The sequence below is a fragment of the Oryctolagus cuniculus genome, chromosome 17, assembly GCF_964237555.1.
Source record: "Oryctolagus cuniculus chromosome 17, mOryCun1.1, whole genome shotgun sequence".
NCBI lineage: Eukaryota > Metazoa > Chordata > Mammalia > Lagomorpha > Leporidae > Oryctolagus > Oryctolagus cuniculus.
In genome coordinates this window covers 3,192,297-3,463,914 of record NC_091448.1, presented here as the reverse complement: position 1 = coordinate 3,463,914, position 271,618 = coordinate 3,192,297, and the positions used below count along the sequence as shown (strand labels likewise).

The following is a 271,618-nucleotide window of genomic DNA, read 5'->3' as shown; positions in this document are numbered from 1 at the left end:
GATTTCACAGCAAAGACCGGCTCTGATTCTAAGAGGCCTTCCGTGGAGGCTTCCCCGGGAGCCACTCACCTTGCCGTGTCTTCCATGTCCTCACGGCTCCTAACTAGGACCCTGCCCACAGCGCACAAGGCCACAGAAGCACCAGCCAGGGCAGGAATGGAATGGCCAGCCGAGAGACTGACACGCAGGGTCAGCATCCCGCCGCGGGGGGCACACCCGCCAGGCCCCGGGGGCAGCGGCTCTCAGAGGAAGAACTCCTCCCCTTCCTCTCCTCTCCAGTGCCCTGGCAGGGCAGCTCCAGGCTGGGGACCAGCCAGGAGTCTCCCAGTAGGGCCCCCGCCCACCGGCCTTGGGAGCTGCTTGCTTTGCGCTCTCCGGTGGAGCACCAGCTGGGCCCTGAGTACCGTTGAGCCACGCTTGGTCGCTCCTCACCGCAGCCAGCGGCTTGTCCAATACGGCACCTGGGCAGTCGGCTGCTGGTACACCTGCTGGCTCCCTGGCGTGTTCTGCATTGCACCCTTCTGTTTCCCAGCATGCAGTGCTGGTAATAGTGGCTGAGCCCCCAAGAAAACGTGCAGGTGAACGTGTGTCTCCCCCCCTCCTCCACCTTGTCGGACCTCAGAGGACCAAAGACTCAGGGGAGGGGAGGGGAGGAGGCCTGACAGGTGGAGACCCGCCCCCGCCCCCTCGGTGGAGCCCAGGAGAAGGGACCTGGGCACACAGCAGGTTTGGGGATGCAGCTCAGGGAGAACCTGAAGGGACATTATTATAGGTGGCCCAAAGCAGCAAGCCAGCCCCGTGGCAGCCTGGGAAGTAACTGGGGTCAAGGCCGAAGGGCAGGGCAGGGGGAGGGGGCGCAGCGGGCACAGAGCTGGCTAGGACGGCGGGAGTCTTTTCCGGGCTGGGTGGAGTGAGCCACAGGGGTGGCCTCTCTACAGCTGTCAGAAAGGACACGGGGAGAACCGGGCAGGTGGGGTGCAAAGCGGGGAACCCCCACAGGGCCCTCACCCAGCACCGAGCTCCCAGGCCCTGCTGGGTCCTGCCCCAGAGTGGGCGGGGACAACAGAAGACCCGCCCAGGAGCAGGGGGAAGGCAGTGAGGCCTGAGGATGAACCTGGGGCCTGGGTGACCCGGGAGGAGACGGCTCAGGCTGCTGCTCGTCTGGGTCCCCTCCCAAATGTCCCTTCCCGGCCACCGCGAGCCACACCTCTCCTGAACTGCAGGCAGTGACTCTGAGAGCCAGCAGTGGCCAGCGGGGTTCAAGCGCTCCGTGCGCAGGGACCTCCTCCTCTCCTGTTTGCCTCTCAGGCAGAGCGACGAGTGCAGAGCCAGAGGCGGCCGGTGACCCTGCCGGGACCAACAATGACCTCACCAAGCCCAGAAGTCTGGAGTCTCAGCCTTGCCGCCGGGAGGGGCACCCACGCCACAGCCCGGGGACCGCACGAGACGGCAGGCAGTGACTTGGCGACGAGCGATCAGCAGCCCTCGCTCCCTCCAGGGACTTGCTCCCATCCCAGAGAACAGGAAACCTGCTCAGACACCCCTGGGGGCTCCGACCACGTCTCCCACCCTGCGGACGAGCCCAGTGCAGCGGCAGGCCCGTCCTGCTCCCAGTCCTGGCCATCTCACCAGCTCCAGTGCAGGGTGGGCCCCCTGCCCCAGCAGCCTCTGCCTCTCCCCCTCCCTATCCCGAGACCCCACCCCAGCCCCTCCCGCCTCAGCCCTCCTCCTCCTCCTCCTCTTCCGGCCCCTTGGACAGCCTCCCTGCGCCCTGGGATTAACACACAGACCCCGACTCCCACCTTCCTTGGAGACTGCAGCACAAAAACCCAATAACATAAAATGAATGTTTTCTCAGCAAAAATCCATTCGATGAGTTACTGCTGTAATTTAATAATGCAATGGAAGCTACAGCAAATTACTGAAGTATATAATTAAAGTCAGTCTGGTTCCAGGTCCTTTATTGCTTAGGCCTCTGCTGCCCATGGCCCCCTCTTCCTTCCTCTGAGCGAGGGGAGGGGGAGGGGGCCCAGGAACTCAGCCGCGTGCCCGGCTTGCCGTGGCCCCAGGCCGGCCTCCCCTCAGTAAGGCAGGGAAGGATGCCTCCAGGGGGCCTTGGGGCACCGGATTCGTCTTCTCCCTAAACGCTGAGCCAACCCAGCAGGGAGGCATCGGCCCTGAGAACAACCTTCCCCAGGGCCCCCAAGCCTCAGGTGTGCAAAGGATTTAGAACAGGGCTGTGGGTGAGGGGCAGCAGGAGGCCAAGGCTCGAGAGGCTGAGAACTCACAGAGGGGCCAGCGCTGTGGCATAGTGGGTAGACACCACCTGCAGGGCTGGCATCCCATATGGGTGCCGGTTTGAGTCCTGGCTGCTCCACTTCCCATCCAGCTCCCTGCTATGGCCTGGGAAAGCAGTGGAAGATGGCCCAAGTCCGTGGGCCTCTGCACCCACATGGGAGACCTGGAAGAAGCTCCTGGCTTCTGACTGGTGCAGCTCCAGCCGTTGGAGCCATTTGGGGAGTGAACCAGCAGATGGAAACCCTCCCCCCCTCCCCAGCCCCGCCTCTCCTTCTTTCTGTGTAACTCTTTCAAATAAATAAATAAATCTAAAAAAAAAAAAAAAAAAAAAAAAGATGGCCCAAGTCCTTGGGCCCCTGCACCCATGTGGGAGACCCAGAAGAAATTCCTGGCTCCTGGCTTCAGATTGGCTCAGTTCCAGCTGTGGCGGCCATTGGGGGAGTGAACCAGTAGATGGAAGACCTTTCTCTCTGTCTCTCCCTCTCTCTATCTGTAATTCTACCTCTCAGATAAATAAATAAAATCTTATAAAAAATAAAAAAAGAAGAAGAAGAACTGGCCAGGGCCACACAGCTATGAGTGGCACCGCTGTGTTTGCCCTCAAGCCCTTGACCATGGAGCCCTTAAGTCCAGGAGCACTGTCTGCTGGACGCCAGGCCTTGGCTGTCCCGGGCAGGGTCAGTTAATCCCACTCGTGGGGAGGGGAGCGGCTGTAAAACGCGTGGCTCCTGCTCCGTGGCTGTTCTCTGTCTCTGGAATTCAGTGTCGGGGGTGCAGAGAGCCCCGGACTCGGCACAAACCAAACCAGTGACTCTGCACACGTGCAATCTCTCCCTCGGGTAAACGGATACATTCTGCAGAAATCCCAGGAGACTTGCTGCCCCAGACCCTGGGCTTGGAGGGCCTGCCATGGGGAGGGGGCTCCTGTGGCCCGGCTGCCAGGGGACAGGGCAGGGACAGCCCAGCCTGCAATGGCCTCAAGGGAGCTCCATGGAAGGATTTTTGTGGTTCCTTCGAGCCCAAGATGGTGCATTGTCCACCTTTCCAGGGCCCCGGGCCTGCGTCAGCGGCCACTGTGCTACTGGTGTCCACGGAAAACCAAGTGACCCCAAGAGAAACAAAGCCACATGGCCAGTTAGCACAGCCAACACTCAACTCACTGCTGCGTCTTCCAGGGAGAGCTGGCCCTTGGGATTGGAGGCTGCACAGAGCTATCGCCCCCACCCCCGCCCCCGCCCCAGGCTGCGGTGCCGGCCTCCTCCTCACCCAGCACAGGGTCCGGCTTCTCCAACCCACCAGCTGGAGCGTGCAGGAGGGGCGCCTGGCTGTGACAGGCTGTGCATCATGCAAATGAGATGCAAAATGCATGCAAATCCAAGCTTCTCTTTGTGAATCTCCAGTTACCATTGGTAGCTGAGCTGCTGAATCCCCCACCCCCAGGCCCTCGAGGCCAGTGTCTCCTTCCAGCCTGGCATACATCAGGGACAGAGGGCTCTGGCCATGGGGCAGGTGGGCAGGGCTCTGCGGAGCCCTGGGGAGGCCGAAGCCGGATGCCGCCTTCCCGGAGCTCAGCGGCAGCCCCTCGCCCTCTGCAGCCCTCCATCCCAGCCCCAAAGCCCCACGCGTCTCGTTAGCTGCACGGGGTGGCTGCCGAGCCTGGGTGATGACTGCAGATGGAATTCTGCACCAAGACTTCCGAGCCTGGAGCAGTCTCGGGCTGTTCCCTGCACAAGCGAGGAGCACCGAGTGCCTGGGACACCGCGCCTGCCCATCCGGGACTGTGCCGCTGACGCCACGCGGCTGGGCAGCTCGGCCAGGTCTGGGGCACCGAGGACCGGCTTTCACAGCGTCAACGCTGGGGGCTCTGGCCTGGAGAACAAGCTGGGCTTCCGCAGCCATGTCCACTCAGTGGGGAGAAAGGACGCAAAGAGGCCGGCCTCGGGGCGGTGAGGCCCCGGACAGGGAAGCGGAGGGACAGCAGGCAGTGGATGAAAACCCCACGCGGGGCCCCCAGCCAGCGCCCCACCCCCACCCTGACAGCACCCGCTCGCCAAGGAGAGCCCCGCTTCTCTGAAACGCTGAGACCATAGCCACCCCGGCTCAGCGGGGGTCCTCGAACCTGGTGGGGGACCCCAGCTTTTCCCTGCACCCCTTGCCCCTGCAGGACCTCCTCATCTGCGAAGAGAAGAGCAATGTCAGGAGTAGACGGAGCAGACAGGCCCATGTGGTCTCTCTCTCTGTGCCTCGGAGGCTCAGGCAAGGGCTCCCAGCCCACAGGAGACTGTCGCTTGGTGCAGCCTGACCTATAACAGACCTGTCTTCTCCCAGACTCCTGGAGGGAGAGGAAGCTGTCTCAGCGGGTGTGGATGCTCCTTGTACCCACAAGGTACAAGCCCCTGTAGGAGGACAAGCCACGCTGATCCCAGCCACAGGCACGCCCTGAGATCCCGGGACACCCCAGACTGCAGCCCCAGGGCTCAGGGGCAGCCGGCAGGAAGGAGTCTAGGACACAGCCCATCTTCCCTTCCCACCAATGCCCGTGCTGAATTAATTTCAAACACAGAGCGCTCCCTGCCATTCCAGCACGGGGTCACCTTCCATGGGGAAAGCCACCAGGGTGCAAGCAGAGCCCTAGGCAAGAGCAGGAAACTTATTAAAAGATGTATTTATTTATCTGCAGAGTTACAGAGAAAAGGGGAGAGAGAGAGAGAGAGAGATCAATCTTCCATCCACTGGTTCACTCCCCAAATGGCTGCAGTGGCCAGAGCTGGGCCAGGCCAAGGCCAGGAGCCTGAAAATCCACCCAGGTCTCCCACGTGGGTGGCAGGGGCTCAAGACTTAGACCATCTTTGGCTGCTTTCCCAGGCGCACTAGCAGGGAGCTGGATCGGATGTGGAGCAGCCGGGACTGGAACCTGGCACTCACGTGGGGAGCCAGGCAGTGCCCTCCGGCTTAAGGGCAAAATTCAAATGATAAATTCTGAAATTAAGAGCAACCCAGCACACAGACACAGCAGGTGCAGGGAGCTAACCGCAGTATCCACCATATCTCCGAGGCTGCCGTGGGAAGCCGGCGCTGCAGGTAGTGGCCTAACCGGCTTGCACTACCACACTGGCCCCAAGAGCAGAGAAAGTGAGGAAAGCAGGGTGGAGGGCGAAGCTGACACCCCGATGCTGAAGTGCACCCCTCCCTCAGGGGTGGCCACATCTTGCTGGACATTAGCCAGCCTCCTTGGATAACTCTGGAGGCTGCAGAACGCTGTGGACCAAATTGTGTTTCCCCCAAATTTGCACGTTGACGCCTTAAGCCCCTAGGGTAGCTATATTTAGCAATATGGCCTTTAGGAGGGAGCTAAGATAGCTCTCTCCTGAAAGGTTTGAGAACTCCAGGGAGCGCCCTCTGGCTCTCGCACTCTCTCTCTCCTCTCTCTTGTTCTCTCTCTCTCTCTCTCTCTCTCCTCTCTCTTGCTCTCTCGCTCTCTCTCCTCTCTCTTGCTCGCTCTCCTCTCTCTCTCTTGCTCTCTCGCTCTCTCTCACTCTCTCGCTCTCGCGCTCGCTCTCGCTCTCCTCTCTCTCTCTGCCGTGGGAGCACACAGCAAGGCAGAAGGGAGCCCTCACCAGAAGCTCCCCCGTGCTGGCTCCCTGGTCTGGGACTTCCGCTTCCAGGATGTAAGCAAATAGATCTCCAGTTAAAGCTGCCGCTTCTATGGGGTCTGTGGGAGCAGCTGGGTGGGTTATGACGCGGGCCCGAGCGTGCTTTCTAGAACTAATTAACACCACAAATACCCCGCTAGAAACAGAGCACAGAAGCAAGTCGGACGCCCCGGACACTGCCTCCAGCCCAAGCTGCCCCCGCCTCTCTCCCGCCTGCCCACAGCTGGGTTCTGGCTTGGCTGGGGCCTGCCTGGGCCAGCAGCTGCCGGGCAGCCCACTGGGTGCACTGCCCAAGATATGCGTCCTTGGCCCATGTGTGGGGCTTTCCAGCTCTGGCCAGCGCTGAGCTGTGTGAGTCAGGCAAAAACCAACAAAGGAAGTGTGTGTGAACCACGCCGCGCCTGCCCCGAGCGCGCACCCAGCAGGGGCAGCTCCGGAAACCCCAGCAACCTTACTTTTCGGTTCAGGGAATGCCACTCAGCTGCCACCGTACACCAGCCAGGTGCAGAAGCCTGCTGGGGGGACACACAGCTATCAGGGTACGGACAGGTTCTTAATGCAGTGGCATTGACCTTGAACCTCCCCCTGCACCTCTCCAAACTTCATTTCTCCAACTGCAAGAGAGGCGACGTCACTCTTCGCAGCTTTGCCACATATGTTACCGTGTCATCGAACATTCTATGGACCAAGCACGTGGTTAAACACTCTCACATCCGATACATCATTCACTCACTCATTCATTCATTCCTGCAGGAAGGGGGAGAGAGTGTCCACCTCCCCTTTGTGCACTGAGGAAGTCGGCTCCTGGCAGGTAGATAAGTTATCCATCCGACTCAGCTGAGAAGTGGCTGGGCTGGCCCCTGACCCTGGCCCCTGTACCCTCCCTCCCGGTGCTGGCCTCGCTGTTACAGCACCAGGGACAGCAGGTGTGCAGGAGGCTGCCGCCGAGTAGTGGCTCCTGTCTGACTCCCATCCTTTTCCTTGCTGCATCAGCCAGGGGCGAGTGTTTGGCCCAGCAGTTACGACACTGGTTAAGAAGCCCACGCTGGAGTGCCTGGGTTCACCATCCAGCTCCAGCTCCCGACTCCAGCTTCCTGCTAGTGCAGACCCTGGGAGGCAGTGGTGATGGTTTGAATTCCTGGGCTCCTGCCACCTACATGGGTTCCTGGCCCCCGGGAAGCCAGGGACCATTGCAGGCATTTGGGGAGTGAGCCAGTGGACAGGCGCACTCTCTCCTCCTCTTCTTCTTCCTCCTCCTTGCAAATAAATAAATGAATAAATGTTCTAGTAAGTAAAATAAACCAGCCCATGCTCCCACACGGGTCCTTACACTGGTTCATGAGGTTTCTGACGAAAGGATGAGCTTCAACCTGATGCACGCATCCTGTCTTCCTGTCTCTGTGGCCAAGGGTGCAGGCACCTCTGGTGGGTCCTCCGGCTCAGGCCTAATGGGGCTGCTGCCAGGGTGGGGGCTGGGCAGGGTTCTATTCCTGGTGGCTGGCGGACCGGGCGCCTCTGTCCCTTGCTGGCTGTCGGCAGGAGGGCACCCTCTGCTCCTCCGTGGATGACTCCCCACTTGGCCACTCACTCTGTCAAAGCCAGCAAAGCAGAGCTTCCGTCCCAGACAGCATTACCACCCGACAATCTTGTGCAGACGGAGAGTCCCCATGCACAGTGCACTCTGCCAAAAGCTTGCATGCCTGGGGCCAGGCTAAAGCCGGGAGCCAGGACCCAAGCCAGGTCACCCATGTCACAGGGACCCAAACACTTGAGCCATTGCTGCTTCTGTCTGCAGGTGGAGTTAGGAGCCAGAGGCAGGTATCAAACCCAGACAGTAAACAGGGGATGCAGGCATCTCTATTGTGTCTAAGCTACTCAGCTAGACGCCTGCCCCATCTGAGGGGAGGGGGCCCCAGAGAGACGTGAATGCCGGGAGGTGGGGCTCCTGGAGGGACACTGGGAGTCCACTGGGCACAGGGTAGTGTGGCCGCCACAGCTGGTCATGCCCCCAGTTCACGGCTGTAAGAGGCAAGGAAGGGTAGGACAAGCCGTGGCCAGGCCAGCGTGGCGTCGTTGTCCACCATCCGGAGTTCCGGGCGTCACCTGGGCTGCTCAGCTGCGCGGAGGCCTCCACAGAGGGGGATGCTGCTATGCAGGCCCCGAGCAGGGGAGCGGGACCACAGACAGCCAAGGTAATTGGCGCGCATGGAGACAGCCAGCTCCGTCCCGAGCCTCGGGACAGCGGGAGAGCAGGCTGTGCTCCCAGTGGCAGCACTGCATGGAACCATGGGGGTGCTTCACAAAGCACAAGGGGAGCTCACATTGAAAGATAACTTGGCTGGCACCGCGGCTCACTAGGCTAATCCTCCGCCTAGCGGCGCCGGCACCCCGGGTTCTAGTCCTGGTCGGGGCTCCGGATTCTGTCCCGGTTGCCCCTCTTCCAGGCCAGCTCTCTGCTGTGGCCAGGGAGTGCAGTGGAGGATGGCCCAATACCCCATGGGAGACCAGGAGAAGCACCTGGCTCCTGCCTTCGGATCAGCGCGGTGCCGGCCGCAGCGTGCCAGCCGTGGCGGCCATTGGTGGGTGAACCAACGGCAAAGGAAGACCTTTCTCTCTGTCTCTCTCTCTCACTGTCCACTCTGCCTGTCCACTTGGCTGGGCTGTTTCCCGGGACACCTGCGTCTCGCGTCAGATTTCCTGGCTGGATCCCGGCTGTGTTGTGCTGCCGGACCAGCTCCCGGCTAATGTGCTCGGGAAAGCAGTGGAAGACGCCCAAGTGCTTGAGTCCCTGCCAACTGCGTGGGAGACCTGGACGGAGCTCCTGGCTCCTGGCTTCAGCCTGGCCCAGCCCTAGCTGTTGTGGGTATTTGGCGAATGAGCCAGCAAAAGGAAGACACTCTGTCTGTCTCTATCTCTGTCTCTGTCTCTGTCTCTCTCTTTCTTTCAAGTAAATAAATCCAAAAACAGAGATCATTTTATTTTGGTGCAAACAAAAAAATGTTGAGATTCACATGTAGTTTCTTCGTAATACACATTTCCCGTGAAATTTTTGAGGATTTCTCACAAGCATGGATTTTTTTGGTTTTTTTTGGCACCAGGATTGACTTATCTTTGAATTCTATTTTCCATAAACTCTTCCAGCTCCCTCTCATTGGGTGGCTGTTGAGATTGGCATCTGCCCCACAGTTACTGGCATGGAGGGAGGAGGGGCGCGAGCAGGGGAGCCGTGGGGTTGGCAGCGGGGCCTCCTGTGGGCGGGGCTTGTGTCTCCTGATTCACAAACTGCTGTGTCAATCAACGAAGCACCACGCAAGGAGCCAGCAGAGGCTGCGTCCACAGAAAGCGCGGGGTGTGGACAGCGGTGGGGGCCCCCGCCGTAGCCCTTCGCAGCTGGGGCAGAGAAAATGCTTTTGTCCCAAGAACCCTGTTGCAAGAAAGTGGCAGGCCCTCAGCAGGGCCCAGGGTGGCACCACGTCCCTGAGCCCACGTGTGCTGGTGACGGCGTCTCATGAAGACGTTCGTGATAGGAGTGCAACTGTAAAAAAAGAAAAATGATTAAAAATTGGTTTCAGTGCCTTGCAGCCTGAGAGTTCATTTGTTTCCCCATTCAGGCACTAAACAAGCCCTAATTAATCTTGAACCCTGGAGAAAGGGACGAGATTGCCCAAGGATGCCCCCCACGTCTGGGGACCCTGAAGAGGCTCTTGAGCCTGCGCCGTCAGCGGCGTTTGTCAGCGTCTTAGGGAGCCCTCATTAGGCCGCCGAGCCCGCTGATTGCAGTACTGCAGTGCTAAGCCTCACGGATTCAGGTTCACGGCTCTCCAATTCCCCCTCCGTCTGCCGGGCTGACACGTTGGAGATGGAGCACGGGGGCCTCCAGGGGCTGGGAGGGGTGGGGCCTCCTCTTCATGACCTGCCTGCCCGTGACCTCGGGGGACAGAGCCAGGACCACACCCTTCTCTGCCCCAAACAGTGACGCTGTTGCTCCCGCCAAGAAAGAAAACAAAAGGAGTGTGCATGCATGAGCATGCGTGTTCGTGCAGGGACAGATATGAACTGCGTGCACATGTGTGTTGACACTGAACTATGTGCACACACCTGAGTCATACATGTGCTGACACAGGTATGTGTGTGCACGTATGAGTCCTGTGTGTTGACACAGGTATATGTGGATCATAGATGTCCATGTGTGCATGCACATGAATCTCTGCATGTATGTGTATAGACAGACATGGCTGTATGTGTGATCAGATGTGAATACATGTGTGTGGACAGATAGGGTGGATGTACCTGCGTGTGTTTAGATGGACGCCGGTGTGGGCATGAGACTACGTCTTCATAGGGGTGTGTGTGTACATAGCTACGCACACGGTCGTCCCATCCACGGGGAGTCAGTTTCAGGATCCCCCGGGGAGCCCCGGACCCGCAGGAGCTCAAGCGCCTCCCACACCGTGGTGCAGCACACGCAGAGACCCCCCGCGTGTACTTTCAATCACCCTTGATTACTTCCACACCTAACGCGACGTGAACAGCTGCAGCACGGATGGCTTAGGCGAGAATCACCCAAAACTGTCCGGACAAGTTCGCTGCAGGCACCGTCTGTCTTTTGAATGTTTTCCAGCCGAGGTCGGATGAGCCCTCGATTGCAGAAGACGCAAGTAGGGAGGGCCGGCCGCACGTGTGTGTAAGCGTGCATACAGGTCTATTTGTGTCGTTAGATATGCGTGTGCATGTGATGAGTGGAGATAGGAATGTGTGTGCATTGTGTGCACATGTGTGTGTGTTGTGTACATGTGCCAGTGTGTGCATTGTGAGTGTGCGTGTGTCTGTGTACACATGCATGTACCGGGAATAATGATGCTTATATTTCACCTGGATTCTCCTCCTCTCTTTAAAGGAAATTTCAGGCCTGCACCGCGGCTCACTAGGCTAATCCTCCGCCTTGCGGCGCCAGCACACCAGGTTCTAGTCCCGGTCGGGGCGCCGGATTCTGTCCCGGTTGCCCCTCTTCCAGGCCAGCTCTCTGCTGTGGCCCGGGAGTGCAGTGGAGGATGGCCCAAGTGCTTGGGCCCTGCACCCCATGGGAGACCAGGAGAAGCACCTGGCTCCTGCCATCGGATCAGCACGGTGCGCCGGCTGCAGCGGCCATTGGGGGGTGAACCAACGGCAAAGGAAGACCTTTCTCTCTGTCTCTTTCTTACTGTCCACTCTGCCTGTCAGAAAAAAAAAGGGAATTTCGATGGTGAGCTCATGCCCACACCATGCAGCTGGACAGACAGGCGACGGCTGCTCTTCTCTCGTGCAGTCCGCTCTCCAGCTTTGCCCGCAGTGGACGGGGGGAGAAGTGGATTCTACTGGATTGTGAGTGCGGGAATTCATAGCTGGAAGAGTCCAGGTTGCAGCCAGGCCCACGGGCGCGGGGGCTCAGCAGACGTCCCTGGACCCAAACACAGCCGCGGCCTCGGAGCAGGATCTCTGGGCCTCTGGCCCCGCCTATAAAACACAGCGACAAGGTGCACCTGCACCGGTGGAAGAGAAAACTCATAAAGCGACAGACCTCACCCGGCCTCCAGCTGCTCGCCCGGGCTCCGGCCTGAGGGTCCCATCTGCAGCTGGCACTGCACCCCCGAGGCGGGAGCCCCACAGCCTCAGCAGGCCCCGGCCAGCACAGAGCCCTGAGACCCGCCAGCCAGCACGGCTCAGGGATGGGACAGATGCAGTCCTGTCTTCCGGTCCCTCCCCCCAGGACCTCTGCCCACGTCCAGACAGGCGCTGCCCAGGGCTGGATCCCAGCCGAGCAGCCCAGTGTCCGCCTCCTCCTCCCTCTCCCTGCGCCTCTCCCTCCTCTCACGCGAGGGTCTGGGGCCCCGCGGCCACTCCTCAGCTCCCTCCCTGTCCTAACCCCAAAGCCCTCCAAGCCTGGAGCTCCCCCCAGCCAGAGGAGTGAGACACAGCCCACAGGTGCAGCCTCCGCCATTCACCACTCACCTCCTACACTCACCCCCATCGACTCCACCTCCCATCCACCCCTCACTTACCTCCCACCCCTCACTCACCTCCAACCCTTCACCCACCTCCCATGTCCACTGTCCCCCCCCCACCCATCACTCACCTCCCACCACCCACCTCCCATGTCTGCTGCCCCCCCCACCCATCACTCACCTCCCACCACCCACCTCCCATGTCCGCTGTCCCCCCACACACCCACCACCGTCCACACTTAGCACAGTCCTTTCTCACCCACCAAAGGCTCCCAGCTTATGGTTCTTGGCCACGCGTGGACCACATGGGGGAAAGAGGAGCAGTCCGAGGCTTTTCCTGCCCCTTCCCCCGACCCCGGCCTCTCCAGCCCTGCCCCCTCCCTCTACCTCCTCTGTTGGCGTTCGTCTCAAGTAGATGCCAAGGTAGCCTAAGGACACCGTGTGACACCTGTTCATCCCAGCAGTCCTCACTCTGGCTTCTGTGACCACCTGATGAGCATCAGAAAGCTGCCAGTTCTTGGGCCTCGCCCCACCATGCCACTGGATGGAGGGAGGTATGAACTCCAGGGCCGGGTGTGGCTTACAGCGGGCCCCTCTGCTGGGACAGAGCAGCTGGCTTCCCTGGGGGCTGCCCTCCCCCGTCTCAGATTCAAAGCTACAGGCAGGGGTTCAAGCCATCTCTCTGAATCCCAGTGCTCCCCAGGCCAGCTCAGCATGCCGCCTTCGTGGGCAGCTGGGGACGTCCCCTGGAGCTCGCGGTGAGGATTCGGGGAGCCGGGAAGGCTAACGCTGCAGCTGCTCCTGCACGTGCGTGGCCTGTGTCGGCACCTCAGGGCGCCCTGCGGCCTCTCGTCTCCTCTTTCTGTGCCCGATGCCCCCAGGGTGTCGCTGCTAGCCCAGAGGAGGTGCCCGGAGAGCCTGTGTGGATGATGGAGCGGAGCCCTGAGTGCAGGTGTGCCTGCCCCTCTGAAGGCGTCCAGCCCCACACCAGGCCCAGCCCCGCCCTGGCTGGGTCCTCCTTAGCCCCTGGCACCTATCTGAACCGCATGCAGGACCTCTGACCCCGGGAAGCTAGGAAAGGAGGGGTGTCAGTCCACGCTGACCGAGGGGGTGTGGCTCATGGGGTGGTGTCCCAGTGTCCCCGTCTGGGAGATGAGAGGACAGCAGCACCTGGCTGGTGGGGTGCCGTGCGCAGTAAATGAGCTGTGCACGGAAAGCCGGGGGCGGGGTGCCATCGTCCTGAGCCAATTATTTTCATGGGTGTTCGGAAACAGGGGAAGGGACCACAGTTCTACATGGCCGGCGATGTGGTCGCTCCGCGCCCCAGGAGAAGTCCCTGGGTGGCTCCCCAGCACCCTCAGGCGAAGTGCTTCAAGGTTTGGTCCCCGCTGACCTTGGCAAGTGCACCCCAGCCCCCATACCAATCAGCTTCACCGGGGAGGTGATCGGTCAGCACGGGGCTAGCCCTGCGGGGCCTCACTCCAGAATCCGCCTGTCCGTCTGCACAACACCCAATCAGCATCTGCCCCAGGAAGTGCCCTCCGGCTTAAGGGCAAAACGCAAATGATAAATTCTGAAATTAACAGCGACCCAGCCCAGACACAGCAGGTGCAGGGAGCTGCCCGTGGTGTCCGCCGTGTCTCCCAGACTGCCCTTGGCTGCTGTGGCAGTGCCTTATCTCCCACGTTGTTATCTGTTAGAGGATAAGGTGGCCTTGTTGGTGCCCCTGGTGCTTCTGTTCCCTGACCTCTGGGTCCAGCACAAGCAGTAAAGCCTTCTAAGGCTCGTGAAAGGAGCTGAATTAGGGGGCGGGGTCGAAATAAAACAACACACTGAGAGCTAAGGAGTAGATGCGATCCTGATTAAGTTCAGGGGAGGAATTCACACACACAGGTTTAAAACATCACCGGCTTCCGTTCTCCTTGCTGGTTGTGTTCCTGTGTGTCTCACCGTGCTGATGTGACACATTCTTGGTTTCTGGAGCGAGGACGGTTGTGAGGGTTTCGCTCACTGTGTTTATGCCAGCAGGAATCAACCTGGGCAGTCCAGCCCCTGGCACGCGGGCAGAGCAGCCCTGGCCTTATTGATGACGGAGACGCCTCGTGACTTCTGTGGGCTGCAGATCGATAGCTCACAGAATCCGAAGAGATTCTTTTAGAAACTCGATCAAGCAGAATATTTGTCACTGAACTCACCGTGCAGGGCCGTTGTCACTGCTGTGTGGTTCAGCTTTTTTAAGATTTATTTTATTTATTTGAAAGGCAGAGTTACAGAGAGAGAGGAAAAGACAGAGAGAAAGAGAGATCTTCCATCCACTGATTCACTCCCCCGATGGCCACAACGGCTGGGGCTGGCCCAGGCTGAAGCCAGGAGCCAGGAGCTTCTTTCGGGTCTCCCACATGGGTGCAGGGGCCAAGTGCTTGGGCTGTCTTCCACTGCTTTTCTCGGGTGCATTAGCAGGGAGCTGGATCAGAAGCAGAGCAGCGCCCACACAGGATGCTGGCGTCACCGCCAGCGGCTTTACCGGCTATGCCACATCGCCACCCACAGTTTAACATTTCATAAAGTTTCCCTTGCCGGGAAGAGGAGGTAGAGCCTTGTTTCCAAAAGTCCCGCAGCTGCCTCTGAACGGGGAGGAATTGGAGGGAGAGGAGAGATTTCTCTGGGAGAAGCAGAAGCCGGCGGGCGGCTTTGACCTCGTGGCCTTACTAGAAGGCTTGTGGGGCGCTGGCCGCCTCGCCCGTTGCCTGCACAGGACCACCTGGCCAAAACCTGTCCGCGTGCCTCTGCTGGTCTGAACAGCGTGGAACTGAAGCTTCTTGGAAAGCTCAGGGCGAGGGCTGCACTTCCACGCTGAGAGCAGGAGGAAGCTCTGGAGGCGTGGACGTGAGCCACGGCCAGGCGGTGGCGGTCTGGGCCGCCGTGCTGCTGCACACGGCCCTGTCCCCCGAGCCTCCGGAGGCCCAGGGACACCGGGCTCAGGCCTGGGACAACAGCAGGGAGGCAGCCAAAGCCTGGAGCGTCAGCCGGCTGGGGCGTCCTCAGCTCACAGGAGCAGGCCAGGGAGGGGGCGGGGGTGAGGCGGTGCCCTGTGGAGGCAGCCGTAGCCCCCCAAGGCGGGGTCCCCAAGGCGCCGCCCATGGCTCCCTCTGCTCCCGTCTCCTCGCTGCTGCCTCCCAGATCTGCTGTGCTCTTGGGTGGCAGCCATTAGAAGGAAGGGAAACTTCCCCTCCCACTGCTGGCAGCTCCTCCAGCAGACGGGGTGACGTGGTGCAGAGGGAGGCCGGCAGCACGGCCGGCCAGCCCGAAAGCCTGCAGCTCCCGCTGGCCATGAGAGGAAGTGGCGAAGCCGCAGCTCCCCGCGGACGAGCCTGGTGCGGGCTCCCTCTGCCTTCCTCGACATCTGTTTCGGGCCGGGCATCGCTTCCCTTCCCTCACCCATCTCCTGCTCTCCCAGGCCTTCTTCCTGGGCCTCTCCCCCTCCCAGGCGCCCCACAGAGAGCTCCGGACGCCTCTGCTCTCTCCATCACCGCAGGCAGGATGCCCAGGCTTCGGGCGGTCTCGCTGCCAAGTGGTCCCGTTTCGTTTCCGTTGGTTTGGTTTCTCTCCCCCACCCTGAGCTGGAAAGGTGCTGAGTTGAAGCACAGAAGCTGGGGTGGAATCGGAAGCCCTGGTGCTTTTCTGCAGGGCTAAGAGATCCCGCAAGGGACATGGCTGGCGCTGGGGCGCAGCCAGTCAGGCCGTCACCTGCCAACCCCAACATCCCCAGTTCGAGTCCTGGCTGCTCCACTTTCGATCCAGCTCCCTGTTAATGATCCTAGGAAAGCCACGGAAGAGGGCCCAGGAGCTTGGGTCCCCGAACCCACGTGGAAGACCCGGATGGAGTTCCCGGCCCCCGGCTCCAGCCTGGCCCAGACCCAACACTGCAGACATCTGGCAAGTAACCCCGCAGCTGGGAGTTGGGACTCTCTCCCTCCCTCCCCTCCAGAGCGGGGGCCTCCATGTGTGGGACTCTCAGGTGGCGGCTGGCCACGGCCCGCAGCAACGCTTCCTGCTGGTGGGACGAAGGCCTGTGAGGATCACCAGGGTCCATTCGGGCTGCAGCTCTGAGATGAAGAGAGCAAAGGGCACAGCGAGGCCATGGGCCTTCCTCTGTAACCCCTCCCTCCCTCTCTCCCTCCCTCCCTCTCCCTCCCTCCCTCCCTCTTCCTCCCTTCCTCTCTCCCTCCCTCCCTCTCCCTCCCTCTCTCCCTCCCTCCCTCCCTTTTCCTCCCTCCCTCTCTCCCTCCCTCTCTCTCCCTCCCTCTCTCCCTCCCTCTCTCTCCCTCTCTCTCTCTCTCCCTCTCTCCCTCTTTCTCATTCTGCCTTTCAAATAGATGACTTTGGAAGATATTTTTAAAAAGAAATGCGGTATCCAAGGCTCCCCATTGAGTCTCTCAGAACTGCAGCTTGGACGCACAGCGGACATCGGAGTCCAGGCTTTGGGGACACTGAAGGCACAGCAGTGGCGGGAGGCAGGAGAATCCTCCGGGCGACCTCTTGGCTCCTCTCTTAGGGGGAAACTCTACTTCTTCGCTCTCAGAGAGGGACCCAACATCCGTCCCATAAATGCCCCGGGGACCACCCGCGGGCCACACTCTCCTCCGCCCATGACTCTAGAGGTGAACTCCCAGGCACGGGGCCTGATCTGCACCCTCACTGCTGACACCCCCTCCCCCGAGGCTAGAAGGGTCCCCTGCACATAGTAGGCCCTCAGGCAACCACGGCCCAGGCTGCATCTCTGCTGCTGCCACAGTGTGTGCACGAAGATTCTTCCTGAGAACGAATCAGAGTTCCTCCAGGGCTGAGTGAGGGACCAGGCCCGGCTTCCACAGCCCCCCCCCCACAGCCCACACCTGCCCCGAAACACAGAGCGGGGTCCCCACAGCCCACACCTGCCCCGAAACACAGAGCGGGGTGCCCGCAGCCCACACCTGCCCTGAAACACAGAGCGGGGTCCCCGCAGCCCACACCTGCCCCGAAACACAGAGCGGGGTGCCCGCAGCCCACACCTGCCCTGAAACACGGGGTGGGGGAGATCCTCCGTCTTTCCTAGGAGCACCCCGCAACGTTCCTTCCCGTGGAAAGGAGATTTTGTGAACGTGATTCCGTTCAGGGTCTTGGGTTGGGGGGAGACTGCCCTGCGGTCCTAAGGAGAGGGGGGCAGAGGGGCCTGAGAGAAGAGGAGCAAAGCAGAGCCGCAGCGGAGGGTGTGGACGATGGAGGAACGTGGCAGCCTCTGCCAGCCGGGGAGTGGGCAAAGCATCCTCCCCCGGAGCCCGGGGAGGGAGCGCCGGGCCCCAGCACCTTGGTTTGGGACGGGGAAAGCCCTGCTAAGACTGGTGGCCTGCAGCACCGTAAGACGCTGTGTTCACGTTGCCCCAAGACAGAGCTGTGGCCAGCGCAAGAGCAGCCACAGGACGCTAACAGAGCAATACGGCGTGCCTCGGCTTGTGATTTAAAACAGTAATTTTCATAGGTTGAATTTAAAAGAAAGTACTCATTTAAAAATATTCAAATGTAGTTAAATATATCATGTATGGGTAGAATTTGCACGAGCGCTAACCAAGCATAAATCATTCCTGGATGTTCACTCTTGTTACAAAAAAAAAAAATCTATTTGAAAGGTAGAGCTGGGGGAGATTTCTGCCAGTTCACTCCCCAAATGGCTACAACTGCTGGGGTTGGGCCAGGCCAAAGCCACGAGCCTGGAGCTCCATCCAGATCTTCCACGTGGGTGCAGGGGCCCAAATGCAGGGGCCGTCCTCGGTTACTTTCCCAGGCGCATTAGCAGGGAGCTGGATGGGAAGTGGAGCAGCTGGGACTTGAACCACTGCCACTGCACCAGAACACGGGCCCCTGGATGTTCACCAGATCAGCCACAGCGTCTCCCAGGATGCAGGGTTCGATCGAGCCCTGTAACTACTGCACTGTCGTCGTTTTTTCCAAAGATGTATTTATTTATTTGTTTGTTTATTTATTTATTTGAAGGTCAGAGTTAGAGAGAGGGAGAGACATAGAGAGAGGTCTTCCATCCACTGGTTCACTCCCCCAAATGGCCACAATGACCGGGGCTGGCCCAGGCTGAAGCCAGGAGCCAGGAGCTTCATCCGGGTCCCCCATGTGGGTGCAGGGGCCCAAGCACCTGGGCCACCATCTGCTGCCTTCCCAGGCACATCAGCAGGGAGCTGGATGGGAAGTGGAGCAGCCGGGACTCGAACCGGCACCCATATGGGATGCTGGCACTTGAGACAGTGGCTTGACCCGCTACGCCACAGTACCAGCCCCCAATAAATAGCTTTTTTAAAAATTTGGAAGTGTGCTTCTTTGAAGCTTACATGTATATTATGTTTTAGTAGACATCAACAGTAACAGACCTGTTTAGAATGTAAATAAGCGGAAAATGCTCAGGGACGCTGCCCAGGACTGCGGGTGCACCGTGCTCATGAGAACCAGGCCAGCTCCGGGCCGGCTCTCTTGTTTGTAGATTTCCTGTGTGCTGCCTGACGCCTGGCCTGCACGTGGCACACACAGCTCCGGCCACCAGCCCTCTGCACCGCGATGATCCCCACTGCCCAGGAACCAGGACGGGCGTCCTCCCAGCTTACAAGCCAAGCCTCCCTCCGACCCCACTCTGCCGGGGCTGGAAGGAACATCCCAGGCAACGCTGGGCCAGGGGCACGAGGCTGAGCGAGCCCCTGGACAGAGGACCAGGAGAAGTCCTCCCTGAGTCCAGTAGAAGACTCTCCTTGGTCCTAGAGCAGGGCATCAGCAGGAAGGGCCGGCTTGGGCTAAACCAGGCCCCGCTCCAAGTGCAGCCCCCTCTCTCCTGAAGCCCGCCCGCCCCACAGAGCCCGCCCGCCCAGGGAGCCCTGCCCAGCCCTGGCCAGCCCCGGCATGCCCCACACTGGCCTTCCCTGAGGGTCGCGCCCTCAGCCAGTAACTCAGCCCCTCCCTGAGTCACCAGCCAGTGGCTCGCCATGGCCAGATGCCACTGCAGGTACACGGCCTGAGAAGTGAGGGCGTCTGCGCATCTCCAGGCAGGTGGCAGTGCCACTCTGGGGGCAAGGGAAGTCACCAGGGAGCAGACAGGCAGTGGGAACACGAGCCCGAGAAAGCAGGCCCAGCACCGCCACCTCGGCCCCGCAGCCTGCTCCCTTGCCGCCCTGGACGAGGGACAGTGAGATCCCCCCGGGGACTCTGCAGTCCGGGGATCTGGATTCAAACCCTGCTTCTCTGGCCAGTTCGCCCTCGAGTGATGTTCCCTTCCTCAAGGGGTGCCAGCTGCCATTAGGAGCGGGGACGGGGCAGCCGGCCCACACCTCCCACTTTCCAAGGCACCATAGCCCTTTGTCCCGGGCTCCCCAAGGCCAGATCCCCGATGGCCAAGGGCTGCAGGGAAGCAGCTTTGACCTTCGACCCCAGGAGCCTTCTCAGCGGTGGTCGAGCGGAGGGGCGGGCAAACCGCTCACAGAGAGAACTGATCTGGCAGGATGGCCGGGCGGCAGACAGGACTCCCAGTGGGGGCCATTTGTCAAGTGAGCAGCGCAAGGGCTCCCCGGCCCTGGCCTCCTCTCCAGGTAGCTGAGCCAGAGCACAGGTGCCCAGACAAACAGGCGTCTCCCTGAGCGCTGCAGCCCCACAGGTGGAGCGGGGCCTGCATGCGGGCTGCCCGGCCGGGCCCATGCCAGAGGACCTGTGTCTCCCAGAAGGACCACGTGAAACCCCAACCCCTTTATTCCTTGGGTGCTCGGCGCCCCAGCTAATTGACAAGGATGCGTCCTGGAACGCTCTGCTAAGATTTTCCATGACGTCAGCAGCCTGCCACACCTGGGGTTCGCTCAGCAGAGAGGCTGTGTTCCAGCGGGGAGCTGCGTGATGTCTGGGCCCCACGGGCTCTTGGCAAACAGGTGGGAAGAGATGGCGAGATTGCCAGGAGCCCAGCCCACGCCATGCGCGCTTTCCTTATGGGGCTCCTTGTCTGGAGAGCACGGGCCTGAGGATGTCCCCAGGCCAGACCCAGATTCGTCAGTGGCAAGGCCGACATCTGGAGGGGGAAACCGGGTTGTCCTTCGTCACTCCTGGGGTGGCTCCCCCAGGCCCCGGGGCCTCAGGTTTCCACAGCTCCCCCCTTTCTCCCGAGCTGAGCCTGCCCCGTGGTGCAGGCCCCATAGCATCTGTAAGGCCTCCCCAGGACCACAGCACAGGGAGGAGTTACAGGCAGGTGGCTGGGGCCGGCGCTGTGGGTAGCGGGCTAAGCCCCTCCTGCAAAGCCAGCAGCCAGGATGGGCGATGGTTTGTATCCTGGCCGCTCCACTTCCAATCCAGTTCCCCACCGATGAAAGCAGCAGAAGATGGCCCACGTGCTTGGGCCCCTGCACCTGAGTGGGAGACCAGGTGAGCCCACCTCCTGGGCTCTGGATTTGTATCCACTCTGCCCCCAGGACCCCTGGCCCCCTCCCTCCTCTCTCTGCCCCCCCTCCCCACCATGTCTCTCTTGCTGCACATCCTGCGGCTGCGCCTGGCTGTGTGTGGGGTGGGGGGGTAATTACTGAGTTAGCCCAGCGGGCTGCAGAAGGCTGGGCTGGGCCGGGCACCGGGAGAGGAAGGCTCTATTAAGCGCAGATGTTTCTCAATCACGTCACTACTGGAGTGGCCCCGCGAGCACAGGCAGGCAGCGAGATGCACTTTGTCTGCAGCGCTTGTCGCACGTTCAGAGCGGCCCGTGCGGAACACAACCCGCGACGCTCCTGTCCCGTTCTCGGCACACGTGTGCCTGCACCGCATCTCGCCTGAGGTCACCTCCTTCCCGTCCCACACTCACGCGTAGCACCCTCTGCACACGCACCCTCCGTCCATTCTGTCTACCCTTTCACTGTCTCATACACACTCACATACGGTCACACAGTCACTCTCACATTCACACTCACACACACAGTGTCACACACTCTCACACACTCACACAGTGTCACATACTCTCATACACACTCTCACACTCACATATGGTCACACACACTCTCACACAGCCTCACACACAGTGTTGCATACTTACACACTCACATACGGTCACACACACTCACACTCTCACACTCTCGCACTCAATATTCTCACACTTGCACTCACACACTCACACACACTCTCTCACTCACACACACACACACTCTCACACACACACTGGAAGGGCCGGCCTCAGTGGCTGCTGGGTGGCTCACACTCACACTCACACTCACTCACACACACCCACACACACTCTCACACTCACACTCTCACACTCACACATACACTCACAGACACCCTCACTCACACATACTCACACTCTCATACACACACTCACACTCACTCTCACACACACTCACATACTCTCACACTCACACACACACTCACATACTCTCACACTCACACGTACACTCACAGACACCCTCACTCACACACACTCTCACACTCTCACACTCACACGTACACTCACAGACACCCTCACTCACACATACTCTCACACTCACTCTCACACACACACTAGAAGGGCCGGCCCCAGTGGCTGCTGGGTGGCTCACACACACAGCTGTGCAGGGCTCCACATTTTCGCCCTTGGGAAGGTCCCCAGAGGCCTTGGGTCTTCCTGCCCCGGAGGCTGCATGGCACCTGTGGCTCCTCAGGGGACACAGAGACCAGGAATCCCTGGGGGTGGGGGGCATGCGCTAAGCCACCCCCACCCCCACCTGGGGAGCCAGCGAGGACTCTGGGCTCCAGCACTGGCCCCTTCCTTCCCCCACACCCCCAGGAAAGCAGCAGTGGTGGCCCTGCCACCCACATGGGAGACCTGGATTGTCGTCTCTCTCCCCCCGATACGTATTGCTTACAATGGGGGGCACAGCTGCACCCCTGCTTTGGTCAGACTCCTCCCTTCTCCCTGGAAACGTCAGCCTCTTTCCTGAGTGGGCGCAGTCTCTCAGGTTCGGGGCAGTGGGCAGGAGGCGGATCAGGACCACCGGCAGCCGCCACCGCCTCCAGCCGCCCACACCCCATGCCTGGGCCCCGAGCACAGCTAAGCTTTCCCTCGGAAACTCGCTACCTCCCCCACTGTCCCTGGAGCCAAGCCAGGGAGGGAGGGAAACTGGGTGCAGCTCCCTGGCCAGGGTGGGGTTGGAGGGATCCCTGCTGACTTATTCCAGTGCGCCAGGCCAAAGCCCAGAGACAGGAACTCCATTTGGGCCTCCTGTGTGGGTGGCAGGGACCCAGCCACTGGCGCCATCACCCGCCTCCTCCCAGAGTGTGCATCAGCAGGAAGCTGGACGGGAGGCAGAACCCAGACTCAAGCCCAGGGACGCAGATGCGAGACGCAGGCAACTCAACCACTCACCAAATACCCGCCTGTCCGTTCTAGGCTCATTTTTAAAAAGGTTTGTTTGTTTGTTTGAAAGGCAGAGTTACAGAGAGGCAGAGGCAGAGAGAGAGGGGGAGGGAGAGAGAGAGAGAGAGAGAGAGGTCTTCCATCCGCTGGTTCACTCCCCAAATAGCCCCAACGGCCAGAGCTGTGCTGATCCAAAGCCAGGAGTCAGGTCTCTCATGTGGGTGCAGGGGTCCAAGGACTCGGGCCATCTTCCACTGCTTTCCCAGGCCACAGCAGAGAGCTGGATGGGAAGTGGAGCAGCCGGGACTCGAACCGGCGCCTATATGGGATGCCGGCACCGCAGGCTGGGGCTTTGATCGGCTGCACCACAGCGCCAGCCCCTGTTCTATTCTCTAACAGAATATTTTCAGCTGTCACCTGCCAGCGGGTCCCCGGCAGCGTCCTGCAGTTTCTCGGTGGCATCGGCCATCTCTCGCCAGCTCCAGGCAGCTGTGCTGTCTGCAGAGCCCAAGAGAATCCCCTGTCCAGCACGTGGCCTTCCGGCCTCGTCTCCTCTCACCTTCTTTGTGGCACCACGAGGCTTCCTCTGTCCAGCCCCTTTCTCGCAGCTCCCTTCCAGTTCTCCAGGCTCTCACACGTGCCGGCCTTGCTCACGAGCGTGACTTGGATCTGCAGCGCCTTGAGAGTGGGGCAGGAAATCCAGGCTTCGGCACGAAGCGTCCGGGTGCAGCTCAGCAGCCCACACTGGCGGTCAGCTCTGGTCGTGGCCAGCAGGGAGAGAACTCTCCATTCACGGGAGGCGTGGGCAGGAAAGAGAGCAGCCGGGCGTTTATGGAGCGTTTACTACAGGCCGGCACTCTCCTTGGAGTGTGAACAGACGTTATCTCCAACACTGCACTCAGGAGCTGTGTGAGTCCGGATCTCACGACCACTGTTCTGCCAGGAGACTCGGGGAAGGGGAGCTTTTACCCACGGCTCCTGGGCTAACCAGGGACGTGACAGCACCATGGAAAACCACACCTTGACGTGACGGTGGCAGACTCAAGTTCTTCTAGGGCATTGTGGTGCAGCAGCTCAGGCCCACACACACATCGGAGCACCAGTCGCAGACCCAGCTGCTCTGCTTCCGATCCAGCTCCCTGCTAATGCCCCTGGGGAGGCACCAGATGATGACGCAAGTGCTTGGGCCCCTGCCGCCTGCGCAGGAGACCCAGATGGAGCTCCGGACTCCTGGCTTTGGCCTGACTCAGCCCTGGCTGCTCGCCAGCATCTGGGAGTGAAGTCGGTGGTCTCTCTCTCTCTCTCTCTCTCTCTCTCTCTCTTTCTCTCTCTCTCTTTCTCTCTCTCTCTCTCTCTCTCTCTCTTTCTCTCTTTCTCTCTCTCACTCTGCCTTTCAAATAAATAAGTAAACAAGTCGAGTTTTCCTTGCTGGGAAGTAGCTTTCCTGGGTGGAGGTGGTCAGGCCCGTGGGGGACTGTTTTGCTAAATGAACGTGAACCAGTCTTTCTTAAAGGCTCCCAGGCACCCCTCCCAGCTGTAAAATTCCAAGCTAGAGCCCGCTGTTCTGCGCGTATTGCAGAACCAAAAACGGAGGGACGAAATGAGAGGAAAGAGCGAGCGAGCCAGGGAGCAGCAAGACAGAGGAACAGCGAGACAAGAGCAGAGACGAGACATCCGGCCTCGCGACACGTCTTCTCTGCTTGCAAATGCACATTTTCAATGTCCCTGAGATTGAAGTGCATCTCACAACTGATGTGCAATGAAACCCGTCAGGGAATGGTGCATCCTCCACGCGAGGTGAACGGGAGAGACAAGCAGGTGCAGCGGAAAGTCGTCCCTTCCACTCACAAGGTCATCCCTGCCCCTCCCCGGGGCCGTCTGAACTCCTGGAGCGGGGAGGGGCCCTGCTGACGGCCACCACACTTTCACCCACACTGACTCCTCAGGAAGGAAATGTTCGAGCCACAGTGCTGATCGTATTTGTATGATCTGATGTATCTGTTTTCAAATCAAATAAACGTTCCCAGCCCCCCCCCAAATTTGCAGCCGCAATTAACCTAAGAAGCCACCTTCCCCTGCTCTGCACGTGGGGGAACCAGTTCAGAGAGCGCCGGATAAACAGGGGCTTGGCAGTTCTGAGCCTCTGAGGGAAGGCAGCGGGGAACAATGGGGTTGTCTGGACCCGCGATCCGGTAATTAGAGAGAAGATGCCCGCAGGTACCTGCTGAGAAAGGTCCCTTAATTTGACCCCGTTTCACACAGCCCAGTTTTCAATCAGATGAGCCCCTTCAGCTCTGTCCCTCAGGAAATGGCCTCCGAGTCCGTAATCCTGAGACTTTTCCAGGCTCACTCCGTCTGGAGGCGTCCGCTCTGATGTGCCTGCATCAAACCGCCGGCCCCGCCGTGCTTACCCAGGGACTCCCCGGCCGGGCCTCCGTCCCCTGTGGCAATACCAAGGCAGCCTTTATTCCTCCTCCGCTGGCAGTGCCCCTATCATCATGTTTGATGATGCGCTTGAACTCCCTGCCCCTCCCGACTGTCAGTGGCTTTCCAAAGCAGCATTTGATGGTTTATTCATTATTGACTTATTTATTGCGTGCACGGCACTTCTACTACAGAGGCAGAGACAGATGCCGGCTCCTCACCCACCAGCCCTCCTCCCCTGCCCAGCTCCGCCGCACCTGCTGGCGGATCCCAAGCAGCCCACATCTTCCCTCCCTAGCAGAGAAGGTTCTGGGTTTGGTTTTCCTTCCCAGATGCCCCCCCAACCGGTGTCTGATCCCCCCCCAGGCTGAGTTTGCCTGCCGTAGACCAGGACATCTCCCTGCCCGGCCCAGAAAGCCTCCATTCAGCCTGCAGCGCTCACCGCCGCAGAGTCTGGGTGTTGAGCCCAGGTGCCGGTGCTCAGACAGACGCGGCCCGGGACAGGACAGCGCCCAGGCGAGCCGGCAGGTGGAGTCCTGCGTGAAGAGGAACATGCCCTCTCCCTTCTCTCCCCTCCTCAAACCCAGACACCCAGATATGGGAAGCGGGCATCCTCACGGCTATGCCCTACACCTACCCGCTTTGCCTGCCTTCTCAAGTAACCTCACTGAGGCAGGAAGAGAACCCACGGGCGTCCCAAAGTAGCCAAAATGTCCCCTCCTGAGCTTTGGGCGAGACAGAGAACCGGTCTGGGGGGAGTTTGTCTCACACTTACCAGCCTGCTCTTAGTCAATGTGTTTTTATTAATAAGATTGAATTCCTTCTTAATAAATGTTGTCCAATAAGAAAAAAAAAACTGACCTCACAGTGCAGAGCCCGTGGAGTAAAAGACAGGAAAAGGCCTCTTTGGTAGTTAGTTTGGAAACTCTGTCTGCCCAGTCTCTTATCCTACAGAGCAGGACACAGAAGGGCCACGTGCCTGTTCCTGGAGGCCCCAACCCACAGTTCCAGGAGGTAGAGATCAGATGGAAGGGCCCCCTCCCCTCTCCCTCAGCCCGGGACCTCAGAGTCCTGGGGATCCCTGCCCTTGACCAGAGCTGGCTCCAGAGCAGGCACCCGCAGCTCGGCCCTGCCATCTCACACACCCCCAGCGCCCTGCATGGTCACTGCCCTGTGGGGTCTTCCTAACTGCCCATGCCCCTGCCCCACGACCCCCTGGCCAGCCCAGCTCGTCCTATCCCTGACCATAAAGCGTGCCTGGCCCCATGCTTGGGACTCAGCCCTGCTCTGCCTCCAGGGCACAGGTTCCTGTGCGCCTCTCCTGGCTCTGGGCCCCTCCATCCCCACGTGGTCGCCCCCCACTCCTCCAGCCTCTTCACAGCCACAGTTCTCCAGTGGCTGTCCTCGAGTGACCTCTGCACTCCTGCGGTTAACCCAGCGCTTCCAAGGGGTCACTCTCCGCAGACCAGGGCCCCTTAGACCCACGCCTGCACCCATGGCTGGAAGGGCTTTCTAGGGCCTGGGTTCCCCAGCTAGTGCTGTCTTAAGCCAGAATGAAGAATATACGCAAATACCATTTCAGCTACCATCTCCGAGACAGCACTGCACCGACCGCACATTCAACATCTGCTTTCAAAGTTGACACTTCACCAAGCAAAAGCCAGAAGCAGCCTATCAGACATGCTACAAAAGCAATGCTTGGTCATGTGGCACAAAAGAAATTATACAAGAAGAAAATAGCTGCAGGCCGGCGCTGCGGCTCACTAGGCTAATCCTCCACCTTGCGGCGCCGGCACACCGGGTTCTAGTCCCGGTCGGGGCGCCGGATTCTGTCCCGGTTGCCCTTCTTCCAGGCCAGCTCTCTGCTGTGGCCCGGGAGTACAGTGGAGGATGGCCCAAGTGCTTGGCCCTGCACCCCATGGGAGACCAGGAGAAGCACCTGGCTCCTGCCATCAGATCAGCACGGTGCACAGGCCACAGCGGCCATTGGAGAGTGAACCAATGGCAAAGGAAGACCTTTCTCTCTGTCTCTCTCTCTCACTGTCCACTCTGCCTGTCAAAAAAAAAAAAATAGTTGCCAACAATTTCACACACACACACCCCCAAGACAGCAGTTGGTGGCATTGTGGGTGTTCCCCTCCCGTCTTTTGCTACATGGAAACCCTTGTGTGCTGCTGTGGTCATGTCCTCTACTGTCTGACGTCATCCACTTCTTCAGTGAACGCTCACTTTCCTCTCTGCACCTCTGCTCTTGTAAACACCTGACAGCTGCCTGGTGAAACACTGCGGTGATAGGCACTGATCTCCGTGCTCATTTAACAGTGGGCCGCCTTGAATGTGGACCGTGACCAAAACACAAGTTCAAATGGAGTTAAGATGTAGTTCTTCCTTTCTTCTGTTTTCCTTTCTTTCTTTCTTTCTTTTGAAAAGGCAAAACAGGGGCTGGTGCTGTGGCCTAGCGGGTAAAGCCGCCACCTGCAGTGCCAGTATCCCACATGGGCGCCAGTTCGAGTCCTGGCTGCTCCACCTCTGATCCAGCTCTCTGCTGTGGCCTGGGAAGGCAGTGGAAGATGCCCAAGTGCTTGGGCCCCTGCACCCACGTGGGAGACCCGGAAGAAGCTCCTGGCTCCTGGCTTCGGATTGGCCCAGCTTCAGCCATTACAGCCAACTGGGGAGTGAACCAGCAGATGGAAGACCTCTCTCTCTCTCTCCCTCTCTCTCTCTCTGTTTCTTCTTCTCTCTCTGTGTAACTCTGACTTTCAAATAAATAAATCTTAAAAGGGGGGGCAACAGAGAGAGAGAAGTCGTGCATCCCCTGGTTCACTCCCCAAATGCCTACAACAGCTGGATTGGGCCAAGGGCGAGCACAGCTCTCCCACACAGGTGGCAGTGACACAGGGACTTGAACCATCACCTGCTGCCTGCCAGGGTGCGCCTTAAGAGGAAGCTGGAATCAGGAGCAGAGCCAGGACTTGAACCAGGTGCTCTGATATGGGAGGTGGACATCTCCCCAGCGTTTCAACTGCTGTGTCAAAAATGCCCGCCCCTAAGATGCACTTCTTTAAAAAATGGGTCATGGGGGCCTGCGTCGTGGTGCAGTAGATTCAACTGCCTCCGGCAGTGCTGGCATCCTGTACGGGCACTGGACTGAGTCCCGGCTGCTCCACTTCCAATCCAGCTCCAGTGCTGTGCCTGGGAAGGCAGTGGAAGATGGCCCAAGTTCTTGTGCCCCCACCACCCACGTGAGAGACCTGGATGGAGCTCCAGGCTCCTGGCTTTGGCTTGGCTCAGCCCTGGCCACTGTGGCCATTTTGGGGGAGTAAACCAGCATATAGAAGATATCTCTCTCTCTCTCTCTCTCTCTCTCTCCAAAACCAACACAGCACTGCCCAAGGCACAGTCCCTGGCTCAGCCTTCCTCCCGTCCCTGCTCTTGATCAGTGGCTGGAAGTCAGGATGGAAAGCGAGGGGCTTCTGCACCCAGGGAACCCCCTGCTCCATGCAGCCCCCGTCACGCGCAGCTGCGGGAGTCGCCCCTGCCTGCGCCCAGCGTCTGGCCCGGCACCTTCCTGCTTGCTGACTCACTGTCCCCCGTGTCACAGCCTTGCACGCTGCACCTCGCCACAGTCTGCTGCTGCACACTTGTGTGGGAGGGAGGCCTCATTGCTTCTCACTGCTCCTGTATCTGCAGCGAGCAGAGCCCCAGCTGGGGGCAGGGGGGCGGGCAAGGCCCTCAACTCAAGCTGATAAAGCCCTACTGGCTGCTCACTGCTGCCCTGTTGGACTCCCCACACCCGGTGGTCCCTGGCACTCCCAGAATCTCTGCGAGGGGACCCTGGTCTGCTGGGCGGTGGGAGATCGGGACCACGGATTACAGGGTCTCGGGTGACCAGCACAGGGCTCTCCGAAGAGAATACTACCGACGTGTCAGGCCCCGGCACTTGTTTTGGTGCCTGAAAACACGTGTCGTGGCCACGGCGCTGTGTTGTCTTCTGCGGACAGACACAGAGCCCCAGTGTTCACAGCGCCAATTACAAGGCACGTTTAACCCCGACATACAAAGGCTTGGTTGTATCCAAGCAGCCGAGGGAAGCGTCTCGGATCTTTGGACACCGGTCCTTGGATGGAGGAACCGGCCTGTCCTTTGTGGGGCTCTGGGGCCATTCTCTCAGGCTCGGCCAAGTGCCATCCAGCAGCGAGCTGGGGCGGAGCAGGTTCGGTGCCCTGCCTGCGGGTTTTCGGGGGCTGCGTCTCCCCACGGGCTGCGCAGTACCTGAGGCTTCGCAGCACCTTTTCCCTGCGGAGTTGGAGAAGGAAGTGGGTCAAGAAAATGGACCCATTTATTCTCCTGCATTAAAAATGAGATTTCCCCAAATAAACACAGCAGCTACCAGCACCTGCCCTTCAGGAGGAAGCATCTGCTGTCTGGTGGGTGGGGTGACGCCGGGGGAGATATTCGTTCTAAAACCTACTTGTGGCCAAACCCAGCGCTGCTCCCAGAAACAATGCCGTTGCATCATCACATCACCAAGGGGCATCAAGGCTCCCAGTGGGGCAGGCGCACGGCACAGAGGTTACATCTCTGCTTGGGATGCCCTGTGCCATAGCAGAGAGTGGGGGTTTGAGTCCCAGCTCTGCTCCCAGTCCAGCTTCCTGCTGACGCACACCCTGGAGAGAGCAGGTGATACTCAAGTACTTGGGTCCCTGCCACCCCCGCGGGAGGTTCAGACTGAGCTCCAGGGACCTCACTCCATCTCTCTCTCTCTCTTCCTCTCTCTCTCTCTCTCTCTCTCTCTCTCTCTCAACCCATGACTTTCAGATACATGAACATTTTTAACAAACCAAACCCCGCCTCCATAGATACCATCAAGAGGAGGGCTTGGATCCAGCATCTTAGATCTGACATCTGCTAGATTTGTTACATAAACCCTGGCAAATCCACGTCACCAAATGATAGGCCTGCTACGGCAATGCTTTTTACAGAGTTTCTTGCAACAGAATGTTTGTTACTCCCAGGACAAACGTGCCCCTCCTTTCCCCAGGGAGTAATCCACAACAACTCACGGAGCTACAGGACTTTTTTAAAAAAGGAGCTAAGATTTGAGCTCGGAAGGAAATGCTTTGGGATGCCCACAAGGGCCTCTCTAAGGGTTGGAACAATGTGATACTTTTCATTTTTCTGTATCTTCTACATTGTTTCATAAAGAGTATGTCTGATACTTTGTATCTGGGAGGACTAACATCAAGAAGCCAGCAGTAGCTCACCAGGGTGGGAATCTGGTTATCTAGCCTCGCCCTTGTTCCAGCGACACATGAGACCCTCATCTGACAACTGGCAGCCGGGAACCCTGCCCAGGCTACACGAGATGCACACCCGGGACCGTCTGGCCCATTCCAGATTACACCAGATGCCAAATTTAGAGGTTTGGCAAGCTCTGAATGTCATTGGGTTTGGGGTTGGTTTCTCGTGCACCCACTGCCAGCCACGGATGCACACACTGCCACGTGTCTTCGTGGGGTTCAACGTGGACGGCCCCTGAGAGGACCAGGCTCCCCAGGTCCTGGCACCGTCTTCTTGAAGGAAGACGGGCTGTTCAGGAGCTTCCGGAATCCCGATTCTGTTCTCCCAGGGACCCTGGGAGCCTCACTGGAGATGGGACAGATGTGGCTGACAGCCATTGCTGGCATCGGGATTTCCCAAATAAACGCTACAATCCAGAGGCGACGTTGGTCTCACAGCAGGGCTCCCCCCAGGAGACTGCATTACCTGGAACTGGCTCCAGGCCGGCCTTGCCCTTGGTGTATCACCTGCTTGACTCTGTGGCTCAGGCAGCTGCAATAAGCCAGTGAATTTTTGTCTCTGTGACTTTATTCTTCTGATTATTCAACCTGTTGATTGGAGCCAGAGTCACAGCAGAGTGTCTCCGGTCAGATGCGCTTCCATTTCCCAACTGCCCATGAAATATGTTGCTGTTCCTCAAACTGGCTTCCTCACCTCTCTCTCTCTCTTTCTCTATCTCTCTCTCTCTATCTCTCTCTATCTCTATCACACACACACACACACACACACACACACACACGGAAGCCTGAGCCCGGGATGCTTGTCCCTGCTGTGACCCTGACATACACCTCTTCAGGCCCAGTGTCACCGTGATGAAGCCGTGCCCGACACCCAGTGGAAGGCAGCCAGGAAGCCAGAAATGCCCATAACAGAAAGCTATTCAGGCACCCAGCGGGTATTCACGGGGTACCTGCTACGTGCCACACACTGGGGACACAGTCGCGAGCCACTTAGACACAGTTCTGTTCCTGTGGGATCCACTAGACATGTAGTAAAGCAGTTCAAAAGGAAACCCACTGGGGACCCGGCCCCACGGTGGGAACACAGCAGTCAGGAAGCTCAATGGCCCACTACTGGGGATAAGAAAGGAAACATTTAGGCTGCGTCTCGGCTCGTGTCGCCAGCACCAGTTCGAGTCCCAGCTGCTCTGCTTCTGACCCAGCTCCCTGCCAATGCTCCTGAGAAAGCAGTGGAAGGTGGCCCCAGCGCTTGGGTCCCAGCCACCCATCGGGGAGGCCAGAGGGTCTAGTCCAGGCCAGGCTGCTGTGGCCATTTGGGGAGAGAACCTAGAGAATCTAGCAGATGGAAGATCTCTGTCTCCCCCTCTCTGTCGCTCGCCTTTCAAACAAACATCTGAATGTGAATGGACCCCACCCTGGGGCCACCATCTCCACTGCGCTAACAGTCAAGTCCCAGACTCTGAACGGCGCCCTTTTCGATCATGCACAACCTCCTCCATCGCCTGGGACCTCTGCCTGCGGGCAGAAGAGGGAGCCAGAGAGGAAGCAGAGCTGCTTCCCAGGGGCCTTGGCGTGCCCCAGGATCCCAAGGCCTCTGCTCAGGCTCCATTGTCCATGCCTCATCACGTGACCTGCCTGGATGCGGAGGGGCTTCTGGGAAACGTAGTCCCAGGCTGTGGATGGCCTACTGTCCACAGGGTAGCAGCGCAGGGCAGATTTTGGTGGAGCCATCTTTGCCACCGTCACCACCTACAGTCTCATGCAAACTCCTTACTTCTCCAAGCTGGTTCCTGCCTCCCCACAGGCACCTTCTACAGCCCCAGGCTCCAGCCCAGGCTCGAGATCTGGTCACCATCCTCCCATGTCACTGAGCATTTGATGGGACACATCCCAACCACCTGAACACGGGCAGGGGCGGGAGCTTTGTCTAGCGGTTGAGATGCTGCTTGGGAGGCCAGCAGCCCAGACTGCCTGGGTTCCAGTCCCAGCTCCACTCCCATCCAGCTTCCTGCTGGTGCAGACCCTGGAGGCCCCAGCTGACTGCTCAGGTGGTCGGGTTCCTGCCACCCACGTGGGAGACTTCGAGGAGTTTCCAGCTCGCAGCTTCTGCCTGGCCCGGGCTAGGGCCTGGCAGGCATTTGGAGAGTGACCCAGAGGATGGGAGCTCCTTTGTCTGTTTGTCTCTCAAATACACTTTAAACATAGCTTTTTAAAATACTGTGGAGTTTTTCAGGGGCAAGCGCCGTTTCTGAAGGCTGCTTCCTTTTAGCAGCCATCGCTGACCGAGCCACTGAAAGCGTCTCGGAGTCCGAGCCGGATGCGGCTGGCCCGCGGCAGCAGGGAAGGGGAGTGACAGGCGTTTGCTGCAGCTGCTGAGGCAACGCTAGGGAAGCCGACATCCCGCATCAGCGTGCCTGCAGAGTTCCAGCTTCCTGCTGACGCACACCCTACGAGGCAGCAGGTGATGGCTCAAGTATTCGAGCCCTTGCCACCCCCGTGGGAGACCTGGTTGGTGTTCAAGGCTCTCAGCTTCAGCCCGGCTCAGGCCCTGGCCCAGGTGTTGCAGGCATTTGAGAAATTAATCGGTGAATGAAAGCTCTTGTCTCTTTCTCGCTCTCGCTCTCTCTCTCGCTCTCAACTCTGCCTTTCAAATAAATAAATAAATCTTAACAAAGAAAAAGACAGACCGAGCCGGGCACCTCCTGGATTCCTGAGTCTCAGAAGCTGGGCAGTGCGCGCTCACGGCTCAGGCTGCTGGATGTTGGAATAACTCGCTTCCTGCAACAGATCAGGAAAACAGGGATTTTCATTGCCTGCCCACAATCGAGTATGCATTTTTGTTTACTCAGGGAGAGAGGAAAGTGGAAGTTATAGAATACATTCATTCTTTGCCGGCGCCGCGGCTCACTAGGCTAATCCTCCGCCTGCGGCACCAGCACCCCAGGTTCTAGTCCCAGTCGGGGCGCCGGGTTCTGTCCCGGTCGCCCCTCTTCCAGGCCAGCTCTCTGCTGTGGCCCGGGAGTGCAGTGGAGGATGGCCCAAGTGCTTGGGCCCTGCACCCGCACGGGAGACTAGGAGAAAGCGCCTGGCTCCTGGCTTCGGATCAGCGCAGTGCCAGCCATGGCGGCCATTTGGGGGGTGAACCAACGGAAAGAAGACCTTTCTCTGTCTCTCTCTCTCTCACTGTCTAATTCTGCCTGTCAAAAAAAAAAAAAAATACATTCATTCTTGTTTAATCTCAGCACTGCAAAGGCCTCAGGAAATACCCATTAGAAAAGCCCTGGTATTCTGTGTGCTGCTCTAAGTCCCCAAGGAATTGGTATATTACTAAGAACGAGGGGGGGGAGAGGGCCTCTCCACCCCTGCAGGGCTGTCTGGAATGCCCCATTCCTTGAGGAGTTTTCTCTGGCCCACCCCTCACACCTAACCTCAGGATGTGGTTTTGGTTTCTCCTACAGGACCCTAACTTTATGACATTTGTCATAGTGCGTCTCAGTGCATTAATTCAACAAAGACACATTTACAAGTGCCCAGAGCCCACTCTGTCAAGGTGTTTGGGATGCACCTGTGAACCCAGCTCACCAAGAGCCTGCATGGGCGATGATGCACTCCAATGCAGCGCAAAGCCACCTCTATGTGGTGGGAGGTGATGACTGTCAGGGAAAAAGGGAAAAGAGCAGGGGGGTGAGGCATTTGTGCCTTTCTTGTGTCCTGGCTCAGACCATCAGCAGTTCAGGCAGGTGGCCGGGGAGGGGGTGGTGGCAGGTGGGCTTGCCCGTGCCAGGTGCTTGCAAGTATTTCCTTAGCAAACACAAGGATGACGCGGCTAGCCCGGGAACGAGGAGCTCACTCCAGTGCCAAATCCAAGAGCTGCTGACAGGAAGTCCTGTTCCCAGGGTACCAGCAGAATGGGTACCACAGAGAAGCCTGTCTGGGTGGAAGCCTGGGCTGATCCTCCCTTCTTCCCGCAAGGAAGGGCTTTTGCCCCTTTCCCTGGTATACCAGATGGCCAGTTTGGCAGACCTGCATGGAATGAACCCCAGCATTCCTAGAGCTGCTTGCCTAGTGTCCCAGGGCCGAGTAAATGAGGCTGTTCTTGTACTTGAGACCCCCATGGAGACTCCACCAGCCATCAGTGTTCCATGCCCGGACTGCACCCCTGAGAACCTTAGGAACTGGCCCAAACCCTTGTCCTCCTGCCTCAGGTCCATGCATGTTTCACTAAGCAAGAACACCCTCCACCATTCTCCACATACACAGAACTTCATGAAGTTTGTGGAAAATGGAATTAAAAGATGAATGTACTTTGATGAAAACAATTACACTGAATTCCAGGCATCTGCAGGGTCTTTAAAAAGTCCCTGGAAAATGTGCATTATTACAAACAACTTGGGGCCGGCGCTGTGGCATAGCGGGTAAAGCCCCCGCCTGCAGTGCCAGCATCCTATATGGGTGCCGGTTCGAGTCCTGGCTGCTCCACTTCTGACCCAGCTCTCTTCTATGGCCTGGGAAAGCAGTGGAAGATGCCCAAGTGCTTGGCCCCCCGCACCTGTGTGGGAGACCCAAAAGAAACTTCAAACTCCTGGCTTCGGGTCAGCTCAGCTCTGGCCATTGTGGCCACCTGTGGAGTGAACCAGCAGATGGAAGACCTCTCTTTCTCATTCTCTCTGCCTCTCTATAACTCTGCCTTTCAAATAAATAAATAAATTTAAACACACACACACACACACACACACACACACAAAACTCTACGAGTAGACGTTTGGCCTGGGGGTTAGGATGCCAGTTCTGATACCTGTATCCTACTTCAGAGTCTCTGGGTTCAAGTCCTGGCTCTGTTGTGGGGACTGAGAGCCCCAGGCCAGCTCAGAGAGACCCCTAGCTAGACTTGGTCCAGGTTCTTGTCTTCCCGCACGTCAGAATACAACTGGGACAGCCAGAGGTGAGCGGAGATGCAGTATTTGTTGCAAAGCATGCAACAGTGTACACTCAAGGCACAAGTGCAGAAAGAGCTGGCCCCACCCAGGCCGGCGTCATCCTTCTCAGAAGACAAGGGGTGGTGCTTGAGAAAGGTTTGATTGATTGTTCATAGGAGGCGGGGCTAGGGAGGGAGGCCAGGTTTGCCGCGGCGCTCGTGGCTGTGTCCGGTGATGTCACGGTGTCTGGCCAGTGGTGGAGAGCGAGGCTGAGCTGTGTGAGGAGTGGGTGCACCATCTTCAGCCCTGCTGGGTCGGCAGGGAGGCTGATGGGATGCGGGTGGTGCACGGGGCTGGGTACTGGCGGTCCCTAGCTCTCCGCCCTTGAGCTGACTCCCTGCCATTCCTGTATGGGAATGTATGTGTGCCTGCTTGTACCCGGGAGGCTAAATACTGAAGACAGCATCCTGCTCTGTCTCTTCCTCCCTGCCCGTCTCTCTGCTCCTTTGGCCGATGCTCCAAGGACAGGAGATTCCATCGACCACAACGGCCCTCCACGTGTCTGTTTCTTTCTTCGTACCCAGAACTGGCTGTGGCACTTGCTGTGGGATCTGACCAGCTCAGGGTACAGTCCATGGAACTTGGCGCTATTTTAATGCAGATCGTGTAGTTCTGAACAAACCATCATGTGTCCAGCCTTGCTGAGCACAGGGGCACCTAAAACGGGAATTCTTCCCATGAGCTCGAATGTAGTCTGGTCCTCCCCGTCTATCCATAATTGACCTCTGAAGAGTTACGTCTGGGACGCATGGAGTGGCACAGCAGGTTAAGCCGCTGCTTGGGACCGTGGATTCCCATATCAAAGAGACCAGCTGGAATCCCCACTGCTCCGCTTTAGATCCAGCTCCCTGCCAAAGCACCTAGAAAAGCAGCGGAAGATGGCCCTGGTGCCCCGCCACCCACATGAGAGACCAGAATGGAGCTCCAGGCTCTTGGCTTTGGCCTGGCTCTGCCCTGGCTGGCTCCGCCATCTGTGGAGTGAACCAGCAAAAGGAGGATCCCTCTCTCTGTCATTTTGCCTTTCTAGTAAACAAAAATTTTTTTAAAGTCACATGTAATATTCCAGGGGCTTCAGTGCGGTTTTGTTGGATTTGCCCGTGTTTGTGGATCATTTTGTTTGTTTGTTTGTTTTGTTTTGTTTTTGTTTTTATGCTAGGAAGTAGTGGTGGCCAGGCTGGTCAGAGCATCACAGACCCCAAATACGTACCTGATCCATTTTGCAACTTTGGCCTCCTTAGCGTACCTGATTCAGTCCAAGCTGCCACCAGCCAGGGACGCGGCCCGACCCGGCATGCTGCCGTCTCCAGTCTCAACCTTCCTGTACCAAGCCTGACTTTTAAATGCCTTCCGCCGTCACAGGCCGCGCGGGAAACCAGGAGTCTCCTTTGGCTTCGGAAAAACCCAGTCTTCAAGCGCTGCCCGTCCCGCAGGCGCACGGTCTTCGACAAGGGGCGGGCGAGGGGCGAGGAGCCAGATAGGGGGAGTCCGGAGATTGCAGCCACTGGGTCAGCATCAAGGACAAGGGCTAAATAGCGTAACCGAGGCTCTGTTTGCCAGCAAGCGAGGCTCAGCTCCTCACGATGACCGGTCTGGCACACACGCGGACTCTGCGTGCCCCGGCGACCTCCTACGCCGACGCGCGTCTTTCCAACGCGGGCTCCTGCGGCGCGCCTTGGCCGTGGGGGACGTCGGTGCCTTGGAGGAACGCAGAAGGGGGCTGGTTCTCCGCAGCCGGGAATTGATGGCGATGCGGCGCTCGACAGCGGAGGCCCCGTCCGCCCTCGGAGCGCTCCCAGCCGCCCGCGTTCCCGGGGAGGGGGCGCACAGGACGCCCCAGCTCCGTGGAGACGCCAGGGCGCGGGGCGCTCGGAGCCCGGCAGGGAGAAGACGGAGCGCGCGCGGCTCCCAGGACCCGGCGCGCGTCCCGGTCACCCGCCACCGTTTGTTTCAAAGCACAGCGCTTGCGGTAATGAAACGCATAGCCCAAGTACCGGTGCCGCTTGCGGTGGGCGCCGCGGCCAGGCGTACCAGTCCCCGCGGCCCTTCTCGGAGACCGGGAAGCCTCCTCCGGGCTTGGGCGCGAAGCTGAAAGGAGCCTCCTGGGACAGCTCCTTGAGCCCGACCTCGCCTAGCGCTAAAGACCAGCGAGCGCCGCACGCAGCACCACGCGCCTCCGAGAGCCGGGAAGAGGTTTCGGGGAGTGCAGGGGCCAGAGCGCCCCCGGCTTCTGCCGAGACCGGGAGGGCTGCGCTCTGGGGAAAGGGACCTCTCCCCCCGGGGGGCCATTTCGCAGCGAGCCTTGTTTGTAGCGCGGCGGGGGCTCCCTGGGGCGGGATGCTCCGGGCCTGGCCGGCGCGTGTAGGAGTGCGCACCGCAGGGAGGTGCATCGCGCGTGCACGGCACGGGCCGGACGCGCGCCGGTGCCGACGCTGCACAGAGGGCCAGCGCCGCGGGGCGAAAACGCCACGCGAAGCCCGGGCCCGGACGCCTGGGCCCCTGGCCAGGAAGGCCGAGCGTCCGCGCAGACCCGCGTCGGCGCCCCTCCGGCCGGCGCGCTCACGAGCGGAGGCTGCCCCCGGAGGCGGGAGGGCAGGCGGCGAACGGGAAGGACCCCGGGCAGCGCCAGCTCCGGGAGGAGCGCGCGTCGGGGCCGGGCAGAGCGCGCAGCTCGCACCCCCGGGCGCTGCCCGCGCGGTCTGGAGGAGCGCAGCACGGGCGGGTATTAAGGGGGCAGGGGGAGGCGTGGCCTGACCAAGGCGAGCCAATGAGAGAGGAAGGGGCCCGTGGGGGCGGAGCTCTGGAGCGGAGCGCCGATTGGCCAGCTGGCGCTCCGGTATGCAGATGCGGTGGGAGTCACGTGCCAGGGGCCAGGCCGACTTCCTGTTGGAGGCCGCTGCGGGGCGGGGCAGGGGCGCGAGCGCCCCGTCTGGCTGGAGCGGGGGGAGGGGGGTTCTTGTCAGTTAGAGCAACAAGATGGCCGCGCTGGCAGCTCCGCACCTCTGCGCGACGGCCCCGGGAGCCGCCGCCGCCGCCGCCGCCCGCCCTGCCGCGCAGCCCTGAGCGCCGCCGGCCCGCCCCGCCGCTTGCTGACAGGACCGGCCCCGCGCCCGCCGCGCGCCGCCGCCGCCGCCGCCGCGGGCCCTCCCGAGCCGGAGACGGAGGGAACGGAGCGGCCCCGCGCCCAGCTCGCCGCCGCCGCCGCCGCCTCGGACCCGGGCCGCGCCGGAGCCGCGTCCCGTCGGCGCGAGGAGCAGGGCGCGCCGCGGCCTCGCCGGGGCCGGCCCTGGACCCGCCGGGCCGCGCCGCCGCCGCCCGCCCGCCCGCGCCGGGACCCGAGCGGGCCCCCGCCGCCTGAGCGCCCGCGAGGCCCCCGGGCCGCCGCTGTGGGAGCCGCCGCCGCCGCCAGGCCCGCGCCGCCGGAGCCCCGCGGAGCCGCCGCCGCCGCCGGGGACGGAGCCCAGGTGAGCGCGGCCGCCGCGCCGCTCGGCCCTTTGTTCGGCGGAGCGGAGCCCGGGGCGGGAGGTGGCCCGAGCGCCCCGCGTGCGGCGCCCGCAGCCCCGCGGCGCGGTGCGGGAGGCGGGCGGTGCGGGCGTCCGGCCAGCCGCGCCTCGGGAACGAGCCGGCTCCTTTTTCTTTCTCCTTAACGAGCGCGGCGGGGGAGGACGGCTCCCGCCTGCCCCGCCGCCCGCACGCAGACTGTGCGTGGCTGGCGACGGGCACCGATCCAGGCTGTTTATTTTGCGGGCGCGGAGCGCGGTGCGTTGTCTCGGAACGCCGGGCGCGCGCGGGGTGACAGGAGCCGGCCTGGGCCGTGCGGGGCCCCAGCGGCGCCGCGGGCTGCGGGGAACGCGGGCGAGCCCCGCGCCGCCTCGCCTCGCCCGCCTCGCCTCGCCCGCCTCTGCGGGGCGAGCGCACCGCGGCGCCCCGGCGCCCCCCGCCGCCCCGCTCCCCGCGGTGCCTGGTCCGCAGCTTTACCTTGCGGGCGAGAAGGAATCCGTCGACGGATGGCGTCGGAAGGGGCACGTGTGGCTGCGGGCGTCGCCGCCGGCGCGCGCGTTCCCCGCGGCCCCGGGAGGCGGCGCGGGACGACCGAACCTCCGTGCGCACGGTCTGCTCGGTTATCGCTGGGCGTGAACTGCGGGTCTGTGCGTGTGTAGACCTCCACCTCGGCCCCGCATCTTAAGGAGCCGCCCGCCTGGCGGGCTCCATTGTGCAGCCGGGGCGCGCGGGCCGGGGCAGGCGGTCAGTGGCGGCGATGCTGGGCGAGGCGTGTGCGTCTCTGACCCTCGCGGGGCGCTTGGCCTGCGCGTTGCCGCCTGCCTTTGGAATTGAGCGGTTTCGGAGGTCAGCGGGGGCCGGTGTGCAGGGTGCGGGGCTGCTGCACTGATTCGTGGGTCGCAGACTCCCCTCGGCCCTGCGTGGAGGGATAAACGATGGAACTCAGCCCCGGGCCGCACGAGCTGGGTTCGCAGAGGGCACCTTCGGGGCGTCCGCGTTACTCCAGAGCGGCGGCGGCGGCGGTGGCGCTGGCCTTGAACCCCTCAGCCTTGGTGGGGAAAGTGAGATTTAAATGACAGTTGCGTTATCTGAATTCATCTTCTTGTTAATGTTTGCAGACCGAGCGAGGGTCTGGACAGCTGTGACTCTACCCTGAAAGGGTTTGCAGATGTCTATATGGACATTTTTAATATTTGTGTTTGCATAGCTGAAAATTCTTAGTCTGGTCTGTTTTTCTTTCGCATGTTGGATCGTGAGAAATGTATGCAGCTCAGCGGTTATGTAGACCTGGATGCGGCTGTCTGCACACACAGACTGAATTTCTGTCACAGGGATCTATTCTGACGTCCTGGCCCTAGCCGTTCACTCCCACCCCAGTCTGACGTTGCCGGAGAGGTGCAGGATTCAGTTAGCTGGATGCTGAGGCTGTGGTAGGCTCGATCCCAGCATCTCCGCTGTTTTCTGGCGGTAGCAGGCGGAGGTGCATGCAAGTGTTGGTTTTCCTTTTCACAGTGTTTATTTTTTTCAAGTAGCATACAGTTGAACACTTTAGCAAAGATTATTTTGTAACAGTCTTAGACTTCCTTGGCTGAGGAATTTGGAGTACATAGTCACTGAGAGTGGGGGTTATGAGCAAAAACTGTTTGATTTTATGTTTCGTGATTAAATAAAAGCAAGCAGTGGCGCAGGGAGCCTTGGGGCTGTGAGTGACCCTGCTGCTCACCACCGTCTTTTTGTCGGGCCCAGCTTTCCTGAGACAAGCCGGGGGCCTTCCCGGTGCTGGCTCGGGTGTGTTGCCGCCGGCCGGAGGGGGCCAGCTTTCCTCAGGGGAGGGCACTTGGAACTGGGAGGAAGCGGAATAGAACTCCCGCGGCGTGGCTGAGCGGGGCCCTGCGTGCACACCTGGCCCTTGCTCGCGTGATGTTTTAAGAAGCTGACTGGTGGAAGCTCCCTTATCTGTCCACTGTCTGACCTGGCGCGTGGTGTCGGTGACGTTTCTCCCACCAACGTTTGGAGGTTCAGGAGTCATTTGCAAGACTCGGTGGGTCCCTCTTGCCCCTCCGTGCAGGAACTGGAGCCGGTAGGTTGCAGGCTCAGGTTGGAGGACCACTTACCTCTGGGTCAGGGCTTGCTGTACAATCTGAGAATATTTTATAAGAGGGAAGAGCCTGCTTGCGAAGTCTGAGACTGTCCACTTATCATTTACAGTGTGTGAGACAAATAAGACTTGAGGTTGCAGCAAGCAAAGATTACTTGCCAGGCAACTGAATCCCAAAGGGACGCGTGAGGAAAGGGGGGAGGAGACGCGGACCATCGACCGTGGGAGACGTCCTGGGACCCGGGGTGGTGGAGGGAGCAGCGGGCAGGCGGGGAGGAGCCCAGCCACTTGGTTTTCCTTGACTGAAATCCTCTGACTTCTTCCGTGTGACTTTGAGACTCCCCAGGGTTCTTAACCGTGCACTCAAGTGACGCCGGCACAGCACCGGCCGGAGCCTCTCCCGGGTAGCCCCCCTCCCCCGGGAAGGCCGTATCGTTTGAGATATCTGACATCTGATTTTGTTTGAAGACGTCGTTAATTTGAGTACAGAGAGCAGAATCTCAACTGAGAACTGGCCAGTATTTTTTTCTGATGGATTTTCCAAGTTTTCTTGCTTTCAGCTCATCTATGAATATCTAAATTTTTACAGATTAACATTTAAATAGTTGTACAGACAGGGATAACATTCTGTATAAAATAATATACAAAAAGCTTTCTATAAATAGGCTTTAGTACAATAAAGATATTCCCATTTATACATTTCCAGCTGTGCACAGCTTTTCAGGACTATGTAGGTTATTTGTGAGAAATAACTAATATTGAGTAGAATTGTGCCTGCATGCATGTGCTAACCATGCTGAAACTGAGAAATAGAGTTCTTTTTTAAAAAAGTTTATTATCTGAGAGGCAGAGTTAGAGAGAGAGAGAGGAAGAAATGGAGAGAGAGGTCTTCCATCCATTGGTTCACTCCCCAAATGACTGCAACGGCCAGAGCTGCGCTGATCCAAAGCCAGGAGCTTCTTCTGGGTCTCCCATGTGGGTGCAGGGGCCCAAGCACTTGGGCCATCTTCTACTGCTTTCCCAGGCCACAGCAGAGAGCTGGATCAGAAGTAGAGCATCCAGGACTCAAACCAGCACCCGTCTGGGATGCCGGCACTGCAGGCAGAGGTTTAGCCTACTATGCCACAGCACTGGCCCCGAGAAATACATAATTCTTGCCCAGAGAACATGTTTGAAGAACTCAGAATAATTGTAGAAGTTTGTGTGTATAGATCATGCATTCAAACCGTAAGCTTGTTAAACGATAATAGAGTGTGTATTTTTTAGTTCTGCAATACTAGAAATGGATTCTTGACCTCAGGTGTTTTCAGAGAATTACGAAGGTATTTCAGGGTGGAGAACCGTTTGCTAGGACTGCGTTCTCCCCCTGAGCCCTGGGAAGACCACAGGGCTGTGCACAGAGCTGCGGCGTCGGGGCCTGCCGCCTGAGATGTGCGCCACCGTGAGACACACCGCCGTGAGACACACCGCCGCTGCGGCACAGCTGGTTGTCGCGCCCTCCTCTGCTCGCTGTGCGGCCACGGCAGAGGCCAGGGCTTTGGAGAGTTCCAGCTGTGTGCAGGGCCCTCGGTTTCTAGGATGTGATGATGGTTCAGAATGGGCAAAATGTAGCCTCCTAACTGTGTGCCTCTCGTGGGCCGGCAGATCTTAATGTTTGCTCCAGGAAAGAGAATGGACGTGTGCATCCCATACTCTCCCTCCTTACTGGCCCCTTGTTGCCCCGGGAGGCGGCCTCCCTGAGGATGCATCTATGGCCCTGGGCCCAGGGAGTCTGGAGTTCTGTCTCCCAGAGCTGCAGGTACTTGGTCTCCACTGGCCTCCCACGAGTTGTCCTGATACAACAGACTGTGAACACTTTCCTCACCAGTGAGAGTCAGCGTGTGGGGACCCAGCAGCGTGGCAGGGAGCACACAGCGGTTTCCGTGGTCCACGTCAGTCCGGACGCTCCCTCGGGCCTTCAGAATGCAGACCCTGAGCAGCACTGTGCTCTGTTTTTTAAAGATTTATTTATTTATTTATTTGAAAGATAGAGTTATAGAGAGGCAGAGAGAGGGATCCTCCATCTGCTGGCCCCAATGGCCAGAACTGCGCCAACCCGAAATCAAGAACTCCTTCTGGGTCTCCCATGCAGGTGCTTTCCCAGGCCCTAGCAGGGAGCTGGATCAGAAGTGGAGCAGCCGGGTCTCAAAGTGGCACCCACTCGGGATGCGGCTCTGCAGGTGGCGGCTCTACCCGCGTTGCCCCGGCCCCGGCCCCGGCCCCGGCCCCTACTCTTGATCTGGAGGCTCTGCTGGACTCTGAGGTAGTTTGAGGACAGCAGGCACCGAGTCGGCTCACTGCCAGCTGCCCTTTGCCACGAGCCTCCGCCAGAGGGGCTGTTGGGGGCGTGTGCTTTGTTTGATCATTGTGTGTGTCTGGTCTGGCTTGTTTACAATATGATCTCTCAGAACTGAAGTCGCTTGCCGGATTTGAGCTTGGCAAAGGTACTGTTTACTTTTTATTCCCAAGGATAATGTCTTTTTAATTACTCTTGTAATAAGCTAGGGAAACCTAAGTTAAATGGTGACTGGGAGTTCAGCTAGGACCCGAGCTGGGAATGGCGGTGAGGCGCATCGGGTCTCCTTCCGGGAAAGGCGTCCGCCGCGGAGGGGCTCGGAGATGCTCCGGGGAAGGCGTCCGCCGCCGAGTGGGTCGTGACTCCGGGAAGGGCGTGCAGCGTTGCTCGCTGGGTCGTGGTATGTTTTCTCACACTGCGCGTGTAACCTGAAATGCTGAGGGTCGCAGGAGTGTGGAGGGAGGGTGTTGTTTGCGAGGCTATGGGCTGGCACTTTAAAGGAGGCTTTTCTAGTAGGGAAGCGCGGTGGGGAAGAAGGTGATGGCCTTGTGGGCGCAAGTACCCCGGAGTCACTGAGGGCCGTCGTGAGGTGGCGCTCGGAGCGCATCCTCCCAGGTAACCAGAGCTCTGCTGGAGACGCTCTCCCAGAGGCACAGCCGTGCTGGAGCGACTGCTGCGAGATGCCGCCAGGGTGTGAGCTCCCACCTGCTAGTCCTCACGGCGCTCCGCCAAGTGGCTGCTTTTATTGTTCCCATTTTACAGATGAGCAGACAGAGGCACAGAGACACGGAATTTCACAAGACGCTAGCTCGTGGAAGTGGGTTACTTGGGTTACTTGAATAGCTTCTTGGTCAGCCTCTTCCCTGCTGGCTGCTGCACGGAGCCAGCCGCGAGGGCTCACCGGTGCTTTCTAGGACGGCTGTGTATCAGCTCACCCCTCCCTCAGCAGCACCTTATACGGCAGGTGCTGTTGCTGGGTCCATCTTAGAGACAGGGACGCTGCAGCTGGCGAAGGCGAGTACTCTCCCCGGTCAGAGCCTTGGGAGACGTGCCGGGGCCTCTGCTGCCCGAGCTCCTGGTCAGCGCCAGGGCTCACCGTCTGCCCACCCCTCAGAGACTGCCTTCTCTGTGCGGCGCCCTGGCAGAAAAGACGTGCTCCCCTGCCCTGCCAGTGACAGTGAGACACGGGCGCCGCGCGAGGTTTTTAAAGAGAGAGCAGTTAAATGTTGTGAAGGAAACACGGACACAAATAAGAAGTGAACACAAATTCGAGGTGCAGGGTCACTGTGCAGCCACAAACCGTGTGTCCCCTTTAAGGATTCCTGTCAGGCCGTCGGGTGCTCGGAGAAGTCCAGCACAAGAAACACGTGTCCCCTTATTGGCCCAGGAGCTCCAAACTGACGTGGCCACCAAGCATCATTTTCCCGTCACACTGCCTTTCAGTTCAGTGAGACGGGGCTGGGAAGCAGGTTTGGGGAGAGTGCCCAGGCGTTCAGAAGAGGGGCAGGGCCTGTGTTGTCCAGACTTCATCTGAGACGGGTCCTGAGAGTTGGTAGAGTTTGCTTGGGTGGAAGGAGACATTCTTGGAGAACATTCTGGACAGGGCCTGCACAGTGGCTGGGACTGGTAGGGCTCAGGATATGGAATAGATGAGTGCGGAGGCCTCACTGTGGTGGGAGCCTGGCTGCTTGTGTTGACGCTAACGCTTAGAGGTGGAACCGGGATTCTTTGGCTGGTTGGAAGCTGTTGATGATTGATGACGTGAACTTGACTTCTGGGCTTCTAGTCTAGAAGCTGCGGCGAGCAGAGACACGGTGTGAAAACCACGGCTGTTGTAGCCATGTGTGTGCGGTGACCCAAGCTTGGACAAGCGTAATGGCAGGACGGGAGACCTGAAAAGGTGTGAGGAAGGGCAGGAAGACAGAATAACAGAAGTGGTTGACGTGGGTTGAAGGAGAGGCTGGAAGACTTCCTGCTCCTCCCAGAAGGCGCTTCGGATCCCGGGAGGGCCAGCATCCCGTCCCCCAGCTGCGCTGCTTCCAGTTCAGACCCCTGCCGCTGCGCCTGGGAAGGCAGCAGAAGATGGCCCAAGAGCTGGGTCCCTGCCACCGTGTGAGGCGTGCACAGAGCTCCAGACTCCCGGCTTCAGCCATCTGGGGAGTAAACTAGTGGATGGAAATTTGATTTCTCTCTCTTCAGTCTTTCCTTCAAAGAAATAAATCTCTAAAATAAAAACCAAAGTCGTGTAAAAGCTAATGTTGGGGCCGGCGCTGTGGCACAGCAGGTTAAAGCCCGGACCGTGGCGCCGGCATCCCACACGGGTGCCAGTTCAAGTCCCGGCTGCTCCACTTCCCATCCAGCTCTCTGCTGTGGCCTGGGAAAGCAGGAGAAGATGGCCCAAGTCCCTGGGCCCCTGCACCCATGTGGGAGACCCGGAAGAAGCTCCTGGCTCCTGGCTTCAGATCAGCTCAGCTGCGGCCATTGCGGCCAATTGGGGAGTGAACCAGCGGGTAGAAGACCTCTCTCTCTCTCTCTCTCTCTCTCTCTCTCTCTCTCTGGCTCTGCCTCTCTCTAACTCTTTCAGATAAATAAAATGAATCTTAAGCGTGTCTGCTTCAGCTGCTGCTCCTGGAAAGATGGCGACATACAGGCAGCAGTTCCAGCGGAGTCCACCCTGTGCCGTGGTGCTCTGGGGCAGACTTGACGCAGCCGAAATCCAAACGTGTGGTCAGAGGGTTGGCTGTTAGTTATGGTGAACGCTCTGAGTGAAATCGTTTCTCAGTACAACCGCCCGTAACAGAATTCTTAACTCAGACTTGGGAGAACAGCCCTAAATATGTTGTAAACTCTATGGGTATAAGATACTGACAGAAAAGAAAACAAAAATCCTTGAGTATTCCAAAGACACATGAGACCAGATTGTAATATAAAAATAATATAAATAGTGTAGCAACTTAGTTATGTTGAAGAGACTAGAGCTTTTTAAAGGTTAAGTGAATTTAATAGCTACCTTAGTAGTAGATTCTTTTTAGAGAAAAAGAATGAAATAACAATCTTTTTTCTCCAAAGAAGGGAGCAGAGAAGTTTTAAAACAGATAAAAATATTTGTTTGTCCCCAGTCGGGATGAGTAAGAATCTTGCCACCTGTTGTCTTTGTGTGACTTGTGCGTTGGTACTCTGTAGACTGAGCATTACTTACCATCACCATTCATCTCACACACCAGCATAGTCCATTACAGATTAATTCTTTGCAGAAAACATTGATTCTAGGGGCAGACATAGTGGTGCAGCAGGCTAAGCCACTGCTTGGGACGCCTTCATCACACATCGGAGGGCTGGGTACAGTCCCGGTTCCTCTGCTTCTGGTCTGGCTTCCTGCCAATGTGCCTGGGCAGGCAGGAGATTGTGGTTCAAGTCCTTGTGTCCCTGTACCCACACGGGAGACCCGGATGGAGTTCTCGGCTTCAACCTGGCAGACGTTGGGGGAGTGAAGCAGCAGATAGAGGATCTCTCCCTCTCCCTCTCTCTCTCTCTGTTTCCACCCCCTCTGTCACTCTGTCTTTCAGGTAGATAGATAGCTACATAGAGAGAGAGATCTGTTTTTAAAAAAATTACTTACTCCTTAGATGTGAGTTACTTGTTAGTAGGGATAAAAATGCAATCCCTACAGCATCTGTGGTATCTTGTCTTTTTTTTTTTTAATTTGCAAACCAGACTTATTGCTCACAGTTCCGGAGGCCGAGAATTCAAGGTCGAGGCACACCCAGAGGTGGTGTCTGGAGCGCACTGCTTGGTCACAGCTGCAGGTGTTGAGGTCAAAATCAGCAGTTCTACTTCGGATCATGTGTTTCTTTAGAAGGCTGCTTCCACAGATGACCCTGGCGGGGGGCGGGGTGGGGGCTGGGAACTGAACACAGAATCTAGGGTAATGACCAGGGGCTCCGAGGGCCCAGCATTTGAGATGAGTCCACCCTCGCCTTGTCCTCGGGCTCCTGGCTCCACGGTTCTGTGGCTCTCCACAGGAATGATCGGCTGTTTTCCCTGGAGGCCCCTCGGCACTATTTGTCGTTGTCACCAACTGCATCATGAAGAATTCAAGTCTGGTATTTCTTTAAAAAAAAAAAGATTTATTTATTTGAAAGAGTTACAGGGACCGGCGCTGTGGCACAGAGGGTTAATGCCCTGGCCTGAAGCCGGGTTCAAGACCCAGCTGCTCCTCTTCCGATCCAGCTCCCTGCTATGGCCTGGGAAGGCAGTGGAAGATGACCCAAGTCCTTGGGCCCCTGCACCCATGTGGGAGACCTGGAAGAAGCTCCTGGCTCCTGGCTTCGGATTGGCACAGCCGTTGCGGCTATCTGGGGAATGAACCAACGGATGGAAGACCTCTCTCCCTCTCCCTCTTCTTCTCCCTCTTCCTCTCCCTCCCCCCTCCCTCTGTGTAACTCTGACTTTCAAATAAGTAAATAAATCTTAAAAAAAAAAAAGTTACAGAGAGGCAGAGAGAGAGAGAGAGGTCTTCCATCCACTGGTTCACTCCCCAATTGGCTGCAATGGCTGGAGCTGCACCGATCTGAAGCCAGGAGCTTCTCTGGGTCTCCCACGCGGGTGCAGGGACCCAAGGACTTGGGCCATCTTCTACTGCTTTCCCAGGTCATAGCAGAGAACTGGATCGGAAGTGGAGCAGCACCGGCCCCCATCTGGTATTTCTTACAGGTGTTTTTAAGTGTGGTAGGTAAATTACAAAATAATTCCTGATTTTTCAGTCACAGCTTTGATGATGATCTTTAGATACTAGCCCTTTGGATACTGCCCATAGTGTTGTGACTAATGGGGTCATTGTGGTCAGGCAAGAGCACCTGGTGAGCATATATTAGCCTAGTATTCTATTCTCCTTGAGGGAGGACTCTATGGAAATTTTAAGGATTCATTTATTTACTTGAAAGGGGGTGAGGGCCATCTTCCATCTGCTTGTTTACTCCTCAGATGCCGGCAACAGTCAGGTCTGAGCCAGGCCTAAGCCAGGAGCCACCTGGGTGGCCAGAGTCCATCTTTCTCTGCCTTCCACGCTCATTGGCAGGAAGCTGACTTGGAGGCAAAGCAGCGGGACTGTAACTGGTGCTCTGATACCAGTGGCATCATGGTGACTTAACCCACTGTGCCACAATGCTAGTCCCCTAAATGACCACGTTTGGGTTAAGGAGAGCCTATCAAAATGTTTGTTGTCTAACTTGTGCTTTTTCAACTGAGTTTTGAATTAGTGAACATTGATTTCAGAGTTCAGCTTTAGAAGCAGTCAGTTGGTGTTTATTTGTTCACTCCCACAACCTCCCACCACACGCATCTTTTTCTTCACTCCCCTGAAGCTGCGTGAGGCCGTAGGGTACACGGCCTGCTCTCTTTCATCCTGGGGATTGCGTTGCCGAGCCTGTGGCCCTGAGGTGTCTGTCCACACTTCACAATAGCAGTGGTCTGTGCATTTAACTGAAAGGTGGAGACAGGCAGTGAGAGAGCTTCCATCTGCTGGTTCCCTTCCTAATGCACAACAGCTGGAGCCGGGTCAGGCCAAAGCCAGGTCCCCCGCGTGGGTGGCAGGGACCCACTGCTGAACCACTGGGTGCGCATTAGCAGGAAGCCTGCAGTGGGACAGAGCTGGGACCTGGACGTAGGTCCTGTGCTGTGGGGTGCTGGTACCCCACGCAGTGCCTTAGCGGCTGCACTGAACAGCTACTCCTTGTGTTTTGTCCACTCCTTGCTCACCTTGGAAAACCCGATGCATGGTTTATTTTTTCTCTCATTTTTGACTCTGGCATCAAGAATGCAGCTTCGGCAGCAGTGTCTGTGAGACAGACAGATTTCATAGATTACTTCTTTTCTGCCAAAACAGTTTTTCTTTTGCATTATTTGAAGTTAATGTTACCAAAAATTAAGCCCATTTAGAGGAATTATGGTTTTAATCCAAATGATAGAAAGTGGGAAGCTATTTCTATGGAAAATAAAAATCTGTGTCACTTGGAACTAGGTTGCGTTAGTTAACGTGGCGGGGGGGGGGGTGGCAATAAGCCTCGCTGGGTGGTGGGAGCAGAGTGGGAGTGGGAGATAACTGTCTCCAGAGCCAGTTCAGCCACTTCCTGTTCTCTGCAAACCTTGGCTGGGAAGCAGTCTCCCTCCCTTGGCCCCTCTGTGCACTGTGTCTTTCTTAGGGCTCTTCAGCGTGTGGCGGGACAGAGTGTTGTGAGCCCCTGAACATGCACCTGCTCTGTGATTAGCATATGCGGAACCTCAGAGAGTTTGTGGAAAAAATGATTGAAAGATATTTATTTGATACAAAAAACTTTTTAAGTACTCTTATATATGTTTTATTTCATTATTTGGTTAGAAGAGTAATATATTTTCTTCTTTGTGTGTGTGTATAAGATGTATTCATTTATTTGAAAGGCAGGGAAAGACAGGGAGAGAGAATCCACTGGTTCTCTCCAGATGCCCACAGCTGGGTCAGGCCAAAGCCAGGGAGCTGGGAGCTCCATCCGGGTCTCCCACATGGCGGCAGGAGCCCAAGTACTTGGGCCTCATTGTCTCCTTGGCACATTAGCTGAAGTTGGGTTGGAAACATGGAGTAGCTGGGACTTGAACTGGGCCATCTGATATGGGACACGGGCTCCCAACTGTTGCTGCAATGCCTGCCTCACTTCTTGGCTTTTGTGTTGTAATTTACAGAAGAGATATGTTAAATAACTGAGATTAGTAGAGAGGTATATAGATAAGGGAAAAAATAGGTGGGGAGGGTAGAACTCTTGTTTTAGTAACATAAGCAGTTTAATTAATGTTAGGAAGCCAGCACCCTGGGGTGGCGGGTCAAGCAGCTGCCTGAGCTGCCAGCATTCCATATGGGCGCTGGTTCATATCCCAGTTGCTCTCCACTTCTGAGCCGGCTCCCTGCTAATGGCCTGGAAAAGCAGCGGAAGATGGTCCCAGTGCTTGGGCCCCTGTCACCCATGTGGGAGACCCAAATGAAGCTCCTGGCCTCTGGCTTTGACCTGGCCCAATTCTGGTCATTGAAGTCACTTGAAGAGTGACCCAGTGGATGGGAGACCTCTCTCTGTCTTTCCTTCTTTTTCTGTAACTCTTTTAAATAACAAAATAAATATTTTTAAGAAAGTTATAACTTTAGTGAACATATGTTACCTAACTTTAATGTATCCATAGTGAAAATGTCTATCCAAAAACTGCCTCTTGAATTTATCCCCTAAGTTAATCTATTTTTTTTGAAAGTTTTATTTATTTTCACTACATTTGAAAGATAGAGAACTCCCATCTGCTGTTTCCCTCCCCCAAGGGCTGGGGCCGGGCCAAGCCAGGGCTGGGACCCTGGAGCTCATTCCGGATCTCCCACGTGGTGTCAGGGACCCTGCGGCGTGAGCGTGCTGCCTCCTCCCAGAATGTGCATCAGCAGGAGGCTGGATCAGAAAGAGAGGAGCCAGGACTCCAACGAGGCACCCGGATGTGGGGCACAAGCATCCCAGGCAGCATGCTAACGGAGTTTATTACTGCATTCACTAGTCCTAGGCATGGCCCGCTGCTGCGTGGCGTTTGTGTCACACCTGGGCTTACAGATCTTGGGTAGGTTTCTAGCCTTGCCAGGGTGAATTCTTAGTTTCCTGAAGTACCTGACATCAAACCAGCCTCCTTCCTAGCTTCCCTTGTGTAAACTTCTCTGGTCTGTGGACTCCTTTGGTGACCTCACACAGTCCCGTGACTTTTAATGCCACCCAGGGACAGTTATTGTGTCACAGCTATGGAACTCTGCCTGGGGTGCCAGCATCCCACACCCCAGTGCCTGATCTGGCTTCCTGCTAAGGTGCACCCTGGGAGTCGGCAGCTGATGGCTCAAGTATTTGGGTCTCTGACAACCCACGTTGGGATACCCATATGGGGTCCCTGGCTCCTTGGTTCCGCCTAGCCCAGACCCTGCTGTTGCAGGCATTTGGGGAGTGAGCCAGTTTTCTCTCTCTCCCTCCCTCACTTGCCCCGACCCTGCATGCACACACACTCTGCTTTCAAACAAATAAAAATTATTTAAAATGCCGTATACATATACTGAAACTCATGAGTTTTTATAATCAACCTGGACCGCTCCCTAGACTCAGCATCGCGTGGCCAGTTCCTGTTCCGCATTTTAGGGGGCTGTTCAGTGGCATTTCCACTCTGTCCGTGCCCCACATCTGTGCTTGCACCGCTCTCTTTACCAAAGCACAGCCATCCTTACGGTTGTTACAGTCAAGATCTTGGTCTCACTTGATGTTCATATTTCTCTACATGTACAGTCCATCAGGAATTAAAGAAGGGATTCCTGAGTAACCCACAGGTCAAAGAAGAGCTCACAGGGAAAATTAGAAAATGACTTGAATGGAATTAGAAAAGAGAGCATATCAAAATTCATGTGATGTAGCTGAACTGGACTAGAGGAGGGAAGTGTAGCACTGTTAGAAAAGGAGAAAGATCTTGGGGCTGGCGCTGTGTAGTGGGTTAAGCGTCTGCCTGTGGCGTCAGCATCTGGTATGGGTGCCAGTTCTAGTCCCGGCTGCTCCACTTTGATCCAGCTCCCTGCTGATGGCCTGGGAGAGCAGTGGAAGATGGCCCAAGTGTTTGGGCCCCTGCAACCAAGTGGGAAACCTGGAAGAAGCGCCTGGCTCCTGGCTTTGGATCGGCACATCTCTGGCTGTTGAGGCATTTGAGGGGTGAACCAGTGGACGGAATACCAACCTCTCTTATCTCTCCCTCTTTATGTCTGTCACTCTGCCTCTCAAATAAATAAATAAATCTTTTAAAAAAGAAAAAGAAAAGGAGAAAGATCTCAAATCATTCACTTAAGCTGCTGTTTTATGAATCCAAAAATGGAAGAACTAAACTATATCAAGGAAAGAAAGGAAATGAAGGTGAAGGTGGAAATCAATGAAAGAAATATAAAAACAGGCCGGCGCCGCAGCTCACTAGGCTAATCCTCTGCCTGTGGCGCCGGCACCCTAGGTTCTAGTCCCAGTTGGGGTGCCGGTTCTGTCTTCTTCCAGGCCAGCTCTCTGCTGTGGCCTGGGAGGGCAGTGGAGGATGGCCCAAGTGCTTGGGCCCAGCACCCACATGGGAGACCAGGAGGAAGCCCCTGACTCCTGGCTTCGGATCGGTGCAGCATGCCAGCTGTAGCGGCCATTTGGGGGTGAACCAACGGAAAAGGAAGACCTTTCTATTTCTCTCTCTCTCTCTCTCTCTGTCTCTCTCTAACTCTGCCTGTCCAAAAATAAATAAATAAAAAGTTTAAAAAATATAAAAACAGCTGATCAATCAAACCAAAAGCTGGTGAATTGCTCGACTGACCAAGACAGAAGTCGCAAACCCCAAATCAAGACTGGAAGAGGTCCCGCCATGCTGTTCTGGCTGGAGGTCTTTGGTTCTTTAAAAAAAAAAAAAAAAAAAAAAGACTGAAAGAGAACCTGACTGCTGATTTTTTTTTTTTTTTGACAGGCGGAGTGGACAGTAAGAGAGACAGAGAGAAAGGTCTTCCTTTGCCGTTGGTTCACCCTCCAATGGCCGCTGCAGCCAGTGCACCGTGCTGATCTGAAGCCAGGAGCCAGGTGCTTCTCCTGGTCTCCCATGAGGTGCAGGGCCCAAGCCGCGGCGCCGGTCCTGACTGCTGATCTTAAAGAAACTAAAGTAGAGCCGGCGCCGTGGCTCAATAGGCTAATCCTCCACCTTGCGGCGCTGGCACAACGGGTTCTAGTCCCGGTTGGGGCGCCGGATTCTGTCCCGGTTGCCCCTCTTCCAGGCCAGCTCTCTGCTATGGCCAGGGAGTGCAGTGGAGGATGGCCCAGGTGCTTGGGCCCTGCACTCCATGGGAGACCAGGAAAAGCACCTGGATCCTGGCTCCTGCCATCGGATCAGCGCGGTGCGCCGGCTGCAGCGGCGGCCATTGGAGGGTGAACCAACGGCAAAGGAAGACCTTTCTCTCTCTGTCTCTCTCTCTCACTGTCCACTCTGCCTGTCAAAAAAAAAAAAAAAAAAAAAAAGAAACTAAAGTAGATACTATAAACATTATGCCAACAAATTAGATAATTTAGGTTGAATTACAGATTCTTAGATAAATTACCGAAACTGACCCTAGAAAAATAGAAAATTTTTGTGGGAATTGGATGAGTAACTTAAAGTCTTCCCACAGAGAGAAGCTCAGGGCATCTGTCTTCATTGGTGAATCCTGTCAACCATTCAAAGACCATCACAGACAGTTCTGGAAATACAGGAGGTGGGAACACATCGTATCTGATTGTATGAGGCCTGTTACCAGGGCGCCAAAGCCAAAGCCATCCCAAGTCCATAACCTGTAGTCCAGTATCCCTTCAGAATACAGAAGCAAACATGTTCAATAAAATAATAGGGAGCCAAGTCCAGCATCATAGAAAAAGGATTCTATAGCTTGACCAGGTGGGATTTATCCCGGAACTGGAAGATTGGATTAACATCTTAAAATCTTAATGTAACAAAATCTAGTGTGGTGGCACAGCGGGTTAAACTGCCGCTCTCAACATCACCCTCCCATATCAGAGCTCTGGTTTGCGTTCCAGCCGCTCTGTTTCTGATCCAGCTCTGGCTAATGTGGGGGGGGGGGGGCAGGGAATGGAGGCCCAGGTGGTCAGAGCCCTGCCATCCTCGTGGGAGACCCAGCTAGATCGCTGACTCTTGACTTTAGCCCGGACCAGACCTAGCCGTTGCAGCCACTAGAGGAGTAAACCAGCAGAAGGAAGATCCCCCCCCCCCCAAATAAAAAAATCTTTAAAAAAAGAAAGATATAAAATCTGTTCATTTAGTTTGCTATAGTAATAAAGCACACAGCCACGTGATCATCAGCTCAGTAGACGCAAAAGAAGCAAACTCAGCATAGCAGATGCACTTGTGGGAGGGAGTGTCTTCCACTGATAGGGATATAGATGGAAACATGCAGAACACATAGGCTAGTTTCATTTATAAAAAATTTATTTATTTGAAAGGCAGAGTTGCAGAGAGGCAGAGGCAAAAAGAAAGAGGTCTTCCATCCTCTGGTTCACTCCCCAACTGACCACAACGACCGGAGCTGCGCTGATCTGAAGCCAGGAGCCAGGAGCTTCTTCCGGGTCTCCCACGTGGGTGCAGGGGCCCAAGGACATGGGCCATCTTCCACTGCTTCCCCAGGCCACAGCAGAGAGCTGGATCTGAAATGGAGCAGCCATGACTGGATCCAGTGCCCATATGGGACGCCAGCACTGCAGACAGCGGCTTTACCTGATATGCCACAGCCAGCCCCAAGTAGGTTAATTTCATACTTAAGGATGAACCACTCAATACCTCCTCTTAAAATTGAGAATAAGGAAAGAAAGTAAGTTACCTTCGATTCAACATTGTACTGGAATTGAAGGCCTGTGCAATCTGCTAAGAAAAATAATTTTAGAAAAGTATCTATGGGGCCAGTGCTGTGGTACAGTAGGTTAATCCTCCGCCTATGGCACCAGCATCCCATGTGGGTGCCAGTTCTAGTCCCAGCTGCTCCTCTTCCAGTCCAGCTCTCTGCTGTGGCCTGGGAAAGCAGCAGAAGATGCCCAAGTGCTTGGGCCCCTGCACCCACATGGGAAACCCAGAAGAAGCTCCTGGCTCCTGGCTCCTGGCTTCAGATCGGCTCACTCGCTCTCTCTCTCTCTTTCTCTCTCTCTCTACCTACCTATAACTCTACCTCTCAAATAAACAAATAAAATATGTTTTTAAAATAGTATCTAGCTATCTAGAGTAGGAACAAGTAAACTATCATTATCCATAGATGACATGTCCAAGATGTAGAAAACCCTAAGAAACACACACACACACACAATACTAGAACTGCTAAACAAGTTCAGTGAGGTTGCAGGTACAAGCCCAATATTCAGATATTATCTGCGGGGTGGTACTGTGGTGCAGCAGGACACCCTCATCCGACACCAGGATGCCTGGGTTGAGTCCCAGCTACCCCGCACTTCCAATCCATCTTTCTGCTAATGGACCCGGGAGGCAGTAGATGATGGCCCAAGTACTTGGATTCCTGCCACCCACATGGGAGTTCCTGGATGGAGTTCCTGGCTCAAGGCTTCAGCCTGGCCTCACCCTAGCTGTTGGGGAGTGAACCAGTAGGTGAAAGATCTCTTGAGTATGGGGTTGGCACCACGGTGCAGGGAGTTAAAGCCCTGGCCTGCAGTGCCGGCATCCCATATGGGTGCAGGTTCAAATCCCGGCTGTTCCACTTCTGATCCAGCTCCCTGCTAATGCACATGAGGGAGTACAAGCTGGCCCACATGCTTGGGCCCCTGCACCCACGTGGGACACCTGGAAGAGGCTCCTGGCTCCTGGCACCTGGCTTCGGATCAGCTCTGCTCCGCTGTTGAGGCAGCCATCTGGGGAGTGAACCAGTGAATGGAAGACCTCTCTCTGTCTCTTCCTCCCTCTGTCTGTAACACTGCCTCTCAAATAAATAAAGTTTTTTTCAAAAAATAAAAAATAAAAGATTGTATGGGAGTATGTATCTTTTTTCTGTCACTTTGTCTTTCAAGTAATTATTTCCAAAAAATCATGTACCTTTCCATTTATTTGCGGAAAATGATTTGAAAATGAAATTAAGAAAACTGGCTCATTCACTGTAGCAGCAAAAGGAACTAAATATTTGTTTCTGAATTTAACAGAAGTGAAGCATGTTTGCACTGAAAACTGCAACCCAGAGCTGGGGTAGAAAAGACGCAGGCCATGCCGTGGGGAGGCGTAGCCGCTTCCCCCAGACGACCTGTAGTCAGTGGGCTGTCAGAATCCCTTACGGCTTTCCCCCAGAAATTGGTAAGCTGATTCTAAAGTTTGTATAGGTATTCAAAAGACTTAAAATAACCAAAACAATTTGACAAATAAGAAAGTTAAAAGAGGGGCCGGCGCTGTGGCGAAGTAGGTTAATCCTCCGCCTGCGGTGCCAGCATCCCATGTGGGCACCAGTTCTAGTCCCAGCTGCTCCTCTTTCCATCCAGCTCTCTGCAGTGGCCTGGGAAAGCAATGGAAGATGGCTCAAGTCCCTGGGCCCCTGCACGCATGTGGGAGACCAGAGGAGGCTCCTGGCTTCTGGCTTTGGATCGGTGCAGCTCCAGCTGTTGGGGCCATTTAGGGAGTGAACCAAAGGATGGAAGACCTCTCTCTCTGTCTCTCCTTCTCACTGTGATTCTCTCAAATAAATAAAATCTTAAAAAAAAAAAAAAAAAAGTTAAAAGAAGGACTTGAAATTCCCATTTAAGAACATGTTATAAAACTGAAATAATGAAGACATTGTAGTACTGCTTAAGGAGACAAACAGGTCAGAATTGAGTGTTCCAGACCAAACCTTTATGTTGGTGGTGAATCGGTTTTTGAAAAAGTTGCCAGGGCCGGTACTGTAGCGCAGCGGGTTAATGCCCTGTCCGGAAGCACCGGCATCACATATGGGTGCTGGTTCAAGACCCAGCTGCTCCTCTTCCGATCCAGCTCTCTGCGGTGGCCTGGGAAAGCAGTGGAAGATGACCCAAGTGCTTGGGAACCTGCACCCACGTGGGAGACCCCGAGGAAGCTCCTGACTCCTGGCTTCAGATCAGCACAGCTCCGGCTATTGCAGCCATCTGGGGAGTGAACCAGCAGATGGAAGACCTATCTCTCTCTCTCTCTCTCTCTCTCTCTCTCTCTGTGTGTGTGTGTGTGTGTGTGTGTGTGTGTAACTCTGACTTTCAAATAAAATCTTTAAAAAAAAAAAAAGAAAAAGTTGCCAAGGCAGACTGGCGGGGAAAGTATAATCTTTCCAATAAATGGTGCTAGGACAATTGGACTTCTGCATGCAAGTGTGTTCCCAAGAATGAATCTTATCTAAAATTCATAACGATTTAAAATTCACAGTTCTGTAGAGTTCCCAGAAAAGAGATGGGTTGTGATTTACTGAAATCAGACCATCGTGGGCCTTAGAGAAAACCAGGACTGTGCTTTCCAGCGTAGGAAATGGGGAAAGGAGAGACAACTTGTAAAACAGATTAGTAGGCCGGCGCCGCGGCTCACTAGGCTAATCCTCCGCCTAGCGGCGCCGGCACACCGGGTTCTAGTCCCGGTCGGGGCGCCGGATTCTGTCCCCGTTGCCCCTCTTCCAGGCCAGCTCTCTGCTGTGGCCAGGGAGTGCAGTGGAGGATGGCCCAGGTGCTTGGGCCCTGCACCCCATGGGAGACCAGGAGAAGCACCTGGCTCCTGCCATCGGATCAGCGCAGTGCACCGGCCGTGGCGGCCATTGGAGGGTGAACCAACGGCAAAGGAAGACCTTTCTCTCTGTCTCTCTCTCTCACTGTCCACTCTGCCTGTCAAAAAATAAAAAAAAAAATAAAAAAAAAAAACAAAAACAGATTAGTAGACGTGTTTATAAAATTCATGTTGCCAGAGAAAGGCAAATTCTAGAAACCAGCTTAAAAAAAAAAAAAAAAAAAAAAACAAACAAACAAAAAAAAAACCAGAACACTTGACTTGGCGAAACTGAAACGATGCTAAGGAGGCCCAGAAAATCCGTCTCCTGATCTGTTGCTGATGGCGTGAAAGTGGGCACAGAGATGGGAACGAGGCTTGTCAGAAGACCTAGTTACTTTGGAATCCTGGTGAGATGCGTTTTGGCATCTGTGTCCGTAAGCCGCACATGCTAAGGCACAGCACTCAGCACATGTTGGTGTGTATGGGCTGTGGCGCCACCGCAGCAGCAGGGGAGTGAGCGCGCCCGGGCTTAATTCTGAAGCGCGCTTTATTGAGGGAGGGCGAGGCAGTGCAGTAGAAGGGGAAAGAGGTAGCATTTTTAAAGTGGGACACCGCAGAGATGGTGGTGGAGAGAAGGGGGTTCTTCCCTGGTACTTTTCCTGGAAAGACCATTACATTTAACAACTTCTAAAATATTTGTCATTCTAGTAGGAAGACAGTCACCTCTTAAATACTGTTCAATCATTTGTCACCACAGTTAGGATGCTGGTTGGGATCCCTGCATCCCAAATCGGAGCGCCTGAGTTCTAATCCCGGCTGCACTCCGGGTTCCTGGCTCCAGCATCCTGCTCATGAGCGCCTTGGGACGCAGCAGGGCGGCCAGATAGCTGGGTCTCTGCCACCCCCTGGGGATTGGCGGTCAGGAGACTTCTCCGTCTCGCCATCTTTCAAGTAAACGTTTAAAAAATATGTTTTATTTGTTTGAAAGACATAGTGACATGAGAGTTCTTCCACCTGCTGATTCATTTCACAAGTGCCTTCAACAGCCAGGGCTGTGCCAGGCCAAAGCCTGGAGCCCAGATTGCATCGGGGTCTCCCACACTGGGGCAGGGACCCAGGTGCTTGCGCCATCACCTGCGTCCTCCCAGGTGTGCACCAGTAGGAGGCTGGATCAGAAGCAGAGGTGGGCGCTCTCATGGAATGCAGGCGTCCCACACAGCATCTCAGCACTGTGCAGCAACGCCGCCCTCGAAATGTTTTAAAAATTAATTCAGAATTAATATTACTTAAGCTTTTCCCTCTTTTGAGTAAAGTTGGTACATTTGAAAAAATACAGGAAAGCATTGGGGTTATGAAACTTACAGACTTTATAGGCAAGTTTCAGCAACAAAAATGGGAACCAACACATGATTTCTTCTTTTATTTTTTAAAAAAGATTTATTTATTTGAAAGGCAGAGTGACAGAGAAAAGGAGGGAGGGTGGGAGGCAGGGAGAGAAACCGTGAAACCTTCCATCCGCTGGTTTACTCCCCAGTGGCTGCAGCGGCCAGGCTGAGCCAAGAAGCCAAGAGTCAAGAACTCCACCTGGATCTCCCACGTGCGTTGGCGGGGCCCAGGCGCTTGGGCCATCTTCCATTGCTCTCCCAGGCTGGAACAAAAGCTGAGCAGTCGGGACACAACAGCAATGTTCTGATAGCGGGATTGCGGGCAGCATCCTAACCCTGCATCACAGCCCCACCCCCCACCCCACTGCCATCTTTTAATCTTGACAAGACGACATTTCGGTGAAAACCACCACCATCTACTTGTATCGTTCCTTTAAAGAGCATTCTCACACAAAGTGGAAGATAAAATGAGTAAATTTAACTGAAAAAATGTACTTTTATCATCCTTACATTAAAAAAAAAAAAGATTTATTTGAAAGGCAGAGCTACAGAGAAGCAGAGAGAGAGAGAGAGAGAGAGAGAGAGAGAGAGGTCTTCCATCCACTGGTTCACTCCCCAGTTGGCCTCATCGGCCGGAGCTGCACTGATCAGAAGCCAGGAGCTTCTTCCAGGTCTCCCACGTGGGTGCAGGGGCCCAAGCATGTGGGCCATCTTCTACTGCTTTCCCAGGCCATAGCAGAGAGCTGGATTGGAAGTGGAGCAGCTGGGGCGTGAACCGGTGCCCACAGGGGATGCCCGCACTGCAGGCGGCGCCCTTACCTGCTACACCACAGAGCTGGCCCCATCATCTTTACTTTCCTCATGACATCACTGGTAGCCAGGCTGTGAGGACCGCTGCTGTAAGTGTAGTCCTGGAAGCTCTCAGAGTCGGGGTAGGTGTCTTGGATTCGCCACCCCTTCTCTGAGTTTTGCTCAGCTCCCACAGGCTTCCTGTAAGGACAAAATGAGAGACTGGATAAGCTGTTCACTTCTCAGACACGCGCTGTCTTCCTTATACTCAGCAAATGTGCAGCCTGCTCCTCACTGTCACACGCTTGCTCGGTAATTAACTGTATTACCGTGTTGCTCGTCACTGTGATTTCAGAGGAGTGACTCCAGTCTAGAGAGTGCCGTTGCTTTCTGTCGTAGATAGAACAGTGTGATTGCTTCGGTGTGATTTGTAAGGTGGGGGAAGCAGGTCATTTTATCCTGAAAACAGCCATAAATGCTGCTATATTAAATTGTTGCTTGAACAAAAGGTGTGGGACGGCAGTTGCTTTTGTATTCTTTGTAAAGAGAAGCAGGATTTGTTCTTTGATGACCAGATTGTCCCTCTGATTTCTGAATTTCCCTGAGAAGCCTCAGCCAGAGTTCCAGCACTGCTTACAAACCTCTCTGTGACGTGGGGCTGCAGCCTTGTCATCGCTGCAGGCAGTCACTCAGGTAAAGCTTGTACCTGGCGAGATCGGATACCTATGAAATATAGTTACTTAGTCACTTTGTAAAGTTCCCCCTCCCTCCATTTTAAAGATATGTTAAAAAGAAAAAAGAATAGAATGCTTACAGGTTTCTGCTTGACATACAAATTGTGTGAATGATTGTAGGACAGGTATCCCGGGTAGGATCTAATGGTACTTAGATTTTTCTACCCTTTGTAATGATTCTGTGTACATTTTCTTTCTAGTACTAGGTTACAGACTCCTTGAGAACAAGATTCATGTTGAATTTATCTTTTATGAAACTTGGTTTATTGATTTATACATGGAGAACACTCAGCCCATAGTGCTTGGTTGATTGAAAACTAATCTTCATGTACATTAGATTTCTATGCTGATTTCTGCTGACATCAGTTCTCCAAAGTTTGGTGAGAATGGGATGATGAAGAAAATACAGTGAACACGGGCGGTGCCGCGGCTCAATAGGCTAATCCTCCGCTTACGGCGCCGGCACCCCAGGTTCTAGTCCCGGTCGGGGCGCCAGATTCTGTCCTGGTTGCCCTTCTTCCAGTCTAGCTCTCTGCTGTGGCCCAGGAAGGCAGTGGAGGATGGCCCAAGTGCTTGGGCCCTGTACCCCATGGGAGACCAGGATAAACACCTGGCTCCTGGCTTCGGATCAGCGCAGTGCGCTGGCTGCAGCAGCCATTGGAGGGTGAACCAACGGCAAAGGCAGACCTTTCTCTCTGTCTCTCTCTCTCTCACTGTCCACTCTGCCTGTCAAAAAAAAAAAAAATACAGTGAACAATAATATCCCATTTTCAGTTCCATTAATAGTTTTCCCAGACTTCCAGAGCCTAATTTTATTTATTTATTTATTTATTTATTTGTTTATGTGTGTGTGTGTTTGAAAGACAGAGGTAGAGAGAAAGAGAGAGATATCTTCTGTTTGCTGGTTCACTCCAGCTGGGCCAGGCTGAAACCAGGAGCTAGGAGCTTCTTCAGGGTCTCCACATGGGTGCAGGGGCCCAAGCACTTGGGTCATCTGCTGCTGTTTTCCCAGTAGCATTAGCAGGGAGCTGGACTAGAAGTGGAGCAGCCAGGACTGAAACTGGTGCCAACACTGCAGGCCGAGGCTTAACCTTCTACGCCACAGTGCTGGCCCCTAATTTTATTTCTGAACAGATTTTTTTTTTTTTTTTTGAAAGCATAGTTTCAGAGAGATTGATCTTTCATCCACCAATTCACCAATTCACTCCCCAAATAGCCAAAAGATCTGGGCCTGGCATGGCCAAAGCCAGGGGCCCAAGCACTTGGGCCATCTTCTGCTGCTTTCTAGCAAGGAGATGGATTGGAAGCAGAGCAGCCACGACTGGGCCCAGGGCTCCAGTATGCGAGCGGGAGGTGGCGTACCCCACTGTGCCACGATGCCGGCCCCTAGTGTCTAATTTTAAAATCAGGGGTAATGAAAAGCAGTTCCTTGTCTCAGAGACAGTAGATATTTATTATGATACAGTACAAAGCAGAAAGCCCAACTTGTTAGGTTAAAGGAAGCCAACATTTATTGGCCCCGACTTTGTGTTAGGACGGTGTCTTTGAAGGAGTCGCAGGTTCCTTTGAGAACCCAGAAAGCCTGAGCATAATAAGAAGACATCTTGGTTATATAAAATTTACCTGCAAATAACTTCTCCTTTTCAAATGTTTATACCTTTTATATTGTGTAAATTGCCTTAGAACTTAAACAAGAGGGATAGCTATACAATTTTTTATGAAGCTAGCACAATTATGAAACCAAAAACATGAAAGTGACAGGAAGAAAGCCAGCTTTAGGTTTTTGTCAGATAATGTGAGCGTCTTGGATGATTTGTCAGAAAGTGTGACTCATTGGTACTGATATTTATGAAGTTTATTTCTAAAGAGAGCTGGAGACGAGTGCAGCAGCATATTAAAGCGATAGAGTCTAGACCCAGTGAGTTCATGCTGTTAACGTCCAACACTGTAGTAGACGGAGAAAGAGGATTCCTGAGATTACCCCAGTTGCTATCTGGAAAGTCATCCAGTCAAATTTAGTATTTTTGGACTCCTGCTTCTGGCCAAGCCAGACTGCTGACCAACGCTGTCACCAAGAACTAAAAATTTTAGGAAGATGATTAAAAAAAAAAAAAAGGCAACATTTGAAGACGTTGGATGCCAGCAGGGCTTTAAGGATTTTGAGGGGCCCAGTTCCTGGAGAGAAGGGAGGCTGAAGAGATGGGATCAGCGCTGGTGCACGGGAGCCAGCCGGGGCGTTGCAGCCCAGGCGCTGTGCCGAGGGCTGAGCAGAGAGAGTGGGGCTCTCAGCGGAGTTGGAGAGTTCAGGGGTAACAAAGGGGCAATGACCCCGGTGGGAACGCCCCTCCCCAAGAGGAAGAAACACGACTTTTTGCCCTAGACACATGGTGAACCTAAAGATGATTCTGAAATCCAGCCCTCACAGAAATAGACTTCGTTTTGAATCAGCTGATGCAAATTAAAGCTGGGGGAGGCGTTTGGCACTGCTGCCTGGGAATTCTGCCCCCAGATTGGACTGCTGGCTCCTCCTCCAATTCCAGCTTCCCTCTACTGCACCCTCTGAGGCAGCCAGGGAGGGCCCCACCCCTTGGGCCCCTGCCACCCACGTGAGAGACCCAGATTGAGTTCCTGGCTCCTGGCTTTGGCCTGGCCCAGCCCCGGCAGTTACAGGCATTTTGGCAAGTGAACCAGCAGAGGGGGGAGTCAGGCACTGTGAGCGTCTCTCTCGTGAGCAGCTGGCTTCGCCGGAGGGCTCGTCAGGCACAGGCACAGGCACAGGCGACTCCTCCCTGTCTCTGTGCGTCCACAGGTGACGCAGGGGAGCTCTGTGACACTCTCACTCTCTGTAACTCTGCCTTTCAAATACATGAGTCAGTCTTTAAAAACAAGTCAGTGAAGGCACAGCGGCGAGGTCCAGCCTGCTGTTCAAGACGCCCGTGTCTGGTACCTGAGTGCCTGCTAGCATGACCCGCAGAAGCAGTGGTAGTGGCTCAAGTGGTTCGGACCCCGCCATGCACGTGGGACACCTGGGCTGAGGCCCCCTCTGTGCTTCAGCCCAGTCCTGCATGTTGTACTGTGGAGGACGGGTCACTCTACGACTGTGTGTCTGTCTCTCTGTCTCTCTCTCTCTCCACACCTCTCAAATTAAAAAAATAAAAAAATAACCACCTTTGCTGGCTAACAAATCTGTGTTCAGATGACTGCTGTGGTTTCTAATTCTTGACTACTACGATTGCTAAGACTCCTCCTAACAACAATATTTATCTACTTAAATATTACCCTCTAGGTCCAGGCCAACTGAATAAGACAGATGTGTGGGTTTTCCATTTGCTGTATGACGGGTCACCACAACCTTGGAGATTCAAAAAGCAGATAATGTTAGTCCACAGTCTGCAGGCCGGAGGCTGGCGTGGGGTGACTGGGTGTCTGTCTGTGACGCTGAACAGCCGGGGTCAAGGTGTGAGCAGGCTCTGTGGAAGAATCAGCTTCCCAGCTTGTTTGCAGACCCCAGCTCTTGGCCGGCTGCCGGTGGAGCGGCTCTCAGCGCCTTGACGCAGCTGCGCTCCGTGCTTCCTGCTCGTCGTCTCCAAACCAGCAGCTGTGTGCCCACGCTTTCTTAGGCTTCAGCTTTCGAGACCATCTCTCTCCGACCTCTAAGCTGAGATTTAAGGTCACCAAGCCTACCTGGATGGTGTATCTGACTTGGGATTTGAGTTACATATTTTAAAATACCTTCAAAACAGTACCTGAATTTGTTTGATTGAATATGCGGGAGAGGGTATGTTGACTGTGGACTTGGACTCTTGGAGGGGTCTTAGAATTGTGCCTGCTGGGGCCTGGCGCTGTGATGTCGCGGGTAAAGCTGCTGCCTGGGACTCTGCTGCCCCACGTGGGGTGTTCCTGCTGCTCCAGTTCCAATCCGTCTCCCTGATAATGGCCTGGGAAGCAATGGAAGATGGCCCATGTATTGGGACCTGTGCACCCACATGGGAAACGCAGATAAAACTCCTGGCTCCTGACTTCAGCTTGGCCCTGAGCTGGCCATTGTGGCCATCTGGGGAGTAAACCAGCAAATGGAAGATTCTCTCTCTCTCTCTGTAACTCTGACTTTCAAAATAAATGAATAAATCTTAAAGGGGGGGGGGGGGGCAGCACTGTAGCGCAATGGGTGAACACCCTGGCCTGAAGTACTGGTATCCCACATGGGTGCTGTTCGAGACCCGGCTGCTCTACTTCTGATCCAGCTCCCTGCTGTGGCCTGGGAAAGCAGAAGATGGCTCAAGTCCTCAGGCCCCTGCACCCACGTGGGAGACCCAGATGGAGCTCCTGGCTCCTGCCTCTAGCCTGGTCCAGCCCTGGCTGTTGGGTGCATGTGGGGAGCGAACCAGCAGATGGAAGATCTTTCTCTGTTTCTCTTCCTCTCTGTCACTCTTTCAAGTAAATAAATAGATAAATCTTTTAAAAATTAATTTGTAGGTTTAAAACAATTATAATTTTTAAAAACATTTTTTCTTTTAGAACAAATAATGACTCATTTCATCCAGAAGGGTGAGGACAATCGGGAGAAAACTTTTGAGGTGATGAAAGGAAACTGGTGGTGGCAGAATTCTGAGACTTCAATGCTTGAAGCTTCTTCCAGGTCTCCCACGTGGGTGCAGGGGCCCAAGGACTTGGGCCATCCTCCACTGCTTTCCCAGGCCATAGCAGAGAGCTGGATTGGAAGAGGAGCAGCCGGACTCCACTGGTGCCCATATAGGATGCCGGTGCTGCAGGGGGAAGATTAGCCCATGACACCATAGCGCCAGCCCTGAATATTAAATTTTATAAAAATAATTATTTCAGGGGCCGGTGCCATGGCTCACTTGGTTAATCCTCCACCTGCGGTGCTGGCATCCCATATGGGTGCCGGATTCTAATCTAGGCTGCTCCTCTTCCAGTCCAGCTCTCTGCTGTGGCCTGAAACACATTTCGCACGTTTTACATCTCCAGAATTGCTGTTTGCCTTACATCCAGTGGGATGCGTATAGCAGGGCGTGATCGGCAGCATTTCTTTCTTAGTGATGCACAGAAGCACTGTGCGTCGTCTGTCTGAGGCGTCTTAGGTTGGGTAGAATGCAGTGCTTTGTAGCAGGTCCACCTGGAAGGGCCGCTGTGTAGCTGTGCCGCGCCGTCGTCCTGCAGGAATGGAGGTCCTTCTGCGGCTGCGTAGGCAGTTGGTGCCGCCTTCTCCTTTGAGAAGCCCTACCCAAGTGCTTCTGGTCATGCTCCGTGGAGTCCAAGCTTATGTATCATTCGGTCACCTAACACACAAGCTCAGATGTGTGTGTATACGCATCGCTTTGTTTCAGAAGAGTCACCCTGTATTGGGGACGTCTGCAGAAGCGGGCCGGTGCCCCGGCCCAGAGTCGCCATTAGCCCCAGAACGCATCCTCATCTTCCTGCGGGAAGAAGCTTCACTGAGTGCATCTGGAGCCCTCTCCCAGCCTCCCTGTGTGGGGCCGTGGGTGAGGGAAGACCCTGCAGACCTCCCAGATCCCTGTGTGGGGCCGTGGGTGTGAGGGAGACCCTGCAGACCTCCCAGCCTCCCTGTGTGGGGCCGTGGGTGTGAGGGAGACCCTGCAGACCTCCCAGCCTCCCTGTGTGGGGCCGTGGGTGTGAGGGAGACCCTGCAGACCTCCCAGCCTCCCTGTGTGGGGCCGTGGGTGTGAGGGAGACCCTGCAGACCTCCCAGCCTCCCTGTGTGGGGCCGTGGGTGTGAGGGAAGACCCTGCAGACCTCCCAGCCTCCCTGTGTGGGGCCGTGGGTGTGAGGGAGACCCTGCAGACCTCCCAGCCTCCCTGTGTGGGGCCGTGGGTGTGAGGGAGACCCTGCAGACCTCCCAGCCTCCCTGTGTGGGGCCGTGGGTGTGAGGGAGACCCTGCAGACCTCCCAGCCTCCCTGTGTGGGGCCGTGGGTGAGGGAAGACCCTGCAGACCTCCCAGCCTCCCTGTGTGGGGCCGTGGGTGAGGGAAGACCTTGCAGACCTCCCAGCCTCCCTGTGTGGGGCCGTGGGCGTGAGGAAGAACCTGCAGACCTTCCAGCCGTGGACTGGAGAGGCGGGAGGGCGGCCGGCGGGAGGGCGCTTAAGCCACCAGCTGAGATGTACTCGTTCCATCCGAGTGTCTGGACTCGAGCCCCAGCTCTGCCCCGCTTCTGTCTTGCTGCTGACGCACACCCTTCGAGGAGCAGATGACGGCTCAGGTCGTTGGGTTCCTGCCACTCATGTGAGAGACCTGGAATGAGTGTTAGATGCCCAGCTCCAGCCCAGCCCTGGCCCTTACAGGCATTCGGGGAGGGAGCCAGCAGGTAGGAGCGCTCTTGTATCTGTCTGTCTCCCCCCATCCTACTCCCTCCCTCCCTCCCTCCCTTTCAAATAAATAAAAGTAAAATGTAAAAGAAATTTAAAGGCTTTTTAAAATATGTATTTGTTTATTTGAGAAGCAGAGTTACAGAGGGAGAGACAGAGAGGTCTTCCATCCGCTGGTTCACTCCCCAAATGGCTGCAACAACTGGAGCTGGGCCAATGCAAAGCCAGGAGCCAGGAGCTCCTTCCCGGTCTCCCACGCAGGTACAGGGTCCAAGCACTTGGGCCATCTTCTGCTCTTCCAAGCCACTAGGGAGCTGGATTGAAGGCGGAGCAGCCATATGGGATGCTGGTGCCACAGCCCCGGCCCCAAGAGCATGCACTCTTTGGGGGTGCTGTGCAGTATGGCGGATGCGGTGAGTGACATTTGACTGACAGTTCAGTCACTGTGTGAGCACATGTGGCCTTGAAGGCTCAGGTGGTGTCCATTCCAACAAGGTTGCTTTGAGGAGTGACTGAGATCATGGATCTCAATGATCTGCACAGCCCAGTGCCTAGTAAGTTACAGTTCTTGCTGCCCTTGGGTTTTCCAGAGACTGCGTAACTCGATGCTGGCTGCTTGCTTGTGTGTGTTTCCACTGGAACTTGGTATTTATGGAGGATTCTTTGATTGTCTAAGTTTTGTCTTTGGATTAAGCAAGACCATCAGAAACCTTCACACTTGGACTGTCTCTGGCTGTCCAGAGAACTGCTGAGTTTTCCCATCGGGCTTTTTGACTCGCAGGAGGCTGCGAGAGCGCGTCTAGTAAAGCCGCCACTGCAGATTTGAGGGCCTCAGCGTCGCTGTCTGGGCAAGAGCGCGTCGCCTGTGCATCCGCCGCTCTGAGGACGGAGGCTGTCGTGAGGGTGATCTGGTAAACTGCTAGTTGCTTCCCCGATAGGGCAGATTGTAAGTCAGTGCCCTACACGTATGAACCCGTTACTAGACCTGATTCTGCTCAAGTCTTGGGAGAGGTAAACTCTAGGTGTAATATTGTAAGAAATCAGGGTAGGCATTGTGGCGTAGTGGCTAAGCTGCTGCTTGGAGAGCCTGGGTCAAGCCCCGGCTCCTCTCGTTCCCACCCGGCTCCCGGCTGATGCGCCCTGGGAGGCAGCAGTGAGGGCGCAAGCACTTGGGCCCCTGCCCCCACGTGGCAGACACAGATGGGGTTCATGGCTGCTGGCTTCAGCCTGGCCCAGCCCTGCTGTTGCCACCATCGGAGGAGTAAGCCAGAGATGGAAAGTCGATCAACTGATCTCTCTCTCTCTCTCTCTCTGCCTTTAAATAAAATGAAAACAAATAAAAATTTAGAAAACAAATCAATCAAAATGATGGCAGTTAGCAGGATGTACTTTATGACAGTCTTAGGAAACATTTGCTTTTTGAAATTGGTGCCTGGACATGGGGCATGCAGTACATACAGCCTACACACTGTGAGTATTACAGTTGTTCAAAGGGGCCGGTGCTGTGGCGTAGCGGGTAAAGCCGCCGCCTGCAGTGCCAGCATCCCATATGGTGCCGGTTCGAGTCCCGGCTGCTCCACTTCCCATCCAGCTCTCTGCTGTGGCCTGGGAAAGCAGTGGAAGATGGTGCAAGTTCTTGGGCCCCTGCACCTGCGTGGGAGACCCGGAAGAAGCTCCTGGCTTTGGATCAGCGCAGCTCCAGCCATTGTGGCCAACTGGGGAGTGAACCAGTGAATTGGAAGACCCCTCTGTCTCTCTCTCTGTCTCTGTCTCTCTCTCTCTGCCTCTTCTCTCTCTGTGTAACTCTGACTTTAAAATAAATAAATAATTTTTTTTTAAAAAACAAGTTGTTAAAAGGCGGGAAGTAGCTTAAAAAGTAGAAAGGGCAGTTTGTGACTCTAAAGGGGCGGGATGGGGGGGGGGGTTCCGCGGCCCAGCGGTTGGTGTGCTGTTCCTGATTGCTGAGGGAGGGGCTAGCTCCTGAGCCTAATTGTGTCATAACAGTGCAGCCCATAACAGCATAACAGGACACTTTTCTCTAATCAAGTAGTTCCTCCAGGATTTCTGTCGGGACTTTTTTTTTCTTTTTTTGCAATCTAAACTTGGTATAGGTTTGAAAATAAAATTTTTCTATAATTTGTATTTTTCAGATAAGTTTTCTTCCTCAATGCTGAAATAAGAGTTTTCATATTTCACATTTTTATGAGACATATCAACAAACCTCTTAGTATCTGTGTGTTTTTCCTGCAACAATATAATTTGTCAAATTTTTTTCTATTTAGGTCAACATTTGAGTGCTTTATCAGCTTATTACTCTAATATGTACATTTTTTTAAAAAGATTGATTTATTTATTTGAAAGGCAAGGTGATAGGCAAAGAGTCAACCATCTGCTGGTTCACTCCCCAAACACCCACAACAGCCAGGGCTGGCAAGCCAGAGCCAGGAGCTCCACCTGGATCTCCCCTGGGTGGCAGGAACCCAACTACTTGGGCAGTTGTCTGCACTCCCAGTTGCATTAGCATAAAACTGAATGGAAGGTGGAGGTAGGGCTCAAACCCAGGCACTCTGATGTGGAATGCAGGCATCCCAGATCACTACACACCCCGGCACCTCAGCACGAACCCTTGAAGCGGCCTCTCCCCTTATCCTTGCGTGAAACCCCGGGCTTCACAGATGTCTTGGGGCCAAGGGGCGAGTGGATGATGGTGTCAGGAGGCTCTGCCCAGCCCTGGCACACATGCCTGTTCTACATTAGATCGCAGCTTTGGGCACGCGTTAGCGTAGTGGCTCCTGGAGCTGAGCCCACTCCGCTGACCGTGCTTCCAGCTCGCAGAATCACAGAGACTGAAGGAAGCGTGAGAGACCCTCTGCAGCCCAGCTCTCACCCTGCTGGGCCCCAGGCCCTTCCCTCACCTCAGGGGCTAGTCACTGCTCAGCGTGCATGCTGCTGGCACGCAGTCCTTTTTCCTTCATGACCATCTCTCGAGTTGCCCCAGTACTCTAAAGCTGGTGGAATGTAAAGCTGTTGTGAAGGTAAAAGAAAGTACTGTTGGGGCCGGCACTGTGGTGCAGCAGGCAGAGCTGCCGCCTGCAGCGTCGGCATCCCACGTGGGCGCCGGTTCAAGTCCCAGCTGCTCCACTTCCGATCCAGCTCCCTGCTGTGGCCTGGGAAAGCAATAGAGGATGGTCCAAGTTCTTGGGCCCCTGCACCCACGTGGGAGACCTGGAGGAGGCTGCTGGCTCCTGGCTTTGGATTGGCTCAGCTCTAGCCATTGTGGCCATTTGGGGAGTGAACCAGCAGATGGAAGACCTATCTCATTCCCTACCTCTCTCTGTAACTGTCTTTCAAATAAAAAAAAAATCTTAAAAAAAAAAAAAACAAACATCATTTGTGGGCCATACAAAATCACCAGTTTGAAGACTGGCCTGTTGGAGATTTGATGAATTCTGAGTCCCACCTGCAGCTGCCGTGGCAGGGCCAGGCCAGGTGATTAGCGGGCCGTGTGTAGCTGTGACGTTCCCCGCCCCTCAGGCACATCTATGAATTGTATTTATGCTTGTGTGACAGTATTAAGCAGTCTCCATTTTACTGGCAGATTTGAAAGAGGCTCTAATGTTAGTGTCCTCACGCAGGAGAGCGAGCCTGTGCAGTAGTGAGAATGGGGAGAGTTTGCTACGAAGAATCCCTGGAGTGGGCATTTGGCACAGCCATTAAGAGGCCGCTTGGGATGCCTGCATCCCCAACACAGTGCCTAGGTTCAAGCTTCGTCGTCTTCTTTTTTTTTTTTTTTAATTAATTAATTTATTTGAAAGAGTTACAAAGAGAGAGAGAGAGATCTTCCATCTCCCCAATTGGCCACTCCGCAATTGGCCACAACGGCTAGAGCTGAGCCATTCTTGAAGCCAGGAGCCGGAAGCTTCTTCCAGGTCTCCCACGTGGGTGCAGGGGCCCAAGCACTTGGGTCATCTTCCACTGCTTTCCCAGGCCACAGCAGAGATCTGGATTGGAAGTGGAGTAGCCGGGTCTCGAACCTGCGCCCATATGGGATGCCGGCGCTTCAGGCCAGGGCTTTGACCCACTGCACCACAGCGCCAGCCCCAGAACTTCTGCTTCTAATCCAGCTTCCTGCTGCAGCACAACCTGGGAGGCGCAGGCAATGCTCAATTACCTGGGTCCCTGCCGCCCACATGGGAGACCAGCCTGAGCCCCAGCTCCTGGCTTTGGCCTGGCCCGGCCCTGGCTGTTGACCGGCATTTGAGGAGTGAACCAGTGGGTGGGGGATCTCTGACTCTGTCTCTGTCCATCTGACTCTCTCCATGTCTGTCCCTCTGCCCTGATGAATCAAACAATAAATGTGTAAATGATTGTTTTAATTATTAACTGTAACAAGGACTTAGAGTAATAAGGGACTGGTTAGTGAGAAGCAAAGGAAACAGGAGATTATAGCAATAGCAGAAATAAGGTGCATTCCTGCCCAGGCCCAGAGGGAGCACCCAAAGACAGCCTCCAAGGCTAAGGCCCGGGCCGCACGGGAGCCGCCACAGCCGTGGCTCAGGGGGCGGCAGGGAAGCTGCTGTGGTGCTGTGTAGACAGAGCTCGCTGGGAACCCTTCAGCTGTAGTGGAAGTGTCCAGCCAGGTGCCACCTGCCCAGGCCTGCCTGGCCCAAAAACCCTTCTCCTGCATGCCTCTCCAGTGCCCTCTGCTGAGAGAGCAGTGTGCTGGCAAGCAAAAATTGTTAAAGGTCTTAGGTGGATTTTACAGAACTGGTAAACCGTGAAGTCTGGCGCCAAGAGGCAGTAAATCAATAAGCAGCGCCCCTCCGCCACCTCCAGCTTCATCAGTTGCTGCAAGTGGACACTGAGGGGGAAACAGTGCACTGCCTGCTTTCACATTCTGTAGCGAAGAATGGAATCTTCGTCACTGTCAACCACTCGGCGTGTCCACTAGGACAGCCGTGTCTGTGCCATGGAGTGGCCACAAGGATAACTGTGTCTGTGCCACAGCATGTCCACGAGAACAGCTGTGTCTGTGCCACGGTGTGTGCACAAGGACAATGTGTCTGTGCCATGATGTGTCCGCTAGGACAGCTGGGTCTGTGCCACGGCGTGTCCCCGCTAGGACAGCTGCGTCTGTGCCACGGCGTGTCCGCTAGGACAGCTGTGTCTGTGCCACGGCGTGTCCCCGCTAGGACAGCTGTGTCTGTGCCACGGCGTGTCCCCGCTAGGACAGCTGTGTCTGTGCCATGACGTGTCCGCTAGGACAGCTGTTTCTGTGCCACGGTGTGTCCCCGCTAGGACAGCTGTGTCTGTGCCACGGCGTGTCCCCACTAGGACAGCTGTGTCTGTGCCACAGCGTGTCCCCGCTAGGGCAGCTGGGTCTGTGTCACGGCTTGTCCACTAGGACAGCTGTGTCTGTGCCATGACGTGTCCGCTAGGACAGCCGTGTCTGTGCCACGGCGTGTCCTCTAGGACAGCTGTGTCTGTGCCACGGCGTGTCCGCTAGGACAGCTGTGCCTGAGAGCCAGCTGGAAATTTTCTTCTGCTCTGTGAAGCATTTTCACAGAATGTGTATTCACATGCGATTATATAATTGACTGTGGAAATGGAGTGTTATTAAAGTTCTGCTGTTGGGGCAGCTATTAGGTAAAGCAGTTAAGATGCTGCCTGAAACACCCACGTTCCCTAGCAGAGTGCCTGGTTCTAGTCTGGCTCTGGTTCTAGTCGCAGCCTCCTGGTAGTGCACACCCCGGGAGTCAGAGTGATGGCTCAAGTAGTTAAGTCCCTGCCATCCACAGGGGAGGCCCAAATGGAGTGATTGGTCCTGGCTTTGGCCTGGCCCAGCCCCTGCTGTTGTGGGCATTTGGGGAGAGAACCGGCAGATGGAAGATCTGTCTGTCTCTGTATGTATATCTCTCTCCACTTTTCAGATGAAAAGGAAAAGAAATAATTCTAAATCAAAGAACTACACTTGTGAGGCCGGCGCTGTGGCACATTAGGTTAATCCTCCGCCTGCAGTGCTAGCATCCCATATGGGTGCCAGTTCGAGTCCTGGCTGCCCCTCTTCCAATCCAGCTCTCTGCTGTGGCCTGGGAAAGCAATAGAACCTGGCCCAAGTCCTTGGGCCCCTGCATCCATGTAAGAGACCTGGAAGAAGCTCCTGGCCCCTGGCCTTGGATCAGCACAGCTCCGGCTATTGCAGCCATCTAGGGAATGAACCAGTGGACTGAAGACCTCTCTGTCTCTCCCTCTTTAAAAAAAGAACTATACTTGTAATGAACATGCTAATAGTTATGCTAAAGTAATTTTATAGTGATAAGATATTTATTCAACCCAATTAGTTTTTTTTTTAAATTTTATTATTTTTTTTTTTTTTGACAGGCAGAGTGGACAGTGAGAGAGAGAGACAGAGAGAAAGGTCTTCCTTTTGCCGTTGGTTCACCCTCCAATGGCCGCCGCGGCCAGCGCGCTGCGGCCGGCGCACCGCGCTGATCCGATAGCAGGAGCCAGGAGCCAGGTGCTTTTCCTGGTCTCCCATGGGGTGCAGGGCCCAAGCACCTGGGCCATCCTCCACTGCACTCCCTGGCCACAGCAGAGAGCTGGCCTGGAAGAGGGGCAACCGGGACAGAATCCGGCGCCCCAACCAGGACTAGAACCCTGTGTGCTGGCGCCGCTAGGCAGAGGATTAGCCTAGTGAGCCGCGGCGCCAGCCACAACCCAATTAGTTTTAAGACAAGTTGTAATTAAGTAGTTCTGCAGCAGTCAGTACTAACCTTCCCTGAGTAAGCCTGGGTAGATTGTTGATAAGCTGTATTTGTCAGGATTCTTTGGTTACAGGCAGTGAGAGGAGCTGTATGGTTTCGGGGTGTGGGGTTGTAAGTGATGTAAGGGGGCCGACAGAGCTGGAGGAGACACTGAAGACCAGAACAGGGACCTACGGCGTCCTGCAGCCTAGGCAGCAAGCGCTGCTGGCGGGTGTGCAGGCGGACAGTCAGTGCCACAGACGTGCTGCAGCTGCTGCCACTCCAGGGCAGGGCTCGGGTTCCAGGGCGCTGGGGCTGGCCTGGCGTGAACCATGCTCAGCCCTGGCCCAGAGAGGGCAAGGGGTCGAGGTATCAGGCTGCAGAAATGACCCTTCTGCACTCAAAGATCATGGAGTCGTAGTCCTTGTCTCCTTTTCTTAGCTTCTGTTTCTTGGTGGCTTCATTTTCAGACTCTCTCTGGTTGAGAGATGGCCACGGCAATGCCCAGCGCTCTGGTTCTGTGGAGTTCACGGCCGGTGTCGTCTGGCACTTGGGGCTCTTCAGTGAGCCGCGTGATGCATCCCTGGTGCTGCTGCCTCTGGAAGCCCTGGGCTGCGAGGGCGGGAGGTGGCGCCCGACAGGATGGGTGGAGGAGGCCGGGCGGCACAGGGGGTCTTAGCAACCTGCGCCAGCACTAAGAGGAAAACGTGACAGGGCGCCTCCTCAGACCTCTGCGTCCTTCAGCACCCTTCCCAAAGGAAGATCCCTGTTAGGTTCAGAGCACAAGTCGGCCTCGCCTTCTGCAGGCAAGGGTTCCAGCGTCAGTGGCCCGCGTGTGCACTGCTAGGGAGTTGGTATGAGAGCTGGGGCAGGGGCGGGGAGGGCTGAGGTCGTAGTTGAGTTCTCAGAGCCCCAGCTCTGCTCTGTGGGGCCTTGACCCAGGCATGCAGAACTCAGAGAGGACCCCTCAGTGGTGGAGGCTCGTGCCTAGGATTGCCGGTCTCCTTGGGGTCTCCGCATGCTGCCTAGCTCACAGGAGCCTCTGGGGAGAACAGTGGACCCTCGCTCGGCTTTTCCTGCCTGTGCCACCACGTCACGCCTCGCCCCAGCCCAGCACAGCTCTGGCTGCAGCCCCACCCACTGGCCAAAGCTTCAAGAAAAAGGGAAGACTGGGGAAATTCATTCTCGTCCGAAGTTTGCTCTCCCCAGTCTGCCTACTTGTGTTTATTTTTTATTTATGTTTTTCGAATTTATATTGTACTTTGTCCAATTTTGGGGTTGAGGCAAATCAGTGGGAGAGAGTGGCTGTAGGGGGCTCACCCCACCGTGGCCAGCACCCAGAGTCCCAAGTGATGACCTGTGTCAACCTTCCATCCTGCATACCATAGATAGTATGTCACGGTGTCTGCGTCAGGAGGCTGAGCTTAGCTGGGTCCCCTTCAAGGCCTGCACCTGTGGGACAGGGCAGCATCCAGGCTGCCCCGGGCCAGTGGCCAAGCTTAGTTCTTTGCAGTTGGATTGACAGCTGATGTCTTCAAAGCCACGGCCAAGAAGGAGGCTATAAAGCAGCCTGCCAGAAGGGAGTCTTTAAAAGGGGAAAAAAAAAAAAGTGTGTTTATTTATTTTGAAAGGTTTAGAGACAGAGAGGGATCTTCCATCCACTGGTTCACTCCCCAGTGGCTGCAGCAGCCGGTCCAACACTTGGGCCATTTTCCCACTGCTTTTCCCAGGCCGTTAGCAGAACTGGATTGGAAGTGGAGCAGCCGAGACACAAACCAGCACCCGTGTGGGGTGCCAGCGGGGGCTTTGCCCCTGCAGCACAGCGCCAGCCCCTGGGAAGGGGTCCTAAGGGAGTGGCATTCATCTTGGCCATCTCGCAATGGTTAGAAGCAGAGCACCCAAGGTGTGTGAGCATCAGAGGACCTTGGAGTCCATCAGCCATCTCACCTCTGGTCCTCAACCCCAGACTCCACGTGGCGGGTGGGAAATAATCACTGGACCGGCCCTGCCTCCTGGGAATCTGGACTCGGGAGCCAGGACAGGGTCAGCGCCAGGCACCGCTAGATGAGCCCTGGGCGTCCTGCTTGGCCTCTGCACTGCCTGGCCAAATGGCTGCCTGCACTGAGCGCTCTCCAAGGTGGATGTGTGTGGTCTCACAGAGACCCCTGAGAATGCCCCAGGAGGCTGTTGGCTTGTTCATCTGAGGAGAGACTGTGGGTGGTGGAGAAGGAGGGACCTGACTTTTCTTTGTGGCCTTTTGTACGTATTTTTCTTCATGTATTTTTTTGTACATGTATTTAATTTTACAAAGTAAAAATAGGACTAGATGTTGATTTTTAAATTTTATTGGCGAACAATAGAAAACCTGTGCATTAGGAGTTAGAAGTAAAAAGATTACTGCTAGCCAGGAGAAGACTGGATAAAGCCGTATCAAAGGGCAGATGTCGGAAGTACGCTTTGTCGCGTCAGCCTGAGCAGAGGCGGGGAAGTGTCGGTTCTCGTGGCGGCAAGAACTCTGCTCCCAGCACCGACTGTACCATCACAGCAAAATCTTAACGCCGCTGAGGGAGTCGCGGCTCTGATTCATTTAATTTGCTGATTAAAGAGAATTAAAATCATTTTTATTCTTATTGAGTACCTTTTTAAATTTACTATCTGAAGGCAGTGGGATGGCCTCGTTGTGCTGTGGGTTGAGGAAGTGCAGTGGCACTGTGACCTGGCTTCCCCTGGCGTGTGGCAGAACTGTCATTCACACGGGCTCCTGCGCCTGTGGCCTGCCCTCTGCACCTGTAACCTGAAAACATTCCCGAAAGCTCCATGTGTCTTCTCAGGTAAAGCGCAGTCTCTTTCCCGCTTGACAGTTCTCGTCGGCCTTGGCTGAACACTGGAGTCTGGAAGCCTGAGTCCCACTCCCAGGGCGCGCACTGGAGTGGGTTGCGACCACGGTGGAAACTTCTCCAGTGACGTTGATGGGTACCAAAGCTGAACCACGGTTTCAGGGCTTGGCTGGTCTGTTTTAGACAGCAGGAAACAGAGCTCCTATCTGTTTGTTCCCTCCGCAAACACCTGCAGTGGGTGGGGTGAGGCCGGGCCGGAGCCGGGAGCCAGGAACTCCATCCAGGTCTCCACCAGCCGTCACCTGCTGCCTCCTGGTGTGTGCATTAGCAGGAAGCTGGAATGCGAGTAGAACCAGGAATCGAACCCAAGCACTGCCTATGGGATGTGGGCACCTTTACCACTTGGCCAAAAACACACCCGAACCACTGTTTTAAAGGGAGAAGACTCACAAAGACACCTCCTCATCCTGTGGATTTATGTTTTCATTATAATTGAATTACTTGACTAATATTATTATATTTGTACAAACTGATACTAGGTTGAAAATTCCTTGTGCGTGTAGCTGAATATAAAAAATTTACAAATTAAAAACAGACTGAAAAGTTAATAAATTCAAGACAATATTAATAGATGGATGTCAGGTTTATTTTATTTATTTGAAAGAGTTAAAGAGAGAGGCAGAGGCAGAGAGAGAGGTCTTCCATCTCCCCAAATGGCTGCAACGGCTGGAGCTGAGCTGAGCTGAAGCCAGGAGCCTGGAGCCTGGAGCTTCCTCTGGGTCTCCCATGTGGGTACAGGGGCCCAAGGACTTGAACCATCTTCTCTGCTTTCCAAGGTGCATTAGTTGGGAGCTGAATCAGAAGTGGAGCAGCCGGGACCTGAATGGGCACCCACACAGGGTGCTGGCAGCCCAGGCCGGGGCTTGAACCCGTGTGCCACAGCGCCAGCCCCGGATGACAGAATTTTGCTGAGGTTTTGGGCTTGCTGTTCCTCTACTAACTCCGTTACAGTGACCTTCCCTCTGTATCAGTCTGGTCCACTTGGGAGATAGGAGCCACACAGATAAAGTTTAACTCCAGAAATAATTAAACTGTGATAAAGGGTATTAACTCCAGAAATGACAGGGTTCCCAAGCTGAGGGTGAGTACCCAAGGAAGGACTCAGGTGGAAGAGGCCCCCAAGGCTGAAGTTTGAGGAGGGTATAGCTGCACACTGATGGCCAAGCTCACAGACACGCGGTGGAAGTGGGGTGTCTGCGGTGTCCCAGTCAGGAGGGCTGTGTTACTGAAAGTACCACAGGGCACAGATCTGGGGCTCACAGGGTCTGTGCTGGGGGGTCGTGAGAAGGTGCCCCAGACCGTGTCTGAGCTGCAAGGTGGCTGAGAAACCACCCATGCTGGACCCATGGCTGGGGCCATCGCTAGGTGGTCTCACACCCGAAAGTTGGCCCCGCCGTGCAGCAGCCAGAAGCAGGAGGCCCCCTCCGGTGTCCTGCAGGTGCCCTGTACTGAGAAAGCTCCATGCTGTGCCCACTCTGTCGTTATCACAGAGCCCATGTTGAAGGGCGAATTTGGAGCTGATGGCAGTGAGTGGAGAGCCAGGCTGCATTGCGACATTTCAGCCCTGAGTCGCAGGCGGCTGTGACCACTTCCACGCTGAGCTGCCCTGTGCTGACTCAGCACCCTACACCACTGACCATGCCTTGTGGGGATGTTTGCAGACAACAGGCTTATCAAGCATCACCTCTCCAGGCTGTGACTCGGCTGACAGACGTCCACATTTTGGAGATACCTTGAATGACTGATGATGACCCTGAGACAACGGTGAGGAATGCGGGTCTGGCCTGGCCGCCGTTGTACCCTTTCCCCCGCGCGATGCCCAGCACGTGCAGGCTGAACACAGCGGCCAGCGGAGGCAGCCAGGACATGAGGGCGCTTGGTGCAGTAGTGTGGGGTCCATGTCCATTTCCCACCTGCACTCGGAATGTCCTCCTGAATCCCATGCACACACGCCGTCCATGGCTCAAAACTTTCTGCAGCTAATGTTCCTCATGCTTGATCTGAGACAGGTGGGGCTGGCAGTGACAGAGCGGTCTCTAGGATGCACAGGTCTCTAAGACTCACAGGTCTCTAGGACGCACAGGTCTCTAGGACGCACAGGTCTCTAAGACTCACAGGTCTCTAGGACACACAGGTCTCTAAGACTCACAGGTCTCTAGGACTCACAGGTCTCTAGGACATACAGGTCTCTAAGACTCACAGGTCTCTAGGACGCACAGGTCTCTAGGACACACAGGTCTCTAGGACGCACAGGTCTCTAGGACGCACAGGTCTCTAAGACGCACAGGTCTCTAGGACGCACAGGTCTCTAGGACGCACAGGTCTCTAGGACTCACAGGTCTCTAGGACACACAGGTCTCTAAGACTCACAGGTCTCTAGGACGCACAGGTCTCTAGGACACACAGGTCTCTAAGACTCACAGGTCTCTAGGACGCACAGGTCTCTAAGACTCACAGGTCTCTAGGACGCACAGGTCTCTAGGACGCACAGGTCTCTAGGACTCACAGGTCTCTAGGACACACAGGTCTCTAGGACATACAGGCTCTAGGACACAAAGGTCTGTAGGACGCACAGGTCTCTAGGACGCACAGGTCTCTAGGACTCACAGGTCTCTAGGACATACAGGTCTCTAGGACGCACAGGTCTCTAGGACGCACAGGTCTCTAAGACTCACAGGTCTCTAGGGTGCACAGGTCTCTAGGGCGCACAGGTCTCTGGGACGCACAGGTCTCTAGGGCGCACAGGTCTCTAGGACGCACAGGTCTCTAGGATGCACAGGTCTTAAGACTCACAGGTCGCTAGGATGCACAGGTCTCTAGGGCGCACAGGTCTCTAGGACACACAGGTCTCTAGGACGCACAGTTCTCTAGGACGCACAGGTCTCTAGGGCGCACAGGTCTCTAGGATGCACAGGTCTCTAGGGCGCACAGGTCTCTAGGGTGCACAGGTCTCTAGGATGCACAGGTCTCTAGGATGCACAGGTCTCTAGGACGCACAGGTCTCTAGGATGCACAGGTCTTAAGACTCACAGGTCGCTAGGATGCACAGGTCGCTAGGATGCACAGGTCTCTAGGATGCACACAGGTCTCTAGGGTGCACAGGTCTCTAGGACGCACAGGTCTCTAGGACACACAGGTCTCTAGGACACACAGGTCTCTAGGACACACAGGTCTCTAGGGCGCACAGGTCTCTAGGACGCACAGGTCTCTAGGGCGCACAGGTCTCTAGGGCGCACAGGTCTCTAGGACGCACAGGTCTCTAGGGTACACAGGTCTCTAGGACATATAGGCTCTAGGACACACAGGTCTCTAGGACGCACAGGTCTCTAGGACGCACAGGTCTCTAAGACGCACAGGTCTCTAGGACGCACAGGTCTCTAGGACGCACAGGTCTCTAGGACTCACAGGTCTCTAGGACACACAGGTCTCTAAGACTCACAGGTCTCTAGGACGCACAGGTCTCTAAGACTCACAGGTCTCTAGGACGCACAGGTCTCTAGGACGCACAGGTCTCTAGGACTCACAGGTCTCTAGGACACACAGGTCTCTAGGACATACAGGCTCTAGGACACAAAGGTCTGTAGGACGCACAGGTCTCTAGGACGCACAGGTCTCTAGGACTCACAGGTCTCTAGGACACAGGTCTCTAGGACATACAGGTCTCTAGGACGCACAGGTCTCTAGGACGCACAGGTCTCTAAGACTCACAGGTCTCTAGGGTGCACAGGTCTCTAGGGCGCACAGGTCTCTGGGACGCACAGGTCTCTAGGGCGCACAGGTCTCTAGGACGCACAGGTCTCTAGGATGCACAGGTCTTAAGACTCACAGGTCGCTAGGATGCACAGGTCTCTAGGGCGCACAGGTCTCTAGGACACACAGGTCTCTAGGGCGCACAGGTCTCTAGGACGCACAGGTCTCTAGGGCGCACAGGTCTCTAGGATGCACAGGTCTCTAGGGCGCACAGGTCTCTAGGACACACAGGTCTCTAGGGTGCACAGGTCTCTAGGATGCACAGGTCTCTAGGACGCACAGGTCTCTAGGGCGCACAGGTCTCTAGGATGCACAGGTCTTAAGACTCACAGGTCGCTAGGATGCACAGGTCTCTAGGATGCACACAGGTCTCTAGGGTGCACAGGTCTCTAGGGTGCACAGGTCTCTAGGACGCACAGGTCTCTAGGACACACAGGTCTCTAGGACGCACAGGTCTCTAGGGCGCACAGGTCTCTAGGGCGCACAGGTCTCTAGGGCGCACAGGTCTCTAGGACACACAGGTCTCTAGGGCGCACAGGTCTCTAGGACGCACAGGTCTCTAGGACGCACAGGTCTCTAGGGTACACAGGTCTCTAGGACATATAGGCTCTAGGACACACAGGTCTCTAGGACGCACAGGTCTCTAGGACACACAGGTCTCTAAGACTCGCAGGTCTCTAGGATGCACTCAGAACGCCCACGTCGCTCATCAGCGGGTTGGCGTCCCAGCTCCGTTCCTGGGAGCAGCAGGTGATGGCAAGCTGGGCCCCTGCACCACGCGGGAGACGTGGAGGGGGCTCCAGGCTCCTGGCTTTGGCCTGGCCCAGCCCCGGTGCTGTGGGCCTCTGGTGAGGGAACCAGCAGATGGAAAACGTCTGTCTCTCTGCCTTCCAAACAAAAATGAAAAAATAAACAAGCTAAACAATAAAGAAAAAAAGTAGGTGCCATACAAATACCGAACTTCTCTTTGTATTTAATAGGGAGAGAGAACAAGAACCCCAAGAAGAGGAGCGTTTGATGGAAGAAAAGAAAAAGAAAAAGCAGGAAGAAAAGAAGAAGAAAGAAAGTGCTCAGAAAAAGGTCTGCTGCCCCACTGCGCTCACCCTGCCCCACTGTGCACGCGCTCACCCTGCCCCACTGTGCACGCGCTCACCCTGCCCCACTGTGTGCTCACCCTGCCCCACTGTGCTCACCCTGCCCCACTGTGTGCTCACCCTGCCCCACTGTGCACTCACCCTGCCCCACTGTGTACTCACCCTGCCCCACTGTGCGCTCACCCTGCCCCACTGTGTACTCACCCTGCCCCACTGTGCTCACCCTGCCCCACTGTGCACGCGCTCACGCTGCCCCACTGCGCTCACCCTGCCCCACTGTGCACTCACCCTGCCCCACTGTGCACGCATTCACCCTGCCCCACTGTGTACTTACCCTGCCCCACTGCGCGCTCACCCTGCCTCACTGTGCGCTCACCCTGCCCCACTGTGTACTCACCCTGCCCCACTGTGCTCACCCTGCCCCACTGTGCACGCGCTCACGCTGCCCCACTGCGCTCACCCTGCCCCACTGTGCACGCATTCACCCTGCCCCACTGTGTACTTACCCTGCCCCACTGCGCGCTCACCCTGCCTCACTGTGCGCTCACCCTGCCCCACTACATGCTCACCCTGCCCCACTACGCGCTCACCCTGCCCCACTGTGCACGTGCTCACCCTGCCCCACTGCGCTCACCCTGCCCCACTACGCGCTCACCTTGCCCCACTGTGCACTCACCCTGCTCCACTGTGCGCTCACTCTGCCCCACTACGCACTCACCCTGCCCCACTGTGCGCTCACCCTGCCCCACTACGTGCTCACCTTGCCCCACTGTGCTCACCCTGCCTCACTGTGCACGCGCTCACCCTGCCCCACTGTGCTCACCCTGCCCCACTGTGCACTCACCCTGCCCCACTGTGCGCTCACCCTGCCCCACTGCGCACTCACCCTGCCCCACTGTGCTCACCCTGCCCCACTGTGCACTCACCCTGCCCCACTGTGCTCACCCTGCCCCACTGTGCGCTCACCCTGCCTCACTGTGCTCACCCTGCCCTTGCTCGCTGCACAGCGGAATCGCTCACCCTGCCCCACTACGCGCTCACCTTGCCCCACTGTGCACTCACCCTGCCCCACTGTGCACTCACCCTGCCCCACTGTGCGCTCACCCTGCCTCAGTGCGTGCTCACCCTGCCCTCGCTCGCTGCACGGCGGAATCGCTGTTCTGTCGCTTCTTAACATCCGTGTGCTGAACCTGCGACCAGTAAATACGGGCTTTGTGCTGTGGAGTAAATGAGGGGAGCAGGCACCAGGCGCCTCCTTAGAGCCAGAGTGTTGGACTGTGTGTTGGGGACGGCGGTGCAGAGTGTCTGTGCCGTTGCACTCGCGGGGAACCTTGGGGACAGCAGCGAGAGGCCCAGGAGAGGCGTTACACCGGCCTCACTGGGGCTGCAGGTGTTGTGTTTCTGCAGCGGGGACGAAATCCTTTACGCACTCTGCTGGTAAAGAGGAGGAGTCCTGGGAGGCTCGCAGGCGTCTGACACGCAGCACGTGGTGCGCTCTGTGCGCCTCCTGGACGGCACCGGCAGAGCAAGCTCCCAGGGAGTCTGCAGTTAGGTTCCTATTGCATGGACTCAACAGCATGTAGGCAATTATACGTTTTTCTCAATAATAAATCTGGCAAAAATTTCTTTTTAAAATGTCCAATATTAAAAGACTGCTTGTAGACTTTTATATATGCATATGTTCTACACACTATTATTCCTAAAGAGTATGTGATTTTTTTTTCAGGCTGCTGATCAAAAAACCAAAGGTAAGTTTGTTTGGATCTGGGGGGAGGGAGGTACATGGGATGGCGGTGTTGTGCCTTTAATGACAGTGTGGCTGTGTTTTTTAATTGATGGTTAAAAGCAACGAACTTAAGCTTGTGTTTACGTCTACTTTTTATTATTCATCGTGAAATTTTTCATTTACCACTGGTTTTACATCTGCATCTCATTGGCATTTGTTAATCCAAAAACCCCTAAAGAATGCTGTGTTAGCTTTCTTAACAAAGCTTTTTAATTTTCTTTTGGTTTGATTTCCACCAAACACGTTTGAACTGATGACAAGTTGGTTCATTTGAATAAGAACAACCAAAAGACAGTGCAGTTTTTTAAGCTTCCAGTTTCTCGTGCCAGCCACTCTTTACAGCAAAAAGAGGTTTACTCCTTCTGGTCTCCCGCTTTGCTTGGTTTGTGTAAAAGGTTTCCTTCGTCCCCCAAGCCCCAAGCTGGCTGACTGCCTTAGTGGGTGCTGTACTTCCTTCTCCGTAAGGAGCTGGATTCCCAGGAGCCAAGTGGAAGCCGCCCTCCCAGCCTCTTCACTGCCCTCCTGGTGCCCTCGGGGCCTTGGCGGTGGGAAGGAGCTCACACTGGGACGTGCTGCTGCCTCCCTGAGAGAGTGTGGACGGCTCCTGCCTCACACAGCTGTCGTCAGGCCCGAGTGGACGCTGTTCCTGTTTGTCAAGTAAAAGCCAAATTAGAAGAGGAAAAGGAGACTGCATGAGCTCGTGTGGGAGGAGGCTCAGCGGCAGTGCAGAGCTGTGGTGATTGTCATATCCGGCAGTCCTTGCTCCGTGACACCAGTCACGCAGACACACGCCCTGCGAGGGCCGTGCCCTGTGCCATCCCTGCAGCAGGGCCACCACCAGCGCTCCACGTGTCAGAGTGGAGGATGTGTCTGTCGCCTGGTAACTGTGCGGTGGCGTGGGGCGGGCACCATTTGCAGAGGCTCCAGCGTGAGGGAAGTGGCTGTGCCGTGGTTTGGTGAGATGGGACCCGAGGGAGCCCTGGGCGCGTGGGCCACGCTCAGAGTCATGTTAGAGCCCGCCACGCTCAGAGTCACGTTAGAGACAGAGCCTGCCACGCTCAGAGTCACGTTAGAGACAGAGCCCGCCACACTCAGAGTCACGTTAGACAGAGCCCGCCACGCTCAGAGTCACGTTAGAGACAGAGCCCGCCACGCTCAGTCATGTTAGAGACAGAGCCTGCGGCCCGGGTGAAGTGCTAGCAGGCAGCGTGGAGAGGGCGCCTCCTCTCTGACTCGCAGGACTCGTGTTGGAAGGGTTAGGGGGTGTGTGATCGACTGTTGGAACTGACGATTGTAAGTAAGGAACAGTGGTTTCTTACAGTTGTCACAAAGAATATAGGATTTGTGTTCTGAATTGTCAATTTCCTTTCTAAAAACATTTTGAAAAGTTTGAGCTTTTATAATTTGATTCCTTAACAGCTGTATTCTGTTGTCATTGTGATTATTTTTCATCAAATGAAAAAGTGCTTACTGTGTAGTCATCAGGAGTTACATTATCCTGCCTCTCTGTAGAGTTTTGGTTTTTTTAAGCTTCCATTAATATGGTTAACTTTAATTTTTTCCCCAGAAACCTTTTATTTAAGGAATACAAACTTCATACATTTAATAAATACAACTTTAAGAATATAGTTACTCTTCCCATCACACCCACACCCCTCTTCCTCCTCCCTCTCCTATTCCCATTCTTATTTTTTACTAAGATCTATTTTCCGTTAACGTTATACACATATGATTAACTCTGTACTAAGTAAAGAATTCAACAAATTGTTTAAAAAAAAAAAAACTGTTAGCAGTCAAGACAAGGGCTGTGCAAAGTCAGTGCATCTCGAAGTGTCGACTTCACTTCTATAGATTACCTTTTAGGTGCTCTAGTAGTTACCACAGATCAGGGAGAACATGTGGTATTTGTCCTTTTGGGACTGGCTTGTTTCACCAAGCATGATGTTTTCCAGTTACAACCGTTTTGTTGCAAACAGCAGGATTTCATTTTTTTAACCACTGTGTAGTATTACATAATGTACATATCCCATAATTTCTTTATCCAGTCTTCAGTTGATTGGCATGTGGGTTGAGTCCATATCTTAGCTATTGTGAATTGAGCTACAGTAAACATGAGGGTACAGATAACTCTTTCATATGCTGATTTAATTTTCCTTGGGATGACTGGGTCATACGATAGGTCTGTATTCAGATTTCTTAGGTGTCTCTGTACTGTCTTCCAACAGTAGATTAGGGTGCCTTTTTCCCCACATCCTCACCAGCATTTGTTGTTTGTTGACTTATGTATGAAAGTCTTTCTAACTGGGGTGAGGTGAAACCTCGTTGTGGTTTTGATTTGCATTTCCCTGACAGCTAGTGATCCTGAACATTTTTTCATGTGTCTGTGGCCATTTGGACTTCCCCTTGCAAAATGCCTGCTTAAGTCCTTTGTCTATTTCTTAACTGGGTTGCTTGTTTTGTTGTTGTGGAGTTTCTTGATCTCTTTATATATTCTGGTGTTAATCCTTTGTCAGTTGCAGAGTTTGCAGTATTTTCTCCTGTTCTGTCAGTTGCCTCTTCACTTTGCTGAGTGTTTCTTTTGCAGTGCAGAAGCTTCTCAGTTTGGTGTGATCTCATTTGTCAATTTTGGCTTTGATTGCTTGTGCCTCTGGGGTCTTTTCCAAAAACTCTCTGCCTGTGTCGATGTCTAGCAGGGTTTCCCCAACGTTCTCTAGTAATTTGATGGTATCAGATCCTAGATTTAGGTCTTTAATCCATTTTGAGTGGATTTTTGTGTAAGGTGTGAGGTAGGGGTCTTGCTTCTTACTTCTGCATGTGGAGATCCAGCTTTCCCAGTACCATTTGTTGAAGACAAATGCTCCAGGGATTGATTTTAGCTCCTTTGTCAAAGGTAACTTGGTTGTAGATATGTGGGTTGATTTCTCGCATTTCCATTCTGTTCTGTTGGTCTGTCCACCTGTTTTGTACCAGTACCAGGTTGTTTTGATTATAATTGCCCTGTAGTGTGTCTTGAAATCTGGTATTGTGATGCCTCCTGCTTTGTTTTTGTTGTGTAAGATTGCTTTAGCTGTTCGGGGTCTCCTGTGTTTCCATGTGAATTTCAACATCATTTTTTTCTATATCTGAGAAGAATATCCTTGGTATTTTGCTTGGTATCACATAGAATCAGTAAATTGCTTTTGATAGTATGGACATTTTGATGATATTGATTCTTCCAATCCATGAACATGGAAGATTTTTCCTGTGTGTGTGTGTGTGTGTGTGTATCTTGTATTTCTTTAATGTATTATAATTCTCATAGAGATCTTTGATATCCTTGGTTAAATTTATTCGAGTATTTTTTTTGGTAGCTATTGTGAATGGGATTGATCTTAGAAGTTCTTCCTCAGCATGGCATTGTCTATATACAAAGGCTATTGATTTTTGTTATATCCTGCACTTTATCAAACTCCTCTATGAGTTCCAACAGTCTCTTACTGGAGTCATTTGGGTCGCCTATATATAGAATCATGTCATCTGCAAATAGGGATAGTTTGACTTCCTCCTTCCCAATCTGATTTCTTTTTTCTTGGCTAATGACTCTGGCTAAAACTTCCAGGACTACACTGAATAACTGTGGTGAGAGTGGGCATCCTTGTCTGGTTCCAGATTTCAGTGGTAATGCTTCCAACCTTTTCCCATTCAGTAGGACACTGGCCCTGGCCACACTGGCCACTGGTCATGGATGTAGTAAGTTGTTGAGGAATGTTCTTTCTATACCCAATTTGCTTACAGTTTTCATCATGAAATGGTGTTGTATTTTATCAAATGCTTTCTCTGCATCTATTGAGATAATCTTAAAGCTTTTGTTCTTCAAGTTGTTGATGTGATGTATCACCCTGAGTGATCTGTGAATGTTGAACCATCCCTGCATACCTGGGATAAATCCCACTCGGTCTGGGTGAATGATCTTTCTGATGTGTTGTTGGATTCTATTGGCTAGAATTTTATTGAAGATTTTTGCGTCTTATGTTCATGAGGGAAATTGGCCTGTAGTTCTCTTTCTCTGTTGTGTCTTTTTCAGGTTTAGGAATTAAGATGATGCTGGCTTCTTAGAAGGAGTTCGGGAGGATTCCCTCCCTTTCAGTTTATTTGAGTAGCTTGAGAAGAATTGGAGTCAGTTCTTTAAAGGTCTGATAGAATTCAGCTGTGAAGCCATCCAGCCCTGGGCTTTTCTTTCTTGGGAGGGTCTTTATTACCGATTCATTTTCCATCTTGGTTATTGGTCTGTTTAGGTTTTCTGTGTCTTCATGGCTCCATTTTGGTCGGTTGTATGTGTCCAGGAATCTATCCATTTCCTTTGGGTTTCCTGTTTGCTGGCATACAGCTCTTTGTAGTAATTTCTGATGATTCTTTTTATTTCTGTGGTGTCTGTTGTTACATTTCCTTTTTCATCTCTAATTTTATTGAATTGTGTCTTCCTCTTTTTTTGGTTAGGTGGGCCAATGGTGTGACAATTTTGTTTTTCAAAAAAGCCAGATTTTCATTTTGTTTCTTTTGTATCAGTTTTTTGTTTGTTTGTTTCAATTTTATTGATTCTTCCCTAATTTTAATTATTTCTTTTCTCCTACTAGTTTTGGCCTTGGTTTGCTGTTGTTTTTCTAAGTCCATGAGATGCGTTGATAGCTCGTTTATTTGGTGCCGTTCCAGTTTCTTGATGTATGCACCTATTGCTATAAACTTTCTTCTTTTCACTGCTTTTGCTGTACCCATAAGTTTCAGTATGTTGTGTTGTTGTCTTCATTCATCTCCGGAAATTTTCTGACTTCTTCACTGACCCACTGTTCGTCCAGGAGCGTGCTTTCAGTCTCCATCTGTTTGCATATGCTCTAGGGATTCTTGGGTTGTGGATTTCCAGCTTCATTCCACTGTGGTCTGAGAAGATGCATGATGTGATTTCAATTTTTTTGAATTTGCTGAGACTAGCTTTATGGCCTGGCCTGTGGTCTGTTCCTAGAGAAAGGTCCATGCACTGCTGAGAAGAATGTGTGTTCTGTGGTTACAGGATGCAGCTCTGTAGATACCCATTAGGTCCATTTGGTCTGTAGTGTTGATTAACTCTGTTTCTTTGCTGATTTTCTGTGTAGTTGGTCTGTCCATTGCTGAAAGTGGAGTATTGAAATCCCCCACTACTATTGTGTTTGAGTCCATGTCTCCCTTTAGATCCATTAACATTTCTTTTACGTAGCCAAGTGCCCTGTAATTAGGTGCTTATACGTTCACAACAGTCACGTGTTCCTGTTGAACTGATCCCTTGATCATTACATAGTGCCCTTCTTGTTCATTTTGTCTGACACTAGGATGGCTACGCCAGCTCTTTTTTGGTTTCTGTTAGCATGGAGTATCTTTCCTATCCTTTCACTTCCAGTCTGCCTGTATCCTTGTTGGTGAGATGTGTTTCTTGTAGGCAGCAGACAGATGTGTTTTGTTTTTGTTTTTGTTTTTGTTTTTGTCTTGTTTTGTTTTGTTTTTGACAGGCAGAGTGGACAGTGAGAGAGAGAGACAGAGAGAAAGGTCTTCCCTTTGCCGTTGGTTCACCCTCCAATGGCCGCTGTGGCCGGCGCACCGCGCTGATCCGATGGCAGGAGCCAGGTGCTTCTCCTGGTCTCCCATGGGGTGCAGGGCCCAAGCACCTGGGCCATCCTCCACTGCACTCCCTGGCCACAGCAGAGAGCTGGCCTGGAAGAGGGGCAACCGGGACAGAATCCGGCACCCCGACCGGGACTAGAACCCGGTGTGCCAGTGCCACTAGGTGGAGGATTAGCCTATTGAGCCGCGATGCCAGCTGGTTTTGGTTTTTAATCCACTCAGCCAGTCTGTGTCTTTGAACGAGTGCTGAGGCTATTTGCATTCAGGGTGACTATAGGTAAGTAAGGACTTGGCCCTGCTGCTTTCCCACAAATATTCCTGGTGTTTACTTTGGAATTCCTTTGTACTCTTACTGGGAGATTTCCTGCGTTCATTCTTTCATGGTGGTGACCGTGTGTCTGTGTTAGTGTGTGCAGCACATCCATAAGCATCTTCTGTAAGGCTGGATGAGTGGTGACAAATTCAACTTCTGCTGTTATGGAAGGTCTCTATTTCACCTTCATTCATAAATGAGGGCTTTGCAGGGTGTGGTGTTCTGGGTTAACGGGTTTATTCTCTTCGACTTGGACTGTATCTCACCATCAGGGTTTCTGATGAGAAGTCAGCTGTGAGTCTAAGTGGAGATCCTCTGAGAGTCATCTGCTTTTTCTCTTGTGCACGTTTTGGAATCTTTCTTCCTGTTTTACTGTGGAGAGTTTGACTACAACGTGTCGTGGTGAAGGTCGTTTCTGGTTATTATTTCTGGTCATCTATTAGGAGTTCTATGTGCTTCCTGTACTTGGACCCATTTCTTTCTCCAAATTAGAGAAGTTTTCTGTAATTATTTCACTAAAAAGGCCTTCTAATCCATTCTCTTTGCACACCTTAAAGAACTCCTCTAACACCTGTAGGTTGGATCATTTGACAGTATTTCAGGTATTGACAATGCTATTTTTCAGTTTTCTAATTTCTTCTTCTTCTTCTTCCTTTTTTTTTTTTTTTTTTTTTTTTTTTTTTTTTTTTTTTTTTTTGCCTGACTGTATAATTTCCAGAGATTTGTCTTCTAACTCAGGTATTCTTTCTTCTGCCTCATCGAGTCCATTCTTAAGGCTTTCCATCACATTTTTTATTCTACTAAATTCATTCCCAATATTTCATTTTTATTTCTCTTTAAAATCTCAATTTTGTGGGAAAAATTTTCATTCATGTCATGTACGCATGTCTTCAGTTCATGAGTTTGCTCCTGATTACTCCTACGTAATCCTATGATCAGCTTTTTGGATTCCATTTCTGGCGTTTCATTTATCTCTTCATCTTCGTATTCTAGCATTGAAGTGTTGTGTTGTATTCTGCTGGGGACATCGTGTTGTCTTCCTTATTCTTGTTCTTGAGTTATTGCAGTCATTGCTAGGCACTGATGGTGATGACGCTTGTTGCTTTTGTCTCTGGTCTCTGCCTCTGTGGCCTGGTGGAGTTCTGCTCTATCAGTGAGTACCCAGAGGCATGAGCTGGGTGTGGTCAGGAGCTCTGTTCCGTGCTCCAGGGCGACCCCAGAGCTGAGCATGGTAGATCAGAGGAGGTGTGCTCTGCTCTGTTGGTACGCTCTCACGCTCACCTCCTGTCCTCAAGGAGACCAGTGCCTGGGCACCAGCCCCAGAGGGTGTGATTTCCACCTGTGTCACAAGAGCCACACGAAGGGCCTGTGCAGGATGGTGAGCACGGATCCTGCAGCAGTGACCCTCCCCAGGGAAGCAGCAGCCCGAGCGTGTGGGGCCGCCCACAGTGACCGCCCACGGACCCAGCCACTGCACCCTCCCACGCAGCCACAGTGTTTTCAGTCTCGGCACTCGAGGCTCCCACACTCACTTCTCCCAGCCAGACTTGGGCACCTCCTCTCGTCTGGCTTGCTGGGTGCACAGACAGCAGCTGGCGCAGCTGTTACGTATGTCCAAAATGGCGCCCGCCCTCTCTCAGCTAGGTACAGGACACTGGTGCCAGGTGGTTGAGGAGAGCAAAACGCGCCCCCTTTTTTCCTTCTAGTTTCGCAGACAGGGCTCTAAGCCGGGCCCACACCAGGCTCTTCCCACGGCTTTGTCTCCAGTGGCTTGGGCTGCTGCAGTCTGGACTCACCTCACTCTCCAAAGCTGGTGCTGAGGCTGTCGGCTGCTGGGGTCCTGGGATGTGCACACCCACACCTCCACGTGGGTGCCCAGTGCCCCCAGTTTGTGTGGCATTTCCTCCCATTTTCTCCCCAGCGCTTCCCTGAGATTGCACTCTCTCTGCTTTTCTTAAACTGTCGTCCCCTAGGCTCTTGTTTGTTTCTGAGTGGCAGGGAGCAACAGAGAACTCCCATCCTCTGGTTCAGTCCCCAGATGTCCAGCTGGGCCAGGAGCTTCTGTGAGTGGCAGGAACCAGAGTCAGGAGCCAGAGTCTCAGCCCAGGGTTCTGGTGTGGAGTGCTGCCCCGTGGACTAGGCCAGGCGCCGGCCCCTTGGCACACTTCGCTAGCTTCGGTTTACACATCTTCGCACTAGGATCACCGCCGGTGATGGGGATTAGAATTCATAAACGCAGGAGCCTGGTACAGGGTCTGGCAGGAAAGCAGTCACTGGATGAGAGTGGTGATTTGAGGCCTGCTGGGTATGCAACAGCACTGGAGATGGGGAGGTGAGAGGGCGAGGGACAGATGTGGCCTTGCGCTTGTCCTCACGTGCTAGATGCGTGTTGGAATGTTAGAAAAGCAAGTCCCGGGCCAGGCGTTGTATGGGATTTGGTTTAAGGGCTAGCTAAAATTTTTTGCACCAAAATCAACGTATCTTTATTTTATCTGTTTGGAGGGGAGAGTTAGAGACAGAGAGGTCCTGCATCCGTTAATTCACTCTCCAAGTGGTCGCAGTGGTCAGGGCTAGTACAGGCCAAACCCAGGAGCCGGAAGCTGCTTCGGGGTCTCCCACATGAGTGCAGGGGCCCAAACACTTGGGCCGTCTTGTGCTGCTTTCCTAGGCATCAGCAGGGACCTAGATCTGCCGGAGCAGCCGGGACTCCAAGCCGGCACCACACCAGCCACCCCTTAAACTTACTTTTAGTTCAGTTTTTTTTTTTTTTTTTTACAGGCAGAGTGGACAGTGAGAGAGAGAGAGAGAGACAGAGAGAAAGGTCTTCCTTTGCCATTGGTTCACCCTCCAATGGCCGCAGCGGCTGGCGTGCTGCGGCCGGCACACCGCGCTGATCCTAAAGCAGGAGCCAGGTACTTCTCCTGGTCTCCCATGCGGGTGCAGGGCCCAAGCACTTGGGCCATCCTCCACTGCACTCTCAGGCCACAGCAGAGAGCTGGCCTGGAAGAGGGGCAACCGGGACAGAATCCGGCGCCCTGACCGGGACTAGGACCTGGTGTGCCGGCGCCACAAGGCAGAGGATTAGCCTATTTAGCCACAGCGCCGGCCCTATTAATAACTTTTTAAGATTGATTTATTTGTTTGAAAGGCAGAGTTACAGAGAGAGAGGTCTTCCATCCTCTGGTTCACTCCCCAAATGGCCACAATGGCCGGAGTTGGGCCAGGCCGAAACCAGGAGCCAGGAACTTCTTCTGGGTCTCCAACATGGGTGCAGAGGCCCAAGCACTTGGGCCATCTTCTACTGCTTTCCCAGGACATACCAGAGAATGGGATCAGAAGTGGAGAAGTCGGAACTCGAATTAGTACCAATATGGGATGTTGGCACTGCAGGTGCGGCTTTACCCACTACGCCACAGTGCTGGCCCCACTGTGTGTTAAAGCAAACACACACACAGTCCTACAGAAGGCAACATTTGTGACCTAGGAGAGCACAGTTAAGACCTCGATGAGTTCAGGAAGACTGGAGGAGCTGAAAGCTGTTTGCTGGCTGGGCCTGTCCCTGCCGACGCCGCGAGCGCCTCAGGAGGGTGCTGGGAGTGACCTGCAGACTGTCCGGCCAGCTCAGTGTGACTATGCCACTCGAAAATTTTAGCTGAAAGCAGAAAATTCTTTAAAGCAGAAAATTGTTTTAAAAGACTTGCTCTCTACTAGAGAGAGTGAACCTCCACTTTTCACCAGCAGATGTCGCCCTTATTTTTTTTTAAATGCTTATTAGGCAACAAGGAAGGAAGGTGCCAGTTTGCTGAAAGTTTCGTGTCATTAGCTGTGGCGTCCCTGAGTGGTTGCTCTTACTTTTTCTGATTAAAACACATGATTGGCTGATGCTCCGTAAACAGAATCGGCTTGAGGTCCCATTGCCCCTCCGTCTTCTCTGCTGTGTGGGCCCTGCTACCAGCAGGGCGGGATCCTGTGGGCACCCGTCCCTGCCATTTGGCCGGAAGGAGGCTGGCAGGATGGCGGGATGTCCTGGTGCTTTGAAATTTGGATCTGAAGAAAGAATGTGGCTAATCAAGAACTGCCCACTGGACTAACCTGAATGCAAGGACAATGCGAGTTTTGAGGCCTTCCCGTTGCCATTTGAGGTTGTATTAGGTGGCTGCTAGTTTCCAAGATCCTGACAGTAGTGGCCTAAACCAGAGAAGGTTGATCACTGCCTCCTGCGGAGGAGCCCAGAGGGGACTCTGGCAGCTCTGGCAGCTCCGACTTCCTGTCCCTCCTGTCCCATCGCTTCACTGAGTGAGGTCTCGGCCTTTCTCTCCGTCCAGAGTGACCACAGAAGAGCGGCTACCGTGTCAGCACCCCAGCGGCAGGCGTGGGCCAGCTGACTGCGCTGTGTGGTGTGAGACCCCAGGGGCCCCTGGTCTCTGTCCAACAAGTACTCGATGACATTTTCCTGTGTGCAAGAAAGTACACTGCAGCTTCTCTGGATAATACAGGCTTTTATATATATATATATATTTATATATATTTAAAAGAGTTCCAAAAAGGAAGAGACAGAGAAAGAGAGATCTTCTGTCCACTGGTTCACTCCCCAAATGGCCACAGTGACCAGGGCTGGGCCAGGCCAAGACAGGAGCCAAGAGCCTCTTCTGGGTCTCCCACGTGGGTGCAGGGCCCAAGCACCTGGGCCATCCTCTGCTGCTTTCTCGTCATTAGCAGGGAGCGGGATCAGAAGTGCAGCAGCCGGGTGTCTGACTGGTACCGGTAGGGGCATCGCAGGCGGTGGCCTTCCCTGCTGGGCCGCCACACGAGTCCCGGAACGCAGGCTTTTAAAGGAAAGACTCTCACCCGCAAAAGCTTGTGATCTGTCACGCTTTCTGGTTTTTCAATCCCTGCTTCACCTTTAACCTTTATAGAAAGATAATTATTTAAATGTAATGCATTTCTGAGAAACCAGCTTCAACTTTATCTCTTTCAAGAAGACAGTTGCCAGGGCCGGCGCTGTGGCACACACAGGGGTTAAAGCCTGGCCTGCAGCATCGGCATCCCACATGGGTGCAAGTTCGAGTCCCGGCTGCTCCACCTCCAATCCAGCTCCCTGCTGATGCACTTGGGTTAAGCAGCAGAGGGCAGCCCAAGTCCTTGTGCCCCTGTGCCCACGTGGGAGACCCACAGGAAGCTCCTGGCTCCTGGCTTCAGATCAGTTCAGCTCTGGCCATTGTGGCCATTTGGAGAGTGAACCAGTGGATAGAAGACCTCTCTGTCTCTACCTCTCTCTGTAACTTTCAAATAAATAAAATAAATCTTTTTTTTTTTAAAGGTATTTGCCATTTCTAGACCAGCACCATCCAATAGAAATATAATGCAAGTCACAAACATGAGGCGCATTAAGTCTGTTTTAAAATAATCTAATAATGGGGGCTGGCACTGTGGCATGGCGGGTAAAGCTGTTGCCTGCAGCGCCTGCAACTGATATGGGTGCCAGTTCAAGTTCCAGTTCTACTTCCCATCCAGCTCCCTTCAGTGCTAAGGCAGTGGAGGATGGCCCAAGTCTTTGGGCCCCTGCACCCACGTGGGAGACCCAGATGAAGTTCCTGGCTCCTGGCTTTGGCTTGGCCCAGCCCTGACCATTGCAGCCGTTTGGGGAGTGAACCAGCAAATGGAAGATAATCTGTGTGTGTGTGTACACCTGCCTCTGCCTCTCCTCTGTAACTCTTTCAAATAAATCAATCTTAAAAAAAAAAAACCAGGAGGGGTGGGCTTTGGCATGCAGTTAAAATGCTGCTTGGGACCCCACATCCTGCATCCAAGTGTCTACTTTGAGTGCCAGCTCCACTCCCAATTCCAGCTTCCTGCTCAAGTGTTCTCTGGGAGGCGGCAGGGATTAGCTGCAGTACTTGGGTCCTGCCACCGTGTGGCAACCTGGACTGAAATCCAAGCTTTGGACTTCAGCCTGGCCCAGCCTCAGCTGCTGTGGGCATTTGAGGAGTAAACCAGTGGGTGAGAGCCATCGCTGTCTGTCGCTTTGTGTGTGTGTGTGCCTTTCAAGTACTTTTTAAAATGACAGGTGGAATTAGTTTCAGTAGTATGTTTTAAACTTGATATATCCAAAATATTACCATTTCAATATGAATTCAATATAAAAATTACTAGTGAGATGCACCTCCCTCCTCCCTCCCTCTCTCACTGAGGCCCAGCACCCAGCAGGCACTGTCTACCACAGCACATCCCAGTCTGCACAGCAGGCGCTCAGTCGCCACGTGTGGTGTGTGGTGTGGTTGGTGTGGTTAGTGCTGCCACTGGGGGCTGCGTGTGCTCATCTGCCCACTCTAAACTTCTCTGAGACTTCCAGTCAGCTCCACGTTCTTTAATTACTCGATGTGTTTTCCAAGTTTATCAGTTCAGTTAGTGAGAAGCTGTTTTCCACTTCCGTGCCTTCCTGCTGCAGCCAGCAGACCCTGGGCTTCCCCCGGATCCTTGTGTGACTTCTGGGCCTCCCCCGGATCCTTGTGTGACTTCTGGGCTTCCCCCGGATCCTTGTGTGACTTCTGGGCCTCCCCCTGATCCTTGTGTGACTTCTGGTTGTGTCCGGTTTGAAGGGGAACAGCTTCAAGAGGCGTGACAAGCAGGCCGCTTCAGGGCAAAGCTGGCCTCTGAGCTGGAGGCCACCCTGGGGCTGTGTGGGCTTCAGCAGCGCAGGGACACTGCTGAGAATAGAGTCCACCAGGGAGCCGCGGACTGAGCAGGCCCCTCGGCCAGGCCCAGCGGTGCTGCGACACACTAAGCCCTCAGCTTCCTGTCTTCCCAGCTTAATGACATCATCTTAAGATGATGAGGATCGGCTGGGAGCTGCTTATTTATAATTACTTTTACTTCTTTAAGAAAAGAAAACAATGAGACTTTGAGATACATTACTGGGATTCCCAGAAAAGCTATCCATCTTGACGCTCTAATACGGCGAGTAGCTTGCAGACTCCCTGTAGTAAGTACTGCGGACTTTGTTCACCAACTTCAGTCCCTGTCGGATTTGCTTCCTTGGTTTTTTCCTCCATCCTTTGGAAGCGTCAGGAGCCCTTGAACCTGCTCAGACCCTCCAGAGATACCAGCAGTCCGAGGCAGGGGTGCCGAGGGCACAGCAGCTTCCTCCAGGGAGAGAAACAGACACACAGGCAGGGCCTTGAGGACTCTGGCCACGGAGGGGTCCCCTGGAGAGACCGAGAAGGAAGCGGCCTCACGGATACCTGGCTTTGACGGCGTGTGCGCCACGGTGCTGCCTACACAAAAGCAGGTGTCGCTCGAAGGCCAAAGGCATTTACAAGTTAAGTGGAAAGGAAACACCAAAAAATGTTCAAATAAGATAAAAGGAACCTTCTGGATGATGACGGGGGGCCAGCAGGGACAGCTTTACCTCCACAGAGTGTGGGCTTCAATAAGCCCTCAAGCGACTCTTCCTGTTTATTTAAGTTTATTATGTCAGAGACAGGCACAAACAGGCCTTCAGTGGCTGGGACTGGGGCAGGCTGGAGCCCAGAGCCAGGAACTCAATGCACATCTCCCACGTTGAGTGCCAGGGACCCAAGTATTTGAGCTGTCACCTGCTGCCTCCAAGGGTGGACACTGGCAGGACACTGGAGTTGAGAGCAGAACCGAGGCTCAAACCCGGCACTCCGACATGGCACACTGGTGTCTTACCCACTGTGCCAAATCCCCGTCCCCACCCCTTCTACCAGTGATTTTATGCAACCAAGGGTGAAAAGTGCTCTGACTGCAGCGGAGGCACTGACAGGTAAGAGCAGCTGTGGGCCACCTCTAGGGCGGTGCACCGGGGAAGCCGGCGCTCACACTGGACCTGTAGCCTTGCCTGGGTCTGCTTCTGGAGCGCTGTGGTGGCGTTTCCGTGTCTGTCTGTTTTGTTTTCCGTGATTTGGATTCGCTTTTAAGGAAGTGGTGACTCAAGTTTTGGGTTCTCTTTTTCCTTTTGTTCCCTTTAGTGCCAGAACCTACTAAGACCTGTTCAAGCCAGCCCCAACCTGCCGGTACCAGTACCAGTACTTCCACCAGCACTGTCTCCAGCAGCAACAATGGCAAACGTGCGTGTGCCAGCGGCCAGCAGCCAGCTGCATCCCGCTACCTGCCTCGTGAGGTGCCTCCACGCTTCCGCCAGCAAGAACAGAAGCAGCTGTTAAAGAGGGGCCAGCCATTACCCACAGGGACTCTGACCAGCGCGAGCCCAGCCCAGGCTGCTGGACCTGCAGGGGCAAGCCCACCTCCCCTCCCTGGAGCCAGTGCTCAGCCGCCTCCCAGTAAGCTCCCAGCAGGTAAAGCCACACGGAGTGGGGCACCCGGGATCCGGCCGGGGTGCTGGCTTCAGCTCTGCTGTTGTGTACATTTAATGGGGGTTATGAAGTTTACTTGTGCTGTCCTCTGTGTATTTACGTCATTGCTTACACAGGGGGCTTCAAAACGTCCGTGGCAATGCGTGTCAGGGAAAATGCACAGGTTCCAGGGTTTTGTACCCTGTCAGCACCCGGCTGATGCTTTATAACCCTCAGTAACGGGAAACTTCTCGATAAACCCCCCTTGCCTTTCCTGTGTCTCCCAGTGCTCACACATTCTTTCTCTGCCAAAAGTAATAGGACTTTAGGGTGAGTGTCCCCGAGTGGCGCAGGCACGTCCTGAGCCTGAGCTGCCGAGAGCTCCCCGTCCAGGCCCTGCGGGGCTGGGGCCCTGCTCTGCTTCCTGCAGCCCTGGGACTGCGGTAGGGCTCCCTCTCCTCCGTCCACTCCCGCCCCCGTCCCCTGGCTTTGCGCATCTGCACCTCTGAGAACTGGCTTGCCATTGTTGTATGCAGTTTGAGGGGGAGGCAGAGAGTTTGTGCTCAGCTGCGTGGCTCTGTTTTTCATTAAGTCTTTGTGTCTCAAGTAAGGTTGTAACTGGTACTGGCTCTGGAATGGAAGCCACACTTCCTGAAGGTTGTGAAAATCAGGTCTGTAAGTAAGTAAGTGGGGAGCTTCAGAGATTGGAGCCGGAAGGAAACGTGTCCCAAGTCATGTGAGTGAGTTGTCACGTGTCTTCAAACTCTTGACTTCCATCTGCTGAACACTTGGTAGAGGACATGTGGATCACCAACTGTCACCAAAAAGCCAGGGTGGTGTGGCGCAGCGGTTAAGCCACCAGCAGCCCATGTCAGAGCGCCGGCTCCAGTCCCGGCTGATCTGCACCTGGGAAAGCAGTGGAAGATGGCCAAGGACGGGGTCCCTGACGCTTGTGCCAGAGACCTGGATGGAGTCCTGGCCCCTAACTTCAGCCTGGCCAAGCACTGGCTGCTGCAGCCATTGAGGGAGTAAACCAGGGAGTGGCAGATAGTTTATGTTTTATCTCTGTCACTCTGCCTTCCAAACAGGCGAACCTTGAAAGAAAAAAAGCAGAAAAGATAAAATCCATTGGTTGACCAAGAATGTAATCCAGTCTGATTAGTGGCAAGCTGTTTTTGATCAAGCATGCTAGTTAGTTCTGCAGGCAACACGGTCCTCGGGACCCGCTTCGGAGGAAGTCTGCACTCAGGCCTGACGGCTTGGTGTGTAAATTTAAAACATTCACTTTGAAGAGCGAGAGCTGCAGCGACCCTGCTGCTGTGGGCACTGTGCCGGGCTGCAGTCGGCTGGCCAGCTGCTGTCAGTGCAGGGCGTCAGCTGCCGTCCGATACAGAGAAGATAACCAAGGAGTTAACTTAGCAAAGTCAGGGTTGGAAGGAACACTCTTTACGAAGATGCTTGTCTCTTTAAATGTAGCCTTCCTAAGGAACCATTCCCCGCCCGTAGTCCTTTCAGAATCCGCGTGTGCTGAGCGGGGCTCCACCTTGCGCACAAGAGCATCCGAGCCCGCCCGTCCCCGCCAGAGCCTCGCCCGCAGCGCCACAGCCTCTGCCGCGGCCAGGGCGGCCCTCACTCCCCTTCGCCCTCTCAGGGCTCAGAGCCGGCCCTCGTCGCCCAGGGTCCACCTGCGGTGCAGGTCCTCCACGGCCTGCTGGCATGCTCGTGCAGCCCACGTCCCTACTGCTCGGGTGTGCCGCGCGCACTGCCACGTCTTTCCCTGGACGTGCCCTTCCCGTTTCTCTTCATGCGTTCACTCCCTCCCAGAGAGCCCCTCCAAGTGTCTCCGTGCGCACTGTGCCCAGCCACACTGCCCAAAGACGTGGTGCTTACTGAGTGCTGTGTACCAGGGGGTCCTGTAGCCAGCAAGGCAGAGAAAACCCACCGGAAAGAGGCGGGCATGTGAACTTGAGCGTCCTGAAGGTGATCCTGTGTCAGGGGGAAGATCCACTTCCCAGCTGTCACTGTCTGGACGTCAGAGTCGTGATGATGCCCGCTGGCCTAACAACCCCCACGCTCTGGACGGATCCCGACGCCGCCCTCCTGTTGACTCGGCGCCGTCTCAGGTCGCTGTGGGAAAGGGCAGCTCTCACTTCTGTTACTGGGATGTGAACCGGCGCAGCCTCCACTCAGGGCCGTCGGGCAGGACCTGTGCAGGTGGTCGGCAGGCGTGGGACTAGAAGGCCAGCTGTGCTCTCTGGTCGCTCACTGGCCCCTGCCAAGACCATTCTTAAAAGCGTGAAGACATTTGGCTGTTTTAAGTGCAGAAGCACTTCATAAAGGTCTAGGAATTGGAACATAGGATGAGGGGTGCAGCGTGGTGGCGCAGCCGGTCCAGCTGCTGGGAAGGCCACCTCCCGGGTCGAAGAGCCTGGTTCAAGTCTTGCCGCTTTGCACTTCTTGTCCAGCTTCCTGCCAGTGCCTCTGGGAGGCGGTGGAACGAGGCCCAAGTACTTGGACCCTGCCACTCAGGTAGAAGACCCAGATGGAACTCCTCGCCCGGCCCTGGCTGCTGGGGCATCTGGGAGTGGACTAGCGGATGGAAGATTCTCTCTCTCTCTCTTTGCCACTCTGCCTTTCAAATAAATAAATCTTAAACAAAAAAAGCTCAGGTGATCTTAGCTCTTGGCCTGGTTGCCCCAGGTACCTGTGGGACCACACCCAGCAGACACCTAAGGATCCCTCTCCACTGCCCACCAGATGCTTGGTGGTGGTTCTCTGCCCTGTGGTGTGAATGGTGATGGTTGAGACGGGTGAAGGGGCGGGTTGTAGCATAGCAGGTGATGCGCCACTGGCATCCTGTGTGGACGCTGGTTTGAGCCCCGGCTGCTCCACTTCCAATCCGGCTCCCTGCTAATGGAACTGAGCAAAAGCAACAGAACACAGCCCAAGTGTTTGGGCCCCTGCCACCCGTGTGGGAGACTGGGTGAAGCTTCTGGCTCCCGGCTTCAGCGTGGCCCAGCCCTGGCCAATGTGGTCATCTAGGGGACGAACAAGAGGATGGAAGATCTCTCCTGCCTCTCTCTAGCTGTTCTTTTCAAGTAAATAAACAGTCTTAACAACAACGACAGGAGGCAGTGGGGCAGACGTGGAGTGGACCTTTGCCTGTGGGAGCAGCCACCGGTGCACACGCATTAACCTTCCTGTCCCGCGTCCGCTTCACGTGCGGGTGGAGGGCAGCCTGTGTTAGACGCAGCAGTGCAGAGGGTGCTCACTCCCTGTGCGCACGCTCCGTCCCTGTTTGTGAGGGCTCAGTGTGGCTCCCGTCCCCTGAGGAGCCACAGCTGTTGTGGGAGGGCTTCCTTGGTTTTGTGGCATTACTGAAGGAGACCCTGCCTCGTTTTCTTTTCTTCTTTTAAAGATGTATTTAATTATACAAGAGGTCTTCCATCCGCTGATTCACTCCCCGGATGGCCTCAAGGGCCTGAGCTGAGCTGATCCGAAGCCAAGAGCCAGGAGCTTCTTCCGGGTCTCCCACGCAGGTGCAGCGGCCCAGGGACTTGGGCCATCCTCCACTGCTTCCCCAGCCTGCCTCATTTTTTTTTTTTTTTTTTTTTTTTTTGACAGGCAGAGTGGACAGTGAGAGAGAGAGAGAGAGACAGAGAGAAAGGTCTTCCTTTTGCCGTTGGTTCACCCCCCAATGGCCGCCGCGGCCGGCGTGCTGCGGCCGGCGCACCGCGCTGATCCGATGGCAGGAGCCAGGAGCCAGGTGCTTCTCCCGGTCTCCCATGGGGTGCAGGGCCCAAGCACCTGGGCCATCCTCCACTGCACTCCCTGGCCACAGCAGAGGGCTGGCCTGGAAGAGGGGCAACCGGGACAGAATCCGGCGCCCCGACTGGGACTAGAACCCAGTGTGCCGGCGCCGCAAGGCGGAGGATTAGCCTAGTGAGCCGCGGCGCCGGCCAGCCTGCCTCATTTTCTTAGATAACCAAAACTGTTAGTACCTCAAATAGATCCTGAAGACTTTTAAGGTCTAATATGCTGCTGTTGAAGTGAAACTCAATCAAATTTAAGGCAAAAACACTTTTCATAATGGGCCAGTGATTCCGAGTAAGGACGTTTCCGGCATCCAGCTGATTGCTCCATTACAGCTGGCGCTGTGACTGTGCTGCTGATGTGCCGAGAGCAGGCAGAGGTGAAGGGCTGGACACGTCCCTGCAGGAAGAGGGGAGCCGGGGGAGGAGCCCGCGGCCGCGGCGGCCTGGGAGCCCTCAGCTACGGGGCAGAGGTGGAGGGAGGGCCGTGGGCAGGGCGCAGCCAGTGCGGTGCTGCGTCTCCCTACGCAAAGCGTGAAAGGACCCAGGGGAAGGGAGCTGTTTACTAGGTCAGCGCTGGCTCGGGGGGAGCTGGCGCAGCCGGAGGGCGGGCAATCTGGCCAGGTCAGGCTTGGTGAGTGTTGATGTACACGTGCTGTTTCACACTGCTGAGTCCCCAGACAGTTCACCTCACTGTTCTGTTCTTTTCAGGCTGTGTTTTTTGCAAATCTGCAGGATAACCCCAACTTGAAACCCTTGAGAGCTTTATCTTAAAAAAAAAAAAAAAAAGAAGAAGAAGAAGAAGAAAAAAAAACCTTTCTCCTCTGCCCTCAGGAGAACCGTGCATTGTTGTGCGCTGCTTTGTGCACTTCTATCAGAGGCGTTGATTAACGTGGGCAGTGTTTGCTGCCTAGATCTTTCTTAGATAGAGGCAGGGAAGTAATTAACTAGTTGGACACTTGCCAGTTTACATGCCAGGCTCATTTAGAACATTCCGGCGAGTGTTGGTCTGCCAAATGTCGAGGGGCTGTTGAGGCAGGGAGGGGGAGCAGCAGCCGAGGCAGGGGCCAGGCGGCCAGCGCCGCTATTTGGGCTGATTTTCGAGACACCAAAGAAGTGGCTGCGGCGCGGACTGTGGTTGAGTCCTGGAGTGAAAATGTCTGTGACAGTCGAGAGTTTAGGCCGGAGGGAAGATCGGTTTAGTGTCAGCTGCAATTAGATAATCAAAGCTTGAGACTCCCTCTGTGGACGCCGCCACCTCTGCCCAAAGCAGGTGAATCAGACGCCGCCTGGACTGGAAGGCATCGCCGGTCCTGCCCGGCGCCCACGGGTGGCCCCGGCACAGGCTGGGCACAGAGGCAGCGGCTCCTCCTGCAGGTACCCCCGCCCCTCGTGGGGCAGGAGCAGCGGGAGCTGCTTCTCGTGGGTCGGCTGTGAGACTCCTGGCCGCAGGCCAGCTGGGATAAGATGGCGTCTTGCAGCCAGCTGCCTGCCCAGGAGCGGCCAGCAGGCGGGGTCGGGGCCAGCCCTGCGCTGCCCTCTGCGCTCTGTCGGCGTAGCCCCGGCCCCACCACACTGACGCCAGTCTCCTCCTCGTTCCCCTCGGGGCCTGACCTTGAGGAAACAGCCTCGCCTGTGGCTTTCCCGGAGGAAACCCCAGGTTACTGCTCGCAGGAGGCCCCCGTCCACTCTGCCCGCCCCGCAGTCCCTCACACGTGGGGCTGTGGGCAGGGCCGTGGGCAGGGCGTTCTCCCTGACTTCCACGCACAGTCAAGGCATAGATGGGCGCAGTCCTGCCCTGAAAGCCAGGCAGCGGGTGCAGGGCTGCAGGGGCGCTGCTCGGAGAGCAGTGCGGTCACCTCTGGCCACGCGGTTCCGGTTCTGTGGTTGCCACTCGTGGGCTGTGTGTCGGTGTCGGCGTCGGCGTCGGCGTCGGCGTTGGCGCCCGTTGCGCACTTGGTGCACTTCCAGTGAGTCTGTCAGCACTGCCCTGTCTGATTAACCTGACACCTGATCACGGTGTCCCTGGCTGCTGCTCCTGGAACCTCTTTGTTAAGGACTCTGCCTCGCGTTCTGTCCTTAGAGGGTTAAATTTTGAAATTGAAAAACCAAAAAAAGTATAAGCTTTCCTCTTTAGACCACACTATTGTATGATCCTGTTAAGGCAATCACTTAAGACACTTGTTAGATTTTTTTTGAGACGTCTATTTATAGAATGTGCAAAGCATTTAAACAGCAGAAGAGAATCTAGTGCTACACCCAAGGCCACTTGGGAGAAACCGGGCTCCGTGCCCCCCACAGGGCATGAACTTCATTTTTTTTTCATGTTAAGGCTTTTTTTAGGGGAAATTATTTTGATGATAAAATAGCATAGTGAAAGAGCACTAAAATTATAGGCTTCAGAATAAATGACAGAAATAAAAATGAAGGAGAATGTAGGTTTCAGTCCAGTCCTTAAGCCCAGCAGGTACAGCCCTTGACCTCTGACCCGCTCCTCCCGTCTGAGGTGAACACAGTGTGTGCCCAGGCGCCGCGGGCCTGGGGGTCCCATGGGGATGATACGGTCTCTGGGGTGCTGCACATGGGGGGCGGGGGTCTCTGGGGTGCTGCACATGGGGGGCAGGGGTCTCTGGGGTGCTGCACATGGGGAGTCTGGGGTGCTGTACGTGGAGGGATCTGGGTGCTGCACATGGGGTCTCGGGTGCTGCACATGGGGTCTCTGGGGTACTGCATGTGGGGGGGTCTCAGGTGCTGCACATGGGGTCTCTGGGGTACTGCATGTGGGGGGTCTCAGGTGCTGCACATGGGGTCTCTTGGTTGCTGCATGTTGGGGGTCTCAGGTGCTGTACATGGGGTCTCTGGGGTGCTGCACATGGGGTCTCTGGGGTACTGCACGTGGGGGGCGGTCTCAGGTACTGCGCATCGGAGGGCGGCCTTTGTGAGCTCCTGGTTTCTAGCTCTAGACTGCAGAATCCAGGCTTGTTTCATTTCAGGATTTTCATTCTTTTAATTACTTAATTACATTCTGTTTGAAAGGCAGAGAGAAAGAAACAGACGGAGTTCACTTGTCTGCTGTTGTTCCTAAACGCTGACATTAGCCGGGGCCAAGCCAGGCCAACGCCAGGAGACTTGAACTCCATGGGTGGCAGGGACCCGAGCACTCGGGCCACCACTTGCCCCTCCCAGGGTGTGCGTGAGCAGGAAGCTGGAATTGGAGTGGATGGACTTACTCGGGCGCGGGATGCGGGTGTCCCAGGCAGTGACTTAACTGTGTACCAAGTTCATGTTTAAATGTTGCTCCTGAAGTCAGCCCTGTCGTAGTGTTTTACGTACTTCAGTCTTTTAAACCAGGATGTGTGGATTGATAATACAGTCAACAGACTTTGATTTTGAAAACAACTTATTCAAATGTTTCTGTGGCATAGATGAATGGCATGCTTTAAGCATAAAGGAAATGGTAGCCTTTTTGCATTTTCACTTGGGAGCGGTTCTCAGTGTTCTGGTTGACGTACGTGTGGCTCTGACGGTAGTGAGGAGGAGGAAGAGGGGTTGAGAGACCCCACAGGCTCCTAGCGCTCAGGAGGACCGGGAGGGGTGATGAGGGCACAAAGCCCATCTCCCAGTGGCCTGGGTCGGCTCCTTCATGTGTTGGGGAGGGGTTTTGCTGTTTGTTTTGTTGCTTGTTTTTGGTGGTGACCAGTGCACTGAGAAGGTGGTGGTGACCAGTGCACTAAGAAGGTGGTGGTGACCAGTGCACTGAGAAGGTGGTGGTGACCAGTGCACTAAGAAGGTGGTGGTGACCAGTGCACTAAGAAGGTGGTGGTGAATGGTATTTTCTAGTCAGTTTGAGTCTTTGTTTGGAAACCAGAAATGTCGCATTCAAATCATGACTTTTTGCTGTCTAGTTTTCAAGACCTTCCCATTTTTTAAATAATTCTTCATGTTTTAAACTGTGATTACTTTAACTACAGGGGCCAGTTCTGTGACATAGGTAAAGCCGCCACCTGCAGTACCCTATGGGCACTGGTTCGAGTCCCAGCTGCTCCTCTTCAGATCCAGGTCTCTGCTGTGGCCTGGGAAAGCAGGGAGGATGGCTCAACTGCTTGGGCCCCCGCACCCACGTGGGAGACCCGGAAGAAGCTCCTGGCTCCTGGCTTCAGATTGGCCCAGCTCAGGCTGTTGTGGTTATCTGGGGGGTGAACCAGCAGATGGAAGACCTCTCTCTGCCTCTCTGTAACTCTGCCTTTCAAATAATTAAATAAATCTTTTTGAAAAAAAAAGAAGAAGAAGTAGAGCAGTCTGGACTCAAACCAGTGCCCAAATGGGGTGCAGCACCCAGCACGCCACAGCACCAGCCCCTATTTTTTAATTTTTAAAATTATTTTATATTTGAAGGGCAGAGAGGAAGAGAACTCCAATTCACTGGTTCACAGCCATATCGGCCCAGACTGGGCAGGGCTGAGCCAGAGCTGGACCAGGGTCACACCAGGTCTGATGGGGGTTAACAGCCCGGTACCGGGACCACAGCCCAGGCCTCTCTGTGGCAGGAACCCAGTTACTTAAGCCACCACCTCTGTCTCCCACCTCTCTCTGCTGCGCTAGCAGGAAGCCGGAGTCAAGACCCAGAGCCAGGCCTCGGCTGTGGGACATGGACATCTCAGCTGATGGGCTGCGCCCACTCCAGTGGTGCCGCTTCACGTCCATTTGTCGATTCACGTTCACCGTGAGCAGTGCTTTTCCTGGGAGGACGCTCATGGTTTTGGGCTCCTGAGGTTCATCACGAGGAAGACGATCGTCATCCCTTGACTTTGGTCTGATCCAGTGTTCTCATTAGGACCCCTCTGCGCCCGCAGTCTGTGCCTCTGGTGGCTTGCCCGCGTGTGGCAAGCGTTACGGTGTGAAGCTGAGATCACTACCCAAGCCCTCAGGGAGCACGCCCTGAACGTCTCCCTGCCTGTGGCTTGTTTTTTTTGGTTTCCATTATATGTATCTTTTTTCATATAAATGTAAAAGAGTCAAACTTAACTTTTCAAAAATTGCTTTAATTATTGAAAGGCAGAGTGATGGGGAGACAGAGAAATCTTCCATCCTCTGGTCCACTTGCCAGTTGGCCACAACATCTGGGGCTGGTCTGGGCTGAAGCCAGGAGCCTAGAACTCCATCCTGTGTAGGTGGCAGGGGCCCCAGCACCTGGGCCATCCTCGGCTGCTTTCCCTGACCCACAAGCAGGAAGCTGCATCGGAAGTGGAGCAGCTGGGACTGGAACTGGCGCTGATCCGGGCTGCACAGTGGCGTCTTGACCACTGTGCCACAGCACGGGGCCCCACAGCACTTCATAGTTAGCCTGCCTTTCTCCGCCGGCCTGTGCCACGGTGCGTGTTAGCCGTCCTGTAGCTGCGTGGGGGGCATCAGAGGGGCTGAGCGCTCACACCTCCTCACAGTGTGATGTCACGACAGGGACCACAGGACTCTGTGCAGAGGGCAGCCCGCGCGTGGCGAGGAAGGCGCTGGCGAGCCTGGCTGTGCGCCTCCTGCTGGTGCCTGTTGGCTGGGGAGGAGCGAGGGCCCCCAGGGGATGAGCTGTGGCGGGATTTGCTGGCGGCAGTCCGCCGTTCTGCTGACTTAGTCTTGTTTTTGTGTGTGAAATGCTGAACAGCTCATTTATCCCTTTAAATTAGTTACTATGAAGCCAGATTTCCAGGAGTGTAAAACCAACAGAGGAGACTGTCGTAAACCAGGGTGCGAGTCAGCCTCTGTCCTTTGGTAGTAAACAGCCCGAGTATCTCACGGTGGTGTGCACACTTAGAGTGTGCTGCTGCCCGCTCTCTGTGGCTCCCTGACAGTTTTCCCCCGGAATGACTTACCTGCTTTGGAGTCACCTAAACGCATCGCACTCCTTTTAGGCTGATGCTGGCTTTGGCACGCTCCCGTGTTTCCTTTAAAGGAGAGTTGTAACTGCCCTGAATAAGGTTTTCTTGGTAAAATAAACTTGAAGAGAACATAATGATTAAAAGATTTTAAAAGAAAAATTTTATTGCAGTTCATCTGTATATCATCCAAGAAACTCCATCAAGGGTTCGATCTTTAATTCTTTCTGTAAACGTGGCTTTTATTTTGGTTTTGAGTGTAGCGTACTCTGGAGTCCACTAGAATGACTGCAGTGTTAGAAGTAGTCAAATAATTAGGAAATCACAGAAGATAAAATACAGGGGCTGGCACTGTGGCACTGCGGGTTAACGCTCTGGCCTGAAGCGCCAGCATCCCTTATGGGCGCCGGTTCGAGACCCGGCTGCTCCATTTCTGATCCAGCTCTCTGCTGTGACCTGGGAAAGCAGCAGAAGATGGCCCAAGTCCTTGGGTCCCTGCACCTGTGTGGGAGACCGGGAAGAAGCTCCTGGCTCCTGGCTTCAGATCGGTGCAGCTCTGGCCCTTGTGGCCAATAGGGGAGTGAACCAGCAGATGGAAGACCTCTCTCTCTCTCTCTCTCTCTTCCTCTCTCTCTCCCTCTCCCACTCCTTCTCCCTCCCTCTCCCCCCTCCCCCCCCCCGTGTAACTGTGACTTTCAAATAAATAAATAAATCTTTTTTAAATGGGAAAAAAAGAAGATAAAATGCAGATACCAAATAGTGCAATCTTGAAAAGGATCCCAAGAATGAAACGATGTCAATACTATAGGGAAGGGGCCAGCGCTGTGGTGCAGCAGGTAAAGCTGCCGCCTGCAGCACCGGCATCCCGTATGGTTCAAGACCTGGCTGCTCCTCTTCCAATCCAGCTCCCTGCTGTGGCCTGGGAAGGCAGTGGAAGATGGTCCAAGTGCTTGGACCCCTGCACCCATGTGGGAGACCCGGAGGAAGCTCCAGGCTCCTGGCTTTGGATCAGCGCAGCTCTGGCCATCGCAGTTGTTTAGGGAGTGAACCAGCGGATGGAAGACCTCTTTCTTTCTACCTCTGCCTGTCTGTAACTCTGCCTTTCACATAAATGAATAAATATTAAGAAAAAAAAAACTATTGGAAGATAGTGTGTACAGTTATCCTTGGGCTCTCTAAAGAAAAGTCTGCAGTATGGGAAAGTAGAACACAAGTGTAGAAGACATCCTTAGTGAGCCAAGAAGACTCAGCTGGGGGGCTGAGAAAGTGTTTTGTTAACACCGGAGACGCGAACCCAGCCGGCAGGTGAGATCCGACGGAGCGGCGTGGGGAGCGTGAGCCCTGCTAGCCTGCAGCACCTCGGCAGCGCGGGGCAGGCCGCGCTGGGACTGCGTCTCCCCCGGGCCTGCCTGCACCCGGAAACCCCGCTCTGTGTAAGCTCTGGGGCGGGCTCCGTGCTGGCCCTGCAGCGCTGTGCTCAGGGGTAGTGGGGGAACCCGCGGTGCACTCAGAAGTCCCGTGAGCCCCGTGCCATCGCCCACGTTTCCCAGAGCGTGTGTTGTGGGAGCTGCTGCTGTTGGGTTAAGCGACTTCCTCTACGTATGTGTGTCGCGATCTCCTCTGGAGGGCTGAGACATGCGTAGTGGTAAGGGTTAATATAATTTAGAAACATCGACTCTTGAAACCAAGAGCCATTAAGAAGACAAGTAACTTTTTCCTTTGCCGCCATTCCAGAAAGAAACTTGAAATAAAGAGCTTCCCCAGAGACCAGGTAGCAGCTGATGCACTGACAGACGGGGGAATCTAATCCTCAATTTTGTTTCCTCTCTTCTAGACCTCGGTCACAGTGGACTGGCGGATCACTATGAGAGCTCCCGCTGCGGACAGCAGCCCACTTACCGGAGCGAAGCCGGCTGCGGCTGGGATAAAGTGAGCCTGGACAGGCCCGACAAGGAGGCGTGGGAGCCGGAGTCTGCGTCAGAATGCCCTGCGGACGCTGACCCTGCCTGCAGCTGCGCCCCAGAGAACAGTAGCATGGCCACAGGCAGCGCCCCGGGCAGCTTCCCTGCACACACCAAGAAGACGAACGGCAGTAACGGCACCAGTGGCACGCTCGGGCAAAGCCCTTCTAGCCAGAGTGCCCTGGGAGCAGGGGGAGCCAACGGCGATGGCGGCGCGGCCAGAGTGTGGGGCGTAGCCACGGGCTCCAGCTCTGGCCTCGCTCACTGCTCTGTCGGTGGTGGGGATGGGAAGATGGACAGTATGATTGGAGATGGGAGAAGCCAGAATTGCTGGAGTGCTGCCAGCGCCAGCGCTGGCATCAGTCTCAACCTTAATCCTAACGCCAACCCCGCTGCCTGGCCCGTGCTCGGACACGAAGGAACTGTGGCCACAGGCAGCCCTTCCAGTGTTTGCAGCCCAGTCAGTGCCATAGGTCAAACCCTGGGCAGCCAGAACGGGAACCCACCAGGCACTTTAGGTGCTTGGGGAAACTTGCTGCCGCAAGAGAGCACAGAGCCACAGCCGCCCACGTCTCAGAACGTGTCCTTGAGCGCACAACCTCAGAACCTTAACACTGATGGACCAAATAACACTAACCCCACGAACTCTTCACCAAGCCCTGTCAATGCAATGCAGACGAACGGACTGCCAAACTGGGGTGTGGCTGTTGGCCTGGGGGCCATCATCCCGCCCCCCCTGCAAGGCCTTCCTGGTGCTAATGGGGCCTCAGTCTCTCAAGTCGGCGGAGGTGGAGGTGAGGGAGTGAGCAGTGCTGTGTGGGGGCTGTCCCCAGGAAACCCTGCCACAGGGAGTAGCGGCTCTGGGTTCAGCCAGGGCAATGGAGACACTGTGAACTCAGCGCTAAGCGCTAAGCAAAACGGATCCAGCAGTGCTGTGCAGAAGGAAGGAAGTGGGGGGAACGCCTGGGATTCGGGACCCCCCGCTGGTCCTGGACTGCTTGCCTGGGGAAGGGGCAGTGGCAACAGTGGCGTTGGCAATATCCATTCAGGAGCTTGGGGCCACCCCAGTCGAAACGCCTCGAATGGCGTGAGTGGGGAGTGGGGAAAGACCCCAACCCAGCACGCCGGCAGTGACGTCAGTGGGAAGGGCTCCGCGGGGTGGGAGAGCCCCATGCAGCCTGGCGGTGAACACGTGAGCTCTTGGGCCAAAGCCGCGTCTTCAGGAACCACGGCAAGTGACGGCAGCAGCGAGGGTTCCGGCGGTCACAGCGAGGGAGGCCCCGGGAGGGAAGGAGCGGAGGGCCGCAGGCGAGACAAGGCGGTCCTGGACCAGGGCCACGTCCAGCTGCCACGGAGCGACCTTGACCCGAGAGTTCTGTCCAACACTGGCTGGGGACAGACTCCGGTAAAGCAGAACACTGCCTGGGAGTTTGCCGAGTCCCCCAGGTGTGAGAGAAAGAGCGACACTGGCACAGAGGCCTGGGGCTGCGCGGCGGCTCGGCCCCCAGACACGGGGGGCAAGAGCGAGGGGCCCAGCGCGGACAGCACGAGTACCTCTGCAGTGTCGGGCTGGGTCAGCTCCCCGCCTGCTGCTGTGCCGGCAACCACGGGCTGGGCGGAGAGCGGCAGCAAGGCGCCGAGCGCCCCGGGGGTCTGGGCAGACGCCGCAGGCTCTGCTGCTGTCAGTAGTGCTGCTGCCGCCAAGAGCGGCCACGCTTGGAGTGGGACCGTGAGTCAGGAGGACAAGTCGCCCACCTGGGCTGAGCCTCCCAAACCCAGATCCCAAGGCTGGGGAGACGGGCAGAGAGCGAGTCCAGCCTGGAGCGCAGGGGCGGGAGACTGGGCAGACTCCGCCTCCGCCCTCGGACACGTGGCAGAGGGCAAGAAAAGTGGGTCTGGATGGGATGCTGACAGTAGCAGAGCCGGGGCCGGTTGGGGCGACACCGCGAGGCCCGGGGCCGGTGGCTGGGGCGGTGGCACAAACGCGAAGGGGACTCCCGGCACGAGCTGGGGAGAGTGTCTCAAACCTCCCCAGCAGAGCTGGGCCACCAAACCCCAGGACAGCGGCGTGAGCGGCTGGGGAGGGGCTGCTTCTGCGAAACAGACGGTGACGGGGTGGACGAGGCCGAAGGACAGCAGCGAGGCGACCGGCTGGGAGGAGCCCTCGCCACCGTCCATTCGACGCAAGATGGAAATCGATGATGGCACCTCCGCTTGGGGGGACCCGAGCAGCTACAACAACAGAACTGTCAGCATGTGGGACAGGAACAACCCGGCCGTCCAGAGCAGCGCCACGGCCGCGGCCGGCAGCACCGCCGCGGCCACCACGAGCAGCGCCACGCACAGGGGCGACACGCCACCGCCGCACCAGGCCGGCTCGCAGCTGAACCGATCGCCGCTGCTGGGGCCAGGTACGGAAGGTGGTTTGTGCTGCTTTGCAGCAGAGCGGGAGTCCCGTCCGGTGCTCAGGTGCCCTGAATGTTTTTATGGCAGACAGCGTTAAAGTCCTCTGGGTGCCCTTTGCCCTGAGGATGCGGCAAGGTCACGTAGCCTCTGTCCCCGCTCCGCTCTCAGAGGGGACGTTTTCCAACCTGTCGGTCCCGTCTGTGGTTCAGGCCAGGCGATCAGAGCTGATCTGGAATGGCGCTGGTGAGGGGATGTGCAGACGTTTTTAAACTGGGAAACAGTTCCCCCCGACCCGTCCCCTTGTCCACTTCCTCCGCTCTGGATTGTTTAGTGTTCACAGAAACAATTTTGAATTGTTCTCGGTGATACTTCACAGACATCATTTTAGAGGTCAGGTAATGTTCAGTGGCACGCGTGTCCCGTGCCCTTGCGCAGTAACTGAGAAGGAAACCAGCTGATGATGGTGCCCGTCCCATCTGGCGTTCGCCTGCCCCTGTCCCATGCAGAGTCCCAGATCTACCCCGTGCCACACACCCGGCTCCGGGTGGCGGTGCCCCCACCTCTCCCCGCCCTCTCGCTAGCGATCATGAAACACGTGAAGAAATACATCCTCTTTAGGAACGTTTGGGGACCCTTTGTTAGTTTGGGTTCATTTACACACTCCATCATTTCCTCAGGTAAGCCAGCGGCCCTCAGTAGAATGTGTGTGCAGTGGGAGGGGGCGGAGTGTCAGTCCTCGCAGTTCTAAGTTCACTGAGCAGGAGTGAGGGCCCCGAGCTGCAGGCGTAAAGTTCCACAGGCGTTTCTGATGTGTGGTTGACTGGAATAAAATAATCTCTGTGAAATGTGAATGGCATTATGCAAGTCCTGCTTTGATTTCCATCAAAAGAAAAATCCTAAGACAGATAATCATGGTTTGAGTTATCTGGTGGAAAGAAGACGATGAGGCCATTCACACCAGAGCCTGCCTGTGGGGAGCTTGAACTGTCACAGGGAAGGGACAGCACTGACCAAGAGAGATCAGACAGAATCGAGTGGAGAACAGTAGCCTGTGTTTCTAAGCCGGGGGGTCTCCAGGCGCCAGGCACAGAGCTCCCGAGGAATGCCGGGGACCAGAATATGATCTAGCCACAGGCAGAGCTGCATTCCAGAACCTTCTCCCACGCACCTGCCAGGGGACACCCGTTTTTCCTCCTGTACCACAGAGCCTCAGACAGTTTGAATGCAGTCCCATCCGCCCACCCCTAGGGAGGGGTCCTAGCTCCATGTAGCCGTTCTTCATGGTCACAGCGTCCGGTCCTTAGTGTTGCCATCGGTAAAAGCTGTGGCCCGGAGGGCCCTCACTGTGAGTGCCGCGTCACCGTCACCGGCACGGTCAGCTGAGACTGCCCCCTTGCCCTGCAGTCGCACTCACAGCAGCAGACTCGGAGTTCTCTCTAGCCTTTTTGAGCCACGTCACCTGTTTTTGTTTTTGTTTTTTCCCCAAATTGAGCCTAAAGTGTGGAGTCTTCCTGCTCTACACGGCCATCGTCCCTGTCTCCGCGCTGCTCTCGCGAAGTTTGTGTTGCGTGGTCCCACTGTGGCACCGTGTCCCTGGCAGCTTCTCGGAGGCCTCTGGCATGCTGAGATCTGCTTGAACCCTGATTTTGCAGTGAGCGTCTACTTACTCCTTTCGTCTTTGTGCCATCCCTAAATTTTATGAACATGCCATGAGACAGGACTGAGGCGAGAGCCCCTTCTCCATGGCCACCCGCTTCGCCGTCTCCCTTGGGCAGCCCGGCCAGCCCCGGTGGAGCCAGCCGCAGGGAGTCTGGGAAGGCGTTTCTCATCTCTCAGCCTGGGTCAGACCTGCAGGCTCATGGAAGGCAGTCGGATTTTACGGTGCTGACTGGCTCACGTGTGCACGTTGAGTGAGCACAGAGGAGTTTCGGGGACTTGGAGCTGGTGATGGCGGGAAGGCCTTACAGAGAGAAGCAGCCAGAAAGAGGGACCAGGGCAAGTTGGGAGAGGTCTTTTGGGCCCAGTGGGCCATTGTGGAGTTCTGGGGACCCAGTGAAGAGCTGGTGAACAGCAGCGTCTCATAAGGACCTGGGCCATGGAGAGCCAGGATGGAGAAGAGATGGGGTGGAGGCAGCCTGGGGTGGACAGGGGCAGCGGTGACCTGAGTGACCGTTCGGGTTAAGAGTCAGGATCGGGGTCGAGATGACAGCTCGCTGGCTGACCACAGGAGCTGTGCAGAAGACACAGGTGTTGGATGTGGAGGCCAGGATTCAGCTGCTGGACAGTGGAGAGACAGAGGAGGGCAGCCCTGAGCACGCGTGAATGTGTGAAAGCCGACATAGGTGGAGAGCGGGCATGGGGGCAGCCTGCACACAGGAAGTCCAGGCTGTCAGGGCCAGAGGGTCGGGACACCTCCTGGGAGTCTGCAGACACCAGCCTGGAGTGGAGGGAGGTGGAGGGGGGGACAGCAGAGAATGGAATGGGGCTGACCAGGTCCCCAAGGGGTGGCAGACCACACGTGAGCTAGGAGTGCACACTGCTTGTCAGACCACACGTGAGCTAGGAGTGCACACAGCGGGTCAGACCACACGTGAGCTAGGAGTACACAGCGTGTCAGACCACACGTGAGCTAGGAGTGCACACAGTGTGTCAGACCACACGTGAGCTAGAGTGCACACTGCTTGTCAGACCACATGTGAGCTAGGAGTGCACACTGCTTGTCAGACCACACGTGAGCTAGGAGTGCACACACTGTATCAGACCACACGTGAGCTAGAGTGCACACTGCTTGTCAGACCACACGTGAGCTAGGAGTGCACACTGCGTGTCAGACCACACGTGAGCTAGAGTGCACACAGCGTGTCAGACCACACGTGAGCTAGGAGTGCACACGGCGTGTCAGACCACACGTGAGCTAGGAGTGCACATAGCATGTCAGACCACACGTGAGCTAGAAGTGCACACATGTCAGACCACACGTGAGCTAGAAGTGCACACAGCGTGTCAGACCACATGTGAGGTAGGAGTGCACTCTGTGTCAGACCACACATGACTAGGAGTGCACACTGTGTCAGACCACACGTGATCTAGGAGTGCACACAGCGTGTCAGACCACACGTGAGCTAGCAGTGCACACAGCATGTCAGACCACACGTGACCTAAGAGTACGCACAGCGTGTCAGACCACACGTGACCTAAGAGTGCACACATCATGTCAGACCACATGTGAGCTAGGAGTGCACACAGCGTGTCAGACCACACATGAGCTAGAAGTGCACACAGCGTGTCAGACCACATGTGAGCTAGATAGACGTGCACATAGCATGTCAGACCACATGTGAGCTAGGAGTGCACACATGTCAGACCACATGTGAGCTAGAAGTGCACACAGCGTGTCAGACCACACGTGAGCTAGGAGTGCACACTGTATGTCAGACCACACGTGAGCTAGGAGTGCACACACTGTGTCAGACCACACGTGAGGTAGGAGTGCACAGCGTGTCAGACCACACGTGAGGTAGGAGTGCACAGCGTGTCAGACCACACGTGAGGTAGGAGTGTGCACAGCGTGTCTGACCACACGTGAGGTAGGAGTGTGTACAGCGTGTCAGACCACACGTGAGGTAGGAGTGTGTACAGTGTGTCAGACCACGCGTGAGCTAGAAGTACACAGCGTGCAGACCACACATGAGCCTGAGGTGTGCACAGCGTGTCACACCACACATGAACAAGGGCATTGCAGCTATAGCATGGCATAATATGGCGTGAGACATGGCAGCTAGGGCACGGCACAGTGTGGTGAGAGACACGGCAGCTCTGGCATGGCACAGTGTGGTGAGAGACACAGCAGCTCTGGCATGGCACAGTGTGGTGAGCGAGGCCAGTGATGGCCCCTGGCGTCCAGCTGGATCACTGTTATGGGGGGGTACAGGAAGAGTCAGCATGCACACTCACAGTGGGCAGTCCCGGCTCACGGGGGGAGCATCCTCCTGCCACGGGAACTGCAGCTCCAGGGCCCCCGTGCCAGGCCCTGGTGTCCTGTGCCCATGGGTGGGCCACCTCGTCTCGCGGATGAGGCAGGAGGGGAAGGCGTGCGCCTCGGCTGCACGTTCTGGGCAGCGGCTGAAGTCTCAGGTAGTGTGTGCAGTCCAGAGCGCTTGATGGACGCCTTGGAAGCCTCGCTCTGGGACAAGGCACTCACGTCTGGGTGAAGACCACGGCCCGGCGGTTCCCGGGCTGTGACTGCAGGGCTGCCCTCCGGCACCAGACTGCTGTGCTCACCGTGGCCCCTGGCCGAGGTGAGCGGCGTGGCTCCTGCCTGGCCACAAGACTTAGCATGGGCTTCTGGAGTGGACCGAGTTCAAGAAAGGAGCGGGACTGAGAGCCTGTGTCCTTGGGGTGAGATGTCGGGGAAGCGCTCAGAGAAGCAGAGAGGAGAGAACCGCGCCCACCCTGCCTGGTGCTGCCCAGTCACAGCGAGCAAGCCCCTGGCCGCCAGCCATGTCTCCTCCCTGCCACACGCAGCCGTGCTGTGCCGTGCTGCCCTCTTCCCCCGTCCCATTCCCCAGAAGTCCCCAGCAAGCGCTCCGGCCCGGCGCCCGGGTGGATGTAGTTGGTCGTGGCCACCTGAGCCCTCGGTACCTGGCCGGCCCGTGGGGACCTTGCCCTGTGTGTGTCCCCGGAAGCCACTTTGAACTGATTTTTCATAGACAAGAGTGTGCGCCCTTCCCTGGTGAGGGCGTCTGGCGCAGCCAGCAGTGCCGGGATCGCTCTCGTCCCGGGACAACAAGTCACAACGCCCTGGCCGCTGTTCCTGGGCCTCCCCCTGCCCGCAGGGGCCGCCTCAGTGGTGGGCACCTGTGGACTGGCCCTGCAGTTTCTCCACACCGCTCGCCGGGGCTGCTTGTTAACTTTCGTCATTCGGGACGGTGATCTCTGTCAGCAGCATGAGCACACAGCCTCGGGGGTGTCCCCGCCCTCTGTGCCCGTGACGTCCAGCGGGGGTCACGGAAGCCCCTGCTTGGCAAGCGTGTTGGCCGTGTGTGTGTGTGTGTGTGAGTGTGTGTGCAGCCTCCTCGGGGGGTGGTCAGAGCACCTACCACCCCATGTGTCAGCTCCACACAAGCGCCCCCTGGTGGCTGCCTGGAGCTGGCGTCCTGGGGCCGTCCACAGTTGCACTGACTTGCTGACCTCCCACTCTCCACTTCTGTCAGAATCTGGGGAAGCTGGTTTGGTTTGGTTTGGTTTGGTTTGGTTTGGTTTGGTTTGGCTCTGTTCTGTTCTGTTCTGTTCTGTTTTGTTTTGTTTTAATTGTCAGATATTACCACCTCAGAGTATTGGTCTGTCTTATAAAATATGGTCTTGCAATTACATATTTTTGATTTTTCATGTGTCCAGTTTTATTGAAGTAAATGTCAAAAAGACAACTTTCCCCGTTCTTATTTTTCAACACTTTATTTCAGAGTAGTTTTAAATACTGTGAGGTAGTTACACAGACCGTTCCCACATGCCGTTCTGGTGGTGGTAACAGAATTGGTGTCCGTGAGCCTGGGGGAACGGGTGTTAGGAAGTACAGTGCAGCTCCGTGCAGCGGGCTCTCTGGGCCGGTCCAGACCCACGCCACCCGCAGAACAACAGTGACAACCTGGAGAAGCACCCCAAGGCTCGGCTGGGGACACCTGCGCCCCAGCCTACGCCTGAGCCCAGCTGATGTGCACCTGACAGGCAGCGGGTGATGGCTCAAAGACAGAAGTGGCCCCGGTGCAGCTCCTGGCTCCTGGCTTTGGGCTAGCACAGCCCCAGCTGTTGCAGGCACTCGGGGAACGAAGCAGCACATGGCTGATCTCTCTCTTCCTCCCACCCCCACGCCCATTGTTGGGTAGTGCTGAGCCCGAGCAGGGTGTGTGGGGCCGTGCTGGCAAAGGGGGGTGCCCTGCACACACTGCCATGCACGGCGCCACCTCCCATGACGTGGTGGGAGCCAGCCCTGCAGAGCCTGCTGGTCTGGGTCCTGCCGCTCTAAGAAGCCGCCGCTCTAAGAAGCCAGCAGGAAGTAGTTGGTCACAGTGACAGCTGGCAGAGACGTGGCCGAGAGTGGGGATGGTGCCAGCACAGCATTTACGTAGACCCCAGGAACCTTAGCAGCCCGAGTATCCTGTACGCCTAGAGATGCGTGCCCTAAGGCTCTTAAAACTGCACTTGCAGGGCCAGCTGGTGGTGTGGGTCACGGTCACGGTCTGTCCTCCCCTCGGGACTGACCCAGTGCTGTCACGTGACGCCGTACTGTGTGGGCAGAGGTGGGAGCCGCTGCTCACAGCTCCCTCTCCCTGAACTGCAGCCTGGAAGCAGTGGGGTGGAAGCCTCCGCCTGGACACGTGACACAAGAACCGTGGTTTGGGGTAGAGATGGCACCAGAAGTGTGCCGGCGGTGTTTCCTCTGCAGAGCAGAAGCTGCACTCGGGGCGGGGGGGGGCTGTGCTGGGCCGTTTCGCTCCCCCGTGCTTGGGGCTTTAAGAAGCAGAACTAGACTGGAAAGAAGGGCAGAGAACCAGACGTCTTGGCACAGCAGCAGCGAGACACGGCTGTCGGTGCTGGACCAGGGGCCGCTAAACCACATGGCCTGGGGCACCGGCATCCCATACAGAGCGCGGGCTGGGTCCCAGCGGCTCCACTTCCAGTGCGGCTTCCTGCTAATGTCCCTGGGAAGGCAGTGGATGCTCGCCAACTGCTTGGGCTCCTGCACCCACACTGGACGCCCAGCTGGAGTTCCTGGCTCCTGGCTTCAGCCTGGCCCAACCCTGGCTATGGTCGCCATTTTGGGGAGTGAGCCAGCAGAGGGAAGATCTCTCTCTCTCTCTCTCTCTCTGGCTCTGCCTTTCAAATCTAAAACAAGACAGGCCCAATGCATGGACCTTGGAGGCCCACACACAGAGCTTGCATGAAGACAGCTGGGAATGTAGCGTGGCCTGCAGGAAGCCAGGGAGAAGGAGCAAGTGTGCTTCAGATCTGTGCAACGCACCGAGACAGAAGCTAAACAAGATGTCGCTCTGTTTCTAATACCTGCTCTGTGCACTGTGTAGCCAGAGCCCATGGCCAGTTCCAGGGGAGCCCTCTCTGTAACCTCAAATAGAGCCCCTACCTCTGGATGGAAGTGCCAGGCGCCCACAAGGCACGGCATTTGGCAAAGTGGGAAGAGTAGATGTTGCCGGCTGTCTTAGCGAATTCTACTGGAGGTCTCACCAAACACCAGCAGCCCCTCCCCCCGCTGTGGGTTCTGGCCGTCCCGGACACAGCCCCTCCCCTGCCGTGGGTTCTGGCTTCTGTTCTGTGTCCATTTCGCCCTCCAGCACCTGCTGACTGGTGACAGAGGACAGAGCGTTGCATCATTGGTCCTTTGTCATTCCCCGCTCAGTGTGGTTCTGAAGAATCTGAAAGGAGATGGTGTTTCCAGAACCCTACAGGACAGAAATGTTTTGCCAAAAAATGGTAGCGGCTGGAGAATCATTTCTGACACTGTAATATCTGAGTCTGAAATGTTAGACAAGAACTCGTCCCGCCTCGTCGAGCCCAACCTGGAAGACTTCCGCGAGTTGCTAGCAAGGAATCCACAGCACTCCAGCGGAAGCAGGGGCAGCGAGTTGTGAGGCCACCTGTGTCCCGAGAACGCGGACTCTGGGGTGTCGTGGCCGGCAAGGAGCACAGCCTGGCGTCCACAGGAACGGGAGTCTCGCCTGAGATCAGCTTAAATGGAAACGGTCGTTCCGTGCGTGTTGAGTGGACAAATGTCCTCCACTTCCGTGGGTGTTGAGTGAACAAATGTCCTTCACTTCTGGGATTCTGAAAGATGATGCTTAAAAATCTCTGCCTTCGGGGCAGTGTGTCACATAGCAGATAAAGCTTCAGCCCGCAGCGCCGGCATCCCACATGGGCGCCAGTTCAAGTCCTGGCTGCCCCACTTCCAATCCAGCTCCCTGCTGTAGCCTGGGAAAGCAGTAGAAGATGGCCCAAGTCCTGCACCCATGTGGGAGACCCGGAAGAAGCCCCTGGCTCCTGGCTTCGGATCAGCTCAGCTCTGGCCATTGTGGCCATTTGGGAGTGAGCCAGCAGATGGAAGATCTCTCTCTCTCTCTACCTCTCCTCTCTCTCGCTCTCTCTCTGTAACTCTACCTCTCAAATAAATAAATAAATCTTTAAAAAAAGAAGGAAAATTCTTTGCATTCTACACAGAAGTACCCCATAGAATTTCTGCTGCTTTTGAAAAAATTCTTTGTAAACATTGATCACCTATAATTACCATAGTCTTAATACTTATTTGTGCTTTTGACCTAAACGATTTGTGACGTCGATGTTCGGCACTGCAGGGGTCGGCTGGCGAATGCAGTCTAGGTGAATGTGATGGCCCAGTGGTCTTCAGCGTCACCGAAACCATCGCAGCTCCTCAGAAGTCGGTGACTGCGTCAGCCATGTCCGTGTCCTGACGCAGCTTTGCCCTGGTCTGCGCAGCTCCGGCTCCGGTCTGAGTGGTCGTGGACGGAGCTGCCGTTGGCGGTCGCAGGCTGCAGGCTGTGCTCAGCGTGGCTCGTGGCTCACGTGCCCCTTTGTCGTTAATAATGCGTTCTGCCAAAATAGAGTAGCCAGGGAAGCAATTCTGTGCCATTTTTAAGACAGAAAATTCATCTTGTGTTGCGATGATCACATCCGCGCAGAGGCCAGGTGATTTCAAACCACCAGTTGGCTTGCTCTGTTCGCACCGCGAGCCTCCCTCCGCGTGCAGTGTGAGCCTCCGTTCTCTGTCCCTCCTGTCTGCATGTCCTGGAAAATTACCGTGGGTCCAAGGGGTGCGTGCAGCTGGCCCTCGGCAGAATCAAAGTGATCAGCATTTGAGCCAGTTTGGCACTGGAGGGACACACGGTGGGGGAGGCAGTGCGGGGAGGGGCGGGGAAGGAGGGGACAGTGCAGGGAGGGGCGGGGGGCAGGCATCGGGTCTAGCGGTTAAGATGGCGTGTGGGACACGTGTGTTCCATGCTGGAGAGCCTGGATTCCGCTTCCCGCTCTGGCTGCTGCCTGCAGGCTCCCGCTGGTGAACACCCTGAGAATCTGGGTTAAGTTCTGGCTCCCGACTTGAGTGCACAGCACCCCACCTCCCCAGCCCCATCAAGCAGTTACAGGCAGCTGGGGAGTGAACCAGGGGATGGAGCTGTCTCCCTGTCTCCATCTGTCTGCCTTAATTAAATGTCTAAAACTAAGCAGATCTGATTAAATGAATGCTTTTGTCTCCAGCAGCCATTCTTTTTTTTTTTTTTTTTTTTTTTTTTTTTTTTGGACAGATAGAGTTAGGCAGTGAGAGAGAGAGACAGAGAGAAAGGTCTTCCTTCCGTTGGTTCACCCCCCAAATGGCTGCCACGGCTGGAGCTACGCCGATCCGAAGCCAGGAGCCAGGTGCTTCCTCCTGGTCTCCCATGGGGTGCAGGGCCCAAGCACTTGGGCCATCCTCCACTGTCCTCCCGGGCCACAGCAGAGAGCTGGACTGGAAGAGGAGCAACCGGGACTAGAACCCAGCGCCCATAAGGGATGCCAGTGCCGCAGGCAGAGGATTAACCAAGTGAGCCACGGCGCCGGCCCCTCCAGCAGCCATTCTAACATGGATGATGGGGAAGTTGGAGACAAGTAACTGTTGGCATCTTCGTCTCTTTTTCTCTCCCTTGTGCCCCTCAGTTTCGTCGGGCTGGGGCGAGATGCCCAGCGTCCACTCCAAGGCTGAAAGCTCCTGGGGAGAGCCGCCCTCCCCCTCCACCCTGGTGGACAACGGCACCGCTGCGTGGGGGAAGCCCCCAGGGAGCGGCAGCGGGTGGGGGGACCATGCTGCTGAGCCCGCTGTGACGTTCGGAAGAGCCGGCGCCCCCGCTGCCGCCCCAGCCCTGTGCAAACCAGGTGAGCCCGGGTCGGGTGGTGTAGACACAGTTCCCAGTAGTTACTTTCAGAGGGACACTTGTTGAATTTAAAAGGTGAAATTTCAGGACAGTTTTCCTCCCTGCGTTTATACGCTAGGACTCACTTTGCACCAAGTCTGTAATAAACGCTTGCCGTGCCTGGTGCGTCAGCACCGAAGAGCTGTTGGCAAGCCCCCACCTCCTTGTTAAACAGCGTGCACGGGCCACGCCGCCGGGCGGAGGCGCTCCGTGTTGTCACAAGCTGAGCATCCTAATCCGAAACCCGAAATCTGGAACTCTGAGTACCCGCGCGGCACCACAAGTGGGAACTTCCACTCCTGACCTCAAGGGGGGGCCCCAGTGAAAACGCAAGCGCACCACGAGTAGTGCAGTCACCTTCGCAGACAGACCTCTCGTGTAGGAGGGTTCACGAAGGGGCCGGCGCTGTGGCGTGTGCGGTAAAGCCGCCGCCTGCAGTGCCGGTGTCCCATGGGGGCGCCGGTCAGGTGCTGGCTACTCCATTGCCATCCAGCTCCCTGCTGTGGCCTGGGAAAGCAGTGGAAGATGGCCCAGTGCTTGGGCCCCTGCACCCACTGGGAGTCCTGGAAGAAGCTCCTGGCTTTGGATCAGCCCATATCTTGCTGTTGCGGCCATTTGGGGAGTGAACCCAGCACCACAGCACCTGCCCCTTAAAATTTTTTAAACAAAAAAAGATAAGGTTTTTTTTTTTTTGGTGCAAAAAAACATTTTGAAATCCATGCATAATTTTTTCATAGTTAAGTTTTCCGTGAACTTGTTAAAGACCTCTTATATACACAAACATTCCAAAATTCAAAATCTGAAACACCTGTGGTCTGAGGCGTTTCGGAAGAGGACTACGCAGACGGCGTTAGTGTTCAGTCTTCACGAGTGAGTATCGTGCCTGTCGCTCGAAAGAACTTAAATTTACTTTGCATGAGCCGGTAAAGCGCATCATTGTTTCCTCTTGACAAACCCGTGTCCACAGGGCCCCCCACAGCTCTCCTCCCCTGCTCCCGTGTCCACGTGGCCCCCCACGGCTCTCCTCCCTCCCTCCCTCCCATGTCCACAGGGCCCCCCACGGCTCTCCTCCCTCCCTCCCTCCCATGTCCACAGGGCCCCCCACGGCTCTCCTCCCTCCCTCCTGTGTCCATGTGGCCCCCACGGCTCTCCTCCCTCCCTCCTGTGTCCATGTGGCCCCCACGGCTCTCCTCCCTCCCTCCCTCCCGTGTCCACAGGGCCCTCACGGCTCTCCTCCCTCCCTCCTGTGTCCACGTGGCCCCCACGGCTCTCCTCCCTCCCTCCTGTGTCCATGTGGCCCCCACGGCTCTCCTCCCTCCCTCCCTCCCGTGTCCACAGGGCCCCCACGGCTCTCCTCCCTCCCTCCTGTGTCCATGTGGCCCCCACGGCTCTCCTCCCTCCCTCCTGTGTCCATGTGGCCCCCACGGCTCTCCTCCCTCCCTCCCGTGTCCACGTGGCCCCCACGGCTCTCCTCCCTCCCTCCCGTGTCCACGTGGCCCTCACGGCTCTCCTCCCTCCCTCCCGTGTCCACGTGGCCCCCACGGCTCTCCTCCCTCCCTCCCGTGTCCATCTGCACCTTGCAGTGGTCTCACACTCCCGACCTCCCTTTCATCTTGTAAACAAAACTCCGCTCTGGGAACTCCACGTTCGTGCCTGTGTTTTCCTCTCATTTTCTGAAAGTTCAGTGAGCTAGCACCCATTTTTACAAATAAACAACTAGGTTATAGGGTCAGGCATCTGGTCTAAAGGTTAAGACACCTGCATCCCACATCTGAGTACTGGGTTCAGGTCCTGGCTTCAGCTTCCCGCTCACGCAGGCCTGGGAGGCAGCAGGTGCCGGCCCTGGTAACCGAGGCCCTGCTGCCCGTGTGGGAGACCTGGGCTGCGTTCCTCATGTGGCCCCAGCCCCGCCTGGCCGTGGCGTCTGGGGAGAGAGCCAGCACGTGGGAACTCAGCTTTTGCTCGTTCTCTCTCTTCCTCACAAATAAATTTTAAAAACACTAACGTCCCAGCTGCGTTGCGGGGCAGCTCCCTGTGGGGTGGGTGCTTCGCAGTGCGGTGCTGGGACGCTGGTGTGGAGCAGGGCGGCGGCAGCATCTGCTGTGTAGGCCTCTTGCTCCCTGGAGCGTCGTTGGCTATCCTGGATCTCAACGTGCAACTTTGCTGGTTTGTGTCTCGTCATTTTGCTGACACGGGACAACGTGCTCCACGCGTCACTGCTGGTATTGGTGGCATTCATAATTCTTTTAAAGATTGTATTTATTTATCTGACAGGTAGAATTACAGACAGTGAGAGGGAGAGCCAAAGAGAAAGGTCTTCCTTCTGTTGGTTCACCCCCAAATGGCCGCCACGGCCAGCGCAGCGCTGATCCGAAGGCAGGAGCCAGGTGCTTCTCCTGGTCTCCCATGGGGTGCAGGGCCCAAGTACTTGGGCCATCCTCCACTGCACTCCCAGGCCACAGCAGAGAGCTGGACAGGAAGAGGAGCAACCAGGACTAGAACTGGTGCCCATATGAGATGCCGGCACCGCAGGCAGAGGATTAACCTAGTGCACCATGGCACCGGCCTCCATAATTCTTTTTACTGCACGACTGACAGGCCAGGAAGCTTGTGGGCGCTGAGGGCCGCACGCCCTGTGGAGCAGAGATGCTGGTCGGCTCTGCCCGCGCCTGTGCGCCGGGAAGCCTCTTTGCACCACCTTGAGGAAGTTCTGTGCGAGTCGGTGGCCTTCTTCAAGTTCTCCCAAGAAGCGAACATTTGGAGCAGCTTTGAAAAACACTGTATTTTAAGAAAGGAGAAAAAATATCCTGAACTCAAAATGCAGCCGTGAGGTCGTAGCTCTGTTTGCCCAGGCCTGCTTCCTGCCAGTGTGTGCGTGTCACCTGGAGCTTGTCAGAGAAGCAGACGGCTGGGCCAGCCCTTGGCCTGCTGCTTGTCCTGTGGGCCCGTTGGAGTAGCACCTGCCCGAGTGACGGAGTGCACACTGGGCTGAGAGCCACACACAGGACAGGTGCATCTCCTGGGCACTGCCGTGTAGACAGGACAGGTGCGGCTCCCGGGCACTGCCGTGCAGACAGGACAGGTGCATCTCCCGGGCTCTGCCGTGTAGACAGGACAGGTGCAGCTCCCGGGCTCTGCCGTGTACACAGGACAGGTGCGGCTCCCGGGCACTGCCGTGTAGACAGGACAGGTGCGGCTCCTGGGCACTGCCGTGTAGACAGGACAGGTGCGGCTCCCGGGCTCTGCCGTGTAGACAGGACAGGTGCGGCTCCTGGGCACTGCCGTGTACACAGGACAGGTGCGGCTCCCGGGCTCTGCCGTGTACACAGGACAGGTGCGGCTCCCGGGCACTGCCGTGTAGACAGGACAGGTGCGGCTCCCGGGCTCTGCCGTGTAGACAGGACAGGTGCGGCTCCCGGGCTCTGCCGTGTAGACAGGACAGGTGCATCTCCCGGGCTCTGCCGTGTAGACAGGACAGGTGCAGCTCCCGGGCTCTGCCGTGTACACAGGACAGGTGCATCTCCCGGGCTCTGCCGTGTACACAGGACAGGTGCATCTCCCGGGCTCTGCCGTGTAGACAGGACAGGTGCAGCTCCCGGGCTCTGCCGTGTACACAGGACAGGTGCATCTCCCGGGCTCTGCCGTGTAGACAGGACAGGTGCAGCTCCCGGGCTCTGCCGTGTACACAGGACAGGTGCATCTCCCGGGCACTGCCGTGTACACAGGACAGGTGCATCTCCTGGGCTCTACCGTGTACACAGGACAGGTGCATCTCCCGGGCACTGCCGTGTACACAGGACAGGTGCGGCTCCCGGGCACTGCCGTGTAGACAGGACAGGTGCGGCTCCCGGGCTTTGCCGTGTACACAGGACAGGTGCGGCTCCCGGGCACTGCCGTGTACACAGGACAGGTGCGGCTCCCGGGCACTGCCGTGTAGACAGGACAGGTGCGGCTCCCGGGTGCTGCCGTGTACACAGGACAGGTGCGGCTCCCGGGCTCTGCCGTGTAGACAGGACAGGTGCATCTCCCGGGCACTGCCGTGTAGACAGGACAGGTGCGGCTCCCGGGCACTGCCGTGTACACAGGACAGGTGCGGCTCCCGGGCGCTGCCGTGTAGACAGGACAGGTGCGGCTCCTAGGCACTGCCGTGTAGACAGGACAGGTGCGGCTCCCGGGCTCTGCCGTGTAGACAGGACAGGTGCAGCTCCCGGGCTCTGCCGTGTAGACAGGACAGGTGCAGCTCCCGGGCTCTGCCGTGTAGACAGGACAGGTGCAGCTCCCGGGCTCTGCCGTGTACACAGGACAGGTGCGGCTCCCGGGCTCTGCCGTGTAGACAGGACAGGTGCAGCTCCCGGGCTCTGCCGTGTACACAGGACAGGTGCAGCTCCCGGGCTCTGCCGTGTACACAGGACAGGTGCATCTCCTGGGCTCTACCGTGTACACAGGACAGGTGCATCTCCCGGGCACTGCCGTGTACACAGGACAGGTGCGGCTCCCGGGCTCTGCCGTGTAGACAGGACAGGTGCGGCTCCCGGGCTCTGCCGTGTAGACAGGACAGGTGCAGCTCCCAGGCTCTGCCGTGTACACAGGACAGGTGCATCTCCCGGGCACTGCCGTGTACACAGGACAGGTGCGGCTCCCGGGCTCTGCCGTGTAGACAGGACAGGTGCGGCTCCCGGGCACTGCCGTGTACACAGGACAGGTGCATCTCCCGGGCTCTGCCGTGTAGACAGGACAGGTGCATCTCCCGGGCTCTGCCGTGTACACAGGACAGGTGCATCTCCCGGGCACTGCCGTGTAGACAGGACAGGTGCATCTCCCGGGCACTGCCGTGTAGACAGGACAGGTGCATCTCCCGGGCACTGCCGTGTAGACAGGACAGGTGCGGCTCCCGGGCACTGCCGTGTACACAGGACAGGTGCATCTCCCGGGCTCTGCCGTGTACACAGGACAGGTGCAGCTCCCGGGCTCTGCCGTGTACACAGGACAGGTGCATCTCCCGGGCACTGCCGTGTACACAGGACAGGTGCGGCTCCCGGGCTCTGCCGTGTAGACAGGACAGGTGCGGCTCCCGGGCACTGCCGTGTACACAGGACAGGTGCATCTCCCGGGCTCTGCCGTGTACACAGGACAGGTGCATCTCCCGGGCTCTGCCGTGTACACAGGACAGGTGCATCTCCCGGGCACTGCCGTGTAGACAGGACAGGTGCATCTCCCGGGCACTGCCGTGTAGACAGGACAGGTGCATCTCCCGGGCACTGCCGTGTAGACAGGACAGGTGCGGCTCCCGGGCTCTGCCGTGTAGACAGGTGCATCTCCCGGACTCTGCCATGTGAAGGGTCCCACCTTCTTCTGTAGTCCCCTGGCATTTTATTGCTACAATGCCTGTATTTTTTTTAACAGGCAGAGTGGACAGTAAGAGAGACAGAGAGAAAGAGAGAAAGGTCTTCCTTTGCCGTTGGTTTACCCTCCAATGGCCACTGCGGCCGGCACACCGTGCTGATCCGATGGCAGAAGCCAGGTGCTTCTCCTGGTCTCCCATGGGGTGCAGGGCCCAAGCACCTGGGCCATCCTCCACTGCACTCCCTGGCCACAGCAGAGAGCTGGCCTGGAAGAGGGGCAACCGGGACAGAATCCGGCGCCCCGACTGGGACTAGAACCCGGTGTGCCGGCGCCGCAAGGCAGAGGATTAGCCTATTGAGCCGCGGCGCTGGCCCTGTATTTTTTTTTTTTTTTAAGATTGATTTTATTCATTTGAAAGGCAGAGTTAGAGAGAGGGAAAGATAGAGAAATCTTCCATCCACTGATTACTCCCCAAATAGCCACAACAGCTAGGGCTGAGCCAGGCTGAAGCCAGGAGCCAGGAGCTTCCTCTGGGTCTCCCACACGGGTGCAGGGGCCTGAGAGCTTGGGCCATCCTCTGCTGCTTCCCAAGCATGTTAGCATGGAGCTGAATCGAAAGTGATGGCTGGCGCCGCGGCTCACTAGGCTAATCCCCCACCTAGCGGCGCCAGCACGCCGGGTTCTAGTCCCAGTCGGGGCGCCGGATTCTGTCCCGGTTGCCCCTCTTCCAGTCCAGCTCTCTGCTGTAGCCCGGGAGTGCAGTGGAGGATGGCCCAAGTGCTTGGGCCCTGCACCCGCATGGGAGACCAGGGGAAGCACCTGGCTCCTGGCTTCGGATCAGCACAATGCGCCGGCCGCAGCGCGCCGGCCATGGCGGCCTTTGGAGAGTGAACCAACGGCAAAGGAAGACCTTTCTCTCTGTCTCTCTCTCTCTCTCACTGTCCACTCTGCCTGTCAAAAAAAAAGAAAAAGAAAGTGATACAGCCAAGACTTGAACCAGAGCACGGATAGGCTGCCAGCATTGCAGGGGGTGACTTAACCCGCTACCCCAGAATGGTGGCCCCGACTGACTTTATTTCAAAATGGTCTGTGGTTGGTTATAGAAGTTTGGAGCGTCACTGAGTAGAAATGCCTGGAGTTTGAAGGAAAAAATATAACAGACGTTAACCCAGCCACAGGTGCGACTCAGCACATGGGCTGCAGAAGTAGATTACTCCTGACCCCCCCACCTCACAGTGCAGCACCTGTACCCTCAGGCGGGGCCTCATTTCTCCTGCCCCCTGCACCCCCGGGCGGGGCCTCATCTCCTGTCCACTATGCCCCCTGCACCCTCAGGTGGGTTTGGCCTCATCTCTCCTGTCCACTGTCCTTCCAGCTTCCAAATCTATGCAAGAATGCTGGGGCAGTGGGGGGGACGACGTCAGCGCCGGTGCCAGCCAGTGGGAGGACGAAGAGGGCGACGTGTGGAACAACGCTGCTTCCCAGGACAGCGTCTCCTCCAGCAGCTCCTGGGGCAGTGCCTCCAAGAAAGGACTTCAGAAGGTACGCAGCGTGGGCCCCCCACGGAGGGCTGGAGGTAGCCCCAGGACCCCTGAGACCCTCTGCCTTCCCCGCCGCTCCGCAGGCCTGTGTTGGAAAGCAGTGTTCATTGTGGCCCCATCTCACCTCCTCTCAGAAGCTAAGCAGGGTTGGGCCTGGTTAGTACTTGGATGGGAAAAAAAGTGCTCATTTAAAAATGTTCTTGGTGTTAACATGTGAAAGGTAATCATTTTGAATGTTCTGTGTCTTAACCTGCAGGGCAGAAAATATTGATAGACAGCTCTTAGACCACAAGTTCCCCAGGGCCCTCCCTGTTTGAGTCTGGGCTGCTGAGACCAGAAAGTCCAAGAACCCCCGAGGTAGACAGTGAAGGAGCTTGGACAGAGGCGGCCCGGAAGGCCTGGGGCCCACAGCTGCCGTACCCCAAGATGAATTCCAGGAGGACCCCAGATCTAAACGGGGACGATGAAGTGGGCGTGGGAGAGGCCAGAACATGAAGCAGTTCTGGGTGCAGTAGATGAACACAGACGCAGGTCATGTGACTTAACCACCGTGAATCAGGGCGCCCTGCTGGAGGGTGTGCCTGCAAACCCGCTCTCTTCTAGGCCATGAAGACCTCTGCCAAGCAGGACGAGGCCTGGGTCGTGAGCCGGCTGATCAAACAGCTCACCGACATGGGCTTCCCGGTGAGTGCGCCTGGCCCGGCCCGTCTGCCGCGCTCGCACGCTCAAACCCCCTCACCCCCGCGGTTTGCTTCAGGGGCGGAGAGCCCGCGATGGCCGTCAGGGCAGCTGTGAGAGCCTCCTAGGATGAGACAGCGTGTCGTCTTTACTTCTCATCTATAATTAATTTGTTGAGCTGTAGCTTGACCAAGATCGCCCAGGAGAGCGAAGGTTTTACATGCAGGTAGAGCGTCCTGGCCGGACGTCCGAGTCCCTCAGCCTCCTTCCAGGCGCAGGGAGAACTGAGCACTCGGGGCCAGGTGCTCGCTGGCCAGTCAGAGGGCGGAGGTCAAGCTCGTACTCGTGTGGGATGCCGCCGTGTTTCCAGAGTCCCTCACGTGCCCGGTCCTGGCCACATGAAAACTGATCTGTCAGTCAGAGAATGAGGCCGCAGAGGGGACGGAGGCCCTCGGCGGGGCCAGCTCACACCAGCGTGGTCAGCATGGGGCCCCTGCTGGCTCTGACCCTGCCCTGAGAGCAGTCTCTTCCCATCAGAGGGATAAGTTTCAGATGAGTCCGCTTGTGTTTTCCTCATAGAGCCCAGAGCTGACAGAGTAGACCGCGAAGCTCTGTGCTGAGAGTGACTCATGGCAGCTGCACTGAGAGACACACGCGGGGCGCGACGTGGGGCGGAGTCTGCCCAGTCCTTTCAGGCGTGTCTGTGTCTGGGGCCCTGCAGCCCTGGCCTCGGGGGCGTGCGTCCCAAACACTGCTGCCCAGTGCGGCCCAGAGCACGGTGGCTGCAGGACTTGCTCAAGCCCCGCCTCCTGCTGACCAGAAGCGCCAGCCCGGCCTTTGATCGCGAGTGGTTTTACCTGAACGTCACCGATGCCGCGCCGCAGCAGGGAGGAGGGCGTCTCCGGTCCGGACCCTGACCACAGTCCCGTTCCTGACCTGACGGTGACCGCACGTCCGTTTGTTAACGCCCTCTAACGAGAGCTCTTTCCCTACCCAGAGAGAGCCAGCTGAAGAGGCCTTGAGGAGTAACAACATGAACCTCGACCAGGCCATGAGTGAGTAGGCTGAAGTGCACCCGCCTGTTCCCGGGGGTTTTGCTGGGGTCGCCGGGGAGGGCGGGGCCCGGGGCTGAGGGGCCAACGCCGGCTTTGAGCCATGTTTGCTTTGCGTTTTGTTTTTTTGGTTTTTGTTTTGTTTTCATTTTTTTTTTATTAAACAGAGAGAGACAGGAGAAAGGTCTTCCTTCCGTTGGTTCACTCCCCTAATGGCCGCTATGGCTGGCACTGCACTGATCCAGAGCCAGGATCCAGGTGCTTCTCCTAGTCTCCCATGGGGTGCAGGGCCCAAGCACCTGGGCCATCCTCCACTGCACTCCCGGGCCACAGCAGAGAGCTGGCCTGGAAGAGGGGCAACCGGGACAGAATCCGGCGCCCCGACCGGGACTAGAACCCGGTGTGCCGGCGCCACAGGTGGAGGATTAGCCTAGTGAGCCGCGGCGCCGGCCCTGTTTTCATTTTTATACAGTCCTTTTTTAAAAAAAAGACTTGTTTATTTGAAAAGCAGAAATACAGAGTGAAGGAGAAAGAGAAAGAGCTGCTTTCTGCTGGTTCACTCCCCAAATACCGCAACGGCCGGGGCTGGGCCTGGCCAGGGCCAGGAGCCAGGGGCTTCCTCTGGGTCTCCTACATGGGCACAGGGGCCCAAGGACTTACACCGTCCTCTGCTGCTTTCCCAGGTGCATTAGCAGGGAGCTGGATCGGAAGAGGAGCAGCTGGGACTCAAATCGGTGCCCATATGGGACATTGGTGCTGCAGGCAGAGGCTTAACCTTCTACGCCACAGCACTGGGACCTGTCCAGTACTTTAATAAGTGGATGAATTCTCCGCTATTTGGGGAGGAACCCGGGGCCTCTTGCAGACAGAAGGCAGGACCAGAGCCAGACTTGGGCTCCCCCAGCCCAGTGCCTCACCCCAGGGGCGCTCACTTAGAGCCACAGGAGCATTGCTGGGCTGGCGCAGCTCTGGCTGCTGTTTGTTTAGTTGATTGTTTTAAAGATTTGTTTTATTTATTTGAAAGGCAGAGTTAGAAAGGAGGCAGGAGAGGTCCCCAGATGGCTGCAGGCCAAAGCCAGGAGCCAGGAGCTTCGTCCTGGTCTCCCACGTGGGTGCAGGGGCCCAAGTACTAGGCCATCTTCCACTGCTTTCCCAGGAGCATTAACAGGGAGTTGGGTCAGAAGTAGAGCAGGGGGCGACGCTGTGGCTTAGTGGGTTAAGCCACTGCCTGCAGTGCCAGCATCCCATGTGGGCGCCAGTTCAAGTCCCAGCTGCTCCACTTCCAATCCAGCTCCCTGCTGTGGCCTGGGAAAGCAGAGGAAGATGCCCAAGTGCTTGGGCCCCTGCACCACGTGGGAGACCAGGAAGAAGCTCCTGGCTCCTGGCTTCGGATCGGCGCAGCTCCAGCCATAGCAGCCATTTGGGGGGTGAACCAACGGAAGGAAGACCCTTCTGTCTCTCTCTCTTACTGTCTAACTCTGTCAAATAAATTAAAAAAAAAAAAAAAGTGCGCCCCCAGTGCTTACGCAGTGAACTGGGGAACAATTCTGAACACCACAGTCACCGGCAGACAGCATCGATGTGTGGAAACAGGCGTCGGGTGCGCCGAGGGAGCCTCGCACACGGGCTCCGCCCCGAAGGCGGCTGCACGGGTCCTCGACAGCACACAAGTGCTGCAGGCGTCGGTCGTGCAGCTTGAGTCCTTGTAGTGAGTCAGCAAGTTCCTAGGTAGTGAGGGTGGGGCTGGTGTCGGAGCACAGTGTGCTAAGCCGGCATCCTGCACCACAGAGCCTCGTGCGAGTCCCGGCCGCTCTGCGCTTCCGGTGCCGCTCTGCTGCTGGCCTGGGAGGCAGCAGGTGACCGCCAAGTGCTGAAGCCCCTGCCGTCCACGTGGGAGACCTGGTCCACCCCTGTCACCCGGGCAGTGAACCAACAGAGGAGGATCTCTCTGTCCCTCCCTGTCACTCTGCCTTTCAAATAAATAAGTCTTACAAATGAGTGAGGATAGAGCGTCTAGTAACATCCAAGGGCCAAAGCGTGGGCTACGGGGCTGCCCCGGGTTCGGCGGAGCAGCTGACATCCGTGCCCCTCGTCAGGATCCTTGAGTTCAGTGCCAGCCCTGCCTCCCGGCGATGCAGACCCTGGAGGCCGCGGCGATGGCTCCAGGGCTTGGGTTCCTGCCCCCGCAAGAGGAGCCTGGATGGATGTCCCAGCTCCCAGCTTCAGCCAGGCCTGGCCCTGTCCATTTTGGACTTTTGGAGAATGAACAGATGAGCGCTCTCTCTCCCTCTCGCTGTCTCAAGTAAATTAGTGATTTTTTGCAATGTATGCTACAGACTGCAAGGGTAGGAAAAGCCCATGTGAACTAGAGAGAGCGACTTCTAGCTCCTTAAAGTGTGAGGTGATGTGAGCTGACGCAGGCGCAGCTGGCACCGTCAGCAGGCCGCAAGCTGCAGCACAGGCCCTGCCCTGCTTTGCGAGGTGGCGCTCCTGCCGGGGGCGCAAGAGGAGGCTGGGCAGTCGGGAGGGCCCCCTTGAGACAGGCGCGTGGAGCCTGCCTGAGGGGAGAAGCAAGCCCCGAGGGACCAGCAGGCGCCGTGTGTGGAGTGCAGAGGACAAGCAGAGCCAGGCAAGCCGGCGGGGCCCGTCCAGGTCTGTGCCCAGCGCCCCTTGGGGGGGCTGTTGCCCTGCCCCAGGCTTCAGCCGGCACCCGTGCAGGTCTGTGCCCAGGGCCCCTTGGGGGGCTGTTGCCCTGCCCCAGGCTTCAGCCGGCACCCATCCAGGTCTGTGCCCAGAGCCCCTTGGGGGGCTGTTGCCCTGCCCCAGGCTTCAGCCGGCACCCGTCCAGTTCTGTGCCCAGAGCCCCTTGCTCTTGTTCCCCAGGCGCTCTACTGGAAAAGAAGGTGGACGTGGACAAGCGTGGCCTGGGAGTGACTGACTACAATGGGATGGTCCCAAAAGCCCTCGGCTGCCGCCCACCCATCTCCAAAGAGTCTTCCGTGGACCGTGCCACCTTTCTGGACAAGGTGTGCCTTTAGGGAGTTCTTGGTCTGGTTGCCTTGTAGCATTTGCACTGTGTCCTCGGTGCGAGTCGGGTTGACACTTGCTGAGCTGTCGTGGTTCGGTGACTTGTACCCGTCAACTCAGGAGGGGTGCGCTCCCAGGCAGGCAACGCTGAAACAGGCCCGGCCTCACCGTGCGAGCGCGCTGGTCACCTGCTGCCTGTGCGACAGGAAGAGGTCATCAGGTTTCTGTTCGGTCTCAATTTCAAGATGGCAGTTGTGTCATTTGGGAATGATGGCACGCGCTTAATCTTGGGAGAAGGGATTAGAGGCGGCGGGGCTTGGCCCCGGCTGGCTGGCCTGTGCCCGTCGGTCCGCAGTGCCCCTGCGGAGCTGGAAATCCCAGGCCCTTCAGTGTTGTCGGTGTGACCGCAGGAGGGTGGAGCGTCGCCTTCCAGTCGGGTTCTAGAAGCCTCAAGGAGAGCTGAGTGAAAGCACAGGTTAGAGGCGAGAACAGGCCCACAGCAGAGGCGGTGTCTCCGCGGCTTCCGCCGCACGCCGGGCTCGCGAAGGCTGCGTCTGTGGCGTGGCGCAGGAATGGACGCGAACCAGAGTAACTGGCCCTTGGTCTGGGGTTCCGGTCTAACTCAACTCCCCGCAACCCTGGCACGGCGCCCTGGCTGAGTTGCTCACCTTAGAGTGTGGAGCAGACGCAGGCGGGCCGCGGTGCCAGATGAGACAGATTTGCAAAGGGCCTGGCACGCAGCGTGACCTCAGTAAATGCAAAGCGATCAGCAGGGTTGGTCTGAGAACAGGGCCCTCACGGGGCTGAGCCCGTGGAGTTGCTGTGGGTGCGCGTGTGCGCATGTGTGCGTGTGCGCAGCCTCGCAGCGGCTCCTCCAAGCACACGCGCCCGTGGGCACTGGGGCAGCTCCTGAGTGAGGCTTTGGCCACGCCTCTGTGCTTCCCCTGACTCCCTGAAGCCGGGAGACTGGGGCTTAGTGTGTGTGTGTGTGTGTGTGTGTGTGTGTGTGTGTGTCTGAGTGTCTGAAATGGAGTTTTAGTGAAAACAGCGTCCTAACCCTGTTTCTCTTTTTCTTTTTCCCTCTTCCTTTTGCCCATGTCCTCCATTCCCTCACCCACACGTTCTGATCTTTCGATTCTTTGTCCATCCATTCCCCTCTCCCTGTCTTCCTGGGACACTGTTTGCCGCTGTGTCTGCTGCCCACTGCACGCAGCTCACCCTCTCTTTCTCCAATCAGGATGGCGGCCTCGTGGAAGAGCCCACGACTTCACCGTTTTTGCCTTCCCCAAGCCTGAAGCTCCCCCTGGCAAACAGTGCACTCCCCGGTCAGGCCCTGGGTGGGGTTGCCTCAGGGCTGGGCATGCAAAACTTGAATTCTTCTAGACAGGTAAGGCTGTTGGGAGAGCAGGGCGCTCTGTGTACCTGCCGTCTAACGCGTGTGTTGGAAACCTGAACTTCTTAGTTCACCCGATACTCCTGTCGCTGCGGAGTCAGGTTCACACAGGCGGCCGAGACGCTGTGGGGCCTCCCTATGGGCGCCGGCACTGCCAGGATTAGACCTGAGCAGCAGGGAGCTGGTGTGGTGGCCGGCAGGCCTGCAGGCGCCAGGTCCACTACGGCACCCGTGGTGCCCGGCCTCTCCCGGCAGCGCCCCCGCGGTGGCCTCGCCCTCGGCATACGCTGCCTTCCGCCTGTGCCCAGACTTGAGGGCACATGCCCTGCGAGGTGTCACTCCCGCCTCGCCCCTCCTGGGGAAGGAGGAAGCTGACCGCTGGGTTCTCCGGTGCGAAGTGAGACACGCACAGGCCGTGCAGCGGCCCTCACTTGGTCCCTCCTGGACTTGGGCCTCTGAGCGTCTCTGGGCGTGGACACTGCGGTGTCCCCTGTGTGGTGTGGTCCCAGTGCCGTTAACCACTCGCAGCCGCTTCCAGCGGCACGAGCCTGGGCTCCTCCAAGCCCCGCCCGGGGGCTTTAGCAGGGTGGGGCTGGCGGTGGACGCCGGCTCCAGCCGGATTCCCTGCTCTCCTGGTTGGCCATAATGCGGCCCAGACGCCACTGGGTGAAGCACTTAGTGTTCTGCCATGGCCAGCCTGTGACAGCTTTGGGGACAGTGTGACACTGACTCCATGTGGCTCCTGTGCGCGTCCTGGGCCGGTTTCCCATCGCTGTGACTGCGGAACGGGTTGACAGTGTAGGAGGCAGAAGCAGGTCTGTGTTTGTACTTAGGACAAAGCGTTTCCCAGCCCCTGCAGACGGCGCTCCTCTAACCCCTGCCTGTGTGCATGCGCTCCGCCCCTGCAGATACCGAGCGGCAATCTGGGTGTGTTTGGCAACAGCGGAACAGCACAAGCCAGGACCGTGCAGCAGCCGCCACAGCCACCAGTGCAGCCTCTGAACCCCTCCCAGCCCAGTCTCCGTGCTCAAGTGCCTCAGTTTCTATCCCCTCAGGTCAGCCCCTCACACGAGCGCACGCGTGGCCAAGCGGAGAGACGGGGGCGTCTGGTGGGGTCTCGGGCCGAGTCAGTCACTGCTCTGAAGGGAGGGCCAGGTGGTGCGCCGGGAGGAGGGCTGGCGCGTTGAGCTTTCGTGCGCCCGAGAGTCCTGGGCAGCCGCTCAGCCGCCCTGCTGCCGGCACACCTCCAGCCGCCCGAGCCGGGTGCGAGTGGCGCTGGCCCACTGTGTGGAGTGCGCTTGGTCGTGGTCGTGTTGCAGAGAGCAGCTCCGGGGAGCGTCGGGCTCAGAGCAGTCCAGGGTGGCGGCCTTCCGTGGAGCTGCGTGACCCAGGGCTGCAGGCCTGTGGCAAGCACTGTTAGTTCACGCCTGCCCCAAGAGACTTGATTCTATCAAGGAAAGGGGCGTGGTGGTTGTGCGTGGGCTACGGCCGCCTGGTGGTGGTCTTGACTTCTGGAATGTTCCGTCACTGCTCTTGCTCCTTACCTTGCCCAGCCACTGTGGCCGCTCATGCTGCCGACAGAGCTCTCTGCACCTTGGCGGGCCGGGGCGCTGTGCTGCTGCCCTGGGGCAGACCCCGCGTGGCCACCACATTCTAGCGTGACCTAGCAGAGAGAAAAACGGCTTTCTTCCCTACAAGACCTCTGGTACTGGGAAGAGAGCTGACGTTTCTGAGGGGCCTGATTTTCAGCCCGGTGCAAGAGAGAGCGTGCTAATGTCTCAGTGTGGTGGCTCGTAGACTTGAGTTAGACTTCGTCTTAGCTGACTAGAAAGTCACGTCCTAGTGCACTGGGCTGCACCACAGCCAGCAGGGAGCCGCGGGCCGGTGAGCCCTGCTGCCCACGCGGGCTCCCCGCACAGCCTGCCCCACAGACGACCTGATGTCTCCCACCTCCCAGTGCCTCCAAGGGGGACCCAGCCCTCAGCACTGGGACTGGGTGCTGGGTGCTGGGCGCACACTTGCCCAGCAGGACAGCATGGCACAGGGAGGAGAGCGCCGTGTAGCAGGGAATTCACTAGGACTCCGGCCTCTGTAACTGCGCCAGGTGAGAGGGCTGGGGGCTGGGAGGAGGCAGTGACGCAGATGAGTCAGGACACACGGTGAGCTGCGGTTAGCACGAAGATGCCCAAAGGGCAGGCGGGCAAGGCGAACGTGCCTCTCTCGGGGGCTTCTGGGACAGCCTCGCCTTCCACCAACCACAGCGAGCAAGGCAGGGGAGGGCGGGGGCTTGAGCAGGCGGCCTGGCGGCTGCACAGGCCCCAGTGGTTGGGAGGCAGTGACAGGAATGGCAGGCCCCCTCCCCGGCACGCCTGACTGTCCCGCACGTCGGCCATTGCAGGGTGGTTTCTCGGGAAATCGACTTACCTTCCTGATTTGAGTGAATATATTCGGGCTGGGCCTTTGGCCTACCCGTTAGGACCGGAGTCGCCCACGTCCTGTGATGGACAGCTCTGTCCTGGTTCCAGCTCCCTGGGAACGCAGGCCTCGGGCACAGCAGTGCCGCCCACGTGAGAGACCTGGCGGCAGCTCCCAGCTCCTAGCTCCTGCCTGCAGCCTGGCCCAGCCCTGGCTGTCACAGGCACTGGGAAATGAACCAGGGCGTGGGAGTCAATCCTTTCTCTCTCTGCCTTTCAAATAAACAAAATAATTTTGAATATTGAAAATGTGTTTTTACAGAAACTCTACATGTCTGCCATAAACAAGAGAGTCGCCATGGCCAGTACCGGCTCCTGTTGGTTCAGAGTGGGGAGGTCTCTGAGCGGGTCAGGGTCAGGTCTGCGAGACCCGCAGGGGTGTGGGGTCAGGTCTGCAGAGACCCGCAGGGGTGCGGGGTCAGGTCTGCCAAGCCCGCAGGGGTGCGGGGTCAGGTCTGCCGAGCCCTGTAGGGGTGCGGGGTCAGGTCTGCAGAGAACCGCAGGGGTGCGGGGTCAGGTCTGCCGAGCCTGCAGGGGTGCGGGGTCAGGTCTGCCGAGCCTGCAGGGGTGCGGGGTCAGGTCTGCGGAGACCCGCAGGATCTGCTGCCAGGCTGAGGTCGACACCTCCCCAGCAGGCGCTGACAGGCCTGCGATCAGCAGTGCGCCCCTGCCCCATTTGGGTGGGGCTCAAGCCAGGGTCAGCGTCTTGCTGGGGTCTCCCTTGCTGTCCCCGGGTGAGGAACGCCGCCTCTGGGAGGAAAGGCCCGGATCAGGACGTTACTCGTGACGGAAAGGCTTGGAGGCCGGAACCCCGGGCCTTCCCTGCTCCCTGCCTGGCCTCCCTCCCCTCGCTCGCTCCTCTCTTCCTCACGTCAGCTACTCCTGCTAAAACGTGCGTGAAAAGTGACTGTCCGTCAGAGTGCACCCTTGAGGCCAGTGCCGTCTAAGTGTCCTTATGAGTGACTTCCAGAGAAGGGCGTGCGCAGGCCTACCTCCGCAGACGCGTGGCTAATGGCGTGTTTTCCATTGCGCAGGTTCAAGCACAGCTTTTGCAGTTTGCAGCAAAAACCATTGGTCTCAACCCTGCACTACTAACCTCGCCAGTTAGCCCTCAGCACATGACGATGCTGAGCCAGCTCTATCAGCTGCAGCTGGTGAGTGGGCAGACGCCGGGCGCCGGGCGGCACGGCGCTCCTGGCGAGAGCAGGACGAGGGGCTGCTAACGCGCGCGAACCAGGAGCCGTCAGGAGGGCGGGCGTCGGCCTCCGTGTGCGGGCCTGTGCTCCCGCGGGTGCTCTCGGCCGGCGTCAGGGCACAGGGACCTCAGTCCTCACACGGTGCTGGCACGCACAGTGCGGTCCTGGGGCGGGGCAGGGAAGTCGCCCGTTAGAGTGGACGCTCTGGGGCCACAGAAGCCCAGGAACACAGCTGATGGGACCTAATCCTGGGAGTTTCATCACTTAACATAGCTTTAGTTTTTAATTTTCCGACATCCATGCCGCTGTGTTGCTGGTTGTAGACTGAGCTTGTGGGCGTTGAAGGGCCAAGTGCGTAGTCCTGTCTCTAACATGTGGAGGCCTCATCTGAGAACTCACCGCCTGGGAAACGGCCAGGCGCCGTGAAGGAAGCCGAAAACAGGGCACGTCCCTGACGGACTCAGGCTTTGATGGGAGGCCCGGGGCCCACGGTCTCCCGCCCCGCTGCCCGGCTCACAACGTGGGCGTCCGGCTTCCCAGGGGAGGCGGAAGGAAGGCCGGTGCTGGAGACCTCGCGGTCCTGCCAGGCACAGCCCCAGGCACGGCCAGGCCATGTCAGCCAGCAGGCTTCTGTCCTGGCCACAGCCCCACACCACACAGAGCCCACGGACTGAGGCCAAGAATCTCCCGGTTACACAGCTTGCAGTGACCTCTGTGGTGTGAGAATCAGAGAAAATGTAGGGTTACGTTTGTACTCTGGTTTAAAGCAATACATTCTGTCCTTTTCTTTTAAAGATTTATTTATTATTTATTTGAAAGTCAGAGGTACACAGGAGAGGCAGAGAGACAGAGAGAGAGAGGCCTTCCATCTGCTGGGTCACTCCCCAATTGGCCGCAACGGCTGGAGCTGCGCTGATCCGAAGCCAGGAGCCAGGAGCTTCTTCTGGGTCTCCCATGCAGGTGCAGGGCCCAAGGACTTGGGTCATCCTCCACTGCTTTCCCAGGGCACAGCAGGGAGCTGGGTCAGAAGTGGAGACTCAGGCCGGCGCCACGGCTCACTAGGCTAATCCTCCGCCTTGTGGCGCCAGCACACCAGGTTCTAGTCCCGGTCGGGGCGCCGGATTCTGCCCCGGTTGCCCCTCTTCCACTGCCCGGGAGTGCAGTGGGGGATGGCCCAGGTGCTTGGGCCCTGCACCCCATGGGAGACCAGGAGAAGCACCTGGCTCCTGCCTTCGGATCACCGCGGTGCGCCGGCCGCAGCGCACCAGCCATGGCGGCCATTGGAGGGTGAACCAACGGCAAAGGAAGACCTTTCTCTCTGTCTCTCTCTCTCTCACTATCCACTCTGCCTGTCAAAAAAAAAAGAAGAAGTGGAGACTCAAACCAGCACACAGAGGAGGCTGGCGCTGTGGGGAGCAGTCTAACCCGCTACGCCACAGCGCCAGCCCCTCCAGCTGTGCCGTAGGACCCACGAGAATTCACTTACATGAAGCGTTTCATGCCTGCATCAGCAGTAGGTTAGTGAGGCGTTTCTAATAATACAATGTCTGCCTTTATTTGAATTCTGTTTTAATAAGGCTTCATGCCAGAAATGCCCCCAAAAATCAGTGTTGTAAGAAAAATGTGAACATTCAGCCAGCATTCTGGCAGGAGCAGGACGGTGCACGGCACTCGTCGGGTCTGTGCCGGCCACAGGTGCTCCAGAGCCTGCAGGCTGTGTGCCGGGTACTGCTCACCGCCGCCTCTCCCACACCGTCCAGGCCGCCGGGACTCAGCGTCAGATTAAGCTGTCGTCTTTGAGTTTTTAGTTGCATGAATCACGCAGAGTGTAGCTCTCCTCGCTGACTGACGGCCTCACTACCAGCTCTAAAGAGGGTATTGTCGGAGTTACTTTGGAGAAATCTGGACACTGGAAAAGCTTTGCCAACACATTTAGCCTTTAACAAATGCGCGGTGCCTCCGCAGTGCGCTGAAGCGGCGGAGCAGTTAGGACCGGCGGTGCCGGCCACTGTCTCTTGCCTGCTGCCTGATGTCCACAGGTGGAGCCACTTGTGGACCTGCCTGTGACCCGTCCACTCTTCCTTTGTGTCCACAGGCATACCAACGTTTACAGATCCAGCAGCAGATGCTACAAGCCCAGCGCAATGTTTCCGGACCCATGCGACAGCAGGAGCAGCAAGTAGGTCCCCCCAGGTGGGCCTGTCCTTAGCTGTGGCACTCCATCATCGGGGAGCCGCTAGAGTGTCGCCGGGCTTCCCCTGTGCTCGCTGGGTAGGGCACAAGGCAGCCCGGGCGTGCAGCAGTGGGGCGTGAGCCGGGTGTGTGGCTGGGCGTGCAGCAGTGGGGCGTAAGCCGGGTGTGCAGCCAGGTGTGCAGCAGTGGGGTGTGCAGCCAGGAGTGCAGCAGTGGGGCGTGAGCCGGGTGCAGCCGGGTGTGCAGCAGTGGGGCGTGAGCTGGGCGTGAGCCGGGTGTGAGCCAGGCGTGCAGCAGTGGGGCGTGAGCCGGGTGTGCAGCCGGGTGTGCAGCAGTGGGGCGTGAGCTGGGTGTGCAGCCAGGTGTGCAGCAGTGGGGCGTGAGCCGGGTGTGCAGCCAGGTGTGCAGCAGTGGGGCGTGAGCCGGGTGTGCAGCAGTGGGGCGTGAGCCGGGTGTGGCCGCGCGTGCCGCCCTGCCTGCCTGAGGGCCGTGTGTCTCCACCTGCCAGGTTGCGCGCACAATCACTAATCTGCAGCAGCAGATCCAGCAGCACCAGCGCCAGCTGGCCCAGGCCCTGCTCATGAAGCAGCCGCCAGCACCGCCGCCGCCCCTGTCTCTGCACCCCTCTGCAGGCAAGCCGGCCATGGACAGCTTCCCCCCCCACCCCCAGGCTCCCGGCCTACCCGACCTGCAGACCAAAGAGCAGCAGTCTTCGCCCAACACCTTCGCTTCTTACCCTCTCGGTGAGTCCCCTGGGCTCCGTGCTGGCACCAGGGAGCGCCCCGTGACGCCCAGGACCGCGCGGCTGTGGTCGCAGCGGCTGACCAGCGCACCGGGAACACAGCCTTCATCAGGGGGTAGCTCCAGCCACCGTCTGCGGAGCAGGACTTTGGCCACCGCCACAAACGCTTTCTGTAAACTGAAGGCAGGGCCGTGGGCGCCCCGCAGCTGCCGCACTCCCGCCTCAGCTCTGCAGCTCGTCCCTCTGATTCTCTTCCCTCAGGACGCAGAGGGCCGCTCCCAGCGGCGCTGCCGGCACAGGGCTCATGTTCACAGGAGCCAGGCACTTCTCTGGAACAAACAACATTTGAAAGGCAGAGTGACACAGAGAGAGAGCTTCCATCCCCTGGCTCACTGCACAAGTGCTCGCAACAACAGGGCTGGGCCAGGCCAAAGCCAGGAGGCAGGAGCTCCACCTGGGTCTCTCACGCGGGTGCAGGGCCCAAGACACTGAGCCGCCTTCAGCTGCTTTCCCAGGTGCACTAGCAGGGAGCTGGATGGGAAGCAGAGCAGGCAGTGACTTAACCCACGGAGCCCCTCAGTCAGGCACTTACCCACGGAGCCACGGCCTGCCCCTCAGTCAGGCACTTACCCACGGAGCCACGTGCCTGCCCCTCAGTCGGGCACTTACCCACGGAGCCACGTGCCTGCCCCTCAGTCAGGCACTTACCCACGGAGCCACGGGCCTGCCCCTCAGGCACTTACCCACGGAGCCACGGCCTGCCCCTCAGTCAGGCACTTATCCACGGAGCCACGGGCTGCCCCTCAGTCAGGCACTTACCCACGGAGCCACGGCCTGCCCCTCAGTCAGGCACTTACCCACGGAGCCACGTGCCTGCCCCTCAGTCGGGCACTTTTTTTTTTTTTTTTTTTGAGGGCCTTCATTGCGAACTCTCCCTGCCAGTCAGCTTGTCCTGTGCAGCATTCCTGAGGGAGACGCATCACTGGCGAGCGACAACACTTGGAAACAGCGGGTGTTTCAGTAGCTGGGCTCACCCTCCGGGTGTATAACACAGAGTTCTGTTAATGCGGCGTGGGGCCCTGACTTAGCCTTCCCGTTAAATCCCACCTAGTTTTATTTAAATTTCATAAGTACAAGTTTAGGAATGTAGTGAGTCTTCCCACCATGCCCGCCCTCCCACCCCGAGGCACTCCTTGAGAAGCAGGGAGGCTCAGGGGCTGGAGTTGTGGTGTAGCGGGTAACGCTGCTGCCTGCAGCACGGCCTCCTGTGTGCCACCAGTTTGAGGCCCGGCTGCTCCACTTCTGATCCAGCTCACTGCTGTGGCCTGGGGAAGCAGCAGAAGATGGACCAAGAGCTTGGACCCCTGCACCCACGTGGGAGACCCCATGGAGCTCCTGGCTCCTGGCTTTGGCCTGGCTCACTCTTGGCCATCGTGGCCATCTGGGGAGTGAACCAGCAGACGGAAGATGTTCTATCCCCTCCCCCCTTCTCTCTAACTCTGACTTTTAAATAAATTAAAAAAGAAAAGCACCATTTACTCATGCAACTCCTACAGTAGAGAATGTGAGTTGTATCATCTGCCACATCAGCACCTGTCCATCGCTGGCCTTCCTAGAGGGCACACACCTGGCACGCAAGCCCACAGGTGCCCCCCAGGCCAGGTGGGCTGGCAGGAGAGACTCAGCAAAGGGGAGTGACCCCAGGAGCTGTGCCCAGACTGTCAGAGTGCAGAAGCTAGCGATGGCACTCCGGCTGCTGGTGGTGGCGGTTAGAGTTGGCAGACACACAGCAGAGGGAGCTGGCAGCTTCAGACGTGGCCGAGTGCTGGCGCCCGGGACACCTGCACCCTGTGCCTGGGGCCTGGGTTCAAGTCCCAGCTCTGCCCCACCCAGCCTCCTGCTCCTGTGACCCTAAGTAGCTGGGTCCCTGCCACCCACTGAGAGACCAGATTGAGGTGGCCTTTTGTTTTTGTTTTGTTTTGTTTTGTTTTCTCTTTTTGGGGTTTTTAAAAATGATTTATTTGAAAGGCAGAGTTACAGAGCGAGAAAGAGGTCTTTCATCTGCTATTTCACTCCCCAAGTGGCCCAACAGCCAGGACTGGGCCAGGACAAAGCCGGGAGATTCGTGTGGATCCAAAGTGGAGCAGCCGGGATTTGAACCTGCGCTCACATGGATGCTGGTGGCACAGGGGCAGCTTAACCCTTTGTGCCGCGGTGCCACCCCCCAGATTGATTTCTTGGCTCCTGGCTGTGGCCTGGCCCAGCCCTGGCCGTGGTGGAGGTGTCTGTGGAGTGAGCGTCAGATGGGAGATCCCTGTCTCTCTCAAAAAAAAAATGAACATTAAAAAGAAGTTTCAGTCAAAGTCTTTGGCCACGAGTGCAGAGGGAGCTGCAGAGACCGCAGAGGGGCGAGGCTGTCCTAATCACTGCGTCTCCGCCTGCAGCTGCACTGGCCCCGAACATGAGCATGGGCAGCATGGACGTGGCCAGCGGCTTGTCGGTGAAGGACCCGTCCCAGTCGCAGTCACGCCTCCCTCAGTGGACACACCCCAGCTCCATGGAGAACTTGACGGGTGCCGCTTCTCCTCTGGATCAGAACCCGAGCAAACACGGTACGCCCCGGCCCGCGGGCGCGCTCCCGGCCACCTCGGCCGCCGCGGGAATTCAGGGAGGAAAGCGGAGTGGAGAAGCGTGCGAGTCCCTTAGAGCCAGGTCTCGGCCAGGCAGGGCCCGAGCTTGCGGAACCAGGCGCCCGGTCTCAGCTGCAAACTGAGACATCATTGCAAACGCCCCAGAAGGGGACCGCGCCGTCCCGTCAGCAAGCAGAGGGGAATCCGAGCCCTCGGGAATGGCAGAACACAAGTTAAACCCAGGCGCTTAGGAGGAGCAGAGCCGCCCAGCACCGTCGGCGCGGAGCTTCCCGGAGCATACACAGCAGGAAGTGAGCCCGAGCCAGGATTCTCTGCTTCCTGTGGGGGACCCGGCGCACGGCGCCTGCTCGGCTGCCCATGGCGGGAGCGGGGAGCAGCCTCCTCCGGGGCCATCGGTGTCGTCTCCGTCACTTCGACGCCCAGCGTAGAGGCCGGGAGGTGTGCAGGGCCCACAGCAAGCTTGGTCACTAGCCAGAGACCCGCGGGGGCCAGACCAGCTGCACAGTGGCTCCCGGAGAGCCCTGGCCAAGTCTGGCAAATGAGGCCCTGGTGTCCGGAGCGAGGGGGCTCACTGGGTCCCTCTTTCCTGCTGTCCCACAGGTGCTATCCCTGGAGGTCTAAGCATTGGGCCTCCGGGTAAGTCCTCCATTGACGACTCTTACGGCCGGTACGATTTAATCCCAAACAGTGAGTCGCCAGCCAGCCCGCCTGTAGCTGTTCCCCACAGCTGGTCGCGCGCCAAATCCGATAGTGATAAAATTTCCAACGGCTCCAGCGTCAGCTGGCCCCCAGGTAAGGCCGTGCGACACCTCTGTGGTGCCAGGCTTGCACTGTCCAGGCGTGGGAGAGCCTTGGCATCCAGCACCCCTCCACCCCTTATTCTCAACAGTGGGGCTACAGAGCCTCGGTGACGCCAGCCACGGCGGAAGGCCCGGGGCCGTGGGCTGCAGGCTCCCACAGCCCTCCTCCAGGCCGCGGGAGCTGTGGTGCCGGCTCCAGCCTGATCGGAGAACACGCTCATGCACTGAGAGGCAGCGGGAAGTGTGCCTAGGCCGGCAGATGACCAGTCTGCAGACGGGAAGAAAAACACGTACAGCGTGGTGGAGCACGGCGGGCGTGCTGACGCTTGCCGCTTGTCTTGGTTTCTGCCGCAGAGTTCCACCCCGGCGTGCCCTGGAAGGGGCTTCAGAACATCGACCCCGAGAGCGACCCCGACGTCACCCCCGGCAGCGTGCCCAGCGGGCCGAGCATCAACACCACCATCCAGGACGTCAACCGCTACCTCCTCAAGAGTGGAGGTGGGCGCGGCGGGGAGGGGCGGGCGGGGCCTCACACACGTCAGCCTCCCTCCCGGAAATGCTTGGACCCGGAGCGTGCCCACAGGGTGCCCAAAAAGTTCGGGATTTCAGCGCGATTCGGATTTTGGGTTTTCCTGTGAGGGATGCTCACCCGGTACATCATGTTTTACGGTTTTACAAAATCACGTTAGCCATTAAGATTTTTTTAAAGATTTATTTATTTGAAAGTCAGAGTTACACAGAGAAGGAGAGGCAGAGAGAGAGAGAGAGAGAGAGAGAGAGAGAGAAAGGTCCCCTAGCCGCTGGTTCACTCCCCAGATGGCTGCAACAGCCGGAGCTGCACCGATCCGAAGCCAGGAGCCTGGAGCTTCTTCAGGTCTCCCACGAGGGTGTGGGGTCCCAAGGACTTGGGCCATCTTCCGCTGCTTTCCCAGAACATAGCAGAGAGCTGGATTGGAAGTGGAGAAGCTGAGACTCGAACCGGCGCCCATATAGGATGCTGGTGCTGCAGATGGCGGCTTTACCTGCTAAGCCATAGCACCAGCCCCAGAATGCTTTATTTTTAAAACTCCACAATAGAGGTGAACTGGCCCTTTAGACTTGCGCGTCCAGGCTGCGCTTCCTTCCCAGGACGTGGCTGAGGCCTGTCCCCAGGGCTGTTCTTCCTGCTGCTGATTCTGCTCCCCCACGGGACTCCAGGGTGCAGCGGGGAACGGGGTTGGCTGAGCCAGGAGGGGTTCACCGTGTGGGAAGGAGAGGGCGGCCAGCGGTAAGCCCCCGGCATAGCCCTGGGAAGGTTTCCGGGCTCCGGCGCCAGTGTTGGGGCCCTGTGCTTGCGTGTCCGGGTGGGAAGACCACGCAGACACAGCCCCTCTTTCCTGCTGGGGCTGTGAGGCGGCAGGGGAGGGCTGAGGCACAGCCGTCCTGCTGTCCTGCAGCAGGGCTGTGGCGGCAGGGCAGGAGCCAGTGTGTTCTGAGGGTCCTGGAGACACCCAGCCAGGTGCCGGACAGGTTGGGAAGAAGGGAGGCGACCTGTGGGCGGGGCCAGAGGGAGGAGCCGGCTGACCCTGGTTCTGGGTGGCAGCAGAGGTGTCGCAGGCGGCTCCCCCACCTGCCCAAGGGTGCTGCAGCTTGGAGAAAGTGTGCGTGCTGAACAGGTGAGCAGCTGTCTTGGTTCCATCGGCTGAGAAAGGAGAGACTTCAGGGCAAACGAAAATCCAGGGAAGGCATCGGCCCCGAGAAGAGAGGAGAAAGTGGGGTCCCCGGCTCTGGGAGCAGAGAACCCGGCCGGCGCAGCCGGGTCGCCGTCCGGGGCGTGGCGGGGGTCCGGGCCCCGCTGCGTGTCTGGGGATGAGCTTCTTCGTCGCTGACTGCCTTGGGTCGAGTTCTGACTTCAGTGAGCGCTTCCACAGCCCGGTGTCGTGGGGCGCGCGGGTCACGGCGCCGCCCCGGAAGGGGACAAGGGGACCCTGAGCACCCGTTCACTTCACTGCGTGTGGTGCCAGCACTGACTGACAGCTGAGCTCGTGAGACGGGTTTTGCTGTTGACACTAAACATCCTAGACGAGGCCCCATTGGATCCGCATGTCCTGTCGCTAAGCATAAAGGGGACCTCATAGGGAACGTCTGTGCTGGAAGGTGACGGGGGGGGGGGTCACTCAGGGCACCATGGAGCTGCCGCCTCAGGTCTGCGAGCTTCTCAACTCTGGTGCCTCGTGGTAAGGCAGCCACCACCAGCTGTGCCGGTTGGACAGGGCCCAGGTGCCGGGCACCCTGGCTCTGGGGAGGGTGTGGGGGAAGGAGAGGGTCCAGCCCGTGCCCGTGCCTCTCCCGGCCCATGCCTGTGTCCATCCTGGGTCGTACCGAGCTTTCCATGGGAGAAGCAAGACAGTCCCAGGGCAGGGACCAGACGCCGGCACGAGGACACGCGTCCCCCCGGCTCCTGGATGGCCAGGCACTTGGGGACTGCGAGGTCACACAAGCGGCTCCTGTGTTCCCAGCGAATCTGTGAGGGCTGAGTTTTGTTGCTGGGTTTTGCTTTTCTCTGACTCCTGGCCGCTGTCTGCTGTGTGGCCATCGCGCGAGCGTGGAAGGACGAGCGAGATCGTCCCTCGTGACCGGAAGCCCGTGTCCAGGAGGGGCGCAGCGCCTGTCCTGGGCCCCGGGGCCCCCCCACGGGCTTCTGCCAGGAAGGGCAGCTTAGGAAGAGAGCCCTCCGCCTGCATGCCGCCCGTGGCTCAGTGCCGCGTCTCTTCTGCAGGGTCCTCCCCGCCATCAGCGCAGAACGCCAGGCTGCCCCTCGAGTGCCTGGCCGCTCAGAGCCGGCTCCGGCCGCCGGGGCTCTGTCGGCAGCTCTGCACCGCCCCCTAGTGTTGCCGGTGCGCAGCGGCCTCTCGCCTCGCGGGTGGCATTTTCTCCCCACCCCACCCCCTCCCCACGGAACTTGGCAGGCCCAGCTCTTCCCTAGCGAGCGGGGAGGCTGCGACAGGCCGTGGGCAGGGCCACGTGTGTGGCTCCTCTGAGGGCCCCGGAGAAGCAGGTGACGGTGCCTCGTGCGGAGCACAGGCCAGGACACGGCGCGGTGGCCTCTGGCCAGCTGGCTTCCTTCTCTGCTCCTCCCACCTCCCTCCTCAGGGCGGCAGGACGAGGGGCGCGCGAGGGTTTACAGGCAGGCCCTGTGTGGGACGTGCTGCTGCCACAGGCCCGGGGAGACCCCAGCAGGCCCCCTTGCTAACTCCCAGCACCCAGGCGTGGTCAAGCCGCTGCCGGGAGGTGGTGTCTGCCGGTTCCGTGTCGGCATAGCTGTGCGCATTCTTCAGAGAGGGGACCCGAGAATCGTGCATCATAGGAACTCGGGGGGCATGGGCTGGAGGAGTGTGGTGCAGTGGCCGAGACGCCGCTCAGTGCTCCCACAGCACCGACTGTGGTGGTGGCACGAGGGAGAGTCCCTGCCACCCCGGGGAGACCTGGATGAAGTCCTGGCTCCCAGATTGGGCCCAGCCCGGCCCCTAAGCATTGCAGCCATCTGGGGAGTGACCGGGGCCTGGGAGCGTCTCCTCTTCCTCCTCTTCCCTCTCCCCCCATCCCCCTCCTTTGTCACTTAAGAGAAATCCGAATCTGGAGTTAGGACTTCGTGTCCGCATGGGCAGGTTTGGGGAGCGAGAGCCCAGGTAGGCAGGGCCGTTTGTCCAGCTTCGTAATACCGCACGAGGGAAAGTCGGTCTTGTAGTTCAGCTCTTAATTTAAACCAAAACAAGAGGAGAGCTTCTGGATTATTCTTAATCCTGCTGATGTCCAGAGGTCCAGCATTTTGATCACGATCATTTAGGTCTAGAGAAAGGACACCAGCACCGCAGCTCACTAGGCTAATCCTCCACCTGCGGCACTGGCACCCCGGGTTCTAGTCCCGGTCGGGGAGCCGGATTCTGTCCCGGTTGCCCCTCTTCCAGGCCAGCTCTCTGCTGTGGCCAGGGAGTGCAGTGGAGGATGGCCCAAGTGCTTGGGCCCTGCACCCCATGGGAGACCAGGAGAAGCACCTGGCTCCTGCCTTCGGATCAGCGCAGTGTGCCAGCCACAGCGGCCATTGGGGGGTGAACCAACGGCAAAGGAAGACCTTTCTCTCTGTCTCTCTCTCTCATTGTCCACTCTGCCTGTCAAAAAAAAAAAAAAAAGAAAGAAAGAAAAAGGAAAAGAAAAGGACAAATAAACCATCTGCCCCGGGCCGGCGGGCACAGCTGGTGCAGCCGCCGCTCCCCAGAGCACTGGCTCAAGTCCCTGTGTCTGTGCCTGCTGAGGCACTGGGAGGAACAGTGATGGCCCAAGCCCCCAGGTGTCCGCCACCCACGGGGGCACCTGGACGGAGCTCCTGGCTCCTGGCCACGAGCATCTGGGGAATGGCTGTCGGATGGAAGATCCTCTGTCTCTCCCTACCTCTCTGTCACTCTGCCTTGCAAATAAGCAAGTGTTTTTAAAAAAAAAAATCACCTTCCCTACGTGTAAGACAATTTTTAATGGTAGTTTTTTAATTTATTTATTTGAAAGTCAGAGTTACAGAGAGAGAGAGAGAGAGAGGTCTTCCATCCGCTGGTTCACTCCCCAAGTGGCCACAACGGCCAGAGCTGGGCTGACCCGAAGCCAGGAGCCAGGAGCTTCTCCTGGATCTCCCATGTGAGTGCAGGGCCCAAGGACTTGGGTCATCCTCCAGTGCTTTCCCAGGCCATAGCAGAGGGCTGGATCAGAGAGGAGCAGCCAGGACTTGAACCGGCGCCCAGAGGGGATGCCGGCACTGCAGGCTGGGGCTTCACCCGCTGCACCACAGCGCCGGCCCCCGTGGTGTTTGCTTCCCTCATCAGCAGCATCTTTTCCGAGGTGAGCATCTGTCCAGTACAAGGTCACGGTCACCTCCAGGGGCCAGGCGTGGAGAACCTCACGTGGCACCGTGGGCCGTAGGGGCGCGTGGATGGTGCGGCTCTGCTGCCCAGCCTCCTGCCCCTGTGCCGAGCGCTGAGGCCGCCGGAAGCTGACGGCCTCCTCTCCTTGCTGCGGGGGAGGCGGGGCTGCCGGGCTCACCAGCTCCGCTTCTCCTCCCAGTGTGCCAGAACCCCGCGCCATCCCACGGCAGTGCGCAGCACACAGAGCCTGGCTGGCCGCGTCCCAGGGGACGTGGGGGCCGGGGGGCGTCTGGCCTAGGTGGACGTGTGGCCTTGTGAGCTGTGTCCAGTGAGACAGGGAGTCGGCCTTGATGTTGGGCTTTGAAAATGCTGCCTCCTTGCTGTCAGATTGTGTCTGGTACGTTTAGCCAACTGGTGGAGTATCAGGAGGCGCAGCGGTCGGGCTGCCACAGTGGTGTCTGACGGCACGCGTGCCGCAGGCCCTGTCCCCGCTGCGCCCCCCGCACTCGGCCCGCGCAGCTCTCCCGTGTCTAAGGATGCGTGCCCCATTTCCCGGCCTCTCCAGGTAAACTGTCGGACATCAAATCGACGTGGTCCTCCGGCCCGGCCTCCCACGCGCAAGCCTCCCTGTCCCACGAGCTGTGGAAGGTGCCCAGGAACACCGCGGCACCCACGAGGCCGCCTCCTGGCTTAGCCAATCCCAAGCCTTCCTCCACCTGGGGCGCCAGCCCCCTGGGCTGGACGAGCTCCTACTCGGGTAAGCTGCGCCAGAGTCGGCTCCGCACCCTGCTGACCCCGCGGAAGGCTTGGCGCTTGGTCCTCTGGAGCCTGACAGGGCTGCGTAGGGAGCCAAGTCACCAGAGGCTTCCAGGGGGTTCTGCCCGGCCCTGGGTGCGCCGGGGCCAGGGGAGCCCAGCCCCACCCCCGGAGCTCACACTCAGCTCTTCTAGGAGTCTTCCCCCATCAGCCAGCATGAGGGCCTTGGGTCCTGCTGGTTCTGTTTGGGTGCTCAAGGCCAAGAGCCACCCAGACACCCCCACCCCCTCCCAGACCTGGAACCCACAGCCCTGCAGCCCTGCAGGCTTCCAGCAGGGCCACAGCCAAACTCAGGACGCGTGCACTGGGCGCCTGTGAGACCGAGTGCTGGGGGCATCTCCAGCCTCAGGGTGGCCCTCATGGGCCAGTGCCTCGAGGCTGAAGGGGCCGGGAGGCAGAGGCAGAGCCTGGGACGCCCTCGCAACCCACACCGCAGCGCTGGGCCCCGCAGCGTGGCCGCCGAGGCCGCGTCAGCTGAGCCTCTCCCGCTCCTTGCACAGGTTCCGCGTGGAGCACCGATGCCTCCGGAAGAGCAAGCAGCTGGCTCGTCCTGCGCAACCTCACACCCCAGGTAGGGCCCAGCGCCAGGAGCGCGGCCCGGGGCCGGCGCAGGCCATGAGCAGGCAGGTGCCGGTCCCCTCGCTGCTTCCCCCCCGAGAACGGCTGCACCAACTCGGGCTGCCTGGCCGCCGTTGGCCTCCCCGGGCCCTGGAGCCCTGGCACCCCAGGGCCTTGTGCACCGGTGAGAGAGGGCAGAGCCCGTGCGGGCTTCTCCTGCTTCCCGCTTGGCGTTGCTGCCTGAAACAGCCCTGGAAAGCTGCTCCCGGATTTCAGCTGCAGACTTGGCCAGAGGCATCAGTCAGCACCGCGAAGGCTGGCGCTCAGCCCTCTGGGGGAAGGGCGTGGCCCATGTGGCGTCGCAGCCGCGCTGACGCCCACTGCCTCCCTCCCCCAGATCGACGGCTCCACTCTGCGGACGCTGTGCCTGCAGCACGGGCCTCTCGTCACCTTCCACTTGAACCTGACCCAGGGCAACGCTGTGGTCCGCTACAGCTCCAAGGAGGAAGCCGCCAAGGCCCAGAAGTCTCTGCACATGTACGTTCCCCTCCGCGCCGCAGGGCCGGGGTCCTCGCATGGCCGCCCTCAGCTCTGCCGCCGCTTCAGAGACCCCGGCTCAGGTCCTGGGCTAGGGCTTCAACGTGGGAGTCTGGGGGCAGCCAGGCTGTGCCCTCCCCCAGCGGCCCTTGGAGCCAGCCTCTGGCCAGCCCCCGAGCCCTGACATCCATCAGGGGTGGCACCTAGGAATCAGTCACTCCTGTTTGCAGAATGTGTACGGATGCTGGACGGTCCCCAGGTGTAGCGGTGCATCCGTGCCCTGGACGATGGCCCCTGGGGGTTGGGACGCCCACATCCGGATCACAGGGCCGGGTTCGAGTCCCAGCTCTGCGTCAAGTAGCAGCTCCCTGCTCCCGTGCACCCCGGGAGGCAGCAGAGGGCGGCTCAGTACTCGGGCCCCTGCCGCCCACCTGCCAGGCCCAGGTTGACTTCCAGGCGTCTGGCCCCGGCCATCCCTTGCTGTTGTGGCCACCTGGAGGGTGGGCCAGTGAGAGATCTCTGTCCCTCTCCCCCTCCCTCCCCCTCTCTCCCCCCTTCATTTCCCCCCTCATCTCCACCCTCCCCCTCTCTCCCCCCTCCATTTCCACCCTCCCCCTCTCTCCCCCTCTCCATCTCCACCCTCCCCCTCTCTCCCCCTCTCCATCTCCACCCTCCCCATCCCCCCTCCTCCCTCTCTCTCCCCCCTCCTTGTACCCTCCTTCCCCCCTGTTCCCCTCCCCCCTCTTCCCCTCTCCCTCCCCCCCCCCATGTACTCTGCACCAATGCAGTGTAGGTGCTAGGAATCCAGAGTGCGAGTCCTGGGTTTGCAAACAGCGAGGGCCTCACTGCCACCCCCCAGCCCGGGCCCAGGGCTGAGAGATCAGAGATCGCGGGCCGTGGCCGACTCCTCGTCTCACTGTCCTAGGTGTGTCCTGGGAAACACGACCATCTTGGCGGAGTTCGCGGGCGAAGACGAAGTGAACCGGTTCCTAGCCCAGGGCCAGGCTCTGCCGCCCACCTCCGGCTGGCAACCCAGCGGCGGGGGAGGCCAGGCGCGCCTGGGCACCGCCCCCTGGAGCGCCCCGTGCCTGGGCGCCAAGGGGAGCAGCGAGCTGCTCTGGGGCGGCCTGTGGGGCCCGCCCAGCGCCGACGATGCCAGGGTGGTCGGCAGCCCCACCCCGCTGAACACGCTGCTGCCCGGGGACCTGCTCAGCGGGGAGTCGATGTAGGCGCCGCGGCCGGCGGCCCTCTGAGTACCTCTGTCCAGTACTGAGACGACCCTGCGCGCAGCCCTCGGACTGTCCCCGGGCCGCCGCGGGCTGCACCTGCTCCCGACAGGACGCTCCTCATAGCTTTGGTTTGGTGTCGTCTTGCGTTTGTATGGTGTGTTGTCATTTGGTTTTTAAGTATAAAGCTGCTTAGAATAGTTGTATCATGAAGGGCACTTTCCAGACCGCGGGCCGGGGGCCGGGCCGGGGCGGGGGCCGCGCACCCAGAGGAGCCTGCGGGCTCCGGCACCTGGCGGCGCCGCCCGCCCCGCCCGCCCCGCCCGCCTATGCACATTACCCTCCTCTCATTACTTTTTCATGGCATTTTTTTTTAATCCCAAAAAAATATTTTTTAAAAGTTAAAAAAAAAAGACATATCAAACATGCAAATACTTGAATCCAGCAGGCCAATAAGGAAATGTGAACTTTGTAAGTCTGGTCCTAGCTCCCAGGTCGACATCAGTACAAACAGGCTCTAGGAAAACTCCTGCGTTCATAGCCTCCGTGTGCGTGCGAGGCCGCGTGTGCGTGCGAGTGCGTGTGTGTGTGTGTGCGCGTGTGCGAGGGTGGACCGCCTCCCCGTGTTCAGTATCTGCTTTGTGTCGGCATCGGTCGATCGGCTCTGGCTTTGCACTGAGTGTCCCCGCCCGCGCAGCGGTCCGGACAGGGCCGGCGACCAGTCACGTGTACATGTTTACTCAAGGACTGTGTTCGCGGTGCGCCCGGCGCGTCCCGCCTGGAGCAGCCTCCGTGCGTGCGTGCGTGCGTGCGGACTGATGCGGGAGTGGCCGCCGGCACCTCACCGACTCCTCTGAGTGACGTCGGAGACCCGGCGCTGGCGGTAGCCCCCGGGCCCCGCCTGTTTACAGACCTTTTTTTTCCTCCTCAGACTTTAAAATTTAAAAATTTTTAAAAGGAATTTAACAAAAAAAAAAAAAGAAAGAAAGAAAGAAAAGAAAAAGAAAAAAAAAAAGACTTCGGTCACAAAGACCCGTTCCGGGAGCGCGGCGCCGGACTCCGGGTGGACAGCGCTGTCCCCGCGCCGCGGACTCCGGGCGCCGCCCCGCGCGGCCTTGCACACGGCGCAGGTGCTCTCAGGAAAGCCAGGGCTCCGGGCAGCCGCGCCGCCTCACGGATTTCTACACCGACTCCTAGCACTGAAGATATTATTTAAAAAAACAAAAAAGAAAAAAAAAACACACAAAGAAGAAAAATACCTAATCTCTAATGTGTAGCAGTTACATATTTACCAAATAATGGACTCGAGAGAAATAGATGTTTGAAGAGTGCTTTATATTAAAATCGCTTTATGTTTTACATGACCAATGTCCTGATTGTTTTGCAAGGACCGAGGAGTGACACGAACGCTGGGCCCTCCTGCTTGAGCGGGGAACTCGTGCGTTACGTTTTTCCTAATTAGCTTTTTAATGGTTTTATCAAAACAAAACAAAAAAGGAAAAAAAAAAAAAAACCAACTGCAAGGTTGCAGATCCACAAAAGCTGGTGTCACAGAGGATCCCAAACTACGCACAAGCCGGGCTCAGGACGCCGCGGAGCCGCCGCCGCGCCGTGCGCGTGACGCGCGTGCCCCTGCCCGTGGGTCAGGAGCGCGTGCGCACCGTGTGTGATGCGCGTACACCCGCACACGTGGGGCAGGTAGGCGCGCGCCGTGCGCGCGATGCACGCACTCCGCCTATGTGGGTCAGGTGCGCGCGCGCACTGTGTGTGACGCGCGCACTCCCGCATGTGTGGGTCCTGCGCGCGCCCAGACGCACGGCTAGCGCTGCCACTCGGCTCCGAGCTATGGAAAACTCTGGATGTTTTGTTCCCGGGGCTGGTCGTGAGGACTGTGCGTCTCTCGGTTTTGTTTTTTTTGTGTTTGTTTTGGGACCTTTTGTTTTGAACTGAAGATGTCGGTAACTCCGTGGCCCCGAATGTCCCCGTCACAGAGCGCGCGAAGGCCCCCGGCCGCAGCGGGCGCGCGGCCGGGTCTTAATAAATTGGTTTTTTCTTGGCTGTTCACGGATGTGCGTCCCTCTGCTGCGTCCCGGCGCCGGGAGGTACGTCGATTGCGATGCACGCGGGGAGCCCCGCACCGACTCACGCCCAGCTGCGTCTCCGCCGGCTGTGTGGTCCTCGCCCAGCAAAACCGAATTTCAGCCGTTCGGACTCCAGGCCAGGCCGGCGCGTGCCCGGGCTTCGGCGGCGGCTCCCGCAGCTTCCGCCGGCCTGGAGCCTGCTGGCCTGTGTGTGCGCGGCCCCGCACCGGCACCGCCACCGCGTGGACCCAGATGGAAGACCCCCTGCGGGGGCCGGCCACCGCACCCCGCAGCACCGCCTCGGCCCTGGCCCACATTAGAATTCCCTGAAGATGCTGAAAATCCCCACGCAGAGCCACCCAAACCAGATCCACCGACCCCGGGGTGCGCCGCCGCGTTCCTTGCCTCGACCCCTGGGTGCGCCGCCGCGTTCCTTGCCTAAGAAACAGAATTTGACGCAGGGGCAGAGGCCGTCCATCCGCTGGCGCCCCGCCCAGCCGCTCACTACAGCCAGGGCCGGGCCAGCAGCTTCATCCGGGTCTCCCACGTGGCGGCAGAGGCCCGAGTACATGGACGGCCACCTCCTGCCTCCCGGCTGCTCAAACCCACACTCCGATGCGGGGTGCGGCCTGTGGCACCGCAGTGCCCGCCCCGTGGCTCTCACCCTCTGCGCCAGGTGGGGCAGCAGGCACGGTGGCGTCCTGTCCACCGCCAGCCTCCCGTCCATTAGGGCTGCCCGTCACGCCTGGCAGTGCGAGCCACCACCTCAGGCGTGCCGGGCCTGGCGCTCCCGGGGGCCCCGTCCCGCGCAGCAGCCAGGAGGGGCTGCCCGACTGCCCGGTCCTCTCAGCACCACGGGCCGTCGTGCAGGGCCACGCGGCGCACCCAGCACCAGCTGCTGGGCGCCTGCCGAGGCTGGCCGCCGGGGACACGGCAGCAGTGGAGAACCCCTCCTCCTGGAAACCTGAGGTTTGCTCTGAAGACCTTCACCGGACTGGGCGAGGCCCACGCACACCGCCACGCGCTAGCTCCAGGGAGGTCGTGGCTGGGTGCTGGCCACGCCCACGGAGGTTGCGGGGACCCAGCTGGCCCGGTTGACAGCCCAGTGGCACACACGGTAACTGCTGACTTCCCTGCAGCGTGAGAGCCTACTGTGCACCCCACGAGTGGCTGAGAGGCCGCTGGGGTGACCCTGTGGGCCTGGCCCCCTGAGCAGCCCACCCGCGGAGCTCAGCCTAGACGTGCAGCCACAGTTAGCACCGAGGATGGGCGCCGGCTCTCACCAGCTCCCGGAGCGGTGCTGGCTTGGGTGGGCCAGAGAAAGGCTGGGGAGCGCCACCTGCTGGGCACTGTGGGGCCAAGCAGAGGGCAGGCTGGCCCCAGGGAGGGACAGGAGCGAGTGTGGCCCAGCTGGTCCACACCCTCCGCACTCCAACCCACTCAGGGTCCCATTCGTTTGTGTGATGGCGCCCATCCCCTCCCCATCTCCCCACAACCCACCAGCTCCTCCACCTGTCACTCAAGTGGCACCCCTGGCTGGCCCCGCTGGGCACCCCGCTCTCTGCTCGCCAGACTGTGCCCAAGCCAGCCCCCTCCAGGCTGGTCGAGGGCCAGTGTGGGCCTTCTGAGGCTCTGCCAACAGAAGGCGCCCCTGCCGTGCGCCGGAGCCCTCCTGCCTGCCGGCTGTGGTTCCCACGGCTTCAGCCTGGGAGGAGAGATGTGGGCAGGCCAAGTCAGAAGCACAAACTCCCAAGAGCCAAGGTCACTGCGAAACCCATTTAAGGAGAATAAATAGAGGCCCAGGGGCAGAGTCCAGCCCGGCGCAGCTTGCAGGAGACGCCACTGTGCCACGCCGGCGGTCTGGGCAGAGGGCAGCTGGGGGTGAAGCAGCCTGGGAGGCCCTAGCTGTCCCACCAGGCAGTGTCCCGTCCATCTGTGAGCAGGGCCGGGGGTGTCGCAGGCTCCTCGGCTCCAGCAGCCCTGCCAGACAGGGAAGCCAGCGTTGGCTCGGCACCCTGGAGTGCGCCAGAAGTGCCCCCCAAGACCGCCAGGCCCCACCCAGCCGCACCTGCTCGCAGGCTGCGAGTGGGGGGCCTGCCGCACGCACCCTCACCCCGTTGTAGCAACGGCAGCCGCGAGAGCAGTGCCGCGTGCGGGTGTCCCACCCAGGGACACGGGCTGACCCTGATCCGCAGAGGCCAGCTCGCACAAACACCTGCTCCGGCACACTGGGCGTCAGCCTTGTCTCACTGGCAGGAGCCCGCCAGCAGGAGGAGCCAGGCCCCTGCCCCGCCCCTGTCAGGGGGTCTCAGCCTCGGGGACCCCAAGGGATGGGCCCCATTCCAGGGAGGCTGTGTCTCCATCTGTCATCTCAGGAGCCCCAGGGCTACTGGGTCTCGCCTAAAGGAACTAGGGCGCCAGCCCCCCGGGGAGAAGGCCCCACCAGGACTTGGCACGGCACAGGCGGCGAGGGCAAGCAGCACTCGGACATTCACGCCACCCTCGGCCCCCGGGCGCCCACGCACCCGCATGGCACCTACGCCCCTCCTGGCCGGGCCTCACCTGCGCTCCCGGCTCTCGTAGACGGAGTGGAGTCTGTTGATCAAGAAGACTTTGTCTTCCCCCTCCTGCAAGGGCGAGAGAGAAGACTCCGTACCCATGGCATCCACAGCCCCACGCAGGCTCCCCCAGGGCGCCCTCCGCCCTGGAAAGCGGGACAGAGCCAGGAAGCAGGCGTGAGTGGACCGCCAAGCTGCAGAGGGAACCATGCTGAGCCGCACGGAGGGCCCGGAACCAGCCCGACCACGTGCCACCCACACGGAGTGCCCGAAACCAGCCCAACCACGTGCCACCCACACGGAGTGCCCGAAACCAGCCACCGACCCCATCCTGCTCCGCACAGCCGGCCCGGCCCTGCCTCCACCTCAACCCCGCATGTCACAGGCCCCACTGGGGACGTGAGCACCCTTGGGGCCACTGCCTGGCTGACCCAGCACACACCAGCATGGAGAGGATGTGGGAGCCCACGGCCAGAACAGGACAGCAGCGGCAGGAGCCGGGCTCAGCCCAGGAGTCCCATGGGAACAGGGCAGGGCCAGTGCTGTGGTGCTGGGGGTTGGGCCGCCACCTGCAACCCAGTGCCCCACAGCAAAGCCCTCGTTCAAGTCCCGGCTGCTCACTTCTGCTCCAGTGCCCTGCTCATGGCCTGGGAAAGCAGCAGAGGACGGCCCAAGTGCTTGGGCCCCTGCCCCCACGTGGGAGACCCAGGTGAAGCTCCTGGCTTCAGCCTGGTCCAGCCCTGACCATGTTGACCATTTGAGGAATAAAACAGCGAATGGTCTCGCTTTCCCTCTAATTCTGCCTTTCAAATAAATAATCTTTAAAACAAGACCACAGGGGAGGCCGGCGCCGCGGCTCACTAGGCTAATCCTCCACCTACGGCGCCGGCACCCCGGGTTCTAGTCCTGGTTGGGGCGCCAGATTCTTTCCAGGTTGCCCCTCTTCCAGTCCAGCTCTCTGCTGTGGCCCGGGAGTGCAGTGGAGGATGGCCCAAGTGCTTGGGCCCTGCACCCCATGGGAGGCCAGGAGAAGCACCTGGCTCCTGCCTTTGGATCAGCACAGCACCAGCCGCGGCAGCCATTGGAGGGTGAACCAACGGCAAAGGAAGACCTTTCCCTCTGTCTCTCTCTCTCTGTCCACTCTGCCTGTCAAAAAAAAAAAAAAAAAGGCCACAGGGGCAGCACTGTGGTGTAGCGGGTAAAGCCGCCACCTGCAGTGCCGCCATCCCATGTGGGCGCCATTTTGAGTCCTGGCTGCTCCACTTCCCATCCAGCTCTCTGCTGTGGCCCGGGAGTGCAGTGGAGGATGGCCCAAGTGCTTGGGCCCTGCACCCCATGGGAGACCAGGAGGAAACTCCCGGCTCCCGGCTCCGGGTCAGCGCAGCTCAGGCTGTTGTGGCCATCCAGGGAGTGAACCAGCGCGTGGAAGACCTCCCCCTCCCCCTCCCCCCCTCTCTCCGCCTTTCTAAAATGCTTTCAAATAAATGAATCTTAAAAAAAGAAAGAAAAAGAAGACCACACACAGGGTGGGAAGGACTGTCTGGAGAAGCAGCACCTGGCGTGATGGGGGGCAGCCACCCTCAGACCCCCAGCAGCAGGGGTGTGGCTCTGAGCGGACGCTGGGCAGCCGGGCTCCGGCCGGAGGTTGGCCCTTCGGAACCCAGAAGTGGAAGGCAGGGCTGGGGCTCTCCTCCCTGCCAGCCCCACCTGGCACCCAAGGGCTCTTGGCAACCGCACGGTGGTGAGGGGGGGGACCCACAGGGCTGCCCCCCCAGCCCCTGAGAGCGCCTCCTGCTGAGCGCAAGCTGCGGAGCCCTCGCCCCCGGCCCCTGCCAGCCGCAGCAGGGTCAAGGTCCTCGCCGGGACCCGCCGGGACCGCTGGGACAGCCGACTGCGAAGATGGGGCGGGGCAGGGCGGGGGGGGCGTGCAGGCGGACGGGGGCCTGCCCTGTGCCGGCCGCTCCCACGCGTGGAAAGAGCCAGGGGCCTGCCCCGTGCCAGCCGCTCCCACGCGTGGAAAGAGCCAGGGGCCTGCCCCATACCGGCCACTCCCACGCGTGGAAAGAGCCAGGGTTCCCGAGGGCCAGGGAGGTCGCTGCTCCCCTCCTGCCACCCACTCTGGCGACAAAGCACAGGTGCCCCGTGAAAAGGCCTCCTGTCCTCACCGTCTCTCGGCCCCACCCGCCCCCCACGAGCGTCCCTGTGGCAGAGAAGTGGTCAGCGCCCCGCCCTGCCCGCAAGTGTCACCGTGGCAGGGAGTGGTCAGCAGCCTGGCCCCGCCCCCCCAAGCGTCCCCGGGGCAGGGGAGTAGTCAGCGGCCCCGCCCCCAAGCATCCCCGTGGCAGGGAGTGGTCAGCGGCCCCGCCCCCCAAGCGTCCCAGGGGCAGGGGAGTGGTCAGCGGCCGGGCCCCGCCCCCGAGCGTCCCTGTGGCAGGGCGTGGTCAGCGGCCCCGCCCCCGAGCGTCCCTGTGGCAGGGAGTGGTCAGCGGCCCCGCCCCCGAGCGTCCCGGGGCAGGGCGTGGTCAGCGGCCCCGCCCCCCCAAGCGGCCCCGTGGCAGGGAGTGGTCAGCGGCCCCATCCCCGAGCGTCCCGGGGCAGGGAGTGGTCAGCGGCCCGGCCCCATCCCCGAGCGTCCGGGGCAGGGAGTGGTCAGCGGCCCCGCCCGCCCACTCACATTGCGGATCTGCTCCTTGAGCAGGCAGATGACCTCTCGCTGGCCCTTCACCACCTGGATGTTGAGGTAGATGACAGCCCTGCGGAGACGGGAGACGGCGGCTGGGGCGGGGCGGGGCCGGGGCGGGGCAGGGGCGGGGCCGGGGGCGGGGCCGGGGATGGGTGAGCGCCCCCCCCCGCCGGCCCCCCGCGCTCACAGCAGCAGCGCCGACGCCAGGAAGAGGAAGAAGGTGTTCTCCACCAGGTAGCGGTGCGCCCAGGGCAGCCAGGACGCGCCGGGGCCCGCGCGCTCCAGGCGGCGCACCCACACCGTGCCCGCCTCGTACATGGTGTCCAGGGTCCGGAACGGGCCGCAGGCGCCCGAGGGCTTCACCCTGCGGAGGAGAGCGGCCGGGAGCCCCGCGCCCAGGCAGGGCCCGCCCCGGGGGCCGCCCGCGCCCGCACTAACCCTAACCCACTCACTGCCAGACGGCGTAGCAGAGGAAGACGGCGGCGCCCAGGAAGGACGGGAAGCAGAGCAGCGAGCAGAAGACGGTGCGCATGCGCGAGGCCAGCCAGGGCCTGCGGGGGGCCTGGCAGTTGGCCAGCAGGCTGGTCTGGGGACAAAGGCCAAGCTGTGCCACCAGCCCTGCACCCCGCGGGGTCGCGCCAGCCTCGCGCGTGGAAAGCAGCCGGGTGGGCCCCGCGCCTGCTTGGCAGGGGAACAGGTATCCCCACCGCCCAGCCGGGCACCGCCTGCGCTCGGGGCGCGTCCCCGGGCCGCCGGAGGGACCCCTCCCGCCCGCGCACCCCCGGACGCCCCACCTTCTTCAGGTAGAACAGCAGCAACAGCTTGAGGACCTGCACGGCGGGGAGGAGGGGCGAGAAGAGGACCCCCAGCCTGGGCAGGCGGGGGCTGCGTCAGCGGCAGGGCTGGGGCCGCCCAGGGCACAGCCCTCCCCCAGGGCCAGGTAGCAAGAGGCCAACGGGGCCCTCACCAGGTCAGAGTCTGCCCGTAGATCAGGTCCAGAACATTCCGCGCGATGTCAAACTCGGGCTTCCGGCGCCTCCCGAGCTGCCTCTCGGAGATGAGCCTGGGGCAGAGGAGGGGGCGGGAGGGGGCGGCCGGGTCGGAGCCGCGGGCTGCAGCTCCAGGGGTCCCTGGCCCAGCCCTGGCTCTTCCCAGCCCTTGTGTAAGTGGCCGGTTCTCTAGGCACACCCTGATGGAACAGTCAGCGGCAAACATTCTCCTGTTTCCCAAACGCCTGGTTCCTATTCCCTTGCCGGAAACACAGAGCCCCGGCAGGCCGCCTGGGGTCCTTGCTTTTGAGAGGCAGAGAGAAAGGCGCAGCTGTCAGCCGGCTCGGACCCAAAAGCCCGCGACGGCTGGGGCTGGGCCGGGACCGAGGCCAGGGGCTGGCTGCCCGGCCCCCGTCTCCCCCGCGGGTGGCAGGGACCCGGGTACGGAGCCATCGCTCCTGCCTCGTGGGGAGCTGCAGTCAGCCGCGAACGCCGGGACCCCGGCGCGACCCCAACACCTGGAAACCCTCCTGCCCTCCCCCAGCTCGCGTCTCCCCCAATTCTTTCGGGATGAAGCCTGGGGTGGGCGCTTGGCGTGGTGGTCAAGGCCGCCCGGGAGCCCGCAGCCCATTTCAGAGCCCTGGGGTTCAAGTCCAGCTCCACTTGCCTTCCCAGGACACCCTGGGAGGCAGGCGACGGCTCAGGTACTTGGGTCCCTGCCACCCACGGGGGAGACCCGGCGGTGGCCCGGCCCGGCCCCGGCCCCGGCCGCCCCTCGGCTCCTTTCTAAAGCCCCAACGCCTCGTTGTGAAACCTGCTTTCCCTTCGATCTAAAACACGTCACACCTGTGCCTCCACCCAAGCACCCTTTAGCAAAGAGCTGGCGCCAAGGCCCTCACCTCCACGCCAGCTCCCCGAGCAGCGAGTCGAGCAGCGTGAAGGCCAAGTCCACCACCGTGAAGCGGTAGAGCTCCTGGCCCACGAAGGTCTCCCAGCAGCGGCCCTGCAGGGTGGGCGCCCTGCGGCCCAGCCAGTGGTAGCACAGGACGCCCAGCACGGCCATCTTGAAGACGAGGATCCTGGGCAGACGAAGGGCGTGGGGCAGGGGCGGGGCTGGGGGAGGGGTGGCCGCGCCCCAGGGAGCCCCGCCCGCCCAGCCCCGCACCTGCAGATGGCGACGTAGGCCTCCAGCACCGGGGAGTCGAGCCGCTCCAGGGCGGCCAGGCTGCGGAACAGGTAGGAGGCCCCCAGGCCGAGGCCGCCCACCACCAGGGGCAGCGCCAGCAGCTGCCCCTCCTGCTCCGTGGCCACGAGGGTCTGCAGGGGTAGGGCAAGGGGGGCTCGTCAGGGGACGAGGGCATGGGGGGGCGGTAGGGGCAGGCAGCGGCTCCCTCCCCATCCCCCCAGACACAGCCCACACCAGGCCTCAAGTTCAAGCCACAACAGGAAGTGGGGGGGCCCAGGTGCTGGGGAGAAGAGGAAGCAGACAGCACAGGCAGGCAAGCAGAGCGAGGGGCGGCGGCCGGCTGACCTCGGAGAAGGTGAGGACGGCCAGGCAGCAGCCCAGCGTGGCGCCCAGGCACAGCAGCCACACGAGCCCCAGCACGGCCGCGCACCGCAGTCTCCACCACGGGCCCCGCGGCCTCTGCCGCAGCTGCCACTCGGCCAGCAGCTCCTGCGGGGACAGCGAGGGTCCCGGTCACTCGGGCAGGGGCCAGGGGGTCCCGGGGCCCTCCTCCCCCCGAGCCCGGGGCTGGAGCCAGGCGCTCGCCTTGAGCCGGGTGCGCAGGGCGTCGCGCTGCAGGCGGGAGGCCCTCCTCTGAGTCACTTTGTGGTCCCAGGAGCAGAAGACGGTGAGGGCGTGGACGCCCAAGGTGCTGTCCACCCGGTAGCTCTCCCCGAAGGAGCGGGACATGCTGAGAGGCGGAGCCGGCGAATGAGGCCCCGGCCACCGACAGCACAGGCCCTCCAGCCACGCGGGCCAGGAAGGGGCCCGGGGAGAGGCGGGGCTGGCCCTGGCGCCTCCTCTCTCCTGCCCGCTCCTCGTAAAGCCCCCAGGGGACCGGCCTGACACCCCCAGTGCCCCCCAGCAGCCGGGTCAACACCTCCAGGGCTCGGCCCCAAACTGCCTTCCCAGGACAGCTCTAGGGTGGGCACCGCACGTGTGTTCCAGCCCTGAGCGTGCCTGGGGGGTGGGGGGATGGGCAGACGGGTGGACGGGGGCAGACAGGTGGACGGGGGTGGATGGGGGCAGACGGGTGGACGGGGGCAGACGGGTGGACGGGGGCAGACAGGTGGACGGAGACAGACGGGAGGGTGGGTAGGTGGATGGATGGCCAGGTGGACACGCGGATATGTGGATGGACAGGTGGATGAATGAGTGACGGATGGATGGGTGGACAGACAAGTAGATGGATAGGTGAGTGGACAGCTGGACAGGTAGATGGGCGAGCAGGTACGCAGGTGAATTCCTGGATGGGTGAGCAGACGGGTGGACAGGTGGCGATGGACAGTCCAGTGGGCGCGGAAGCGGATGGACAGACGAGCAGACAGCGAGTGGGCGGATGTGGAGGAGCGGGCTGAGCTGGGGCGTTACCTGTATACCAGCGTGATGCAGGTGAGGAAGAAAGCCACGCCCACAGTGCAGAGGTAGGCCAGGGGCATGTGGTAGGGCAGGCCGCCCGCGCCGAGGGCACACTGGCCGCCCGGCCCGCGGGGCGCACAGGGCGGGCCGAGGCTGCCGTTGCTGTAGTGGCCGTAGTACATGACGCTGTCCGTGAAGCAGCCCTGGGGAGGCGGCGCGTCAGGACCCTGCCCACCACGGGGGGCCCCAGCCCTGAAGAGCCCCGGGGGGAGGTGGGGAGGGCAGCCCCCCGCCCCCGCCCGGCCGGCCCGTGCCCTCACCGCGCCCGTGAGCAGCTCCAGCCCCGTGAAGGCGTGGGCAGCGCCGGGCTCCGGGGGCGGCGGGAAGGCGGCCTGCACGCCCACCAGGAAGGCCAGCAGCGGCAGCAGCAGCAGCCCGTTCAGGGCCAGCAGGCTCTTGAGGAAGAGGAAGTAGGAGAGGACGCTGGAGCCGAACTGGCCGCCGATCCGCTTGAGGGCGTAGCGCCACGGCGTCAGGGCCTGCAGGCCGGCCAGCAGCGCCAGCCCCACGCCGTGCCAGGCCTGCGGACAGACGGACGGCAGCAGTCAGCCCTGAGGCCGGGGCCTGGACACCCCCCCCCCCAGCCAGGCTGGCAGCACGGGGTCCCGCCCGTCATGTGCTGGCTCTCACCAGGCTGCAGGTGTCCCCCAGCTGGCCGCAGCAGGACAAGACCCCAGCCCAGCCGCGCTGGCCCCTCGGCGGCCGGCTCTTCTCCCTGCAGACAAGGGGCAGCCATGGGTGCCCCGCACCGTCGTGGGGGCAGCCCAGCCCCGGGCTCCGGAGCCTCGCCCCAGCCCCACTCCCCGCCAGCACGCACCGCAGGCCGCGCTTCTCGGCCAGGCTCAGCGGCAGGGCCCGCAGCAGGTGGTCCCGCTGGGCCCCCGCCAGGGCCCGCAGCTCCTTCACCAGCAGGCTCCGCTTCTCTGCGAGGGTGGGGGACGGCCAGTCAGACCCCCCTGCCCAGCCCCGCCTCGCCAGCCTGGGCGCGCACCCCACACCCAGGCCGTGAGACCAGCGGCAGCCAGGACCCGGGGAGCGGGCAGCAGGGGTGGCCAGGCCGCCACCACCCTGCCAAGGGCAGACACTGCTCCTAGGCCACGCGACAGGTAAGGACGGGCGCTCTGGGGCGTGCGGGCAGAGCCACCGCCGGCATCCCGTAAGGGCACCGGGTTGTCCCAGCTGCTCCGTCTCCAATCCGGCTCCCTGCGCCTGGGAAAGCCGCAGAGGACGGCCCAAGGCCTTGGACCCGCCGCACCCATGTGGGAGCGCCAGAGGACACTCCTGGCCTCAGCCTGACCCGGCCTGGCCCCTGCAGCCATCTGGGGAGGGAACCAGCAGGTGGAAGATCTGTCGCTCCCCACTTCTCTGACTCTGCCTCTCCTAAGTCTTAATAAACATGAGCAAACAAAAAGGCGGCAAAAAGCAGTGACTGACAGCTGACCCCTGGCCCAGGTGGCAGAGAACACGGTGACACCAGAGCCCACCTGGCCCAGGGCCCACGCCTTCCCCTGCTGCGTCACTCACCAGCGGGGGCCTTGAGGGGAGCAGAGGAAGTGGGGCAGCGCCCCCAGAGCACCCCTAGAGCCTGGGAAGGCGGAGCCCAGTGCACCTGCTCCGACAGTGGCCTGCGAGACCGCACCCTGCCTCGCTCTACCACCCCCTCCCCGCTGCCCACAGAGCTGTTCAAGTGTCACTTCCTCCAGGAAGCCTCCCTGGCTCTCTGCCACCATCTTCTCTCAGCTCACTTAGATCAGCCTTATCCACCTATCCGGCCCGTGCCCTTGTCACCGGGCAGGTGCCAAGCTGCAGGACAGCTGGGCCACCACCATGTCCCCGAGGCCTCCAGAGACCTGTTGGCCGTGGAGTGCCCCCTTGGCAGTCCCCAGACCTCACAGCCAAGGAGCCCCGGGGCCGTGCAGGAGCCCCCCCCCCGCCCCGCCCTCTACCACTCACCCTCCTCTTCCTGCGCCGTGGGGTCCAGCTCCAGGTCACGCTGGCGGAGGCTGGGCCGGGCCGAGCGCACCATGTCCCCCAGCAGGGGCCGGCTGCTCCTGCGCCGCAGCCGCACCGTGCGGTTGTAGTACTGGGAGATGATGGCACCACGGCTGCGGCCTAGGACGGCAGCTGGGCAGGGCTGGGCCAGGCCAGGCCGCCCCAGCCCCCAGGAGAATCCTCGCCCAGAGACCTGCGCTCACCCCCGTGCTGTGGCGACGACCCAGGGCAGCGAGCGGCTGCGCCTAGCCCAGCCCTGCCCAGCCCAGCCCGGGGCCGGCGTCCCCGAGGGCAGAGTCCCACTCACCGATCGTCCGGCTGGGCATGCTGGCCAAGATGCGCAGTGTGGCCGTGCTGTGCACCACGGTCCCCCCGGGCCCCAGGACAGCGTGGTGGTCACTACCTGCAGACAGAACAGAAGGCCGGCCGGGGCTCCCGGGAGCTGCTGACCGCCTCACCCCAGGCTCCGGCCTGCTCGGGCCCCGCTCCCCCAGGCCCCCGCCTCCTCGCACCCAGGCCCTGCTCCCCCAGACCCTGCTCACCCAGGCCCTGCTCACCCGCGGGCCCCGCCTCCTCGCACCCAGGGCCTGCTCCCCCAGGCCCTGCTCCCTCAGGCCCCCTCCTCCTCAGCACCCAGGCCTGCTCCCCCAGGCCCCCGCCTCCTCGCACCCAGGCCCTGCTCCCCCAGGCCCTGCTCACCCGTGGGCCCCGCCGCCCTGTCCTGCAGCTCCAGCCCCTCCCGGGCCACCTGCTCCTGGATGAGCTGATGGAAGGAGTCGTGCATTTCCCTCTCGTCGTAGGGGCTGGGCTCCTGGCTGCTGCGAGAGGCAGGGGTGAGGGCTGAGGGCGCGCCGAGGGACACAGCCCCTCCCCCCCGACCCTCCCCCGCGCAGACCCTCCCCAGCACTTACTCCTCGTCCCCTGGAGCCTCGGACACGTCGAGGACGAATGGCAGTGGCTGGGCCATGTCTGCAGCCCACGCGCAGCCCCCCTGTGCACCTAGGGCTGTTCAGAGCCTGGACGAGGCCTCCCCAGCCTCCTGCCGCCCATCTGACCGGGGATAGGGGTCAGTGAGCCCAGCGCCCGGCCACATCCCGACTGCCCACTGCCCACTCAAGCTGTGGCACAGGGGTGGGCCCTGAGTAAGCCCCCCCGCCAGGGCAGCGCAGAGGGGCAGGGAGGAGAGGAGGAAGGGAGGGGCCTGCAGATCCAGGAAGGGGTGCGGTGCTGTGGCAGTCAGCCCCTCAGGCCAGCCATTCCCAGGGTGCAGTGCCAGGGACGCTGCTCCCCGGAGAAAGGCCACGGCCATGCCTGTCACCCCACTGCACTTCCTCCCGCAGGAAGTCCCAGGGCAGCCCCCTCCCCTGCGCCCCACCCAGGTACACACAGGGTCACTGCGGGCCGGCCGGGCCCCCTCCGCTCCGGGAGACTGACTCCCACGTGCCCTGACCCAGCGGCCGCGGGAGGGCCAGCCCACACAGGCCCCTTTGTCAGGCTCTGCCCTCCGCAGCTCAGCCTCTGGTCTGTCCCCCTGCGGTGCGGGGCGGGGACAGCGGCTCCAGCGGGCAGCTGACCCAGGCGGTGCCCAGCCCTCACCCAGGAACCCAGGGCTGGGCCGAGGGGGCTTCCTGCAGAGCCAGCCCCGGACCCAGCGCTCAGCACGCCCAGTCCCTGCGCCCAGCCCCGACGGCCACCGCCGCGCCCCTCCCGGCCCGCAGCGGGGGCGCCGCGGGCAGGCAGCCTGGGGCCGTCCCAGCCCGGCCCCGCGCAGGCGCCCGCCGGAAGGCGACCCCCACCCAGCCCACCGCCTCCCCGACACACGCACCGCTCCAGCCGCAGCCAGCGGGCCGCCCAGGGCACCTGCCCCCGCCCCCAGCCGGGCGGCCCGCGGAGTTTCCGGAGCGCACCATTCCGAAGCCGGCCCGGGTGGGGAAGGGCCGGGGGAGGCCGTCTCCAGGGACCCCCGCCGCGGCCGGCAGCGTGCCCCCCGGGAGCAATGCCACCCAGGCACCGTCCAACCCGGCTTGGGGGCCCCGGGACATCAGGAACTCCGGGACCTCGCGCCCCGCCCAGCCAGCGCCGCGCGCGCCCCCCGCGCCCGGTGGTTCCGGCCTCCCCGCCCCTCCCCGCCCCTTCCCGCCTGCGCCCCGGGACAGGGGCCGCCGTCCGTGCGCGCGGCTCCGCCCGCCCCGGCCCGGCCCCGGCCCGGCCCCGGTCTAAGCCGGGCCCGCCGGGAGACCGGGAAGAGCCTGCCCAGCGGAATTCGGCGGGACTGGAGCCACCGGCCACAGGGGACCATGGGCGGGCGGGCAGGGCCAGGGCACCGCGCGGGACCCCGGGGATCCCCGACATCACCTGGCGAGCGGCTCACCTGTCCCCGCAGGGGCCGCCGGGAACTGTGGTCTGAGTGAGAGGCCCTGGGGTCAGCGGGGGACAGCGGCAAAGGTCCCGGGGGGCCCTGACTCCGCGCGGCCCGGCCCCTCCCCGCCGACCTCCGAGCCCCCCCCCCCCCCCGTGGCGCCCCCGAGCTCTGCGCGGGGTCGAGGAGGACGGGGGTCCGCAGCCACGTCAGTGAAGCCCCCGGACTCAGTTTCCCCAAGTTCCAAAAAGCGAAGGCACCCCACTGCACTTCCCGAGCCACCCCCTTCCCAGGCCGGGGGCTGTGCCAGTGAGATAAAGCCGTCCGCAGCTCCGCGAAAATCGGGGAACCCTCACCCCCACCCCGAGGCAAGGCCCCGAGTTATCGTCCCTCCCCGTGTCCGCCGGGCGGGGTCGCCGCGGGTTATCTGGCGACAGCCCCGGGCACTTCTCGGCCAGGCGAGGAGCAGGGGTCCCCGCGGCGAGCCCCTCCCCCGGGGCCGCGCCCCCACAAGCCGACGCCCGGACTTCCCAGATGAGAATACTGGGGCCCCGGGCCCGCACCCCGCAAGCCCGGGGGTGGGGAGAGGCGCCCCCGGCCGCGAGGGGGGAGTCTGGGCCGCTGCCTGGGAGACGCGACCGCGAACTCGTGAACTTGGCACGGGGTGGCGCCCGGGGCCGTGGCGGGAAGTTCAGAAATAGCGCCGAGGGTTTCTGCAAAGCCGGAGCCCGCGGCCCCGGCCTAGGCCGTGTGCCCCGCGCCCTCGGGGGCGACCTGCGGCGGGCAGATAAGGGGGCGCCCGGGGGCCGCCCCAGCGCGGAGAGCGGGGGGCGAGCGGGCCCCCCGGGCTGCGGCAGCGCGGGCGCCGAGGCAGACGCGCGCCCCGCGCAGTCGGGGCCCCCCACCTGCGCGCTGCGCCCCCGGCCGCAGGAGGCGGCGCCCGGGCCTCGGAGGGGAGCAGAGGAAACTGCGGGCGGGGGCAGGAAGGAGGGAGGGAGCGAGCCGGCGGCGCGGGGAGCGGGGTTCCTGTCTGCTGACCCCTCCCCCTCAGCTCCCGCGCTGCGCGGCCGGAGCCGGTGCCCCCAGGACCCGTCCTCAGGTGAAGGGGATGCGGAGGGGGCAGGAGGCGAGGGTGAGGGGCGCGGGGGGGTGTGCCTGGTCCTGTTCCCACGCCTGGCCTGGGCTCAGCCTCATCTGCCCCGAAGCCGGGAGGGGTCCCGGGGTTCCCGCAGCCAGAGCGCCGCAGGGGGCAGGATCTGGGGGCCCCCGGTGTCCAGCGGGCCAGTGGCCAGGGGAGGGGGGGGTCCCTGCGGGGGCCTTGGAAGGCTGGGGGCGCAGGGAGCGGGTGGGGGTGCAGCAGACCTCGGCTTGGGGGCAGACCCAGCTTGCCGGGCCGGGGGCCTCGCACCCCACGTGGCAGGTGGGGGACTGAGCCCCCGGCCCCTGAGCGGTGCAGCGGGACCGAGCCCAGACCCGGGTGCCAGCAGGCTGCCTTCTTTTTCCGTTTCTGGGTCGCCACAGCCAGGACCTCGATCGAAGCCGGCTCCCCCCGGCCGCCGGGATGTCGTGGTCGGGGCCGGGGCCGGGGCCGGAGCCCGCGGCCGAGGCGCTGTGGGAGCAGGAGCTGGCCCGGCTCTGCGCCTCCCGCGTGCCCCTGCGGGCGCTGCCCTACGCCATGGTGGACAAGCGGCTGATCCGGTGGGTGCCGGCCCCGCCAGGGCGGGAGGGCCGGGCCGCGCCGGGCAGGGGGCGGGAGGGCCGGACTCAGGCGGCCGTCACCACCCCCGTGCAGGCGGCTGCGGGAGCCCCAAGGCGTGAAGACCTCGAGGTGGCGGCAGTGGCAGCGCCGGCGGCGGAGGGCTGCGCGGCGCCTGGGGGAGGCGGCCCGGCGGCTGTCCCGCGGCTTCGGGCTCTGGGAGGGGGCGCTCTACGAGATCGGGGGTAGGTCCCGCGCGACCCCAGCTCCCCGCCCCTGGCCTCCGCGGCGCGAGGGGAAACAGAGGAGGGCACCCCCTTAGGACCTCGCTGGATCCTCCCCGCCCCCGACCCCCAACAGGTGCAAGCCTGGGCGGAAGGCAGCACCCCTAGCGGCCGTCCGCGGTACTGCGCGGCAGCTCGGGGCCAGGCCCCGCCCCACGGCCCCTGGACCCTCACTCCTGGGCCCCCCCAGGGCTCTTTGGCACCGGTGTCCAGGCCTACTTCACCTTCCTCCGCTTCCTGCTCCTACTCAACCTGCTGACCCTGCTGGTGACCGCCAGCTTTGTGCTGCTGCCCCTGGCCTGGCTCCACCCCCCTGACCCAGGCCCTGCCCTGAACCTGAGTGAGTACCCCCAGCCTCCCCGAACCGCCCAGGGCGCCCTGGCCAGGCTCCCCAGGGTGGGGGCCGCGCAGGGAAGCACAGAGCCTCACGCGGGCCTTGGTGCCCCTCCCCCCGCAGCCCTGCAGTGCCCCAGCGGCCACCAGCACCACACCGGCCTTCCGAGGTTCCACAATCAGTTTTGGAACGTGTTGAGTGGCAGGGTGAGTGGGCTGCGTCCTGGCCGTGCTCCGGGCTCCTGGCAGGCCCAGGGGACGCCACCCTGAAAGCGCCCCCGCCCCTGCACGCACCTGTCGGCTTTAGGGGGTGACCTGACCTAGGCTGATTGGGCCAGCGATGGGTCAGAAGCCGAGGCCCCCATGCCTGGCACACCGGGCTCACAACAGGGCCTGTGGCAAAGGGACGGAAAAAGTGCCCCAGCCTCCCGGGTTCGAGTCCTGCTCTGTGCCTCGCCTCCCTGGTCGCCTGTGGGGTGGGGGTGGGGGTCCTCCCTTGGCTGGTGGCGTTGCTGAGGGCTGGTCCGTACGCCGCCGGGAGCCTGCTCGGTTGTCTCCGTCTCCGTCCCAGGCCTTCAACAACACCTATCTCTTCTACGGTGCGTACCGGGCCGGCCCCGAGCGGCACTCGGCCTACAGCATCCGCCTGGCCTACCTGCTCAGCCCGCTGGCCTGCCTGCTCCTGTGCTTCTGCGGGACTCTGCAGCGGTGAGCGCCCCCCCCTCCCCTCCCCTCCCCTCCCGGGCAGCGCCCCCCCCCCCCCCCCCCGCTCACCGAGGGCCCCTCCCCAGCGCCCGCTCCCTGCCCCCAGGATGGTGAAGGGGCTGCCCCAGAGGCCGGTCCTGACCCGGAACTACAGGGCGCCCCTCAGCGCCAAGGTCTTCTCCTCCTGGGACTTCTGCATCCGCGTGTGGGAGGCCGCCGCCATCAAGAAGCATGAGATCAGCAACGAGTTCAAGGTGCGGCGGGCGTGGGAACGCCGGGCGCCCGGGCTGTGCGCCGGGAGGGAGGCGTGCGCGTCTTCCCCGCCCCCACGCCCTGCCTCTGCCCCGCAGGTGGAGCTGGAGGAGGGCCACAGCTTCCTGCTGGCGCAGCAGCAGTCGCGGGCACAGAGGGCCGTCCGCCTGCTCACCCACGTGCGCGTCAACCTCCTCTTTGGGCTCCTGGTGGTCGGGGCCATCAGCACCATCTTCTGGGCCACCAAGTACTCGCAGGACAACAAGGAGGTGCCGGGCCATTGGGTGCTCTTCATCCGGGCCAGAGTGGGAGCAGGGCCGGGAAACTGAGGCAGAGGCAGGGGAGCGGTCCAGACCAGCTCAGGCCGGCTCTGGCTGCGGCCGAGCCCGCTGGGGCCTCACTCCTGAACCGCCCATCGGGGGGCACTGGGGAGCCCGCAGCCCACGGCCGCCCGCCACCTGCCTCTTCCCACAGGAACCCCTGTTTGTGCTGCTCCAGTACCTGCCCCCCGGAGTAATGGCCCTGGTCAACTTCCTGGGGCCACAGCTGTTTGTGTCCCTGGCCCAGCTGGAGAACTTCCCTCCCAACACAGAGGTCAACCTCACCCTCATCTGGTGCGCATGCCCTGGGGGGCCGGGGCCCCAGCCGGGAGGCTCCGTGGTCAGGGGTCACTTCTGCACCAAAGGGGCGCCGCCCGGACGCACGGTCCCAGGTTTCCCACCGCCCTCCTCCTACCTCCAAAGGGAGCCGTCACACTGGACCACGTCCTGGCCCCTCAGTGACGTTTCTCCTGTGGGGTGCCGGAACGGAGCTCTGCACACTTAGGGGAGCTAGGAACTTGGGGGCGCACACAGCTGCCCCCGGCCCTGAGGGCCTCACACCCCCACCTGGACCATCCCCAGCCAGGGTCAGGCTGCACAGGCCCGGCCACATCCTGCCCCACCCCGGCCCCAGGGCCCAGCCGCCTCCAACACCCACTGTGTTTGGTGTGCTTTGAAACGTTTGTAACACGTGCCCCTGGGGGAGAAATTCAAAGTGCTCAAAAAGATGAAAGATTAAAACCCCGAGGACCGGTGCTGCCGGCCACGCAGGGGCGTGGGGGACGCCCACCTCGGGCGAGCAGGCCCTCGGAGCGCGGTGGCTGGTTAGGTGCGATGCTTCCCAGACTGGTGGAAGAACAGGACAGGCCGCGGTCCGGGGAGCCCGCTTTGGGAAACAGAGCCACAGAGGCAGCACCTGCAGCCCCGTGCGCCTGGGCCCCGCCCCCTGACCCGGCCCCGCCCCCCAGGTGCGTGGTGCTGAAGCTGGCCAGCCTGGGCATGTTCTCCTTCTCCCTGGGTCAGACCGTGCTGTGCGTCGGCGGAAACCGGACCGGCTGCGCGGCTCGCGGCTACAACGCCTGCGACTACCAGGTGGCGGGGGCCTGCCCCTCCCGACCCGCCCGAAGCCCCGCCTCCAGCCACGCAGAACCCGCCCCCCCACCTGTGGGAGAACCTGCGCGCAGCGCTGCTGCCAGCAGCCGCTCACCACCAGGGGGCGCCCCCGCACCAGTCTGCGTGGCGCGGCCTCCTGCTGCACGGGGGTGGGGCCTGCTCATCTCCAGCTGCCGCTAAGCCCCCGGACCCCGCCGACGGGTGGGTGAGGGAAGGGGAGACGGGGGGGCACGAATGGTGACGGGCCCCGCCCTGCCCCCAGTGCTGGGAGAACTCGGTGGGCGAGGAGCTGTACAAGCTGCTGCTCTTCAACTTCCTGCTCACTGCGGCCTTCGCCTTCCTGGTCAGCCTGCCCCGCAGGTGAGCGCGCGGCCCCGGGACGGTGCGGGCGCGCCCGCGGCCGTGACCCACGGCCCCACTCCTCCCCAGGCTGCTGGTGGAGCGCCTCTCCGGCCGCTTCTGGGCCTGGCTGGGCCGGGAGGAGTTCCTGGTGCCCAAGAACGTGCTGGACATCGTGGCCGGGCAGACGGTCACCTGGATGGGCCTCTTCTACTGCCCGCTGCTGCCTCTGCTCAACAGCGTCTTCATCTTCCTCACCTTCTACATCAAGAAGGTGCGGGGGCGGGGTGGGGGGCGGCGGGGCCCGCCCCTGACCCCCCATACACGCTGACCCCGCCCCCTGCCCCCCAGTACACGCTGCTGAGGAACTCCAGGGCCCCGCGACGGCTGTTCCGCGCCTCCAGCACCACCTTCTTCTTCCAGCTGGTGCTGCTCCTGGGCCTGCTGCTGGCCGCCGCGCCGCTGGGCTACGTGGTCAGCAGGTGGGCGGGGCTACGTGGTCAGCAGGTGGGGGTGGGGCGGGGCTGCGGGGGCGGGGCTACATGGTCAGCAGGTGGGGTGGGGCGGGGCTGCGGGGGCGGGGCTACATGGTCAGCAGGTGGGGCGGGGGCGCCCCGCACCACGGGGCCCTGACGCCAGCCCCGCCCGCCGCCCCTCTCCAGCGTCCACTCCTCCTGGGACTGCGGCCTCTTCACCAACTACTCGGCCCCCTGGCAGGTGGTCCCCGAGCTGGTGGCCCTGCGGCTGCCGCCCCTCGGCCAGCGCGCCCTCGGCTACCTCAGCTCCCACGCCTTCGGCTTCCCCCTCCTTATCCTGCTCAGGTGCCTGGGGGGGGGTCCTGCCCTCCACGGGGGTGGTGTGGTCCTGGGCGCCCCAATCCAGGAGACCCCAGGGAAGGAGGGGCCCCGCATGGCCACCGAAGACAGGTGACCTGGGGGTCTCGGGGGCAGGGGCTCTGGGCCCCCCCTCAGGAATCCGGGGGGGGTGCCGGGGCCACAGGGAGGGGGGGAGGGCCCCCCAGCACCGCCGCCTTGACCAGCCCCGCGGCGCCGTCCTCCCGCAGCATCGCCCTCACCGTGTGCGTGTCCCAGGCCCGGGCCAACGCGAGGGCCATCCACACGCTCCGGAAGCAGCTGGTGCGGGTGAGTGCGGGCCGGGACTCCACGGGCGGCCGCGGGCTGGGGGCGTGCGGACCCCGCTAAGAAGCCGGCTTCGGGTGCGAGGGCCGGGGCGGTGAGGGGGCGTGGCCTCGGCTGCGTGGGGGCGGGGCTCCCGGTCCAGCCGGCCGCTGCCTCTACCGCCACCTGGTGGAAGCAGGCGACACTCGACACCGCCGCTCGCTTCCCCGCAGCAGGTGCAGGAGAAATGGCACCTGGTGGAGGACCTGTCGCGACTGCTGCCGGAGCCAAGCCCGAACGAGGCTCCGGGCCCCGAGTCCCCTCTCTCCAGAGCTTCGCGCCCACGGTCCTTCCGCCCAGGATTTCCGTGCCCAGGCTCCCCCGGTCCCAGCCCCCCTGGACCTGAGCCGGTCCATAGATTCCGCTTCCCCAGCAGCAGGGAGCTGTGGCACTGACCCTCGCCCCCGCCCCAGGGCCCCGTTTAGCCTCCTTCGCCCGCGCTGCGGGCCCCTGCTGACCACGGCGCTGCCCCGGGACAGCAAGAAGCACATGTGGCCGCCTGTCTCATTCCTCCAGCGTCTGTGTTTGGGCGTTGTCTCAGCTACCTAACAACTCAGTCTAGTGACGCGTGAGGGTGGCTTCTAAATGTACACCTGCAGGGGGTGCTGGGAAATTGTCCGTTTGCAGACCTCTCCTGGTTGCGGGGGCTGGCCCCCAGGACAGCAAAGCTGAGGCCTCGCTCTGTGCTATGACCGCCTGTCGCCCCCCAATCCTCTCTCGGGCCAGCAGTTGCACCCACGAGCAGGAAGGCAAGGCGTGAGCAAGGCGCCAAGCTGGGGCCTGAACCTGGGCGGGGCCTCTGGAGCCACCGTGCACAGTGAGCCCCAAGGGCCATCCCTGCCCCGGACAGGGGTCGGGTCAGGATCTCTCAGCACCCGTAGGCTCCCCCACAGCCCCCTGGCCCCTGGCTGAGCTGACCATGAGAGTCGGAGCCTTGGTCACTGCGTGGGCTGTGCAGGGAGCGACACAGCCGTCCAGGACACAGGCAGGGCCGGGGTCCCACCAGGCCCCCACCCCAGCTGTTGCTCGCAGCCCCTGCCTGGTTCACCTCTCAGGAGCTGGCCCCACCCCAGCGGCTCTGATGTCATCTGGGCTCCTGAAGGCTCCCGGGTGACACAGGTGGCCGGGGCTGAGAACCCTGAGGAAGGAGGAGCCCAGGAAACCCCGGGGCATGCGTCAGAACCCCAGCTCCGGGCATCCCATCACGGGGCTCCGCGCCTCCCATCACGGGGCTCTGGGCCTCTTCGCATGATCCCTAAGGCCTCGGCCAGTTCAGCCCCTCCGGGCTCTGTCCTCACCCTGCTTCCCCTCCCCCCGCTGCCCATTAGCAAACACGCTGGGTGCTGCTGAATGCCGGGGCTTGTTCTGCGGCTGCCAGGAAACAGACGGGGCTCTGTGTGCACTCTGGGGAGGGTGACAGGCGTGGCCCGGATGAAGGGGAGGCGCATGCGTGTTGCTGATTAGCGGCTGGAGGCCGGAATCTGGCCCCTGGAACCAGTAGGGTCAGAATCACCCAGGAGCAGGCTACGAATGCAGGTTGGCAGGCCTGTGAGTGAGGCCTCCGCCTGCGATGCCTGCGCATTCCAGTCCCGGCTGCTCCACTTCCGATCCAGCTCCCTGCTAACGCGCCTGGGGAAGCAGCGGACGATGCCCAAGCACTGCACCCACGTGGGAGACCCAGAGGAAGCTCCTGGCTAGGGCCTGGCCCAGCTCCAGCTATTGTAACTTTGGGGGACATCCCTCTGTGTCAATCTTCCTTTGAAATAAATATATTTAAAAAAAAAAAAAAAGGCAACATGGGCCTCACTCCCTTGAATCAGAAGCATTGGGTTTGGAGCCCAGCCACTGTGTCAGTGAGCCCGGGGAGGTGAGGGTCTCCTGTCCAGCCACTGCGTCAGTGAGCCCGGGGAGGTGAGGGTCTGCCCAGCCACTGCGTCAGTGAGCCTGGGGAGGTGAGGGTCTGCCCAGCCACTGTGTCAGTGAGCCCGGGGAGGTGAGGGTCTGCCCAGCCACTGTGTCAGTGAGCCCGGGGAGGTGAGGGTCTCCTGCCCAGCCACTGCATCAGTGAGCCCGGGGAGGTGAGGGTCTGCCCAGCCACTGTGTCAGCCCGGGGAGGTGAGGGTCTCCTGCCCAGCCACTGCGTCAGTGAGCCCGGGGAGGTGAGGGTCTGCCCAGTCACTGCGTCAGTGAGCCCGGGGAGGTGAGGGTCTCCTGCCCAGCCACTGCGTCAGTGAGCCCGGGGAGGTGAGGGTCTGCCCGGCCACTGCGTCAGTGAGCCCGGGGAGGTGAGGGTCTCCTGCCCAGCCACTGTGTCAGTGAGCCCGGGGAGGTGAGGGTCTGCCCGGCCACTGCGTCAGTGAGCCCGGGGAGGTGAGGGTCTCCTGCCTGGCCACTGCGTCAGTGAGCCCGGGGAGGTGAGGGTCTCCTGCCCAGCCACTGTGTCAGTGAGCCCGGGGAGGTGAGGGTCTCCTGCCCGGCCACTGTGTCAGTGAGCCCGGGGAGGTGAGGGTCTGCCCAGAGGCATCCGGGCCCTTTCCTCACCCCCTCCTCAGCAAACCTTCGCCGCATCCCACTGGGGGACCCCCTGCTCCTCCCGGCGGTTGTGCGGGTGACGAGCAGTCACTCAGCAACCACTCTGCGTCTCCTAACCACCTGGGCACGCAGCCCGGGGTCCCACCACCCTGTGGTCACTCCACCAGGGGCTGATGGGAGAGGGAGGAAGTGAGCCCGACCCCGGCACCCATGAGCAGGACTGCAAGGAAGACAACCTGGGGGTGGGGGATGGGCCCCTTGTCCCAGGAGGAGGTGACACCGGGGCCTTGGAGAAGGGGGGGTTGGCTGGGGGGTCCTGAGTGGGGCAGGCTGAGGGGAGGAGCCGGAGGCCTCTGGAGGTGGCACCTGCAGGGACCGTGAGGGCAGAGCCAGCGCTGGGTGTGTGCCCGGGGCTGGGCTCTGGCGAGGGTCCCAGGTCACACCAGAGTGAGGGGAGGCATTCTGGGGCCACTCCAGGCCGGGAAGGACCTGTCTCAGCAGGTGTAGAGGCCACGACAGGCGCACAGGGTGCGGGATGGCCACTGTCCAGCCCCGAGAGGCCTCCCCCCGTCTCTGGCCTCCCCAGCTGCAGCTCAGTGCAGGCCCCTGCCCCGGGGAGCCCAGCCAGCAGCGTGAGTGGGGAAAGCGAGGAGCTGCCCAGGGCGAAAGGCACAGCACACCGGGCAGCAGGGCCTGGGGAGCTTGGGGCACCCAGACGCCACTGCAGGGGGCCTGGGCTCCGCGCTAGTCCCCGGTCCGGAGGAGGCCCTAGTGGACACGGGGGCAGGGCAGCCCCTCCAAATGCACCCGGTCAGAGGGGCGTGGCCAGCCTCTGGGGGGCAGGAGAGATGCGGGGGTCTCACCAGGGCCTGGGGAGATGTCCTATGTGTCCACCCACACTGCCTTCCCAGGAGCGGGGGCGGGGCAGGAGCTGCCCACACACGGCCCGGAGCCTCCCATGGGGCCAGAGTGCCACTGCCAGCCCCCGGGATGCCGCCCCTCTTCCCACCCCCTTCTCTCTCCCCAGCTCCCCACCCCTCCCCCACCAGTCGCCACCCCTTTGTCTCCCTCCTCTCCCCCCATCTCCCTACCCTACTCCCCACCCCAGTTCCTCTCCCTCCAATCCCACTCCGGTAGGGAATTCTGGGAAAGGGAGAAGCTGCTCCTGCCCCCAGGCGGGAGAAGGAAGCAGAGCTGGGGGGGGGGGGGCAGGACAGAGGAGGACACAGAGGCGTCCACATCTGCGTGGCGACCACAGAACAGCTCAGGGACCCCAAGGCCGACACCAGTCTCGGGCCCCCCGGCGCCCACTCCCCCAGTTTCCCAGGGCACCCAGCAGGAGGCCCGGGCCAGGGCTGTAAGTGGCTGCCCCAGGGCCAGGCGTGCCTTCCTGGATGAGCAGCAGTGCCCAGGGCAGGCGGGCAGGAAACAGCCCTGCTCGGGAGGCAGATGGTTCCCTGGGGGCCAGGGCCAGCCAGCATCCCTGCGGAACGCAGCTGGTGCTGCAGGCCGGGGCCGTCTTGCTGCAGGACCGGCAGGTGCCCTGTCCACCCCCCCAACCTGCTCCCTGGACTCTCCCCAGGCCCCAGCTGGCAGGTGCCCTGTCCCCCCCCACACACACCTCCTTGAGCTCTCCCTGGGCTCTATCCAGGAGGGGCCCAGGCCGGGCTTAGCCTTCGAGCCCAGGGAGCTCGCTCCTGCCCAGCCACAAATCCTGCTGGCTCTGCTGCAGGCTGCTGATGCGGCCACGCCCACCGCCGTCTGGGACGTGGCCTGGTCGCTTTTGGGACCAGGTGAGCACTGGGCCCAGGCCTCCCTACTGCACAGAGAGGGCGTGAGGAGGGCCCTGCTCGGGCCCAGCACTGCACTCCAGGGTGACCGGGGCCTCAGACTGGCTGATGTTTAGTCTAGGAGCTGGGCGCAGCTTTGCCGCCTGGCAGATGCCCGGCTGGTGGTCAAGAGATGGACCCCTCCTCTCGACCAAGGGTTCCCACCAGTGCCCCCGCACCAGGCCCACCTGGATGACCCAGGTCAGCCCCCTCAAGCCCAGCAGGGCAGCGGCCCGGATTGCCTCTTGCCGTGTGACATGGAACTAACATAACCCGTCCGGGTCCCAGGGTTGGGACTCCAGCCCAGGGTCCTGGCTCAGCGGGCGTTCGGTCCCCAGAACCGGATCTACTTCCTGGGGGTGGGGAGACTCCGTCTGTGTCTGCTGACCTCTCCGGGCTGCTCAGTTATCTCCCAGCTGCAGACACCCCCCAGCGGGCACCCAGGGGCCCCAGGGCGGAGGGGCCGGGACCTAGAAAGATCTGAGGAGCTGGGCAGAGGCCCACACCCGCACAGACATGGGGTCCCTTCGGCTTCTCTGCCTGGCCATGCTGGGTGAGCCCATGGGGCGCCAGGGAGGGGCTGCTGCCTGCCTCAGAGGGGTGGGCGCAGGGCCCGGGGGAGCCGGGAGGTGCGGAGCAGAGAGGGTGAGGGTCAGCCCAGCCCCGTGCTTGCTGCAGGGGTGGCCCGATGTCGCTCCACCATCCGGGCCCGCTGCGCCCCACTTGGCCAAACAGACCCTCCAAGGGGGGCCCCGTCCATCTTGATACCACCCCTGACCGCCTCTCGTCTCTTACAGCCGCCAGCGGCTCCCCCACGGTGCAGGAAGGAGGTGAGTAGCCCCCATGCTGGCGGGAGAGGGGTGCCGGGCTGGGGACCCTGGTGTCAGAGCCCTCACCCGCGGGGCTGCTGACTGCAGACGCCTGCGTGCAGCTGGAACATTCTGGAAGCCGGCCCGCAGCCCGGGAGGGCTCTGGGGGAGGGGAGGGGAGCAGGCCAGTGGGGGCCTTCGGAAGGGACGCGGGGTAGGGAGAGCAGCCCTCCAGGTGGGCTGTTTGGGGGTCCCTGGGCAAGTGTGTGCCAATCCTGGCCCACTGGGAGGGCGTGTCCCAGAGAGGACTGGGAGTTTGGGAATTCTGGGGGACACCGTGGCCCGGCAGGCGAGGGACCTGCAGGCCCACCGGAGGCTCCGTGAGGGCCCTCTCAGAGGCGGCCGGAGAGTTGGGGCCTCCCTCTCCACACCTGCAGCCCGCCCGCAGGGGCCCAGCCGCCCCTGGCCGGCTCTGGCCACCAGACTGCCAGGGCCCTTCTGCTGGGTGGTCCCCTCTCCCCTGCCCCGTCTCCGTAGCGGCCGCCTGCCCATCTGCTGGGAAGCGACCCCTTCCCGGTGCGGCTGGGCCCCAGTGGGGCGTCCCCGGCTTCCACGGAAGGCTCACTTGAGTGGGGCTGGGGTTGAGCCGCCATTTCCTCATTTGCTGTAAAAACAAGTACGCCGTTGGGGCACCACTAAAAAAAGGGCGGGCAGCTGGGGTGGGGAAGTCCTTGGAGGGGCCGCCCCCCCCCCTCGGTCTGGGCCTCTGATCCTTGCTACACTGCTGGGTGGCTGCCCGGCAAACCACGCATTCGTTGGCGAAACACTCGCTGAACACCTGTTGGGTTGCAGGAACTGTTCCAGGCACAGGGGGCCCTGGGGGGCACAGAGGCAAAGCCCCCGGATCTCACCCTCCAGTGGAGTGGGGGTGGGGAGATGCAGGGGAGCCAGCAGGGGTGCAGGAGACGGGGTGCAGGGACACGGGGGTGCACAGGATGAAGTGAGTGGGGGCAGCACTGAGCAGGGGACACGCGGCAGGGACGGTAGATAGCGAGGAGCAGGGCGGGCCTGGAGCAGGGCTCCACGCAGCCGGAGCACAGGAAGCAGGGCCAGCCAGGTCTCCTTGGCCCGTGGAGGAGTCACTTTGGTCACTGAGTTGGGACGGGAGAGCCGCGAGGCTGTGACCTGGGAAGCGAGGGGGAGGGAGGGGAATGCTGGGCTGGGGGGGGGGTCCTGCCCTGAGGCAGCTGGGGGGGGGGGGATGCGGGCACCAGGTTCAGAAGTAGTGGACTGAGCGCCAGCACTTGGAAAGGTGGCCTGGTGCAAGTGGGGACCCCCACACCCCTGGTCGGCGCGCGGGAGACTCCAGGGACGGTGGCTAAGGTGGACTAGCTCGGAAGCCGTGGACTCGTGTCCAGGGGCTGGTGAGCGAGAGTGGTGGGGAAATGCCAGGAGGATGTTGACCCCCCTCCCGATCCCGTCCAGCCCAGGGCCGGGAAGGCAGTGGGGGCCCAGCACCCCAGACAGCGCGGGAAGCCGGGGGCCAGGGCGGAGCGGGTTTGGTTTCCGTGAGTGTAGAGAGCGTGTTGGAAACACTGAGTCCAGCGGCCCCCGCTGGCCCTGCTGTCACTTTGAAAAAGAATTTATGTATTTATTTCCTTTTAAAAAGTGTTTATGTGACAGGTGTGGGGAGAGAGAGAGAGAGAGCGAGCAAGCTTGCAGGAAGTGACCCGATGAGGCTGGTGTCCCCGGTGATGGCAGACCCTCCCGCCCCTCCCCACCAGCCATCAGGAGAGCGAGGAGCAAGCAGGACAGCCGGGGCCCCAAGGAGGACTGTAAGAACCATAATCCGAGGTGTGAGTTTGCTTCCCATGGTCCAACAGGTTTCCCCAGCCGGGTAATCTGCATTTCTGGGCGGAGCTAAGACAGGAGAGAGGGTGTTCCCACTTGCTGGCTCACTCTTCAGATGCAGGCCAGGGCCTGGGGCCAGAGCCGGGAGCTGGAACCCCATCCAGGGGCCGAGTCCTGGAAGCAGGACCGCGGGCTCCCAGGGTGTGTGTGGGCTCCCAGGGTGTGTGCAGGGCTCCCAGGGTGTGTGTGGGCTCCCGGGGTGTGTGCAGGGCTCCCAGGGTGTGTGCAGGGCTCCCAGGGTGTGTGTGGGCTCCCAGAGTGTGTGTGGGCTCCCAGGGTGTGTGTGGGCTCCCAGGGTGTGTGCAGGGCTCCCAGGGTGTGTGCAGGGCTCCCAGGGTGTGCAGGGCTCCCAGGGTGTGCAGGGCTCCCAGGGTGTGTGCAGGGCTCCCAGGGTGTGTGCAGGGCTCCCAGGGTGTGTGCAGGGCTCCCAGAGTGTTCAGGGCTCCCAGGGTGTGTGCAGGGCTCCCGGGGTGTGTGCAGGGCTCCCAGGGTGTGTGCAGGGCTCCCAGGGTGTGTGTGGGCTCCCAGGGTGTGCAGGGCTCCCAGGGTGTGCAGGGCTCCCAGGGTGTGTGCAGGGCTCCCAGGGTGTGTGCAGGGCTCCCAGAGTGTTCAGGGCTCCCAGGGTGTGTGCAGGGCTCCCGGGGTGTGTGCAGGGCTCCCAGAGTGTGCAGGGCTCCCGGGGTGTGTGCAGGGCTCCCAGGGTGTGTGCATGGGCTCCCAGGGTGTGTGCAGGGCTCCCGGGGTGTGTGCAGGGCTCCCAGAGTGTGCAGGGCTCCCGGGGTGTGTGCAGGGCTCCCAGGGTGTGTGCAGGGCTCCTGGGGTGTGCAGGGCTCCCGGGGTGTGTGCAGGGCTCCCAGGGTGTGTGCAGGGCTCCTGGGGTGTGCAGGGCTCCCGGGGTGTGTGCAGGGCTCCCAGGGTGTGTGCAGGGCTCCTGGGGTGTGCAGGGCTCCCGGGGTGTGTGCAGGGCTCCTGGGGTGTGCAGGGCTCCCGGGGTGTGTGCAGGGCTCCTGGGGTGTGCAGGGCTCCCGGGGTGTGTGCAGGGCTCCCGGGGTGTGTGCAGGGCTCCTGGGGTGTGCAGGGCTCCCAGGGTGTGTGCAGGGCTCCCGGGGTGTGCAGGGCTCCCGGGGTGTGTGCAGGGCTCCCGGGGTGTGTGCAGGGCTCCCGGGCTGTGTGTGGGCTCCCGGGGTGTGTGCAGGGCTCCCAGAGTGTCAGGGCTCCCGGGGTGTGCACTAGCAGGAAGCTGGAGTTGGAAAGGAGCCCAGGTGCCTCCTCACTTGCAGCCGGAGGCCGCTCCCTGAACACGGCTTGGGGGAACCCGGTTCAGCCCTTGACAAATCGGGCAGCTTGCTCAAAGTCCGGTCCCTGGGCCCTCGCTCGCTCCCCAGGGTTGGAAGCCCTGAGCCTCCACTGTCACAGAGACAAGTCTGAGGGGGCAGGGCCCGTCCTGAAGCCACACAGGCCAGTGTCCAGCGCGGGGCCTTGGCTTGACAGCATCGTCGGTCTCCAGCACCACGGGCCCTCGCCCACAGGAGGCTCGGAGCAGCCTCCCCCAGCCCAGGTCCCGGGGGTGTGGCCTTTCGATCCTGGGCGTGGCAGCCTGTCACTCAAGCGTCCTCACCAGCCCGTGAACTTTAGATGGAATGGCAGATGTCCTGATATCACAGGGCTGGGTTCATGAACGGACTGATCAGAAGGAAACCCACGGGGCCAGCGCTGTGGTGCAGCGGGTTAAAGCCCCGGCCTGCAGCGCCGGCATCCCATATGGGCACCGGTTTAAGTCCCGGCTGCTCCACTTCCGATCCAGCTCTCCGCTAGGGCCTGGGAAAGCAGCAGAAGATGGCCCAGGTCCTTGGGCCCCTGCACCCGTGTGGGAGACCTGGAGGAAGCTCCTGGTTCTTGGCTTCAGATTGGCACAGCTCAGACTGTTGGGGCCATCTGGGGAGTGGACCGGCAGATAGAAGACCTCTCTCTCTCTCTCTCTCTCTCTCTCTCTCTCTCTCTCTCTCTCTGCCTTTCAAATAAATAAATCTTTAAAAACAAAAAAGGAAACCCACAAGTCTGTTGGAGTGAACGGTGGGTCTCTCTGAGAACTTATGCAAATCCAGCTTCTATTCACAGTGAGGGGCGGAAACGCAGGAGGCAGCGAGCAAAACCTGGGGTGAGGGGCGGTGATGGCGCCCTCAGACCCCCGCCGCCCCACGTGAGCGGGGACCCTGGTCCTCGATGTGTTTGGACCACGAGGAGGAAGCCACTGGTCACCCCACCCCCCGAGGAAGGGCTGCAAGAAGGCTGCCCCAGGGAGGGAACCGAACTCAGCTGATGAGAGAACACGTGCCGGTCGGCAGCTGGGCAGTGAAGATGTGGGCATGGGACCCCCGCACCCACATCCTTGTGCTGCTCCAACTCCAGCCTCCTGCTGATGTCCGCCCTGGGAGGCAGCAGGCCCCGGCCGCAATGGCTGGGTCCCCACGACCCCCTGGGAGACCAGGATGGGGCTCCTGGGCCCTGGCTTTGGCCTGGTGTAACCCCAGCTGTGGCAGGCGTCTGGGCAGTGAACCAGCGGAGGGAAGGTCTCTGTGTCTGTCTCTCTCCCTCTGTCTCTCTGCCTTTTGAATACTTTTAAATAAAACCTATATTCTATTTTTTTTTTAAGATTTATTTTATTTGGGGCCGGCGCTGTGGCACAGCGGGTTAACTCCCTGGCCTGATGCGCCAGCATCCCATATGGGCGCTGGTTCGAGTCCCGGCTGCTCCTCTTCCAATCCAGCTCCCTGCTGTGGCCTGGGAAAGCAGTGGAAGATGGCCCAAGTGCTTGGGCCCCTGCACCCACGTGGGAGACCCAGAAGAAGCTCCTGGCTCCTGGCTTTGGATCAGCACAGCTCCAGCTGTCACGGCCAACTGGGGTGTGAACCAGTGGATGGAAGACCTCTCTCTCTCTCTCTGCCTCTCCTCTCTCTGTGTAACTCTGTGACTTTCAAATAAATAAAAAAGATTTATTTTATTTATTTGAAAGGCAGAGTTAGAGTTACAGGGTGCAGAGGTAGAGACAAAGAGAGACAGAGACAGAGCGAGATCTTCCAACTGTTGGTTCACTCCCTGGATGGTCGCAACAGCTGCTGCCTGTTTCGCCGGCATCCCCTGTGAACATCGGTTCACACTCTGGCTGCTCTGTTTGCAACCCGGCTCCCTGCTAATGCGCCTGGGAAGGCAGTGGAGCACGGCTCAAGCGCTTGGACCCCTGCACCCACGTGGGAACCTGAATGGAGTTCCAGGCTCCTGGCTTCAGCCTGGTCCAGCTCCAGCTGCTGTGGCCATTTGGAGATGAACCAGAGGATGGAAAACATCTGTCGCTCCCTCTCCCTGTAATTCTGTCTTTCACATAAATAGATAAATCTTTAAAAATATAAACAGGGCCAGCTCTGGGCATAGTGGGTTAAGCCGCTGTCTGCAGTGCCAGCATCCCATATGGGTGCCTGGGAAAGCAGCTGAAGATGGCCCGCATCCCTGGGCCCTGCCCCTAAGTGCAGGAGACCAGAGAAGCTGCTGGCTCCTGGCTTTGGATCGGCCCTGTCCTAGCTGTTCAGCCATTTGGAGAGTGAACCAGTGGATGGATGCTCGCTCTCTCTCTCTCTGTCTCTCTCTCTCTGTAACTCTGCCTTTCAAATAAATAAGTAAATCTAAAAGTATAAATCAAGCGACAGCGCAGTGGCCCCGCGTATGTCCCAGCAGTGCGCACCCGTCACCTCTCTCTCGTTCCAAAGCCCCAGAGGAATGGCCACACCCACCGAGCTGCCCCCTCCCCGGCCCTGGGCAGGCAGCCCGCGCCCCGGCTCTGCCGTTTCACACACAGCAGCTGCCTCCTGTGCCCCACTCCTCTTTCTGAAGGCCACACTCGGCCTGATCTTCAGCTGCGCAGTCCGGCAACACCTCACTCCGTTCCCTTCCGCTTCATCCACTGCACAGAGGCACCGAGGCGTCCCCCTGTGCCACTCGCCGTCTGCGCTCCGTGGTGTTAAGGCCAGTGTGGTGCCACGTGTCTGTGTCCCGCTCCTTTTTAAAGTCGAGTAATATTCCTTTTTCTAAGATGCGCTTGTTTATTGGAAAGACAGCGTTGGGGAGAGAGAGAGAGAGAGAGAGAGAGAGAGAAATGGGGTGGGGAGCTTCCACCCACTGGGCCACTCCGCAAATGGCTCAACGGCCGGGGCTGGGCCAGGCTGAAGCCGGCAGCCTGGAACCCGCCCGGGTCTCCCACATGGTGGCAGGGGCCCAAGGACTTGAGCCATCATCTTCCTCACCAGGACGACAACCAGGCGCTCTGATACAGGACGCGGGCGTCCCAACCAGAGGCTTAACCCGCTGCGCCGCCACGCCCGCCCCAGCCCACCACGTCTGCTAATGGCCGCGACGGTGCTGCCGTGACACGCGTGTGCACGTGGGTCGTTCCCGACATCACTCTGCTCAGCCTGTCAGCTGCCACCAAGCCACATCTTTGTCTCATACTTGATTAATGCGTTTTTTTTTTTTTTTTTTCCTTCCTCCTCCAACCACTTCTGCCAGAAATGGCCCCGGAGACCTCCATTGCCTACAAAGTCCTGGAAGTTTACCCCAGAAGGCGCCTGGTCGTCATCACCTGCCACTCACCGCAGGCGCCCCTGCCCATCACCTACTCCCTCTGGGGGAGCCAGGACACCCTGGTGACCAAGAAGGTGGTGAGGACCCCCGCGCCGGCCTCCTTCACCATCAACGTCACACTCAAGTCCAGCCCGGACCTGCTCACCTACTCCTGCCAGGCGGCCTCCAGCTCAGGCGCCCACGCGGCCAGCGCCAGATTACACATGTACTGGGAGCTGTGGGCCAGTGAGTGAGGGCCCCGCGGGGCGGGGCAGGGTGGGGGGAGCTCCCAGGCGGGGATTGCGGGTTCTGAGGGCTGGGCCAGGAGGCTGCCATCTGCAGCCACTCTCAGTGTCCTGGGGGCTGGTCCCAGGTCAGGCCCCACCCCGGCTGGAGATCCCCTGGGCAGGAGCCCGAGGACGCAGCACGAAGGAGCTCAGGGTGGGAGTGACCAAGGCCCAGGCCCTGACAGGTGCAGCTCCGAGCTGTCCCGGCGGCGCTGAGGGTGGGCTCCAGGCTCTGGTCCAAGCGTAGCCCCAGATGTTCACGGGGGAGTGGAATTAAAAGACAAACTTCTTATGGTGCAAAACAGCTTGAGGTTCATGAAATAAGAGGTCTTTAGGATGCTCATCAAAAATCCATGTTGCAGAAAACACGGATTTCAAAAAATGGGGGGGCCAAAAGACTCGCATTCTTATTTATTTTATTTGAAAGACAGAGAGAGAGAGAGAGAGAGAGAGAGAGAGAGAGAGAAGTCTTCCATTGGCTGGTTCATTCCCCAGATGGCTGCAACGGCCGGATCTGATCTGATCCGAAGCCAGGAGCCTCTTCCCAGTCTCCCACGCGGGTGCAGAGGCCAAGCACTTGGGCCTCCTCCACTGCTTTCCCAGGACACAGCAGAGAGCTGGATCGGACATGGAGCAGCCGGGACTCGAACTGGCGCCCACATGGGATGCCCGCACTGCAGGCGGCAGCCTTACCCGCTACGCCATAGTGCCGGCCCCCATACCCGCATTTTTATTTGCTGAGTCTGGCAACCCAAAATAAACTACACATGAATGGAACTGACTTGCGGGGCTGGTGCTGGGGTGCAGTGGGGTGAGCGGCCTCCCCGGAAGCCTGCTCCCGTCTCAGTGCCTGGGGTTGCCTCCCACCTCCGTGCCGGCCCAGCTCCCTGCTAGCACATCTGGAGGCCCCGCCCCAGGGGATGCTGGGGCCCTGGCTCCCAGGTGAGAGACCTGGAAGGGCTTGCTGGCTCCTGCTGCCTCCTGGCACGGCCCTGGCTGCTACGGGCATTTAGGCAGTGAAGCCGCAGAGGAAAGCGCGCCCGCCCGCTCGCTCTCTGCCTTCACATAAAAATACATTTAAAAATACATTTAAAAAGCCTCAAAAGTAGTAGGCTGATACCGGGCGGAGGCGGCACTCCAGCGGGCTGCCTGGAGGAGGCAGCGAGCACAACCAAGCCTCATTAGGTGATTTTTTTTGTCTTTTTGTTTTCTTTCTTGCCCTTATTTTTAAAATTTTTTTGTTTTTTAAAAGATCTTTATTTATTGGAAAGGTAGAGTCACAGACCCAGAGGGAGACAGAGACAAAAAGAGAGAGAGAGAGAGAGAGGTCTTCCATCCACTGGTTCATTCCCCAAATGGCTGCAACGGCCTGGAGCTGGGCCGGGCTGAAGCCAGGAGCCAGGAGCTTCCTCCTGGTCTCCCATGGGGTGCAGGGCCCAAGCACCTGGGCCATCCTCCACTGCACTCCCAGGCCACAGCAGAGAGCTGGACTGGAAGTGGAGCAGCTGAGACACGAATCAGGATTCTGGCACTGAAGGCGGCGGCTTTTACCGGCTCGCCAGGGCGCCGGTCCCCGCCTTGTTGTGATGAGGGAGGGGTCTAACATCTTCCACCACGCCTTTGCCCCCTCCTTCCAGAGCCAGTGTCGCAGCTGCAGGCCTCCTTCATCCTGCAGGACCAGGGGTCAGGCCCTGAGGTGCAGGTGTCCTGCCAGGCGTCCTCAGGCAGCCCTCCCATCTCCTACAGCCTGGTAGGGAGGGACGGGCACGTCCGCTTGCGGCAGACGCCACTCCCCGGGCGGCCTGCCAACTTCTCCATCCCGCTGTCCCGGACGCCAGGCTGGCTCCAGTGCCGGGCCGAGAACGAGGTCGGAGCCCAGAGCAGTTCCTTCACGCTGCTGCCACCAGGTGAGGGGCCCGGTGGCTCGCGGGGGCCACTGGTCCCCCGGGACCGGGAGGGCCAGAGGGCGGAGGGTGGAGGAAGTGGGACAGCTCCAGCCGGCCGCTGCCACCTCCCTCGCAGGGGAGCTGCCCGAGGGACCCGCCTTGGTGCTGGCCGGCAGCCTCACCGTCATTTCAGCTATCACCTCTGGGATGCTGGGCTGGAACATGCGGACCAGGTAGGAGACGGGTGCCGCAGACGGGGAGGAGGGGCTGCCGGTGGCCTGGGGCACCCACAGGGGCAGCAGGGGCACGGGGCGGACTGCTGAGGAGTGGTGGACAGTGAGGACAACCACCTTCACGGTGCACCTGCCCCGGGCCGCCCTGGGATGGATTCGGCTGGCTCTGGGTGCCCAGGAGATTCCGTCCTCAAGGGGCGAGAGGAGCCAGGGGCTGGGCTCCCCACTCCGAGGTCACGGCCCCACTGTCAAGTGTCCAGGCCTTTGGTCACCCAGCCCTGGCACACGGCCTTGGTGGGGGCCACCCCTGCTCCCTCGTGGACACTGCCGTGTCCTGGTGAGGGGCTCTACCCTTTCAAGAGGCCAGACTCGGGGTGACCCTGCCACCTGAGCCCCCGTTCTCCGCTCTACGAAGTGGGCACAGGGACCTGGCTCCCACTGGCCCGTGACCCGGGCCAGCCTCCTCCCATCCTCCTGCCCGGCCTCCCTTGGCTGACCCGGGCCTCCACGCCTTCGTCATCAGGCTGTGATCCGGGACGTGGCTTGGCTCCGAGTTTTCTTGGCTGCCCTAGAGAGAGACCCGCGGCGGAATGAAGACAGACGAAGGTCGTGGCGGTGGGGGGGTGGGGGAGTGGGCCATGCAGGTCAGGGGACAGGAAGTAGTGGACGTGTCAGAGGAGCAGGCCCCACTGGAAAGGACGCGCGGGACACTGGTGATGGAACCGACCTGCACGTGGGACTGTTAGCTGCTCTGACGCAAGAATGCGGCAGCTATGAGAGCCCTGCACCTGCTCTCGCTGTCTCTGTGTGCCCCTAACACTCACAATAAAATCCATCTAAAAAAGGGGGTGAGTGTTGGGGTGCAGCGGGTTAAACCAGCATCCCTCATGAGCACCGGTTCGAGTCCCAGCTGCTCCACTTCCGATGCAGCTCCCTGCTAATGCACCTGGCAAGACAGCAGGGGACGGCCCGAGTGCTTGGGCCCTGCACCCAGGTGGGAGACCCGGATGACGTTTTGAGTTCCTGGCCACGGCCTGGACCAGCCCTGGTCTTTGCAGCCATTTGGGGGGGGGGTGAGCCAGTGGATGGACCATCTCCTCTCTCTCTGTCTCCCCTCACACACACTCTGTCTTTTAAATAAATCTTTAAAAAAAAAAAGGCCAGTCCAGGCCGCCAGCTGTGGCTCTCTAAGCGCCAAGGAAGGGCCTTTGGCAAACACTTGCGACGCTGGCTTGAGAATCCAGCAGCTGATGGAAGGCTCCCGCCCTCCTCTCACCTGCTGTCACCCGCTGTCACCCGCAGCTGCTCCCTGGCGGCTGGACGCGGACTGCTGCTGGCCCAGTCCTGCGACTCAGCTCTCCCTCTGACCAGCTCACTGCCGGGGGTACGCAGGGACCCGCCCACCCCGCGCGCGCGTGGGAATCCTCACCTGAGGCCAGCCAGGTCGGGGGTCCGATGGCCGCTCCCGCCCCCCAGCCCAGCCCCAGCCGGCTGTGCTGGGGTGGGGGTGGGGCTGTAACTGGCGTCCACCCTGGCCCCTGGCCCTCACCCTGGGACCCTGCGGTCGGGGCGTGCAGCGTCACGGGACCTCCCAGTGCGACCACCCGGTCCCGGAAGAATCAAGGGGTGGGGGAGGCCTCGAAGGGAGGGGGCGCCAGGCTGCGGCCCGGGGTGTGGAGTGCGGCGCCGGGGACGCGGCGTCTGCCGGGTTCGCTGACCCTTCCGGGGGCCCGGAGCGGGGACACGCAGCGCCCGCGGCGCCGCCGCCCCGCCCCTCCCCGTCCCCACTGCGGCCGCCCCGCACTTTTGCTCCTCCCCGCCCCGCCGCACCCCCACTCTGGCCCCGCCCCGCCGCGCCCCCACTCTGGCCCCGCCCCCGGAGGCGGGGCGCGCGGAGCGGCCGGGCTGGTTCCTCGGCGATCGGCGGCGGCGGCGGCGGCGGCGGCGGCGACATGGAGAGTGGGGCCTACGGCGCGGCCAAGGCGGGCGGCTCCTTCGACCTGCGGCGCTTCCTGGCGCAGCCGCAGGTGCTGGCGCGCGCCGTGTGCATGGTGAGCCGGGGGGCGCGCGCGGGCGGCCGCGGGGACCTCACGGCGCCGCGGGCGCGACAGGTGGCGGCGGCCGAGCGTCCCGGGCCTGGCGGCGCGCACGGGGCCGGCGTCCGGCGGCCCGGGCCCCGCCTTTTGCCCTCCTCGTCCCCGGCCCCCCCGCCCCGCCTGCCCCCGGGTCCTGGGCCCCCGCGCCGTCGGTCCCTGGCGCGGGGTGTCCCCGAGGCGCGTCGGGGAGCGGGCCTGTCGCCCTGCTGGCAGGGGAGGAGCCTGGGGCGGCTCCAGGGCAGGTGGCTTTCACGCTGCGGCCCCAAGCGCGGGGAACCACCGGGTGGGGGCTTCTCGAGGCCACGTGCAGGGGCGGGGAGTCCGGGGAGCCCCCCTGGAAGCTGGCCGGGGGTCTGCTTCCCCACGCGAGACCCCGCGTGCCTGTGGAGCGAGCCCTGCAGCCCTGGGTTCCTGGCGCTGAGGGGTGTCCCGCCCTTGGACCACAAAGGCCGCCAAGGCCTTGGCAGTGGGCAGGCAGGGCGGTGGGCCGGTCCTGCTCACACCAGCCATGCCTGCGGGGACCCCCACATCCGCTCCCAGCCTGACTGGGGTGAAGGCACCATCGGGGGCCGTGTGTGCCTGTGGGCAGGACAGCAGTGCCAGGAGTCCCATGGGGCAGTGAGCCCAGCATCCCGGAGTTCCGGCTTCATCCCAGCGCGGGGGTGGAGCCTGTGGAGTAGGCAGGGCAGGGCCAGGCGTGGAGCCCGAGGGGAGGCACCCAGGTGCCCACAGACCTGTCCCACGTCTGGAGGCCGAGGGTGGGCTTGGGCAGCGGCCTTGAAGTTCGGGGAGGAGGCAAGGAGGACATGGGCTATCCCCAGGGGGCTGGTGGATTCCCCGCCACCCCCCACCCTGACCACCTGGAGTGTGTGCCTGGGCACAGATGGGCTGTGGGGAGAGGACGGCCCTGCAGGGAGCAAGCTGGCCAGCCTGGGCCAGGGCAGGGCCGGGGGCTCTCCCAGGCTGGAGCCAGTCACAGCCTGGCACGTGGAAGTGACCTGCGGAAGACAGTGGGCTGGAGGGTGGCTGAGACACGGGTCTGGGCTCTGTGGCTGTGTGGCCCGTCTCGTCTGAAACCCAAAGTGGGTGTGGGGCCGTTGGGCCAGGGCCGCCCCTCCCAGGAGATCCCCTCCATTCCCCGTCCCTCCCCGGGCCGGGAATCCCCAGGGCCGTCGCGGGCGGGGGTGGGTGGCCTGCGAGCCCGGAGGGGCGGCGGCGCTGTGGGTGCGCCGTGCCCCGACCCGGCCGCAACGCCGCCTCTCCCGGCAGGTTTTCGCCTTGATCGTTTTCTCCTGCATCTTCGGCGAGGGCTACAGCAACACCCCAGAATCGTCGCAGCTGTACTGCGTGTTCAACCGCAACGAGGACGCCTGTCGCTACGGCTGTGCCATCGGGGTGCTGGCCTTCCTGGCCTCCGCCTTCTTCTTCGTGGTCGACGCCTATTTCCCCCAGATCAGCAGCGCCACCGACCGCAAGTACCTGGTCGTGGGAGACCTGCTCTTCTCAGGTACCTGCCGGGGCCGGCTCCTCCGCCCGCTCTCGGGAGCCGAATGTGAGCAGGACGTGTGGGTTCTGGGGTCCCGCGGTGGAGCGGCGCGGGGGCCCCAGCGCCCCGCTGTGTCCCTTTGCACCCAGGGCCGGCAGTGAGGGGCCTGGAGGTCCCAGGCCCCTGGGCCGGACCCCTGCCGGGCCTCCCGCTGTGTCCTTACCTCCAGCCACTGCCCCAGCCCCCCTGGAGGCTCCCCGGAGCCCCCGCCTTGGGGCCTTCCTGATGCTGACCCCTCCCCTCCCCAGCTCTCTGGACCTTCCTGTGGTTCGTCGGCTTCTGCTTCCTGACCAACCAGTGGGCGGCCACCCAGCCGGGAAGCGTGCTGGTGGGGGCCGACTCCGCCCGGGCAGCCATCGCCTTCAGCTTCTTCTCCATCTTCTCCTGGGTAGGGGCCGGGCGGTGGGGGGTGGCCGCCTCTCCCACGCGCGCCCTGTGCCCTCCCTCAGCCCGAGCCTCGGGTCTCCCCGCAGGGCCTGCTGGCCTCCCTGGCCTACAAGCGCTACAAGGCCGGAGTGGACGACTTCATCCAGAACTATGTGGACCCCACCCCGGACCCGAGCACAGCCTACGCCTCCTACCCCGGCGCCACCGTGGACAACTACCAGCAGCCTCCCTTCACCCAGAACGCCCAGACCACCGAGGGCTACCAGCCGCCCCCTGTCTACTGAGCGGCGGCCGGGGGCAGGGTGGCTGGGGTCCCCTGCACCCTGAGCTCCCCCCTCGGAGTCCACCTCCTGGGGCTCCTGCCTCGTGCCTGCCCCAGTTAGCACAGCCCGAGAGCGCACCCAAGTGCCTGTGCCCTCGGGGGCTCCGCAGCCACCCACTCACTCCTCCAAGGCCTTTTGTACTAGAGGGTTTTTAGCTATCCGCGCGTTTTCTCGTCGCTTTGAGTGGCTCCCGGCCACGGAGAGAACCACTGCTGTTCCGACAAGCGCCACGGCTCCTCCCCAGCCCCAGGGAGCCGGCCCCGGGGCTAAGGCTATGGCCGCTCCGGTTGTTTGATTCTCTGCCAAAGCCGAGGCCGGGGGTCCCAGCACCTGTCTGTGGCCCCGGCCCCTCACTCAGGTTATGGACTCACCCCCGCCCGCAGTGTGGGCTGGGGTCCTCACCCTCTGCCCGGTGTTGCTGACAGCCGTGGGGTCCGTGGGGCGGGGCTGGCGCCCACCCCAGCGGCCTGGAAGACACTTCCTCCTTGCCGCCCGCCTGTAACACCCAGCTTTATGTAAATACCCCGCCACTGCTGTGAGGGGGCGGGCCCGGGCTGTGGGTCCCGCAGCCCCTAGACCCAGGGACGGACTCAGCCCGAGTTGCCCCGTGCCCTTGGGCTCTGTTAGCCTGGTTTGCAGATGGAATAAATGTTTTTCTCATTCTGTCTCCCACACTGGCCTTGGTCGGGCCCCAGGCTGGGGGCGGGCAGGCAGGGCTCCGGCTGGGCCGCGGCGGCGCCCCCTCCCGCGGGCCTGGGCCCTGCTGCTGGGGTCTCATTCCTCACGCGGCCTTCCATCAGTCTCTTAAAATAACCACTGCGCTCAGCTGGTAAACACGCCGGGCTTTCCTGCTCCCTTCCCAGGGCTGGGGATGCCGGGAGTCGCTGCTCCGAACCAGCCTGCCCGGCCCCTGGACGCCTCCCCCGGGAGCAGCGGCGGGGCTCGGCCTGGCCGCAGCAGGAACTCCTCCTGGCTTCCTCTTTCGAGCTGTGACAGCCATCGACTGCGGGCGGGCCAGTTTCAAAATCCCGAGCACACACGCGGACAGGGTGGGGTGAGCGCCAGCCCCTGCTGTGGCTGCCCCCTGGGGGCCCACGCCCGCACAGGGCCTGGGGGAGCCAGCTAGGTGTCCGGCGGCCCTCACACCTGGGCCTGCGCCCAGCCCGGCCCCTTCCTGCCCGGGCGAGCTCCCGGCAGCCCATTTTCCGAGGCACCGCTGAGTGGCATCTTCTTGGCTCCTGGACGACCCGAGTGTCTGTTTCACAAACAACACCTGACCACCGGCCTGGCGGGCGGCCTGAGACGCCTCGGCTGCCGGACCTGGGCTCCGGGCTCCCACTCACTCCTCTTGTTGAATGTTCATTTGTTCTTTTATTCGGAAGGCAGAGACAGAAATCTCCTGGCTGCTGGCTCCCTCCCCCCACCAGTCAGGGCTGGGCCCGGCTAAATAAAGCCTGGAGCTTGACTCCACGTGGGTCCCCTGTGTGGGTGGCAGGGGCCCAGGCACTCCCATGTGGGGTGCGGGTCCCCCAAGCAGCGTCCAAAACCCACTCGGAAAGGCAGGCGAGGGCTGGTGCCGCAGGAACACTGTCAGTTACGAGAGGAGTGTCACTCCGACGAGGACTGGGTCGGGATCCCCACGTGAATCGCGTGGGTGCTGTCTACGTGAGACCTGGGAGGCCCCACTCACAGAAGTGCTCTCACACCAGCTGGCAAATTCTAATATTAGTTATAATTAATTTCATACACTATGGCAAAAGGGTAGACCCTGCCTCCCCCCAGGCCCAGCCCGGTGCAGCCCCCTGGCGTCCGCCCCAGCCGGGCTGGTGCCACCAACGGAAGAGGCCGATTCCGGGGAAACCCGCTGCCCCGCTGGGAGGGGCTTTCAGCCGCGAGGGCGGCCAGAGGGGTCAAGTCTCAAGGTGCAGGCCAGAGACTTCACAGGAAGAACAGAAACTCGGCAGTGAAAGCCACAAAGGGGGAAGAAGCCAGCGGTTAACGTCACGGCCACGTGGGGCTCTGCCCCTCTCCCTGGAGTGGGGGTGTCTGCGGCGGCCAGGCAGGGCCACCCCCGGCTGGGCGGGCCTACACAGCAGCCAGAAAGGGAACCAAAAGTGCCAGGGACGGAGACGGAACCCGCTTTCCTCCCGGCTTCCTCTTGTGCAGCCACAGGGTGTGGGGCGTGGGCTCCCGCCAGGGGGCAGCAGCAGGGGCTCTGGGCTCTCAGTTGGCGGCGAGGCTACACTGCAGGACCTGCTGGGGGGCGAAGAGCTTCCTGGCGGCCGTGGCCTCGGCCGGCTTGGCCAGCGCCGGGCAGTTCTCCTTGTCCGGCCCTGCAGGCGGGCCCGTGGACTTCTTGAAGTAGCACAGGCGGCACACGGAGTGGTACTTGTCCGCCCCACCGATCACCTCCACCTGAGAGCGGTGACACAGTGGGCTGAGTGCGGGGACGCGCCCCGGCCCGCCCGGCCCGGGAGAACCGGCGGGAGCTACCTCTTTCTCGGAGCCCAGCCTCTTGGTGTAGGCGGCTTCCCGGAAGCACTCCATGCACACGGCTGTCAGCTTCACCACGCTCTCGGCCAGGGGCACCAGGTTCAGGATGGAGCCGAAAGCCTACATCGGCGCGGAGAGACGGCAGGGCCCTGGGTCACCTCCATGAAGTGCAAGCGAGGGAGCCAGGACCTCGATTCCCCCGCCCTGCTCTGTGTCCTGGGGCCAGTCTGGACAGACCAGGCAGTGCTTGGACTCGGGCACACCTGGGCCGAGCAGCCCGGAGTTGCACTGAGACGGGGGGAAGGGGGAGCTCGGTGCCGCACCGAGGCCCTGCCCCTGCCCCGGGTGCCACCCCGACACCCAGATCAGGCGCCTTACCTTCCTCTGGAAGGTTCCATCCAGGGCAGCCACAATCACCGTCTTCCCGGAGTTGGCCATGGCCTCGCAGAACTCCACGATGTCGGGGAACTGGGGGCGGGGAGAGGACAGTGAGCTCCCGCCCTGAGCCGTGGCTTCCAGATCCAGCGACCGGGACCCGCTGGGAGCGTGAGCCATAGACAGCGCTGCCCTCCGCGGCCCCTAGGCCCGGGGCACAGCCTGCTTCCCGCCTCCGGGCCCAGGGCCCAGGACGTAGGATCAGGTGGCTGCCCGGCACGGGCCCAGGCCCGGCTGCCACTCGCAGTCGGAGCTGGTAGCTGTGACCTTGGCGGTGGCGTCACGTGTCTGGCCTTCGTTGTTGGCTGAAGGTCTAAAGGGGCTTAGCTGTGATCCACCCTACGTGCTGCCTGACACCAGGTGGCCCTTGGGAAGCAGGGACCGTCCACGTCTCCCGGAGCAGGGAGACAAGGCTCGGCCTTAAATACAGAGCCTGCGGAAGCACGCGCACGTGGGCAGTCAGGGGCCAGCCCACGTGGCCCAGGCAGAGGCTGCCGCTTGAACACGAGAAACATCGAATTTTCATCGGGCAAGCAAATCCACTTCGGATGATCACGTTTAGGGTACTTCAAAAAGCTGAGGAAATGGAATTACAGGTAAATTTGGGGCAGGTGCTGAGCCCAGAGGCCAAGGTGCCTGGGTGTCCCCATGAGCTAACGCAGAGCCTGGCAGGAAGCTAGCTCGAGCGCCTGCCCCCTCCATGGGAGACCTGGACTGAGACCGGCTCCTGGTGTCGTGGGCGCTTGGGGACGAACCACAGGGTGAGTGCTCGCTCCGTGCCCTCACTTAAACGGAAAGCTTACAAGTAAATTTATCTTTCCAAGAATTTTGGTTTATATTTATATGGAAGGCAGAGACAGAGAGAGCGAGAGATCTCACAGTGGCTGGCTTACACCCCAAATGCCCACAACGGCCAAGCCTGGCTGACGGAAGCCAGGAGCAGAGGCCCAGGGGCTTGGGCCGTTGCCACGGTCTCCCAGGACGCAGCTGGCGGGAAGCTGGCGTGCGTGTGGAGCTGGGCCTGGAACGCAGACGGGGGCTGGGAACCTGCGTCCCGGGCGGCACCCAGCACCCGACAGCCATCCTCACTGCCATCGGTCTGCTAGGTTACGTGCCCCCTCCCCCACCCTCACCCCCAACACCTCAGGGTGTCGCTTTACAGGCAGGGGTGACCAGGTCAAAGTGCAGTCAGAGGTCAGAGGTCGGGCTCCAACCCAGTGACAGATGTCATTATAAGAGATCCGGGGCCGGCGTTTGGCCTGGTGGCTGAGATGCCGGTTAGAGAAGGGAAGGGCAGGCGGAGGCTGGAAAAGGCAGCTCACGGCGGCGAAACAGATGCAAGGGGAAGGGGCCAGCCACGCGGGTGAGACGTGGGAGACGCAGGCTCCCCCCACTCCCGGCAGCCCGGCCAAGGCCCCTGCTGCCCACCATATCCTCACGGCCAGGGCGGTCACCCCGGTGACTTCCGGGGTCTCTGCCCGAGGTCCCCCCACCTTCCCCAGCGCCTGCCACGGCCCCGTCACAGCCCTGGTATTTCCGCTATAGCCTCGCTGCTACTCCGAGGTCGCGTGGCGCACTGGGGGTCCCCACGGCTCCCTCCACGGCCCACGGAGCACCGTCCTCACCGGGTCCCTCCCTCTAACGCACAGCACACCTGCCACTCGAGGCTCAGGGCCCGGCCCGTGGTTTGCGTCTCCCACACCCAGACACTGCTGCCACGTGGCACTAAGAATGAACGGGACCGGCCCTTGGACCTGGCCACCTCAGCTGTAGACCCCCCGACGCCCGGCAGATGCCTTCCACGTCACACACAGGGCTCAGGGAAACACGGTGCACTCCCCAGGATGGGTGTTTGCTGACCGGGACTGACCTGGCACCATGGTTAAGCCACGGTGCGCAGACTCCTGGGGTCACCAACATCAGGCAAGGACACCCTGCGACTGATGAATCAAGACAAAAACATTGAGGTGTAGCGGATGAAGCCACCGCCTGTGACACCAGCATCCCAAATGGGCGCAGGTTCGAGCCCCGGCTGCTCCACTCCACTCCTGACCCAGCTCCCTGCTGTGGCCCGGAAAAGCAGTGGAAGATGCCCAAGTCCTCGGGTCCCTGCACCCGCGTGGGAGACCGGGAGGAAGCTCCTGGCTCCAGTCTGGCCCAGCCCTGGCGGTTGCAGCCATCTGGGGAGTGAACCAGCAAATGGAAGACCTGTCTACAGTCTCTCCCTCTTTGTAACTCTGCCTTTCAAATAAATCTTAAAAAAAAAAAAAAGATAAGAACAAGGCCCTCCCTAACCACGACTGGGTACAGACAAAACAGGGGCCTTGCCCAAGCCAATCCTGGCCAACGGCAGTGCTGATGGCCTTACCATCCTTCCTTCTCTACTGGCCCCAGGGAAGACCCCACTGGGCCTCTACCCCGGGCCCCAGGAGGACCCAATAGGAGCCCAGGTCCCTTCTAACCCCTCTGGCTGAGACGGCCCACGGTTCCGCGGGCCTGTGTCCTCCTGGTGCCCGGGAATGAACCCACGTTGCTCGGCTCCAGGGCTGCGCCTTCCTAGGGAGGGAGCTCATCTCAAAGACTGCTGAGAGCAAATTACGGGCTGTTTTCTTGGTGGACGCCTAGCGCCCGGGGTACACCAGTGAGAAGTCAGAAATCACCCCCTGCAGGGGCCGGCGCTGTGGCACAGCGGGTTCAAGCCCTGGCCTGAAGTGCCAGCATCCCATATGGGCACCGGCTCTAGTCCCCGCTGCTCCTCTTCAGATCCAGCTCCCTGCTATGGCCTGGGAAAGCAGCAGAAGATGGCGCAAGTGCTTGGGCCCCTGCACCCGTGTGGGAGACCCTAAAGAAGCTCCTGGCTCCTGGCTTCAGATCGGCCCAGCTCCAGCCGTTGTGGCCATCTGGGGAGTGAACCAGCAGATGGAAGCCCTCTCTCTGTCCCTACCTCTCTCTGCAACTTCTGTAACTGTCTTTCAAATAAATGAAATCTTAAAAAAAAATCACCCTCGCCTACTGCCATCAGCCCTGAGGCCCGCGGCCCCGGCCATGGAGCTGGTTACTGCACCCCGGGGCGGCCCAGGCGCTGGGGTTCCCACCCAGAGGATTTCCCCAAATGCCAACGATCTCTGTGAAGCACCCCAGGCACCGCTGTGCCTTGGCCAGAGTCACAGATTAGCACGGAAGCTGAGCTTGAGGGAGGCACAGCCGCTCCTGCGTGAGAAGGGGGACGGGGGGCTGGAGGCCCCGCCCCCACCGTGCACAGGAGGCCCGAGCTCCCGGAGAACAAAGGCCCCAGCGGCGAGGGAGCAGCGTGGAAGTCGGGGATGTTTTCACAGTGAGTAAGACAAACACCCCTGCTCGCGGGAGGAAGCAGCCTCACGAGGCAGCTGGCGTGCGGCTCCCTGGCCAGGGCATGCAGATGGCAAACAAGGAAGAGGGGCAGGAGCGGCCTGTCCCGGGCAGAGTGTGCGCCCCCACCCCAGGAGCCCAGCTCTGAGGGTCAGGGATGGAACCCAGGGGGGCACCGGCAGCCAACAGTCCAGCCCCCCAGGGGAGACGCCCCCAACAGCCTCACCCTGGGAGTGCAGCGGGTGGCTGGGACTTGTTCAGGGCGGAGGGCGGAGGGCGGGCGGAGGCAGAGCCCGGCCCGGGCTGACAGCTGACTGCACCGAGAGGTGGGGCAGGCTGACGGGCAGCTGCTCCCCGAAGCCCAAGTTGGCTCTCCCTGCCGAGTGCAGGCAGAGGACCGTGTGCCACCGGCTCGGGCCAACCACGGTGAGCCTGGTGGGCAGGAGCGGCCACGCTGTCACTCGGGTTGGAGCCACGGAGGAGCGTGGGGGAGAAGTTTCCACTGTGGCGCCTGCCTTGGGACTATCACACCGTGACCTGACCATCTGTTGTTTTAAAATGTCCCTCACGCTAAGCGACGAGAACTTGGGGTACATTTGTTAGAGCAGCACTCACGATGCCCCTGATACATTGGAGGCAAACCGAAAACTGCCCGAAGGGTGGGGCCGGTGCCACCTGCAGAGCCGGCACCCCACCTGGGCACAGTCCATGTCCCGGCTGCTCCACTTCCAATCCAGCTCTCTGCTGTGGCCTGGGAAAGCAGTAGAAGATGGCCCAAGTCCTGGGGCCCCTGCACCCTCGTGGGAGACCTGGAAGAAGCTCCTGGCTCCTGGCTTTGGCCTGGCCCAGCTCTGGCTGTTGCAGCCATTTGGGGGGTGGGCCTGCAGATGGAAGATCTGTCTCTGTCTCCCCCTCTGTTAACTCTTTCAAATAAACCTTAAAAAACAAAAAGGAACCTGCTGAGGGGTTACAGAGAGAGAGGTCTTCCATCCACTGGTTCACTCCCCAAATGGCCCCAACTGTTGGAGCTGGGCCTGATCTGAAGCCAGGAGCTTCCTCCAGGTCTCCCACATGGGTGCAGGGGCCCAAGCACTTGGGCATCTTCTACTGCTTTCCCAGGCCCTAGCAGGGAGCTGGATCGGAAGAGGAGCAGGGGCTGGCGCTGTGGTATAGCGGGTGAAGCCACCGCCTGCAGTGCCAGCATCCCATACTGGTACCGGTTCAAGTCCCGGCTGCTCCACTTGCGATCCAGCTCTCTGCTATGGCCTGGGAAAGCAGTGGAAGATGGCCCAAGTCCTTGGGCCCTGCACCCACATGGGAGACCTGGAAGAAGCTCCTGGCTTCAGATCGGCTCAGCTCCAGCCCTTGCGCTAACTGGGGAGTAAACCAGAGGATGGAGGACCTCTCTCTCTCTCTCTGACTTTCAAATAAATAAATACATCTTAAGAAAAGGAGGGGGAGAAAAGAGAAGAGGTGAAACCATTTTCTGGCTGTCTCGCTTTGGAGCAGAAGAGTGGGATATTGAATCTTGGGGGGCATCTCAGCCCACAGGTGCTGGGGTTTACAGCCTACAACACAGAACGCACCAGCTGGCACGCACGAGCCACAGCTGCGCACCTCACCGGCCAGCTCGGTAAATCAGAACGCGGGCCCCGGGAGCACCTCTGGGCGCCGAGTCTCCCTGGCACTCCTGTGAACGTGCGGGGAGACAGGAAGCCTGAGGGTGTCCCGGGCAGGACATCGCTGGGAAGGGTAGGATTCCCGTAACAGCGCGAGGACTTTCCACGCTCCTGCTGCTTCGTCGCCTCTTAGGAAGAGCCGCCTGGGCCGGAAAGTCCCTGGCATCGCTCGGCGTGCCGGCAACCGTGCACAAGCCCAAGCCGGCTCTCGACCCCAGCAAAGCCTCAGCTAGGAACAAGCGCTTGGATGCCCACAAAAAAGTATCAGGATACAGGGAACAGAACCTCCCCCGGACGCTGGCCGGAGAGACCACGCGTCATCTGCCCAGGAAGTAGCCCCACGTGACCACAGCCGTCTCCCTGGCAACAAGGCAGCGAGCGTGGCCACTGCTGAAGGCTGCAGATCACCCTCATTCGCCGCCCCGCTTACACGGAAAGACACTTCCAGAAAAAGCCGGGACAGCTGCCCCCACACACCGTGGCTGGGGAGCTCCTAGAAGGGGCCGGTGCTGCCGCCTGGGACGCCAGTGCCCCACGCCGGAGCGCCGGCCCGTGTTCCAGCAGCCACACTTCCGAGCCAGCGTCCCGCCACTGTGCCTGCAGTGGAGGGAGGCCCAGGCGCCTGGGGCCCTGCCACTCACGGGGAGACCTGGATGGAGAGTCGGCCTGGTCTGGCTGTTGCAGGTATTTGGGGACTGTCTCGCCCAGGGCCCATAAGGCCCACGAAATCCTCTGGTCCGGCCCTGCCAAGGCAACCGCAGGCAGGAGCGGGAAGTCACTAAATCTGTGGCAGGCTGATTTTTAAGCTGGTGATTGGTATGGCCCACGAGTGTGCTCATCAATACCCAAGTGGCCCTTGGCAGAAAAAAGAGCCCCCACCCCTGCAGGGGTGGAAGATCTCTGTCCCTCCCTGTCACTCTGCTTTCAAATAAATAAATGAATTCTTAAAAAAAGAAGAAAAGCAAAACAATAAGGAGCAAGCAGGAAGCAACAATGAGCCAAGCAAAACACTCCCATCAACTAGTGCGGGGAGAGCTTAATTTGTTCACGAGGAAAATAGGTGTTTTTTTTTTTTTTTTTTTTTTTTTAAAGATTTGATTAGTTACTTGAGAGGTAGAGTTAGAGAGAGAGAGACAGAGAAGTCTTACATCTGGGCTGGTTCACTCCCCAAAAGGCCACAACGGCTGGAGCTGCTCCTATCCGAAGCCAGGAGCCAGGAGCTCCATCCGGGTCTCCCACGTGGGTGCAGGGGCCCAAGCACTTGGGCCATCCTCCACTGCCCTCCCAGGCCACAGCAGAGAGCTGGATTGGAAGTGCAGCAGCTGGGACTTCAACATATTTTCGCCTTTTGCCGGTCCCAAAAATATGTGCTTATTAAAAACAGGAAAATATGGGGGCCGGTACTGTAGTGTAGTGGGTTGAGACTCCACCTGGGGTGCCGGCATCCCACATGGGTGCTGGTTCATGTCCCGGCTGCTCCTCTTCCAATCCAGCTCTGCTGTGGCCTGGGAGGGCAGTAGAAGATGGGCCAAGTGCTTGGGCCCCCGCACCCGTGTAGGAGACCTGGAAGAAGCTCCTGGCTTTGCATCGGCCCAGCTCCAGCCTTTGTGGCCATTTGGGGAATGAACCAGCAGTTGGAAGATCTCTGTCTCTCCGTCTGTCAGTAACTCTACCTCTCAAATAAATAATAATAATAATAATAATAAAGAGTTATCCTTGTTACACACTACACATCCTTAGTCTATGCTCTCAAATCCAAGGCCTCTCGGGGAATCTTGGAGTTTTGGACTGGGAGTGCCGGAGCGGTGAGGTCTAAGCAAGCATTCCAGAACCCCCGCAAACCCCGCGTCTGAAACACTTCCGGTCCAGGCATTTCCGGTAGGAACACTCAACCTGCGGTTCACCGGAGGACCAGGCAGAGAGTGACGCCCACGGGCAGGGAGAGAGGCAGAGGGGGCACAGAGGGAGGGAGGGGTCAGCCGCAGCCCACTTACAAACTGCCCTTCGTCGATGCCTATGACGGCCACGGCCAGGGCCTCCTGAGCCACGTCCCGCAGCAGGCAGGCCGGCAGCGCGTCCATGGTGTTCCTGGGAAGACAAGGTTGGCGGGGGAGCAAGGTGAGGGGGGGGACCAGAACGCCGGGGCCAGGGAACAGCCACTGTCGCTGCCGCCCTCCACCTGCCGCGCTGCCCAGATGGCTGATGGGAAGGAAACCAGGGCAAACCAAGGGTCTCGCATCTTCCCCTGGACTGGGCACCTCTCAGTCCCGGCTGCTCCACCCCGATCCAGCTCCCTGCTAATGCGCCTGGGAAGCTCTGACTAATGGCTCGGTCCTGGCCCAGCCGTGACCTTTGCAGCCATCTGGGGAGTGAACCAGTGCCTGGAAGATCTCTGCTCTACCTTTCAATATACAAATATTTTTAAAGTGACTGTGGTGTAGTGGGTTAAGCTGCCTTCTGATGCCAGCATCCCACGTGGGCACGGGTTCGGATCCCGGCGGCTCCACTTTTGATCCAGCTCTCTGCTAAGGCTCCTGGGAAAGCAGCAGAAGATGGCCCAAGTGCTTGGGCCCCTGCACCCATGTGAGACCCGGATGAGGCCCCTGGTTGCAGCCTGGCGCGGCCCAGCCACTGTGGCCACTGAAGGAGTGAACCAGAGTATGGAAGCTCCCTCTGTAACTCTGCCTTTCAAATAAATCAACGTATCTTTACTTCCAACCCAGCTCTCTGCTAATGGCCTGGGACGGCACTGGAGGATGGCCCGAATCCTTGGGCCCCTGCACCTGTGTGGGAAACCCAGAAGTAGCTCCTGGCTTTGGCCTGACCCAGCTCCAGCCATCGCGGCCATTTGGGGAGGGAACCAGCCAATGGAGGATCTCTTTGTAACTCTGCCTTTCAAATCAATCAATCAATCTTCAAAAAATAAATAAATAAAGCTATTAAGTGCAAGCCATCTCACTTGATGCTTTGGACTTTAAGTTAGCAATGTCTAGTATGAGGGAGTCTTTAAAAAGTTCACGGAAAATACATATTCTGAAACATGGATTTCAGAAACTTTTTGCACCAAAAGAAATGTATCTTTTCATTCAACTTTTCCATGAGCTTTCTGAAATGCCCTCATGTGAAGCTGGCGCAGACCCCAGAGCGCCCCCACCCCACCCCACCCCACGCAGCAGGCGGAGGAAGCCAAGGCCGTCGCGGGGCAGTGCCAGGCTCACAGCACCTAAGCCGGGTCTGGACTCCTCGGTCTTCAAATCTCCGCGGTCATAAAATACAACGTGAAGAGGCGCCCAGAGCGGGAGACTGGACCGAGCCTGAGAATCCAGGAGCCCTGCCCAGCGGGGACCCCAAGAGCAGAGAGCTTCCTCCACGTGGCAGCCGCTGCAGGGGGTCAAAGGGCTTCGCGGAGGTCAGACGAGAGGGGCCAGCGTGGGCCAGCGCGGACCTGCTGTTGCTGCAGAGTCTGGAGCCGCGAGGTGTGCGGGGAGGTTCTAGCGACTAAGTGACACCGGGGAGCCCGCCCCTTCCAGGGCCTTATCTGAAGGGGGACACCGCGGTCCCCACCCTTGCCTGCTGCTCTGAGCTGGCCTGCAGCGGGACAGGCAGCTTCCGGAAGGTTCCGCAGCCCCCAGCTGCCTATGAAAAGATGCCACACTGGGCCGATCCCGCTCCGTTTCCGTCGGCCATCACCCCCGCCTGGGTCGGGACTCGAACGTTTCTCTGCCGGGCAGGCGGCCGAGACGTGGCTCAGGGGCCTGGGTTCGAGTCCCAGCTCCCCACTGATGGCTCAAGGACTTGAGTGGCAACCGCTGAGGTGTCGGGAGAGGCTCTCTCCGCCTTTCAAATAAGTCAATAAAACGAAAGGAAAACCTCTTCCCAAACGCAGGGAACCCAGGGCGGGCAGCGCCCGAAGCTGTCAGTGATCTGACCCCGACCCAGCACAGCCAGCCAGAACTGCACCTGCAGGCCGCGCAGAGCTGGTGCCACTGGGCCGGCACGCTGGGCGTTCGGGGTCGCTGACCCCCCTCCACCCGACAAGTACAGGCGCCTGCAGCCGTTGTCACGTGGATTCCAAGGGCTGGAGCCGCCCCACGCCCACCGTGCGCGGCTGGGTCCCCTCGCGGGCATCGGCTCTGTCACCCTAAGGGGTTTCCGCAGGACGGCCCGAGCGGGCAGCGACTGACCGGTCATGCGTGCAGAAGCTGTGGCTGTAGCGGACGTCCTTGGCGTACTTGATGACCAGGCACTTGTACTGAGCGATCTGGAAGCGGCGGACCCGTCTCATGAGCTCGGTACTGCGAGAGCAGAGAGGGCCGGCTGAGCCAGCACACAGGCCGGCCCCGGCCCCCAGCCCCCTGCCCCCTGTCCCCGGCCCACGGCCCCCGGCCCTGGCCCCAGCCCACGGCCCACGGCCCCCCCGCCCCCGGCCCCCACCCCGGCCCCCTGCCCCCTGTCCCCGCCCCAGCCCACGGCCCACGGCCCACGGCCCACGCCCCCGGCCCCCACCCCGACCCCCGCCCCAGCCCCGGCCCCCGGCCCCGGCCCACGGCCCACGCCCCGGCCCCCTGCCCCCTGTCCCCGGCCCACGGCCCCCGGCCCCGGCCCCAGCCCACGGCCCACGGCCCCCCGCCCCCGGCCCCCACCCCGACCCCCGCCCAGCCCCGGCCCCGGCCCACGGCCCACGCCCCGGCCCCCGCCCCGGCCCCCGGCCCCGGCCCCCGGCGCCCTCTGCTGGTGCAGCCAGCCCGAGCACCGCCCAGGGGTCAAGGCGGGTGCAGAGAGAACCGGGGCGCCTGCCTGCGGGCCGCACCCCTCCGGAGGGCGGGAGGCGAGGAGCACCTGCCCAGGGCGGGGAGGGCGAGCGTGTTCCCAAGGAACCTGCTCCCGGGGTCGCGGGCTGCAGGGGTGCCCGGGGGTCCCAGGGGAACCTGGGCGGGCGGGGGAGCTGGGGAGGGGCTACAGTTCATCAGGCGGGGCCCAGCTCCAGGAGCTTGACAGGAGGGTCCCGGCGGGGGCCGCGGCCCGGGCAGTCAGGCCGGAGAGGGTCTCCGGGGAGGAGGGGCTCACCGCGCCCCGGGGCCATTACCTTTTCCCTGAGAACATGGGCCCGAGGATCACCTAGGAGAGAGAGCGAGGTCACTCGGCGGGCCCCGGCCGCCGCCCCGGCCCCCGCAGGCCCGCGCTCCGCACCTGGATCTGTCCCCGGGTCTTGCTGGGGGAGCTGGGCAGCACGGTGGGCAAGTTGATGCAGCTCATGGCGCGGCCTGGAAGCTCGCAGCACCGAGACCCTTCTCAGCTGTACCCGGCAAGTTCCCGCCAGACCCGCGCCTCCCGCCTTTATTGGCGGCACTCTGGCCAATCGGGAGCCGGCGCCGGCGCCCCGCAGCCAATCAGCGTCCAGCACGAGCGGCGGGAGATTCGACCGCGGCCCGCCCCCTCGCGGCGGTGATCCAGGCCGCGCCCTGGGACGCCACCCGGTGGTGGGGGCGGCTTCTTCGGGGGCGTGGCTGGGCGGAGCTTCCCGCCCCGCCCACCACCGGGCATAAAAGGGCGCGCACGCCCCGGGCCGGCGTTGCGCTCGTCATGGACGTCCCGGGGGCCCAGAGCGGGCGCGAGGCCGCGTGGAAGACGATGCCCCCCGAGGTAGGCGGGACTGGGAGCCCGGGGCCCGCGTAGACCAGCCTGATCCGCTTTTCTGTTTCCAGGCTCAGAGGTCGCGGAGGCCGGGAGCCGAGGGTGCGGGCCTCTGGGGAGTTTGTGCAACGCCTTAGGCGGAGGGGCGGGGCCCCGCCGGGTGCTGGGTTGGAAAGGCGCCCGGCGTCCTAGTCCTAGCTGGCCTCCTGGGGAGCTGATGGACGCGCTGGACCCCGCCCCGCCCCGCCCACCACGCGTGCACCTGCTGTGTTAGCGCGAAGGAGCCCTGAGCAACAGCGGGAAGGGGGTGTCCCGCAGGTGAGCGCCTCCCGGGTACAGCTCGGTTCTGGTGTGCGCCTGGTCCGGAGCCCGGCGCAACGAGAGAAGGAAGCAGCCCTGTGAGGTTGGCTGTGACACAGTGCCAGGGAGGACGGAGACGGTCACCCGGAAGCCTGCAGAATTGGGACTGGTGCCGGGGTGTACGACTGGGTTCAGCTGTGCCGGTTCGAGTCCCGGCTGCTCCACTTCCAATCCAGCTCCTGCTATGGCCTGGGAGAGCAGCGGAAGATGACCAGGTCCCTGCACCCACATGGGAGACCCGGAAGAAGCTCCTGGTTCTTGGCTTCCGCCTGGCCCAACCCTGGCTGTTGCGGCCATCTGGGGAGTGAACCAGGGGATGGAAGAGTCTCTCCCCACCCTGTAACTCTGCCTTTCTTTCCTTTTTTTTTTTCTCTAAGATTTATTTATTTGAAAGACAGAGTTGCAGAGAGACAGAGGGGAAGAGAATCTTCCATCCCCTGGTTCACTCCCCAGATGGCCGCAATGGCCAGGGCTGGGCCAGGCGGGAGCCAGGAGCTCCATCCACATAGTCTCCCACGTGGGTGCAGGGCCCCAAGCACTCTGCCATCTTCTGCTGCTTTCCCAGGCCATTAGCTGGGAGCTGGATCGGAAGTGCAGCAGCCGGGGCTGGAGCCCAGCTCCTTTGGGATGCCGGCTACGCCACAGCGCCGGCCCCACCCCACCCCTCTCTGGGCCGCAGCGTCCAGGTTTCCCATAATGGTGGCCCTGAGCCCTTCTCCAAAACCTGACTCTGCCTGATGCCGCCTGAGACCCGCAGCCTCCCAGCCCTCACCACCTTCCCAGGCAGCCCCTGCAGACGGAGCCGGGTGGGTTCCTCCTCGCCCCGGCCTCTGCCTCGGGCTGCGCCGTGCCCCTGCAGGTGGAATTAGCCATCTCCAGGGAGACCAGCTCCATGACACTGGCTCCGGGCCCAAGTACAGGGGAGCCTGGGCTCTGGGGGAGGGGCTCTCGGGCCAGCGATGGGGGTGCGCTCGGGGTTGGGGGCGGAGTCTTAGGCAGTTCACGTCTCTCCTGTAGGAGCTGGAGGACCAGTACTCACCCAGCAGATGGGTCGTCCGCCAGGGACCACAGGAGGCCTTGAGGACCTACGCACAGACAGGACTCCAGGGTACAACTGGGACCTCTGTGGCTGCCTCGTGTGGCCTTCGGCACGTGCTGCTGGTTCAGAATGCTGGGGCGGGGAGGAGGGGCCCTCAGCCGAGCCCCCAGGGGGCCGATCCCCAAACATCCGGCTCCAGGTGCCCAAGACCCCCACAGCGGGCAGGCTGACAGAGGGGCTGTGCTGTAGGACTGGGATTCTGGAAAAGATGCCGCGGTCCCTCCAGGTCCCACCTAGGCCACCCACTGGGCACTGCTGGGGGCCCTGAGCTTATGAGAACAGGTGACCCGTCTTCCTGCCGTGTGGTGGGTGCCATGCAGCCTGATTTTAGGCCTGACGTTGTTGATCTGCATGGCCCCGAGGAAGGCGGCAGCAGGTGCCCAGGGCCCCCTCGGCAGGTACTGGTGAGGGTCATGGCTAGCTCCAGTGCACTGGGCCTGCCCTCCCACATGCCCAGGGCCGGCGCTGTGGCGTGGTGGCTAAGCCTTCACCTGCAGCGCCAGCATCCCATATGGGCTCTGGTTCGAGTCCTGGCTGCTCCACTTCTGATCTAGCTCCCTGCTGTGGCCTGGGAAAGCAGTGGAAGATGGCCCAAGTGCTTGGGCCCCTGCACCTGTGTGGGAGACCCGGAAGAAGCTCCTGGCTCCTGGCTTTGGTTCAGCCCGGCTCCGGCCATTAAGGCCATTTTGGGAGTGGGCCAGTGGATGGAAGACACTTCTCTCTCTCTCTCTCTCTCTCTCTCTCTATATATATATATATATATATATATACACACACACACACACACGTAACTGCCTCTCAAGTAAATAAATTTTTTTAAAGATTTATTATTTATTTATTTGAAAGCCAGAGTTACACAGAGAGAGGAGAAGCAGAGAGAGGTCTTCCATCCGCTGGTTCACTCCCCAATTGGCCGCAACAGCTGGAGCTGCACCGATCCAAAGCCAGGAGCCAGAGGCTTCTTCCGGGTCTCCCACGCGGATGCAGTGGCCCAAGCACTTGGGCCATCTTCCACTGCTTTCCCAGGGAGCATTAGCAAGGAGCTGGACCAGAAGTGGAGCAACGGGGACTAGAACCAGCGCCCACATGGGATGCCGGTGCTTCAGGCTGGGGCGTTACCTGCTGCACCACAGCACTGGCCCTGTAAATCTTTAACTTAAAGCAAATAAAAGGCCAGAGAGAGGCGTGAGAACAGGCAGCCTCTCTGTCTCGCAGGAGTGGGGGCCGCGGCTGTGGGTGGGGAGCAGGGACGCCTCCTTCTCTTTCGGGAGATCAGGGCTTGGGAGCCCGAGTGGCTTCAGGTCATCAACGTCGGTCTGCGGCCTGGCCGGCCCCTGTGCTGGGCTAGGGCAGCCGCCCCCAGGACGTGGCCCCAGGCAAGCAGCAAGGCTGGGGCTGCGCCTCTGGGTTTCAGCAGGCAGCCTGCAGCCTTCCAGAGCTGTCTGAGCAGTGGCTCTCTAACCTGAGATCTGTTCTGGATCTAACCTGGATCTAACCTGAGATCCAGGGGCGTGGGGAGCCGTGTCCTCGGCTCTTCAGGTCCCTTCTGTGCCGGCTTTGCGCTGGTTGACTCTTTGTTTGCCCAGTAAATATTTGAGTATGTTGTAAAACACATGAGCTTGAAGGAAACCTGTGTTCTTAGATTTAAAAAGCTTTGTTAACATTTATTTTAATTTTATTTGAAAGATCTTTTGCCCACTGGTTCCCTCCCCACATGCCCGCAGTAGCCAGGGCTGGTCCAGGCCAAAGCCAAGAGCCTGGAACTTATCCAGTTCTCCCATGTGGATGGCAAGGACTCAAACCCACTGCTGTGGACTTTCTCAGCACTAGTTTGATTTTAATTTTTATTTATTTATTTGAGAGGTAGAGTTACAGACAGAGGGAGAGACAGAGAGAGAGAGGGATTCCATCCACCTGTTCATTTCCCAAATGGACGCAACAGCCAGAGCTGGGCCACCACTGAGCCAGACCACCAAAGCCAGGAGCCAGGAGCTTCCTCCAGGTCTCCCATGCAGGTGCAGGGCCCAAGGACCTGGCCATCTTCTGCTGCTTTCCCAGGCCACAGCAGAGAGCTGGATTGGAGGAGGAGCTTCCGGGACTTGAGGCCAGAGCCCAGATGCGATGCTGGCACTGCAGGCGGCGGCTTTACCCGCTACGCCCCTTAACCAGCATCTTAACTCCAGGTCAAACGCCCACCCCTGAAAATATTTTTTTAATATTACATCTTTTTTTGTTTTAAAATATGTTTGTATTTTATTTGAAAGGCAGAGTTAGAGAGAGGAAGAAACAGAGACAGAGAGATCTTCCATCCACTAGCTCGCTCCCCAAATGGCCACAGTGGTCAGGGCAGGGCCAGGCGAAATCCAGGAGTCAGGAGCCTCATTCATGTCCCCCGTGTGGGTGCAGGGGCCCAAGCACTTGGGCCATGATCTGGGAGCTGGGTCAGAAATGGAGCAGCCAGGGCTGGCACTGTGGTGTAGTGGAAAAAGCTGCCACCTACGGTGCCGGCATCCCATATGGGTGCTGATTTGAGTCCCGGCTGCTCCACTTGCGATCCAGCTCTCTGCTGTGGCCTGGGAAAGCAGTGGAAGATGGCCCAGTTCCTTGGGCCCTGCACCCTCATGGGAGACCTGGAAGAAGCTCCTGGCTCTTGGCTTCCGATCAGCCCAACTCCAGCTGTTGCAGCCATTTGGGGAGTCAACCAGCAGATGGAAGACCCCCCCCCCCGCCCCGTAACTCTGCCTCTCAAGTAAATAAATAAATCTCAAAAAGAAAAGAAACGGGTACTTAGCTCGCAGGGGAGATACCACAATCATGAAAAGAAATGGAACAGCCGGGACTTGAACCGGCGCCATGTGGGATGTGAGCGCTGCAGAGGCTTTACCTGCTACGCCATAGCGCCGGCCTCTCAAATAAATTTTAAAAAGTTATATGTGGGGCCGGCGCCGCGGCTCCACCTGGGGTGAGACACCACCCCAGACCACGCGGGGTCCCCTGCCCGCGATGCTCACAGCCAGAGGCCGCTCGCCCACCCAAGGGCGCTTTCAGGAAGCCGTGTCCACCTGGGCTGGCTAGGAGTAGCCGCCTGAGCCCATGCTGACCGGGACCCGTCTGCTTCCGAGACAGCCACCACGAGGGCCCGGGCCACCAGGAGGTGCCAGCTGCACGTCCCCTACGGAGACGGCGACGGGGAGAAGATGGACGTCTACTTTCCTGATGAGCAGTCTAAAGGTGAGCCGACGCGGGCGAGGGCCGGCCGCCAAGCCCTGCGGGAGCCCGGCCGGAGCCCGGCCCCGCTCACCGCCCCGCCTGTCCTCCAGCCTTGCCCTTCTTCCTGTTCTTCCACGGCGGGTACTGGCAGAGCGGCAGGTACGTGGGGGGGCAGGGGGCAGGGGCGGCTCCTCCTTCCCCAGTGTGTGGGTCCCCCCGCGGCTGCTGTAGCAATGGACCTCGGCTTGGCGCCCTGAACACCGGAAGTGCGTTCTGGCCCCGTGCTGCCATGGTCAGGTAGCAGGGCTGGGAGGAGCCTTTCCTGTGTGTCAGCTCCTGGCGGCCGCAGGCACTGCTCGGCCAGGGCCCCATCGCCGCAGCCCCCGCCTCTGTCTTAGGATGACCCCGGCCGCTGCCCTCAGGAGCCGTTCTCATCCAGGCGGAGCGCCCCTCACCCTGCTTCCAGCTGCAAAGACCCCGCTCCCAGCCAAGGCCACAGTCGCGGGGCCTGGGGGTCAGGATGTGGACGTGGTGTTTTGGGGAACGCCATCCAGGGCCAAGCCAGAGTGGCCGACTGTCCTGGTTTGTCACAACTGCGGGGATTCCCAGGACGTGAGATTTCAGCACGAAATTAAAAAATAAATAAATAAAAGGCAGGGAGGTGGGGACGGAAGCAGAGTCCAGACGAGAGCTGGGGACCCTGTGTTTGAGAAGTAGAGTTGCGGGGAGAGAGAGAGAGAGAGGTCTTCCATCCGCTGGTCACTCCCCAGTTGGCCTCAACAGCCGGAGCTGTGCTGATCTGAAGCCAGGAGCCAGGAGCTTCTTCCAGGTCTCCCACGTGGGTGCAGGGCCCAAGCACTTGGGTCATCTTCTACTGCTCTCTCAGGCCACAGCAGAGAGCTGGATCGCAAGTGGAGCAGCCGGGACTCAAACCCGTGCTCATATGGGATGCCGGCACTGCAGGCTGTAGCTTAACCTGCTGCGCCACGGGCCCCCCCCCCCCGCCCCCATCCCTGTTTTACAAGTTCCCACGCCGGCCTGTGATGCGGTGAGGACAGGCTGCCCTTGGCCCTGTGCCACGTCCTGCTCTGCCTGGACAGGACACAGGGAAAGCAGCCTAGTGGCCACCAGTGGTCACGTCTCTGTCCATGTCTCTCTCTCTGCAGTAAAGATGAGTCGGCCTTCATGGCTAGCGCGCTGACGGCAAAGGGAGTGGCCGTGGCAGTAGTGGCTTATGACATTGCTCCCAAAGGTACCGTGTCCCTGCTGCAGGGTTGGGGCCAGGGGGCCTTGGAGGGGGCCAAGCACCCCGGGGACCCTGGCCTTGGAGGGGCCGAGCACCCCGGGACCCTGGCCTTGGAGGGGCCGAGCACTCAGGGGACACTCACCCAGCTAGTGCTCTCTGCAGGAAACCTGGACCAGATGGTCGGCCAAGTGGCCCGCAGCGTCGTGTTTGTCCAGAAGCAGTATCCTTGCAACCAGTGGGTGTCACTGCAGGGGTTCTGGGGACGGGGCTGGGCGGGAGGGCGGGAGGGCAGTGGCCCGGGTCGGCCCCGTGGAGGCGGCCAGTGCAGCAGCAGGCAGAGCTGGGGCCTCTTGATCCTGGCCTGAGGCTTTGAGGAGACCGAATGCAGACCCGGCTCTCTGCTCTGACCCGTCCCAGGGGCCTGTACCTGTGTGGACACTCAGCTGGGGCCCATCTGGCTGCCATGATGCTCCTGACCGACTGGGCCCAGCTCGGAGCGGCGCCCAACCTCAGAGGTGCCGTGGGGACCGGCCTGGCTGGCAGGGGCTGAGAGTGGCCTGACCTGGAGGGCCCCAGCCCCGTGAGCAGGCCCCTCCTTGCCTCCTCCCTGCACCCCCGGCCCACAGCCCTGGCCCTGCCCTTCTGGGCTGGAGGGTAGGCGGGGCCTGTCTTCTTCTTTCTGGCGCTGGCCCTGTGACTGCTCCTCCTTCACAGGCTTTTTCCTCCTGAGTGGGGTCTACGACCTGGAGCCCCTTGTGCACACCTCGCAGAACGCCCCTCTCCTCATGACCCCGTGAGTCGCTCACCCCCCAGGTCTCCCCCACCACCTGTATCCAGACTCCTCTCTGTGCTGACCTGTCCCCCGCCAGGCCTCCCCCACCACCTGCAGCCTGGCTCCTCTGTCCTGACCAATCCTCCCCCAGTCTCCCCCACCGCCTGCAGCCTGGATCCTCTCTGTCCTGACCTGTCCCCCCCGCCCAGGTCTCCCCCACCACCTGTATCCGGGCTCTTCTCTGTCCTGACCTGTCCCCCCCCAGGTCTCCCCCACCGCCTGTATCCGGGCTCCTCTCTGTCCTGACCTGTCCCCCCCCCCCAGGTCTCCCCCACTGCTTGTATCCACCCTCCTCTCTGTCCTGACCTGTCCCCCCCACCCAGGTCTTCCCTACCACGTGCAGCCTGGCTCCTCTCTGTGCTGACCTGTCCCCCCCAGGTTTCCCCCACTGCCTGCAGCCTGGCTCCTCTCTGCCCTGCCCTGTCCCCATCCCAGGTCTGCCCTGCCCTGTCCCCCTCCAAGGTCTGCCCCGCCCACCCCCAGATGCCCCCAGCCAGCCTGCAGGCTTGTGCCAGGCTCCTCTCTGCTGACCCCCCCCCCCCCCCCCAGGGAGGATGCACAGAGGAACAGCCCGCAGCGGCAGCTGGAGGCGGCCCGGGCACAGCCTGCAGACCCAGCCTGCCCCGTGCTGGTGATCGTGGGCCAGCACGACTCCCCCGAATTCCACCGGCAGTCCAGGGAGTTTTATCAGGTACTCCCGGGACCCACCCGGTCCGTGGGCAGGAGCCGTGTGATCTTCTCGTTAGCTTCTCTCTGTCACCCACCTGGACCCCACACCAGTTCCCCAACAAATTCTCAGCAAGCACCCGACAGGTGCAGGTGCTGTGGAGGGCGCCCGGCCCCTCCTGCGGCCACACGCGCCCTCTGCCCTCTCCCCGCCCAGACGCTGCGCCGGGGAGGGTGGACGGCCTCGCTGGAGGAGCTCCGTGACGTGGACCACTTTGAAATCGTGCAGAATCTGACCCAGGAGGAGGACGCGCTCACCCAGGTGGGGTCTTGCCCTCCTGCTGCCCTGCAGCCCCTTGGCAGTGGGCGGTGGGGGTCCTCGGGGACATGGAGAGGGGGTGGGCGGGTTGCAGAAAGGGGTCTTGAGAATGAAGCAACATGGGGTTGTTCCTTGGTGCCAGAGCTAGGGGGAGGGAGGGAGAGGGAGAGAGGGAGGGAGAGGGAGGGAGGGAGGGAGGGAGAAAGAGAGGGAGGGAGGGAGGGAAAGAGAGCGCGAGAGAGAGAGAGAGAGAGAGAGAGCAAGCGCCACACCAGGCCTTCTCTTCCGGCTGCAGATTATTTTGAAGACAATATTCCGACACTGAACCCGGCCCACGTGCACCCTGACTGCTGAAGCTCTTCCGGGCCCTCCACGGCCTGGGCTCGTGTGCCTGCCCCCACGAGGGCCACTCTTGTCCCCGCCGTGGACCCTGGCGAATCTCGCTCTGCCTTTCGCCAGCCTGGACGGAGCTCCAGGGAAGGTCAGCTCGGTCAGTGCTGAGCCAGGCCGGGCCTCTCTACTTGCTGATGGGGCCGACAGGCAGGCTCCCCCCACCCCGCCCCGGCCCTGCTGCTTTGGTGTGCCCGCTGAGAGTCACGAGTTCAGTGGGGTCCCTTGGGCCAGCGCCCAGGAGAACAGAACCAGGAGGTCATGAGGGAGCCTCCTGCACACGTGCCTACCGTGAGAACGGCACGGAGACGTTGGCGAGTTTTTTAAAAATTTAAATTAAGGGCCAGCGCCATGGCACAGAAGGGTAAACTCGGCTTGCGAGGCTTGCCCCCGTATCAGTGCTGGTTCAAGGCCCGGTGCTGGGCTCTGACCCGGCTCCCTGCTGACGCGCCTGGGAAAGCAGCAGACGACGGCCCAAGTGCTTTGGCCACTGGCACTCGTGTGGGAGACCCGGATGAAGCTCCTGGCTCCTGGCCTCAGCCTGACCCAGCCCCAGCCGTTGTGGCCATCTGGAGAGTGAACCAGCAGATGGAAGATCTCTCTCTCTCTCTCTCTCTCTCTCTCTCTGCCATTAAAAAACTAAATCTTTTCAAAGTAAAAATTTAAGAAAAATAGAATAAGGGGCTGTGCCAGGGAACTCATGCGGACGGCAGTGATGTGGGACAAGCTGTGCGCTCGGGGACACCTGCCGGCCACGCGGTCTCCACCACCGACCAGACGCCAGCACCCGCCACGGCCCTGTCTCCAGCAGACCACCGCCTGCCGGCGCCCGTGGGGTCCACCCTCGCCCGAGGTCCCGGCGGCTGCCCCGGCCGCCCTGAGTGGACGGCCCGAGGAGAGTCGGTCAGTGTGCCGGTGCTTGTAGCTGAGACCACATCACGTTTTTATTTGAAGTTTTTAAGTTAACAGTTAACCCACAAGGTGAAGCTGCAAGCAATTCTAACTTACACCGATATAAACTAGAATTGAGTTTTAATAAAATTCTGATGGGCCGAGGTTGATGACTCTAAACGTGTTTCTCAATACTGAGGATCATGGTTATGTAAGAGTTGGGGGCCGAGTGTCATCTTACCTTCAACTTACAAACGGTCTAAAACCCATGTCCAAGGGGCCGGGCCGTAGCTCACTGGGTTAATCCTCCGCCTGTGGCACCGGCATCCCATATGGGCACCGGGTTCTAGTCTCAGTTCCCCCTCTTCCAGTCCAGCTCTCTGCTGTGGCCCGGGAGGGCAGTGGAGGGTGGCCCAAGTGCTTCGGCCCTGCACCTGCCTGGGAGACCAGGAGGAAGCACCTGGCTCCTGGCTTCAGATTGGCACAGCGCCGGCCGTGGTGGCCATTTTGGGGGGTGGACCAATGGAAGGAAGACCTTTCTGTCTCTCTCACTGTCTATAGCTCTACCTGTCAAATAAAAAAAGAATAATTAAAATCCCATGTCCACACATGCGTGTGCATGGTGTCTGTGCATATGTGTGCGTGTGTGTAGAGAATGAGGAACCAAAAACCCGGGTGAAGGCTGTGTGGGCTCTCCCTGGACTGCTCTTGACACTTTGAAGTGACATCACAAAGGACGGCATCGGCAGGCCCCTCGTCCCCAGCCGCTGAGGTCACGTCTGTCCATGCCGCCTCCACCGCTCAGCCTGGCACGCGCCCTCGGGACACCCTGCTCCGACACGGGCGCCCCTGGAGTCCTTTCAGACGAGACTCCTGTCAGTGGGCGGCAGGACTTGGCGCGGCTGGGAGAGGAGGAGCCGGCCCGGCCTTTCCCAGCTCTCCTGTGCCCTCCGACGGCAGCCCAGCCCCCAGCTCCCGTCCCAAAGGGTGGCCCTGAAACACCAGCACGCGGCCCCCGACTCCTGTCGGGGTTCCCTTTCTGCAGGTGCTGTCCCACGGGAGTCTCGGTTTTGCTGGCGAAGCCTGGGCAGCCTCTGGCCTCTCTGGTGCCGTGGGGACCGGCCTGGCTGGCAGGGGCTGAGAGTGGCCTGACCTGGAGGGCCCCAGCCCCGTGAGCAGGCCCCTCCTTGCCTCCTCCCTGCACCCCCGGCCCACAATCCGAAGCTGCCCGCGGATTTGTCCCTGGTTCTGTGCCTGGGCTCTGTGTACCTTCCAGATCTGCACCTGTGTCTCTGGGTCCCACTTACTCATCAGGGGACGGGGTGGGGGCAGACGGAGCAATGAACAGAACCTTGGGCCGTGGGCCTGGCCCCACCACATAGGGGAAGGCAGGGTTGCAAACCTGCTGTGCGAAGCTGGTTACTGAATAAACCCGAGGGGAGGGCCGGCGCCGGGCCAGGCCTGGGCAAACACCCGTCTGACCCCCCCGCATGCGCCTTCCCGCAACCTGGAGGGACCAAGACGTCAACACAGAGGCCAAACCCAGGAGAAATCAGAAGTCATCAGTGGAGGTCTTTGATAAATCCTGGAGCAGAAACTGTTTAAGATGGACAAAAGCAAACCAAACCCAGTAGTAATAGGAAACAGACATCAAAGACATAAAAAAAAAAAAGATAATGATGCAGGTGTGGCGCTTGGGACTAAGCCACCACTGGTGACGCCCGCACCCTGTGCCGGGTGCCTCTTCCTTTCCTGGCCACTGTGTGATTTTTTTTTTTTTTTTTTTGACAGGCAGAATGGACTGAGAGAGAGACAGAGAGAGGTCTTTCTCTTCCGTTGGTTCACACCCCAGTGGCCGCTGTGGCCGGCGCTATGCCGATCTGAAACCAGGAGCCAGGTGCCTCTCCTGGTCTCCCATGGGGTGCAGGGCCCAAGCACTAGGGCCATCCTCCACTGCACTCCCAGGCCACAGCAGAGAGCTGGCCTGGAAGAGGAGCGACCGGGACAGAATCCGGCGCCCCAACCGGGACTAGAACCTGGTGTGCCGGCGCTGCAGGTGGAGGATTAGCCTAGTGAGCCGTGGCGCCAGCCCACTGTGTGATTCTGATCCGGCCCCCTGCTAAGGTGCCTGCGAGGGAGCAGATGACGGCCACCGCTGCAGGAGACCCACATGAAGCTCCTGGACCCTGGCTCAGCCTGGCCCAGCCCTGGTTGTTGTGGGCATTTGGGGAGTGAACCAGCGGATGGGAGATTCTCTCTTTCTCCCTCTCGCTGTTACTCTGCCTTTTAAATAAGTATATAAATATATAAAAGTGATAAATAAGTATATAAATATATAAAAGTGATACATATGGCTGCAAACATTTTTTAAACTTTTGCAAGAAAAAAACCTAGAGCCAGAGTGGAAAGACGGAGCCCAGGGGGCGGGGACGGGAGTGGCTCTTGGTCCCTGACTTGTGCACAGCAGTGCTTGCCAGCGACCCCAGGGCAGGGGGCAAAGGGCGCCAGGAAGAGGCAGCTCCATGGGCCAGTGACCTCGGCCAGGGCCCCGCCCCCTGGGAATTGAGAGTGGGCAGCGGCACCTGCTGTCTCGGGGCAAAGGTCACAACAGGTGCCGTCGCACAGCATGCTGGGAAAGCGCCCTGGACCTTTTCGGGGGGCCAGGGGGCACTTTCGGCCCCGAGACCTCCACGGCCTCACCCCCACCCCGCCGGCTGGGTCTCTTCTCGCTCCTCTCTCCTTTTCTCTCACAACTCTCGCAAAACAACTCAGAGTTCTCTCGTGTTAAATTAAGCTGAGAAACAGATGCGGGTGGCCAGCGACCTATCCTGCTGGTGAGGAAACTGGCAGAAAGGAACAAGCCCCCCTTCCTGCCTCGCCTATCAGGTTTAGATGTTAGGAAGCTGGCATGTGCCCCCCACCCCCCGAGGGCCAGGCATTTGGATCAGCGGTTACACCCACGTCCCCACACGCGAGAGCCTGGCTGGAGTCCACCTGGGGGCAGCAGGTGACGGCTCAGATACCCTGCCTTCCACGTGGGACACCCAGACGGACGTCCTGGCTCCTGGCGTCGGCCTGGCCCAGACAAAAGGGGGTTCAGGCTGGGCCTGAGTTGCTTTCCTACTGTTGGGGAAGCAGGAAGTGAACCCCTGTGGTACCACGGCCCCAGGTCAGCACCAGAGACGCCGGCCAGAGGAGGGATCTCAGCTCGGACCCAAGGCCTTGGTGGCCCCAGTCACACAGGGACCGCCGCTGGGTGTTTTCTCATCAGCTGGTAAACAGCACTGCTCCAGGCCACCGCCGAAGCCCCCAGCCCGGCTGCCTGGCCCTCGTCCCCCCCCAGCCCAGCTGCCTGGCCCTCGTCCCGGAGCCCTGCACCTCCCTTGACCCGCGAGGCGGGCCTGCCCCATCCCAGGGGACCATGGCCCAGGCCGAAGCCACGACACTTTGTGAGGCCGTCCAGGACCATGCCTGGGGCCGGCCACCGTTTGCTCGGCCTGCTGCTCCCAGGGTGGCGCCGTCGCAGACAGGCTGCCGCCCCCCGGGAGCCGTGACCGGGCCTGCCCACTGGCGTCCCTGTGCTGTCCGCGTGCCCCACTCCAGCCCTCCTTGAATGACACCCAGGCTGTGCCGGTCCCAGGTCGGCAGGCGCAGCAGGGTGTGGTCTCGGGGATCCCATCCAAGTCCCCGACCACACTTCTGCCTTCCCTCCGTGGTCGTCACCCCACGGGAAAACCCTACTGTGCGGGGGCGGGGCGCTGCTTCACGGGTCTGAGTGATTCAGGTCCCGAGACTCGGACACCGATGGGAGACCAGGCCTCAGAGGGGCCCAGAGCTCCCGCTGGTGTTGGGTGGGGAACTCACACCCCGCCCGCCACGCCGGGATCCGGGCGTCACCTGTACACAAGCCTCGTTTATTTATTTATTTATTTTTTTTGACAGGCAGAGTGGAGAGTGAGAGAGTGAGAGAGTGAGAGAGAGAGAGAGAAAGAGAAAGGTGTTCCTTTTGCTGTTGGTTCACCCTCCAATGGCCGGCACACCGCGCTGATCCGATGGCAGGAGCCAGGAGCCAGGTGCTTCTCCTGGTCTCCCATGGGGTGCAGGGCCCAAGCACCTGGGCCATCCTCCACTGCACTCCCTGGCCACAGCAGAGGGCTGGCCTGGAAGAGGGGCAACCGGGACAGAATCCGGCGCCCCGACCGGGACTAGAACCCGGTGTGCCGGCGCCGCAAGGCAGAGGATTAGCCTAGTGAGCCGCGGCGCCGGCCACAAGCCTCATTTTAAAAATGATTTGTTTGAAAGGCAGAGTTACAGAGAGAGCAGGAGACAGCGAGGGATCGTCCATCCGCGGGTTCACTCCCAGGTGGCCAGGCCAGGCCAGAGCCAGGAGCACAGCTCCCCCGAGCGCCCCCCAGGACCGGGCACCCGGGCCGGGCCAGGCCAGAGCCAGGAGCGCAGGTGCCCCGAGCGCCCCCCAGGACTGGGCACCGGGGCCGGGCCAGGCCAGAGCCAGGAGCGCAGGTGCCCCGAGCGCCCCCCAGGACCGGGCACCGGGGCCGGGCCACGCCTCGGAGACCCACGCTGGGTGCTCGGACCGACCCCCTCCCAGGGGGCCACGACGGCGGAGGGAGCGGCTGTCCGAGTCCCGCGCGCCCTGTGCCTCGGGCCGGCCGCGGACGCAGGGAATCCAAGTCCTGGCGGGAACCGTCGGGGTCTGCGTTTCCCGGCAGCTTCCGACGCCGCTCCCCGGAGCAGGGCCCGGGACCTGCACCTGCACGGCGGCCCCAGGGAAACAAGCAGCGGGCCCTCGGCGAGGCCTGCACACACACGCGCCGGGCCGGCAACCTGCCCGCGGGCAGCCGTCGCCAGCCGAGCGCCCGGCCGCGGCTCCCAGCATGCCGCGCGCCGCCCCGTCCCGGAAGACTCGCGTTCCCAGAAGGCCCCGCGGGGGGGCGGGGCGCCCCGTCGTGCCCCGCGCGGCGCGCTCGGAGCTCCGGATTTGAATCTCGGGACCCGTCCGCGGCGGCGGCGGCGGCGATGGACGCCCGGTCGTTGCCCCGGGCTTGGCAGCTCTATCTCAAGGACCACCGCGTCTCGACGTTCAAGAACTGGCCCTTCCTGGAGGGCTGCGCCTGCACCCCGGAGCGGGTGAGCTCGCCGGGAGCCCGCCCGGTCCTCTGAGGCCCTCGCTGTCTGCGCGCTGGCCCCGGCTGGGCGCCCGGACCCCCGCCGACCCCTCTCGAGAGGCCGCCGGCCCGGGGCTCTGGGCCGCCTTGAGCGCACGCGGCCGGCGGCCCTGCCCAGGCGCGCGCGGACCCTCCGCGGGCTCTGCGGGCCCCCCGGGGCTGGGGGCGGCCGGCCCCGCACTGTCCCTGGGCTCCCGGCCCCGGCCCCGCTCTCGAGCTGCGCCGCCCTTCCTTGCAGATGGCCGAGGCCGGCTTCATCCACTGCCCCTCTGAGAACGAGCCCGACCTGGCCCAGTGTTTCTTCTGCTTCAAGGAGCTCGAGGGCTGGGAGCCGGACGACGAGCCCCTGTGAGTAGCCGCCCTGCGGGCCGGGGGCTCGGTGGGGAGGCCTCGGCCCGAGTTCCCAGGGCGCCCGCAGCCTGGTTTCGGGCAGGACCCGGTCCGGCCCGGCCCCGGAAGGGCTCCTTGCGCGCTGGGTGCCTTTCCTGGTGGGATTCTGTTTGTTTCTTAGTAACTGTTGCGGTTTCGTCCACGTGCTGCGCTGTCAGCGCCCCGGCCGCTCCAGTTCGCGGCCGCCCCAGGGCGCTCCTGGCTCTGCCTGGCCCAGCGCTGGCCGTCTGGGGAGTGACCAGCAGGCGGAGGACCAGCCGACCTGGCTCCCGCTTTGCTCTGCCTTTCAAATAAGTAAATTATAGGGGCGACGCTGTGGTGCAGCAGGGAAAACAGTGCTGGCACCGCCCGTGGCGCGGGTTCGGGCCCCTGCTGAGCCGGCTCCCTGCTGTGGCCTGGGGAAGCAGCGGAACATGGCCCAGGGGCTCGGGCCCTGCACCTGCGTGGGAGACCTGGATGGAGCTCCTGGCTGCCGGCTCCTGCCTGGCCGCTGTGGCCAACTGGGGAGTGAACCAGCCGATGGAAGACCTCTCCTCTCTCTGCCTCTCCTTCTCTGAAACTCTGGATTTTCAAATAAATTCTTTTCTAGGATTTTATTTTATTTATTTGAAAGAGTTACAGAGAGAGCTAGAGCCAGAGCCAGAGAGAGAGGTCTTCCATCCGCTGGTTCACTCCCCAATTGGCCGCAACAGCTGGAGCTGAGCCGATCCGAAGCCAGGAGCCAGGAGCTTCTTCCAGGTCTCCCACGTGGGTGCAGGGGCCCAAGCACCTGGGCATCTTCCACTGCCCTCCCAGGCCACATTAGAGAGCTGGTTTGCAAGTGGAGCAGCCGGGACTCGAACCCGGCGCCCATGTGGGATGCCAGCACATCCCGTCAGCAGGAGACTGTAGCGGGGTTCCCGGGGTGCCGTGAGCAGAAGTCGGGGCGCACTGGTGCAGGATCCGGGCACCCCAGGTGGCGCCTCGGCTGCACCCTGCGCGGTGGGCGGTGGGCGGGGCGGCGTGGGTCCCGCGTCTGCTGACGTGCGCTTGGCTTCCAGGGAGGAGCACAGGAAGCACTCGCCCGCGTGCGCGTTCCTGTCTGTCAAGAAGCAGCTGGAAGAACTGACGCTCAGCGAGTTTCTGAAGCTGGACAAAGAGCGAGCCAAGAACAAGATCGTACGTAGCCACGAGGAGGGACGTCTGGAGCGTCGGGCCTCCCTCGTCCGGAAGTCTGAGACGCCCCCCACGGCCCCACGCATGGACGGTGCCACCCCTGGCCCCTTGCTGGGCTGAGGGCACACGCAGACACAGTGTCCTGCAGTGTCACCTTCAGCCTGGGTGTGGAAGTCATACAGGACTCGGGGCGTGTCCCCAGGATGGCTCACTATGTACAAACAGGTCTCCCAAACCTGAATGCAGGGGGAGGGAGGGAGGGAGGGAGAGAGAGAGAGAGAGAGAGAGAGAGTCTTCCATCCTCTGTTCACTCCCTAGACGGCTGCAATGGCCGGAGCTGTGCCGATCAGGAGCCAGGAGCTTCTTCCCTGTCTCTCCCATGTGGGTGCAGGGTCCCAAGGACTTGGGCCATCTTCTACTGCTTTCCCAGGCCACAGCAGAGAGCTGGATGGGAAGTGGAGCAGCTGGGACTCAAAACAGCACCCGGATGGGATGCTGGCCCTGCAGGCGGCGGCTTTACCCTCTACGCCACAGCGCCAGGCCCCATCCCAACCATGTTGAATAAGGGTTTCCCGATCTGTACTAAACTACCCAGTCCCTTAGGAACACTAGAGGGACCCTGTTTTCCCCAGGAAGCGTTTAAAGTTCTTTTCTATTGATTATTTTCATTTCACTTGAAAGGCAGAGGCGAAGATTTGCTGCCTGGTGGCTCAGACCTCCATCCGGGGCTCCCGTGTGGGTGCAGGGGCGCCCTGCTGCCTGTAGGGGTCATATTACCAGGGGCCGGAATCAGAAACAGAACGTAACCCCGGCACTCTGATACGGGGTGTGAGATCTTAGCTGGTGCCCCGAGTCCTTCCCTCCAGCACCTGAGGAAGCTTTCTTATTGTTTGAAAAGCAGAGTGACAGGGAGATGGCAGGAGAGAGAGACAGAGAGTGCTGTTCATTCCTGAGTGACCGCCCCGCCTGGGCTGGGCCGAGCCAGGGCCAGGAGCCAGGAGCTCATCCAGGTCTCCCGGGTGGGTGGCAGGGACCCACACGGGAACCATCGCCTGCTGCGTCAGAGGCAGGGAGTGGAGCAGCACGGCTCAGGTTGGCGCTCCGATAGGGGTTAAGGTCGGCTGAACCCACGGCAACACAGCACCCACCCAAGGAAGCATTTTGAAGACCCCCTCGCGTGCGTGTGCGTGTGTGTGTGCGTGTGTGTGGGAGACAGAGGACAGAGAAGCATCTGCCCCGTCCACAGCGGTGTTCCTGTGAGTGATGTTGGGATCGTGCAGTCAGACAGCTGTGTCCCCTTAGCGCGTGTTCTGGGGTCCTTGGTTGTGGGGGACAGTGACAGTTAGGATTGTCTGCCTTCAGGGCCGCGCCGTATGCTCGCATGTGAGAGGGCAAGGACCCGGGGCATAGGGCGTGTGAGAGGGCGGGACCTGGAGCCCAGGGCATGTGAGAGGGCGGGACCTGGAGACCAGGGTGTATGAGAGGGCGGGGCCTGGAGCCCAGGGCGTGTCAGGGAGGAGGAGACAGGTGACCGCCCTGCAGGTGAGTGGTTTTTTTTTTAAGCTTATTTATTTGAAAGGCAGAGTTACATAGAGAAAAAGAGATCTTCATCTGTTGGCTCACTAGGGGCTGGGCCAGGCCTAAGCCAGGAACCAGGGCTCGGCTTCATCTGAGTCTCCCACGTGGGCGCAGGGTCCTTGCATTCAGGCCGTCGTCTGCTGTCCCAGGCACATTAGCAAGGAGCGGGATTGGAAGTGGAGCGGCCGGGGCTGGGCCCGGTGTGTGTATGGGATGCGGTGCTGCAGGTGGTGGCTTGGTCTGCCCCGCCACAGCGCTGACCCCAGAGGTAAGCTTTGTCCGGCCGCACAGGCCGCCGGGAGGGCAGAAGGTGACCCAGCCGTGAGTCCGCAGAGGCGGCTCCCAGGCAGCCTGGATGTGCAGAATTAAGGGCCAGAGATGAGGGCTCCCAGTGAAAGACGAACTTCACAAAACAAGGGATAACTGTCGTGTGGGCATGGACTTCATTTGAAGTTCAAGCCGAACGGGCATCCCCGCCTTATTTGCTAATTCCGGCAGCCCAGGATAAACATTGGCGGGTTTAGTATCGTGCAGACAGCACTGGGGGCGTCGGGGTGGCCTAGCCCCGTCCGCCAGGCACTGTGCGAGCTCCGGCTGACCCTGGCTCCCTTTCCGGGCGGCCCAGCCCTCGTGGTGGCCGAGGTCCTTTTCAGAGACCGGCGTGAAGGGATCCTGTCACGGCAGCATCCGAGTGCCGAGGGCCAGGGCTTTCTCGGGAAGGGAGGAACCCGTGGCCAGTAACGCGCCTTCACGGAGGTCTGGATGGCGGGCTGGGAGAGCCGTCCAGGTCAGGGGCTGCCAGGCCGACTCTGTCAGGTGCCCACACGGTCTCTGATTGAAAAGTATGAAAACCATTCCTGGCCCAGGGGCTGTACTTGGTGGACTGGCCCGCACCCTGGCTGGCTTAGGCCCCAGGAGCGGCCGTGGGGAATGGGCCCGGGCAGGGGCGGGCGTGGTGTGGAAGGCGGGCGGTGGAGCCTTTGCAGGACCGGTGAGCTTGCAGCCGAGGGAGGGGCCGGCGCCCGACAGCCCGCTTCCGAAATGCCCGCTCTTGGGCACCCTAGGACCGTGCAGCCGGGCTGTGGGGAGAGACGTGGGAAGGCCAGGGAGCCAGCTTTCAGGCGCTCTGTCCACCCAGCAGAGCCCCGCACTTCCCAATCAGCGTCGGGGGCCAGAACCAGACTGGAGGAGGCGTAGACACCCAGCCGGGGCGAAGGGGGCAGATTTGAAGAAACGCTTGGCTTCCATGTTGTAACTTCTGAACTGGAAGATCAGTGCAGATTCTCAGGACAAGGAGGGAAGCCCAGAGTGCTCGTCTGCTGGACCCCGATGCCTGCGGTGCCCGAGCTGAACGGGGCCAGAGCCCACTTGGGAACTCGAGCCAGGGCTTCCGCATGGCTGTCAGGAACCAAGTACTTGGGCTGGATCCCGGGCGGTCCAGTGTGGGACGTGGGCCTCCCGCACGGCGGCCCACCCGCCGTACCACACACCCATGCCTGAATGTAGGTGTCCGAGAGGACCAGGTGCCAAGGTGTTTGTTGTTGAACCCTCCACAGCAGTGTTGGCGTGAGCCGGGCACCACTGTGTGGAGCTTATTTATTTGAAAAGCAGAGTTATAAGGAGAGACAGATCAATGTTCCATCTGCTGGTTTGCTCTCCACAAGGTTGCAACAGCCAGGGCTGGGCCAGGCTGAAGTCAGGAGCCAGGAGCCTCCTCTGGGTCTTGCCTGTGGGTGCAGGGGCCCAAGGATTGGGCCATCTTCCACTGCTCTCCCAGGCCAGAGCAGAGAGCTGGATCGGAAGTGGAGCAGCCGGGACTTGACCTGGCGCCCGTAGGCACTGCAGGCGGTGGCTTCACCGGCCACGGCCACGGCGCCGGCCCCTTTCTCTGCTGCTTATTCAGCTGCTGCATCAACACCTCTGGCCTTTGAAACCACAAAATGAATGAGAACCAACCTGGCTTAGTCAGTGCGGGGTTAACAAGATATGAGAGTGAGAAACTCAGTTCCTGGTGAGAAGGAAGTGTGGTTCTGGAAAGAACGCAGTCGGAGCCCGGGGGCGGGCACGTCCGTGAGTTCATTTGGCTGTCAGGAGGGGCTTCTTCGCCTCTGCCTTTATTGGAAAATGTATTAAATGAAACTTTTGGGAGCTGCTGGGAGGCGAGCTTCATGACGGGTGACTCGAAGCAGACTGGGAAGGCGGGATCTCCAGCGAGGCCGCTCGCCCGAAGCAGCCGGCCAGCGCTTTGCTTTGAAAGATCTATTTTTATATCTGAAAGGCAGAGGACGGCGGCTGAGGGAGGGAGATCGTCCTGCTGATTCACTCCCGAGGTGGCTGCAGCAGCCAGGACTGGGCCAGGCAAAGCCAGCAGCCAGGAGCGCCAGCCGGGCTCGCACGGCTGGCAGGGCCCCAGGACTGGTTTCCCAGGCGCGTTAGCAGGAAGCTGACAGCCAGGGACTCGCACCTGTGCTCCCGTGGGGGACCGCGGCATTGCAGGCTTGGCGTGACCTGCTGTAGTGTTGCCAGGCCCTGCCAGAGCCCATCGCCCGGCTTGGGGGTGTCTGCAGGAGGACGTGGTCAGCCACGGGCGGGTGTGCAGGAGAGCGGCCGGTGCTGTGGCGCAGTGGGTTAAAGCCCCAGCCTGCAGTGCCGCATCCCCTCCCTATGGGCGCTGGTTTGAGACCCAGCTGCTGCACTTCTGATCCAGCTCTCTGCGGTGGCCTGGGAAAGCAGTGGAAGATGCCCAAGTCCTTGGGCCCCTGCACCCGCGTGGGAGACCTGGAGGAGGCTCCTGGCTTCAGATTGGCGCAGCTCTGGCCGTTGGCGGCCATCTGGGGAGTGAACCAGTGGGTGGAAGATCTCTGTCTCTCCTTTCTCTGTAACTCTGCCTTTCAAATAACATAAATAAATCTTTATTTAAAAAGAAAGAAGATGCAGGAGAATGTGTGTTGGGGGACAACTACGCCAGGCCCTTGTCTGATACAAGGACGAGATGCAGGCAGCGGGGGGGGGGGGGGGGGGGGGGCGGGGGGGGGCGGAGAGGCAGGCTCAGGCCTCTCCAATGGGATCCTGGACCAAGGTGGAGTCTGGGAGGAGCCCAGGTGCAGTCTGGGAGCTCAGGTGCAGGCCTCTCCTGTGTGGTCCTAGGCCCAGGTGCAGTCTGGGAGGAGCCCACTGCCTTTTCCAGGTGGGTGAAGTTTGAGGCGGCCTTGTCCTTGCCCTTTCTGGAAGTCTCGGAAGTCATGGCATCAGGTCCGTGATGGGAGTGGGGTGTCAGCCATGGTGATTTTATTACAGTGACCTTACAATTAGCTAAAGGTCGCTGTGGGGCTGTGACAGGCAGCTGTACGGGATATTTTTAGCCAAGGCAGATGCAGGCTGGGAAGGGGCGGGCGGGCGGTGGGCTTGGGCAGCACAGTCGGGGCTGCCGGGAGCTGCCGGGGACCTCGGCTCCCGCGCTGGCCGCCCCCCTGCCGACGTCCCTGGGCCAGGAAGGCCAGCCCACACCGGTTTCCTGCAGCTGTAGCTCCTCTGTGGCCCCCGAACCTGGGTGCCTTGTGGCCAGCTCTCCTGGAGCGGCCTGCACACGGCTGGGGAGCCGACTGACCGCCCACGCCCACGCCCTGCGTTCCTGCTGTTCCCACCCTGTCGAGCAGCGCTGCGATGGACTGGAGGCAGTTGTTTGAGAGGAAAGAAGTCCAGTAGGACTTATTCGTGGTCATCTGGGGCTGTGGCGCTGTCCTGTAGAGGGCACTGTTGCCAGTGTTTCCTCTTGTCGGTTATTTAAATGTTTAAGAATTATGATATGACAGAATTTAAGGTGCATAAACTATATATATTGAAAATAAACCCGGTCGGGGCGCCGGATTTTGTCCTGGTTGCTCCTCTTCCAGGCCAGCTCTCTGCTGTGGCCCGGGAGTGCAGTGGAGGATGGCCCAAGTGCTTGGGCCCTGCACCCCATGGGAGACCAGGAGGGAGCACCTGGCTCCTGCCTTCGGATTGGTGCAGCGCCGGCCGTAGTGGCCATTCGGGGGGTGAACCAACAGAAGGAAGACCTTTCTCTCTCTCTCTCTCTCACTTTCTAACTCTGCCTGTCAAAAAAAAGAGAGAGAAATTTTTTGAAACAGCCTTTGGGGCTGGTGTTGTGGCACAGTGGGTAAAGCTGCCGCCTGTAACATTGGCATCCCATATGGTAGTCAGAGTCCCAGTTGCTCCACTTCTGGATGTGGCCTGGGAAAAGGAGCAGAAGATGCCCAAGTCCTTGGGCTCCTGCACCCACGAGGGAGACCTGGAAGACGCTCCTGGCTTCAGTCCGGCCCAGCCCCGGCCGTTGCAGCCTTTTGGGGAGTGAACCAAGGGGTGGAAGATGTCTCTGTGCCTTCCCCGCCCCTGTAATTGTGTCTTTCAGATAAATAACAATTTTTAAAAAGATTTATTTATTTATTTGAAAGTCAGAGTTACACACAGAAGGAGAGGCAGAGAGAGAGAGAGAGGTCTTCCATCCGCTGGTTCACTCCCCAGATGGCCGCAATGGCCAGAGCTGCACTGATCCAAAGCCAGGAGCTTCTTCCGGTCTCCCCCGTGGGTGCAGGGGCCCAAGCACCTGAGCCATCTTCCACTGCTTTCCCAGGCCACAGCAGAGCTGGATTAAAGTCTTTAAAATAAAAAGTGAGCCTCTCTGGGTTTTCATATCAGAAAACAACGAATGCAGTAGTGGTCTTCCGTTTGTTTTTTAATGTGGGAGACCTGGACGAAGCACCTGGCTCCTGGCTTCAGACTGAAGAAGAGAGTGAGATGGATGAGGGTTGGGCGGGGAGGCGGTCCCTGGTTTGCTAGTGACCGCCCTTTGCCCCTGTGGAGAGAACGTGGGGAGGAGGTCGGGGCGTGGGCACTTACTGGCCGGGGGCGGGATGTGGCCGTGAGCCCCACCCGAGTGGTCCTGACCCGAGCCGGCCTGGGGGCGGGCGTGCGACCCGCCAGTTCTGTGTCGGCCGGGTCCCAGCTGCGGCAGACACTGGCAGTGGGTGAGGGAGCGGGAGCTTTGTCTGCCAAATCAGTAACAAATTCTGTTAAAAATGGAAAGACTGGAAGCGAGACTCAGACCGGAAGCGAAAGCAGGTTTCCATTTGAGGTGGAAGCCGGTTCTGACGAGGTCTAACTGGACGAGAGGACGTCTCGGACTTGGCCTGCAGGGGGTGCGCGCTGGGCAGACTGGCGGGAACGCGCCCGGCCTCGCTGCCCGCGGCTGTGGGGGGGGACGTGGGCACACCCAGGGAGGCAGCACTGATAGAAGATTCTCTGTAACTCTGCTTTTCTAACGCATTGTTTCTTAAAGTAGTTGAGGCGCAGACCAGCAGCGGGAAGCTCTTTCTGCTCCCTTTCAAATGGATTAAGGAAAACAATTCCAGGGAAACTTGAGTCAGTGCTAGCCCGCCTGCGGGGGCGGGGGGGGGGGGGTGTCTCCCAGCAGTGCCCGCCCCACCCTCTGCCGGGACTCAGCCGTCTGCTTATTCCAGGCCAAGGAGACCAGCAGTAAGCAGAAGGAGTTCGAGGAGACCGCGAAGAAGGTGCGCTCCGCCATCGAGCAGCTGGCCGCGCTGCAGTGAGGCCGGCCCGGCCCCGCGGGGTCAGCTTTCCCGGAAGTGGCGCCCGGGCCCTGTGCCGCGGCTGGTGCCGCCCACGCAGTGACTGCCGCTCTTCCTTCGCCGGTGTGAGCCCCGGGGCCGGGGCCAGGGACGAGGAGAGGGGAGGAGGGCCAGGGCCTGGGGCGGGGCCCGGGGGGGGGGGAGCCGCGGTGCCGCCCACCCTGCAGTGCTCCCAGTGAGCGTCCCTGCCCGTAACTCCCTTCTCACGCGGGCACTGAATAAACTCATCGAAAAAACGGCCTGGAAAACCCTCGTGGAAAAGGTTTTGTTTGTGTCGCGGTTTCTACGATCACAAGCCCAGCGTCTTGGCACAGGGCTGGGGGCCCGCGGCTGGGGCGGGGGGCTCGCAGGGGTCTCTCCGTCTCCCCGGCTGCTCCGCCACCTGCTTGGTTTGTGTTTGCCTTTTTGGTAGATTCATGATTCTGGGTGACGACGAGGGGGACGGGGGCAAAGAGTCCCCAGTCTTGCACAGGGTGGGTTTCTCTGAATTATCTCACAGCACAGCAGGGCTGCACCTACACACGCGCGTGAGGCCGTTCTGACCGCTGCAGGCGGCCTCGGGAGCCGAACCTTGCCTGTGGGTCGCCACGCCAGGAGCCAGCCGGGGGGCAGGCACGCTGCTCCCGGGAGCAGCAGGGGCCCCGGGCCATCCGGGGTGGCCGTCCTGATTCGCCGCGCGGCCTTGTGGGCAGAGGGCGCCGTGGTACCTCCGAGCCGGCCAGAGTGCGTCCCTTCACACGCAGCTGCCCGCCCTGCGCGGTGTCTTGGGGGCGGGCATCCGGCCCCAGGCTCCCCGCCGTGGCTGCTGGAGTGGCCGTGAGGGGCAGCGCAGCTCGGTGGGCCGAGGCGTGGGTGCTGCACTGCCTCCGGGCCCAGTGTTCTTGGTGTCTGAGCCAGTCCAGAACTCAGCTCTGCAGAGAAGCTGAGAAAAACTGCGTGCACGCTGGGAAACAACGCAGATCACGCCTCTGTCAGTCCGTGCCCCCGGCCGGGCTGAGCAAAGCCGGCCCGCGGTCTGCCCGTCTCGGCACACGTGGTCCTCGGCCGGGGGCCGTCTCCTGCAGGCCGGAGTTAGCCCCAGCCCCAGCCCCAGCGCCTCAAAGCCTCGCAGGCGGGCTTGCTGAGTGAGCGCGTGTCTGCGGGCAGCTGCCTCCCCTTGCACGTCCTCAGCCAGCGCTGGCTGTCGGGCTGGGGGTGGGGGGTCCTACAGGCCCGGCCAGCATCTCCGCCGTGTGCTCACAGGACGGCTGTGGTGACGGCACCTGCGTTGTTCGGCGCAGGAACACAGCATAAAGGCGAGTTCCGGGCTCCTGGCTCGGGGCCGGCCCAGCCCTGGCTGCTGCAGGGTGTGGGGAGTGAACCAGCGATGTAGTCACCCTGTCCCTGCCACTCTGCTCTGGCCGAATTCCTTTTGAAATACTGCTTCAATAGCTTTGCTAGGGTTGCTTTTACTTCTTCTTCTTCTTCTTCTTCTTTTTTTTTTTTTTTGACAGGCAGAGTTAGAGACAGAGAGAAAGGTCTTCCTTCCGTTGGTTCACCCCCCAAATGGCTGCTACGGCCGGCGCACCGCGCTGATCCGAAGGCAGGAGCCAGGTGCTTCTCCTGGTCTCCCATGGGGTGCAAGGCCCAAGCACTTGGGCCTCCTCCACTGCCCTCCCGGGCCACAGCAGAGAGCTGGCCTGGAAGAGGAGTGACTGGGACTGGAACCCGGGGTGCCAGCACCACAGATGGAGAATTAGCCAAGTGAGCCGCGGTGCCGGCCTGCTTTTACTTCTTGACTAAATTCCTCCAACCAATAGGGTCTTACAGAGAAGCTGTGCCCGAGAGGCCGGCCTGGCCACCTTTGGGGTGCAGCAGGTCAAGCCACTGCTGTGACGCTGGCATCCCACACGAGCGCTGGTCCTTGTCCCGGCTGCCCGACCCCGATCCAGCTCCCTGCTGTGGCCTGGGAAGGCAGTGGAAGATGGCCCAGGCCCCTGCACCCGCGTGGAGACCTGGAGGAAGCTCCTGGCTCCTGGGTTTGGATCGGCCCAGCTCTGGCTGTTGTGGTCATTTGGAGAGTGAACCAGCGGGTGGAAGACCTCTCTCTCTCTCTCTCTCAGTGTCACTTTGCCTTTCAAATATTTTTGTGAAGAAGAAAAGTTGACAGGAAACAGCGAGCTCTCCCAGACGAGGGCCCTGGGTGGCCTGGAAGGCAGGGAGCTGCCTCCTAGAAGGGCACCGGGGGCTGCGGCCCGGCCTTGTCCGCCCTGAACCCCAGCACACAACCACTGTCCAGGCCGGGTGCAGCTGCGCGCCCATCCCCCAATCAGTCACTGTCGGGGCGCAGGGAGCTGGCATCCTGGGGGCTGCTCTCCCCGCCCCCTCCCCAGCACCTGGAGAAACTCCTCTACAGCACAGCCTTGCCCGGGCCCACTTGGGCCCTGCGCCCACCCACTCCTCCTCGGGACTGCAGACCCGGAGCCCAGGGCCAGCCTGCGGCCAGCGGGCACCCCCCTCACCCCGCCTCACCTGCGGCCCGGGGTGGGGGGTGGGATTCGTCCTTCCTTCCCGCCCGGAGCGGCTTGGAGACCCCATCAGTTTCCCAGCGAACCTGAGGGTATACGCTGCCCCGTTCCCCCGACCCTCAACCCCCTCCTCGCTCCCGCCCCGGGGCGGGGCCCTTCCTCGCTGCTCTCCGTGCACCCCCCACGGCACCCCTCCCCCACCCGGAGCCCCGCCCCCGTCCTCAGGCTCCGCCCCCAACTCCCGCCGGGTCCTTGAAGCCAGCTCTCTCCGCCCCGCGCGCGCAGCCTCGGCCCGCGCGGATCCTCGGGGCTCCCGCTGCCCGCCGCCTGCGCCCCGCGACCCCTCGGCCGCATGGCCCCGCCGGGCGCGCTGCTCCTGGCCGCCGGCCTGGGTGCGCTGCTCGGCTTCGCGCTGCTGGCCGCGGCGCTGGCCAGCGACCACTGGTACGTCCTGGAGGTGGCGGACGGCGGCGAGCGGCTCTCGTCGCACTCGGGGCTGTGGCGCGTCTGCGAAGGTAACGGCTGCCGCCCCAGGACCCCCGCACGGCCCCGGGACTCGCTCGGGGCCGGGCTGCCGAGGGGCTGGGGGCGCCGGCCCCGCGTGGCTCCCCGGGGCCCTCCGGAGCCCGGCCGTGCCGAGTGGGGGCCCTGTCCCTGCTCCCCCCAGGCCTGGACCCAAAGGGAGACGAGGGCGCTGGACGCCCGCCCCGGGGGGAGCGGGGGCGGCTGTGAGCGCTGGGTCCTGGGGTTCATGTATGGTGCACATACATGGAACACACTACACACATACGCACAGCATATATGTACCACACATGCACACACACCGTATATACCATACATGGAACACACGTAGTGCACACACACACACTGTATATACACACACAGCATATACACATCAGACACACACATATATACCATGTACACCATACATACTACACACACATCTACCACACAGCACACACAACACACAGCACACACCTTATACAGCATACATACCCCCACAGACACACACACCACACACAGACACACCACACACAGACACACAGACACACACACACACACACACGGTGCTGCCGGCCTGGGAACCAGAGCCAGTGCCGGGGCAGAGGCTGCCAGGCCCAAGGCTGGGTGCTGGGCAGGGGCTTCCAGAGCCCCCCGGCAGCCCCCTCAGCTCCCAGCAGAGCCCAGGGAAGTGCGTGTGCGTGAGCGTGAGCAGGTGTGAACCCAGTGTGAGCAGGTGTGAACAAAGCGTGAGGTGTGAACCCAGCGTGAGCAGGTGTGAACGAAGCGTGTGTGTGACGCTGGCTTCCGGGTGCAGCAGGGGAGGCCACGCTGTTTGTCCGTCCTCCTGACAGTGCCCAAAGCTCCCGGCACCTGGCGTGTGCACACGTGTGCGCGCATTCATGTGTGTGAGAGTGACACCCAGCTGAGGGGCCCCCGCCTGGGGCGTGTCTGGGGTGGGTGCCTCCATGAACACAGAGGCAGAGGCCTGGCCCCGGGCCCTGGGCGGGGAGGGCCTGAGGGGGCTGCGGGGGCCCCCGGTGCCCTGCGCCCTCTGCTCCCCAGGACAGAGCGGCTGCACCCCCCTGATGGACCCCTTCGCCAGCGAGGGCCTGGGCGTCCCCTCCTCCGTGCAGCAGCTCCTGGGTGAGTCCTCACGTCTGTGGCGGGGGGACCCGAGCCTTCCCCCCCATCTGCCCCGTGCCCTGCTGCGGGCTCTCGACCCGACTCCCAGCCTGCCCCTCGGCTGCCCGCCCGCTCCAAGCCGGCTGGACCTCCCGCGTGCCCATAGACTCCTGGCTCCAGACTCCCAGCCTGCCCCTCGGCTGCCCACCCGCTCCAAGCCAGCCAGACCTCCTGCGTGCCCCATAGACTCCTGGCTCCAGACTCCCAGCCTGCCCCTTGGCTGCCCGCCCACTCCAAGCCGGCTGGACCTCCCACGTGCCCCATGGACTCCTGGCTCCAGACTCCCAGCCTGCCCCTCGGCTGCCCCCCAACTCCAAGCCGGCCAGACCTCCCGCATGCCCCATAGACTCCTGGCTCCAGACTCCCAGCCTGCCCCTCGGCTGCCCCCCCCCCCCCGCTCCAAGCCAGCCAGACCTCCCGCGTGCCCCATAGACTCCTGGCTCCAGACTCCCAGCCTGCCCCTCGGCTGCCCGCCCGCTCCAAGCCGGCTGGACCTCCCACGTGCCCCATAGACTCCCAGCTCCCCCTTTGGACTCTTCTTGCTGCCCCAGAGAGGCCCGGGGCTGGGCATGAGGAGGGTCTGGTGGTTACCATGGAGACGGACATCCGCTGGCCCCTGGGCTGAGCTGGTGGAGCGGTTGGTGTCCAGGCAGGTTCTCCCTGGGGGGCAGGTCCCAGCCCGGCTGGCACCTGCTCCCCCCCACCCCCGCAGCGCTGCACCGGCTGTCATGGTGATGCTGCCACTGAGCCTGATCCTCGCCGTGTGTGGCTGGGTGTGCGGCCTGCTCAGCTCCCTGGCCCGGAGCCTCCCCCTGCTGCTCCTCACCGGCTGCTACTTCTTGCTGGGAAGTGAGTCTGGGGTCCCTGGGGGGCTTCGCTCTGGGCTGCAGGTCCTGGGAGTGGGGTGCTGGCCCTCCTGCTCCTCTCGGGGTTGGCACCGGACCTGCGCCCTGTGGGGCCCTCTCGGGGCAGGGGCGTCTGTGGGGAGTGCCGGGGCCAAGCTTCTCAGAGCCGTGATCTCCAGGGTGACCCCCGACCTTCCCTGCTGGGGGTGGGGGGCCGGCTCCCCACCTGCTCCCTCATTTGCAGACTGCCCTGCAGGGAGGGGGTGGGCGGGCAGGGCTCCGGCTCAGCACGAGGAGGGTGGCGGAGTCCTGCGCACCCCGGCTGCACCTGTGCTGGCTGGTTCCACTGCTGTGTTGGTGCAGCAGCTGGCCTGCACCCGGCGCTGGGCCCAGTACCGCACAGGCGCCCCCTGGTGGCACTCGGAGGCCCGGAGAGGCCTGAGGATCTGCCCGGGTCAGGGAGGACCTTGCCCCGGGGCCCGCATCATCCAGGGCCCCCGGCTGCCCGAGGCTGGCAGCCAGCAGAGGTGGACAGGTAGCTTGCGGGGTCACCCCTTGGTCATCTGGGGCCAGGCCCGAGACGCTCTGGCTGCTCCCTCCCTCCTTGCCGGGGATGCTGGGTTCCTGGGGAGACCTTGCCCGCAGGGAGGAGCCGGGCGTGGGGAGGCAGCCACGGGAGACTATCGCTCCCCCTCTTCGTGGAGGAACGACACAGGACCCTGCGCTGTTCTTTCGTCTGCTCGGCCCTCCCCGGGTTTGCTGCTGGTTCTTCCCGGGTTGGCTACTATCCCTTCCACCTCCGTGGAAGGGCAGTTCCCCCTGGCCACATTCCCCACTTCCGCAGGGGAGCGGCACACCGCCGGCCGGCTCTCTCGGGGGCTGCACAGGTGTTCCTTCAGCTAGATGTTCCCCTTAGATGTTCCTGGTGCATGCCGTCTCTCTCCTCCTTTATAGTCCTCTTCCACCAATCCCAACTCGGCTGCCCACACGCCGAGCACGCTGCCCTCCTCCAATCAGTAGCAAGTCCTACAGTTTATTGGTTGAACTGGAGGCAGCTGTTTACTTCTCTCCCAGCGCCATACTGTGGGAGAGCAGATGCACAGAATAAGTCTTAATTCCAGTAACTCAGTCTAGTCCGGTTTGCTCCCCACAGAGACCAACGCCCAAGTCCAGGTGTCCGGAGAGTGAAGCCACGAGCAATCCAAGTGTCAGACGTGACCCCGGGCCCTAAAACCCAGCTCCAAGGCCCCTGGGAAGCCTCCTCGGGGGACGACTGGGTTGGGTCTGTAAGCGGAGGTCTCAGGGAGGGGTGATGGGGAATGATGGCGCCCGCCCTGCCCCAGCAGGTGCCTGGCCCCAGGGCTGGGGGGACAAGAGGGACAGGGGCCTGCAGTGGGCCTGGTTTGATGAACGTCCCACCAGCCGGCCTTGGGCAGGGTCCCACCAGACACCAGTCGAAGGTGGAGGGAAGCAGAGGGGCCCGGGCGCCCTTCCCTGGGGAGCCCGCCAAGGTGGGGGCCTGATGAGGTGCACCGCAGGGGCAGGGCGGGAGAGACGCCTTCAGGAGCCCGCCCGAGGTGCCTGAGCCCGGGAGAGCCCATGGGGGCCCCTGCTCTGGCAGAGCGGCCGCCTCTGCTGTCTTGGAGAGGGGGAGCCCAGGGCGGGGGTCAGGAGCTCGGCTGGCAGCCTGGCCCCCAGCTGAGCGACCTCCTCCTGGAAGCCCGGTGGGGTGGCCAGCGCCCACCAGCCCCCATCCCCGTGTCTCCATCTCTCATCCTCCCCAAGACTGGACACAGGGCTTCTGCTGCCCCTGCCCAGCCTCACAAGGGTGACAGCTGGGCAGTATGGACCCTGGGGACCCAGGGAGAGCCCGACGTGGCCCTGGGGGTAGCCTGGCTCAGCGCCCTGGCCCGCTCCTGGGAGGTGCCCCTGGCATTCCCCACAGTTGCCTCCGTGGGCAGGTGTTGTTAGCCTGCGGCCGTGGGACGGGGCGGTCCTCCGGGCTGGCCGTCCTGAGCCCCCGGCAGGAGGCGACCCTGCAGCCCCAGACCACGGGTCACCACCCTCTGTGCAAGGCCAGCCATCCTTCCTGCATTTAGAAACATTGTATTTATTGTTTTATTTACTGGCCAGGCAGAGAGAAAGAGACAGAGAGAGAACCCAGTGGCTGGGTTCACCCCCAAACGCCCACAACAGCCAGGGCTGGAAGTCAGCCCCGGCCCCCCATGTGGGTGGCGGGGCCCCAAGGACTGGGCCGGCGCCTGCTGGAAGCTGGCACCAGAAGCAGAGGCAGCAGTTGCAGCCAGGCCCCCCGGGGTGGGGTGCGGGCGTCACAGGGCGTCTTGTCTCAACCTCTGCGCCAGCGTCTGCCCTGAGACATCCTTTGAGGACAGCTCTGATCATGCGAAGACGGAGGGGCAGGGGGCGCGGGGCCGAGAGCTTAGATGTGGGGGGCTCGCAGGGGGCCGAGAGCTTAGATGTGGGGGCTCACAGGGGGCCGAGAGCTTAGACGTGGGGGCTCACAGGGGGCCAAGAGCTTAGACGTGGGGGCTCACGGGGGGCCGAGAGCTTAGATGTGGGGGGCTCGCAGGGGGCGCGGGGCTGAGAGCTTAGACAGGGTAGGGGGCCTTGCTAGGTATCCCAGAAAGGCGGGAGGGCAAGGCACTGGCTCAAGTGCCTGGCCAGAGGGTGCCATGTCGGGGGAGAGGAGCCCGTGGGCTGGGGGCACAGGCGGAGCCAAGTTGCAAGGGGGCTTCGTGGGCCACGGTCTATGGGACTTGGGAACTGGATTGAAGCCCCCTAAACCGCAGCGTTACCCACCACTGGTGTGGGTTCCCCCCCGGGGGGCGAGGTGGTGCCTGGGAGGGGGTCCCGGCAGAGCGGTGGGCAGGCCCCCCACACCACATCTGCAAGACCCCCCCCGGCCCCCTCTCTCCGCAGGTGCCCTGACCCTGGCAGGGCTCAGCACCTACGTCCACTACTCACACCTGGCGCTGGTGGAGACGGCGCGCCAGTACGGCCCACAGCACGTGCAGGCCGTGCGCATCAGCTTCGGCTGGTCCCTGGGCCTGGCCTGGGGCTCCTGCGCCTCGGAGATGCTGAGCGGCGCCCTCCTGCTGGCGGCCGCCCCGGCCGTCCACCTGAGCCGGCTGCTGGCTGCGCCCCACGCCGTGGTCATCTGAGTCCCAGGCAGAGGGTGCTGGGGGGGGCGGGGCTCGGTGTTTCCCAGGAGGCCCCATCATCCATGAGTCCTGGTGGGAAGGCCCCAGGGGTGAGGAGGAGCTGGGGGCAGGGCCAAGAGTCCAGGCCCTTGCTCACCCCCCCCACCCCAGGGTTCAACCTCCTCGCAGTGGCCAGAAAATTTCGGAAGAGGAAGGCGGTGGCCGAGGCTGCGGCGATGCCTCCTTCCCGCCGGCTGGGCAGGCGCCCTCAGCTTTCGGGGGTGTGGTCGGCGTGCTCCCCTCCCCATGGGTTGGGGGCCCAGAGCAGCGGAGTGGGCCACCTGGTGCCCCGAGGGCTGAGGACAGGGCTGAACCTGCAGGCCGGAGGGCAGCCCGGGGCCAGATGTCCCCTGTTGTCTCACAGGCGACAGGTGGACAAGGACAGGTCCTTGTCCTGCTGCAGATGCTGCCCTGCTGGCCCCTGGCCCTTGCTCTGCAGTGGCCGCCTGAACCAGCACCGCGGGGTCGGGTGGGGCCGCCAGTCGCCTGCCTCCCCTGGGGTCGGCTGGAGCTTGGTGACCAGGCCGGGTGGGGTGCCGCTGGCAGGCCGGTGCTGGTCCCGGCGGTCGCGGGTGAGGCTTGGGGAACAGGGCCGGCCGGCACCCCACCTCCCGGTCATCTTGGGCCACGAGGACTGGGGCACCCCCTCTTCCGTGTAGGTGGACAGTTGGGGTGGCTGCAGAAGCCCGAACGGCCCCTCTCGGGTGCGACCCCAAGTCTCCAGGCGTGTGCTGCGTGAAGGCGAGGCCTCTCGGCCTGGTCCTTCTGGGGTACAGACGGAAGCTCTGGGGGCAGCCGGGGCTGGCACCATGGAGGCGCGGCCCCTGAGGACACAGAGCCGGGGCCTCCCTTCCTGCTGGTGTCTCAACACCCGCCGTTCCCTGGGGCAGTGTGCCCGTTTGTCCTTGGAATAAAGCAGCTGTCTGTGTGCAGCATGAGCCTGCCGTGTGGGTGCACGGGTGGGTGTGGGCGTGGGTGAGCCCGGGGACTGCGCGGGCGGGAGCCATCGTGGACACCGACTGAGGACGTGGCCCTCGCTGGTGTCCTCAGAGGACTCCCGCACCTGCCAGCTCCCAGCCCCCAGGTGACTGATGGCCTTTGCCTCACGGCGCTGCACCGAGAGGTAACGGATACCGTGCACAGTACCGGACGTGGAGCCACGGAGGTTCCGAGCTGCGGGCTTTCCTCCTCCAGGTGGGAGAGCCGTTCTGGGGGAGCCCCGGAGATGGATCCCCCAGGGCACAGATCTGGATCCTTCTAAGGGGGGAGGGGGAGGGGAGGGTCCTCTGGCCCTCCCTCCCGCACAGCACACACACCATGCAGGATTCCACCACGTCTGTGTCTGACCTCTCCTGAGCACTGTGCCTGGGTTTCCGGAAGCTTCCTGCCCACGTGTTAGCGGACGTGAGTGGAACGGGTTCTTGTGTTCACGCAAGGAAGGATTCGGGAGTGGTGAGCCAGGCGGCAAGGTTTAGCAGGGCAGGGCGTCCATCAGAACGGATCCGAGAGCCAGCCCAGCCGCTCAGACCCGGGGAAGCCGGGTCACATGGCTGACTGAGACCACACGTGGCAGGCCAGGCGGCGTCTCAGGAGAGCTGAGCGCGCAGCACCGGGGCTTACAGGAGCGGGGTCCAGCTCGTCCTTCCCCCGCCCCGCCCTTGTCTCTCGGACAAGGGTGTGCCAGCTGTGGAACAGGTAGAATTCCTCTCGAGGGCTGGTGACCGCTGGGTGCAGGGCGGATGGGTGAAGGCGGGACTGACTGTGAAGGTGTCAGGGTGTGGGCAGGACTTTGTGGTGTGGAGCACCGGGCCGCTTCCCACGGGGGTTCTGGATGCTGCCAGGAAGCCGCAGGTGTCTTGTTCTTCGGCCAATTCCTAACTCCTCCCTAACACCGCCACTTGGGGGCTCAGCTCAACACTCTTCATGGGAGTCTCTGCTGTCGCCGTCTGCAGCCTGGCCCGACCTGGCATTCCCGATAAGGGCTTCCTGGCACACTGGTCCCACCCCACACCCCGCACCCTCACATTCCCAGTTACACAGGGTACAAGACACAAAAGAACCGGTGCTGGACACCATTGGCTGCTAAGGATCACAGGCAAATTTTGTTTTCACGTTTATCCTTAGGCGATCTAAGTCATCCGGGCTCCTCTCTTGTCCGAGGTGGATCTCAGCAGAGGCTTGCCAATTTTATTACTGTTTCCAAAGGACCAGCCTTGGGGTCCGCTTTTCAGATGAATTTCCTCCTGATTTATCTTCCCCTTTGTTAATTCTCTCTCCGGCCGTGTCTGTCTCGTTAGTAAACCTGTCCACCAGGTTTCCTGGTTTATTGTTCAGTTCTAGAATTTCCATGTGGTCATAGTTTCTGATTCTCTGGCAATTTTATCTCACCTTGTGGCTCCTTCATATTTCATTGTCAACTCTCTGACAACTGCATTGTCCTGACCACCCGAGGGTCCGTTCTGTCTGTTTTCAGTCACATCTTTTATTTATTTTTTTTAATTTTTATTTATTTTTTATTTTTTGACAGGCAGAGTGGACAGTGAGAGAGAGAGACAGAGAGAAAGGTCTTCCTCTGCCGTTGGTTCACCCTCCAATGGCCGCCATGGCTGGCGCGCTGCGACCGGCGCACCGCGCTGATCTGAAGCCAGGAGCCAGGTGCCTCTCCTGGTCTCCCATGGGGTGCAGGGCCCAAGCACTTGGGACATCCTCCACTGCACTCCCTGGCCACAGCAGAGAGCTGGCCTGGAAGAGGGGCAACCGGGACAGAATCCGGCGGCCCGACCGGGACTAGAACCCGGTGTGCCGGCGCCGCAAGGCAGAGGATTAGCCTGGTGAGCCGCGGCGCCGGCCTCACATCTTTTATTTAAAAAAAAGATTTATTTATTTGAAACATGGAGTGACAAAGTAAGAAAGAGACCTTCCACCTGCTGGTTCACTCCATAGATGCCTGCAACAGCCATGGCCAAAATCCGGGAACCCCCTCTGGGTCTCCCATGGGCGCCAGGGCCCGAGCACTTGGGCCATCAGCAGGAGCAGGTGCAGAGCAGGGCAGCCAGGACTCGAATCCGTGCCCGTACAGGATGCAGGCATCGCAGACGGGCTTAACCCACCGTGCCAGGGCGCCGGCCCCCTCAGCCACGTTTTGTCCGTCCTGGGCCTGGCTGGCTGTGACTGGGTGGGACGTCACCTGCGAGTGTGGAGGCCGAGAGGCGTGGGGACATCTCCACACCCCGCCCCGACCCCAGCCAGGATGCGGGCACCCCAGCTGCCCTGGTCTCAGCGCCCCAGCTGCCCCAGCACAAACTCCCACTTCCTCAGTGCCAGTTCCGTGTCCTGAGCGGAGACGTCGCGGTGCCACACGGCGCGCACAGCCCGCGCCGTCCAGGGGAACAGCAGCACACGCACCGCGCGGCCAGTCTGGGCCACCTCCTCGGCGCTCACCGCCTGCAGGCGCTGGCACAGCTCCGCCGGCGGCAGCCCGTCCAAGGTCACCATCACCATGTTGGTCTCCACGGCGCTGGGGTCCACGGAGCAGAAGGGCGACGCCAGCTCCTGGAGTCCTGAGCCAGGACCTGCGGTGAGTGCAGCCCGACCTGGACCCCCGCAGCCCCACCACCCTGCACGTCTCCTGGGGAAGGCGGGGGTCTGGATCCCGGCGCTGCCGAGCGCTTCCCGGTGCCAGGCAACCAGACCCGGGTCCCAGCCCGCGGCTGGGCGGCTAACCTTCAACGTCCCCGTGGCCTGCGGGGGATCTGGGCCCCCCAGAGGAGCCCCAGGCCCAAGTCAGAGGAAGCAAGGGCAGGTGAGGGGGCCGGTCCCGCACCTTTGGCGAACTGCCGGGCATTCTCGTGGTCCCTCAGCAGCACCTGCTGGGCATCAGCCAGGCCCACCAGGGCGGCTGCGGCCAGCACCCCTGCCTGCCGCATGCCCCCGCCCAGGGCTTTCCGGAGGCGCCACGCTTCTTCCATGAAGTCCGCGCGTCCCCCAACCAAGGCCCCCGCTGGTGCACCCAGGCCCTGGAGGCAGAGACGGGGAGACTCCTGCGAGCCCGGTACATCCTGTCCCGGGGGTAGGGGCGGAGCCAATGCTGAAGCCCCGCCCAGGGGAGGAGCTAGAGGGGAACCCAGGCCCAGCTGTCCCCACCCGGAGGCTACTCCAGGGGCTTCTGACCTTGGAGAAACAGAGCGACACGGAGTCACAGTGCTGCACTATGTGGGCCGGGGGCACGCGCAGAGCCACAGCCGCGTTCATCAGCCGGGCTCCGTCCAGGTGCACCCGGGCTCCGTACGTCCGGGCCAGGAGGTGCACCTGCGGGCCAGGCGCAGGCAGAGGTCAGAGCGGCCAGAGCTGAGGGAGCCCAGGGCTCCAGCCCCCAGCTCGGTGGGCAGCTCCAGCTGTCTGGGCCCCGAGCAGGCACACAGGGTTGGGGTGGGCTGCTCGGATGAGCAATGAGCGCCAAGTACCAGCTGGGTCTGGGCCCTGCAGCACTGGGACGGGCTGCTCCAGGGCCTCGCCCGTGCCCGCTCCAGGCTGCGGCAGGGGCGTCTCCGCCTGGGCGAGTCCAGGGACTGCGGGCCCTAATGGGGCACCAGTTTCCTCTGCATCTGCAGCCCGGGACCGCACGCGCTCCTCCCATGCCCTGGCCACGGAGCGGCGCCCGGGGCAGGAATCAGAGGGGACTCCGCGCCAGCACCGGGGCTCAGGGGACGCAGAGGCCGGGGCAGCCGGGGGGGGGGGGCAGTGCTGGGCCGGGCCCACCTGGCGCAGGTAGTCGAGGGGGAGGACCCGGCCCCCGGAGCTGCTGTGCGTGTTCTCCAAGCAGACGAGCTCACACACTGGGTGGTAGCGGCTCCCCAGGCCCCGGGTGAGCCCCCTCTCCAGCCCAGCCAGGTCCAGGGTGCCGTGGGGCAGGTCTGGGAGGGGCTCGGAGTGCACTCCAGCGATCTGCGAGGGGCGGGGGACAAAGGACCAGGGGCATCGCGCCCGGGAGTCCGGAGTTCTCCGCCGGCCGCTGCCCAGAGCCCAGGCACACGTCCGGCTCTCACGCTCTGTGTGACCACTAGGGGGCAGCAGGGCACCAGGCAGGAGCTCAGGCCTCTGCCCAGTGTCCCTGGGGCCAGCTGGAGCCTCTGCCTCCCCCATGTGGCAAGCAGGGGACCTGCGGGCTCTCCTCCCCTCCCCGCCCCAGCTGCCCGCGGCTCTCCCAGCCTTCGAGGACGCCCGGGGCGCCGCACGGGCGGGCCTGGTCCTACCTGAGCCACGGCGCCCTGCTCGTACACGTGGAGGTGGCTGTCCTGCCCGAGGAGGAGCTGGGAGCCCCGGCGCCGGCAGTGACCCATCACTGAGACAGACGGAGGAGGCAGGGCCCGGCCCTGAGTGCGCCAGGCTGAGCCCTGGCCCCGCGCGCCCGCAGGTCTCCGCTCCGGGGAAACAGCGCCTCTTCCCACCCTTGCGGCCACGTGCAGAACTGTCACTGGGAATCCACGGGCGGGATGGCTGGGCTGGGCCCTGCACCGCGTGCACCTGCGCCCCGTGGCCCCACCCACGGGAGAAGCTGCCTCCCGGGACACAGGCGCGCTGGGAGGCTGCCGAAGGTTCGGGAAGGGGCCCTGCGGCAGGGGGGTGGGGAGCAGACTCGCCCGCGTCTCCTGCCTGGGCGCCCCTGGCTGCAGCCCACAGCGACCGGGAGCGCTCAGGGGCGCACTCACCAGAGATGAGGTTGGCCATGGTGCACGTGGGCACGAACAGGGTCCGCTCCACCCCCAGCAGCTCCGCGGCCTCTTCCTGAAGCTCTGGGGGGGGGGGGATGGAATGGGGGCGGGGAAGCTGCCGCGCACGCAGGCACCTCCATGGACTTAGAATGACTACCGGGTCTTTATTCACAGACAGTAAACGTGAGCCAAGGGCCCACCTTAGAAGCGCTCGGAAGGCTGCGGTGCCGGCGGGACGGCCCGGCACCCAGCGGCCCCACGTCCCCAGCCACTCAGGGCCGCACCTGCTGGGGCCCCAGGGTCAAGCTGCCTCCTTAGCAAAGCACGCAGCTGCCCTGCTCCGAGAGCTTCCCTCGGGCCAGGGCCGCGGCCAAGCCCACCCTGGGTGCAGAGGGGAGCCCCTCGCCCAGGCGTGCCGGCTGCGGCCTGAGGTCTCGGTAACCACACAGCTGGGTCCAGGGGGCCTCAGTGAACTGCACACTCCCCTCCCCACCCCCACCCCCGAAACTCTCCTGCGGTTTGAACTCCCGGTCCCACCCGGGCCTCACACCTGTCGCACTTCCTTTCCCATCAAGCTCTGCAGGTGGGGCCCTGCGGTTTCTCTGCCGACTTCCTCTCCCCCTCAGAAACTAGGGCTCTGGGGAGGTGCAGGGGCACGAGGCTCCCCTGGCTCCCCTGGCTGTGACATTCGAGGCCGGTGCCACCTGGCCTCCGCCCCCGGCAGGGTCCAGCCACTGACGTACCCTGCCTGGAGGGCCAGCACCCCCACACCCTGGCCCCCAGGGCACCCTCTGCGCACTCCCGTGGGCCCTGGCGGGGGGCTGCGGCTCTCAGGGACAGTGCATGTCTGTGTGCTGTGGGTGGAATCAGCCCCCGGCACCCCTCAGCGCCCCCACAAATGGCCACCCGGTGGCCTGGCCCTGGCCCAACCCTGCCAGCAACTCAGCTCGGGGGTGTGGGTCAGTGCATCTGGAAGACACCCCGTTACTAGGGCCCCGCCTCGGGGGACCCCTTCCCTGGACCGGGTGCCACAGGGGGTGCACTTGGGTCTTAGACTCAAGCCCTGCGCTCAGACCCCGGTTCTGCCATTGGCCGGGGCCTGGACTTGAGGGCCTCCCCCAAAGGCTTCTCTGTAAGACGGGGCGACACTCGTCTCAAGGGACAGCTGGGGGACAGCGAGGGTGCACACGTCAGTCACCTGTCGCCCTGGGGACAGCGAGGGTGCACATGTCAGTCACCTGTAGCCCTGGCCCAAGGCAGGCTGGCTTCGCAGGCCCGGCGTGGGGCCCGAGAAGCCGCCTGTCCAGCCGGCTTCCGGGTGATGGGCCGCGCCGAGCCGCGTCCCCGCCCCGGCAGCACCGTGGACAGCGCTCCGGGGTCGCCTGGACGACCCCAGCCCAGGCCTGCGCGCCGGGCTCACCGCGGACAGTGGGGTCCTCGCCGTAGTCGTCGTCCCCCACGACCGCCTCAGCCATGGCGCGCCTCATGGCTGGCCCGGGCCTGGTCACCGTGTCGCTGCGCAGGTCCACCACATGCGCCGGGACCCCAGCCCAGCTCCCAGACCCCCGCGCCCGGAGGGCCCTGAGCGCCGGGGCCGCAGCCCTGGCCAGTCCGCGGAGCATGGCGGAGGCAGCGGCCGGCGCCCCACTCTGGCGGGAGCTGCTGACCCCGCTCTGACCCGGCTAGGGCAGCCCGCAGCAGCGGAGTCCGCGCGGCCGGACTTCCTGGACTCGGGTCCGGGCTGACCCGGGACAGCCGGGCGCGCCGCGCGGCACGCCGGGAGTTGTAGTTCGCGGCGCGTCACGGCGCGCGGCCCCCCGCGCGGAACGCTGGGAGTTGTAGTTCGCGCGCTTTCAGAGGCGCTGCTGCTGTGGGCGCTGCCTCACTCGCTTTCCACGTGCAAGCTCAGTCACGTGACCTCGCGACTCTCGGAGACAGTGATGTCACTATCCCCATTGTACAGGAGGGGAAACTGAGACTCCAGAAGCCAGCGAACTTGACCTAGGTCACCGGGCGGGAATTGGGGCTGGGAGCCGGCTGTCCGGCCTTCCTTGGAGCACCTGCCGCGTTCCCGCGTGGTGTGGGTGCCAGGCAGGGGGTCACAAAGGCGGGTGCCCGGGGAACCCCTCCCCCGTGCCCTGGCCTGGAGACCGGACAGTGGTGGAGGCTGCGGTCCCTGGCTGCCTGCTGGGTCACCTGGGACAAGCGACGTGACCTCTCTGGCCTCAGCCTCCTCACCCGGAGGTGGTCTCTTGTGAGACTTCCGGCCCAGTGGGTTTGGCGCTGACCCCGGTGCTGGCTGCTGGCGGGAGCTGGACAGGGCCCAGGGCAGCTGCTGTGGGCTGCGCTCAACCCTGACCACGGGGTGACCCCTCCCACGGCACCCAGCCCCACCCTGGGACTCCCCTTCCTGCAGGACGGGTGAGGCCACGGCTTCCCTTGGGGGCACTGGCCAGGCGGGGGCAGAGGCAGCCGCGGGGCCAGCTGTGCCGGGCAGCCGGACAGGCTTCCCGGAGGAAGCCACGGTGGGGCTGAGTTTCGATGGAGGCCAAAACCACATCCAGGTTTGAGGTGAGGCCCCGGAGCCCCCACCTCTTCCCTTCTGCGGGGCCACCCTGCAGGGGAGGGTCCGTGGGCCCAGGACCCCATCAGGAGAGCTCCCTGCCTGCTCCCGCCCCCGCACTGGGCCCCCCTCTCACGGTCTGGCTCCAGCCCTTGTGCTGGGACGTGGGGCAGGGAGCGGAGGCCCCGTGGGAAAGGCGGTGGATGGGCCGGGAGAGGGGCCCAGTGCACGGACCCCAGGTCCCCTCCAGCCCACAGGAGCACCCGGCAGCCGGCACAGCCCTCACTGCAGCAGCCTTGGGAGGGGTCTGGGCAGGCGAGGGCAGCCTGCAGCCCGGTGCCAGCGGGAGACAGCGGGCAGCAGCCCCGGCCGTCCTCCCTGGGGGCGTCGGCCAGAGCAGCGTCCTGTAGGGTGTTCCCGCGGGGCGCCCGGCACACACACCAGCTCTGCCCATGCCAGGGGCTCTGACGGTGCGGAGGGAGCAGAGGGTAGGCTGGCACGGAGGGGGGGTGGGGCCCGGTGCAGCGAGCCACTGCTTTCCGGGGGTGGTCTGGGTGCAGGCCTCTGTGTGTGTGCACACGTGTGCATAGATGTGCGTGTGTGTAGATGCGTGTGGACATGTGTGTGTCTCATGTATGTGCATGTTTCTACATTGTGTGTGTGTTCACACCTATGTGTGTTCATGGCCTGTGTGTGTCCTGGGCTGCATCTGAGGTAGCCAGACTGCAGGAAGCCGGGGACAGAGCACAGCTCCTGGGGACAGGGCACAGCTCCCGGGGACAGGACACAGCTCCCTGGACAGCCACAGCTCCCGGGGACAGAGCACAGCTCTCTCTTTTTTTTTTTTTTGGACAGGCAGAGTGGACAGTGAGAGAGAGAGAGACAGAGAGAAAGGTCTTCCTTTGCCGTTGGTTCATCCTCCAATGGCTGCCGCGGCTGGTGCACTGTGGCCGGCGCACCGCGCTGATCCGAAGCCAGGAGCCAGGTGCTCATCCTGGTCTCCCATGGGGTGCAGGGCCCAAGCACTTGGGCCATCCTCCGCTGCACTCCCGGGCCACAGCAGAGAGCTGGCCTGGAAGAGGGGCAACCGGGACAGAATCCGGCGCCCCGACTGGGACTAGAACCCAGTGTGCCGGCGCTGCTAGGCGGAGGATTAGCCTAGTGAGCCGCGGCCCTCCAGGCCACAGCTCTCAAGCAGGGCTCAGAGGCCGAAGCCCCTCACAGCGCCCACTCTGCTTGGACCCCCCCCCCCGCCCATGTGTGGTGCTGGCCGCTCTGTGACTGAACAGAATCCCGGCCTCTGCCCCGCCCCCACATCAGCTGCCCCTTTCTTTCCCCCCATGGCCGCTGCCCTTGGCCAGGCCGCCGTGGGCTCCTGCCTGCTCCTGGGTACTTGGAAGCGCCGTGGCTGGCCAGGGTTCCGGCTGGGCCCCTGCATGGTCCTTTCGTACGTCTGTGCCAAGTGTGCTGGGCTCTCCACCCCGCAGCTCTGCACCTGCACTCCAGCCGCCCAGAAGCCCCAGCCCTGGCCACAGCATTCTCAGTCTTTAGTCTCAGTTGAGATGCCTCCTCCTCCAGGAAGCCCCCCGGCCCCAACCTGGCAGGAGAGGGAGGCGGTCCTGCCCCTGGGTGCCCGTAGCCCCTTCCCTTCCCACTGCCCGCAGGTCACTGCCTAAGTGCAGGAGGCCGGGGCACTCTTGTCCCCTGGCCTGGTGTCTGGGGAATGACACGTAGGACCCTGGAGCCTGTGGGCAGCCTGGGGGCCTCGTGCGCCCCTGTGCAGGCCAAGGCGCCCCGTGCAGGGGACGGAGCCGGCCCTGCCCCACTCCCTCCGTGGAGGGAAGTCTGGGGCCCCAGGTGCTGCCTGTCCCTGGCTGTCCAGAGATGCAGGGTGAGACCCAGAAGAGCCGGAGCCAGGAGTCAGAGGGAGGGGCTGCCTCTCAGGACCCCTGCCCTGGCGCAGCCTCTGGGGCGGGGGCCCCCCGCGTGCAGGGTTCAGGGCGAGCATTCCCGTAAGGCTGGGCGGCTGGCAGGAAGTGCGGCAAGAGGCCTGCTGCTGGGAACCGGGGCTGGGCCCGGAGATAAAGGAGGCAACAGATTGGAGCTGGAGATAGCGCCCTGGGTCCTGGTAAACAGGTGGGGGTGGGGGCCCACCCCCTTGGCCTGGGGCCCGCAGGGTCCATAAGGCACGGGCGTCCCCCCCTCGGGGCTGCAACTGCACACGTGACCCACGTGGGGGTGACCCGGGGTCAGGGCCATGGGTGCTGTTGGGAGGGCAGGAAGAGGAAGGAGGGGCTCCGGCCGCCCGCTGCAGCCCCCCGCTGGGCAGGGCAAGCTGCGCCAGGGACCCCAGCAGGGAGCGGGGCAGAGCTGGGCAGAGCCCCCCCCCACCCCGCGTCACTGGCCAGGACTCCAGAGCTTCCTTCCCTTCCGCAGCCCCTCCCCCTGCCCAGAAGTGACAGCGCCCGAGCTTTTACGATCGTCAGCTACCTTTTTTTATGGTTTTGCCACCGTGCCTGTGTCCCCTGATGACGTCAGAGTGTGGCTTGTTCTCGAACTTTACACGGCTTGGGGTCGGCCCGGCGCCTCCGGGGCCGGCTTCCTGTGCTGGCACTGTGTTCCCAAGAGCCACCCGGGGGCAGCCGTGGTGCCCTCCTCGCGGCTGCCGGGGGCCTTCCGTGCGATTTCTCTGCGTTCCACCTGCTCAGGGGCCTCTGGGCCCCTCCCGGATTTGCAGTTCCCGGGCTGCTGCTGTGAGCGCTCTCGCACTGCTTCCTGGGGCACAGCCTGGGGTGCAGCTGCTGGCTCCCGGGATGCACTCCGCCCGCGGCTCCACCCTTCCAGAAACTTCCCCATGGCTCATCCATCTCCATAACACCTGGCCTCATCCGACTTAAAAAAAAAATTATGAGGCTGGCGCCGGGGCATAGTGGGCTGAGCCTCCGCCCGCAGTGCCGGCATCCCACATGGGCTCCAGATTGTGTTCTGGCTGTTCCTCCTCCCATCCATGTCTCTGCTGTGGCCTGGGAAAGCAGGAGAAGATGCCCAAGTCCTTGGGTCCCTGCACCCACGTGGGAGACCCTGGCTCCTGCTCCTGGCTTCATATTGGCGCAGCTCCAGCCATTGTGGCCATCTAGGGAGTGAACCAGCGGATGAAAGACATCTCTTTCTGCCTCTCTCTCTGTAACTCTGCCTTTCTAATTAATAAATCTATTTTTTTACTTGTTTATTTGAGAGACGTAGAGAAAAGGGTACGGATGAGAGAGAGAAGGTGAGAGAGGGAGTCCCCATCCCCTGGCTCACTCCCCAGACGCCCGCAGCACTGGGGCCCAGCCAGGGCCAGGGACAAAGGCGCAGCCCCGGCCCCCGGCGGGCGGCAGCCCCAGGCACTTGAACCATCCTCACTGCCTCCCCACTGTACCCGCAGAAGCTGGGCCAGGGCCAAAGGCGGCATGAGACCCAGGCGCTGCGCTGTGGAACACGGGTGTCCAGACTCCTTAAATTATTTTTTAAGGAGCCGGCGCTGTGGCTCACTTGCTTAATCCTCCGCCTGTGGCACCGGCATCCCATATGGGCGCCGGGTTCTAGTCCTGGTTGCTCCTCTTCCAGTCCAGCTCTCTGCTGTGGCCCGGGAGGGCAGTGGAGGATGGCCCAAGTGCTTGGGCTCCTGCGCCTGCAGGGGAGACCAGGAGGGGGCACCTGGCTCCTGGCTTTGGATCGGCGCAGCGCCGGCCGTAGTGGCCATTTGGGGGGTGAACCAACGGAAGGAAGACCTCTCTCTCTCTCTCTCTCTCTCTCTCTCTCTCTCACTGTCTATAACTCTACCTGTCAAATTAAAAAAATTATTTTTTAAAACATTTTAGTTATTTATTTGAGAGGCAGAGTTACAGTGAGAGGGAGAGACAGAGAGAGAGGTCCCGCAGCTGCTGGTTCACTCCCCAGAGGGCTGTGATGGTCAGGCCTGGGCCGGGCTGAAGCCAGGAGCCAGGAGCCAGGAGCCAGGGTCTCCAGCTGATGGCCCAGAGCTGGCAGGGGCTCAAGGACGTGGCTGCTTCTCCGCTGCCTCCCCAGGCACGTTGGCAGAGAGCTGGGTCAGAAGTGGTGCAGCTGGGACTGGGGTCGGATAGGTCAGGCAGGTGGCAGCTTGAAGCCGGTGCCACAAGGCGAGGTCCCAGGGATTTCTGATGGATTAGAAATTCTTCAGGGCCGGCGCTGTGGTGCAGCGGGTAAAGCCACCACCTGCAGTGCCAGCGTCCCATATGCTCGCCAGTTTGGTTCCTGGCTGCTCCACTTCCAATCCAGCTCTCTGCTATGGCCTGGGAAAGCAGTGGAAGATGGCCCAGGTGCTTGGGTCCCTGCACCCACGTGGGAGACCTGGAAGAAGCTCCTGACTCCTGGCTTCAGATCAGCTCAGCTCTGGCCGATGAGGCCAACTGGGGAGTGAACCAGCGGATGGAAGACCTCTCTCTCTCTCTGCCTCTCCTCTCTCTGTGTAACTCTGGATCTCAAACAAATCTTAAAAAAAAAAAAGAAATTCTTCACTTTACAAAGTCAAATTGCCAGCCCCTCCCCTTGTGATCCCCCTACCGCAGTGCTGTCCTACACATGGCTTTCTCCCCTGCGAAGATGGACAGCTGGCCGCTTCCCAATCAGCCACGCCTTGCCCGCGCCAGAGGTGTGGGAGCTCTGCGCAGCCGCCTGGGAAGTCCACCCGAGCGCCCGAGGGGCCGGCTGGGGGGGTCAGGTGGCTGGGGGGGTCAGGCGGCTGTGGGGGTCAGGCTGGCTGGGGGGGGTCAGGCCAGCTGTGAGGGGTCAGGCAGCTGCGGGGGTCAGGCTGGCTGTGGGGGTCAGGCGGCTGGGGGGGGTCAGGCCGTCTGGGGGTCAGGCTGTCTGCGGGGGTCAGGCCGTCTGTGGAGGTCAGGCTGGCTGTGGGGGTCAGGCCGGCTGGGGGGGTCAGGCGGCTGGGGGAGCAGGCCATCTGTGGGGGTCAGGCTGGCTGTGGGGGTCAGGCGGCTGGGGGGGTCAGGCCAGCTGGGGGTCAGGCTGGCTGTGGGGGTCAGGCGGCTGGGGGGGCAGGCCATCTGTGGGGGTCAGGCCGTCTGCGGGGGTCAGGCCGGCTGTGGGGGTCAGGCCGGCTGGGGGGGTCAGGTGGCTGGGGGGGTCAGGCTGTCTGCGGGGGTCAGGCCGGCTGTGGGGGTCAGGCCGGCTGTGGGGGTCAGGTTGGCTGTGGGGGTCAGGCCGGCTGTGGGGGTCCGGCGGCTGGGGGGTGGTCAGGCCGGCTGGGGGCTAAGGGGGACCTGGCCCGAGGAAAGAGCAGCTAGATAGATCTGGAGACGGTGACCAAGGGTGGGGGCCAGAGGAGGTCCTGAGCAGCCGTGGAGCCCGCTGACCGCAGCAGGCCCAGGGCACAGCAAGGGCTTCCCTGCCCCCGGGCCCCTGACCCCCCTCCAGCAAGGCTGGGGTCCCCTGTCGCTCTGCATCGCGCTCCCTCCCCAGAGCTGTCCCGTGGCAGCACTGGCATCCCAGATCACAGTGCCGGTCCGGCCGCTCGGGCTTCCGACCCAGCTCCCTGGGAATGCGCCTGGGAAGGCAGCAGAAGCCGCCCGGGTGCTTGGGCCCTGCACCCTCGTGGGAGACCTGGAAGAAGCTCCTGGTTCCTGGCTTCGGATTGGTGCAGCTCCAGGCGTTGTGGCCAATTGGGGAGAGAACCAGCAGATGGAAGACCTCTCTCTCTGCCTCTCCTCTCTCTGTGTAACTCTGACTTTCAAATAAATAAATACATCTTAAAAAAATAAAAAAGATCAATAGTCTTCTCCCACGCAGGTGCAGGGCCCAAGGACTTGGGCATCTTCCACTGCGTTCCCAGGCCACAGCAGAGAGCTGGAGCGGAAGTGGAGCAGCCGGGACTCGAACCGGCGCCCATATGAGACACTGGAGCAGCAAGTGGTGGCTCCATCCGCTACACCACAGCCACGGCCCCAAGACCCAGAGATCTTCAAGAACAAAAGGTCCCCAGGGAACAGCTCAGGGCCACCCTGGGCACGGCTGGGGCCCAGCCTCCTGGAATTGGAGCTGCTGGGTGGGGCCCAGCCCCTCCCACTGGAGACCCACCCTTCGGGACCCTGTGGGGTGGGGCCACAGGGAGCTACAGGGCTACAGGACACTTGGGGGCACTGCGGGGACTGAGGGGCCAGTTTGGAGTCTGGACTCTTGCAGAAGGTCTGACGGCCTCACAGCCGGTGGCGAGCGGCGAGCGCTGGACTCCAGGGCCCCGCCAGGCCGGCGGCCGGGAAACAGCCGGCCTTCCAGGAACCTCAGCCTTGCGGGTGGGGACAGAGAGGCCCAAGGGGGGTCGTGCACGTCCATGACCGGGGTGTCTCTACATATGGGCTCCTGGGGAGGCCTGAAGCCGAGGTCTGGTGGGGCTGGGGGGTGGTGGACCCCGTGCCCCCCGCGGAGCTTGGCAGCCCCTCCCCCAGACACCACCAGGGTCTCTCTGGAGCCCCTCCCTTCTCTGCTTCCTGGTGCCCCCAGCTGGGGCTGAGACCCAGCACAGCCTGCACCTCCTGCCCCGCCTGCCCCTCTGGGGGCCCCAGCAGCCGTTCTGCGCCCAGCTGGGCCCCGTCCGCTGGGGCTTGCGTTCGGGTCTGGCGTTATTTACCGCGGCAGCTTCCTGCTCCTTCCAGTAACTTGTCCTCTAACTTCAGGCGGCTTCTGATCAGGCATAGAGACCTCTAATCTCTCGGATCTCGTTTACCGGCATCAGCTGTTCTGGCTTCCTGTTGCTGGGCCTGGACCCAGGCTCGGGGTCAGCTCCCCACTGGCTGGGCCCCCTACCTCTTCCTGGGGCCTCTGCTCTGGCCCCTCAGCCATCGGGAGGGGCAGATGCCGGGGTAGGGTGCTGGGTGTGGGGCACAGAAGGTGAGCAGGTGGCAGGCTCTGTGCCGAGGGCTCAGGGTCAGGGCGGGGGCCAGTGCTCCCCCATGCCCTTCCTGGCTGGCACGGAACCCACGGAAGGCACCCTCTGCTGCGTCCCCTTCTCCCCACGCTGCAGCCCCCAGGCCCAGAGCCCTTGTGGGAGGAGGGACAGGGAAGGAGACAGGCCCGCCGGCAGTCAGGGCCTGGGACTTGGGCCAGAGTGGTCGTCCCGCTCCGCCAAAGGCGTGCGTCCGGGCCAGGCCGATGCCGCCGTGGGGGTGAGCAGGTGCACGTCCGATGGGCGGTCGATGCTGGTTCCACTGCGTGTGCCGTAGAACTGCGCTGGGAATTCTGAGTTTGGATCTTTTCCCGGGGAGCGCCGGGCAGGTCAGTCCTCTCTGGGTGTCCAGGGGAGACGCCCAGGGCTCAGCAGTGCGGGATGCGGCGCTGGGTTAGGTGGAGCCCAGGCCTTTCCGGCTTGTGATGTTCTCAACTTAGGGAGGGCTTATCAGGACGCGGCCCCTCCATAAGTCGAGGGGCCTCTGTGCAGGCTCCTGTGCGCTGTGCACCTACTGTGCGCTCAAGCTACAGGCTCTCCTGTCAGTCATTCGGCTGCCAGCCCACTGGTGGAGGAAGTGCTGTCTCATAAGGGGCCCCGGAGGGGTCTTCCTGCCCCCCAGGACACAGACAGAGGATGGAAGATGGCCACCGCCGGGGGACACCAGGCTTGGCTCCCCAGCCACCAACAGAGCCCCCGGGCTCAGGAAGGGCGTGGCCTGCAGTGGGCAGAGTCTGGGGCAGGGGAGGTGGAAGGTTGGAACTTGAGGCTGGCGGACACGGGGGAGGCACCGGAGACCCCATCGTAGCTGCGGCACCCAAGGGGCCTTCTCCCCACCTCGGCCTCCAAAGTGGAGTGTCCAGGATGGTTTCCCAGGGTTGAGACTCCTGCTCAAGGCCCAGGGTGGCGGCCTGGGGGAGGCCCACGTGCAGGGCCCCCGGGGCTGGCGTGGTGGGACCCCAGGCAGGGCTGAAGACCCGCTGGCAACGCGGGCACCGCCAGGGCTCAGGCTGTCCGGTGGGAGCAGGTGTCTGTCCGGTGTCTGTCCGGTGGGAGCAGGCACAAGACAGAGCTGGCCCTCAACCAGGAGCCCCAGGACCCCTTACTCAGCGCGGGGGGCAGCACGGGGAGTGGCTCCTGCTGCGGCACCCAGGACTCCCGGGGACCAGCCCGGGGCGCCCCCAGCAGGGGCAGCTGCTTCTCCGCGGAGCTGAACTCCAGCCACGGGGTCGTCCAGTTCCTGCCGGGCCCAGGGTGGGACGGAGTGTACAGTAAGACAAGCAATCCTGGGGGTTCAGGGCACCCCAGGCCCCGCGTGAACAGAGGGGGAATCGCTGCTGGGGAGGAAGATTCTGGAAGAAAACTCGGGGTCCCCAACCCGGCCACCGGTCACATGCTGGGGCTCCCGAGGGGCAGTGGTCTGTCTCCCACGAGGACGGACAGTCAGGAGCTCTGGGGGCCATGATCCCCGTGTCATTGGTGAGGAAGCTGAGGTTAGGGGGTGGAAGTGGCTCCTGGTAGGCAGCAGAGCTGGGGCAGGCCTACGGCACAGCGGGTAGGCGCCGCCTGGGAAGCCACATTCCACAGCAGAGTGCCAGGTTCAAGTCTCACCTCCGCTTCCCGGAGCAGCAGGTAATGGCTCCAGGGCTTGGGCCCTGCCACCCACGTGGGAGACCTGGATCCAGTTCTGGCCTCCTGGCTGCTCCAGGCATTTGGGGAAGAAGCCAGCGGATGGAAGGTGGCAACCTCCTCCCCCATCCCCATTGCTGTGCTTTTCAAATAAGTAAAAATGCTTTAAAAACCATTTTTATTTATTTATTTATTTATTTGACAGGCAGAGTGGACAGTGAGAGAGAGAGACAGAGAGAAAGGTCTTCCTTTGCCGTTGGTTCACCCTCCAATGGCCGCCGTGGCCGGCGCACCACACTGATACGAAGGCAGGAGCCAGGTGCTTCTCCTGGTCTCCCATGGGGTGCAGGGCCCAAGCACTTGGGCCATCCTCCACTGCACTCCCGGGCCACAGCAGAGAGCTGGCTTGGAAGAGGGGCAACCGGGACAGAATCCGGTGCCCCGACCGGGACTAGAACCCGGTGTGCCGGCGCCGCAAGGCGGAGGATTAGCCTAGTGAGCCACGGCACCAGCCTAAAAACCATTTTTTAAAAACAGCAGAGCCGCCGGCGCCGCGGCTCACTAGGCTAATCCTCCGCCTTGTGGTGCTGGCACACCGGGTTCTAGTCCCGGTCGGGGCGCCGGATTCTGTCCCGGTTGCCCCTCTTCCAGGCCAGTTCTCTGCTGTGGCCCGGGAGTGCAGTGGAGGATGGCCCAAGTGCTTGGGCCCTGCACCCCATGGGAGACCAGGAGAAGCACCTGGCTCCTGGCTTCGGATCAGCGCGGTGCGCCGGCCACAGCGCACCGGCCGCAGCGGCCATTGGAGGGTGAACCAACGGCAAAAGGAAGGCCTTTCTCTCCTTTCTCTCTGTCTCTCTCTCTCACTGTCCACTCTGCCTGTCAAAAAAATTAAAAAAAAAAAAGACAAAAACAGCAGAGCCGGGATTAGAACCCAGCCACGAAGGTCTCTGCCTCCCAAGAGCCCCCTCGGCCCCCCGGCTGTGAGCACCCCGACTTGCTTAGCGCCAGCACCGAGGCAGGGCCTGGAGGCCTCTTCTGCGCTTGGGGAAATCCCACCTGTCTTTCAGCTTGCCTCCTCCTCCAGGGAGCCTTCCATGACAGCCCCGCCCTCTGCTGAGCCCCCCTCCCTCAGAGCAGCCGCTCCCAGTGAGTCTCAGGGGTCCAGGGCTCCAGGAGGGCAACACTTCATTCCCAGGATTCTTAGCACGGGGCGTGGAACATGGCTAGCATCCAGGAAACGCCTGAAGTAGCATGGGGAGAAGAGGGTCTTCCTTCCAAAGACAGGGCCAGGGGGGACCCAGGCAGCAGGGAGGTGGGGCTGCACGGTGTGTGTGAGGAGCCCTCCCTCCTGCACCTGGTGGCTGCTGTCACTAGGCAACCGTGGCAGGTTCTAGAGGACAAGCATTCCTGGAACTCGTGGCTCACTCCTTCATGCATTCATTCAATCACTCATTCAATAAACGTTTGTTGAGAACCACCTGGGAGCCTAGGTCCCGCTGGGTCCCTGGGGGTGCTGGTCTCGGGGAGCCACACCCCGCCCCGGGGCTCAGAGCCCTCTCCCGCCTTCCTCCTGCCACTCTAGGGCTGGGGCGGGCCCCTGCCAGGGTCCCCAGGGAGCAAGGGCCAGGCCCTCCCGTGGGGGCCAGGGGGGCACGCAGCAGCTGCGCCTGGGCCCCAGAGGCAGCTGTTCCCGGAAGGGGAGTTTTCAAACTTGTTGTTGTTGGCGAATGTGCGTGTGGACTTCGTTATTGATACGCAGGGTTTATTTCCCCCAAATGTTGTGTGGGGGTTGGGCAGTGCAGGGAGCTGCAGGCCGGGGCGGGCACAACACAGGGGGTGCTCCAGCAGACTCGGTGCTGAGGGGCCGGAAGGACCCCCTGCAAGGTCACCAGGGGCCCACCTGGGTCCAGCCAGAGCCCACACCTGGGCCGGTTCACGGCTCCTCTCTGGCTCGCAGGCGCTGACCCTGCCGGCAGGGGGCGCCCCAGCTGGAGACCGGTGCTCCCCGGTGCCCCTGGTGCAGCTGGCCTGGGGTGGTGGTGGTGGGGAGCAGGTCTCAGCAGCAGGACGTCTCAGCAGGCGGGACCTCCGCCCCCTGCACACAGGCACGGTCCCACGAAAGGGCATGGAGGCCCGGCCTGAGCCCCTCCGGGGAGCAGAGATCAAGGCTACGCGCATGCATTCCAGGCGCTGGGCCCAGGGCACCCAGCAGGCCCCCAAGGCCGGGGCTGAATCCTGGCGGGAGGTCCGGCCTGGGGGTGGGGGGAGCCTCCCAGGCAGGGAGCGTCGGGATCCGCAGGTGCACCCGGGGGGAGCCCTGTTCCTCCAGGGCCGCGTCCCCTCCCCTTGTCCCTGCTGTCAGGGGTGGGGGGCCTTCCCCGGGCTGGCAGCTTTGGCGGGAATCTGCCGTCACCCCCCACCCCCACCTCAGCTCGGATCCTCTTGTTCTGGGCCTCCCTGGGATTGCGCCCAGGGCCACGGAGCTTCCAGTCGGGAGACCCCAGCGAGCCAGTGCCAGGGCTGCCGCCTGGTAATTGGCTCATCGATCAACAAACAGCTCGGGGGTAGGGGGCAGGGCGGCCGAGGTGCGTGTGGAGGGGCAGCCCTGGGGAGAAGTGGCTGGAGGCAGGCGGGGATCCCAGGTCGGGCGGGTCCCTGTGGCTCCCCGGCCGGGCGAGCACCCCTGGGAGGCAACCCTGGGGTCCCCTGGTTCCCACCAGCCAACCTGTTCCCACAGCCAGAAGTTGCCATGGTGACCCCCGCCCACCTTCAGCTACAGCTTTTCCAGTAAAACCACTGCAGAAATCCATACTTCCCGACAGGCACGCCCCGGCCCCCGCCCCCCACTCCGCGGTCTGGGAGGGCCCGGAGTTAACCCTGCGCATGCTGGGGCAGCTGTTTGGGGGAGACTGGGGGGACTGAGGGGAGTGTGGACAGAAGCCAGGGGGGCTCGCCCTGCCCTGCGGGGTGGCGCTCCGTGACTTGAGCAAGTCCAGAAGTTGGTGTGGACGCGCCAGGCCGGCTATGACTGCCGGCAGCCAGCTGGGCCGCAGGGGGGGCCTTGGAGGGGGTGCACAGGGCTGCTCCCCTCAGCCCCCAGCACCGCCGTCTGGCTCCGCCCCCAGGTGTGACAGGCAGGGGGCACAGGGCCCGGCCTGGCCTGCAGTCCTGCCCAGTTTCTGCTTCCTCCTCTTCCCGGGAGGCAGAGAGAGCCCAGCCCCGGTCCCCCGTCCCTGGTCCCCCGTCCCTGGTCCCCCGTCCCCGGTCCCTGGTCCCCAAGGCCCTCCCTGGATGGCTGCCTGGCTTTTGTGTCTGAGTCTGCCCTGGAGGGCCTGCGGGGCCCCAGAGCCTCTGACTGCTCAGGGTCTCCCTGGGAGTAGTGATCGGGGCCCAGGGGAGCAAGAGGCTGCTCTCCCAGGATTGGGTCCTGCCCGGCCCCACTTCCTGCAGGGCTCTGAGCCGGAGCTGCCCGCACGGTGGGGCACGATGAATAATTGAGAGGTCTTTGAGGAGAATTAATTAGCTCACTTATTGACTGCAAGCGCCAGGCTGCAGATGCTGGGGGAAGCAGCAGCCCGGGGCCCTGCCGGGCTGGCAGGGGACGGGACAATCACGCCCAGCCTCCTCTGTGCTCGGGGGCTCAGGGGGGGCTGGCAGTGGCCCGCCCTGCCATGCCTCTGCTCTGGCCGCTGCACCCCTCACCCACAGCTCTGCTCCGTCTGTCTTCCCAGAGCCAAGAGAAAGACCCCCTCCCACAAGGAGAGGGGGCAGGGGCTGTGTCTGCCTGTGGGGAGCATGTCCCCAGCGGGTTAGGCCCAGGCTTTGGACAGGGTCTGAGGGAGAGACTCTGGGCCTCCTGTGCCGGCCCCCTGGGGGCACGGGGCGGTCACTGGAGAACAGGTGGGACTGAGCTTGAAGGTCTCTCCTGGAGGGGCTGGCAGGTGCTGGGAACGCACACGGCAGGTGAGGGCTGCTGCACCTGCGACGACTCATCCCCCCCCCCCACCGGGGCACCTGCAGGCCTCAGGGCAGAGCCTGGCACGGTGGGGGGGGGAATGAATGGACCGGCAGGAGGAATCCGAGCAGCAAGGCTGGTACGTTGCCCCCCTATATAAAAAACTTATTTTATTTACTTGAAAGGAAGAGGGAGAGAGATCTCGTCTACTGGTTCACTCCGTAAACGCCTGCCACAGCTGAGACCGGGCCAGGCAAAGTCAGGGGCCAGGAGCTCCAGGTGTCTGCTGGTCCCAGAGAACGCAGCATGGGTGCCACGGGCAAGATGTGCGCACCGCGGAGAACTCTGGCTGCAGGGGCATCAGCGACAGGCCCGGGGGCCGGCTGCTGCCTCTGTCGCTGCCAGGCACCTGCGCGAGAGGCCCCCACAGGTGCACAGAGGTGGGGCAGAACCCCAGTCCTGCAGCCATGGGCACATGGCTCGGCAGGTGGGAGGGAGACCCCTGCCTGGGCTGAGACCACGAGAAGGGGACAGAGAGGCTGTGACGGCTCTGAGCGTCAGGACAAGAGGGACGCATGGGACCCAGTGACTTGTGGGTCTGAGCAGGAGGGGACCGGGGACGCAGACACCCCTGGTGTCACCAGAGAAGCGGCTGTGTGTCTGCGCGTGGGACGCACAGCCCTGGCCTGCCCACCCCACCCCTGCCTGCTCAGGAGGCTGCCCCGGTGGTGCCACAGCAGCGGGTCCCCGTGTGCCCCCTCTCAACTGGCGGAGCCCGAGCCGCTGGGTGTGTGGATGTCCCTTTCCCAGTGACCCCTTGGGGGCCGTCCCTGCAGGGCCGCCGTCCTCACCCCCGGCTCTCCCTGTGTTCCCGTGAGCAGAGTTGCCGCCAAGCTGACCTGCAGTTCAGTGACGTAGCCAGGACTCAAACTCCCCAAGCCACCAAGTTGGGAGCCATCAGAGGTGAGCCCGGTGCACAGACACCAGCTTTCTCCTCCTCCTCCTCCTCCTCCTCCCTCTGCCCGGCTGCAGAATCTGAGCAGAGAGAGGCCGGTGCCCCTCCAGTTGGTGAAGCTGGGCAGCTGGCACCCACGGGTGGGCTACAGGGGCTTGGTAGGGCAGGGGGTCCTTGTCCGAAGCACTGGAGTCGGAGGCGGCATCAGTGGTGAGCGTTTGTCCTTTCGATGCCTTGGTGCCCGTGTCTATCTGGGATGAACCCTGAGACAGGAGGGAGGCAGGGCCCCGCTCCCCCTGCAGGCTTTGAGGGCTGACAAAGTGGCCGATCAGATGCTGTCACACGGATCTCTGTCCCTTGGGGAGGAGATGCCCAGGCACAGGGGTCCCGCGGTGACAGCCTGTGCAGCCGGGACTCCCCCCTCTGCTTGTCCTGCTTCTTGTGGCACTTGCCAGTGGCCTCCCAGGTTTCCATAGGAAATGGCCCAGGCCCGGCATGCCCTGGCCATCCCAGGCTGAGGACAAGCAGGCCTGAGACCTGGCTGGCACCCGAGGAGGCGCTGGCTCTCTGCTCGCCGGCTGGAGGGATCCAGCAGGTGCCGGTGAGGACCGGTGAGGACCAGCCGGGCTCGCCTCTGGGCTGCGCAGTGGGTCCGGGATCGATCCCCACGTTTCTTGTCCTCCGTGTTCCCTGGGCCACCTGAGACCGGTTCTTTCCAGGATGTTTCAGCAGCACAGGAGAGTGAGTCCGTTGTGCGAGGTTTCAGGGGCACTCACAGCACGTCCACGGCCACCCGATGGCCACGTCGCGTGGCCACACCTGAAGCCGAGGACGCGGCTGTGCAATTCTCCCCCGGAAGTGAAGAAGCAGGATGGGGCACTCAATCTTCCTTCTCTGTTTGTAATTTAAAATGTATTTATTGTCATTGCATTTGAGAGGCAGAGAGGGGAGGTCTGTTCACTGGTTTGCTCCCCAGGACTGGGAGCTCCGTCAAGGTTTCCCATGGCCGTCAGGGACCCACCTTCTTGAGCTGTCACCTGTTGCCTTGGGGGGTGCACATTAGCGGGCAGCTGGCTGGGAAAGTGGAGGAGCCAGGACTCGAGTCAGACGCTGGGACGCAGGACGCAGGCATCCCAAGGTGCACCTGTTTTTTTGTTTTGTTTTCTTTTCTTTTTTTTTTTAAGATTTATTTTATTTGAAAGAGTTACAGGCCGGCGCCGCGGCTCACTAGACTAATCCTCCACCTTGCGGCGCCGGCACACCAGGTTCTAGTCCCGGTCGGGGCACCGGATTCTGTCCCGGTTGCCCCTCTTCCAGGCCAGCTCTCTGCTGTGGCCAGGGAGTGCAGTGGAGGATGGCCCAAGTGCTTGGGCCCTGCACCCCATGGGAGACCAGGAGAAGCACCTGGCTCCTGCCTTCGGATCAGCGTGATGCGCCAGCCGCAGCGCGCCAGCCATGGCGGCCATTGGAGGGTGAACCAATGGCAAAAGGAAGACCTTTCTCTCTGTCTCTCTCTCTCACTATCCACTCTGTCTGTCAAAAAAAAAAAAAAAAAAAAAAAAAAAAGAAAGAGTTACAGAGAGAGAGAGAGAGAGAGGTGTCTTCCATCTGCTGGTTCACTCCCCAAATTGTTGCAACAGCTGGAGCTGAGCCGATCTGAAGCCAGGAGCCAGGCGCTTCTTCCAGGTCTCCCACAAGGGATCAGGGGCCCAAGCACTTGGGCCATCTTCCACTGCTCTCCCAGGCCATAGCAGAGAGCTGGATGGGAAGTGGGGCAGCTGGGACTCGAACCGGTGTCCATATGGGATGCCGGCGCTGCAGGCTGGGGCTTTAACCCGCTACACCATACACTGCCTCCCCCAGTGGCATCTTAACCACTGTGCCAAATGCCAGCCTTTGTTTGTAATTTTCCCTGTGAAAATGCTTTTTTATTGTTTTATGGAAATTGTTTTAAAGCAGGCGGGAGGGTAGTGAATTCCCAGAGACCATCGCCCAGCCCCACAGTGGTGCACATTTTCCGTGTTCGTTTGATTTGTCTTGTTTCCTGGGTAAAATATTTTTTAAATTTTCTTATTGTGGTAAAATATGCGTAACAAAGCTTCCCACATCAACCAGCTGTAAGTGCGCAGTGCGGTGGCGTGAAATCAGTCCCACCATTGTGCAACCCTCGCGCCCGCTCCTAGCTCTGTCCGTCCCTGCTAAACACAGGCGTCCCAGCCCCGGCACCCGGCTGCCCCGGCCGGCCTGTCTTCTTCCTTCCTTCCTTCTTTTTAGATTTTATTGAATTATTTGAAAGACAGAGTTAAGAGAGAGACATAGTACTTCCGTCTGCTGGTTCACCCCCCTAAATGTCTGCAGCAGCTGGGGCTGGGCCTGGCGGAAGCCAGGAGCCTGGAGCTCCACCTGGGTCTCCCGCGTGGGTGCAGGGGCCCACGCACTTGGGCCACCTTCTACTGCTTTCCCAGGCCATTCGCAGGGAGCTGGATCAGAAGTGGAGCAGCCGGGACTCGAACCAGCACTGATACAGGATGCCAGCGCTGCGGCAGCTTCACCCACTGTGCCACAGCTCCGGCCGCACATTCAGTCTTGACACAGCGGACCGCGACCGGTGCCAGGTGAGCCTCTCGGGCCTCTTTGTGACAGCCTTGGGCTTCACCAGGGGTCCGAGGGCGGCCGTGATGCCGGGCGGAAGGCGACCACCTCTGCAGGCAGCGGCGAGGAACACGGGAGGCCAGGATCACTTGGGAGGGCGCCGCCGCGGCCGCTCCCTTTTCCACGAGGGCTCTGGTGCTGCACCTCCTCGCCAACACTTGCTGCTTGCTGCTGCAACAGTAGCGTCCCGGCGGGGCGTGGCGGTGGCGTGCGCCTGGAGTCTCTGTGGTTTTGATTTGCATTTCGACGTGAGCTGGTGGGAGACGGATTTCCATTTCTTGTAACTGCTGCTCCTGAGGGGCGCTTTGGTGGCTGCCGCAGGAGATCCAGCAGAAGCCACGTGGCTCGTGGCTCGTGGAGCGGCTCCTTCCCGCGTCTGGGACAGCCCGGCTGGGTGCCCCCCCCGTCCTCCTCCCTCTGGGGACCCAGGTGGCTCTGGGCTTCCCCAGGCTGCTGCCTGGCTGCCAGCTCAGCCCCCAGGCACTGCCCCTCGCATTCCGACCAGACATCGGAAGGGCCTTCCTGGGAGAGAGCCAGACCGGAAGCTGGAAGCCGGAAACTCAACCTGGCCTCCACCCGAGTAGCAAGAACCCAAGCACCTGAGCCGTCACGGCTGCCTCCCCGGAAGCTGGAGCAGGAGCCAGAGCCTGGACCGGAACCAGGGACCCCGGCATGGACACAGGCCCCCGACAGGCGTCTGAACTGTTTATCTTTTTTTTTTTTTTTTTTAAAGATTTATTTGAAAGAGAGGGACAGAGACACAGAAAGAGACCTTCCGTTTGCTGGTTCACTCCCCACGTGGCCACAACAGCCAGGGCTGGGCCAGGCCAAACGCAGGAGCCTGGACCTGCATCTGAGCCTTCCACACGGATGGGAGGGGCCCAGCTGCCTGGACCACCTTTGGTGCCTTCTCGGGCGCATTAGCAGGGAGCTGCCCCAGAAGCAGAGCCGCGGGACTCCAGCCGGGGCCCACATGGGACGCCGGCGCCGCAATCCACAGCCTAACCTACACCGCAGCGCTGGCCTCCTACCCCCAGCCAGGGGCGTTCGTCAAGGGTCATGCCTGCCATGGGGGCGGGGGCGCAGCCCGGCCTGGGCAGCTGGCCCCTCCTGCCTCCTGGCGGGGCAGGAGAGGGCGATGGCGTGGATGGCCAGCAGTCTCCACCACACAGTGCAAAACGTCCCCACCAAGGAGCGGGAGAGTCCCCCCACCCCAGCTGCTCCCCGCCGCTCACTCAAGGTGTCCAGGACGAATGAGGACCCCCAGGGGAGCAGGGGCTGCTGGGAGCTCCGTTCCTGGGGTGCCGATGTCACATGGGCGGAGGGAGGCCCCCGGCTGTCACCACAGCACCAGGGCTACAGCTCCAACTCTTCATCTCCAGAACCCGGGGCCAGTGTTGTGGGTTAGGCTGCCCACGGCCCTAATGGAGCGCCAGTTCGAGTCCCGGCTGCTCCACTTCCAACCCAATTCCCTGCCAATGTGCCTGGGAAGGCAGAGGGAGATGGCTCAAGTCCTTGGGCCCCTGGCACCCGCATGGGAGACCTGATGGACTTCCTGGCTCAACCCCCACCATTGCGGCCATTTGGAGAGTGAACCAGCAGTTGGAAGATCTCTCCTCTCTCTCTGTCACTCTGCCTTTCAAATAAATAAATCTTTTTTTTTTTTTTTTTTTGACAGGCAGAGTGGACAGTGAAAGAGAGAGAGACAGAGAGAAAGGTCTTCCTTTGCCGTTGGTTCACCCTCCAATGGCCGCCGTGGCCGGTGTGCCACGGCCGGCGCATTGCGCTGATCCGAAGGCAGGAGCCAGGTGCTTCTCCTGGTCTCTCATGGGGTGCAGGGCCCAAGCACTTGGGCCATCCTCCACTGCACTCCCTGGCCACAGCAGAGAGCTGGCCTGGAAGAGGGGCAACCGGGACAGAATCCAGCGCCCCGACCGGGACTAGAACCTGGTGTGCCGGCGCCGCAAGGCGGAGGATTAGCCTAGTGAGCCGCGGCGCTGGCCTCAAATAAATAAATCTTAAAAAGAAATAAACCAGAACCCGCGGATGTGGAGAAAGGGTCTTTGCGACGCAGTTGGCTTCTGGACCGGAGGATGAGGCTGACCTGGGTGTCAGGTGGGCAGGAGGCCCTCAGAGGAGATGGAGGGGACAAGACACAGACACAGAGGCGGAGACGGGCGAGGTGTGCCCGAGCCGGGGGACTCCTGTAGCGGCCGGGGAGGGGGGCCTGTGGGAGCAGCACTGCCAGCTCCTGGAGGAGCCTCGTGGTTCCTGAGTGTCCTGCTTATCCCAGGAGAGCCGGCTCAGCGCCCCTGGACCCCCCAGGGCCGAGGGGCTGTGCCTGGGGAAGGGGCCCCCTGACCGCCCTGATGCAGGAAGGGCTGGTGGGGGCACAGACTTGCCCGGTGGCCTGTCTGGGTGTGGGCGGTGGGCGTGAAGTTGGTGCCAGGACCCCTGTGGGGGCACTGGGGCGGCGTCTGCATCTCCCTTTGCACGTCTTGGAGCGTCTGGAGGGAGATTCTGCCCCTGGAGGAAGGGGAGGAGGGGGGGGAGGAGGAGGGAGGGGGAGGGGAGAAGGAGGAGGGGGAGGAGGAGGGGGAGGAGGGGGGAGGGGGAGGAGGAAGAGGAGGAGGAGGGAGGAGGAGGAGGAGGAGGAAGAGCAGGAGGGGGCAGCAGCTTCTCCGAATGGAGGGGCTCGCAGCTCCGAGGCTGCCTGTGGGCCGCAGCCCCTGCCGCCGGGAGGGACACAGGCTCTGGGGAACTCAGGGACCGGATCCCAGGGTCCTGGTGCCGAGGCTGCCCCAGGACTGGCTTCCGAGCCTGGGGGGACCTGGCTTTCCCAGCTGGCCCAGGTCCCTGCTGTCTGGACCTAATCCTAACTTCGGCCTGCGACCTTGACCTTCCCCAGGCTGCCCTGGGCGGACAGCGGCACCGTCCCCAGAGGCCCCGTGCTGGGCGGCCTGGAGTTGAGTCCCCAGGTGTAGCAGTCGTGGGGGGGCCTTCCTTCCGGCCTGTGTGCCTGGGCCACAGCAGCGAGCGGGTGGGAGGCTGGGCCCAGCCCCCTGCTCTGGCGCGGACGCCCGGCTGCTGCGTCTCCCAGCCTGCCCAGCTGCAGACCCCTCCAGACCTGAATGCCAGGTCCCCTCGGGTGCTCGCTGACGGGGGCCGGGAACCCGGGTGGCGCCCAGCTCCGTGCCAGCCTCCAACTGCCAGCAACCAGGAGTGCAGCCCACGGGGCAGGGATGTGCAGGTTAGGGTGGGCAGGTCCTGGGCCACGGGGTGCAGGGGCGCAGTCTGGCTCCTGCCCGGGGAGACTGTCCCTCGGCCTGAGATGGCATGGGGAGGCGTCCCCAGGGCTGGGAGACCACCCCCCCGCCCAGGATGGGTCATTTGGAGGCAGTGAGCTTCTTAGAAAGGGGAAGCTGGGTGCCCAGAAATCTGCTGCAGCGTCATGAAACACACAGGCGTCCGCGTTCTGGGAAGGGGTGACGAGGAAGCCACAAGCTCCGGCCCGACTCTGCGGTCTGCTGGCCCAGGCTCGTCCTGTTCGGGTCAGCCCTGGGCAGCCCTGCACTGGCCTGGGCTACTTGACCTCTGTGCGCTGGGTCTGCGCGCAGCTCTCCTGGGTGCAGTGGTACCGAGGGGGCCGGCCTGGGGGCAGCTGTCCCCCCACTTCCTCCTCCCTTCTCGGGAATAGGGACCCTTGTCCCCGTTAGGTGTCACTTCCAGCTCCCTGCCCAACCCAGTGGGGGACGAGCGGGGCCGGGCACCTGCTCTGGGGTCACGGGCTCCATCTGCCCTTCAAGGCACCGTCATGGTGCTCCGCCCCCTCCTCGCCCTTGCCGTGGGTGGCCTGGGCGTTAGGGCCCCCAAATCCCACAAACCAGGGTCTGGCCGACGGGAGGTCCCTGAGCCAGAGGGGCAGAGCCGGCTGGGCGTAGCCGGTGAGAGCCACGGAGGCCACCTGGAGCAGGTGGCAAAGTGGGGCACAGCAGGACTGTGGGAGGCGATGGGGCCACAGGGAAGGGACTTCCCAGCAGGCAGCTCTGCAGAGGCCCCAGCCACCTCCTTTCCAGGAACGGGAGGTGGAGGGGGGAGGAGGCACCGCCTGCCCCCAGGTGCGGCCCCCCCCCCCCAGCAGCCAGGTGGCAGCGGCCCCTCCCCTCCCCTCGCAGGCCGTTCCTTAACCATCGTCCCCTGCAAAGGAATGAGGTCAAGCCTCCACGATCCAGCAACGCCATCCTAGCAAGAACGGGGTCGAGCTGGGGGGGGCGCAGAGGTCAGGGGGAGCTCCAGCCAGGGCGGCTGCAGCCCGCACAGTGGTCAGGGGCACCCAAGGCCCCTCCCCACCTGGCCAGCAGCCCAGACACCTTCCCCACCCAGCTGGAATTGGACGCCTGCCCACGGGCAGCCCCACATGGCCTGGGGGTGTGGCCAAGGCTGAGCGTGAAGGGAGTGGACATTTCCAGGCAGGAAGACTGGGAATGAGCCCAGAGTTCTGGGACCCTGCTTCCAGGGACCCCGCTGCTCCCCTCCCCCGCACCCCCGGGGGTGGGGAATGAGGCTGCAGGTGTGACCCGGGGTGACCTGCCAGAGGCGTTTGTGCAAAGCCCACGTCCACCCAGGCACCTCGAGGGGCATGGCTGTGCCAGCTGCAGGCGGGGACTCCAGGCCAGGCCTGGGAGCGGATCGGACCTCCCCGGACACCGGGCCAGCAGGGGAACGCGTCAAACGACAAGGAGGCTGGGCCGTGCGGACCCTGGGGGCCCAGGACGGCCCGAAAGCCCCTTCGTTCCCTGATTGGGCAGAGGTTTGCCCAGGGCCTCTGATGAGCTGGGTTGGGCAGGGATAGAGACGGGGTCAAGGGAGTAAGGGCCTGAGGAGACAGGAGGGGCCGGGGGTGAGCACCAGGACCCAGCGGGTGGCAGGGCCGCTGGGGAGAAGGTCGGGCTCCCGGTGCTGGTCCTCCAGGAGACGAGCGTTGGTGCAGGACGTCGGGTGTGAGAGAGGCCAGCGAGCCTGGCACTGGGGATGCTTCTGTCTCCAGAAAAGCCAGCAGGGGGACTTTTTTTTTTTTTCTTTTTTAACAAAGTGTGTGTATGTGTGTGTGTGTGTTTTAATTTGAAAGTCAGAGTTCCAGAGAGAGAGAGAGAGAGAGAGAGATATCTTCCATCCATTGGTTTACTCCTCAAGTGGCTGAAACCACAGCTGACAGGCCAAAGCCAGGAGCCAAGAGCTTCTTCCGGGGCTCCCACGTGGGTGCAGGAGCCCAGATACTTGGGCCATTGTCTGCTGCTTTCCCAGGCCATGCAGGGAGCTGGATGGGAAGTGGAGCAGCCGGGACTTCGGTGCCCATATGGGATGGCAGCACCACAGGCAGCGGCTTTACCGGCTATGCCACAGCGCCAGCCCCAGGAGGACTATACAGAAGCAAAGGGGATGGGGCTGGCGTTGTGCCGTGGCATGAAAAGCTGCCGCCTACAGTACCAGCATCCCGTGTGAGTGGCTCAGGCATGGCCCAGGCGTGGCCCAGGCGTGGCACCATGTGTGAAGAGGCGCTGGCTTCCGGGGGTGTCCTGCTGCATCTGTCTCCCGTGTGAGGGAGACTCAGAGGCCGGTCCTTCCGTGATGGGCACTTGGGGCCTGTGGTGCACCTGAGGGCGGAGCTGAGGAGGTGGGGGGGACCTGGCTCTGGGCAGACCCGGGGGCTATTTCACTGTTCTGCAGGGGCTGGGGTCTGACCAGGGGCCATCCCCAAAGTGAGCGGAACCCCAAGGCGGGTGGGACTGCCAGGGACCAGGGCTCATCCAGGGCTGGGTGGGGGGCGTGTAGGGGTCATTCCTGTCCTGGGGGGTCCTGGAGGCCTCCCGTCCTCTGTGGAGTGGGGGCAGGGACCAGCGCTGAAGGTGGATTATTTCATAGCAGCAAAACATGGTCCCAGCTAGGCCGAAAGATGTGATGCCCCCACCGCCCCCAGCCGGGCCACACAGCGTCCATCCCAGAACAAGCCCTTGTTCCCAGAGCCAAGTCTGGTTTTCCAGGGTCATTGAAGGCGGGCTGGCCCCCCGCGTCCACAGGATGACTGGGAGCAACTGCAAACCTCTTTCCCCTCCCTCGCAGTGCGGGGAGACTGGGGCTGTGCAGGTGGTACAGGTCCCTGTCCGTGTGTGTGACCCGGGGCTCAGCTGAGACGCGGCTCCATCCAGCTCCCGCCCTTCTCAGAGCCCTGGGGACAGGGTCAAGCTAACGGAGACCAAGAGTGCCCTGGCCAGCCGCCGCCAGCCTGCAGCTGTCCCCCACGCCGGTCCCTCTGTGCCTCCCCACAGCGCCACCCCATGGCGGAAGGGGTTCCTCCTTGTGCCACTCGACCCAGATTTAGTGAAACAAGAATCAGCAAGAATCAGATGTATAATTTGGGACATGCTCAGGCTGACTTGCCCCAAGTGGTGGAGTTGGAAGCATACCAGGGGATTCCAATTCAATCCCATCGAGGTGGCATGTACCAATGCCATCTCACTGTTCCAGGTGATCAGTTTCAGTTCACAGTTGGTCATGGTGGAGGGACTGGGAGTCAAAGGGAGCACATAGACAAGTCTAGTACCTGCTAACGCTAACTGATGGAGTAAATAAAGGGGAGAGTGATCCAACATGGGAAGTGAGATACTCAGCAGACTCATAGAATGGCAGATGTCCTAAATAGCACTCTGGCCTCAGAATCAGCCCTAAAGGCATTCGGAGCTGGCTGAAAAGCTCATGAGAGTATTTCAGGCATGGAAAGCCAAGACACTCTGGCAAAAGATCTCTGCGAGTGAGATCCCAGTGGAAAGAACAGGTCATCGAAGAAGGAGGTACCTTTCTCTGAAGGGAGGAGAGAACCTCCACTTTGACTATGACCTTGTCTAAACAAGATAAGAGTCGGAGAACTCAGAGGGCTTCCATAGCCTTGGAAACTCATGACTGGAGCATAGGGAGATTACTGATGCCATAGACAGGAGTGTCAATTGGTAAAGTCAACAACAGGAGTCACTGTGCACTTACTCCTCATGTAGGATCTCTATCCTTAATGTGCTGTACATTGAGATTTAATGCTATAACGAGTACTCAAACAATATATTCCACTTTGTGTTTCTATGGGGGTGCAAACTGTTGAAATCCTTACTTAATGCATACTAAACTGATCCTCTGTTAAAAAAAAAAAAAAAAGAAAGAAAGAAATTATCAATTCCCAACTTGACTCTCACTGGGATTAAACATGACAATAGGTCTGCTCTGATTTCATCATCATTTAAAAAAAAATCATCTATTATTTTTCACTTTATGTTTCTGTGTGGGAGCAAACTGTTAAAATCCATACTTGATGTATACTAAGCTGATCTTCTGTATATTAAGATAATCGAAAATGAATCTTGATGTGAATGGAAGGGGAGAGGGAGTGGGAAAGGGGAGGGTTGTGGGTGGGAGGGATGGTATGGGGGGGAAGCCATTGTAATCCATAAGTCGTACTTTGGAAATTTATATGCATTAAATAAAAGTTTAAAAAAAAAAAGAATCAGCAAACCAAGATGCCTGTTCAACTTTGAATGTCGGCTCAACAGTGAATGAATTCTTCCTTAAAAAAAAAAAAAAAGATTTATCTAGGGGCCGGCGCTGTGGCGCAGTGGGTAAAGCCGCCATTGGCAGTGCCCGCATCCCATATGGACGCTGGTTCGAGTCCCATCTGCTCTGCTTTGTATCCAGCTCCCTGCTAACGTGCCTGGGAAAACAGTGGAAGACGGCGCGAGTGCTTGGGCCCCTGCACCCTCGTGGGAGACCGGGAAGAAGCTCCTGGCTCCTGGCTTTGGATCGGCCCAGTTTTGGCTGTTGTGGCCATTTGGAGAGCAAACCAGCAGATGGAAGATTTCTCTGTCTCTCTGTAACCCTGACTTTCACATAATTAAATAAATCTTTTCAAAATCTTTTTTTTTTTTTGACAGGCAGAGTTAGACAGTGAGAGAGAGAGAGAGAGAGAGACAGAGAGAAAGGTCTTCCTTCCGTTGGTTCACCCCCCAAATGGCTGCCATGGCCCGCATGCTGCGCCGATCCGAAGCCAGGAGCCAGGTGCTTCCTCCTGGTCTCCCATGGGGTGCAGGGCCCAAGCACTTGGGCCATCCTCCACTGCCTTCCCAGGCCACAGCAGAGAGCTGGACCGGAAGAGGAGCAACCGGGACAGAACCAATGCCCCAACCGGGACTAGTCATAAATCTTTAAAATTCTGGGGGGTGAACCAACGGAAGGAAGACCTTTCTCTCTGTCTCTCTCTCACTGTCTAAATCTGTCAAATGAATAAATTTAAAAAATCTTTAAAATTGGTTATAGATTTAAAATTTCAAATATTTTCTTAAAGATTAAAAAAGGCTTATTTAATTATTTGGAAGCCAGGGTTATAGAGAGGGAGAGAAATCTTCCATCTGCTAGGACCCAAGCACCTGGGCCATCCTCCACTGCCCTCCCAGGCCACAGCAGAGAGCTGGACTGGAAGAGGGGCAAACCGGGACTAGAACCCGGTGCCCATATGGGATGCTGGTGCCGCAGGTGGAGGATTAACCAAGTGCGCCACGGCGCCGGCCCCCAGAGTGGGAGAGAAATCTTCCATCTGCTGGGACTCAAGCACTTGGTCCCCCTTCCACTGCCCTCCCTGCCCATCCGCAGGGAACCTGATTGGAAGGAGGGCGGCCGGGACTCCGTCTGGCGTCCATGTGGGATGCCGGGATCAGGGGCGGCCCCGGAATAAATGCTTCTTAGTACAAATCCATCCCACCCGCGTGCTGGGCACACTAAGACGAAGTCTGCTAACTTCACATTCTGCAACGAGCCTGGAGACCCTGTGCACCCTCCCGCCAGGGGCGCCGGGCAGGGAAGGTTCCCCACCGTGGATTCCCCGCCGTCTCTCCTGGGGCTGGAACGGCTACTCCTCTGCCTCGATTTGTGGCTCTGTGATTGGCAGCAGAAGGTCGCCAGCGAAGCGCAGAGGAAACCCTGCGCGCCGTGCGTGTCTTCATCAAGGCCATGGCTGGACCCCAGGAGCAGCAACAGCGGCTCAGGGTCAGGGTCAGCCCCTCTCTGGTCCTCTCGGGACGCCTGGCAGCGGGGACGGAGTCATCGCTTGGATCTGGGGCCCAGCAGCCCCGTTTATTCCCGGTAGTCTTGCTGCAATGTGTTCTTGGTGTTTCACAGTTAGTGTTGCAGTAAAATTTAGATTCTGCAAGAATTACGACAATATTCAGCTACTAATGGGATTATTATTTTGGTTTGTGTGTGTGTTCAAAGCCATGAAAATAAAATTGACTCCCAACAATGCAAGTACAATTTTTTGTCCCGAACGCTGCCCGCGGATCATAAACAGAGTAGCAGAGTCCTGTAAGCACTTCAACGGGATTCTCGGAAAGCCGGGCCCCCCTCTGGCCCGACGGCGGCGGCGACTTCAGACACGTGAAGCAACTTCGCGGGCGCCTGGGCAGCCAGGGACCTGACGCCTCCAAGGCCCGCGCCCTGCGGTGTGGGACCAGGCGGACGGCAGGCCCTGAGCCTTGTAACGACCAGGCCTGCGGGCGGGGGTCCCTGGGAGTCTCAGGGGCGCCAGGACAAGGCGGCGACCACCACAGGAAGGGGTTCTTGCAGCTCTGGGGGCTGGAAGCTGGGGGGGGCTGTCAGGCCTCCCCCAGCTCCTGGGGGCTCCGGGCACTGCGTGGTTCTGCCTGGCCATTGTGTGTCTCTGCTTCTGCCTTCTCCTCTGTCTCCTCCAAGGACAGCTAATCCGAGACACCTCATTTGCAGACCCTCAACTTGGGTTTGTCCAAGAAACTTTTTCTTTTTTTTTCTTTCTTTTTTTTTTTTTTTTTTTTTTTTGACAGGCAGAGTGGACAGTGAGAGAGAGAGAGAGAAAGGTCTTCCTTTGCCGTTGGTTCACCCTCCAATGGCCGCCGCGGCTGGCGTGCTGCGGCCGGCGCACTGCGCTGATCCGGTGGCAGGAGCCAGGAGCCAGGTGCTTTTCCTGGTCTCCCATGGGGTGCAGGGCCCAAGCACTTGGGCCATCCTCCACTGCACTCCCGGGCCACAGCAGAGGGCTGGCCTGGAAGAGGGGCAACCGGGACAGAATCTGGCGCCCCCACCAGGACTAGAACCCGGTGTGCCGGTGCCGCAGGCGGAGGATTAGCCTAGTGAGCCGCAGCGCCGGCCCAAGAAACTTTTTCCAAATGAGGCCACGTGAACAGATTCT

General features: G+C 60.6%; 10 protein-coding genes and 2 long non-coding RNA genes across 32 annotated transcripts; 8 read left to right on the top strand and 4 right to left on the bottom strand.

Annotated features, from left to right (window-relative positions):
* Positions 1-29,546: 29,546 nt before the first annotated feature.
* On the bottom strand, positions 29,547-39,786 carry LOC103346562 (uncharacterized). Of its 2 annotated transcripts, XR_007916873.2 has the most exons (3): positions 38,995-39,781; positions 32,731-32,821; positions 29,547-30,631 (listed from the first exon to the last, which is right to left on the bottom strand). It is a non-coding gene; the product is annotated as an uncharacterized lncRNA (long non-coding RNA). The 2 variants fall into 2 exon arrangements; XR_011383329.1 differs by having other exon boundaries at positions 29,547-32,821; positions 38,995-39,786.
* On the top strand, positions 37,987-154,195 carry TNRC6C (trinucleotide repeat containing adaptor 6C). Of its 7 annotated transcripts, XM_070060235.1 has the most exons (23): positions 38,365-38,480; positions 77,777-77,879; positions 80,846-80,945; positions 82,686-82,707; positions 96,678-97,004; positions 108,515-111,052; positions 120,762-120,977; positions 127,734-127,900; positions 128,503-128,583; positions 129,575-129,632; positions 132,513-132,655; positions 133,870-134,043; positions 134,958-135,104; positions 137,558-137,677; positions 139,815-139,898; positions 140,421-140,655; positions 143,099-143,266; positions 143,906-144,097; positions 144,460-144,603; positions 149,560-149,751; positions 150,311-150,381; positions 150,766-150,905; positions 151,831-154,195. In XM_070060235.1, the coding sequence occupies exons 2-23, from the start codon at positions 77,860-77,862 to the stop codon at positions 152,132-152,134; spliced, it is 5,643 nt and encodes a 1,880-aa protein (XP_069916336.1). In that variant the 5' UTR covers positions 38,365-38,480; positions 77,777-77,859; the 3' UTR covers positions 152,135-154,195. The 7 variants fall into 7 exon arrangements, with proteins under 7 accessions (XP_069916337.1, XP_069916336.1, XP_069916338.1 ...); XM_070060236.1 differs by lacking the exon at positions 77,777-77,879 and having other exon boundaries at positions 37,987-38,480; XM_070060232.1 differs by lacking the exons at positions 38,365-38,480; positions 77,777-77,879 and adding an exon at positions 66,157-66,474.
* Positions 154,196-155,974: 1,779 nt separating this feature from the next.
* On the bottom strand, positions 155,975-170,808 carry TMC6 (transmembrane channel like 6). 5 transcript variants are annotated; one of them, XM_051839697.2, is made up of 20 exons: positions 170,598-170,808; positions 165,990-166,128; positions 165,778-165,896; positions 165,386-165,481; positions 165,040-165,198; positions 163,904-164,009; positions 163,717-163,801; positions 163,347-163,607; positions 163,039-163,229; positions 162,214-162,358; positions 161,974-162,117; positions 161,608-161,759; positions 161,342-161,521; positions 160,421-160,516; positions 160,248-160,323; positions 159,906-160,039; positions 159,641-159,817; positions 159,445-159,523; positions 156,775-156,839; positions 155,975-156,192 (listed from the first exon to the last, which is right to left on the bottom strand). In XM_051839697.2, the coding sequence occupies exons 2-20, from the start codon at positions 166,043-166,045 to the stop codon at positions 156,114-156,116; spliced, it is 2,400 nt and encodes a 799-aa protein (XP_051695657.2). In that variant the 5' UTR covers positions 166,046-166,128; positions 170,598-170,808; the 3' UTR covers positions 155,975-156,113. The 5 variants fall into 5 exon arrangements, 4 of the variants coding, with proteins under 4 accessions (XP_051695657.2, XP_051695656.2, XP_051695659.2 ...); XM_051839696.2 differs by lacking the exon at positions 170,598-170,808 and adding an exon at positions 166,904-167,163; XM_051839699.2 differs by lacking the exon at positions 170,598-170,808 and adding an exon at positions 166,904-167,163 and having other exon boundaries at positions 165,778-165,893.
* On the top strand, positions 168,398-175,447 carry TMC8 (transmembrane channel like 8). 6 transcript variants are annotated; one of them, XM_051839701.2, is made up of 16 exons: positions 168,398-168,536; positions 168,959-169,135; positions 169,230-169,378; positions 169,608-169,757; positions 169,875-169,957; positions 170,322-170,458; positions 170,562-170,709; positions 170,806-170,976; positions 171,182-171,321; positions 171,996-172,119; positions 172,403-172,500; positions 172,570-172,753; positions 172,831-172,961; positions 173,142-173,300; positions 173,543-173,621; positions 173,831-175,447. In XM_051839701.2, the coding sequence occupies exons 2-16, from the start codon at positions 168,999-169,001 to the stop codon at positions 174,050-174,052; spliced, it is 2,112 nt and encodes a 703-aa protein (XP_051695661.2). In that variant the 5' UTR covers positions 168,398-168,536; positions 168,959-168,998; the 3' UTR covers positions 174,053-175,447. The 6 variants fall into 6 exon arrangements, with proteins under 6 accessions (XP_051695661.2, XP_069916340.1, XP_051695663.2 ...); XM_070060239.1 differs by having other exon boundaries at positions 168,506-168,569; XM_051839703.2 differs by lacking the exon at positions 168,398-168,536 and having other exon boundaries at positions 168,610-169,135; positions 172,903-172,961.
* Positions 175,448-178,515: 3,068 nt separating this feature from the next.
* C17H17orf99 (chromosome 17 C17orf99 homolog) lies at positions 178,516-188,602 on the top strand. Of its 2 annotated transcripts, XM_051839712.2 has the most exons (6): positions 178,516-178,571; positions 178,816-178,848; positions 185,296-185,595; positions 187,274-187,543; positions 187,659-187,755; positions 188,279-188,405. In XM_051839712.2, the coding sequence occupies exons 1-6, from the start codon at positions 178,535-178,537 to the stop codon at positions 188,283-188,285; spliced, it is 744 nt and encodes a 247-aa protein (XP_051695672.2). In that variant the 5' UTR covers positions 178,516-178,534; the 3' UTR covers positions 188,286-188,405. The 2 variants fall into 2 exon arrangements, with proteins under 2 accessions (XP_051695672.2, XP_069916331.1); XM_070060230.1 differs by having other exon boundaries at positions 187,274-187,755; positions 188,279-188,602.
* Positions 188,603-189,638: 1,036 nt separating this feature from the next.
* On the top strand, positions 189,639-192,779 carry SYNGR2 (synaptogyrin 2). Of its 2 annotated transcripts, XM_017340214.3 has the most exons (4): positions 189,639-189,806; positions 191,121-191,358; positions 191,646-191,785; positions 191,871-192,779. In XM_017340214.3, exons 1-4 carry the CDS (start codon positions 189,708-189,710, stop codon positions 192,066-192,068), a joined length of 675 nt encoding a protein of 224 aa, XP_017195703.2. In that variant the 5' UTR covers positions 189,639-189,707; the 3' UTR covers positions 192,069-192,779. The 2 variants fall into 2 exon arrangements, with proteins under 2 accessions (XP_017195703.2, XP_069916332.1); XM_070060231.1 differs by lacking the exon at positions 191,646-191,785 and having other exon boundaries at positions 189,646-189,806.
* A 1,038-nt stretch (positions 192,780-193,817) lies between these two features.
* Positions 193,818-205,408, bottom strand: TK1 (thymidine kinase 1). The gene is made up of 7 exons (XM_008253145.4): positions 205,253-205,408; positions 205,149-205,180; positions 204,247-204,357; positions 202,057-202,150; positions 194,979-195,068; positions 194,601-194,720; positions 193,818-194,522 (listed from the first exon to the last, which is right to left on the bottom strand). Exons 1-7 carry the CDS (start codon positions 205,316-205,318, stop codon positions 194,331-194,333), a joined length of 705 nt encoding a protein of 234 aa, XP_008251367.1. The 5' UTR covers positions 205,319-205,408; the 3' UTR covers positions 193,818-194,330.
* On the top strand, positions 198,201-203,011 carry LOC138846002 (uncharacterized). The gene is made up of 2 exons (XR_011383328.1): positions 198,201-198,369; positions 202,786-203,011. It is a non-coding gene; the product is annotated as an uncharacterized lncRNA (long non-coding RNA).
* Positions 205,409-205,548: 140 nt separating the features above from the next.
* AFMID (arylformamidase) lies at positions 205,549-215,319 on the top strand. Its single transcript, XM_051839710.2, has 11 exons — positions 205,549-205,705; positions 207,074-207,164; positions 210,282-210,386; positions 210,476-210,524; positions 211,532-211,617; positions 211,774-211,846; positions 212,029-212,126; positions 212,326-212,404; positions 212,993-213,134; positions 213,327-213,431; positions 213,724-215,319. Exons 1-11 carry the CDS (start codon positions 205,646-205,648, stop codon positions 213,751-213,753), a joined length of 918 nt encoding a protein of 305 aa, XP_051695670.2. The 5' UTR covers positions 205,549-205,645; the 3' UTR covers positions 213,754-215,319.
* Positions 215,320-219,660: 4,341 nt separating this feature from the next.
* BIRC5 (baculoviral IAP repeat containing 5) lies at positions 219,661-228,911 on the top strand. Its single transcript, XM_051839709.2, has 4 exons — positions 219,661-219,857; positions 220,134-220,243; positions 221,326-221,443; positions 228,535-228,911. Exons 1-4 carry the CDS (start codon positions 219,747-219,749, stop codon positions 228,622-228,624), a joined length of 429 nt encoding a protein of 142 aa, XP_051695669.1. The 5' UTR covers positions 219,661-219,746; the 3' UTR covers positions 228,625-228,911.
* A 2,560-nt stretch (positions 228,912-231,471) lies between these two features.
* Positions 231,472-238,978, top strand: TMEM235 (transmembrane protein 235). Its single transcript, XM_008253147.4, is given in 5 exon segments — positions 231,472-231,685; positions 232,737-232,817; positions 233,569-233,577; positions 233,580-233,705; positions 236,642-238,978. Coding segments are annotated over 5 exon segments (621 nt in total). The 5' UTR covers positions 231,472-231,522; the 3' UTR covers positions 236,884-238,978.
* A 424-nt stretch (positions 238,979-239,402) lies between these two features.
* LOC100337875 (uncharacterized) lies at positions 239,403-244,403 on the bottom strand. Of its 3 annotated transcripts, none has more exons than XM_070060228.1 (7): positions 244,054-244,401; positions 242,631-242,714; positions 242,175-242,263; positions 241,681-241,866; positions 241,093-241,230; positions 240,746-240,938; positions 239,403-240,494 (listed from the first exon to the last, which is right to left on the bottom strand). In XM_070060228.1, the coding sequence occupies exons 1-7, from the start codon at positions 244,253-244,255 to the stop codon at positions 240,199-240,201; spliced, it is 1,188 nt and encodes a 395-aa protein (XP_069916329.1). In that variant the 5' UTR covers positions 244,256-244,401; the 3' UTR covers positions 239,403-240,198. The 3 variants fall into 3 exon arrangements, with proteins under 3 accessions (XP_069916329.1, XP_051695666.2, XP_069916330.1); XM_051839706.2 differs by having other exon boundaries at positions 239,403-240,482; positions 244,054-244,400; XM_070060229.1 differs by lacking the exon at positions 241,681-241,866 and having other exon boundaries at positions 244,054-244,403.
* Positions 244,404-271,618: the final 27,215 nt, after the last annotated feature.

Bases quoted from the DNA above. Each gene is read 5' to 3' on its own strand.
- TNRC6C (XM_070060232.1), top strand. From the start codon at position 66,407: ATGAGTGTTAGATGCCCAGCTCCAGCCCAGCCCTGGCCCTTACAGGCA. The intron at 80,946-82,685 runs GTCTGCTGCCCC...TTTTTTTTTCAG, and splicing joins AAGAAAGTGCTCAGAAAAAG to GCTGCTGATCAAAAAACCAA. The intron at 135,105-137,557 runs GTCAGCCCCTCA...TCCATTGCGCAG, and splicing joins CTCAGTTTCTATCCCCTCAG to GTTCAAGCACAGCTTTTGCA.
- TMC6 (XM_051839697.2), bottom strand. From the start codon at position 166,045: ATGGCCCAGCCACTGCCATTCGTCCTCGACGTGTCCGAGGCTCCAGGG. The intron at 161,760-161,973 runs GTCAGCCGGCCG...CTACCCCTGCAG, and splicing joins CCGTCCTCACCTTCTCCGAG to ACCCTCGTGGCCACGGAGCA. The intron at 159,818-159,905 runs GTGAGTGGGTTA...TCTCCTCCGCAG, and splicing joins CTCTGCTACGCCGTCTGGCA to GGTGAAGCCCTCGGGCGCCT.
- TMC8 (XM_051839701.2), top strand. From the start codon at position 168,999: ATGTCGTGGTCGGGGCCGGGGCCGGGGCCGGAGCCCGCGGCCGAGGCG. The intron at 172,120-172,402 runs GTGGCGGGGGCC...CCCTGCCCCCAG, and splicing joins ACAACGCCTGCGACTACCAG to TGCTGGGAGAACTCGGTGGG. The intron at 172,754-172,830 runs GTGCGGGGGCGG...CCTGCCCCCCAG, and splicing joins TCACCTTCTACATCAAGAAG to TACACGCTGCTGAGGAACTC.
- C17H17orf99 (XM_070060230.1), top strand. From the start codon at position 178,535: ATGGGGTCCCTTCGGCTTCTCTGCCTGGCCATGCTGG. The intron at 178,849-185,295 runs GTGAGTAGCCCC...CACTTCTGCCAG, and splicing joins CCCCACGGTGCAGGAAGGAG to AAATGGCCCCGGAGACCTCC. The intron at 187,756-188,278 runs GTAGGAGACGGG...CTTCGTCATCAG, and splicing joins GGCTGGAACATGCGGACCAG to GCTGTGATCCGGGACGTGGC.
- SYNGR2 (XM_070060231.1), top strand. From the start codon at position 189,708: ATGGAGAGTGGGGCCTACGGCGCGGCCAAGGCGGGCGGCTCCTTCGAC. The intron at 189,807-191,120 runs GTGAGCCGGGGG...CTCTCCCGGCAG, and splicing joins TGGCGCGCGCCGTGTGCATG to GTTTTCGCCTTGATCGTTTT. The intron at 191,359-191,870 runs GTACCTGCCGGG...GTCTCCCCGCAG, and splicing joins GGGAGACCTGCTCTTCTCAG to GGCCTGCTGGCCTCCCTGGC.
- TK1 (XM_008253145.4), bottom strand. From the start codon at position 205,318: ATGAGCTGCATCAACTTGCCCACCGTGCTGCCCAGCTCCCCCAGCAAG. The intron at 204,358-205,148 runs GTAATGGCCCCG...CTGCTCTCGCAG, and splicing joins CCCATGTTCTCAGGGAAAAG to TACCGAGCTCATGAGACGGG. The intron at 194,523-194,600 runs GTAGCTCCCGCC...CACCGCTCTCAG, and splicing joins GGCTGGGCTCCGAGAAAGAG to GTGGAGGTGATCGGTGGGGC.
- AFMID (XM_051839710.2), top strand. From the start codon at position 205,646: ATGGACGTCCCGGGGGCCCAGAGCGGGCGCGAGGCCGCGTGGAAGACG. The intron at 210,525-211,531 runs GTACGTGGGGGG...CTCTCTCTGCAG, and splicing joins GGGTACTGGCAGAGCGGCAG to TAAAGATGAGTCGGCCTTCA. The intron at 213,432-213,723 runs GTGGGGTCTTGC...TTCCGGCTGCAG, and splicing joins AGGAGGACGCGCTCACCCAG to ATTATTTTGAAGACAATATT.
- BIRC5 (XM_051839709.2), top strand. From the start codon at position 219,747: ATGGACGCCCGGTCGTTGCCCCGGGCTTGGCAGCTCTATCTCAAGGAC. The intron at 219,858-220,133 runs GTGAGCTCGCCG...CCTTCCTTGCAG, and splicing joins GCGCCTGCACCCCGGAGCGG to ATGGCCGAGGCCGGCTTCAT. The intron at 220,244-221,325 runs GTGAGTAGCCGC...CTTGGCTTCCAG, and splicing joins GAGCCGGACGACGAGCCCCT to GGAGGAGCACAGGAAGCACT.
- LOC100337875 (XM_070060228.1), bottom strand. From the start codon at position 244,255: ATGCTCCGCGGACTGGCCAGGGCTGCGGCCCCGGCGCTCAGGGCCCTC. The intron at 241,231-241,680 runs GTGGGCCCGGCC...CCTGGCCCGCAG, and splicing joins CCCTCGACTACCTGCGCCAG to GTGCACCTCCTGGCCCGGAC. The intron at 240,495-240,745 runs GTGCGGGACCGG...CACTCACCGCAG, and splicing joins TGCCCGGCAGTTCGCCAAAG to GTCCTGGCTCAGGACTCCAG.